A 288,358-nucleotide genomic window follows, 5' to 3' on the forward strand; every position below is an offset into this window, starting at 1 on the left:
GTTTCTGAAGAAAGAACGACTGGAGATAAAGGGAACAAATGTGAATTCTCATAATTCCTTAGCATTACTTGCTAACAAATTCCTGCCATCTGCAAGATGACACATATTGAGACGCAGGTTGCTTTAAGCTGGTGCCTTGCACGTTCCAAGGGAGGAAGAGGATGAGTGGGTGTGATGTGTGGGCAGTTATCCTGCTTCTTTAAGGGCGGGGGGGGGTGGTTGTCAGTGAGATTAGTGTTGAAGTATGCACGTTATTTGGGAGGGTCTACTGCTTGACCTAACCAGCTATTTTCATTTATTGTAGTTCTCCAAAAATAACTTCCCAGGTAAACCCCTGTGAGAGCAACACGTGTGGAAGAGGAAGGTATTGTGTCAGTAACTAGCAGCAGTGCTTGGTTTTGGAGGTGATTGCAACAGGGTTTTTCTGTGTGTGTGCAGTGAAGTAGTTCAGCTTCTGGGCACTTAGAATCACTGAGGGAGATTTCATAGTGTGTGTTACTTCAAGCTAATTGCTTCCTGTTACCCTGGGTTTATTCAGGTTTTACAGGGAGATATTTTTTGCAAATCGTCAGGGTTGCTGAAAATGAAAAATCCCTAAGCCAAGGGTTTCTGGAACCAGGGGGGACATAAAGAAATCCTGCATGTGGACATGTTGCTGATTGTTCTTGGTTAGAGGGATCCTGGCCTTTCTTGTGCCTTGTTTTTGCAGAGAATTCTGTGCTAATCCTCCTGACACACATAGTGGTACCTAACTTGTAAGATGGCTTTTTTGTTCTGCTCTTAGTAAGACCATGGAGCCAAACGCAATTACTGCAGCCTGGTGATGTGGTGAGAGGTTGTGCTGGTTATAGTTTCCCTTTTCCCCTCCCCATTCTCATTTTGAAGAGAACACTGGTGCAGATTCCTGTCCCCTTTGCTAGTGGGTGACCGCTGGTTATTTGCTTTGAGGGGCAGAAAAGCAACTGTTTAGCAAGCAATTATCAGAAGCCCGGCAAAAGCGTTTTTGAGTTTCAGGTTTGTCTGCAGCTAATTAGGGACATGTAATCTGCTTTTCCTAGTAGATGCGACACAGACTGTAAACTTCATGGCTGGCTGTTCCTGTGCTCACGTGCAGACCACTCGGGGAGTTTGTTGGCAGCCTCTGTGGTAGCCGGGGTCACAGGCTGCCAGTTACCTAGAGCTTTCCTTGGTAGGAAGCGGCAGTCAGCGCTGTGTGTCGACAATGTGGCTGTTTTACGTGGTTGCATCTCGCTTGTGTGGGGGAGGCTGCTGATTTCCTGGATTTAATTTCAACTGCAGCAGGTTATTAACTGCCCTGCCCGAGTTACCCAGGAGCAGAGGGGTTCCATGCGGCTCCACAGGAACAAGCTCGGCAGTGAGTGGTGTTGGGGGCACACGAGCGGCGCGGGGCTGCGCTGGGAGCAGCTGCTCGAGGGGTACCAGCCTCGCGGCGCTGCGGGCGCTCGTGTGGCCGGGACGCCTGGCACCGAGCAGCCCATCCCTCAGAGCATGGCAGTGCAGGCAGCCCTTCGTTTGCTTTGTGCTCTCTTCATCTATTTTGTGCTGTGTCACAGTGGTTTGTAGCTTTAACATGCACAGGGAAATTGATGTTTTGGAAAAGGGGGTGTGAGAGGTGGGCAGTGCTCCTTTCTGCAGCCTTTTACTAGCCTTGCTGTAAGAACTGTGACCAGGACTACTTCCCTGTGCTGCCTCAGGGGTTTCAAAGTGACAACTGCTCTGGAGATCAAGAATAAACATGAATAAAATACAAATGTGACTATGAAGGTTTAGCTTTCCTAAGATGTTTCCTTGAGTAGCATGTGGGGGTATTCCAAAACTACAGTATTTAGTATTTCTGTTTAGTAACTTCATATATTCTTGATATATTTCTTAGTAACTTCACAGCACCTTGATTATTTAGGGTGAATTTTATATAATATATTGGCAGAGGTGAGTCCCAGGAATACATGTTAGAGCTGCTACCATTAAGGTAAGATGTGGTTGTGATGAAGCACGGTTTGTGAGCCCTGATGCATCACGGCAGCCGTGGTCCTTGCTGAGCTGTGGGCAGGAGCGTGGCCTCAGCCAGGTAGCCAGGACCCCGGGCCGTGTCCCCTCCATGCGCGGGCGCTGCTGGCGCGGGGCCGAGCTGTGAGTGGGACGGTGAGCAAGGCCTCGTTGAGGCGGCTGCAGGCACAAGGCCTGTTACCAAGCCTAGCTGAGGGATAGGCAGGTGCTTCTGGCTAAGGAAAGAAGGAAGAAATAATTAGCAAAGGGAAAAGGGGCTGTTAAGCGTTCAGTTTAGCTCCATAGCTGATTGGTTTTGGCAGATAAAAAGACACGGTTTGTATCCTCAGTAGCTATTGAGGATAACAGGAAGCGCACAGAATTCAGACAGGAGAAGAAGTTGATAGCTTGTTTATTTCCCACCTCACAATGTCGATGTAAATAGTCGTTCACACACACGGGTTTACAAGTCTGGGTTGAGTATCACAGGTATCTGCACAGGCTGTGCAACAGGGAGCTGCTTTGGTAGCCAAGTCGTGCAAAAGAAAGCCCACTGCGAGGAAAGGAGGAGTGGAGCTGCTGCCGGGAGTCACGCAAGGAGAACAAGCAGCCTGTGTTTTTCCTAATAGCACCAGCATTGCCAAAGCCATGGGACTTTGTAACGCAGCTCCTCATCAAGGGGTGAGGTGAAAATAAAAATGCAGAGTGAAGAGCTGATCCCAAGGCAGGGCAAGCAAGCTGTGATGGCTGCGTGGCCAGGAAGGGGAGAGCCCTGGGGCTGTGCAGCATGAATACGAAGGCATGTGAAATCCAGGTGCTGTTTTGTGCCCTCTGCAGCCACCCCCTGCCTCCCACCCGGCCCCTGGGCAGCACCTCTAGTGAAGAAACACAGGGGTGCCTTCTGATTTCTGACATGTTGTCTACCTTTTTGTCTACCTTTGCACTAGCTTCTCTCTGAAAAAAGGTTGTCTGGATTTTTCTCTGCTTCTTTCCCTCCCCTGCACTGTCAAACTAAACGAACAAAACTGCATCTTCGGTGGATTGAAATAATCTGAAAACACTTCAGAACTTTCTCGGTTAGGATGTGTTACCCAAGCCCTCACTCTCTAACTTGGTGCTTACCTGGGAGCCAGATCCTGTGGCTCTGCCCAGTGGTAGCTCTGGGGCAGAGACCTTCTCGCTGCGTCGCCCTGCTCCCTGCCTGCAGTCCCGGCACCTCCTGCCACCCTCAGCAGAGGGTCTGAGTGGCTGCAGCCACTGCCCACGGCGCCAGCGGTTGAAATGAGCATCAACAGCTATTCCCAAAACTTCAGGAATGACTGCACTGCCGTTTGCCATTGCACAGCAGGTACACTGCCATAACCCTCAAGAGTGGGCATGAGGCTAAACCTGACAGGACAATTCAAGACAGTTGTAACAATAGCAGCAAAATAAGAAATTAGGACCTGCTGGATGCTGAAAAACTCCAGTTCTTAAGCACACGGTGGAGCAAGTGATACAGTTTAAAATACTGATATTTAGAAGCAAGTTGAAAGATGCATTTAATTCTGTTAAATGACTATATGCTTCCAGGAAAGGAAATCCAGAGGTGCACAGCCTGGTACTTTGCTTTACATCAGAAGAGATAAAAAGAAATGAAAGTTTTAAGAAAAGTTTAACTCCTAACTTTGTGGCACACCAAGGAAGGGGGTGGCATTTTCAGGCTGGAGCTGGGCTTTGGGTGTCTGTTCTCTTGGGTGCCTCAGCTCTCGGTTATTCCGGTGCGGGACAAGGCGCCGCTCCGGGCGAGGGATGCAGCTCCGGCGTTTTTGGCAGCTCTGGGTGCAGGTGCTCTCTGCATCACGGACGAAGGTGGCAATGCGGGTGCGCAGAGCCGCGGCCGGAGCTCCCGCGGCGCGGGGCAGCCAGGGGATGGACGGGGCCGGCAGGAGCAGCAGGAGTCCCACCCTGCTGCCGTCCTGCTGCCAGGAAGGACAAAGCAGAAAAGACCTTCGGGGCTGCACCGCGGCCATGTTTAGCTCCATGGGAGTTGTTCTTTGACGCTTTAATTTAGTTCCAAGAATGATTTTTCTTTTCCTCTCTAAATTGAGTTAGTATTGCTTTGGATGATACCAAAACTTGAAGTATGGGTGTTTTTCTAGGGTATGACCCACCTTTTTCCAGTTCAGTTCTTCCAGATAAGCAAGAGAAAACAGAAATGAAGGCTTTCTTGTTCTTTGCTGTTGTTTTTTCTTTGTCAGTTCTGAGCAGAAATTGACTCTTTGGCAGCCACAGGTTCTCCTTGTTTGACTGCCAGTTTCAGCAACTTACTTATTCCTTACCTGGCTTGTGTAAATCCTGTGCTTTACTTGGACATGTGAAATCTGGGCAAGTTTCACTCATTCGGAAATGTGACTGTTCACAGGATTTTTTCCTAAACTGATAGCTACATGAAAGAAGAACGGAGACAAATAAATAAATAAAAACAAAGCCCAGCCTGGGGCAGATCATGTCCGTCTGTTTATGTAACGTGGTGCTGAAGTATTTTCTGAGTATTGAGATACGTTCTGTCCTGATGCACTGGGCACGCGGCTGCTTCGAGGTGCTGCAGGCAGGGCCTGTCCTCGCGGAGCCAACACGGCCATGCTAGCGCTCGCAGCTCGGAGCCCTAGGGAGCCTCCGTAATGGCTCTCAGTACAAACACCACCGTGAACCGCACAGACGGGTGAGAAACGCCATTCCAAATTCAGATGCTGGGGTATGGAGGAGGGGGCTGGAGTGTCAGTCAGGCAGTTACTACTTTCTGGCATATCTACGTTTTGCTGTTTAATCAGTAATTGAGGAGATGACTTCCATGTTTAATTATTGAAGATCAATGCTAGTTTCACATAAACAGATACACTGAGTCTGTTTGGGAAATAGGTCCTGTGGGCAGTTAATCTGGAATTGCTACTGGGTAGAAAATCAAGGCAGAAATCCCTGGTTGGAAGCTGCTCAGACTCACACGCTGCTATATTGGTCTGTGGGTGCATGGTCAATCCCGTGGGCAAAGGGGCTGCGGTCTTACCTGCTGCAGTAGTGTCACTGCAATCTGCACTGCTGCCCCGCCAATTCTCTGCCTCTCCCGGGCTGCTTAGGTGGTACCTGACCTCAGGCTTCCACAGGGAACAGAGCCTGGCTCCAAGGTTTGTTTTCAACACTAGAATCCTAAACACACTTTAAAAAATATGATAATTGGCTTTTGATTAGGGAATATATCTCTCTCCACCCAAAATAACTAATTTCTTTCAACTGGGTTTGGGTTGTAAAGCTGTCTATAGGAAGTTCTTTTTATAATACATTTGTGTGCACTGATCAGACACAATATGGCATCTGGAAGAGACAGTAAATAATCTGATAACTTAAGCAAAAGCTCATTTACTCTGCAAACGCCTGCTACACAGATAACAGTAGCCAACTCTCCATGTATGTGTTGGGGCACAGAAGGCTGTTTTGGTTTTTGCCCCAAAGTTGTGGATTTAAGGATGCTGGTTTCTGTGCTGCTGTGATCCCCGAGTCCAGTAGAGTAGCTCAGGATTTGTACTGGTTTGAGTTCAGTGCAGAGAGAAAGCTGAGTGTCTGTAGGAAATAAATATAAATTAAAATGATCAGCAGTTGTAACAAGGGAAGCTTCAGCTGGCTGTAGGAGATCAGGGATGGGGGCTGCTCCATCCTGGGACCCCTGCAGAGTGCCTGGACTCACTGGTGAGCATCCGAGGCAGCTTCAGCGTTGGCCTCTCTTGGGGCGGCGGGCGGCACTGGCCTCATGCTCTTCAAAGCCTCTTCCTCCTCAACAGTCTGCTTGAACTAAGCATTTATCCCAATGCACGTGGGCCCAGAAGAGTCCCCATTTCCCACACCAACGTGGTTTTCTTCCTGGCCAACGCAAACCGTCACCTGTGGCCCACGTGGGTGCTCCTGCTGCGGCTGCCCGCGCTGGGGCGGCAGCGGCACGTGGGGACGCCCTGCCCTTGCCTCCACGCAGGGAGCACTGCCAGGCGGGCCGGGTGCCCCGGAGGGGGCTCAGCGCGTGGCGGGACGGGACGGGCTGCGTGGGGGGAGTCCGTGCAGAGCCCTGGGGCTGCCGGCAGAGCTGGGGCTGCGGTGCTGGTGCCCCGTGCGTGACGGCAGCGCTGCGGACCTCGTGCCCCCACGCAGCAGGTCCCCAGCCCGCTCTGCTGCTTGTTTCGGTGGAGACTCCCCTGTGCGAGGCCAGCATGGGGCGCAGTTAGGCTCTGTGGTTCGCAAGGGCAAGAGCACCAAGAGCCAGAGATGAGACTGAGCACTGTGAGGCCGAGACTATTGCAGGAATGTGCAAACGAGATTCCTTTTTTTGTTGTTGTTGGTTTGAAAAACCCTGCTTGTGTTTTGCAGCATCTGAATGACATTCCCACAAGCATCTGAGTACGGCTGCCCAAGTGCTGCATGCAATTACAGATGCATTTGGAAAAGAAACAAAAAAAACAGGAAGCAGACATAACCACTGTGAATAAGCAGCTCTTCCTCCTAGACTTCATATTGCTCAAGTCGGGTTTGGCAGCCCAGCGGCTTGTTCCGTGCATTTTAGAAATCCTTACGCATTAAGGAGCTGTCACAGAGGTGTTCATTTTTGGTGGTTTTTTTTTTTTTCCTACGCCTCCCTTCTTTTTTAATAGAGACCAGCTTAGTGTAACAGGAGGCCTCTGACAGGTACAAGCAGTATCCCCAGCACCCGGAATCTGGGGAGGCTGTGAGGGGAGGTGACCCGCAGGCCTCAGTGTGTGTCCTGGTGCCAGGCGCATCCCCATGGTGCTCAGAGCAGCCTGCCCTGCCACGGGGAGCAGAGCCTGCGCCGCTGAGTGCTCCCTGGATGCTGCAAGACCAACATCCCTACTGCAGCCTCAGGAGAAACAACAGTTCACACAGAGACAAGTAACACACAAACACAGGCTGAGAGTCACTTTTACAAGTTTCTTTATGAAATTAAATGTAGCCCCTGGTCTGGGGGAGATATAGTGCAAGAATGACTTTGTACATGCTACTGAATCCAGCTGTCCCTGGACGACCAGACCTTGGTCAGCTCCCGCATCGGCGCGCACCGCGTGAGAGCCGCAGCCTCGTGCTGGGACAAGCGGGCGGCCTCCGTCCAAGGCTGCAGGGCTGCTCCTAGGCTAGGAATTCAGTCAGTATGGCTTCTAACTCTCACTATGGTAAGGCAAATCTTTCCTTTTGCTAACCGAGATTTAATGAATTTTTGGCCTTAGTTTTGAAACCTGGGTACCTAAAGACCTAAAGTGAGGCGCTCAAGGCCATATTTCAGCCTTTAATACACGGCCTTGAGTTTGCTCTGTTGGTGTCAAACACCTGTAATAACAGCCCTTACACCGAGGGGCTGAAGGGGGTGGCATAGCAATCGAGCTGTTAGTTTTTCAGAGCTGAACCACAGACCCTGGCTTCTGGGAACTAGGTTTGCAAATATTGACCTTTTTGTTTAAAAAAAAAATCAAATAAAAGAAAAACAGACAAACAGGCATCAAGTTAACAACATCTGACAAGACCAAGTACAGACTTACAAAATACACAGTTCTGGTTTTTACCATAAATAAACGCATTACAAATAATGAGCATTTTCATTGGCCAGGGAATACGGCAGAATGATGGACAGAAGAGAATCTAAGGAATTGAGTAAGGTATTAATTTAGGCACATTTTTCTCTAACTTACATAAGTCAAATCCCACAAGGGAGATTCTTGAATTTTCCTCATGCTGCAGGTTGATTGGCACCGTTAACATACTATTTAGTTCATCTGCGTGTTGAACTAAAGGAAAGAAAAGGGTCACAGTGCAGTACTCACTGTTGTCTGAGCGCCAGCCAAGGCTGACGGAGGGGTTACGAGTGTCGGATCACGTCCTTGGTGAGACTCGTGGGCCGGGGCGTGGGAGGGCAGCAGAAGGGGCTATCCCAGCCCAGCTCTGTTCCAGACCAGCACGGCCGCGCTGGGAGGCTGCGCACGGAGCTGGCCGCTGCATCTGCTGCCCTCCCCTCTCTGGCAGCTGCAGGACAGCACTAGTGGTCACAGCTGGAAGGAATGATTCTGAATACGCCTGACAAACGGCATGTTTGCAGCTCCAATATGTCAGGCTCCTGTGATCTCTTCCTGGAAGGTGGCCTCTTGGGCGCTGTGCAAGGCTGGCTTGATGGGACTGGCACACGCTGTGTCCCACCTCGGAGCCAGTGTGCTCAGTTGGGTCTGCAAAATAAATAGGGCAGGAAGGAGCACGTGGGCCGACCTCTGCAACCAGAGGCGTGGAAGAATCGGGGCTCCCTCTCCCAGGAGCGAGGGCTAAAGTGCTTTTGCCGAGGGCTGCAGCGGCGCGGGGCCGCCCCTACTTGCGGAAGGGCGTCAGCCTGCTGATGTTCTGCCAGAAGTTGGAGGGCTTGCGCTTGGGCTCTGCCAGCATGAAGACCTGCTGCTGCGGGAGCGTGGTGGGCAGCGTGGGGTGCTTCTGCCGCATCAGGAAGTCATAGTAGGGCCGGGTGACAGCTGCGACCACAAGGAGGGGGAGCACATGAGTTTGGCACCCTTCCCTGCCCCGCGTCCTGCCTTGTCCCGTACAACTGCAACCATAGCTGCAATTAAATCTACCTGTCTGCTCAGCAGCAGGAGCCCAGCAGAGGGGTGCTTCCTGCGCACACAGGCTCTCACCAAGGCTCTGTTACTCCCATAGGGTCCCCGGAAGGCCAAGCACAGACCAAGGGCACAGGCAGGAACAGGCTCTGCTGTGGTGGCCTTTATAACCCGCCGTCTCCCACGGTCCCGGGAATGGGCTCTCTTCATTCCCTCACATGGGGTTGGCACAGGGCTTGCAAAGCCCAGCTTGTAGGCTGATATCCAAGCTAGACTTGGACTAGAAGCTGCTGCTCGTGTTTCACTGGGGCTACTGCCAGAGCACTCACCCTTAGGTGCAGAGCCAGGTGCCTGAATCAGGAAACAGTTTCCTGACTCTGGCTCCTTGAAAAATGCAGGAACTGGGAACTGTTCTGCAACTGGTGCCATGTGAGCTCACCATCTGCCTACCCAAGAGTTGATGCCATTTGAGCAAAACTATTTCCCTCTATTAAAACAGGGCTTGTTCTGAATTTAAAAAGCACATGCAGATCTTGAAGAGGGTCAGTTACCAGCACTAGGCAGTTAAATTCACTTCTGCACAACAGTAAAACAGAGTTTTAGCACGGAAAAGGTCATTAAACTGAACTAGAAAACTAGAAAAAATTATCTCTAAGCCTTGCCAATGTGTTTTTTAAAAGAAGATGTCACTCCTACCTGTTGTTCTGCCTCCAGGATAAAATAATTTTTTTTCTTTATGACACTGTTTCCACTCTTAATGCTGTGACTCTTCAATCTAAATTTGATGTTTAAGAGATGGCGTTACCAGCCATATCTCCCATCAATAGAGGTATTTACCACCTGGAGCTAATAAAACTTCATGGCTTATAGTTATCAGCTTTTCTCCGCTGTGTTTAGTTTGAAGTCTTAGCTGGAAAAGATCTTGACTAAAATGTTAAATAAGCAAAGGGAAGGTTTGAAAACTTCTAAAAAAAACTGTAGACATTAAAAATTCAGGTGGTTGCATATTGGGTAAATCTTAGCTCCTGACTATGAATCTGCAGCTGAGGGAGTGTGCTGGTGAGAGTAACGTGGTTCAGATTTGCCGCTCTTTACCAGATTATTTTAACTTTCCATATCTCTGCACGCTGGGCGGGAACACGTCAGTCCAAGTGGTTCATCTGCTTTGCTACCCTCCCTCCTGCTTTTCACTTTTCTGTGGCCATGAAACCCTAGAACAAAGCTCTTGGCACTGAGCAGCGCTTGCTCGCTGCATCGGGTGAGGCAAAAGGCCCTGGGCCCAGCCGGGGGCTGGTGCGGCGCAGCCCCCGTCACACAAAACCAACCCCTGGGGCTGCCCCGTGCATCGGCAGCGAGCAGGGCTGGCAACACTCACCCTTCGGCTTCCCCGGTGGCTGCTGCTTGCTGGCGTTCAGCATCGCCTGCTTCTTCTGCACCTCCGTGATGGAAAAGCCTTGAAGATAAAACAGTCTGTCAGGGGCAGGTCACCTCTTTGTACCTCATGGGAACGTGGGGCAGGGCCAGCAGGATGTCATGGTGCGTGGAATGTGGTGGGGCAGGAGGCACGAGCCTGAAATACTCACGGAGCCGCCACAGGGCACGTGCCCCCCATCCAGCCCAGGGCTGCAAATTTCATCCCACCATATGTGTCTGAATTAGGCAGTATTTAAACAACTGAATAAAAGCTGCCTCTTGTGCTGGGAGCCCTGGGCAGAACCTGTTCTCTGTAGATACTGCTGAGCTGAGCTCTTACTTCAAGCTGTACGTAAAGTATCAGCTACTTTGTCAGCCCTGCTGAGTTCATTAAAGGCAAACCGAGCTCTGCAAGCCGCACTGCTGCGGCGGCTCCCTGTGGTTTGGGGGATTTTTTTCTTTTACCACTGACACATGAGTTAAAGAGAGAGGCTTCCCTGAGAGCACACAAGTGTGCAGCCCTGGATGTGCTGGCCTTCCCTTGACACCTGTGCTCCGGCCAGGAGTGGGGGACGGTGCTGCCCTGGTGGCATCGGCCTTTCCGTACCAGTCTCCTGGTCAAGCTGAACCTGCCTCCTTTCACTCTCAAACGCCTTCAGCCAGCGCTGCTTCTGCTCAGGCTTTTTTGCACAGAATAAATGGACTTCCTCTGTGTCTCGGCAGTGCAGCTTAAACGCATTTTTCACACTGGTGTTGAAGTCCTTGTCCTTCCCATCCTCTACATCCAGTATTTCCATATCATCCATGTTGATCCGACTTTTATAATAAAGGATGTCCCGGCGCAGAAGATCCTGTAAGAGAGATCACACAGTCATACTGATTTTGCTGTTCTCTTTGTTCTCTAGACTCCTCTTGTCCTCTTCAACATGATGGCATTTTTAATCTTCTTAGTGGTCAATGAGGTCTAATGTAAGAGAAATTCATACAGGATTTGAATCTGTGGAATCGCAGTTTTAAACTTCTTTTTGATACCTTGGCAGTGAGAGGATTTGCACAGTTCTGTCTGCTGGGTGAGGAAAGGTGCCCATCTAGAGATACTGGCTATCTGCCACGCTGAAGATCATTGGTAATATGAAGTTTATCTGGGGTTTGCTCCTAGAGCTTCCTTCAGGTCTATCATCTTGCACAGCCTTCAGCCAGTATCAGAGCAGAGAATTTGAATCCCACAATCCACATTTAAAAGCTGAAAAATTCTAGTTGGCTTTTGTTTTTTTTGTGTTGCAAATGAAAAGCAAATTTGATAGCAGTGATAAATAACGTTGAGGGTTTCACATCTTAGATTTATCTTCATATTTTCACTAAGCCTAGCGACAGGGCACTGCTTTCCTCTCTTGCTGTAAGAATTTGGTTGGGCATGCAGGCCAGCACAGTGTCCGAGAACACTGCAGTGACTGCACATAACACTCTGTCAGCCAGGAACACAGGGTATATTAAAGAAATGGGCATTTACAGAGCAAGCAAAACTGAACTGAGGGATGTGACTTGACCTGCGTTCATCAGCTTATAATAAACAGAAATTATGCCTGGTTTCAACTTACCTTCTTGCAGCAGACAAGCTGGTGATCAAAAAGGAAGAACATCCTCTGCTGGCTCTTGGCTTGAGGATGGGAGATTTTGGTTAATTCCCCAGAATAGATGAGTTCTGAGCTTCTGACTAGGACATCTTCACCCTGAGAGCAGCACAAAGAAGAGGCTGGTCTGCACCATCCCAGAACAAGGGAGGAGGATAAGTCAGCATGGAGGAGAATCTCAACTTGGCTGTGCAGCTGTTAGGGCTGATTTTCTGATGGTGAAACGTGTCTTCTAGGAATGAGAGGGAGCCTCTGTGATGCAAGACAGTCCTTGTCACATCAGTGGGGACAGTGTTTGTGCCCTTGGTACCCAGAGAACATGAGCTGAATTTTGCTGGAACAAATGAAAGAGCTCCTTCTTCAAGGAGTGTGTTCAGGGTAGCTGATCCTTGAGCTGCATCCCTGACATTAAAGGAGCCACATAGCTGAGAATTTACCCTGACATCCTTGGGGAAGGAGAGGGCCTGGTTTTACTGAGGCTAGGATGTGAAAAATGTGGTTGGTTTGTTTGCTTTAGATGTTATTTTCTTATGTTGAGTCTCAAGGGAAGCTTGGCTTCTGTTACAGCTATATCAGAGCCTTTTTTTTTTTCCCAAAAGAAAAATAATATGCTCTAAACTTAGGGTATAGTTCTGCCCATCTTGACAGTTTGAAATCAGATAAAATTGGGAGACAGAAGGAAATGGACAGAACTGCCCCAGATGCCAGGTTCAGTGTCCAAGGAAACAAAACTCCCAGGAAGCAGGCAGGAGGCTGCAGGTGGGTTAAGCACTAGCTCTTTAGGTAACAGGAGAAGATCACAGCTGGGCTTTTAAAACAAATAAACCCAAGGTGAAGGGGAACAGAACTGAGGTAGGGACAGTAATAATCTGTATCATATGATTGCTGTGGGCAAGAGTTGTGTGGGGGAGAGGAGGGATGCCCAGATCGGGCAGTTTGGGGGGAAAGCTGGCTCTCACCTCCCAGTCTTCTATTGAACTCTGCCACTGAGCAATTTTGTCAATGTTCTCCAGCCGCCGCTTGCGCTCGTTGATGAGCTGAGCAACGTTCTTCATGGCATTTAAGGCAGCTTCAACGTCTTTAAAATCCCTAGGGTACAGTGGGGTTGTTAGGTGTGACCAGAAGACAAGAGCTGACTGTAGCTACCCTCCAAAGGAGTAGGGCTGGCCAGCACAAAACATGAGCTCCACATGCAGCTGCACAGTGTTTCTGAGGGCAGCTTTCCAGGAGACCCACGTTGTTTGTGAGGCCCAGAAAGCCAAGATTACAGCCTTGTGGCAAGTCCAGGCCCAATCTGCAGGAGGGCAGCAGGCAAGTAAGCAAATCTGGCCCCAGAGGTGTAAAATGACAATTGCTAAACCTCTTTTCTACAAGGCATTTTCAGGCCCTGTTTACCTCAAAGGACTAACGTGCATTACCAATGCCAGGCTGCAGGCGTGCGGGGCCTGCACTGGGTGCAAGCGCAGCAGTGATGCGCTGCCGTGTGGACAGGAGCTGCGGCTTCCCCGGGTGCTGGGACAGACCCAGCCTCTCCACCATCTGCTGCCACCAGCCCCTGCTCCCAGAGCTGTGACAAGACCCACACTGCAGGGACGCGTCGCTGCCGCCGGCTCCCAGCAGCTCCTGCACTGCATTAAGGAGCTCCTTGTTAAGTGGGGGACTAGCGCATCAGCACGCTTGCACAAAAGCGAGACACAGAACAGTTCTGAGATGTTAGCCCTGAAATTAGGAAGGTAAAAACGCAGCTTAAATCACAATTCACCAATGTCAGTGCTTTCATCTGACATATATTTTTCCTTGTTACTTCTGTAGCTAATTATTTCAGACGCTTTAATTAATTGAGCCAGTTGAGCATCACCCTGAAATGGAGCAATAAGTTTCAGGCTTTCAATCAGGTCCTGAAGAAGCACCAACATTTGCATGTGCCTTCAATGTCACAGGCCAAGACTTCCCCTTGGGGGAAGACTGGCCACCTAGCCAGCCCCACTGAGCTGCCCTCCACATACAAGGTTGCATTAGTCCCTGGCCATGCAACTGCTCTCATGCTCCCCGACGCCTCCCCGGTGCCTACCTGTGCTGAGGGTTGGTGTATTTAAGCAGTTCAGCCAGTTGCAATGGGTATTTGCAGATCTTCTGCACAGGTGTTAGCAGGAACCCATCCAAGGAGATGTCGATCATCTTCTGCAGCAGGCGGCAGGCCTCGAAGAAGTAGACGTACTTGTTCACTTTGGTGAGCCGGGACAGCTCCATGCAGGCGTTGGGGTGGTTGTTGCAGTATTCAGAGTAGATCTGAAACTCTGTTTGCTGCAAGGGAACACGAAAAGCAATTTGGCATCCATGTTCTTTAAGGTGCTGGCCTGGCGCTGCAGCTGCTGTACGTGCTGCAGTAGCACATCTGGTTGCATCCTGCCCCTGACACTTTGAGGCCAGAGCACTTTAAGCTGGGGTTAGGGTGGGGTGTACGATAAGGCAAGTGCAGCTCCTCTGATGGACTTAAGACACTCCCATATATTCTGGCCCATGTTCAGGTGCATGTTTCAAAAGAACAAATTGGCAGTGACTATAAAGACCTGCAAAAAAAAATGTAGGCATAAACTCAGGCCCAGCCTAGGAGTGCTCCTGTATAATACAGAAAGAAGTTCTGTGTTTTACAGGCTGCCCAGTGACGGTTCTGTGGCCCATATGGCTTGCAGCTGAAGGTGCCACTGGCCCCTCAGGCAGTGTTATCCTGCAGGGAATACAGAGCTCAGCTGCTGTGGCACTTTGGAAATGTTCTCTGTGCAACCACGGGACCTAGAGGGTGTTTGGGTGGGTGTGTTCTGTTGGGTGGGGGAGAGGGGACAGATTGTTTCTTTGACTGGTGGGGTTTTTTCACCCACAGCTTCCACTCTGTCAGAACACCCTCCAAACCCTCTGGCCTAATCACCTGCCCCTTCCCCGTTAGGTAAGGCCATTCACTTACATATTCCAAGAAGCATGAGCCAACCTCACTCAAGTGTGGGTGGTCTTTATTGAACTTCTTTTCCAGTGCTTTAACAAATTTCTTTTGGCACCTGTAGATGTCTTCAATATTCCCGAAGATTGTTTTCAGCTGTTCTTCTGTAAACATGTCAGCTCTTTTGCGGCACTGCTTAATGTAACCCTGTGAGAAAAACAAATGGGAAAGGACGCTGGGCACTTGCTCCTGGGCCTTTGGATCCCAGAAGAAACCCCCATAGACGGCAGTCAGCTGCACACCAGGTTCCTGTGCCCCTCGCTCGCCTCCTTCAGTTATTTTTTCCTCTAATTCCACCCAGTATGGTAGAAACAGAACTCAAACCACACTGCCTTTAATGATATAACACTTGAAGGAGTCCCTGAGCTGTCTTGATCCTGTTAGAAACGTCTTTATTTGCCTGTAGGTAAAGGTGCTCTGATACCAGAACAGATATTTTTAAGCAGCCAAATCCAGCTGAGGCTCTGGTTCCGGTACCAGGAAATGACTGGCCAAGCCCAGGAAGGAGCAAGGTGAAGAGCACGGGGAGGGGAGGAAGGGGAGGGCATGGTGGAGGCCAGGCTGGCTCGGGACGCGCGCAGGGTCTTGTCCCAGCTCCCCTGTCACAGGGCAGGGTGTTTTTGTGCCTTTGCAGAGGCTGCATCGCTGCGAAGCTGCTCTGTCAAGTGCCATCATTTACTCCCATGTACATGGCAGCGCGCCTCATCCGGGAGTGGTGTCAGGATGCGCTGTGTATGTGGAAGTGAAGGATCTAATTGCCTGAACGTCCCCCAGTTGTTTCCATCTGAGCACATGACTTGCCCGAAGGCTGGGATCACTGAGTCTGTTACCTCAGATCATATATTAGGGAGGACAGCCATGTTAGACATTTACCATTCTCTGGCTTGGGAAATTCAATTAACTCCATTTAATCACAGCCCAACTGGGTAATCCAAATAAAGAGGCATTTGGGATACTGCCGTAATGCCTTTCCTCCCATTTTCTGAGCGTGCACCATCATTTAGCAGAGCAGATGTGGATGGAATTACCATCTTGTTCAGAAAGAAGGCAGGGAATTACTGTCCTAGGAACCTTATCTCCATGTACAGGTACAGGAACAGGCTATGCTCTTGCTCCCTTTAAAGATATTACCCTGGCTTCCCTCATTATTCTATTACCTCGCAGATGTCCTTCAGATGTTTGATGTAGTCTCTCTCTGTGCTTATGATCTCGTTGATGACATTGGTCCTCATTTGGTCTTTGGTGGTCTGTCCCATCCCAAAGCGCCGGGTGCCACCGCTGGAGTCGTCGTCTTTGCCACCCTCCACCTTTAGAGGATAGTCCTCCATAGGCTCATCCTGGTTTACTCGAAGCTGCGCCAAACACACGAGGATGCTCACTGTTGGTGCTGCCAACCACAGCTTCCGACTCAAAGCAAGGAGGTTTGCGAGAGATGACTGAGCAGCAGCCAAAGACCGAGCAGGAGAAGGAGTGACAAGGAATGCTATACACGCTACCCGCAGGTGCATCACCCACAGCAGGAGGCTAAGGGCAGACAGTTAGTGTTGGGAGGGTATTGGCAAACCCCACATGTGACATGGGTGGTTTTAAGCAAACGTCTCCTGCGCCAGAAGTCACGGGAATTATAAGTGGTCAAAAGCAGGGAGGAAATGGTTTATCAAGTGAAATTTGCTTGGGTATGTGTGTAGGGGCTCATAGGTCAGGGATGCGGTAAATAGTTGGTGTTTTACTGCTTCATGATTACTATCATATTATAAATAACAGATGGCGTCTCAGTGGCTGTTCTCCCAAGATTATTTAAAGATAATTTATTTTTAAAATAAAAGTAAATACAATTGCCAGCGGGCTTCTAATGCAGTAAGCAATGTCATGATACCGCAAGGCTGCGCGTAACTCGCGGTTCCTTTGGAGTGCCCATGAGAGGGCAGTACAGCACGAGCAGAGGAAAAGTCACCAGCTTTGGAGGACCAGTTGCACCCAGGGTCCGGCTGCGCTCAGCAGGGTGAAACTGCCCTAGCTCCCGCCGAGCCATCATCAGTGCATTTCACTTACAAGATTTCTTTTATGCACTAGCACCGTCACTGCATACAAAAGAGTTCCCAGAACGCCTGTGGGAATATTTTGTGCACAACCAGAATCATTAAGCTCAGCCCAGAGAAGAAAGGAAAAAAATAGAAGTGGGGAAAAAAATAATCAGTTCTTCTGTATCGTTTTCCAAGCAGGCATAAATATATGCAACTTTATTACAATGATACAGACCTACTTTAAATTTTTAATGCAGTTTCCTCTAGGCAGGATTACTCACCTCATATATTTATATAATTGTGTATTTATTTATGTATTTATATATCTATATATCATATAGATAGATGCAGACAGATAAATACTCCTCGTCTACATATGCACAGATTACATTTCCTCACTGTTTAAAGTTGGTGAAACCCTGCAAATGTGGGAGTCTTGTTTTCCTTCCTTGCTAGCAGAGCACTGGGAAGATCTTAAGCTCAGAGCTTTGCCTGAAACTGAGAGTAACTGACAGCCCTGCAAACACACAGGCCTTCCCAGCAATAAGCTCGTGATCCAGTGATCCTGGTACGGTATCTCCACACAGACACTTAAATAAGTGTTGGAATTACTCCAGTAAAAGAATCTGTTATTCTGCATGCCTAATGGTTAGCACTAGCTAGTCTTATTTCCCCTGAAACATTATCTCATCAGAGGTCATTCATTGCCAACCAGGACAGCAACTCAACATACCTGTAAATGAAGGGAAAAAGAAAGAGGTCTGTTTTGACTAGGAAAAAAAAAAAGTTGTGCCCCTGCCAGTGGTGAAAGTTTAGTCCTAGGGATCTTACGTGCAAAAGCTACAGCAAAACATTTCAAAACTTTTATGGCAGTCTGTCCCACTTCTCTAAGGACTTTCGCTACAGCCACCAGATCGCCTCCTTTTATCTTCCACCTGGCTTTGGTCACTTGTGATCTAAGGCGACCTGGATAAGAAGCTAAAGGGCTGATAGTCTCTCTGCTCTTAGCCTTGAAGAGCCTGTCCTTAAAGTGGGGAAAGCAGTGCCAGGCCTCCACAGCAACAATCACAGCCTAAAGAAAAGAAAGACGCTGCTCTTCTTCTCGCAGAAAGAAAGCGAGCGCCCAGCAGTTACCCAGACTTTTGTTTGACCCACGACTCGCACAGAGAATTCAAATGCATTTTAGATTGCTCTATGAGGAATGAATGTGACCTCTGCGGTGCACACCTTTGTCTAGTCTGCTCATCACAAGCTATTTCTGTATGGGGTTCTTAGCCAGCACAAACAGAGAACTTTGGCACCAAAACAGATCAAAATCAAGAGTTTCTTGTCCCCACCGGAGCAGCTGTCCCACATGACTTCCAAGATGCTGCTCCTTTCCTGTGGTTTTCCCCTCCATTTTCAAGTGCCTGAAATTAAGTGCTCTGTTGCATCCCACCAGCCTCGTGCTTTCAAACCTCCATGATACAGGGAGGCGGTTGCACAATTTGGTGTGGTACTGGAGTTAGTACCAGATGGATAAAGCTAAGCCTGGTGTCGTGCTCATCTGTGCTGTTGGAAATGGACCTTAGAGCGAGGCCCTCTGCCAGCTCTGTCTGGGCTTCCTCTGGGAGAGGATTAGTTTGAAGGGGAGGCAGGTTACCTGGATGCAGACTAGCCAATACACATAGGGATAGGCAGAAGCCCCGGTATCTACTGCTGAACTAGAGAGCAGCCAGACAGGCATGGCAGTTCCTCAGCATGCTCATTTTAGCTCCAGAGCCTGCAGCAACTGGGTTGCACTTGCCATGATTTACTGGTGGGGACAGGGAATTGCCCCTACACACGGCAGCGCCGTGCAGAGGGCTCACTGTGTAGCAGCCATGCGTTTAGGAAAGCTACAATGCAGATGTTGAACCAGCTACCTCTAAGTGTGGAAGCACTCGGCAGTCTTTATGTAATACAAATCCTCAGGTGAGGAGAAAAACAAAACAAAACAATGGAGAGGTGTGAAGAAATGCAGAGGTCTTACCCGTACAAAGCTGGCTGGAAACCAGCCTTCACTGTCCAGAATCCTCCCCCACCACCACTCCTTGTTGGTTGCGTCCATTACTTCAATGACATCGCCGGCCTTGAATCCCAGCTCCTGGTCATCCATCGTGACATGGTCCCAGAGGGCTTCTGCATACACCACGCTGCCATCACTGATGAGCTGTGGACAGAAGGGAAGCGGTCAGCACCATCCTCAGAGCCATGCCGGCACCTGCAGCACTGCCATCAGCGAGGACAAATGAGCTGCCCACTGCTGACTCTTTGCAAGCAAAGTGCAAAGGAGCTGGTGCTAGTCCAGCAACTGCTTTGAGTGCCCTTGCTCTCAATAGCATTTCTTGCAGGTGACTTTGCCTCAGCCAGCAAACTGGGCCCGGTGGTACAGTGTTGGTGGAGGCTGCTCTCATGGTTTGGAAAGCCTTGAAAGCCACCCAGGAGCTCCAGGGTTTCTAGACCCATACTTGAGAGCAGAAAGTCTTCTGAAGCTTCAGACCTGGTCTAGGATGAATGGAGCTTTAAGTCTTTAAGGTGGTTAAACTTAGCACTTAGGCTGCTTAAAATAAATCTCCTGAAGCCTTTAAGTAATTATGCTAACGGCCACTGGTTATTTATAATACATATCAAAGAGGGCTTATTCTAAGGGAAAAAGGAAGCAAGGCAATTAAAAGAAAAAAAACAGAACACGCCTCGAGACAGTGTGTGGGCTCTTAACACAGTGCTGACTGCACTCATACAGTCCATCCTGACGCCCATCCATACAGTGCTGACTGCATCCGTACATGCAGGCTGCCATTTCCAGCTGCTCCCGACGTAGCCACCTGAGGAGCTGATGCTGCAGTGGGTGTTTGATCCGTACCCCGGCCAAGCTGGACAGCGGCACATGACTGCCTGATACCCCCCGTTTCTCATAGCAGGGCAGAGCACAGCAACGCGGAGCCCCGCAGCCGCAGCAGCGAGGTGCCCGAGCCCAGCACCGCACGCGGAGCCCAGCCCTGCGTCAGCAGCACTGGGGTGACACCACTGCCTCCCACGGGGACAAAGCCAGGCGGTTCTCACCAGACTTAATGAAAACTGTGTGACTAATGAGTGAAACTTCAGCTGTTATTTTAATGCACTAACATTAGCGTCTTAAATTTTGTATACTCAAGAAGCAGCTGTACTGTGAATAGGACTGGCCAAGTACCCACAGGCAAGCGAACAAGCCACTGCCAGAGGGTTCGCTGAAGACTGACTAAAAAGACGCCTGAAATATAGGCCAAGATTTGTTTAACCAACACCAAACACCATGTTGGTGGTAAGAAAGGATGAACAAGAGGGATTAAAGCAAGAAATAAAGAGAAAAAAATACTTCATTTTTGCTTTGAACTGTCTTGCTGCCGCAAGTACAGCAGTATTTGATACACCTGCACGGCTGCAGGCTGACAGGCTCTGCCCTGGAGTTAATAACCAGAATATTCACTGCCCAATTTTCTGTTAAGTTCCTCAAACTGCAACCTACGTTATTTTTTTTCGATTACTGAAATCCCAAACATGCTCAGTTTAACAGCCCCTCTCCCACAGTAACTCCAGGAGGGCAACTGTGAACCACAGCTCAGGTTTGACAGTGCCAACGCTTCCACGGCACCCAACGGGCTCCATGACCACCATTAATTTCCATAAGAAATAACATGTTCCAGTTTTGGAAGGGGAACATCAGCAAACAGAAGAGGCAACCCTGGCCAACCAGCTGCTACTGCTGCTTCATCATGGACTCCTTACTTACAGCAAGGTTTGCTTGTAGGCATTACTGTCTGCAACTCGGATGCAGTACCAACACCGACTCTCTCCAAAATGGAATTTTCACTACAGCAGCTGCTTCAGTACTGTCTTAGCCTCTTAATGTACCTCCCGCCCTGAATTAACTCCCTTGCACAGACAGACAGATGCTGCTTGGCCGGGGCCTGGGCTGCATGTTTGTTTGCATGTGAACTCCCTCGTCCCACTTGTCTGAGGCCAGGCACTTGGACGCAACTACCTCCTCCATCCTGCTCTCGTAGTTGTCACAGGAGCTCCAGGGAACATTAGCAGAGATAAAAGATCTAGACGACCCACAGAAGGAGGGAGGAAGATTGCTTCAGGAAATATTCTTCTTTCAGCCACTCAGTTCTACTTGAATAAGCTATCTGAAAGCTATCAGAATAGCTTTCTCTTGAGAATGCTAAGCACACTTCAGCATTGAGGATTAAAAATTAACTCAGGTGCGTCGCAAGATACTGGGAACTGAGCAGTTCAGGGAAAAGGAAAAAATAAAGTGGAATCTACTTTTCCCCTAAAATAGACATTCAGTGATGAATAGCTGAACTTAAGGACTTCCTGCTGAATTAAAATGGCTTCTGAATGCCGGTGTTCCTTAGAGTTGCAGCACTGCCTGTGCCGGCTCAGAGCCTGCGAGCTGCAGCCCAAGGGCCAGTGGGGCTGGCACGTCCCACACTGAAACCCTGCAGGAAGCCCCACCAGAGCACAAGGTCCTTCTCCTGCGCATTTTCAGAGGTCCTTCTCCTCTCAATTTTCTTTCAGACCTTCCCTTGCTTCTGCAAAGGGCAGCAGAGGAGTTAAAGAAAAATGTTACTTCTGATCTTGCCCCGATGTAGCGTTTCATTAAAACACAACATTTATTTTGTCAGAAGATGGGTAGTAGGCAGCTAACCCATGCCTTGGACTGAACCCCATGAGAGAGTACTCACCATGACCCAACCAACCCATGCCCTCATCATTAGTTGTCCTTTGGCCTGTTGTGCCAGTAGTGTATTTTATCACCAGGAATTTTTAGGACACAAATTAGGGATAGCGGGAGCCTCTACAGCATTTACCAAACACTGCAGATTTCCATACAAGTATTTTCATTTGACAGGGATTCTTCCTTACAAATATGGTTGTGAAGTCAGTTGGCCGAGATCTCAGTCCAGTTACACGTGCTTTCCTGGTATCATACAGTGCTTTTTTAAAATATGTGCCTGTAGTCAAGCTCCTCACAAAACCAGAGTATATCTGGTACAATTGCCTCCACTGACCAAACATCCAAAATTTGTCATCAGATTTATGTGGTAAGAACCATTTCCCACTGGCTGGCCCACTGGCCATGCTGGCTGGCATTTGTCATATTCCTGCCTTGCACTTACATTATGTGAGTCCTGATTCTCCCTCAGAAGTGGTTTAGACAAATGGGAAGGAGGGGAATGGTCCCCCCGTGCCAGGCAAAGGAAGCTCCGAAGTCACCCTCTTTATCATGCACTGCGGAGGAACCCTTGCAAAGGCAGAGGAGGCCAAGCTGTGCTTCAGCCTGCATACGACAAGTAGACGATGAGAGTGCACACCATGCGCATGGATGCTTGGGCCAAGTTAAAACTGGCCCAAATTTGCCAAAATTCCCTTAAACTCTATTACTTTGTGCTTATCTGGGCTACGAAAGCTCTTCTGACAGCGTGGGGATGATAACCTGCAGCTAAGGAGAACCACTCAGGCTTCTGCATCTAGATCCTGTCAATGCTCTTAGTACCCCAAACATCACCCTTGCCAGACCTGTGTGTGAAAAAAGTCTGCTAATTTGGGAACTAACAGCTTTAAGTTTTGGGGTGAGAAAGCAACAGAAGGTGAGCAACTTCTCATACTTGGTATTATTTGGAAAAAAAGGGTTTATATCACATCTTTCAGTTAACTGTTCACAAATTACAACGGTTGCTGGCAGTGATTACAATAAGTAAAGTTGTAAGATAGCTTCCATTTTAACCTTTCATACAGGTTTCCGAGTCTTCAGGGCACAATGATTTAAGTCTAAATTCTCCTATTTGTCGGTCTTATCGGCTCAAAGCCTTACATTCTGATTCAAGTGAAATACTTTTTCAAATGAGCAGATACAAGGCTGATTGTCACGGTGACAAAACGGCAAATGAAACGGCATGGTGATAACTGTAATACAGCATGGTATCTAAAAAGGCCAGGCTCCCAACAAGCTGCTCTCCGCAGGAATGCAGATGGATTTAGGAGGATGTCAGCTTGGAGCTCACCGGGGTCAGGAAGTCAGAATGCTAGGAATGACTCAGAAAGAAAGAAGGACGGGAAGAGCTTGGAAAGGCACAAGGAATCACACAAATCAAAGGTGCGGAACAGCTTCCAGGCCGGGAGCAGCTGCACACACTTGGAAACTGGAGTAGAGAAGGTCAGACAGAGGGTGGCCGCGGGATGAGGCCTGTAAGTTCACAAGTGCCAGCGGCTGTTCAGCGGCTCTCACAGTGCGGGGCCCACGGGCACCCAGTGAAACCCACATCTACCCCCAAAACAGAACATTTTTCTGTAGTGTGTAGGTAATCTGCCACAGGATGCCATGGAGCCAAACATATAGACGCCTTCAAAAATAGACTGCACAACTGTATGTCCTTCAAGGTCATTGAAACACACTGTATTTGGATACAACCATCAGGCATCCTAGTCACTAATAGCTGGAAAGGCACAGGAGGAGGCAAATCAAGCCACCTTTATGTCCTTTCCTAAGCATTTACCCCAAGTCACAGCTAGAAGGGTTATTTGCTGGTCCTGCAGAACTGTTCACGTGATACGAGTAAAAAGTCAAAAAGTCAAAAATACAAAATCAATTTATTGTTTTCTGTTTTGACTAACCACATTGCCCATAAATACCTCTTGCAAATCGTGAAAATGTGAAAGGAAATACGGAATATATGGAAAGGCATATTCCGAAAGGAACAGCAACACTCTTGCTCCCATGGGAAATCAGTGATTGCTAACACAAGTGCGAGGACGTAAGAACACCCTTGGGCAGGACTGTCATCCTGGAGAGGAAGATCCTACTCGGAGCAGCCATTTGTCCCTAACACCTGGATGTCCAGCCTGGCTGCAGTCACATATCTGGAAACACCTATTTTTCTCGGTCCCAAAAAGAAATTTGGAGAGGTGAGAGGCAAAAGAAAGTGCATGGAGGGAAAGGGGCTGTACGGGCGCCTGATGTGATGCATACGGGGATAAGGAGTCCCTGAGTGCAGCCTACGTGTATGGAGACGTGCCACATTCTCCCTCAAAATGCTCAGGAGGGACTAGACAATTAAGAGCTAAAGGACCTAAAAACCTCCTCAAACTCACAAAGCTAGGAACTTAAGTCATTCTAAAGCTCTAAATCAGCTTGAACAGCTTAAACTCTTTTAAGGCCTTAAAGTGTTTTAAGCATTTTAAACCCACCTAAAGCCTTAAGGTGGCTTAAGCAGCTTAAAATGCTTTAAGACTTAAAAGTAGTTTAAGTATCTTCAACTTCTGCCTAACCTACTTCTCATACCTACCCGAGCAGCACGGCGCCTGCCAGCTCCAGACTAAGGCAGATCCGAGTTCCAGCCTCGCTGACCTCACACAGCTCGGATCTCCCCAAGCTGTTTCTTCAACCACCTTGGAGTGATTCCGGAGCTCTCTGGGGAGAACTACAGCCCTTCGCTGCTGGGAAGCGCTGTCGTCACAGGCGCAAGTTCATATCACTGAATAGCTCCGGCACGCACCTTAAGGAAGTTGCGAACATGTAATTCCTGGCTGCTCTGAAAAAAATAGTTTTCTAGACTAGCACCAGAACAGTGCTTGGAAACCACATGGATACTTGTCTCCTATTTCCCTTGGTTCAGTGAAAGGCTGAAATGAAAAAAAAAGGCTTGGGTTTGAATTGCCACACGTGAACCAGCCTCTGTGCTGACACTTGTACACATCTACATGCTGCCTAATTTCTAGCTCTAGTTTGCCTGTGCAAAAAATACTGTGAGACTGACTAACTTGCCAGCTCACCAACATTTGGAAGCCTACATTGACTGAAGAACATGAAGACTTTAATGCAGTTTTTTCATTTTCTGGTGCTCTAATTCTAACTGTACAGCCTTGGATGGGTAATCTTTGGTTGATTCTTTGGTTGTTCTTACATGTGTTTCCTGTTGTGTCTTTTCCACAGTATTATTTTGCAGCCACCCAAACAGAAACTGCTATTTTCTTTAGAAAATCTGGTTGACATGACTGTGAACTTTGCCACTTCTGCTACAAACTAGCCTCCACCTCTCTTAGCACTTGCTCCAGGACCAGGTTCCTTTTGTCCACCCTCACCAGAGCATCTCTCACTATTCCCCACTGTTTCCACTCTTTGCAAGAAGCTCCTGAGTCCACACAGTCTCCCAGCTGGAGCAGAAGTTCTCAGCGCTCTCAGCTGTCTCATGGCTGCTGTTATTCCCTTTCCCATAAAGATACAGCAAGTTACAGAATCACTCGGAGCTTGAAGGCAAATCAATCTACATTTGTTTTGCAAATAAGGTTAAAGAAAACACTTTAAAGTAGAAGCAAACTGTGTTGCTAGCAAGATACCCTGAATCACTGAAAGGTCAGCATCCCTTTGGGCTCTCAGTGGGCAGCAAGCCAGACACACAGTGCTTGTCTTTATTTTTCATGTGTGTGCGTGATTGATTTCAAAGGAAGATACAGCAAGGAACAAGCTAAAATGTTTGTGTTGATGAACAGCCCTGTGCCAAGGCCTGCACAACACCGGTAGGTGCTGGCAGACGTGCTGGGCCAACAGAAGTTGTTTAGCAGTTTCCAGGACTTCGCTTTCAAAGATCATCTCTCTGCCCCCAGAAAACAGTGCAAAATTTACGACTATCTACTCCCTTTCTTCACCTTCTCCTGGGAGAGAAACCCTGCAGGTTTTTGGTGGCCCAAAACTTATAAAAGATGCATTTCTTTTCTTTCCAGCAATCTCTCTCAGTGCAAACAGTTGGAAATCTTTTCTCCACTAAACTAAGGATCATTGCCCTTTTCTTTGAAAATGAGGCACAGGAAAATCTGAGTATCAGCAGCAGCTGAAGGAAAGGAAAAGAAAATTCTTGATACAGCCTCACTGTCAGGTAAAGGAGGATGCCTGGTGTTTGTTTTTGGATTCTCTCAAAATAAAAATGAGTCATTTCTTTTTGTCTCTCAGCCTTGCTCCAGGACTCCTGTGGGTGCGAACACGGGCTGCTTTTCCCTTAGTGCTCTCGCTATATAATTACACCCTGATTAGCATAGCAGGCCCTGACACCTTGGAGCTATCAGTGTGAATCAGCATTACTAAAAATACTAAGTCTCAATGTCCTGGCAGCCTTCATTTCTTAATCTCCTGGTGCAATTATTTCATTTAGTGACGTGAGGAAACCTGGGCTAGGTAGTTCATGAGAGATCTCGGCACAGCTCTTCAGCTTCGCATGTGATGTCTAAGCAGGGTGTTTGCATTTCCGCACCACGTCGGTCGCAGCTCTGCGCATACCCAACACGCCACACACTTCTAGCAAGACTGAGCAGGAACACGATTCTCAGCAAGCAGCAGCAGTCCAAACAAGTCCCACTGTGCAGTCTGCAGCACAATATAGGCCCTGGGCCTCTAAATAACCTGCACTTACACCCCCAGCAGTGCTCCGCACACCCAGCAGTGTACAGTTTAGTAAAAGACAACACACCAGTTCCAGTCTTGGCCTGAGCTGCTAAATCGATGCAACAGCACCAAACACGCTCGTCATTTTTGAGTGCTGATTTTAGGTTTGTTGCTCCCTGTCGTGTCACCTTGGCTCTGCCCAACAGGTCCTGCTGCGGCAGGAGATGCTGCAGCAAGGATGGAGCGGGGCTGGAGGCCGCTCTGCCCTGAAGCCCTGTGCCAGCCCGAGTAAAGGGACGTCCTTTTTTTTTTTTTTTAATCAAAATACTAGCAGCATTAATTAAAAATAGTTACTGATGGTATCACCCTAAATGGTTCCTTGCTTCTTATCTGGCCAGCTCGTACCTTGGATTCCAAGAATAAATCACAAAGACAGCAGATATCAAACATCAACACAGAAACAAGTTTAGCCTGGGAGAACAAATGAAGAAAAAGAAACAATATCTGCAGCATGGAGCTCCCTTTGGGAATGATTGCCCAGTGTCGCTGCTGCTCACAGACGCTCTTCGTACTTGCAAGCCACGAACAAGGCAGTTCGTGGCGCAGCTCTGTGGGCCCTGGGCTGCTCTGTGTTGGGGGAAGGTGTCCCGCGCAGGAGGACGTGAGGGTGGCCTGTGCTGCAGCCTATGCACGGCACAGAGCCCTGCAGCGGGAGCAGCCCTGCTGCACCCGCCCGCCACGGCAGGGCAGCCCAGCACGTGGCTGTCACCGCACGGCTGGTCCCGCATGAGGCCCCGCACAGCTGGCACCACACAGCTGGTCCCTCACAGCTGGCACCGCACTGCTGGCCCCGCATGGCCGGCACTGCACGGCTGGCCCTGCACAACTGGCACAGCGCAGCTGGCACCGCATGGCTGGCACCACGTGGCTGGCACTGCACTGCTGGTCCCTCATGGTTGGCCCCGCGTGGCTGACACGACATGCCTGATCCCTCATGGCTGGCACCACACAGCTGTCACCGCACTGCTGGCCCTGCACGGCTGGCACCACACAAGGTCCCTCACGGCTGGCAGCACACGGCTGGTCCCTCAAGGCTGGCATGGCAGGCACCACATGGCTGGCACCACACGAAGTCCCACATGGCTGGCCCTGCACTGCTGGCCCCACACGGCTGGCACCACGTGCCCTCACACCCGGGCTCCCTCCCAGGCTCCACTCCAGGGCTGGGCACAGCCTGCCCTCCCGGGCACCACGGGCAGGCGAGCGCTCCCCCTGCAGAGCCCCTGTCTCTTGTGTCAATGGGCACACTGAGAGCAAGAAGAAAGCCAACTTTGTTCCCTGAAATGTCAGAGCACTGCCCTTGCCCAGCGGCTTCCACCACCACCTACAGTTCCTGCACGTGATTCAGGGATCCGTCTGCAGTTCCATTTTCTGCAGCTCTTCCGACCATCACACCTTCTTCAGCCAAGATCCGAGGCAGCCTCGAGTGAGTCACAGCCATTCCCAGGCTGATTCATGCTCATACAGCAACTGAGGGCGTTCACGGCTGCCAGTGCAGCTGAGGAAGGAAGGAACCCCGGGCTCCCCCCATCACAACTGCACCCAGGTAACTTCAGAATTAGACAGCTATTAAACAGCTACATAAGCAGGTGAAGGAGGAAGCTGAAATTCATTTAGCATCAAATACTATGAAGAAAATGTTAATTTCTACTTAAAAGGGTAATAGCTGGGGCAAGCTCTAACACATTCCTCCAATGAGTGCTCCAGAACCTGCAGTTGTCTAACAGTTTTTAAGCACCAGAACAGACCTACTTTTCTGCTTCCAATTACTTCACCAATTATCTAGTGAAATTATCCCATGCAGGATAACGGAAACTGCCCCAAACTGGAAACAGGGAGGCAATTTCACCAGGGTTTGCATCACTTTCTCTACAAGGTATTTGTCTTTGCGTGGCGCTGCACCGCGCTGCTCTCCACTCTCCTGCTGTCTCGCGGCAGCAGGACTCCTCACGTTGGGGCTGCCTGGGATCCTGGGCACCAGCACTCGCTGCGTTTCCCAAGGAGAAGAGCTGGGCTGCGACAGTCCTGGGGGGTCCCACCGATGACAGCTCTGGTATTCGAGTCATCTCAGACTCAGTGGGATGTGGCGTCCCTTTCCAAGCACCAGGAACACGGCCTTCCCTCACTCAATAGCAGCTACATGAATTACTTCATCACCATGAGACCAACTTCAGTTATTTAATCAATTTTGCAACGTATTATATAAAAAGGAGCTCCCAGGAAACTTCCCTGCAGCACCTTCCTCAGTAGAAGGTATCAGCAGATGCAATCTCCAGTTAGGTGACAAAACCCATCCAGGAGGTATTTTGGTTACGTGGCGTCGGGCTGGAGAACAGCAGTGCATGAGTTCTTGCTCATGCAAGAACATCCTCTTCATCATGCGGCTGAGGAAGAGGATGGGTCTCGGCTTGCCAAGGCTGGCGATCAGTTCACCAGCTGCCCCGCACGACTTGCACATGCAGAGCTGGACGCTCAGGTTACGAATGGGGCTAACGTGGATGCTCTGCAGACCTACGTGCACCTGTGTGGGCCACGTGGACCCCGTAGGTCTCACCCACTGAATCACATGCACTCTGCACTGCATCAAGTTACAGCAGCAGGGAGGGAGCAGTAACTGATGGCTCACATGCACCACAGGGGTTGCCAGGGTGCTGAGGCCTATTTTTGCTCCTATTTTGTTGCAGGTGACAAAAAAACTCTCTGCAACTACAGGGGCAGTGAGAGCTCCTGAGCACTCTAACGCTTTCAGAGCCTGCTCGAACCTTGGGCACAAGCTGCTCCCACAGGAGGTGCCAGGAAACCTTCCTGGTCCCTGCTCATCAGCAGCCCAAAGCCTTGCTTTTTTTCCCTATTTGCAGCCTGAGCTATGCTTTCACATCGAGATAGAATCTGCTTTCCAAAAGCCAATCTTTTTCCACTGCACGCCATGAAGTGCTGGTTCAAACGCAAATTAAAACTGCAGGAAAAGTTCAGACAGAGGGGAAAGGGGATGCGATGGGGGAGATATAGATTTTCTCTCAATGCCATGGTGTTCTTTTTTATTAAACTATCTTCAGAAAATAAGGTATACTGGATGCTTCTGGTGGCTGTGGCTATCACAGTGTCAAGCTCATAGACTTCATGGTCTACCTTGAGATTTTTAGTAATTGAAAGCTGTCCACATACGTAAGAGCTTGCCAGAGAAGCGCAGGGAGCTGAGGGACACCCAGAGACTCCTCTCAGCAGAACCCTGTTTCACGTGCAGATGAAACACAGAGCATCTCCACAACACGAACCTCATTTGTGTGCTCCTGCTGTGGCTTTATACAACATTAACATATCACACACAATGACACACATAACCGGTAGAGAGAATGTCACTCGTGAGATGACACAGTCGTCGCCAGCGTCCAGCCTTTCTCTAATCACAGAGCAGGCTCCAGGAGCCACAGATGCTCGAGTCTGAAGAGACTGAAGCACCTTCAACCATTGGGGACACAAAATGTGCTGTCCTTGTGGAAGCTGGCAGAGTATCTAACAGACAGGATGAAAGAGCATGCGGAATTGCAAGAACTGGGAGATTTTGCACAGTGTCCAGCACAAACACGAGCTGTGTCAACAAGACCAGAGCACTGTGACTTCCTCTCCAGTGTCTTCCTCTAGAAATTGCTCTCCTTCGATGCTGCTGAGTTGCTTCACTGAGGTACCGATTTCCAAGCCTGGACGTGAGATGTGAAGGGCTGCTGATAAGACACTGCTGGGGTGAAGAGGCCCGGCCTGAGCATGCTGCTTTGCTGCCCTTCCCTCCGGCTGGGCCTACAGAGCGCTCCGGGAGTCACTTCCCATCCACACCCGGCTACCGCTGGCCAGCTAGAAACACGTGGCCAGCAAGCAGCTTCCTGCGCAGGGAGCGTGCCAGCCATTTTCATGTGTGCGCCAGTGACGGAGAAGCACAGAGACAAGACGGGAGACAGGATAAGAGCCAAAGAAACTCTCCTTCAGCGCTGCCATGGCGTTCGTTCCGCACAGACACGTGCTGCGCTCTAACGAGCAATCAGCTCATTAACAGCTCATTACTCACAGCCACGGAGGCGTGGATGGCCCCAGCCCCGGCAGCCTGTCCGTGCGTGGGCTCGGTGATCGCTGTTCCCACCGCAAACAAAGCCACAGTGTTTCAGCCTTCTCCGGGGCTGAGGAGCGTGTAGGCACCACAACGGCATCCTCAGGGATCGAGGTGCTCTGCGCCACGGTAGCGGGTAGGATGGAGCAGGTCTGCTCTGTTACCTTTCTCTGGTCTAATGGTGATCCGAAGTGCAAGGCACAGGTGATGACAAGAGGGCAGTGGGGTGGGGAGGGGGTGGTAGATAAAAAATGGACGGGAGAAGCGCTGAGACACACAGTCACCGGGACGGCAGACAGGGGCACACAACGACATGCTGACCTGCTGACGGTCGCCCAGTCCTGGGAGCCCTGCGCACCTCCGTTGCCACCACGCAGCTACCAGCAGTCCCCCGTCAGTGGAAGGCCAACAGGAACATCAGCACCACGTTGACGATGATGAGGAAGAGCAGGATGACAAAGACCACCACCCGCTGGGTCTCCGGGGTCATGTTGCAGCGCAGGAAGGCGTGAAGCGCGCTCCATTTGTGCCGGCTTCGCTCGGGGCCCTTTGCCATGGCTTCAGCCCCCAGGAAACAAAACAGATGGGCCAGCTCCTGAAGTGCTGGCTGCCTGGCCCAGGGCAGGGCCGGCGGGGCCGAGCCCGGGCACCACAGTCGCTCCGCAGCTCTCAGGAGCAGCCCCGGCGCTGCTACGGGGACATTGCGGCTCTCGCGTCCCACGCGTGCCCAAACGCCGCCGCCTTATCACAGGGTCACGGGCAGGGCCGTGAGGAGTGGGGCGCAGGGCTGCTCCAGGCTGCGCAGGGCTGCGCGTGGCCAGCGCGTCCCCGTCCCCACGGCGGGCGGCTTGCTCGGGCCGTTTCCAGGATACACGCGGGCCCTGGCAACGAGGCACGCGCGAGCCGAACCAAGCGGCGCCAGGCGCGGGGGAGTCCTGCGCAGTGGCTCCGCGCTGCATTAGCGGCGGCTCTGCTCAATCCTGGCCCCGCGCTGAGAGCGCAAAGCCCTCTCGGCTGGACCGGGCTCCGTGCAGCTACTTCTGCGCCAGCTGAAAGACGTGGCCCTTGCACCGCAATCCAGGGCAGCGGGTCCTTTTCGCCACTGCACTGTACCCTTGCATGCCGGCCTCTGGGGGCCAGATCACCTGAAGGACTTGGCCACCCATATCAGTGCCTCCATGCGACCGACCCAGCTCCCTGTGACTGGAGGGCCCCAGGCGGCCCCGCGGTGCCCTGAGCGCGTGTTCAGCTTTGCTGCGGCAGTGTGGAGGTCTCCGAGTAGCTCTGGGTGCACCCACAGATACCCGTCTCCTGCAGCGACCAGCGGGTCTGATGGGGAGCTGGGGGAAGTAGCACTCCTCCCCTAGAGGCCAGGGACTCAGAGCACCCGCTTTGCTCTCCTCCCACTAGCAGAGGGCGGCGCCGCCTGCATCCCATGACCCACGATACAAACACCGTCCTTGGACAGCGTGCTAGATGCTGGGGTGGGTAGCGCATGCAGCTGGCTGTGAGGAGGATGACTCTGCACCTCACCTAAGAGCTTCAGGAATGGAAAAAAATGTGTATATGTGTGTATATATATATGTATACATAACATATATACACACACAGAGGCATGATCCTAGGAGCAGGAGCCACAGCTCCCACCCTGAGCATCCTGACTGCAGGTCGCTGTGGGTAGCTCCCTGGGAGGTCCCTGGGAGATGAAGTGGCAGCAGCCAGATCATGCCGGGGTGGGAACACTCGGCTTGCACTCACTAATGAGATAACACAGATAAGACAACACATATATCTTTTTCCAAGAGTTAGCATATCAGTGTGTTTCTTGGACCTGAAGAGCTCCTAAATGGACACAGAGCAGCTGACAGACTTAGAAAGGAAAAAGGTTTAAGAGCTATGATCTGGTTGGAGACTTTTTCTCCATTTTGCTTTCTCCTAAATCGCGTTAGCCTCAGCAGGGCCTATGTCGAACCATTAAGGAATAAAGTAACTTCCTCTGTCTCATTATCCCTCTGTAACATTTGAGGTACCTGCCTTTTCCAGACATCATAAAACCAAGTCTCTATTTCAGTTCAGTGATTTCTGAACTCAAAAACTCTGCAAGAGTCTCCTTGTCTCCAGAGTAAATGTAGAATAAGGGGAATACCATGCAAGACGAGGGCTCTTGCTGTCCTACCATCCCAGGACCTAGCATGCCAATTCTCCAGTTTGTCTTTTAAAAACTCCCTCAAAGACCCAGGCTGGGTCCACTCAGTGCATAAAGATCCAACTGGTACTACAGTACTTACTCATGCAAGGCACCTGCCTGGAAAAGGGGCACCTGCACCTCGACGGAGCGGTGACCATACAGAACTGCCCTGGAGAGAGGTGTGTCTCTGGGAGCTAGAATCCTGGTTCCTTCCCCTAGGGGAGCTTCCGGCAGGTGATATGGGCTGCAGAGTTTTGAAAACCCCAGCAGTTGCAGAGCCCCCCGAGCCTGTGCTGAGCGAGGCCGGAGGTCAATCTAGGCTACAGCACGGAGCTGGGGCTATTCCAGGGGAGATTAAGGTCATGCCGCAGCAGTGGGCAGCAGGGGGAAGCAGGGTGGGTATCCCACAGCCGCTCCTCGCCCGGCCGTTCCTGGTGCGCAGAGCAGGCAGGGTGCAGGGCAGGAATGGGGCAAGAGGAGAAGCCGCTTTCTGACAGCCGTTTGTGTCTGTTTTGTCTCCAGACTGCCCTAAATTACACAAGATGCTCTACATGATCACAGGCAGCCCTGCCAAAGCTACCTCTGCCGATCAGCAGCACTTCCCATCTGGAGGAAAGCACTGGGGCCCACAGGCTGCTTCAAGTCCAGAGCTGACTCTTACCATCGCACCGCTCAGCTTCTGGGCGCACTGCAGGTCTTGTCTCGTTTTGGAGGCGTTTCATCAACAGATGAGCTTGGGCATAAGACAATGAACAGTATTTGGTGGGGGGATGTCTTTATGAGAGGCTAATCCTAGTGAGTGGGAAGCAAGATCCCACGTGCTCCCTTGAAATCTGCACAGCTACTGCCTCCTGCAGACACTTGGATACGTTGAGGAGAAACAGATAAACTGAGACCCACTGAGACTGGCAAGTGCCACACAAAACCAGGCAATTTTAAGACCCATGAAACTGTAATGCCTCTGTAATCTCCTGAAATCTTGGCAGCCTGCAAATAGTTTCAGTATTTGAAGGTGGAAAATTTGAATAAAAGGCATCTTAAAGGGGGAAGTAATCTCTTGCTTGGACCCTGAGATTTCTTGGAAGAAGGAGAGGTTCAGGGGAAAGCATGATAACAAGGTGAAAACTCATATGAAATCATGCAAACTAGCAAGGGAGAAATGCCTTTTCACCTGGCTTTGTTGCAGCTGAAACACTCTAAGCCAAAGCCTTTTACTTTCTTGATGTGCAGACTTCAGGCCACATGCCCTCCTGCGGCATACATGACGTGTTTACCACGCACTGCTCAGGGCATTACAACTTAAGGTTAAGCCACCCAGTCACCTCTGTGACCCCCCAGAGACTAAGCTGGCATGAGCAGGAAGCGGTGTGGACAAGCGCAGAAACCGCTGTGTGACGCTAGCTGTGACCCACCTCTTGCTTCACCCCTGCAGCCCATCTCCTTGCCCAGTCCCTACCGGAGGGCTGCGCACGGGCGAGTTATTTCCAGGGTACCCCACACTGCTGGCAGTGGGGGGCAGGCTCCAGCTCCTGCTGTGTGCTGCTAGATACTACATTTTTCTATTGCAGAAACAAAACCTCATTCTTACTCCTCACCGACCTGACACACTTCTGTGATAGGTGGCATCACTGACACAAAACAGGTGAAGGTTTTAACCTGTGGCTTGTAGTAGTGAGAGATTTAGCTTGCACAGTGATTGCTGAGGGTGCGTATTTCAAGTGAGTATTGTGCAACCTTCATTGCAATCTCATTTGAAATTGTAACAACTTACTCCGAGTCCCTCCTCTGAGAGCTATCCTTGTCAAGCTGGGGAGCAGCACTACACCACGGGAGTAACGTCACCAGCCTAATGTTAAATAAAACAGAAAGATACCCCTTTCTTCACTTTTAATCTAAATGATATTAATTATTTGCCCAGATATTTCTTGTTGTACTGTTCTGTGTGCAGCAAGTGGGTCCTAAGTATTTCAAGATTATTTTAGGTTTCATCCTTGCAAGTGCACAGACAAATCCACTTGTCTGCCATGCAAACAGAGTACTTTGGTATTGTAGCAGCTGAACTAGGAACTGGAAAGCATCTCTGCATAGATATGAAAAATTAATAACTGTAATAAACAGCACACGGCTTCAGCAGTGCAGGCAAATAAATAATATCCAGTGCACTGAGAAGGCTAAGAGCACGTGTTACAGTGCAGCCTCCTGGGGCAGCCAGCACAGCGAGGAGCAGCTATGACATCCGTCCTTTGCCTTTCTCAAAGGGACTGGTTTTAGAAGAGGTTGAAGAAGATGATGCTGTGCTTGAACTGAATGAATCTTTCCCTCCACTCGTCCTTGGTGCAAAGTTCAGCAGGCAATGTGACATGGTGGAGTGATGCCATCATGGCTCATATCTGCCTTGGGAATAAATGGGCAGAGCTCTGCATGAATCATGAGGACGCCACACTGAGCACAGATAGAAAATAAACTTCCCTTGTGTACTGCAAAGCTTTGCTCACCTAGAGGTAAATTAGTAGCATGTTGGAGTAAATCTCCCAGATTTTCTCTACTTAACAACGATGTGCTTGCTACAAGTACAAGACGTACGATCCAACTTCTCTTACAGCCGAGGCTGCCTCGATACTGCAGACACAAAGAAACTGCTCTCAGAACTGCTAAAGGAAAAAAAAAACACGGTTATGGGCTAATGTAGCAACAGCCTCTCTCCAGTTACAGTAAAAGGTAACAAAAACAAGAGAAGAAATGCTAGAATCCAGAGTGCTCTTGTAGCTCTCACGTGTGCTCTCTGCAGTGCCTGGATTAGGGTCACCTAACACACAACACATGCTTCTCCCCAGCAGCCCAGCCTCATCCTCTGCAGAGGATCAAAACACCGACAAAACAGGATCAATATTGTGGCCGTTTGCACTTTTCAATGCAGTTTTACACATTGTGCAAACCCAGCACTAAATACAAATAGGAATTTCTCCACAAACTGTGCTATGACTTTCCCAAGCAGAGCGTCCCCGATAATGCTGCTCTCCCTATTCACACTGGTGAAGCAGTGCCACCAATACGCACCCTGTCCATCCCCAGCACCCTCCTCAGTGGCTGCTCAGACACGGCACACACAGAGCTTTGGAGGAAGGGAGCACGTCCAGCACAGGCAGAAACCTTCCACAGCTCAACAACCAAACTAATATAATTTCACTTGGTCATGTTTCCTTTAATTTTTTTTTTTTAAATGAAAGTGCCAAACTACTGTCTTTTTCATAAAATGGAGCTATTTGAGTTTCTTTGGGATGAAGTTGCTATTCTTAATAATATTTTTTAAATAGGAGATGTGCTCTTGCTACAGTGCTAGCATTCAAGAGATCAATTATCCATGGAAAGAAAATTGGTCCAAGAGTTTCTTAGTCCAAAAGACAAGGCCGAAGAAGCCATGTAGATGGGGCATCCCCGACAATAACAGAATCAGAGATGGGCCATACCCTACGAGAAGAGCATAGTAACCAGTCCTGCACTTTGAGACTCTGCTGCACCCAGGAAAAGCTTCAGAGCAATCCTAAAGGAAATTTTATGCTCATCATCAACAACAAAACTGCTGAGCACATTGGAAGCATCTGGGAATCACTGCCGTGGCCTAGAGCTCTGGCGTTGGTAGAAGCGTGTTCAGCTGAAGGTAGAAAGTTCTCTTTCAGTGATGAATGCTAAATCACAGGCAAATGTAGAGGATGGGAGTGGCCTGGGACGTGAAAGGAAGCGTTTTGTGATGGATGCAGGGGAGCAGGGCTACAACCGCAGAGAAGTAAAACAGGTTGGCACAGTCCATGCAATGGTCTACCTGGATGGAAAATGGATGGAAAAGTTGTAGGACCTGGCACAGGTGAGCTCAGTGGAAATAGCAATGGAGCCTGTGAAAACAGAGTGTGGAGGTGAGAGGAAGGCAGTGAATAGCGGTGTGATGCAAGGGGCAGAATGAATGTGGTAACTTACAGGGAGGGGAAGATGGATAAGACAGCTGAGAAACTCTGAAACCTAACACTTTTAAGGAGTTCTTCAAAGAGGTGGCTGGGGACAGGGAAAACTGGCAAGCTTTGTTTTTGGGGAACTTCTAGCTTACTAAACTCCTTCCTTTCTGACCACACAATATTTTCAAGCAAGCCATGCAGTTCTTGGCTGCCTGGCATGTTCTATTGCCCCCATGTATTATAAAATGTGAGCAGAGGGTTCATTTATCGGTCTTAAAAAATGCATTCCATTGCAGTGCAGCGTTAAGGCACTGCCACACCACACTGCTCTGACTGCTCACTTCTTACCGAAATTACAAGCCCTGCCCTTCTGTTTTGGATGGGGAAATAAGGCAAACTGCTTGCAAACAACTGTACTCTATAAAGATCTTCCAAGTTGGCACCTAATAATGTTTATTTTACAATCCTTCTTAATTGTCTTCTGATGGAATTAAAAGAGCTGAGGGATGAGGGTGGGAAGGACACAAACTCCAAGGAGTACGAGAATGTGAAATACTGCGAGACTAAAGACATACATGAACTGTGTATAAGAAACAGGCTACGCATTTTATGAAGGAAACCATACACAGCAAAAACGCTAAGGGAAATTTTTACAAGGATAATGAAGTGGCTGAGTGTCCTCCTAAGCCAGCTGTTCCTGATGCCTCTGTTCTAGCCAGCAAGCCGTGGAAGAGGCGGCAGAACAACATACATAAAACGCAACGACGAAGCGCAAGTCCTGGCGGGCCGTTCTCCAAGAGCCTGCCATGTTGCCCAAGGGGTTAACAGGAGAAGGGTAACTCAGAAGCAAACTTGCTTAGTTGCTTTCAAACTAATGAACAAGGCAAGCAGTGGAAATCAGTGCTCCTAACTCTGCTGCTTGACAGTAAACCAACAAGCTGCTCCCTCTGTTTTATCACCGATGCGTCAATTAGTGACAGAGAAAGGTGAAGCAGCAGGACGGTCAGTTCACAGAGCTCAAGCAATAGCTTGACACAAAAACTCGCGATGGCAAGAAGACAGATTAAATAGAGACAGGATTCTCTAAAGAGAGTAAAGAAAAAGCTAACAGAAAGTAGAATGAAAAAAAAAGGTAACAAAAAAACACATTTTCCCCAGTTCTTTGCTACAGGCAGATGTGTGCCCCCAAAACGAAACCTCAAGAAGGAAGCTGGACCCGAGGCTCAGCTGCTGTGAGGCAGCCCGGCGCACTCCAGCCCAGACGGCCCTTCCCAAGGGCAGTCCCAAGCGCAGCCCCGCACTGCTCCCGCCCCGCGCTGCTCCCGCTCCGTGCGCGGGGCTGTGTGGAGGCTGCTCAGGGCATAGGGTGCAGGGTCCTGCGCGCGGAGCGGGAGCAGCGCAGGGTGGCCAGGCGGGGCTGCTCCCGCTCCCTGCGCGGGGCTGTGTGGAGGCCGCCTGGCCGCCCCGTGCTGCTCGGACCGGGGCAGCCGTGTGTGCTGGCCCACCACACGCGTGGGCGCACCAGGGTTACTGCAAGTAACATTTCCCCTTTCTGCTGCCATCAGCGGGCACATGAGTGACCTGCACGAGACCCAAGGCACCCTTGGGGCACCCAGCCCGGAGCGCCTGGAGTGAGGAGGAGCCTCCATAGCCACAAGAAAGTGTGGGGTTGGCACTTCAGGAACATGGTTGCTCACTGGTCACCGATAACTCTTCCCTCAACAGCTCCCACAGTTTTGCAGCTTCCATCCACACAATACAATAAGCAAGGAACATGCTACTGCCTTGAGTGCATTAAAGCAGCGATGAATTTTCTGCCCCTGCTTCCCGCCCCCAGCGATGGAGGCCTGTCCCCAATTTACCCCATGAGCGCAGGGCCAGGGCCTTCAGTCATGGGACAGGGCTGAGGGGGAATGTGAAGAATACATGAATCTTTCAAGAGATTAACAGTGCTCTCTGAGGGGCCATGGGACTTGGGAGTTCCACTTTTCCACCACACGGTTCAAAAATGTTCTGGAGATTAGGAGAAAAACTTTGCAAAGAGGAATTCCTTCAAGTCAGGATTTGGAGAGGGGAGAACAAATCCAAGAAACCTTCTGATATCAAAGCCATGCTGAAAGAAACCCGAGGCAGAAAGTATGGTATAAAACCACTTTGTACCAGATACATTCACTCCTCTCTCTCCACGGCAACACCTAAACCTGGAATAACCTGTATACTACCCCACATTTAGCATTCCTACTTGGTCAGACTCCTCCTTTATCCCTCTTGCTGAGCTCCAACATCCATTCTGTTATTGTGCTCTTATCCATTGCAGGTGTTTCTTGAACTAACAAACTAGGAGAGACAAATCCCAAATTATTTTTTTAAAACTATTTTTTAGTGAGGCTCCCCAAGGACAGGGGCACGTTCAGTCTCCGAGAGCAGCTCTCCTCTACATGGATGCTGAAAGGAGTCGTCTCCACCAGCTCACGCGGCAGCTCCAGCCGCTGCGGCGCGGCCACGGAGCCCGCTTCTGTGGGATGCAGGGAGCTGCTTGCAGCCCTCATCATAGAGACAATTACCCCTTCCCCAAACTCCTGTTAGCAGCAGTAGTCACATTACGCTTTAGGAGGTGGCAAGGAACAGTCAGGGCTGCATAGCTCTGCGGATATACTGGATAACATACAGGCAGACTGGGGTGCTTTGGCAGAAAGAACTTCAGGAATTAAAATACTGTTGTATTTTTTTGTCCAAAGGGAATTTGTGTGTGTGTGTGTGTGTGTGTGGAGCCAAGCCTCTCTTTACACCCTAGGAGGTAGGAACACATTTAATGCTAGCAAACAACAGATGTTATTAAGTCTCCTAACACTCACAACTATCATTATCAAAAGCTGTTACAGTTTTTACAATTTAACAGCAGACAGGGCTGATGTAGAAGCTCCAAAGTCATCATGCAGTTTGCAGTATTTCCTTTGAGTGATACTTCAGGTCTGTTTTACAGCCACAGATCAAAGCTGGGCAGTGCTTTATATTCTTCAAACAAGCCATGTGTGTCAGAAGACACACAAAGTGGCAATACACACACATATATATTAGAAACACTTCTATTAGGACAGTCTTTGCATAGGTTCCTGCCTTAGCTACACACACAGGCCTGCTAAGGCTGCAACCTACCCAGTGTTTCCTGCCTTTCCAGAAAAGCCCCAAATCCACCTGCAAACTGCTCCTTCCTCAGATAAGGATAACCCAGAGTCAGTACCAAGTGAGCTCCACTGGACTTCTCTCACTGTCTCCTCATCTCCAGAAGGAGGAAGCAGCGACTGGAGAGGACTGTGCTGATGAGGGCAACACCAGAGCGGCCCTGAGCAGCCAGGACTGCCTGTGGCAGCAAGCAGAGACGCTCTGATGGTCCTTGGGACCGCTTCCCTCCTCGCTCCGATGGCTGGTGAGATACATGGAGGCAAGGATCCAAGTCACTAGTATGCTTCATAACTGCTGTGGAATATTTGAATATACTGATGAGCTTTAAATCTGTTTCAGGAAATAAAAAAAGCCTTCTGAAACAGCATTAGGAATTTACAGCGCTGAGAATGGTACACACTGAGCCCATGGGGCACGCAAAGATGTTACAGTTCTGAGGGCACACTGTAAATATTCACACGAGTCATACACAGAGTAATGCAGATACTTAGAGACCAAAACTCAGATCCTGTAAAGATTTATATTCATGAGGGTAAACACTATTTCTTGTCCTTGCCAGCAGCAAGCTTTACACAGTTTTTCACAAACAAATTGCAGTTGCTGTTTCTGGACCACAGTTGTCAATTTTTGGTTGCAGAAATATGCAAAATGGGGAATTAAGTCCTTGGGGGAGGAGGGGCTTGTTAATTGGTTTCTATTTGCTTTGGCATCAGTTGCAAGAGCAACATACCCACATTAAGACATAAAAGGGGCAGTAAATCACCTCTCCCAGATTACACATGAATGTTGTATACTGCTTCCACACGATCAATATTCTAATTATGTTTTCTGTCTGGAAGCTTGTTATGACCTATTTTGTACACCTATTTTGTACGCCTTAAAAATGGATTGATAACATTTGGCTGCAAAATATCATGCAAAATGCAAATAATGATATATTTTAAAACCCTTTTATTTCAAAATTCTTCCTCAAACAGTGCTCAAGAGACTTCCATTCATCACAATGCAGACAGATAATGTGAAAATGCTGTGGATGTTACTCACGGTTGACAAAGTTAAAATATTCCAATTTTATCTGCACTACCTATGTTTTTTTTATATATATTTTAGCACTTTTTTAATGGAATCCGTTACAATTCACGTGTCTTATTTGCTGAAAATTGAACGTAGCTTGCGTGAACATTGGGTGAGCAGAGTTTAGCATAAGAATAACGCTTTAGTGACTCAACAACAGCATCTACACAGGGCTTGGCCAAGAAAGGACTGTCAGAATGTTTGCCACCTTTAGTAAATGGGACATGTGGGTTTTTTTTGCACCACTTCCGTGAACATTTTTCCTGTATGAATTATTCTGTAAAATCAGAAACATGTATATTGGACTAATTAGCTTGACTGCATCCTGTCAAAGAGCACTGCTAAACACAAACGTTTGTAGCATATTACAGTACAGTATTGTCATTTTAAACAGAAGGCAATTTGTTACCTGCAGCAGATGAAACCCTTGCCTGCTGAAGTAAGAGAGTCCTGCATATCAGGAACAAGATTTCCACATGCTGAACTTATTAATAGAGCCACAAGTTAATAAAGAAAAAAGATAGGTAGTCCTGCCATTTGTTAGAAAAGGTCACTTCCAAAGAAGTAATGCTTTGTTTTCATGTGATGAGGACAACACTGTTTACCTAGAAGATTATCTAGAAGAGTCTAAATGCTCCACACGTACTGAATTGCTACAGTATTACTCAGAGCTACGCTCTCAACCTCAGTCTACATGCACCACCATTTCTTCTAGCTTGCATGTATCTGTCCCAATAAGTAATATTTTCATATTGGAAGGACTCAACCACAAGGCATTTGCAGTATAGATTTTCTCTTGCTACATTTTACCTAATTATACTGTGGAAGGAAAATGATACAAGGAGGGGGTCTGTTATCCAGAACAACCACAAAAAACCCCATGCCAAATACAGTCCAAACACAAAAATCTCTTTTCCTCAAGCATCTAGAATGTATTTGAAAGAATGTCAAACAGATGCCCCACAAAAATTACTTCCCTGCCTCTTTTCTCATCCCAAGCTCTTATTATTACTTTTTGATTGATTTTTCTTGGCTCTTACATATTTTCATGCTGATCTTCCTAGGTGGGCTCTATAAAACCTTCCCGGCCTTCTTTTATAGTGCTCGTATTTTTGCCAGTAAATTATTCTGGTTTTATGAAAGTTTTTTTTTTATTAGTATTATTCCATAGCTATTTTCTCTTGATCCAAAATGAAATATTTTTTTTAATGCAACATTTGGTCTGCCAACTGCTTTGAAAATGTATTTCAACCTTCTTTGTTTATCTAAAAGCTTTTTCTTTCAAGAAGGCTAGGAATAACACAGTTACCATAGTTTCCTTACCCGTACCAGTAAAATGCAAGTGGGAAAGCAATAAAGCAAGAACAAGACCACTCACAAAATCTGACTAGATGATTGCACCTTCACTTACATTCCTCCTAGGACTACTACTGAAAAAGCTTAAGACTAATTATAACTCAGATTTTGGTCCATCAGTGAAGCTCCTAATAAGGCTGATTCACAGCCATTTGAGATATTTTGACTCAAAAGCTTAAGATATTTACATTTAAAATCTCTACCTCAGCAATATTTCACGGTACTGTTGTTGCAGGAAGAGATTGTGTAGGGAAAGCACTTTGCTAATGCTCAGTGAAGCTAAGTGATGGGTTAATTATCCCTAGGAACCACCTGACAAAGTAAACAGCCTATGGCCTGTTGATGCAATTCTGTTGGCCCTGAATACTCAGGCATCTATGAAATAGGGCAAAAATCATCTTTTTGATTCAAGTCAGCCAGGCAAGTCCAGATATGGATGAAAGACAATATCTACTAATTTCACCCGTTTTGGACACATCATTTGCTTTCTTGATTAAAAGTTACATAATGGAATTTTACTTACATAAAATGAATTGTTAAGAAAAAAGAGTCCTCAATAATAAATAATGATGACAGAGAACAAACACAACATGTACGCAGCTGAAGGCTCATGCACTTTGTCCTTAGCAGTGTGGTCCTGGCCCTCTCTTATGGCTCTAAACAAAAAAGCATGAGGAAAATGGCCAGCAGTACCTCATTGATGGCAAGCTGCTCCCCGCCGCCGCCAGGGTGACCGTAGCGGTGGTTGCCGCTCCGGAAATCCTCATACAGGTCCTCCTCGCTCCCAGCGTCGTCTGCCAGAGCCGTCTTATCCAGCGCCCCATCAGCGATCACTGCAACAGCAACAACAGTCCAGTTGGGAAAGACTGCAAAAGCCTCTCCGTCACGAGAGCTCAGTGGCGCGAGGGACTTGCAATGCAGGACACGGAGAAAACTATAGAAGCGACCTGAGAAAACTGCAGAGGCAACATTCTTCAGAGTTTTTTGTTTGCTTGCTATTTGTTACCATAAATGATTGCATCTTTTTCTAGAAAGGGAATTTTGATTGAAAAGAAAAAATAACAACTGCAAAGAAAAGATCAGGTAAGAATGGGAAAATAGACTCTGGCAAAAGGCACAGGGCAGGGAAAACACGGGGAGGATTTTGTCATAGCACTGCCATGTTGACAGGAAACGCAGCAATGGAACAACTCGTGCCACCAATTTAAATCCCGGGGATTATGAGATGCCAAAATGCCATGAGACCAGGGAAGCCTTCAGCTTGTGTTAAAGACATTGCCTGCCTCTTTTTCCACACATTTCACATATTATTTCATTTAAGAGCCCATTTTGTTGCCTGCAAGGGTGTTTGCAGCAGAAGTCTCCATTATTGCCACAGGAGGGCCGTTCTGCCCAGCACAGAACCGAACGTGCTGCAGATCACCAGGGTCTAGCAGCCTAGAGCTAGAGCAAGCACTCCAAGTCACAGCATAAGCCTGAGAGAAATTAAAAGCAGCATTTATACTCCTTGCATGGGAGAAAATGGCACTTCATAGGCAGGAAGCTTTTCCTAAGGTCTCCTCATAGTAGTAGCCAATACATTTCTGTGGCATGGTCACCAACCATTCATTCTTCCCATACTTTTATATGCTACTGAGCATAAACTTCCAGTTTGCAAAATCTGTGAAAAATGCTAATGACTAAAGAAAACATTAACTGACACATTTATTGAGATCAGTAACTGCTAAGACAACAGTTTCCATGACAAGGAGGTGGACTTCACAGAAGATAGATGTGCATGAAATGAAAGGCACTAACGTGATGGATATGAGCAGGGTGCCAGAAGCAGCAGCAGAGCTTGTTGGCTGAAAGCAACGTCCTCAACATGGCTGCAGCACTAAAACCGAGTGAACATACAGTCTTTTTGTCCAAAAAAAAAAAAAAAAAAAAAAAAGGGCACAGTTGGACATGGTATCATGTTCATAATCAACTGTGGAATGGGTGAAATAAAAGCTTGATATTGCACAGCATGATGGGCAGAGTGTTGGCCACAGCCTGGGGATGCCCACGTCCACTCCTGAGCCCTCATTTTATTCTTGAGCACAAGTGCTCAAGTGAACCTAATCTTACCTGTACACCAAGTGAAAGCGTGCAGAGGCTTTGCTAGGTATTACCTAAAAACAAAGCTCCCTAATGATGCAGAATGAAGTCCCCTCAGGGCCCTATACTGCAGGACCTGCAGTGACAGGCAGTATTAATGGCAGGTCAGGACATGAGGTGAACACAAGCTTCTGAAAGCAGAATTTTCAGTGGAAGTGTGTGAGTGCCCAGGTAGCCAACACCAAGTGACATTCGAGCACAACTCAAGTATCTCCATAGCTTTGTCATGACACATCAGGTCATTATAAAGGAGAAGTTCTCTACCGAATACATGCCAGTAATACACATCGTGTAAATTATAGTTCTGAAGCTAAGAAAGGCTATATGTAAAAGTCAAAAAAAAAAGTTATATGTAAAAGTGAAAAATAGCTGGTGTGCCGCCAATATTATCATTTTATTCAGAGCTACCATGGTCTGCATAGAAATGCTTTTAAAGGAGCATTAAAACATCACTTTTTTGCTCATATACAGTCTGAAAAACAACTGTTTGTTATTAATGAACAACTTTCAATGCAACAGCAAAAACAAATCAGAAATTATTTCCAAGAATATAAATGTTCTTTGAGCCGGAACTAGACAGTTGCTTAATATAAAACCTTCTTTGAACTCCTTTGATCATGTTGCTTTTTTTTATATGATGCAGAACTTCAGTACTTTTGTCTTATGCATCTTTTTATGCTATTTCATTATTAAAGTAATTTTCAGCTTGGAAATGCTCAGTGACAGTCTCACAGCTTTTGTGCCCCCTGCATTCCGCCAGTTATTTTGGTCTGTGCTTAGATGAAAAAGCACAAACTCCAGGGACATATTTACCTATATTACTTAAAATGCTCTATACTTCTGCTAAGTGCCCTGAAAGCTGTGTTTGCTTTCACTAGAGACTTGTTCTTCTTCTCTGATCTTACCAAGCTCATCAATTTTTCTGCAATCACAAGAACTGCTGCTGCGTCTTGGATTAGTTTTCCCAGCTTAGAATACAAGCAAGCAAACAAACAAACAAAACAAAACAAAACTGGAATGAGTATCATCACGGATATATTTCACCAAAAATGCTATCTGTAATCATGTTGAAGTTCTCAATCCTGAGGAAGTATGGGCCAACATAGCTTTATTCCCAGTTTTCCCCAAGATCACTAGTGTTTCAAGGAAAAGGAAAGCTAAAGAAACCTAAGAAGTTGCTCAGAAGCAGCTAACAGGAGAGCCATGATTACAGAGAAATAAAACAGGAGGCTGAGCTGGTGACCCAATGCACTAGAAAACCATCAAGGAAGCAGCAGAATGAAGGCTTTTAATGTAGGTAATGACTCAACATGCACAGCACAAACTAGGTCAAGTAGAAAAGAAGCAAGTGCTACACATGAGATCTTTTAAGACAAGATAGCAGAGATTGCTGAAAGTCAATCTGCTGCCTTGCCACTTCCCCAGCTGTACGGTGGTATTTGGAAAGGCTACAATTAAGCTGCAGAGCCAGCCAAGCCGGCCTAAATGTCCCGATCCCCCTCCCCAGCAAACGCTCATTTCCATTTAATGCTGAACCTACAGCTGTCCTTTCCGCATCTCTCCAAAACCACTAATCTAACCTGTCCTTGGCAATCAAGAGAGTGGCAGAGAATGACCTTCTGTCAAAAATAACACCAAGCCGCCAACTACATCCAATTAGCTTAAGCAGATTCCTCCTTGTTTTACATGGCTGTCCTGATAAATTTTGCAAAATATGACAACAAATCCCATGCACAAGGACACACGGAGGGAGAGTAACCAGTGTTTAGTACTGCCACCCTCTGTACAGGCACCATGACTCGATTTTAGCATTCGGTTATAGCGAGTCCAAGCCCAGGCTGAGGTCTATGTCACAAGAACACAAAAGCAAATGGATAATTCCATTTACAATCAGGAAAGAGGGAGCCCCCCACACCTCATCTAGGCATCCAGCCAGACTGTGCTTCCCCCTCACACTGTCCTGCTGATGTGGGGCAGGAGGCCAGCACTGCCCAGGCCAGGGGCCCTGGCTGTGCTCGGCTTGCGTCCCCTCCTTGCCGAAGTGGGACCTGGCTCTGAGCGCTGCTCCCCGAGGGTTCTGAGCTCTCCACCTCACCAGCAAAGCCCTTGGAGCGGAGGTTTGTGTGGAACTGCGACCTGGCTCTGTGATGCCCCTGGGCCCGCAATGGGAGACACACCTCGACAGCCGCCCGCAGCGCAGGCCGTGGCTCGGAGCTGCCGTCTGCCTGGCACCCGCCACCGCGTCCTGCTTGCGGGCAAGGCCGCAGGTCTGAAAAGCCCCTTTCTCTCTGGAGCAAGCACAGGGCAGCTGCCTGTGCGCTGTGTTTAACCCATGACTAACAGAGAATGGGCCAAAAGCAGCTTCCCTGACATTCTGGGTATCCATTTTCACTTGACATACAGCCTACAGCTTTTAGGGGCAAGGCTGGGACAGAAAGCAGGGTGATTGCATACCGTTTTGAAGGCCAAAAGCATCCACAGTCTATTAGAAGCACATAACAAGAATATGACTTCTGGGTATTGCAAGCAGATCTTTTTCAAGAGGGCTTTTCAGCTCCACATCCACACATTTAATTTGCCTTTATGTAGCATCTCCGTTTAAAATAATGCACTGAAATAACAGTAGAAGGCTGATTTACACTCACAGAGCAAATTAATTCAGAGCTAACGACATCATTCCCTCTGCCTGACTGAGCAGAGACTGCTGTGTTTATGTGCAGTGCCCAGAGGAAAGAGGCCTGAAAGGGCCATTCCAGGAGGCTAAATAAGAGGGGACAAGGGGACCAAAACCAGGACATGCAGCCTGTGCGAGCAGCACCCTCCATCCTCCTGTGACCTGCTCTGCCCTGGTGTCCCTCAGAAGCAGCTGCCACAGGGGTGGCTGCAGCCTCCATCCATTCTGCTCTGAATTAGATGCCTCATTTATCAGTGGCCTGATCCACTGCGGTGCCTGTGCTGCTGCCACAGTAAAACCCATCAGAGTGATGTCATCCCATTTCTGTTCCATCAGCACCATTCCTGGCTCTTTGTGGTGCTGATGGACCCTCTCGTATCACTCGGTTTATGGCCACGGGCCGGCTTAGCAGGAAGAGGGAAGTCAGTGGGGTGAGATTAAAGGCATGGGAAGTACCACCAGTTAATGTGAGCTTCACGAGGGAAAACCCAAGAACAAGCAAAGCCGCCCACAGGGAAGATCTTTGTGAGGATATTTCCAAGCAGGTAATGAGACTATGCTCAGGGAATCTTTGAGGAAAAGAGAACAGAGCATGGGGAAGAGAGCTAGAAAACATTTAAATGGAAAAGACGAGTTACTCTTCCCTTCTTCTCCCCTCCCTCCCCATAATTTAGAAGGCAAATTTAAAGACAAAAGACAAATTTTAGAGAAAGGATTCAATATATCCAAATAAAATGAGCATTTCTGTATGACACCACTAATGGACTTGATGTTGTGACGGAGAGCAGTTAGCACAGAGCAAATGCACATCTGAATGCAAAGAGCAGGCTGCCCCTCAACAAGAAGCAGAGCCACGCGCGCTGCGGGGCTGCTGGCTGAATGATGAACATCGCCAGCGGTGACATTCATCAGCAGGGACGTGGTGAGCCGCCCTCTCAGGTTTCCAGAGTTTTTAAATCCCGATTAGAATCCAAATGACTTGCAGCGAGGTTTAGGGAGCGCGCCAGTGAGATGAGCGGCTGGGGGCGGTTCTGCAGCCCCCGCTCCCGCCTCCCCACTGCCCAGCTCAGTTCTCAGTTTTGCCCTGTGGACACGCATCAAGGAGAACTGCCCCCAGCCTCTTCCTTGTTTGGCGACTTATTACAAGCAGGAAAGGAGAGGGGGAAAAGTTTAACCAGATTTGAAGAGTGGAAATGACAAGGAAAACAGGAAATAGCATTGAAGTTGGTTTTTTGACGCAGAGCCTGTGCTGGAAAGCACCTGGGTTGCAGCGTGTACAAACTGCTCACTCGCTGGCCGTGCTCCAGTCCTGGGAAGGGGCACACACATCCTCCGCCCCGGCGTCTGTTGTTTATTTGCTCAAGTTCATCCCTACCCACCTGTCTGCTCTCCTTTTTCAGATGGCGGTCTTTGGAAAAACTCTTTATGTCTGGACTCTGTACACAGTGGGACTAAATTTAATTTAGGGATTAAGTCCTACGACAATCAAAACATGGAATCAATCCCAGCAATCCAAACTAGCAGTTGATTCTCCTTCCTTCACCCCGCCTTAAGCCATAGGTATCCTCAGGAGGAGGTACAGCCTGGGATATCTACATGTCACTTAGCATCCCATCAGCAGCTCTTATTCATGGAGGTAGCTGCTATTTAAAGGAGTGGCCTGGGGAAAAAGTAAAGTAGATGAAACCATTCATCCTGATTTTCAGGCTCCTCTGTGAAAGGCTAAAACGCTCACTGTCTTGTTTCTAATGGGTAACTAAAGAAACATTGACATTTGAAATTCATATCTTATTTTTAACTGTTGACTTAACTCTGCTTTAAAGTAAAACCAAAACCAAACTCCTCCCCCTTGGCAAGGGGAAAAGTTGCCTCTCTCAATCCTGATCCACTGCTAGCCATGGAACAAGATATTTGACACAAGATACTTGTCTAGCAGAGAATTATCAGAGACAATTCCCATCAGCAGGAATCTCACATGAGTTTTCAGCTCATCTGCAAAGATGAAAATACCATGTCTGTGTCTAACCATCCATTCTTACCAAAACAGCAACAACAACTGAGGAAATTAAAGCAAATGAGCCAGGAAATCAGAACAATAGTTATTTACAGTAGGCAACACCTATTTCGGCAAACCTACGAAGTAAAAGCGACATCAAAGAGTGTTAGTGCAGCTGACAAGTTTGATAAACATAAATTTGAAAGGCCTTGGCAAATAAGATTTTGGATATTTTATTTATCTATCTGTAGGAAAGCATCTGGCCCAGCTTTTCAAAACTGGAAAAGGCACATCCCCGAAGTGGGAAGTTCAGCAGCCCAGCAAAATGAGACACACCATTTCCTTAAAATGATTCCCACAGACTCTCCTACGTGCACTCCGCACGTGCCCGTAGGAATGATGTGGGCATCACTCCTGCCTATTGCTCTGGGCTTCTCTCATCTCTTGCTTGCACAGATAGATGAAAGCAGTCGGTGGGAACACACAAAGGAGCCACACTACCTTAACTAATGGGAGCTTTGCTGCTCTGCTATTGGTAATCTGAGGCCATCCAAACCAAAGCACTGGTTCAAAATGAGACAGTCAAATTCTTTGTGGGTTCCATTTTATTTTATTTTTTCCTCCAGGAAAACAAATTTGGGCATAACCAAAGCTGTAGTCACTAAATGGAGATTTTGAATAGCATATGTCCCCACAAGAAGTATTGTTCATCCTACCTCTGCTCCTACTCTCTGGGGATTTATTGGAGCTTTCCTAATGCAGGTGCTCTTATCTCCCAAACCTCACACAACCCCTGTCGATTTAAGTTACAGTGACCCAGCTGTGCTGTTTGCTTCACTGTTACAACAGTTTCCTAGGAGAATAAGCAGGAGAGCGTTAAAAGCTCAAACTATCCCACATTCACACTATCGCAACTCTAGTGGATTTACATTTCCAGAGCTCCAGTATTTTTATTACATATTTTTTTACATCCAAGTACATCCTCAGAAGACTGAGGCCTTGGTAGCCAGGTTTCTGCCAGGTAATTTTATTGCCCAAATCATAGTCTTCCTCAGGTTCAAGCCACAGGTGGAAATGGGAAAACTGCACTAGACATTGAACCTTACATATTGGTCTGGAAAAGACCCCCATCAAGAACAGATAGGGTCATTTTTTATGAAAACATGTTCATGAGGAAGTAAAACAATTCATGCCTCGGTCACCAGCAGGCTTCCAAATACTGCGTCCACTCACAACGACTTCCCTGCGGTACTTTTGTGACTGTCAACCTCGGAGCACGGGCACACACAGGGACACTAGTTTGGTTTTGCTTTTTACTTCTAGAATGATAAATAATGGATTAATCCATGTGCTAAGTGAATGTTAAAAAATGAACTTAAAATTCTCAAAACTGCACCTACATTTTCTTGACACCAAAGGATCTAACATTGCAGCCTGAAACGAGGTCCCTATGCCTGTGGCTACCTAACTGATGGGCTGGATAAGAGGAACATGTTCCACTGCCAGCAGAGTCAGCACAAAAGCCACTGCTTGGCACTTCTGAACAGCAAGCTGTTTATACACATGTCTGAAGATGGATTTAAGAGGCTAACTTTGGGTACTTGAATTTGAAAAATGTGACCTTTGTTTTTTTTCCCAGAATTCTGCATAAAGCTATAAATCTCGTTTTTATCTTTGTGAAGCTATCCAGGCTGACAAGTGGCTTATATCAGTGACCTTGCACCACAGAAGTAATTAAAAACAAATGCCACGGGAGGCTTCAATTGCTCCTGCACATTTACTCGTACAAGGGGTGGTGAGATGGTGCCACTGACATTCTTTCAGATGACCAAGCTTTAAGTAACAGCACGGAGCTTCTGGTCTCCTTCTGGGGCAAGAATCTTCTCATTAAAACATGCTGATCGAACCACTTTACCTTTAGGAAATCCCTCTGCCCCTGTTTATATTTTAATCCCAGTTCTAAGAAAATCCCTCAGATCAAACTAGCAAACACTTCTGCAGGGAAACCGGGAAAGCAAAGATTAATGTAATTTAACCCTAGCTGCCCATGAGAGTAAAGGCATGCTGTTTTCTGCTGACACACGTGCTTTGATCTCACACCATCAAATGAACGGGGAGGCAAAATTATGCTCTAAGTTGGGATCACCCTTCTTGGGTTTCATATACAGCAGATTTGGGACAGCAGCTCTGAACCAGCTGCAGGAGAGGGGCTGCATGTGGTAAGTCAGTGTGCTGAAGCCCAGCCCTGCAGAGCAGGAGCAGCAGTGGAGCACTGAGGTGACGAGACGAGGGCAGGACAGCCCCTCGGGAGGCTCCTGCGGCTCACAGAGGCTTCAGGCCAGCTCCAGCACAGCCCTCTGCTCAGCCCTTGCTGCCCCTTCTCTGCAGGTCTTCCTTGCAGCAATGCAGAAGACTCTGCACTGAAATAATTCCAAAGAGCACATGGAGAGGAATATTCCTATGAAATATTTAAGAACTCAAGGATGGCCCCAAAATCCTTATGCATTTCATACCGTTCATGCTAAAGCAAGAACAGAGTCACCCACTGTAAAGAATTTGCTGCCTGAGAATCCCAAGATGCAGGATACGATATAGAACTGCAGATCGAATTAAAATAATTAAACTTAAGCTGCTGAACTTTCTGATTGATACCTCTAGATAAGTTTTGAAGACTCATGTAAGAATCACACTTCATGTTCAATAATTTTCCACTTCCCAGGAAATGGATGCAAGAAGATACCTTATTAAGAATGTTTTCACAACATTCATCTCCAGGCCTGAATAACATCTCAACATGTCAGATACAATCTCGCCCTACAATAAGAAAACTCTCCCAAGGAAAATCTTACTCCTTATGGAATATATAATGTATTGCATTCAAAAATACTCCTTAAAAGGAGACGGCATTCTGGCAAGGTCACACTGCTCAGGGTGCTTCTAATAGTTAAATTTATTATTTAGAATGTTTACTACAGGCTTCAAGAAGGAAGTAAGAATAGCAAAATTGGTAAGTTCAACATTTTGTCAAAATCATGAGCCTGAGATGCTAAGTGTGCATTTTTAACTATGAATTCAACATGACACATTGCCACTGACAGATCATTAGACACAGCAATGCAGAATGTTTTGTAAGCACTGCGGATTTAAAAGCTAACCCTCCTCCCCAGCTAGAGATAGCAAAATTTAGTGGCAAAAGCATATTAACGGCAGTGAAGTAAGCTCAGCGTTAAGAAGGTCCATTCCAACCTCCATCACTCCGTAATCAAAGATTGCTGCAGATCAAAATGAGCAAGGTCTCTTAGATGAAGAGATCTAAGGAAAGCATCTAAGGAAGGTGAAGCCTTTTCAGAATTCCCATCACCCAGAGGAATCTTATTTTCCTTGTGACTAAGTCATGTCACAAGCAGAATTGTGCTGCATGCACAAATGCAGCTCTACCTGAATGCCAGAAATGTTGCTTGCAAGATGTAACCTCACCCAAACTGCAGCTTTTTTTTTTTTTTTTTTCATTTTCAAATGAAGTTCCACAAAGGGACAGGTGGAGAAGCAAGATTTACAAATAAGCTATTTTCCCCAAGGAGAGAAAATGTGCCACACAGCACAAGCTGGTTGAGGTATATAAAAAAATTTTATGCAATGGAAGAACAACTTATAAGAGCCTGTGTATTTTGAGTTTGTTGATGACATGGCCTGGAATGAGCGTAAACACAAAATCTGTTTAAATTATATCTTTTCAAGTCAAATTGCTGGCTTTTTTTTTCCACATTCAATGTGAACAGTTTAGTGCAGTAACATCTTCCTCTAAGTCAGGGCATGGCTGTTGTCCCAGTTCCGTAGACACAAGATTATTTTTTTATTTTCAACATTGGTGGTATTCCCCAGCACCAGAAGCCCAACTGCATGATTCCTGAGTGACAGACTATGAAATCCAGGATTATTAAATCAAAGGACAACCCTGAAGTAGCAGTAAAGAGTCCCCCAGCAGATTACCGTCAAGAAAAGTAAATTCCCTCTCTCCAAGAGGAAAAATAGCTCCCTAAAACAAACTCCCGGAAGGTTTCCATCCATGCTGGAAAGCCATCTATCCCCATGTTGACAGTGACCAATGCTCTCAGCACCTAAAACATTTGTTTTATTGGACAAGTACAGTGGGGATGAAGAGGGATCTGCCTCACGATGCAGAGACCAATGGGAGAGAAATGCAGCAGGGCCAGACAGAGATTGCACATGGCATGTCCACATACAGCATGTCTGCACACGGGACATTCGCACACTGCACGCCCGCACCCTGCACACTGCACGTCCGCACACGGCACATCTGCACACTGCACGTCCGCATAATATCTGCATACTGCACATCCGCACACTGCACATCCATACACTGCATGTCCGTACATGGCACGTCCACACACCACATGTCCGCACGCTGCACATCTGCGCCCTGCACGTCCGCACACTGCATGTCTGCACATGGAACATCTGCACAACGTCTTTGCACGTCTGCACACTGCACATCTACACGCCTACACACTGTACATCTGCACACTGCACGTCTGCACACGGTACATCCACATACGGAATATCTGCACAACGTCTGCACACTGTACATCTGCACACGGCATGTCTGCCACTGCACATCTGCACACTGCACATCCACACACTGCACATCTGCACCCGGCACATCTGCACACCATCTGCACACTGCACATCTGCACACGGCACGTCCGCACATGACACGTCTGCACACGGCACGTCTGCACACTGCACATCTACACGCCTGCACACTGTACATCTGCACACTGCACCTCTGCACACTGTACATCCGCACACAGAATATCTGCACAACGTCTGCACACTGTACATCCGCACACGGCATGTCTGCACCCGGCACATCTGCACACTGCACGTCTGCACACTGCACATCTGCATCCGGCACATCTGCACACCGTCTGCACATGGCACATCCGCACATGACACGTCCGCACACTGCACGTCTGCACATGGCACATCTGCACATGGCACATCTGCACACTGCATGTCTGCACAGTGCACATCTACACGCCTGCACACTGTACATCTGCACACTGCACGTCTGCACACTGTACATCCACACATGGCACATCTGCACAACGTCTGCACATGGCACATCTGCACACGACATGTCCGCCACTGCACGTCTGCACACTGTACATCCGAACATGGCACATCTGCACAACGTCTGCACACTGCACGTCTGCACACGGCATGGCGGCTCTAAGGAGGTTCTTTATCATTCACTTTACTTTTCCAGAGCTGTCCCAGGAAGAATCATGGTGCATACTGGGCCACTGCCTCCCAGTTCCTGCAAAATCCAGGGCTCAGGGGCACAAAGAGCATGAGCATTGCTGCTACGTTTTTGAGGAGCTTTGGTGATTAAGCAGCAACCAAGGCACATAGGACGTACTGGAGATCCTGGAAGTTTACCGTGCTGTAAAATTCATGACAGACTTTGGGACGCATTGTGAGTACACAAGGGTGCGTGGGTGTCACAGTGACAGATGCCCCGCGCACACACACACTCAGGTATTTACCACACTGCTTTCCGAGCGTGCAGTGAGGCTGCCGCGCACAGAGTCAGCCTGACTTTGGGGTGATACCGCAGTGCAGCACCTCACCAGGGGCCGAGAAAAGCAGAACGATGAACAGACCTCAGCCCTCACGCCGCTGGAGGTAGCACTTGCTCCAGCCTCACACCTGCTAGCCACAAGTGGCCTGGCAAAGCACTGAAAATCATCTTTTTGTTCACACCAGTTAGGTGTGGTGACCCCCCCACCTTGCTCTCCCCTTCCTGCTGCACTCAGAGCAAAGCTGGGAAGGGGGAAAGCTGGACAGGGCGCCTGCTGGCACCTCCCCGCATGCTCCTGAGTCCCGGGTCCCAGCGGGGAGCTCTGAACCACACCGTGATGGGCAGCAGCTCCTTCAGGGCTGCCGTGCAGCAGAACCCGATCTGTTATACACCATGTGCATAAATCTCCTTACGACCCTGTTTCCTCGCACTCTGATTGATTACATTTCTGCTGCCTCCTTCCTTTTGTGCACAAATGCAGAGGAGATGATAATAAATGGGCTCTTTCTGAAGCCAGCAGGTGCAGCTCTCCTGGAGGCAGGAAGCACTGCCATTCCTAGACTATATTCCCGACGTCTGCTTATTTTCCTGCTCAAAACCTAGCAGATGCCATCAAAGTGCATGGGAACTTGAGCAAGCCCCTTGCCCCTGACAGCCCTTTGCTGTTAGTAGGGCCTGTACTTGCTGAAAGGGGAAGCTGCCGTTGTGGCAAGTACCTGCCGTGCACATCACACCAGTTAGTTCCAGCCCACGAGTCCCCCTTACTAACCTCACAGTAAGCTTAAAAGTTTGAGCTCGCTCTTCTCACCAGACTGCAAAGGTGCCACCTCATAAATGTCAAGAGCAAAGCACTCCAAGCAGGCACTTGGGGCTCCTCTTGCTCCCAGTATGGCGTGGCATTTCCAAACTGATAAAGGCTAAGAATCTATCGGGGAGGGAGGAAGAAAAATGCTCTCCATGCACTTCTACATGCAGAGAGAAATTCAGAACCAAGCAGAGAGATTATGAGAAATAGTCTGGCATTGCTGCTCCCCTAAATACTTAGACCTATCGTGATTAGTACCCCACTCCAAAGACACTCAGCCGCCTCATTTGATGATAGCCTCCTATTTTGGATGAAGGTGGATGTGGATGTGAAGGTGGATAGGTGGATGTGACGATGCATCTCTCACTTGTTCATCACATTTTGTAATGGCTGGGACTGAAAGTACAAGTTATCACTTAAGCAGTGGGCTCGAGTCCCGATAGCTGAAATCCAGGAATGTTTGGCATTCAAATAGTATGTTCAGATATCATTACAGTTGCAGTGACTCTACCCCTGGATCTGTATCTTCACTTTTTGGCCAATTTCAGTTTAAAGCAGTCATCTAGCAGGCAGAGATGCTTGTCAGGATATTAACCTTTAGGGAATCAGATTCTGGGACTGGTAACAAAGTTTAGGGGGTTGACAAAGAAATCAGCAGGTTTCTTTTCAGTTCTGAACTAGTAAGAGCTGCAGAACTGTCCTGGCACTGGACTTACTTTCTCACTAGAAAGTAAGCAGGAGCAGCTTCTTCTATCAAGAAGAGAGAAGGAAGGGTGCAAGCAGCACTATTTCTTGAGAAGATCTATCTAAAAAGGATCCTCCTGTTTTATTTTTCTGATTATGCTATACAGGAAGCTCAGTGGCTGAGGCTCTGTCATTGCCAGTCATGTAAACTCTTGCTTTCCCTGATGTGATGTGGAAAAACCTGGATGAAGGCAGGCACATTTCTGAAGAAGAGAGACTCCTAAGCACCACAGTGTTATTTCAAAAAAAAAAAAAAATAGAAAAACAAAAAAACCTACGCAGTTTTCTACACCAAGACATTTCTACAAACAAGCATCTTTTCTGCTTTTAAGAGCTTGACAATTTTTACTGAGTCTACATCCATTTCTATCCATGATCCTCTCCTTAACACCCTCACAATTCGAGTTCTTTTCCCCTGCTCAGGAAGGATTCAACTCTCCCACATACCAGCAGGGCAGAATATTTTCTGAACATATAATCAGTGCAGTGTGAGTACAAGATAAACCTATCAGAGTATCCCACTCATTTTTCCACTGCAGTTATTAATTTTCTTAAGAAAAAAAAACACTAAAACTATGTATGCTAGATGATATTTGATCTTGGGCAACTCTAAAATTCTTCCCAATTCACCTATTTTCCCCCTCGAATCAATGGCTAAGAAAGAGAGGATCTTTGACCAAATTGCCACACGCTTTGCTCATGCATCGCTGTGGCGATGCCAGACTGCAGACACCTCTTGCTTGTCCTCCTGCCCTCGCGCTAGGAAGGGCCATGCTTTCCCCGGCCCCGTCACTGCCATTCGCGTGCTGCAGCCGGGACTGTGTTCCTCTTGCTGTCACTCACCCCAACGTAACCACTCTCCATCTCGCCTGTAGTGGGAGCAGAGAACATGATCTGTGCCGTGGAAACAACATATGAGGCCAGAGAAATTTGTGCCAAAAACCAATCTGAAATAACCCAAGAATTGTGACAAGCATCTCCAGTCTCTGATTAACAGATGGCACTTATCCAGCGGGAAGGAACCGGGGGACTCCGGCTTGAGAGAACAACTTGTAAATTGTATTCCCAGGCCCCCCAGCCAGGCTCTAATTAGAAGGGTGTTGAGAGTCTGCTCTCTTGCTCCAGAGTGTGATTTACATTTACTTCAATCCTTGCTCAGTTATAATCCTGCTGTGAGAAGACCGACTGTGCAGCTACATGCAGGGACAGAGACTGCACTCAACAACATAGGAACACCCCTTGAGATCACAGGGGAGTCTGGAAGCCTCACTGTCAGTGGGTTAAAAAAATAATAATATATGTATTTGAAAGCAATTATTCACCCATGATAGAGAGTGAATGGCATAAGGCAAGAAACTGCAGATGCAGCACTGCGCTGCTGGAAGACAGGGAGGGCACAGGACAACTCACCAAGAATTGTCTGCATGGGTCAGTGCTTCGCAGCGCCTTAGTGCTGAAAACTTCCCCTGATAATGCTTGGGATCTGGACTCTGTCTCCCACGCAGGAACGGATGATGTCAGTAAGAATGCTAGCTGCTATCATATCTAAACTAGACATGCCTGACTTTTTAAAAATTCTTTTTTGAAAAGAACTAAGACCTCCCACAGAAAAGTTCTGCAAGGCTGCACACTGAGCCCTCAAACCCCAAACTCTGTCTAGTCCTCCGACCCTCCCTACATCAGTCAGTTGTTTTGAATTAGCTATGGGGCCATGCAGACATCCCCCTCAGCAATAAAATATTCACAATGTAGATGTCTACGCAATGTGTCACTGGAAGCTGAAAGAGGACTCTAAAGTCATCGTTACCCTTTAAAATTGCAAAAAAAAAAAAAAAAAAGCTTTTAAATACAGTTTTAAGGTGTCTTCTGTCATTTGCTATGTATGTGTGTTCTAACTGTAGAAAGGATTTAATCAGACTTTCTCTAAAGAGTTTTGGAATGCAACCAGAAGTAGTTATTATACAATTGTAAACCAAAAAGATGAATCAAAGCAATTACTTAAATCATAGATGGTGGTCCAATAGATGATAGATGATGATGAAATCATAGATGATACTTAAACCAAAGCACAGATGGTTGTACAATGTATATTCTGACCCTACTCAGGGAAGATAGGAATGGAAGGGACCTCACCAAGTCATTTTACCTGCTCCAAAGCTGAATTCAACTATCATAGCAGCTTCTGAGAAAGGCTTACCCTGGCTCAACCTGCTCTTCAAGACCTTTGCTGCTGGGGCCTCACTGCACCTTTTTCCAGTGCTTTGCCTAGTGCCCGATCTGAATTTCCTTTCTACAGATTTTTCATCCTCCACTGCAGATATAAGGACCAAATTATTCCCTTCGGCTTTGCAACAGCTTTTTATGTCTTTGAAGATTCTTGCCTTCCCTCCTCTCCTTGAAGTTGTCCATCCTTTCCCTGTAGAACGGGCTCCCCAGAGCCTGCAACTTTCCTTTGGATCCTCTCCAATTGATCTCACAGCCTCCTTGATCGTAGTACCCAAAGGCATGCACTAAATGTATCCGTCATACAACTACATGTGAACTTACCCTACTAGTGTTTCACACTTAGCAGCAGGCATATTTCAATAATAAGGTTATGAATTCAATGAATTCAGCTTTATTTCAAATTACAGAAAAGATTGATTTAGAGCATTTTAGACTGGGGTGCTCAGAAAGGAGACAGTTCTCAAAAGCTTAGTCAACAAATTTGGTTAAATTGAGGGCACCAGGATCCTGGGCACCATTAGGCATTGCTCCCTTTGTGAAAGCTCAGCTCTATTCCCTGGGAAAGGTGCCAGCCACACTCACACACGTGCTCTGTAAACCCAGAGCAAACTGTTCTAGCACAATGATGGTCCACACTGGGAAGTCTTCTTCCTCACTGTGCCACTCTTGATTGGCATTGAGAACATGGGGCACAACTTCTGGTGCCTCCATTCGGCCTGAATTTGCAAGCATTTCTTCTGAGGGCTCTGCTGAACCTGAATCTCTCTCATTTTCTTCTATTTATTGCAGCTCAGTCAGCTCCTGGAAAGGGGCCTGTCAGCTCTTGTTGTGTGCAGCTCAATGGCCTTTGGGAGACACTTGCTGCCAAGCATTTTGTTTATCAAAGTACTGAACCTCTTGGCAAATAAGCACAGAGAAGGCCCCCTATCTTGCAAAGTGTCACACAGCTTGATGGTCTGCTCTTCCCAGTCCCAAAGGGCACCCAGAGTATTCCCTTCCCTCCCTTTCAACCCAGTTGACTTGACTATAAGTGCGATTGCACTGATAAACATCCACAGCAAGGGATCATTTGCCCAAGCTAATTAACAGCTGCCACAAAATTAACACATAATATTTTTCACTAGCAAAGCACAGCTTGCATCTTGACACATATTGCTTTTAATTGCAGCTGGCCAAAGTTCCCTCTCTACTTAAAACATGGCCCTGTCAAATATCAGCTCAGAAGCACCAGTGCACCGGGTTAAGAAGCTGCAATTGGAGTCGTATTACAGCAGAGGCTGAGGTCAGGACCAACAGCCCAAGCAGCCAGGAGGCCTCAGCCATGCTCACAGCTCAGCCTTGCAGCACGCAGCAGTTCTCCCAGCCCCTGAGAGCAGGAGGATGTGGGATATCATGGATTAGGAGAACCTGTCGCAGTGCAGCAGGATCAAGTCTTCACTGGAGGTGCAGCACGGAGGGAGGAATGCTTTGGGCAGGAATTGCTGCTGAGCAGAGTACATCCCTGCTGCCTCTTCTGCAGCTGAGGAGGACACGGAGCAGTGCAGGCAGAGTGGACAGAAGAAACCTCTCATAACCTGCAGCTCTCACTGAATTTTGAAGGATTTTTTTACCACCTAGGTTTGTGCTGAGTGATAATTCAATTTTGCAGATAACAGGACAGCAGCACTGCTGTCTTGCTCCAGTTAGCTGGTGACTACTCTATAGCAGATTGTCCTGAAACAGCAGTTTGCAGCTGGAGTACAACTTCTTCTGCTCCAAGCACCATTAAAGAAATTGTTCTGGCCGAGGTGCAGCTTGCAGTTTACTCTTTCCATACATCTGCCTGCTGGCCAAGGGCACCATGCCTGTGTGCCAGTGCTGAGACTGGACACCCCAAGGACCAGACGCTGCTCTTCAAGAGAAGCCACTTGGCCAATGCTGACGGTTGCATTTTTGATTTCAGGAGCAGCTAAGAGTTCAGCTCGGTTCTCACCAAAGTTTTACTGCAGCAATTTCCGCCCTCCTCTATGCTAGGAGAGGCAGTGCACCAGAACAGGGAACAGCTTTGGGGTTATACCACATCTCCTACACTGTGGCCACCAGTAAAGCTAGGCTATCCCAGCATGAGAAATGGACCTCTTAATTAAAATTAGTGTCTCAGCTTACAGCATGTGCATCAGGAAGCACAATGATGTGAAGGGTTTCCAAAGATTTGGAAGTTTTAATTAAAACTCTAAGGAGCAATACCAAGTGAGCTACAACAGCCTAGCTCTAGGAGGAGCACAGGTCTCCCTGTTCCCTGTTTCAGCCAGGTAAGTTAGCCAGCTATATTAGGCTGTTAAAAGTCATCTCCAGCCATAGCAGTACAGCGACCAAGATCTAAAGCACACAGACATATCTGCTCATGCAAAACTACCTTGGAAATCCTTAACAGTGCTATGCTTTGACAGGTGGAAGCCACCTTGAAAGCTTTCTATCCACAGACCTTTACAGAAGGGGGAGAAAAAAAATCCAACTTCCATTTAAAGTTCCAGTAAAATAGGGCACACAAGAAACTAAAGATTTAGTGCCAAAGGCCAAGCTGTGAACTGTTTCCTCACTGCAGCTGTGTAGAGCACCAGCACATCACTAGTGACTAGGGGCTCAGCAGCTCAAGGAAGCAGACCTTAATTCACAGGGTGTCCACAGTGGAGTCTGACAGGATCCCCAGTCTTCCCAGCAGCCCCAGGTACTGGAAACTTGATGTCAGCTCGCCCAAAACCTTCTGGCCCAAGTCTGGGGGCACAAATTCAACTCTACTCTCATTCTCAGAATAGTCTTGCAGCGACGCTCACTGCGGGGAAGCCTGGGTTGTGAGTCTGAAGAATGCCTGGGTCATTTTTCTGACCTTGCTTAAGCCAGCATTATTTTGAAACCACTCAGAGTTACTACCAGCAAAAGGCACTAAGCTTCAGATTAATTTTCGAAATAATAGAGAAAACCATTCCTCTGCTTGCTGGGATAATTTAAGCCATAACTACATTCTTGCTCCCTTCCACACAGCCTTTAGTGGAGAGACAAGGGACCGGCAGCATGAGAATTCGGCCGCTTCCTGGAATTGGGGTACTTTAATGCAAATGCATAAAATCCAGACAGAGCAGGGCTTGCTGCAATATAATCCCAAAGCCGCTTAGAGAGCTTACAAATCAGAACAAAATTATTGCTGTGCTTGTTTGGTTGCCACGAATGCACAATAACCTCTCGGATGCCAGGGCCACAGAATGCGAGTTTACCTTGCACATGAAATGCTCTGAAGGATACAGAGAGTTGGTGTCATTCAAATGAAGCCCTGCAAAAAAATCACTTTTCAGTCACTGTCTATAATCTCCTCTTGGATACCGCGTGGCTCCCCCCTTGTTCCAATGACTCTTTGCAGCATGAGGTGCTCAATATTAGTTTATTGCAACCCACCCCCTTAACAGGAGCCTTCCAGAAGGCTTTGATCACCTCCTTGTGTTACTAGAGTGCGAAGAGACCTCAAAGCAGATCACAGCTCCATTCTGCCAGGTGGGAGTGCAAAGGGAGACAAACCATCATATGTGGTTGAAGGTTGGAAATGAAGACAAAAATTTGCACACAACAGTGTTGAAACTGAAGCAAGATCTCCCAATATTTACTTCTGCTGCATCACTAACTCACATATGTTATCACCTGCAATCAAACTGCTTACAAACAAGAATAGAAAAATAATTTCTGCCCAATCCCAACCAAGTAAAATAGCTACTGGAGATCTTCTGCTGGGACAAAGACTCACAATAATATGGCTTTTGTAAACAGGCCTGAAAGCTGATTTGTTTTTGTAATCATCTTATACAATGGCCATCAACCATGACAGCATCCTTACAGATTATAACGTCCCGAGACATGCAGATAGGAAAGACTTGCCTAAGGCTATTCTTCTACTGCTTGTCAAAATATTAATAAAAGTAACTAAGCAAAGCCTTGACTGTATTGCTATCGATTAAGAAAAAAGGCAGCGTTACAAGAAGTCAGGCCAGAAGAATCACCTTTTTATTGATTTGACTGTCGTCTCATCAAGTCAGCAGCAGGACTCATACACCTTTTACAGTCTGACTGTTTGGAGCAAACCTGCCTTTCTAAGTCTGTTTTGCCCCAGGGCTGGTTTTATAGCCTCTACTAGAATGATGCTGTGGAATCGCAGCACTCTACTGCTACTGCAATACAATATCCGCAATTTATTAAAACTTACTATTTTGCCTGCACTTTCTCAAGCTCCAGCAGGAAATTCAGATGGCAGAATGCAAAAGAAAGCACAAAGCCCTTGAATTTCAGCTTTGAAAGGAGGAAGTAAAGGCTGAGGCTTGCAGCTTCTGGTGGCCCTTTCCTTGCTGTGCACACTTACTTTCTCATAAGCAGAGGTCTGGGATTACAGATTATGATTTTAAAGCTGCCTTGCTTAAATGTGTAAAGATCTGGGCTTGTAGCAGAAGATTACAAGCCAAGAAGACTACGAGCTCCTTGGGCAAAGGAGCCCAACCACCATTACATTTACAGAGCCTTTAATATTTATGTCATTGGTAATGCCATGATCTCTTGGCAGAATTAAAAGAACTCCTTTAAATTTCAGCTAAATGTGAAATATGACTAAAAACTAAAGCTGATTCATAAACTGCAAGTCAGAGTTTGTGTCTCATCCAGAAATAAATTTGTCTGCAGAGCCTGTCACTTCCCTGCAGGCAGGCTGGTGTAGGATATGAATATAAGTGTATCAGCCACTGATTAGCACAGCCTCTTATTCCTGTTAATGTGGATTTCTTTGCTTAAACTATTAAGGAATTCTATTTTCTTTATCAAATCTAAGTAAAAATGACACACAAGCTTCCGAGAAAATTGCCTAAATATGGCGACAGGCACAAGTCAAAGATTTTAACCACCTTGAGCAAAAATTGCTCCTTTGAATCAACTCTGGACAAAGTTAGTTGCACCCTGACCTCACCTCAAGGAAACCAGAGACGCTCCGGGAAGGCTGGAACTCAGCTCTCCCCCTGCACAGCTTAAGCTAACACACGGCCTCTTCCATCACCAAATCTGCTCAGGCTCCGTAAACAAAACAAACCTCAAGGAATGCAAAGAATTAGATGGGACCATTAACACAGAGCCTAGAAGCTCCAAATCTTCTACTTGCCATTAGCTGCAACTGTCAGGAAAGCATGCAAGGCTGGGGCCGTCAGGCACTCTAACCAGAGAGCTTAGCCATTCACATGCCTCTGGAAGAAATCTGCCCTTACTATGCAAATGCAAGAGTTTCTCCAGTGTACAAGGGGCCCAAAGTGATGGCAGCAACACTGAGAGCTTCGCTGCAATGCCTACAAATCCTGGGCAAATCCTGTTCCACTGAGGAGCGCCTGGTTTGGGAGTTACTGGAGGTTTCTCCTTGTCACATCATCACAAAAGGTAAGAGAAGGAGGAGGGTTCCCACTTGGATGGCTCGTATTTAAGTACAAACCCTGTGAGGAAACAACCTGTGGGTGAGAAAAGCTGAGGTGGTTCTTTTCAACTGCTGGCATGCAGTTCCTGAAGCCTAGAAACGTCCTTGTTTGAGGATAACTTCAATAAGGTGTTATGATTGCATTAAGTTTTATAAGGAAATGTACTTCAGAATTTAATAGAGAAGAAAGAAATAAGATCCTACCGTAATTTTATTTCCTAGATTAAACTGAATTCATCAAAATCCTTTCTACAATCTCTTCACCCATCCAAGAACAAGTTATAGGAAGGGATATAACTCTTGCTTCCACAGCCCTCCTTTAAAATGCCTCAGGGCACAATATTTCTGCCTGACCGGGAGCTCTATCATTGCAATCTTTGTCACGGATTCATGCAAACTCATGAGGCACTGCCAGGACCATAAATTTGTTCGGGATGGTTCTGATGCAACCATTTCCTGCGGTGATTCAAATCAAGCAGCTCTTGCTTCCCTCCAAAGACCCTGAGCAGTTCCATGCTTCTCCCACCTTGTAAGAGATGTGGGCAGGAGGGGAAAGAGTTCCAAATTTCTGTTCATCTCTCTAAAGGGCTTTACCAACTTTCCCCAGAAACTCCTGGTTGAGGACCCTTGTTTTTTCCCGTACATAGTTTTTGGCTATGACTCCCAGCTGAAGAAGATGAGAACCTCCTCCAGCGGCTAGGGAAGCAAGATGCTCCTCGGAAGCACGGAATGGCGTGGACGGCTTGCTGGCCACTTCCTCATGCTCCAGATGGCTGGCAAATGCCGTGGTGCCTGGGCTGCTGCAGGACTCCCACTTGCAGGCACAGAAACAACAGCTTTAATCATGGAGCTGTGCAACTGGAATGAGGAGGGGTGCTTGAGAGCAAGGCTGATAAGCAGCTAGATAACGGACTCATGAACAGACTGTCTGTAGTCCCTCAAAGGGCAAACCAAGGTCTTCACTAAAAACGCCCAACATTTTATGTGCAGGCTGAACCGTGTCCAAATACGGCAGTCCAAAGTACCCAGAGCAAGACACAACTACAGCAAATGCCCGCAACATCGTATATACATGAAGTAATCAGTTCAGAAGAGCACAGCAGAAGGCAATAGCTTATGGGAAGAAATACAAAGAAATAGCAGATGAGGATCTGACAAGATATTACATATACCTGCATATAAATATTAGCCAAAGCTTAGATTTAGACTGCTGCTCCATGCATAATTTGCCTAAGACCATGCAGTGCTATCCTTCTATCCACCGTTCTGGCTTGAAAAAGAAACATTATGTTGAGCTTTGGAGCTGCAGTGCGCTAAGGGGGACAGGAGCCCCAGACCCGAGGGCCAGCAGCGGCAACCAGCACCCAGAGGAGCAGGAGCCACCGCTGCCCTGTCCCACCAACGCGAGCGGGCGAGGAGACAACAGAACAGCCATGCATGGCCACAGCCCAGCGCACATTCAGTGTCTGCAGTTCAATGGCACCTTTGTCCCCAACACTGCTGCAAAATGAGACATGGTAGTGACAGGTTATGGTTGGACTTGATGATCTTAAAGGTCTTTTCCAACCATAATGATTCTATTAAAAAAAAAAAAAACACCTAGTTTTCTGATCAGAATTTCCCCTGTTGTAATTGAACTTACAAACTTGTACTGGTCCTATGCGGAGACACCTGAGGTGAAGACATCTCCTTTCTACTGCTTCCATGTCCGATGAACAGCCCATGTCCGATGAACAGCCCAGCCCTGATGCCAGGAACCTCTGAGCAGCTTTAGGCCACTCTTGTGAAGGAGCTTCTTGCTTTTCTTCCTCTCTCAGGATAGTCATTACCTATTTGCAAGAATCCTACTTCTGTGTTCATGAATGGTCTTGTGACGAAGAGCAAGGCTGTTGAGAAGACACTCTGCAATAGCGGAGTGTTGGAGTAGCAGCATTTGGGGGGCGAGAATCCTTTCGCAGAAAAGAGCATCCATGACAGCTTCTTGATAAAGATGGGGCTGGAAATGCTGAGCTAATTTTCAAAGAAACTGAAACTTCCTTATTTTAATAAGGGTGAGCATCAACTGAATTCTTTGTAGGAAATAAAGAAAGATAAAACAAAAGTTTGCCTGAAAAGACTTGAAACCTGCCTTTCTTCCAGATCTGTTATAACTTGATTGTTTTCAGGAACTTTTTGGAGGGGGCTGGTCCTCAATTTTCAGTAAAGTTCACATCTTTTCAGGTTAAAAAATGACGTATATTAAATCACAAGCCATATGTTGATTTTTCTTCAACTGAATTTTCGATATTCATATGTGCATGTGTGCACAACACTGGCTAACCTTGCAACCTCGGCATAATAAACTCAGTGAAGGTACACGCCTCTCTAAATGCAGTTACAGTCTTGTGTTAAATCTTTTAAAGATCTTTTCATTTAATTAAGATTTTAACTCACATCACATCTAGCTTCAGTAGCACACTGCAGTTTTTCACATCACAAGATGCCTCCCAAAAGAAATGCTCTCGGTTGAGACCAATATTTTTTATACTATGAAGGACTCTGGTGTTTAATCAGCTATTTTTAACAATCTCACTTGCGTATTTTTGTTTGGCAAGGAAAAATATCAATAGGTGTCTCAGAAGATGAAAAATAAGAGAACCCAAGAACAAAAAGACCCAATGACATCATGGCTCCGCAGTTAAAATGGGGAATAGCGAGGCAGAATTTGGCCAACACCCGAAGAGCATAGCTGGCAAAAAACATAACGTGGTTGCCCTTGCCGCTTAACTAAGAAGGTGGGAAACAACAGCCAGCTTGCTGCTTACTCATAGCATTTCGTTTTTGCTTTCTCATGTCTTCAAATCAGTTTTCCACTGGTGCTCAGCACAATAAGGGGGTATCAGCTGCATACCACAGACAGAGACAGCCTTACGCTATTCCTCCTTTCAAAAAAATTCACATATCCCTTCTGAGGCAACCGAATGCCCTCATACAAAATATAGGCTGAAGAGGCTTGGGCGCAAGCCGTAGTCCCTCATACATCAGCCAGCCATTAGCGGCTTACCTCACTCAGGTGACACAAAACTGCACAGCTGCCACTATCTTCTCATCCCATATCTTTTTCTCATCTGCAGTCCTGAATCCAAAGCAAAGTTACAGAACAAAACACTACTTTTGTCCTCATATTACCTGGGCTAACAAGAGCACACAAATCAGATGAGACAATAATGTAAACCACCAGCCCTCCATGGGGTCAGAGGAATCATGCAGGGGCTAGAGAGAGTTTGTAAGGAACCCAGGAGGTAAGGAAGTTTCACAAGAGAAAAATGGAGCGCAGCCCATTTATAGATCTGGGACAACATTGACAATTATAGAAATGCTACTACCAATAACTTCTTGTCCTTGCCTTTATTTTCCACACTACAGCCAACAATGCCTTCAGGACAGAACTGAATCACAGAGTTGACTGACTAAAAGCCTCCAAACCAAGTCAAAGAGGCACTGGCAGGCTGAAATCTCGCCTTAAAAAGAAGGATGTTATAAACAATTCTAAAATTACAAGAAAAGAAGCTGAAGATGCATTGTAACAGACAGGTAGTCAAATGAAGTGTGGCAGGTCATCCCTCGAGGAAGGGAAACTGGCAGCCTGTCTGGCTTTTCTTCGTAGCATCCCCAGGATATATGACTATCTCAGCATAGAATAGAGAAAGGTATGATAGTTGTCTCTATCACTGCAGCCCAATTTAATTAGCAGTCTGCTAAAGAGCTAAGTATTTTAATTAAGAGTGATGCAAGGAGGCCAGCAGCACAACAGAAAAGAATTCTAAGGGTTTTCCAGAACGGGCTGACTAATCCACTTTGGGGACCATTTTAATGAGCATTTCCAATGAACCTTTTTGGCTCCCATTCAGTTTCCAAAAATATGGGAAGCCGCAAGGCAAATAGTATTAGCTGTGCCTGCTGACCAGCATGCTCCTTCAGTTTGTTTGCCAACCTGCTATCAGACTAAGCATTTTATTAGCACAAAATGTTCACGCCAATTACAGATGAACTAGTAAATTGTTCCCTCTGGGCATCTCAGATATCTAGAGTAAATAAATCTGGTTCACAAATGATTCACAGTGTTGAGAATTCATCTCCCTGCTAATCACTGCGTTGATATCAACTTATAGGAGATGTTATGTAGGGTACTAGCCTATTCTTGCCAAAATTAATTGATACTGGCTTGGATTCATAATTCAGAAAGCAAAGATATGCCAGTATAGAAACAGTAAACCAAGGTCTAACTCATATGATCTTCATTATTCAGGAAGAAATGTAAATTTATCTGCTCAGTGCAAGAACACAATCTATTTTCTCTTCTCAGGTGCAGAATTTCAGGGGGAAGTATCTTCTGTGACTAGCACAGCCTGGCAAAAATGCTGTCTGCACATGACGATTCTCTCTGATTACTCCCTGCTAACACCTCAATGTGATGGGTCAGATGGCAGTTTTGGAGGAGTTGATTTCTGTGAAGCACAGCAGAAATAACAGTGCTAGCAATGTCACAACAGGCCACTTCCATGAGCGCCACTTTTCTAACGTGGCTGCAAATGGAAAAGCTCTTCTTTTCTATGAAAAAAAATAAAAGGCCAGCTTGAGTCAAAAGTCTCCTTCTAAGCAGTTCCCCTCAGACCTCCCTTTTCTGCACTGCTAATTAGCATGCTCAGCTTAAAGGTTTGTTCCAAAGGGAAGCTGATACCCTACAAATGCCTTCAGTGTCTGACAGGTAACCAGGGATGTGCAATCAGCTTCTGGAGCTGCATTAAGAGTGATGTGTGCAGGAAAAACCCTTGATATACTGGTTTAGTCTGACTGCTGGGGATGAAGAGAATGGAAGAAACGCACACACAAACTTGCCAGGAGCAGCACTAAACCTGCCTGTTCAGAATCCAGCCTCCAAGGGGTTTTCCTAGTGTTTCTGACAACTGGGAGCAAGGGCACTTACACCACTAGAAGGAAGACTTTGCTGAGGGATGGATAACAGATCTGAGCTGGGTTTTGCAGAATAGGCCCTCTGGAAAACTTCTACGCTACTTCAATAGTCACTAAAAAAAACCAAGTACTAGAAGCTGACAAATCTGTACAGGCCTGTAAGTCATTGCCCCACAATCTCTCTTCCAAGACGAGATGGAATGATTTAAGCCCCAGTGTTTTTAAGTACTCTGTTACAGCTGGTTTGAAGAGCCCATAAGAGCCAACCTGAAATCTCTCTCTCCGCTTTGTGAGACCATTCTCACTCCATTTGATTTACCACTGACAACCCACTGCGTGCAGTGGGCTCTGGGTAGGAAGGAGGCTTTGCAGGGAAGAGCATTGCCCTTGCCATAACAGAGGCTATGATGTTAACAGCCAGCACTTGATAAGGTAGGACGTCCATGAAACTGGTTTAAACTATTCCAGCTTAAGAAAAACCCCAATAAATAACAGCCTAGTGCAATTTGATTCGATCTGCAGTGGGAGAAGCATACATTACTTCTGACTAAGGACAGTAAGAGCGCTCACAGGCAAGGAAAAGGTGCTATCAAAACATGCATAATCTAAATAGACTTTAGGCAAATCAATGTGAATGATGGTACTAAACCAAAAAATAATAAAAAAAGCCTTCAGTTGCTAAGATAGAAACAAATCATTAGAAAAACACACAAATACTCTAAAAATATGGGTTTTTTAATCAAGAAATAAGTTTATTTTTAAGGAAACAAAAGTCATGAACCACCTTACCACTCAATATAATTGCCCAGCCAATCTCGTCTTTTTGCTCCAAAGAAGGACACAAGCATCACGTAAGGATGTGATGCATCTCTCTAGACTGTGCTCTGCAAAACAGAGCTGCATTTTATAGCACTTGGCAGTAAAGCCACATTCTTTGCACATCACAGACTTCCCCTAAGGCCACCAAGAATCTTGGATATGGACAGCATAGACTTAGGTCCTCAATTATAAACCCAGATGTACTCATGCTTTCTGTGCATGACATGCAGTTCCCACAATAGGCATGTATACTAAACATGCACAATATATGATACTTTAGGTATGCAAAACTATCAGGGGACCCTTACTGTTAAGTAAGATTTTTGACCCATTTTTCCTGTGAAATCATGACCTACATTCCCTCTATAATTTCCACAGAGTAATAAAAACATTTCAGCCACTTTGATATAAGTCTTCTGGAGGCCTAATTACACCCCTTACAGTGTCACCTCATCTGGTAAATCCAAAAGAAAACAAGTTAAGCAGCAACACAAATTTATAGTGTGTTTGATGAGCTTGGGGCAGAGGGAACAAAGGCTGCCTAAGTTTAGGCATGCAGGACTGCATTCGAGATATAAGAATGTCAAAAATTCATGGTATTTAACTAATACCAAGGAGTACTTTCCCCATTTTCTTAGCTTCCCAAAGGGCACTTCTGTCAGAAAGCTCTAGAACAATAAGCTGCCATTCAGAATAAGGTAAAAAAACATCTGGCAGCCAATTGATACAGTAGGTTGCAAAGCTGAAAGAGAAGAGCACAAAATACACGTTCTAAAAAACACTAACTCAAAAAGTAAACTACAATTTCAATTAAAACGTCATTTTTCAAAGGCTGCCCCCAGATTTCATAGCTCCATTGAATAACATGCTTAGTAAGCGAAGACTGATCAAATATGTATTTTTTGTCAGGATAGAAGAAAAAAGTACCAGTGGCACAAAACAACATAATTAAGCATTTGTAGAGTTCTCAGGAAGTAAGATATGGTTGTAAATATCATATTTTTCTTCATTCCTGCTCTTTGTTTCACATGCACACAACCATAGTGGAAAAGGGGACACAACATAGACCTATCATCGACTTCTTCCTTCTCACCATTCAAAGAAACTAGGTATGACTCTTGAAGGCTCTAGGAATTAGTACAGGAAGTGGAATGAGGATCTGGCTTGCCATGGTTGGTTGTTTTCTCTTTTCAAAACACACATTCTAGCATGTTTACAGATACTTAAAAGTACATCTAGAAGAGAAATCATTTTGCAGCTGCACTCTGCAGAGAAAGGACGAACAAGTACCTGTTGAAAACTGTTTGAGACCCTGTGTTTCCCAGTTCTCCATCAGAAATCGTACTCTACCTAGGGAATAATAGTACCACAAAACTGAGAATATCCTGTCAATATGGTATTGCCAACACCACTTCATTCTACGTATATTAGGTGGAATATGGGAAATGATATTGGCAGTTTCAGACCATTCACAGCTATAGCTCATCTTTTTTCCCTGCTCTCAACCTTGAGATGAGCTGGAAATGCACCCTTTTACTCTCAAGTTCCCTGACAGGCTTTTTCCCAGCACTAGTCCAGAAATAGCAAACAGTTTCTAGGTGGCCAGAGAATGAACGGGGCATGTAAAGACAACTGTGGGAATTTAAGACAGTGCTTGTCTCTAGCTATTAGACAGTGAAAGAAGCTGAGAAGCCAAAAAGAGGTCAGCTTAAAAAGAAAAAAAAAGAAAAAAAGTATTCCTCACTATTGTGCAAACTGAATTTATTCATGTAGAAAAGTCTCTGGGAAAAAAAAAGAGGTTAGCAGATCTGCTGCTACACTCAGCTCCTCTGGGTACAAACTCTGAATACTGGGAATTTCATTCAGCTTCACAATAAATCCTCTGAATAGTCTGTGCCACTTAATCATCTGTTCTCCTTCAGCAAACACACAAATGTGCATCCTAGGAAGGACTTCATTCTCCCCTTTTTTTCTTTTTTTTTTTTTTAAATAGCAGACATGTCTTCCTCTTTGAGCTTTCCTTGAGCAATCTTTGAGATTTCTTTTTTCCTCTTTCAGAAATCAAAACCTAATTACCTGAAAATGAAAGAGGATGTATCTGATGAGAAGAAAAAAAGATGAACCATGAACAAAACAAAGCCAACAAGCTTCTCCTCAGCTCCGGGCACAGACAAGGAACACTGTATGTGAGCATGTAAAGGGAATTCATTCATGTTCCCCCTGTGATCACTTAATTTCAGTGTTAGCAAGAGCATGTCCCCAGATAGGACCTTTACCTCCAGTGGGAAGCATGAGCAGACCAGCAAGCTCTTTGAAGTTTCCATCAGCTGTCTGTAGAGCAAAGAGAGGCCCTTGGAGCTAACTGCAGAAACTCACAGTGCTTCTTGAGATGAGTTGATAAATCCAGACTTGACATCAAGAAATACCTATTTGTGGCTATGATGTGGACACTTACTGCTGAGGATATGGCCGAAATAATGCCAGGGGATCAAATAAGGGATGTTGCAGAGGGACTGCCAAGGCTTCTCCAGGCGTCTGTTATCTCATGTTATTGTTTCATTTGGGCACTAATGATGCCATGAGGAAACTGGAAAACATCAAACGAGATTTCAGAGCCCTAGGCATGGCAGTGAAAGGTCCACGTGCCCAGGTTGTGTTCTCCTCTATCCTGGCAACGAAGGGAATGGGTATGAGGAGGAAAAGACGGATATTGCAGGTTAACAACTGGTAGCGCCGTGCGTCTTGGCAACAGGGTTCTGGTTCTATGACCATGGGACTCTGAGGATCACCAGCTAGAAGGGAATGATGAAAGCTGCCTCGGCACCAGGGGCACACGTATCTGCCAACAGGTTGGCCAACCTGGTTAGGAGGGCTTTAAACTACACATGAAGGGGGATGGGGAATGTTACCTGGACAGGGCAATCAGTGACATGCAGCCAAAGCCAGAAGGTGTCCAGAGGGAGCATGGTAGTGGGGAAGGGTGTATAGGAGATGATCAGAGGGTCTTCTTTCACTCCATCTGGGAAATCTGCGGGCTCGGTTACTTCCCTGAAATGCCTGTACACCAGTGCACACAGCATGGGGAATAAGCAGGACAAACTGGAGATCTGTGTGCGGTTCCAGCATCAGGATCTCAATGGAATCACAAAGACATGGTGGGATAGCTCACACGACTGGAGCGCTGCCATGGAAGGCTATGTGCTCTTTAGGAAGGACAGGCTGGGAAGGCGAGGTGGTGGAGTTGCTGTTTATGTGAGACAGCAACTGGAATGCATGGAGCTCAACCTGGGAGTGGATGATGAGTGAGTCAAGAGCTCGTGGGTAGGGATAGAGGGCAGGCTAATGTGGGAGACACTGTGGTGGGTGTCTGCTACAGGCCCCCTGATCAGGATGATGAGGTCGATGAGGCTTCTCCAGACAGCTGGGAGTACCCTCATGGTCACAGGCCCTGGTTCTCATGGAAGACTTCCACCACCCTGACATCAACTGGAAGGACAACACAGCCAGGCACAAACAGTCCCTGCAATGCATTGGTGGTAACATTTTAACACAGATTGTGGAGGAGCCAATGAGGAGAGGTGGCTGCTGGACCTCCTACTAACAAATAGAGAGGGATTTGTAGGAGATGTGAAGGTGGGGGGTAGCTTTGGCTGCAGTGACCATGAGCTCGTTCAGTTCAAAATCCAATGAGGAGGAGGCAGGGCTGTAAGACCTTAGAAACCAGAGAAGCCCGGAGAGAGGAAGACTTGCCCTGGGCAGAGGAAGATTGGGTCAGAGAGCTCTTAGGGAAACTTGACACCCACAGATCCATGGGCCCTGATGGGATGCACCCCAGAGTGCTGTGGGTGCTGGCAGATGGTATTGCTAAGCCGCTCTCCATCACCTTCAAAAGGTCCTGGAGGACAGGGAAGGTGCTGGAGGGCTGGAAGAAAGCCAATGTCACACCAGTCCTCAAAAATGGCAGGAAGGAGGATCCAAGCAACCACAGGCCAGTGAGCCTTACCTCCATCCCTGGAAAAGTCATGGAGCAGCTCATCCTGGCTGTTGTCTCCAAATATGTGGAGGACAAGAAGGTGCTCAGGAGTAGTCAGCATGGGTTCAGCAAGGGGAAATCATGCTCGACTCACCTGACAGCCTTCTGTGATGGAATGACCAGCTGGGTAAATGAGGGGAGAGCGGTTCATATCATCTATGTGGACTTCAGCACACTGCCCCTCACAGGGTCCTCCTGGGCAAGCTCCACAGTGTGGGTTAGAGGAATAGACAGGGAGGTGGATTAACAATTGGTTGGATGGCAGAGCCCAGAGGGTGGTGATCAGCAGTGCAGAGTCCAGTTGGAGGCCTGTAGCTAGCGGTGTTCCCCAGGGGTCAGTCCTTCCTAAGGAAGCGTTGCACCTTTACAACTGGGCAATTTTAATGAAAGATCCATCTCAAGGCTTTAAGAGTGACTGAATGATTTCGAAGTAGGAATCATTCTTACTGAATGGGCAGATGTTTGATCATATATATATAATTTAATTAAGCAGTAATATTCTCTTTTCTTGTTAGTTTCATAAAACTAGCACACCCACGAGAAGGTGGTATGTTGCTGATCCCTGCTTTTTAAAGACTGAGAAAATCACCACCCAAGTCTTTATCAGGGTGCCAAGATCCAAAGATCTTTTCAATCGAAACTTTGCTATGAAACCAGAATCACCAGCACTGAAATTCCCCCATTTGTAATTTTACTCCAGTTTCTGTACGTTTTGGTCACTGGACATGTTATAATGCTGATATGTCAGAATTTTTACAGATATGTTCTTCAATTGCAAAGTCCAATCTACTAAGACAGTATACTAACCCCAAATCAACAATGGGAGTTCCTTCTCCTTCAAGCCAGCTGGTACAGTCAGGAATAACAAACAAATGACGGGTCAGTGACCCAAGTCAGACAGACATTGTCCTCTGTCCTGAAACAGGGTACTGCGGGGTATATCCAAGGCATAAAGACTATCACATAAAATGATACAAACAGCAAAGTTTTTTTCTTTAATTGAATTGAATAATTGAATTTCTTTAATTTTTTCTTTCACAGCTCCCAATAAAGACAATGAGATGCAAGCAGGACAGAAAAAATTTTGTGCAATTCAAGCAATCCTACTAAATAACCAAAAGCAAAAACACAGGAGAAGTTTACACAGCTTCTCCAGTTTCTAAATTTAAGATGACTCTCCTCTGTAATGCACAAACCCGGTCTTGAATTTCTCATGTTCTTGTGCCCTTATTCCTCACAGGTCACAGTATAAATAACAGCATGTAACAAAACCCTATTTTTTGCTTTCATAGCCAAAAGTTTCTTCCAAGGAGTGGGAAGACAGAAATGGAATGTGTCACCTTGGGCTACATGGGTTTTTTTTGCATATAGTAATAAAAATTTCTTCAAAATAAGACATTTGGATTTACAATAAACCTCCTGAAGTCTTTGAACAATATATTTGGTGTGTATTATTTCATTGAAAAAAATAATTTAGTTAAGGCTTTGAGGTGACTTTACTTCATTAAAGTTATTTCCTCCCAAATATTGAAATATTGTGCATAAAATCTCTCAGGTTTCTCTCTCCCTCTTTTATTTTTTATTTTTTATTTTATTTTTTTTTTGTATCAATCAGCAAAGTAGCTTCCCAGGCGCCAAAAGATTCCCCGTTTTCTTTAGCTCTTGCAGACAGAGCCCTAGAGCTCCCTTTGCATAACATCTGGACAAAGGAGCTGAATAGTTTCCTTCTGTAACTACGATCACAGCAATAAGATTTTTCACTGGACTTCCTCCCTCAGTAAGTTATTACTGTCCCTCAATCAACCCCATGGATTTTTCTCTATTGTTAGTATAACCAAATTCCATAGCACTAAGGAAGATAATATGGCTAAGCTCAGAAGCATAAATTAGCCTCAGAAAATGAACTAACGAGCAAATACGTCTTCATTTCTAAAGACATTGATAAAGAAAAAAAACTGTCAGACTGCTTACAAAGCCAATGTTTTTGGCTTTTTTCTGAGCTTTGGTATAGGTTTAGGAATGAGATAGCTTGACACTTGAACATAGCAAAAGGCTAAGAACTCAGACATGTTCTACAATTAATTAATCACTTAAGAGGCATATCAATAAATATTCCTGTTTGTCTGAAAACAAAACCATACAAAATCATTCAAGAGTTCAGGTAACATTATTAGCGGAAAAAAGGCAAATACTGCTCTTCTTGGCCAGCCAAAACCCCATTTGAAAAGCTTGTTACGCCCGTGTAAGAATGACAGTGTCCCCTTCACAGGAGTTTTTCTGCTCTCCTTTCTCACCCCGCGCTCAAGGCTGGGCAGCCCTTCAGACCAAGTAAAATAAGATTACAAGTAAGAACAGGTTTCTTTGTCACCACAAACACTTAGTCTGATGAGTACACAGAAATGGCAAGGCCTCCAAATATCCTTAGTCGAAGACTAAATAGCTAAACAGTACCCAGCACTGCTCGTGGTAGGCACCACAGGAAGAGTTACATGAACGGAGACAGCGATATGTACCCCATCAACCAGGGCCATGCGGCAACACAGCGAGAGGGACAGCACAGGGACCCAGCACGGGGCTGCTTGTAGTTCTCCAGGGAGCACAGAGCTCCTGGAAGCCTCTGCATGTGTGTGCGGAGAAATGGTCTTCCACGTCTTCCACACTAATGCCCAAGATCTTCAGCATCTTCTCATGCTTCAGCTTTAGCAAATACAGTAACTAATACTCTAAAATCAAAGATTAGAGGACTGAGGTAGAGTGGAAGCACAGCCCAGATTCATTCAACCTAATTCTCTTCAAGCTGCTGTGCTTAGAGTTTCCAAACTAGCTCCCCCAGAGTCTTCGGGAATGGCTCGTGGCTAGGAAATACCAGAGGATTTTCGTTGGTGTATGCTCTTTCTGATCCAGGTGAAGTGCATGTCAGACACTTAATAGCTTGTGGCTCCAGGGGCTGAACTATGTTTTTCCCCTGGCTACTGTTTCCAACAAGACTAGCTAACAAGTAATTCCTTGATTTGTAGGATGTAACTGAAAACACTTGGGGAAAAGCCATTTAATGTAACATTAGAAGTGTTCACTGTTCAGCTAAAGAAAAGCTTCAGAACAAGGAGCCTGACAGAGTAGTTCTCACTTCTTTGATCTTACCCGCTGCTAGAGAGAGAACGTACAAGATTTTCAGAAGTCCAACACAGCAGCATGAGACATACAAACCTAAGGAGGCCCTGGGTCAACCAATCTGTTTCCTGCTTTTGCTAACAAACCTCAAATAATGAGCCACGTACTCCCCAAAAAGGTCTTCTCATGGATGGATGCTCCCATCTTTCTCACAAAACCCATGCCATGTTGCACGGATCTCATACTTGATTTGTTTTCTTCCCACATTAGGCAGTTCCCAAGCAACACCAGGGCTAAGAGCGGTTTATGCCATGAGTTACTGCAAACAACCTGACCACCAGGGCACACAATTCCTCAGAGCACGCAGACCAAAGCAGTAGGTAGGCATAGGCTAATTAATAGAGCACATTTCTCTCTAGCACTAAGTGCTCTAATTGCAAGTTTTCGGCATTTTTTCTTTTTCTCTTTTTTTTTCTTTCAATTTTCCAGTTAAGATTTTCCCCTACCACTAACCATGTGTCTCATGGCTATCTGCATCACAACGACAGTGAGAAGCTGCCCACAGTAGAGCAGTGCTGCTTCCTGTTGATGCCACAGAAAGTCTCGCATCCGTGCCCTCAAACGCAGCTCGCTCACTTCTGACACGCGAGCCCAGTGCCTTGTTCGCTGAGCAAGCTGCCCGGTTCAGATGCATTTCCTTGAAGGCCACTAATAAGCGATCCCTATGTCAAACAATTTAATAGATTTTACTTCATGTGGTTTTCAGACTGTACAAGAGCAAAAGTCATTAAAATTGCAGATGAAGTAGGATTTTAAAGATCAGCATGTACAGAATTTCACTATGTGGAAAAGAAAGTCAAAATGGCTGAACCTAAATCCCAGCTTTAGCTCATGTGCCATAAGTGCTGCCTACATATAAGCTGTCCTTGCTTCTGTAGCTGAGTAAACTAGCCAGCCATAAGAGGAGCAAATTACAGAATGACCTTCCAGAGCAGTAGGTTCCAGAATGAGAACAAGACACTTGATGCGAAGAACAGTACTTTGGATACAATTTTAAGAGCAGAACAACGTTTAGTGAGTCAAAGCTAAATTCTCAGGCAAATTAGCTTTTAATTTTGCATGTCACTTTGTATTAAGTAACTGTTTCAGAAACTCTTTCCTTAAGATGGCAGGTTCTCACTGGCATCAGCACACATTCTTCCCCTTCTTGCTGGAGCAGATTTCAGCTCACAGCAAGACAGGCAGAACAAAAAATTCAGTGAAAAGCCTCAAGTTCAACTTCAGGCACACTAAGATTTACTAATGGAAATGTAAAGGCTAATTAAAGGTGGCTAGCAATAGGGTATTGGAATAGTATAGAGATGTTGTATGCTGAAAGCTAATAAAGGTTTAATGCTCCCCTGTCCTTGAAAGGAAAGTTCCATTTTGCCCTTTGATACTTCAACTACAACTGAAGAGTTATACATGTTTGACAGTAGAGGATCAAACCTTGGTTTCTCCACAACTGGAAGGCCAGGGCACCATAGGAAAGGAACATCAATTCATGCTCCTGCAGCAAAGTCATAGCTTTATCCCAGAATAATCCTTAAACATGCTTCCACCAGAGGAAAATGGTTAGGCAAGAGAAAGAAATCCCTGGGCTGATGGAGAATAGAAAGAGCATATCTCCATGTCACAGCTTTCACAGAGCCCAAGCAAAATATAAGGGTCTCTTCTCACATACCCTTAACTGATCCATGGCAGGCAGAGTGTCAAGCAGAAAAGGCAGGAGCACAGGTGAGGAAGCATGGATGGCATTTGGAAAAACACCACACTGCTAGAGAGTTAGGGCAGTTTATTTTCCAAAAATCTAGGTAGTCACCTTTCTGAGCACATCAAAGATGACGTTGTAACAACAGAAGCTTCCAAGAAACTCAGTTTCAGGATTTCTGTGACAGCCTGCTGCATGTTTAACTTCTCAGCGGGAAGTTCCTCATCAGTCACCAAAACCCATTCCCTCACCGATACCAGGAAAAGTCGCAGTTGATACCAATGAGCAGGAAAACAACATAACAAGAAGCTGTTTTAGGCATAACTAGTTCCATACACAAGCCTATTTTTATACTGCTCCTTTCAAGCAGGCCTCCTAGCCCTTAGATTCCAGCTGCCGGGAAGGTTTTCGAGCAACTCTAACAAGATGCCTACTGCAACTGCATCCGCTAGACACGGGCAGCAGACCGGACCCGCCAGCGATCGGGACTGTCTGGACTGACCAGAGGCGCAACATGCAACTGAGCAGATGGCTGGGCTAACCAGCTGGCCCGTCAAATGCCTCGCACTGCTCAGTATCGGAGCAGGACTCCGAACTAGCCAAGCTGGCATCCTACAATAGGAGCAGGATGCTTTTACATTGGCTATTTTCTGCTTCTGCACTATATCAAGCTTTCCACTGCTGTGTCAGGAGAGATTTCTATCTGCTTCTGCTTATCTGGAGCTAAGTAGATAAGAGCTAACGGCACTTCCATACTTTTTTTTTTATCTTTTATAAAATGTTAGTTTGAAAATTACGTCCATTTTATAACAAGGCCAATGTACAGCTCAAGAAAATACATACCCAAGTTCCAATGATTTCTTCAAATATTCCTCTGGGCTGCCAACGCAGTTGGTACAGGCAGCACAAGGGCTTTACTGCTGCAAGACTCACAAAGGAGTAGTAGCTCTTGCAAGTGGCAGCTAGTAAGATGGAGCAAAAGCAGGCAATAGGCCTGGAAACAGTGGAATACTTGTATAAAAATACAGAAGAATATTTCCTCTTATGCTCTTGTCTGTTTTCCAACATGAAAAACTGCCCAGGAACTTGCTCTTATTAGATATCATTTCATATTTTGTTCATTCTGTTATTCAAGTACAACCACAGTCTATCGACAAAGGCCATTCAAGGCTCATCAGCTGTGCAATGGGCAGCAATATACATGTGCTATCTCTGTAAAAGAACTACCTTCCCAGAAAGGGGGAGAAATTCAACCTCTCTTTACCTCCTGGATTACGTGGTGAGAGTGTTGTCACAGCTAGTGAATTGAAAATTGGTCAACTATAGCCCAAGCTCAGAGAATATTTTGCCGTATTTGTCTTTACCAAAGATAAAAAGGGAGTTCCAGACTTCAGTGGGCACTACTTTTCTGAACACCAACATTACTACAGTCTGCAACCAGTTTGCAACTAATCTGCAACCAGTTTGTGATAGCACCACACCAAACAGAGCAGGAGCTTTCACAGAGAGACCAGATGACAGGTCAGTTTTATACTGGAGTTTGGAATTTGCAAGAGTAAAAGAAAAAAGATTTTTAAAAAACAACTCTCTTCATGAAAAATGCACACACACACACAATTTTTTTTTTAAAAAAAAAAAAAAAAAAAAAAGTGACCATGCCAGGAAATAGACTATTTGTATCAAAACCTCAAGCAAAACAATAAAGAGTTCTTTGTTTGTTTATATTTTTAAGTCAAATATGCTCTTTCCACTTGGGTAGGAAGCAAAAAAAAATAACCTTAAAACTCAAATTCAGGGGAATTTTAACTACAGATACCTTATTTTCCTCTAATTATAATGCACTGTTCATGCATGAGACAGCAGAAATTCCCCTTGCTGGAATTCAATTAAGGAATAACCACTCCTGAAATCTGGAAAGGTAAAATCCATTAGAGCACTTCAAGGTAGCTGGAAGTACAGTTGAACTGGATTCGGTACCAGTCCTGCCTCTTCCTGCTTATGGGGAGGATCTGGAGTGCAGGAATGAACTGTCAGGTAGGAATAGGCATTACCTTGACTTGCACTCGGTGAAAGCTGCAGGGGCCAGGCAAGATTCCTGACGCAGACCCTGAAAAGGCCATCCTTAACTGCAGGCTGACAAGGATTTGTGGAGTTTGGATTTGACATATGATGGATTTAAGAGAAGAAAAATGAACATCTGATTGGAACTACTGAAATGGCAGGAGAACGCACTGCCAGAACGCTGGGGAGGCAGGGGAAGGGAGAGGAGTTCCTCCCTCAGAGCCAGGCTGGAGGAAAGACCCCTGCAGAGCTCAGCTCTCACACACAGGATGCAGCTTCTCTCGCTTCTTCTGAAGCCTCTTATCTTCCGATTCTCCTTCTTGGCACAAAGCTGAGAAGTTCCTTGTATCAACAGGCTGTGAAAATATCCTGATGAGAAGCAAACAGATCCAACATTCCTGTATTCCTTCCCCTCTCACAGCTGACCGCATGTCTTGGAGGAGCACAGGGTGACCTGGCAGCGGCACAAAGCACAGGAGGCATGAAATCTCACTACCAGGATTACTACTACATACTAATTCACTCTCCTTAAATACTCAGGTATTTCCCTCTTAACATATGGGAAGGAGTAATATTTGATAGCAATCCCAGAAGCTTCTGGTTGCAACGTTCAAACGGGGTGAACAAAAGACAAGATAGGAGGGTCCTTCTTTCATAGCAAGGCCTTTGTAAGAGCATACAGGATCTCATCTATAAACTAGAAAGATGCAGTCGGAAGGTGCTGATCAATAACATATGAGCAGGTAGCAAGCTGCAAGCAGGCAGCAGGTAGTAACTGCAGGTCCTATCTTCCTCAGTAGTGTTCTGCATTAAATTTAAGATGTTGGGTATCACTTCTTCCCCCCACCCTCATCACCAGTCCATAACAACTAATACAACAGCTATATGATTTCCACTTGGAGCCGAGAAGCTGAAGAATGAATATTCTGAATGTTCAGAACAGGCCGCCTCCTTCCTCATCATCTTTCTGATCTTTCTGCACAGCACAAAGTTGCTCTGCTGTGTGTGTCAATACAACCATTTCCATGACAACAGCCTAGAATGTGCCAAATATAGACATTTCTCCTCGACAAACAGAGAAAGGAGATGCATGGCTGGAGGGGACTTTCTGCTGCACTGCATTTGAACTCGGTTCCTTCCAAACAAACATGGAAAAGCTCTTCTCGGAGTTGACAGTGGCTGTTTGAGATATTAGTGCTCTTTGCTGTGCATCACCTCACTTCTGCCCGTGGTGACCCAACCTCTGCTGCAGAAGAGACAGAAGAGCAGATTCTCTCTAACTTCACCAGGGTATGAACCACCAAAGAAGGAGGGTTTAACCTGAGTTAAATTTGAGACTTACACACTTGTTGCATTTCACCAGCACTGCTCTGAACATAGCAAACTTTAGCAGAAGCAAAGAATAGACAACAGAGGACAACTGACTTCTTGAGCAAGGACTTGCCAGAGTTCTCCATCTCAAGCCAAGTGGGGGTGAGGCAGCAGAGCTTCATGCAGAGCACTGAGAACAGGGCCACCCGGGGAAGAAACCCAGTGACGCGCAGGGCTGGACCCGAGGAGCCCCTCACCAGCTCCTGCCATGTCTTCTGGTGCAAGACAAAACACGAGCACTTTTCATGCGGCACCAGAAGCACCTACACAGTAAATACCATTCTGACACAACCAGAGCCTCGATGCATGAATTGACTGGGCTTTTAAAAGTGACCTATACAACTTTTTGAACGGGTACATACAGCTACTGTTAAACTCTAACAACCCACTACCAAAGCTGTCATCACGTGGCTTTGAGACCCTGGCACAGAGCCAGGAAATTCCAATCTAAACCAGACTCAGAGAACTAACTATGGCCTTTGTAGGCCTCTTGGAGCTATGCATTTGGTCTGCGGCCCAGTTCTGTTTTCCATTTGATTATCTTACAAACAGTGCTTAGCAACCCACACAAGTTTGCCCCTTGTACTTGGGCTTTGCAGGAAAGAAAAGCAGGGCAGAAAAAAAGCAAATGCGCCTGCCTGACGTGGGGAGAGCAAGTAGAACTAGTCTTTATGAGAAACCCTTTCTCCCAGCAATTAAATCTACTTCTAAAGGCTCTCCAGAGAACTTCCCATATCAAGCGACCTCAGGGTTTGAAAAAGTCCTATTTAAATGCTCACTTGGTAAGGCTTTAAATCATGTATCAGACTGGTTGCATACGCCCCTCTGCACAGCAAGGCTGCATGGCGAGGGACTGCGCGCACCTGAGGGAGGCTGTGTCTGCACTGGTTATTGTGGATCTTAGGAATAGGTGCTCACTCGGACAAGCACCCTGGCCTCGAGCCTCAGGTGGTGGATTAGTAAGAACAGTACTGCAGCAGGGAAAAAACAAACTGCTGTGTTTAACATGGGAGGTCCTCTCTATACCGTGACATCTTACTGAGTGCCATAGACAGACCCGCTCAGTGCGTTTCAGTGTGCACAGCACCGCATACAAGACTCGAGCTGGTTATCTAAGAGCATATGGCCTCAGCATACAGCCTTCTGGACATCCTTCAGACAGGTCTGCACACTTGCATAAACTACCTGTGGAACAAGATTCCTTTCAAATGCCCACCAAACGCGTGCCCAAGACCACGGTTCAGCTACGGCGGGGCCTTGCTCTCCAGGAAAAGCAGGCATAGCCTGGGTGCTAGCCCTCCCTGAGCCCCTGGCACTCTTCAGCGAGTACAGGAGTGTGCAACAAAAGCCACAAAAACAAACCCCCATCTCATTTGCAGGCATCTCCCAGAGAAAGCCTCAGCTGTGACGCCACTCATGGCTATCCACAAGGAGAAGGACGATCACCATGGTGGTTAGGACTCCAAACAGCACTTTTGAGTCAGGCAGGAGTCAACTGGCAATGAACACAAACGAGACTGCAAGGGATATACAGACACACAGCAGAAGACTCAGCAAAGGTCCACAATGATGTCTGAGGGACTGGAGCACAAGATGCGAGAGGGAGGCTGACAGAGCTGGGATTTTTCGGTCTGGGAAGGGAAGGCTTATAGGCATCTTTCTGTGCTTACAAGTATCTGATGGGAAGAACTAAAAAGAGAAAGGACAAGAGGGAAATACACAAACTGAAACACAAGAAGTTCTGTTCAAATACAAGAAAACACTTTGTAGAGCAAGGATGGTCAAATGCTGAAAAAGATTGCCCAAACAGGCTGTGGAGTCTCCAGCCTTGGATCTATCAAATTCCAACTGAGCGTGAACCAAAGCAAGCTGCTCCAGTTGACTGTGCTTCAAACAGAGAGATTGGACTAGATCTCCAGAGGCTCAATAACTTCATCCCTCTTGTGATTCTATGGAAAAAAGAAAGTCAAAACCAACCAACAAAACCCCAAAACAAAGGAAAAGAAATCCTGTAACATCCACACAAATGGACTCTGGTCTGTTAGCTCTAAAGCTAAACAGAAACTTTCTACAGGAGGCAAAGTTTCCAGGAGCAGCCCACTGCAAAGGATGCTTCAGCTCTCCAGGACTCTTCTAACAAGAATGTGATTAAAGACAGGCAATGCTAATGAGATCAGTCAGCCTCCTTGCCAAGTAAAGTCTGAAAAGCAGGAGAAAAGTCATTGCTGCCTATGCAGCAGAGTGCCAAGAACCAGCACCACACAGGACAGCAAACCTGTGTGCCCAAGATGTGACGTGCCGATGAAAAACCTTTATCAGATGCAGAGGCTGGGAAGCAAATGGAACAAGTTTAGCTGCATATGGCTGGCATCAGACAAGCCTGCCTAGACCCACAAAGAAACTGCTAAACTGTTCCCTCTTTGCTTAGCCTGACAGACAAATCAAGTTGCTTTCAGTTGCAAAATTAGAGTGCTGGTGCCACTGTACATCAGGGGATACCTTCCCACAGGTGTAAAACAGAAGAGGAGCTGACAGGTTCTATGACAAGTGGACAGAATGATCTTCCTCTTCCCCTCTATAGACATTGAACTCCCATAAAGAAGTCATCCTCATTTTTGTTTTTATTGCAACTGGAAAACACTCTGCAAGTAGGATGCCCTTCTGGAATCTTAACAGCAAGAAAAGGAGAGGCAGCGCCTGGCCAGCCAGCAGAGTCCCAGGCTGTAGGCCCATCTTTAATCAGGACAAGCTATGTTTGGCCATGCAGGCTCTCAGAACTGGCCCAGCACTGCTTACACTCACTTCCATTCTTCTTTCCAGAGTCAACAAGGACTTACATGAGTCAAAACTACTGAGTGTGACCATTTTAAACAGAATTTAAATGGTTCTGAATACTTCTGAAAAACCTCGAGTAAAGTGACAGTGAAAAATTTCACAACAAGCTCGAAAAGTTGTGACATTTCCTCATTTTATCCACAGAAGTGTATTGTTTTTCCATCAGAAACGCAGACACTCCAGATCAGAATAATCATCTAGCGCAGATCAGGTACATTGCCTGGGGAAGCCGGGTAGGATGCACACTTCATCCTGCCCACCAGCACTGCGGAGACTCCCTCCAGCAGCTTCTACGAGGGGGTCACGCTGCGCTTGGGGCCTGCTGGGAGCCCCAGCTGCCCCAGGAACGCAGCATGGTGAGTCAGGAAGGACAGCGTGAATGCAGCTTTGCACCCTTACCCCACCGTGAGCATGCAGGAGAAAGGCGGAGCAGACCTGCAGATTTTCCCTGGATTTTCCCTGGTGTAAAGATTGTGGTGAAGCTCAGAACAGGGCCCGGAAACAGCATTCTCGTACTCTCTCCAAAAGAGCTGATGAATCCACAAGTTTCAGTACAGATGGCTTCTGCATGTTTTATTTAGGTTTTTAATTGATAAGAGTGCCACATGCAGAATTGTTACAAATCTACTGTTTTCAGGGTATTAGTAATGCTGTGCGCTCATAATTATCTCTCTTAAAAGGTTTCTTGTCAAAGCTTCTTTCTGGCCCGCAGGGTGGGTTTTGGCCTTGAGAAACATATACTGTGTGTGACCTCAAGGTGACATGCAGCTCCACAGAGGGTCTGCAAGGGGAGAATGCCCTCCTGCAGCAGCTGAGTCAGCAGCAGGAGAGCCACCAAGGAAATACTTCACTGCTTTAAACAAAAACCTCTAGAATTCACAGTATTCTTTCTTTTCCAGATCTCTGTACCTTCGCAAACTGAGGTATTTTGAATATATTTATACAGCAAAATCTACACATGAACTACATTAACAGTCTTCCCTGCTGCAGTACTAGAATCCAGGCCAGAGGCAAGGTGTACCTTACTCCTGGACCATACTCCTACCTTCAGCATCCTGCTGTAATTTTCTACAGCAAATCCATTACAGTGGAAAGTGTCATGCCCTGAGCACCCTGCAGAGTTTTGGTGTGTTTTTGTTTGTTTATTTTCAAGATGAACTGCAAATTGCCCACGTCAGTGCAAGTCTGAGCAGAGTGGGACTCCCTGCTGACGCAGGTGAGTGTCCCTCCAGCCCTACCGCTGCACGGGCCCAACCAAAGCAGCTCCAGCAGCTCTTGGGGTGCCCTGTTCAGCACATTAGGCTGACTCACACTGTATGTTGAGTCTTAGTATTACAGTTAAATCTTCTCTTCCCGCACACTCCCTTTGAAAAAGGATGAAATAATTATGTATAGACAAGCTTTCTCCATCCGTACTTATCTATGACTTTATTCTTCTACAGAAAGCTTTCCTGCAAGGAAGAACTTCAGTGACTGTTCCAAGAGCAGGGAGCCACTTCCAGTAAGTACATCTGCCCCATTCCTACTTTTCTTTTTTCTCTTGAGAAATCTAAGAAACTGTATTTTTTTTTCTGCAGAATTCAGAAACCTGCTGGTGTGCAGAGCTGATGGCCCAGAGCTTGCACAAGCACTCCCTGGACTACAGAACTACTTGCAAATGGACAGTAAAGTCACAGCTTGCTCCTGATTGCAATCCAGAGCAAACAATGTTATCTGAGCTCCTATGAACCAAAACTGTACTCCAGGGACCACCTTCTCCTGGATTAGGAGGGATCAAACGTAACAGCAAAGCTCTACAGAGGTAGAGACTCAGGAGGACAGTACCCCACGTGCAGCCCCGTGTGCCTGGCCTGGCCACCTCTAGATAAGCTACTGAATGGGCTAGTTGGTTTAACAGACTATGAAAGACCGGGAGATGAGGCAGGATTCTAGCTAGAGATAATCACTAGCCCTCAGAAGAAGGCTCTATTTCTCTAATCCTTCAAATATAATTATCATGATTAGATTTCAGATGGATTGGAGGACAAGACCTTACTGGAGAATTAGCTCAGCTGCAGACAAGTTCAGTATTCTAAAGAATATGTCCCTTTGGCAAAATAAAAATACTTGTTTAACTGTTAAGTAGAAGCTTCATCACACAGGGGTGACAACTCCACACCTTCTTCACGGCCATTGGGCACATTCACTATTTGTCAGCAGGTTTTATAACCCACATGGGGTTTCATAACGCTTTTGTTACTCACATGAAGTAGATCTACACAACAGGTGCGAACAGGCAAATCTTGCTTTTTCCTTCTGCACACCTACCCAAAGCCATGAGAGGGGTCAAGCACGTTACATGGTTTGACCTCTTTTCCCCTTCCAGCCTCTACAGTTTGCAGCACGCAAGCTCCCTGCTCCGAGCGGTGCTGCTGGGCACTGCCTATCAGGTGGCTGAAGGCTGTTTCACCTCAGAAAACAGAGCAGCTGAAGCACGGCACACCTGAGAGAAAGGACTGGTCTTAAAGGTTACCTAAGCAGACCTTTGAGGAAATACAGATTTCAAAGATGTCATTCTCCAGAAAGAGGAACATTACTCACGATCCAGATGGTCTTCACGGCACCATCTGCTTATTTTGAAAGCAATTAAAAAAATAAAATTAAATTAAAAAAAAAAGAAGGTGGGGAACGTGCACAGGGGTACATCTAAGGAACTTCTGCAGGCCAGGCTCCCTGAGATTTCATAGAATTCGTAGAATGCTTAAGGTTGGAAGGGACCTCTAGAGATCATCTAGTCCAACCCCCTGCACACGCAGGGTCACCTAGAGCACGTGGCACAGGACTGCATCCAAGCGGGTTTTGAAGATCTCCAGAGAAGGAGACTCCACAACCTCTCTGGGCAGCCTGTTCCAGTGCTTTGGCACCCTCACTGTTAAAAAAAAAAAAAAAAAAAAAATCCTTAAGTTCCTGTGGAACTTTTGGTGCCTCTGTTTCCGGCTGTTTCCTCTAGTTCTGTCTGTGGCCACCAGTGAAAAGAGGCTGGCCCCATCCTCCTCACTGCCTCCCTTGAGGTACTTCTAGACACTGCTCAGGTCCCCTCTCAGCCTTCTCTTCTCCAGGCTGAACAGGCCCAGCTCCCTCAGCCTCTCCTCATAGGGCAGATGTTCCAGGCCCCTGATCGCCCTTGTAGCCCTGCACTGGATTTACCCTTTCCCTCTGCAAAAGCAGCTTCAGCAAAACTGCAAGTCTGTCTCTCAGTAGGCACAGGACAGAAAAAGAATTGAATGCTTTTAAAACAAACAAACAAACAAACAACACTCAATAATGCCAACTAAAAAGTCAGCCAGCATATTATAATTAAACCTACAAAATAGCTGAAGTTAAGAAATTGCTTTGTTGTACACAGAGGCACAGTAAGGTCTAATAATGCTTCTACCTTCAGTAACACTGTTTTCTATTCCTTCTTACAAAAATGCATGAGGCTAGAGTATTCTGTGCTGAAAATACATTTCTGTAAGTGTTCCAAATATGTCAGGTCGTCAGGTTTACACCCAATTTGTATTTACTGAGGCTGCATTCACTTCAATGAACTAAAACTGTATCAACCCAGATGCCCTCCCTACTTGACTTTGATGCCAAGTTGCAGTTCAGCAACACTTAACACACTGTTGCAAAGAATTATTTTCAAACTATAAATCTTAATCTTTCTATCAGCTGATCAGTTTAGCCAAGAGATATTAATCTTGTATTACTTTCCCAAAAGCTCAGAATTTCCCTTGGGTTTTACCTACCATATTAGTCACTATTATAAGGGAGTCCTTATAGACAGGAAAACCCAAGTTTGTTTAGCCTGACTTGCTTTGCTTATTTATTTAACCATTGGTTAATTGTTCAGAAAAGGAGCAGGAGTTGATTTGGCAGGAAACAAGGATAAAAAAAAAAAACCCAACTAAAGAAATATGTAGGGCACTTGATACACTGCAGTCAAATGCAGCTGAAGCCTGACAGGTCTCCAAGCCAGGAGACCTGAACCACAACATCTCCAGCTCCAGCGTAAGCTTTGAGGCACTAATTTCTCTTGTCTTTGGAAGTGCTCTGAAACGTTTTGAACCTTACATCAATCTCCTATTGGGTGACCTCCTTAGCTCCTGCTGAATATGCGACCCTGGAGAGGGAAGGGTCAATGAAATTATGCAGTGCAGTCCATGAACACAGCTGCAGACATCAGCACTGAAAAGAAAGAGCCGCAGAAGCACCAGGGGGGTGAGAGCTCAAAACAAAATCTCTCAGACCAAGAAAGATTGGTGCAAATCTTCTACTTCAACTCTGTGGCTGGCTCCCCACCAGCCACAATAATGAAATGAGTTGAAAATATCAGAAGTAGTATTCCAGACCTGGCTGGGGAAAAAAAAAAAAAAAAAAAAAAAGCATAGTCCGTGTAATTTCTTCATACACACAAAGATGCAGAACATTTTTCTGGAAAACTATAGAAGCCTCAAACCAGCCCCAAAGCAGTAATTCCTCGCCTTTGTCCCTAACCTTTCTGTGCTCTTTCAGTTCTTCCTGACTTGCAAAATCAAGAGAATAAACAAGACTATTCATGAGATCTGGACCAGCCACAAAGGTGCTGAAAACGCAGAGACACTCACCCACAAGCTCAAATTTGGATATCTTCTAAAGGAAGCAAGTTCTTCAGCAAGACTGTGCAGCAGTGATGAATGGGAGGCAGGCAGCGAGAGCCAGGGTTGCAGAAGTGTGCTGGGACACACGACCTTGCCTAGGAAACCAGGGCTGTGGTGTGCATAGCGCCACTGAATCACTTGCTGGAATGCTGTCACAACTAACCTTTGATTCGGATGCCTCATGTCCTTTTGTCCAACTGGGATACTTAGGGACAGATTCAGACCTGCTGAGCAACCCCACCGATTTTCCCACTGAAGTACTGTAGAGGCAGAGCATACAGAAATTGCTCAAGTATGTAAAAAATGGTATCTAAACAGGTAAACTATGCCTGAACTATACGTGCCTCCTCTTCCCATTGTAAGGAAACTCGGAAAGCCTCCCAGGCCTCCTGTGAGTGTTATTAATGCTTATGAAGTCCTCCGGCATTCTCAGACTGAGAGCTCTGTACATGTTTATGTTTTGCCTCAGGGAGAAGGGCCTCCACACGTAATGTATACTGGCACTTAGATCAAAAACGCCATGTACTGACTTTGAAAGCAGTAAAACATTTCACTCTATATGAATCTGACCCATGCTTTTTGCACTTTTTTTCCCCCCAAATGCTATGCATAGAAGTTTGTGCTTTAACAGTGGATCTTTTCTCTTAATTCTTATCACATTTAACTTCCTCTCTCAATCAATGCAAGGAAGACTACTTTGAAACAAAGGCCATGATACTTCACTACTGATTGCAAAACAAGTTTAACTGAAAAGAGATTTTCCTAACTATGAATTTGGGAAAATACTGCCTACTTTTTCAACATAGATACAAGTTTGTATTTTTGGAAGTCACACTCTGAAACACATACATGTGTAAACTTAAACAGAGAAATCTGTCTTTCGGCTCTCTTTTTTATTTACACCAGGAGAGAAGGGAGCAGGGGAAAAAAAAGAAAAAAGAAAAAAGAAAGGAAAAAGAAATTGTCCTCCAAGGGCACTTATCCAGCCTCAAGGCCACCAGCAGAAATGTAGAATCCCTTATGAATAAAACCAACACAAAGATTGACTCATCTTCCAGGTCTTTTAAGTGCGTTGCCAGGCAGTTCTTCAACTCCACACAGTCTGTACTCATTTTCCCCTGGTCTGCTGATGCAACGCATGCCAGGATCCCAGGGACTCCCTGCTCGCCAGTTCAGTGAGGTTAAACCTCGCCTGGCCATCATCCCCCAATCCACGCGCTGCCCCTCGCACACTGCCAGCTGTTATTGCAGCTGTTCTCCTCCCCTCTTCTTTTTCTTTTAGCAAGGTGTTATATTTAACCATTCAAAACTGCTGTTTAGCACCTGCTTTAAAAGAAGTTTTCATTTCTCCCAATGCTCAATCTGTCTCCATACTGCTTGCTATTCTACTTTCCCTTGTCTGGCACTTCTGCTAAATGCACGCAGCAGCCACAAAACACCACCAGGCTCCTCAGTCTTTGGAAGAAGAATATCATGGAGAGTTGACGTGTGTTAAGAAAAACAGAGGAGCGACTTAACTTCAAAGTTCGCCCTTGCTACCAACCTTATATGACTTACTACACTGTGCATCATTTCTATGATCTGATTAATCCCAGCAGTACCTCCAAGGAAGAGCAATGAGAACAGATCCTCTAAGACAGAGATGACCAAGCTCCATGTACTGATCTGTATGTAATTCCCAAGCAGGATGAGGGAGGCTCTTGTGTCAGGGCTACTTTTTATCAGTGCTGGGGACTATTTGCATCCACAGGTACAGAAGAAGTGAGCGCCAGCTGCTCGTGGGATGCAGTCTAGATCTTTCCCCAGAAGAGAGGGCCAATGGCTTGGTGTCACCCAGAGCTGTTTCCTGCCGTTGGGCTCTCCAAGGCACACGGTTGTGTTTTGTGTCTCTTGGCCACCTCCAAAGGCTGGTGTGTGGGCTGGAACTCAGGCTGGCAACCCTGCTGTAGTGCCTCCCCATAGGCTAGCTCTGTTATTTGCATTTCAGCAAGGGAATCCAAACCACCAACGGAGATTTTTATTAAACAACCCAGACACTGTAGTAGTAGATGGTATTATAACACCTTCCATTAATTAGCAGTATATGCAGTTAAAGCAGACTACTCAGAATTAAAACTAAAATTCCTACCAAGCCTTGCCTCTAGCTGGTAGCACCAAGTCTTTTTACTAAAGAAATGGCAGTCATCAGTGGCCTTGAAGGTACTTGTCTGGAATTGCCTGAAGAGGAGCTAATTTGTTGCAGATCTGCTAAAAATCTCTCTAGACAGCAACAATCAAGCAAGAAGCTGAACGGTGCAGCAGTCCCTAGCCATTAAAATCCATGCCAACCTCCTCTGCTACTAGCAGTTGGGAATGAGGAGGCTTTTTTCCCATGCTTCTACTTCGAACACCCAACCCTAAGGAGGCACAAAAGTGATTAAAAACTAGAATTACAAATCCACACAAGGTGAGCTGGAACAGATTCACACTGTGTAAACATTCCTCCAAAATGTGCTCTGGAGCACAAAGAATTAACCCAGGCAGTAAATGGAAACTCGGCTTGAGCAGTTGACTCGGGACTCTGCCTTTCCCTCTCAGAATACACAGCAGTGCATGTCCACCTAGCCCCTTCTAGCCCCTGCTGCTGCCCGGGGGCTCTCAGGCATTTTCCAGCAGCAGCTGGCACGTACAGCCAGCTCTCCACACTAGCACTTACACAGGCAAATGCCGGCTTCAGGGATGGGCTCTATACGTTTAAGCTGGAATAAGAAAGGTTGTTCTAAAAAGAAAAGACAGCTTTAATCAGGTAGGAGCCAAAAAGCACTGTTTCCAAAGCCATTAAGAATCCATTTCTCACTTTCTGATCCAAGAAGTGTGTTACGAATCTGTCATTGTTTCTACTGTAAGTCTGCAGGGGGGACAGTCAGTAAGCACACAAGTCCTTTTGGGTATTTCTCTGACAGCACTTCCAAATAATACAGCCTTTCCAGAAGGTTTGATCCAATTTCTCAAGGTCAGTGCAATATCATGTGCCAAAAGCAGCAGCAAAGGCTCCTTACCTGTGGCAGAGTGCAGGCTCTCTAAGCTCCAGTACCGGGACAAGACGCCTCTCATGCCACCACCACCGCACACCACACCGCTGCTGTCCGAATCGGAGCCCGGCGAGAGCCCTGAGCTGCCACTGCTGCTGCAATTTTCTCCACTGTGCGCCCCGCTGGACTCGCTGGGGCACTGCTGGGTCCTCATGCAGGCGGCTGGGAGGGAGAGCCGGGGGCTCTGCTGCGCGGCGGGAGGAGAGGGGCTGCTCGCGGGGCACTGGTACCTGCCGCCGCTGCCTGCGCACTGAGCTCGATTCCCATCCTCTGCTCCGCTCCTCTCCACGCATCCTGACATCATGGGGGTCCACTAAGGAGGCTCCCTCTGTGGCAGCTCCACTGCTCTCAGCTGCAGCTTCTAGCAGCTGATTTTTATTAAAGCTGATATTAAGGCATTAAAAAAGCAAGGGTGGGGTCAGGAGCTTTCCTCCTCGTTTAGGAAAGCTGTCAAATTTAAAATAAATAAGTGGGAATAGTAGAATTTCATGCATTTTAAAAATGCCCAAGTGAGAGAGACCTTGTGTTATCTGCTTCCCCTGAGAACTCAGTAAGGACTTAACATATAAACTAATCATGTTTAGAACTGGCTGCGGCTGCCGCTATTAAAAAACTGTTTTTGTAAGTCCCCAGAAAAAGAATTCAAAATGTAATGAAAACTACAGAAGCACAGATTGAGATTCAGGAAGGCTGCAGCTGGAGCTTCGGAAAAAAAAGAAATCATTTAACATCCACCACCAGACTGCAGACCTGGGACAGTCCCTTTTCCAGCGTGTGATCATTTTTAATAGACTTCAGTCTCAAGTCAAACAGCATTGCTGACTACATTTTAACTGGAAGGTTTTATAGCCTCATTACCTGCCATAAAGAGAACTGCAGCAGAAAGCTAGCTGCCTGAGAAATAGCTGTGCTGTTTAGCAAGGCTCTGAGACAACACGGGGGCTGCATGGTAAAGGACGTTTCGCAGCTGCCACTTTGCTAAAAGTGCATAAATCCCTGCAGTACAATGACATCTGTCACTGTAAGATCAAATACTATCAGAAATAATTTATTAGTAGCCACGTGGCTTGTAGTATAGCAGACAATATAGCAAACTCCTTACGCTAGTGACCAGAAAAGGTGTTTTGATTGAAAGATGAGAACTGTGGTCACAACGCCAATAAATCGCTCCCTACGTGTTGCTATTGGGCTGCTGAAGCAGAGTGTCCGAGGGCACCGTAGGTTGCTTCAGCGTGGGATGTCCAGGTCATGCCAAAGCGATGCTCACTAACTAGTAAGAGGTTTGATGGAGGAGACAAGATGATCAGGTGGGACAGTGACAGTCACCGCAGCTGGGACACCAGCAGAGCAGCAGGCTGGAAAGCTCAGCTGTTCCTACCATTCGCAAAGCAGATGTTTGTCCAGGCACTTAAACCGCAAACTAGGGGCCTAATTTCACACAAGAATTGAAAACACTTGTTTTACTATTTCTGTCCAAGTTAATGCTGCCCAAAGTAAACAAAGCCACATTATCACGTAAACATCACATCCTCCTTGGACAGAAGGATCCCTTTGATTTGCCTCACTGTCTGTGCAATAGTAGGGGCTATTTTACATCAAAAAGACTTCTCTTTTACAGAGGATTGCTCAGAAGAAAAATAGCTTGCCTCCATCACTCCACACATTTATTAAAAATCACCAACATTGCTGAATAAAGTTTTGATATTTCAGTTATTTTTTTACAAGAAGGGACTCTACAGTCATAGAAGAAAACAAAACAACCCACACAGAACTCTCCCCTGCCCCAAACACCCGAACATACACACACACACACACACACACACACACACTCTCCTCCTGTTTCTCAACACAAAAGTTTCCTTCAATTATTTTCTGAATGTAAGTACTTAAACCAAAAAACACTCCTCTGCATCTCCCAGTGCAGGAATAGAGCCGTGACCTCAATTTCACTGCATTCAAATTGTTGTTCTGAGTCAATCTGGTCCTTCCAAGACCTCTTACAACCGCTTGCATGGAAGCCCAGATTTGAGAGAAACACCGATTTATCTCACAGCAAGGGGTAATAACCAGAGCTCAGCGCAGCTACTCTGAGGATACAATGCAGAGGTGGTGAGAGGACAGCAGACAGCAGAGCTCTCCAGACACCGGAGCTGCTCGAAACGGCTGCCGCCCAGCCTCGCGCCTCGGCCACCGCGCCTGCTCCATAGGGTGCCCGGGAGCTCCGTGGAGCTGCATCTCCCTCGATTGAACCACTAAACCAGGCAGTATTAAAAAGTCTCTGCAGCAACTGCTCTTGCCTCGGTGACCCCTGCCCCAAACCTGCTTATGTTGGTCCATCTGTTCCCTGCTAACTCACCCGCTCTCTGGCCTGAATGCTTTTTGCAACCACTGAAATATGTTTATGCAGTGCCAGAGACAACAGTGCTGTGATCCCAGCTGCAGGTGCTACTGAGGGACACTTACTATGGGTATGCACTACATTGGCCTCATGCCATTGCATTAGAAAACTACAAAGGCTAAGGAAACCACAGTCCTAAATCAAAGCACCCCAACTCATGACAGAGTGTCTCCATCCCAGCGCAGTGCTTGCAGCTTGCCTTTTTTTCTTTTTCGGGATTCACTGACTGTTGAGAGAGCAGAGAAGTACTGTCCAAGCTGCTGCCACAGCAACCGTCTCCAAATAGATTAGGGACCTCACTAAGCAGCCAATCCTCAAAAACCCAGTCTCAGTCTTGGACACCTTCATACTACACACCTGCTAGGTCTCCTGGTCTCTGCCAAGCTCTCCTATAGTTTCTTACCTTTGGACATTGATTGTCAGAGTTGTTTGGGATTCCCTAGGATCTTCTTTTAACTTCTTACCCCAAGGAAAGCTTATGTTTATACACCTAAATCTTTCACCTGGGTAGCTAATACATATGATCCTAAATAATTGGCTATGACAAATTTTCAGGAACTTGGCCATCACTTGGTTGGAGAGAATCATTGGTGAACATATTAGAGACCTCAACAACAGGAAACATTTGTGGCTGTGATCAAGCAGAATCAAGAGTGATATAGCAGGTCTAATCTTCCTCTGCTTTAGAAATAGAGGAAAAAGTACAGTAAGTAACACAATTAGCTTCTATGCAGTTAAATGCACAGCACTTTTGGGGGCTAACAGTGACAGAATTGATGTTTCACGCTACAGAGATGCACTTCTAAGGGCTCACACGCCACTTTTATTCCTGTATCCCTTCAAGAATTAAAAATGACAAAAATTGAATAAATAGCTCTGCTCGTTATATTGCTGAACTAGAGGACTATTTTTAATACTTTTAAGACATAATGAAATCCTGTTATTAAGCTAATATTTTCCCTCTTGAATAGATTTCTCTAGTGGCTGTCAAACATCTTCACATTAACTGTTGCCAAATGCAGGCTTAACAGCCCCTCTATAGTTGGGAAAGCAGGATGAAAGTTGGCCACATGATGTTGAGTAAACAAACAGTCCCTTTGCCTCTGAAAAATACTTTCCACTATATCAATGAGGGCAAAGGATAACTCAGAATCACTTGTTAGTCAGTTTTCCAGGCTAACTACAAAGTTATGGACTTTGAGAATGTGGCTTGTCTATTCCTATTGCTCATGCAAGATTTCCAAGTCCCCCCAGCACGTTCATCGGGATAGGTCAGTCAACGTGAATTCATGCCTCTGGTTGCCGTGATCCACACTGGCATCATAGTGACTCCTGTAGGTATCTGAGGGTGGGTATGTTAAAAATTTTCCCCTGTTTCAGTCTGACAGATACAGGGAAAACAGCCAAAAAGATTCAGTGCTTTTAAACAACAGAGGTTTAGAAGCTATTCTAGTACAGCTGTATGAGAGGAAGCTAGCCTTGCATTAAAACAATCAAGAGCATCTCTATGAGATGGTGTTAAACCCTGAAGATTAAGGATCACGTGAGACTCTATGTAAATATCTCACAGATTCTCTGACAGTAGAATCGGGCGATGGGAGAAGGTAATAGGGGCAGGAGCAAGGAAGAGAACAGAAAGGTTTCCAGCTGGGAAGCCCTATAGAGCTCTCGTACAGACAGCTTTCAGCATTTGCCTGCCCCTCCTTTCCTGGTGAGTCCTGGGTCAAATGGGCTCTCAAGACTTTCAGAGACTGCCCAGAACTAGCACTCCTGCATCTGTTTCAGGAAGGAGCTTCCTCTGATCTTTCACATCAGTTCAGTATATTCGAGCATTGTTAAGTAGGGGACAAACACCCTCTGCCAGGTACAAATGAAGCCATGAGTGTGACCAGACAACTTAGGAGGAAAGGCACTACGCATGCCCCAGTATTGCCTGCTGCCAAATGTGGGGAGGCTCAGACGTCTCTCTAAGCTAACTAGTAGGACACACTTCTTTGCTCACCTCTGGGGTGGATTAACCTCTTTGCTTTTCCAGAGGAGGCTCAAGACTCCTTCAAGCTTCCCTGAGTAAGGAGGAGCCAGGACCAACCCAGCTGCTCTGTATTTCACAGATGTTAGAGCCATCTACTGGCTTCTTAACAGTTTCTCAAGTGGTCTCTGCGGGCTGAAGAGGCAAAGGATCTACATCCTGCAAGACTTTTTCAGAGAGAAAAAGCTTCAGCGAGCCTGACCCTTCCTGCTGGAATATCCCAGATGACAGGTTTGAGTCTGTCCCATTTCTCCAAGCATGACCTGACAGCAGAGAAACCAGCGCCTGGCTGCTGGTGGGCCAGGACTGGTTGGAGAAAACCAGTGTTAGTAAAAACAGCAGCTATGGCATTAAAAACCAAGCCCTTGTCCTAGCACTTGTGTGATGCTGGGAATGGGGAGCCTCTCGCCTCCTGAAACAGCAAGTTTGTGCCCAGCTAAGCTCTTGTCCTCTGCTAAGAGGACATGGCCACGAATGACAACTCTTGAGCTGTGATCCTGGCAACCACCATTTGTACCTGGAGAACTGAAGGGGACTCCACACCCACAGCCTCCAAAGAGGCTCCTGCAGCAAGTGACCCACAAGCAGATTTGGGGCATGACAGTTTTACCTACAGTTCCAGTACGGCACAGCTATGTATTGCACAGCACTTTTATATCCAGTGTCCTTGGTGACTATAACAAATTATAGAAACATTAATACAAGTAATTGCAGCTTAATCATTAAGCACCTTAAAATTAGATTAAATAGATTCATCCTTTTATATTACATTTGTTTTAAGTAACCTGCAGCTCTGTCAAAAGCAACGGGTACCACAAGGAAGCTGTGCAAGCATCAAAGATGGGGCACATGGCTGCTCTAGTACTGCCTCGAGGACATTCCCAAACCTACCACTGACGCAACAGATTCTAGTGTTGCCTCCACAACCTGAACTTTTCTTCCCAGCTAAATCATACACAGGAGGAACACACTGCACAGCCCTAACACTCCCGCAGTGCCTCACGCAAAGCCCAGGAGCAGCACTCGGAGATGGCCATGGTAGAAGCGTTTCCTCTGCTCATCACCTCCTCTCCATCAGCATGACAGAAAAAGGGGTTTGCTGCAGCATCTTGTTTGCTTTGCTGCAGCTCCACAGAAATTCCTGAGGCCCCAGATCACAGCATGGGACACTCGTGGTACTCGTGCCAGGAACACAGTGTGAATCTCACAGGCAATTCAGGTTTCACAGTCCAAATCTAGATGGCTTCAGAATACCCAGGGCACTACCAACTGGTCAGTCTATATTCACTCCTTGCTCCCCAATATTCACACACAGACACACACTTCTTAGCTAAATGCCCCCAGCTGGAATTGCCATGACATTTGTATCAGCTGTGGCTGGGAATTCACTTCTGAAACAGTGCTGCTTAGGGACTCCAGCTGATGTCAGAGATGCACAGACAACTTGACAACGATGGTTTCCATTTGGGATTTCTAAGCGACCTTTTAAATTCAGCTGGTCCTAAGTGTTGGGAAATACCAGACGCTTGTGAAGGCAGCAATGAAAGCCCTCAGTACGGAGGGTCCAAAGGCAAGGCTCCTGACATGACAACAAGGAGCTTCTTATTTTCAGATGACGTCTCAAGACTCCATGCACAAACAAATCCACATACCATGTACTCTATGGTGCAAAGTGCCAGAAACTAAAGCCATTTGCTTGGCAGAATAGGATGACCATTAGACTCTTAAATAATTAGCACAAGGTTATGTCCTCCTAAATAATTCCAGTAGCTTTTGATTAATGGTACAGTGAGACTTTCAGAAGCAAAAGTGGCAGCTTGGGCACCCAGCTGTGATGGCTTTTGCTGGCTAGATTCCTATCCACTAAGTAACTCCTCTTTCCATTTTCCCACCCCGAGGTACTATAATAGAGATAGTGACAGTGTTTGGGCAAGCAGTGTCAGATGGAAGATTTAAAAACTTAGCAAAGATGAGTTTCACTATTTAATAATCTGTTGGAATTGCATTTTAATTCTGAAAATGTGTCAGTCCTTAGAAGCAAATCAGACACCATACTTAATACATGATGTATTTTACATGATATTTTCATGAGGAATATGCATTTTTCCATTCAGACAATTTATTTAAAGTACAGGGAACTTCTATCCCTAGAGACTCATTTAGCTGCATTAGTGCCTAATTAGCAACTTAGGGCCATCTTACCATGCCTATGGTAGCCTTCAGTAGCAAACACGAGGCAGGGAGTCTGTTTTGGCTGCAGAAATCAAATTCAAGAGCATGATGTACGTGGCATTATCATGGGCAAACTGTAGTTCTCATAACACAACAAAATTTTTCTACACCAAGCACACCATCATTGTGATTAGTGAGCTTTTCCTAACCATTGCAGTAGTTAACAAGTTGCATCCATGCTTTATTCCCAAATTATTGATTAACATGCTATAATAAATCTAGTTGTGAGGCTTTCAGTTCAGTGATGCAGTGGAAAACACAGCCTGACCTTCTATACCACATCAAAGCAAACCCAAACAAAACATGAGGCTTCCCTTGCTGAGCAAACACACAGAGAGGATTAAATTCAGTTAGACACTTTGCAAAGGTCATCATCTTCCAGCCAATGTCACACAGTTCTCCAACACGGAAGAGTTTTGCAGCTACATGGAATCCAAACCAGCTTCCTTTGCCACCCAGGTCCCACAGTGCTGCCTCTGAGAAGCACAACTTGCTCGGGCAGAGCGATGCACCTGACCAGAGCCTCAGAGCAGCACCCTGCTCCTTCACTTGGGGACAAACTAGTACCTGAGAATGCACATGGCAGAACTGACTCCAAAGCAGATTTCTACTCAGACATCCTTCACATATGGATAAAGCATGCAACAGGAATAAGGTAGAGTGCTTGTTACACAGTTTCCATACTGAATGCACCAGCAGTTAATTCTCTCACAGCACATTTCAAAGCAGGAGCAGTATACACACCAGGAAAAGCAACACGCTGCTTCCAGCCGACACAGTCTAAGCCTGTTGGAGTGCTCTGGGAAAACGGATGCAGCTTAAGTGGCAGAACGTCAAAGGCAATGGCAGGAGAAACAGATGGGCCCATCTCAGCCTGCAACAAGAGAGGGGAAACAAAGGCAAGACATTAAACCTGGATACCCCATAGCACAAAATACAGCATCATCACGGAACACCTGCTTCCACCTCCATCGCTAATGTAAGCAGTGTATTAGTAAACATCTGCACACATGGGTGATTATGGCCGGAGAGGTTAAAAACACATTGAGAAGGCAACAAAAAACACAAAGTGGTAAGAACCGTAGGATAATGGAGCACTGGCTCATGTACTCGCTCATTCTGAACACAAACCTACTGTCACTACTGCCCTTCCTTTCTGCTACTTTGCGTGTCTTCAGCTTTCACTGAAGCAAGAGGCTGGCATGCTGAGGCTTGATAGTTTATGTATGATCCTTCCCTCTCCCTACCAGCCCATAGTGCATCCTGAGGTCTGCTTCCCACTACCACTGTAAGCGTCCGTCTGAGCAAACCTTCCGTTAAAGCCTTCTTTTTGGAAGGCAGCTATTAGCCAAAACATCTTTCCAAAAAGAAACAGCAAACCAAGAGCACTGAACAGCCACGCACTGGCCAAGGATGCAGCTGCTCTGTGCCCAGTTTGCTTTAATCTTCATGAACTTGCTTTCTGGAAACAAGGAGAGAACAGTCAGTATTTTGGCACGTGTATCTCCCAAGAGACAGCATGAATCCTGTTCAACTTAACCCAAGCAGCACTTGTTCATTTAGAAAATCCCAACAGAGCCCAGGTGGCAGCACAGGCTCTTCCAGAGACAACCAGATCAAGCAAACCAGGCCCCATGCTGAATTGCAGCTCTGAAAATGCCATCGGTAAAGGCGGGGGGACAGAAGACATTATTGTAACATTTAAGACTAGGAAGCAGGATGCTGCCTTGGGGCCATTTCATTTTTGTTACTGCCCAGAATAATGTAAGAGGAGATTTTTGAGTACAGTCATTATGTGACTGCTCTACTAGGGCAGCCAGCACTGCACGATCTCAGCAGGGAAAGGAAGCACTTCCAGAGATCCTAACAGTATGTGGGCAGGGTTTCTCCCTCCCCACGAGGAAAGGGAGAGGAAAGGAGGGAGCAGAGCGTAGTAAAGACCCTCTCTTCTATACTTTATTCCATGGATTCAAGGGGATTCTTTCTGGGCTCATACGCAGAGTACTGCCCACTGAACAGGTCAGTCCCTGGGAGAGGCATTTACCCCTGCTGCCTGTCTGCGACTTGCTGGGTGCAAGCAGAGGGAGATTTACCTCACGCAATCCTCCCTCCAAAGTGCCTCTGTGGTGCCCACAGTGCTCATAACCATGCTAGCACACTGCAAAACTTCATTTTCTCATATTTTCAGTGAGGTAGCATGAGGTGACCAAGAGCAGTATCCAGGACAATAAGCTAAAGGTCTATTTTCACTGCCTTTCATTTCTCTCTCATAAAAGCCAGAGCTTTTTCTGCACCAGCCCCCTCTGGGTATATTCCCCTGATGTGCCTTTTAGGAATCTCTCTAATTTGGCAGCACAGAAACTGTGCTCTGACAAATGCACCCAGAAACCACATCTTTGCCTTTAATACTGTGCATATAAAGGCATCAGGGATAACAGTCAGGTTTTAGCTTTTTGTTGAAATAGAAAAGACAAGGATGGGAGCAGACAGGCAGTTAGAAGGTATCACTAAAGCAGTTCCTCCAAAACTAATTCCCCAAACAGAGTTCAGGACCAGCAGTTTGGGGCACTGACTTGCTCCAGCTGGGGCATTTATGCTGCACTTCACACTGAGAAATCCTCCATGACACGAAGGGCAGAGTCTAAAGCCAAGCAAAAGAAAATCGATTCACTCACAATCACGTGAGGTTTTTCTTATTCCACTTCAGGGGAAATAGTGTTCAAAGGTTTGTCGTGACCATTTAGATGTTAATACTTTAAGGTACAAGATCAGAAGATGTTCAGCTTGCTACTGCTAGCATTTCATTCTAAGGGACAGCTGGGTCAAGCTTCAAGTATGACTCTAGGGACTCATACAGACTACTCCCATTTAAAGTGGATCAGCAGCTTACTGGACACAAGCAAAGCAAAGACCATTTTGGGGTGTTGCTTAGAACCGATATTTCAGGTGCTATTCTTTAGTTTAAGGCTAGTTTCTACGCTGCTTACATCCATCTCCCTCTGAATCCCAACTGTCAGCCTTCAAAATAGTCTGATATTAGTTCTATACTCCCTTCTATAAACTGATGCAAGTGATGGAATAACAGCAAAAATGAGCACTGAAGACTGAGAATTTGTTTCCTATTCCTCCCCAGTCTGCCCTATTTAGCTGCTTCCACAATACTGCAGCATTACATCACCTTGCACACTGACCTGATCTTGACTTAACACAATATGACTTGTCATTACTGAAACCACACATCCCAAGGCAGGCATGTGTCAGAAGACATCACACTTGCCTTTTCAGAGCTCCAAAGCCCCCTACAGTTGCCTAGTTTCAGTCACAAAACCACAAAAGACAATAAATGTCTTACAAAGCTTCTTTTGTGATAACTTATTTCTCTTTATAAAAAGGGAATTGGACACTCTTATAAAACTGCCCCCAACACTGCAGCTTGTGCCAGCACTCCCACCACATCTAGGGGTATGAATAAAGAAAAACATTGTATTAATTTCAAATACAGCCTAGGCCAGCAGTATTACAGTAATAGAGCCCTGCAAAGACAGAATAAAACACAATAGGAAAGAGAAACAACACAATAACTACTATAGCTAAACAAGACAGGACACAGAATGCAACTGTAGGGTCACACAGCAAAAAAGATCTCAAATCCGAGGAGTTCTCAGCAAAACTTACCACTATACTTTCTTAAGCCATATGCAAAGATTAAAAAAGGAAAAAAATCAATACTTAACCCACATGGGTCAAAAATAATAAAAACAAATTTTTAAAAAAGCCCAACTGTGTACTGCTATATAACCTCCCACTCATCTCCACTACCCAAAACTAACACACAAAAAAAGCTAATCCCACCTGCCCTCCCAAGGTGTGTGATGTTAAGCAAGGGAACCTCACTGGGGTGTAGAAGCAGCTACTATCCCTTAAACGGTTGATCGTAATTTAAAGGTAGATAGTACCATGAAAAAAGGGTGGGAATGGTTAAAAGAGAAGCTGTTTTCTAGCAGCCTCTCAACAAAACAATATTTGAACTGACGGCTCTAGGAGAGCTTCTGGTCACTGTTTCTAGAAGCTCTAGTGGTGTCAGAGCTGGCCAACATACTCTGCAGCATGGGCTAGGTTTCCATTGCTACCCACATTTGTCAAGCAATTTTAAGAAATATTTTTAGTGTGTTATATGTAGGTTTGGTGATAAAGGGAAGCCAGTGTGCCAGGGATGTGCTTTCCCTAATCGTTCTTTCGGAAGCTGGAACAAGGTTCAAGAACACCACAATTATTTTTGATGGTAGCACACACATCCCGTGAGGACTGTTCATTCTCTTGGGCAGCGGGGCTGATCATCCTCACTAACCCGAGGCCTGACAACGCGTGGCACAATTGTGACCAACGCTCATCACGTCCTCAGCTGGTTATATTTTGAAGAGGCAAAGCAACAGAGAATAGTGCAGATTTTAGCCCCTCTTGGGGAGGACAGTTCTTCAGAAGCCCTCTTCTGCCCTGCGTGTCCCTTGGCTTTGCCACGAGGCGCTTGCAGACCGAGGGTTACGAGGCAGCAGGCTCTACCATGAGCCCCTCAGACACTCTGAGCTTTGCCTGCTCAGGGGTTTCTGCCTCACTATCAGCGGATCAGGTAGGATCAGGCCTCAGCTTTCTCTGACCTTGCCAGAAACAGGCAGCAAGCACAACAGAGAGAAAGGGAAACAAATGAAGAGAACAGACCGAAAGAGAAAACCCCGAGGAAAGGTCATATTTGAAAATCTGCTACTTGATTTCAAACTTGCTCAAAAACTTATTTCGTATCACCAGCAAAAGTTGCATAGACTTTTGCCTCAATCTCATATCCTTTTTCCACAGAAGCTTGTTTTATATGTAAGAGCTAAATTTGGCTCCTGGATGCAGATTCATGGTTCTTCCCAAAGGGAACAAACTTTAGCTCTAGATCCAACAGTAATGGATGCCATCAGTGTGAATCACAGCAGCCACAAAGCTTGTCACAAGCAATCACAACCCTGATCTTACAGTCTCCCACGGTGCAGAGGAGATTACTAATAGTAAAAACTCCAATGGCAATGTTCTCTTGAGCATTCACAGAGGAATTGCTAGAAGTCTTTTCTCAGAAGAATGGAGCTGGCCTCAGATACAAGGGAAATCTAATTTATAGGTCACTTTCCAAAGTGATACAGCAATGCTACAGGGCACTGAATGAGATTTCATCCATTTAATTTATACTGATACAAGACAACTTTGATTTGCTCCTTGTTCTCCCTATCTTTAGCCTGCAGAGCAATCTGATGCAATCACATGCTATTGTTCAACACAGCAGCGGGCAGGAGCTGCTCGCTTGCAGGGATTAAAACAATCTTTCAAGATAATACCTGTATGGGTGAGTTCGACGTTGCAGAATCATTCTCCACAGATTAGCAGGCCCATAGAGAAGCAAAGAGAACTGATCTAAGAGGCAGTTCAAGAAGAGGAATATGACAAAAGCAGAAAGGAGCAGCTGGAGCAGAGAGAGGAAGACAGTGCCACAGAACGAGGAGGATGGTGGTTTCTTACTTTTAACTGGTGCTCTGGGAGGTGCTGCAATTCATTTCCTCTCTCTGGCTGTGTCTCCTTCTCTAGCTTCCCTTTTTGGCTCCTCTCCATCCAGACATCATCGAAGCTGAAGCACTTATAAAGGGGTTTAGGTGTCTTCCTTCTCCTCTCTGGAATCTCCTTGGCTTTTTCATCTGGAGCAAGAAAGGAAAGCCTCCGGGCTTGGCTCTCCAGGGCCGAGAGAGGGCGTGGGGATGGTGGAACCTGGGGGGGCCTCCTTTTGTGTTGGGGAACCCATTTCTCACTTGGCCTCTTCTCAGGTGGTGTCTGACACTGCTGTTTAGACTCCTGTTTTACAAGCAACAGGTAAAAACACAAGGTTTGTTGATTGGAAATTCTGTTTGCTTTAGATCAGGTTGAAAAGCGGATGGCATAGCTCAGCTGTCTGGTCGCAGAAGAAAAGGCAGCCCATGAGGACTGGAAGGCTGAAGCCAGCCTGTCTTACCCTCCCGAGGCCTAGGGGCACTCAAAGCGGCAGCTCTGCTGTCCTTCCAGACAGTGTCATACCCATTCCCGCTGCGCAAGACCATGCCCTTTTCCCCCTCCATCTCCATGGCATATTGCAATAACACTACATGTAGGATTTAGGTCACTCTCCCTGTACAGAATTGTTTACAAAGACAGACGGTCTCTCTGAAAATGGAATAACGCCCAGTCTCATTCATCTGTGCTTTTCCCACCGTGCTCCATCTATAGAAAGGGAAAATGCTTCCTCGATGCCTGCAGGCCTGACATATTAAACTCAGTGCTTTGCACTTAACTCTCATTCTCTTTCACTGAGAATGCACAAAACCATATCTTTTATAGCAGAAAAAAAATAAAATCAAGCATGCCCTGAGGAATCGACTTTTTAATCCAGGTAGCATCAGTTAGGGTCAGCAAAATTTAAGGTGGAAGATAACCGTATCGAGGAATGAATGATCTCAGGAATGTCATTCTGCGCCAAGAAATGTTTTGTCCTGACAATAGCACTGCTCCAGACTCTCACGGTTCATCTGAAGAACGCAGACGCAACACTAACCACCTTCCCATCTCTGCTCTAATCCTTTAGAGGCAATCTGTTGAGTGAAGGCTCTAGGATGGATTTCTAGGCCTGGTGTACAGGGCAGGGCACAGACCTACCTTGGGTCTCATCTAGACTCATCAGGAATACTGTGAAGCAAATCCCCTGATTTCTGACCTCCAAGAGGAGATATTATGTTGCATCTTAGAGAAATCCCAGTGAATCCTGTACACTACACATGAAGTGGTGGCTGTTTAGCAGGCGTACATACCAACCAGATGTACGGGTGTTGAAATTTGGAGATTTCAATACTGTAACTTTGCGTAGGACTGAAGAGCAAGGGTGAATGACCCTTACTCCACTATGCAATCCCAAAGATGCTATACTAAATTCAGAAAAATCTGAAGTCACTCAGGAAGTGAGTGGCAACAGGGAAATCAGAATGGCAGCTGATCCACTGGAGTTTGGTGCACCACTACAGCATGAAAGAAATGGAGAACACAGGTAAAATACCTGGTTGGTAGCTTGGGGAATAGATGTTTAGCTCCTCAGTGGAGGGCATGCAGGGATCTGAGCTCAAACAACTCCACAGTTACGCATTTTTCTAGCATTCCATCAAGTCATGCCCTCTACCAGTGTGGAACATACATTTGTTTTTTCTTTTAATCCACTGTTAAACTTAATGTTATGACCCTTTGGGTTAGCAATATACATAAGGAAGATCATCCTTAATGTTAGATGATAGTTAAACCTGTGTTGGAAAGACTTAAGACTACAAGTATACTTTGTTCAATGCCTCTGCTGTTATTTTCAGTAGTACCCAATAAAAACAGTTTTACTTATCAAAAGCCACTGGCTAAGAATTGGGTACAGTTCTATTTCATTTCACAATGTCAAATAATCCTACATTGGGAATAAATAAAAGCCTTATCTTCTTTCATAGATCAGATATTGTGTCCTGAAAGCCAGGACAGTTACATTAATTTCTAGGTTCTAGCTGCATTTTTCAGGTATTATATTCTGCAGTCCACAGGAGAATCAATAAAATTTAACCATTTTTCTATAGCTTGGATTTTCACTGTTTTCCTTCAATTGCTTAAACTAACCATCAATTTAAATAATTATTTATTTGCTCCGAATGGTTGCATTCGAGGATGTGGATTTGCCTATCCAAGGTTTGACATAAGCCTCTTCACTCTATCCTCTTCTAGATCCTCTTTTGGATCCTCCTATTTGCAGCCAGCCCTTAGCTGCAGAATTCATCAATTCTAGATTCATGAGCTCTCTGAGAAGTGTCTGCTTGTAGTGGTGCTCCAGACAAAAAATCTCTCATCCTCTCTCAATTGCCACTTTTGTAAATTGGCTCAACGATACTTGTCTGCCCATTTCGTAATGTCAAAACTCATCAACAACATTGAAAAAGTAGCATGAGAAGGACCAGTCACTCTCTGGTGGCTTGTGCTTGGCCACAGAAAGAGGTTCCTAAGCTCTCAGCCACTAACATCTTGGGATAAAGAGCCACCCGACAGAGGAAGTCTCTGTTTTTAATAGCCTGAATCAATTGAGAAGCCTTTACTGAATAGATGCTCTGTTAAACCATTCTATTACAAGTTAACTGATAGCTTACCAAGATTAGAGGATAATACAACAGCAAAAGAAAACGCAGAAAAATCCTTTTTTTTTTCTTCTGTTCACAGTAATGTGGAAAAGGACTCCAGTGGCAATCAATGAAGAACAATGATGACTGTAAAATGTTTGCAAATTTCAGACAGATTGTTGCTGTCTAAAAAAAGATTTTACTTCTAAGAAGTGGCTGCTAGCAATGGGTATGATAGTGCCTTTCACTCTCAGAATTGTATTTGCTATACAGTCACGAGGCTCAATTCTGCCTTGTTGTAGATGTGTAAGATCTAGCTAAACACTCGGCTGTGTTTGTCTGTGCTGTCTGTCTGAGGCATATTATGCATTTGTACTATGGTGGTGACTCCATCCGTATGGATTTTTGTGGTAAATACTCCCTTAAAATGAGCATCAATTCATGTTCTCTGAGAACAGGAACTCAAGGATTGACTAGTGTGCCTTGTCCTAGACAAAGAGGCACCTTTATGCACCGATCTAGCCAGTGGCTTCACTCATCTAGTAACAGAGTTTCACTGGAATCCCTTAATCACGTTAAGAGAAAAGACTCTGCCAACCAAACCAGCCAATCATTCCCAGACAACCACTCACCTCATCTCTGAGTATGTCACTAATGGAAGAGGCTGTGTTTAAGCTGATCTGGGACTGACTGCTTATCCCACTGTCATCCTTCTGGTATTCACTGTCCAACGAGTGTACAGAAAGTAAAAGACTACCTCTGGGTTTCAGTGTCTTTGGCCTCTCGGGAGCTTCCAAACTGCTGTCCATTGCAGTGGTGTTCCCAAGAGAGATCATGGAGGTGGCACATATTCTTCCAGGATAAGGAAAGCTCTTGCATTGAGAAGTGGACCGTGGACTCTGTGGTTTAGGACTCATTGGCCGACATGGCATATCTTTACCTTCATAAGTTGAGAGATGGGGACATGATGGACTTGACAACTGCAAGTCACTGGGACTAAATGGAGATTTCACCCAGTATTCCTCCAGAGAAGCATTTAAATTGTTGACCAGGGCCTCCTGTTGTTCATCACAGTCTGAACTCTGTGAGCATTTCGTGCCCAAGTCATGGGACTGTATTCGCTTCCTCCATATATCTGGAGATGAAGAGACACCAACATGCTCTACAGAGGGGTCAGAATAGCAGGCATCTCTCACAGAGCCATTGGCTCTTCCTCTTTTCAAAAATGCTTGTCCATTGGAAATATCCTGTCTCTCGACTGATGTTGTTCTCATCACATGGTCCCTATTTGTGTCAAGACTCTCCTGTGCGGGTGATAGGTTTGCCAAGACTGGCCTCTTCACTCCATCTGTGTCCCTGCTTTTTAGAAAAGTTTTCCAGGTACTCTGGCGAAGTTTGACTTTGTCCTTTTCATATTTCAGTGATACTCTAGAGCTTTGCTCAGTATTTTCTTTTTCTGGAGATTTGGATTCAAATAAGCTTGAAAGGGATTTGTGTGCTAAGGCCAGTCTTGTCCTGAACTTCTTGCCCTCAGGGGTTTTGTGTCTTTTGTATTCATTTTCAGGGAAGGATTTTCGAATTCGGATGTATTCCAAAGGTTCACTGTCACTGTTTACAGAGGAAGTGGAAACTTGTCCATCTCCGTATTTGTCAGCTGTCAGTGTGGGAGCAGTAGAGTTTGTATCGGTGTCTTCCATCAGTATCCTACCAGAGCCAGAAGCCTTCCTCAGGCTCATTCTGTTGAACAGTCTGGCGGGTCTCTCATAGAATAAATCATCATCATCAGAATACTCAGACCCATAGCTTTCCTTCCTGTGAAAACCAAAACCAGAAGAATAACTTTTAAAAGACTGTAAACTCTCAGTATCTTCATCCTCTTTCCCAGTATCCAGTTCTTCCATTTTTGCCTTGATACCAAAGAAGCTGCTGCTTCCTTGATTTTCTGCCATGGCAGGCTTTGTTTTCCTAAAAGATGTCATTTTTGAGAAAACCAAAAACCTGGGTGATCTCCCGGTATTCCCATTCTTTGCTGGTTTCTGCACAGCTTTATGGAGACTGTTGTTACTTCCCAGGATGTGGCAGGAGCTCTCATCCATCTCCTCACTGTTAGTGCTGCACATGCTTATATTATCCAGGCCTAGTCTGCAGGCATTATGGGTCTGTCTTTTCTCAGAATAGTTAAAGACATCGGACACATCCAGACTCAGTGCACTGTCTTTGCTGGCTGTGTCTTTCATAGCCCACCCTGCTTTTATTTCTCTAATAGAAGGATCTTCACAAATATTTACTTGTTCCTTTGAACCATAACAGCCTTTGGTTGTTTCCTTGCCTGTTGCTTGTTCGCAGGTGATGTTGGGCCCTTGAAGGTCATCAGCAGCACCATCTCCCTCACACAGACTGCTTACACTGGTTTTTTCCAGTGTTACCGTAGTGGTTATACATTTGTTTTCCTCTCTACCTTGATGTACTTCAAATTCCTCTTCCCTGGCCACCTGGTCATCTCTTGTTTCAGCCCCTGACTTTTTCAACTCTAAATCAGAATGCATCCTTGTTCTGTGGGAGTCGACCTCAGAGGTCCTTACAGCAGTTCTCCTATGTGATTTCAAGAGTGCTTCATTGAATTTATCTGCCCTGTCTTCTGCAACAAGTATATCATTGTCCAAGGGTAAAGTAAAATTTCTAAATTCCACCTTTCCACTTGGTACTGTACAATTACTACGGCTGAAACCTAAGGATGAAACCAAATCTGTTTTCTTCAATTTCTGTTGTGAAACTTCGGATTTTTCTTCAGCTGTATCCCAAGCAGAGAGTACCTCTGCGCTATTAGGAAAGGGGTGGATGGATAGAATTTGCTCTTCGCAGCTATAGCATTTACTCAGAACTCTTTCTGGATCATCTTGAGATTTGCTGACAATATAAGGAGACACCAAATCATCACTCACTAGGTCTCTCCGTGTTCCGGTTACTGTTTCAGTAGAAAGGTCATCATTCAGTGTCTTGGACTGTAATCCTTTCTGCTCTACAGATATTATAATCAAGGCAGGCTTTACCTCTGGAAAATTCATTGAATGACTTCTGTGACTTACATAATCTGAACTGGGAGTCATTTCAAGAGCAAAGACACTGTCCTCCTCCTTTCTTTGAAAAGTTGGATGTTCATTTGCTACTTGCTCAGAGCAACTCTTAAAGGCATCAGTTTTACAACTTGTATTTTGTTGCATTGAATCTTTGTGCTTTGCCCTAGTGTCACTGCCACCTGATTGCAAGGTAGTTTCCAGGATCTCCCAACCAAAGCCAATGTTAGAAGAATCCTCTAACCCTCTTTTCTCTACCATGACTTCCATACCTGACAATTCAGAATCAAGGCCACTGTCCTCCAATGTGTTCTGCAGTGTTCTACCAGGGGAAACATAGTTCACAGAATAATCCCAATCTCTGTTTTCTGCAACATCAGGAAAACCCACAAGACAGGACACGGGGTTCTCGATGTCACCCATGCCAGATTCAACATTAACGTCACAAGGGAATCTGTGTGCTTCCAGATCCTTCTCACATTTGTACTGATCATTTTTCACCAGTCCTTCGGCATTTATGATCACTGGCTCACAGGCCAGGGCAGAGAAAGTCTCTTTTTGTTTTGGATTACACACGTAAGCATCTGTCTGTGCTGAAGATAAGCTCTCGGTGCATGTACCTGCTGCTTCTGGGCTAAGGCCACATGTCTCTGATTTAGAGTGCAAATTAAAATCCACATATTGGTGTGAACCTGCTGGTTGAGAAAGCTGATCCCCATTTAAATATTTGCTGGTATTAAGAAGGGAACTTTTTATGCCAGATTTGCCATCTACTTTTATGGCTTTTTCAGGGCTGACTGCTATTCTTCCTGTGTTTTTAAAATCCAATCCTTGAAGATGTATTCTGGAACATGACCACGTAAATTTGTCTGTCAGATGATAATAATCCCCCACATACTCTCTCTTCTCTGGAGCACTTATATTTTCAGGTACACTATGCCATGTCTTCCTTCCTGCGATCTCTGGCCTCATGAGTGGTGGCTGAGATTTTGATTTGAGGTGGCTCTGGTAAAAGAATGAATCTGATGTCAACGTGGCCTCTGCACTTCCTTGTTTTATCCTTTTACCTGTAATTTCATCACTGTTAACTGAGTTCTCCCTATGGCATTTTATACTGGACAAAGGATCTAGCTCATATTTATAGTCAGAAGCCCCAGAGTAATCTCCATGGTAAGTTCCATTTGTTTCAAAATGAATATTAGGCAAACTACAGCTTGGTGCTGCATCTGACTGGAAAGAAAGTTTCTGTACCTCAGGAAAAATCAAACAACTTTCTGAGTTTGCTTTGAAACAAGCAATACTTAATACTGCAGACTGTTTCTTCTGTCTTGCAACAGCAACTTCAGTAAGTACTGGGTTGATACAGGATTGCACTTCACTGCTTTCAAACTCTGCTTTAGCTTGCAATCCTTCTGCTACCACCTCTCTGTCTGTCTTTGATACAATGCCCTGTTGACTCACTTGGTCCTCTGCGTTGGAAATAACACTAGTTAATGTTTGCTCTTCATCTCCCTCCTCTTCACCTTCTGACTTTGACGTTTGTACATCAAATTCATTGTTCCTTGGTGTTACTTTTATCTTGGAAGATGCTTCTAGCTGCCCCTGCTGCCTAAATTCTGGTTGTCTTGAGCATTTAAGTTCATAAGTTGTGTCAACCTTAGCTTTAGAAAGACTACAGCAGAGATCTTGTTTTTCAGCAAAAAGGCAGTTTGAATCCAAGCAAGTTTCTCCAGTTAAATCACTGGCAACAGATTCTGTTTCTGATGCACTCTCAAAAGCCTCAGTTTTTGCATCTGACAAAGATTCACTCTGATGTGATAGGGTCTCAAAATAATCTTCATCTGTTTCTTGGCTCGATCCACGTATCTCCAGCTCTGTTGTGCTAGGGGTGGAAGAGGTCAGATCATCCTCAAACTCTCCTTCACTGACGTAGTTTTCAGCTGGCTCTGGAGTCTGTGAATAAAGAGCAAAAAAATAGTTAGCAATGAACATGCAACATGATAATATGGATTATCAGAAAACAGACTTTAGAACACAATACAATTTACTATACACTGATGATTTTGGAGTTATGTTTGTCTTATTAGTTAGTGAAGTCCATTTCTATTTCTTTAGTTTTTATTTATGCAAAGGCCAAAATGTGCCTTTTGGGCACATCTTTCGAAGTCCAGTCCCAAGACACATTCCACATTCAGGCAAATTGGATGGGAGTTCTTCTTTGTCAGTAGATTTAAAAATTCTCATGAATCCATCTTCAAATCCAGACAGGAATTTTACACTATAAACCACAGACATCGTTGTTACTGCCCAAATTATATGAATGATACAAATGCAGTCTAAGCATATGCAGAACTGTTCTGCACTGAGATAACTGAAATGTCACAGAGTTTCTAATTCCAGACTCCAAAACACAGAGGGCAATTTGGAAGAAGGAAGACACTAGGAAAAAGCAAGGGAGCTATGGTAAGCTGAGGAATGAGAGGAAGCTGAATAGACTTGAAACAAGTAAAACGCTGGAGAGAGAAGGGAGGTCTGTCTCAGTTCTGAGGTATTACATTTTACCATTTTTACTGTTCTTCCTTGTACTTAATCAATTTTCAGCTCTTAACAGCAGACATCTCTGAGGAGGCTCAGAATAAAAGGGTTGGTATTTTCTCTTGACAGAAGAATAAAAATAAAAACTGAGTGGGGGGAGGAGGTTCAGTGCTTCAAACCAAGTCCAACAATCACTTTCACACAGTTAAGCCCAACAAAATTGCATTGTAACTGCCACACAAGTCACCTAGCCAGCAGAACAACGCGTCCCTTACTGTGTGCAAGCAGCGATACGTGTAAATGAGCTCCTTCAACAACGCCCAATGCCGCTATGACCAGGGCAGAAATGGCCGGCGTTAAGGCAGCAGAGCCCGGTTTTTCGCACGATGAGCGCACGGCAGGGACATTGTCGCAGCTGGCTCACGTAGCCGTGGGCAGAGCAGCAGGGTTCTGTCTCTCCCCAGGGCTCGAGGCACACGTTTACAGATGACAATACACTAAGAGGCCCAGAGCTCACTTGTAGTAAGGCTGCAATTCGTAAGGCCACTGAGCTAAGCAGTGGGATGAGTACACAAAACACACAGGTCTCTGCGTAAGTGTTTTGTTCTAGGTGTGCTCGGTGCCTTGTCTGGAAAGCCTGGTTAAGTGGCTAAGCGGTTCCAGAATCACCGGGGCTATGTGAGCAAATGCCTAACGCTTTGGCAATGCCATCACTCAAGGTGATAGTACTGGATGAAGGCAAGAGAGAGAGGGGTTGGAATCAATAGCAAAACAATGTACAGAGCTAGTGAAATAGGTAAATTTTGTAATGGCAGCTGCCAAAACCCCAATGCACTTCCCTCTCCTGCCAGCTGGAATCACAGCCTCCTGTTTATGTTCAATGACAGCTTCAACATTAAGTTGAACTCAGTAAGTGCAGGACTGCACCAGCAGCAAGTGCCACAGGCTGCTGGCCCCCGTGGCTGGCACCGTGCAGCTTGATTCCTTTCAGCAAACCGGCTCTAAACATGCAAACATTTCACAGCCCAAAGCCAAAACATTATCTTCCTTCCTGACATTAATATTCTGATTACCACACACAGCCTAGCAGAAATGCTGGCCAAGATAAAACAAGGTGCATCATCTGGTGCCATCTAGAGGCTGGGATGACGTGCCTGGTCAGACCCAGCTTGTGCAGGGACATAAATTCTCCCTTTAGCAAATACACGCTGCCTCCTAGGCCCTCACTGTGCTGCAGGACCGGTGTCTTGCTAACAAATTCCTCAGCACTACTTCCCACCAGGAAAACAGAGACTGCCCAGCAGATGTGGTGGCATAAAGATTTACTGTGCTACGTAGGGGATAAATGTGCAAGAATTGCATTGGCATGATACGATTGCACAAAACTGGAAAGTTCATGGCTCACAGTATTTTGTATTTGTGTTTTTTTTTTCTTTTCATTCATTTTTGTAAACTGCTATTTGTATCAGAAATACAATGCAGATATTTGTTATCAATGCAATATGTAAAAGTATATGTTAGGTTTATTCACATAGGTACATTCAAAAGCAACAGTTTGTTTGCATTAAAACAAATCCTAGATTTTAGCAAAACCACTGGGTAGGTCATTCCTGAAATGTAAAGTGTTAAATTGTTCCAATAATTAAAAACTGTTTCTGTTCTGAAACATAAAAAGATCATTTGTTTAAATCAATAAAGCAATTAATCACATCAAATAAAACTTGAAATGCAAAATCTAAAAATCAGACTCAGAACTCCCCTGCTATTTGGAACTCCCTGCACCCATCGCATTGCAGTACTCCCTCTGCTGGCTACTTAAAACAGTATTTTCAGAAAAACTATTAATTAAACCTTGCAACAGATGGAAACACATATTGTCAGATTTCAGAGTATTTTTTAATGAAAGCTGAAGTATCTTTTGCTTGATTTATAATACCAAGTCATTTTTTGAACTATATCTTTTCTCTGTTTAATCAGCCCCTTATCACTCGAAGTGTTAACAGAAGGAGCACTCTGAAGGAAAGGGCATGTGTGAAGCCAGGGCGATGCCAGGCAGCGACTGACACTGAGCCCTGCATTCCCCGGCCTCCTCCTGCCGCCGCTGGAAATACCACCCCAGATTGCCCAGTGCCCTCAGCCTCTGTGTCTCCCGCCTGATTCTGTTGTTTTCCCTTTGAACTAATGTTATTTCTGCTGTCATGATGCAATATTACACCCAACACCTTTCCTCCGGCACATCATATTGCTGGTTCCCAGATGCCTCAAAGCCCACATCCCTGTTGTGCTAAGCGCAGGATAAACATGGTGAGAGTCTCTGCCCTGAATGCTGGTAGTCTGATTATGTTGGATAAAGGGAAGAAAAGAGGGGAGGGAGGAAGTACTATCTTCCTTTTACAGATTCAGAGTAAATGACTTCCTCGAGTCACATTGGGACATCTGCAGCAAAGCAGGAATTCAACCGTCTCAGCCTCTGCTCATTATTTTTATTTTTGCATTTCTCAGTTATGCCTAACACACCTGTAAAGGCCTGGCCGAGGCTGAAGTGTACCACATGCTGTATTAAGGGCACAAGACAGCCCAAAGCCCTTCCTGGGGTGCAGGAGCTGACTCAGTGTTTTAGTTGGTACAGACAGCACCAGCTTCATGCCTTACTTCTCCTTTGACCTTGAGTAAACGACTTCATCTATGTTCCTCCTCGGTAAGAAGAGTCTAACACCCTTCCACCTCAGAGCTGCTTTGTCACTGTAAGTTTAAGTGACACATGGGAATGAAATCTCTTGAGTCATGAGGTCAGTTAAGGTCACATAAGCCCAGCCTTGTATTTCAAGATCCACACGCATTATACGAATCTGTGACTGAAATGCCTCCTTCCCACAACCACCTGTGAGACGACTGTCCATTCTCAAGGACCTTTTATCCTTCATTTGATGTCACTTGACTTGACTTAAATTATTTATATTAACTCACTACATGGGTGAATTAGTATAATTATCAGCTGTGCTATTGCCATGAGACTCTTGCCTCATAAATGGCTTCCAGGGATTCTGTGAAACTCCCAACAGGATGCAGTTGGCCCAGTGCCAACAGCAGGGGAATTTGGCAGGGAAAACTCAGTTTGGCATGGGAAAGGCCTGAACTAGAGTACAAGAAAGCTTGATGTCTACCCCACTTCAAAAAAGATATGGATCAACTGGAAATAACCAAAGAAGAGCAACAAGAACGATCCAGAGTGAATAGTCTAGAGAGGGACTATGATGGGACAACAGATGGGTAACTACATGGAAGGCTGCGACAAGGTAGTAATCTCTGCAAATGTATGATGGATAAGACTTAATGAGTTTAAATTGAAGTACAGGAGATTCAACTTAGATGAAAGCCAACAAGAACCAAAAAAAAAAAAAAGAAGCAACAGCATGGATAATGAAAACCTGTGACAGATTGCCTGAGGGATAGCACTGAGTCTCCATCAGTTTACACTGATGTGTAAACTGATGTGACTGTTTGTACTTTACATCGTTAAGTACAGATTAGATACACATCTGACAGAAATGACACAGGTCGAGCTGATCTCCAGTTGAAGGGCAGATGAGAAGGCCTCTTTTGGCTCCCTGTATCCTTTAATTCAGTAATTATTAACTCATAGATGATTATTCAATTATTTACTGTGATATGCAGCCCAGAAGGATACTCTGAGGTAACGTGGAAGAGAAGTCACCAGCAAACAACTCCCCCAGCTACAAGACATCAAAACCAAAGTTCAGAAAGGCCTGAAGAACGTGCACTTGAGAGATCAGAGGTACAGAAGACATGAATTATGAGGCAAGAACAAAAGAACTGACATTAGTCTACGAGAGACCTCACCCTGCAAAATGGCATGTACCACCCAGTTGTTACTGTTGACAGCTTTTAGTTCAAACATCAAAGCTACAATACGGCAAAGGAACCTGCAAGAGGGCCAGAAGACACCGTCAATGTCCAATGGGGGAACTCTACCTAGGCTAGCTTGTGATCTGCACTCATTCTGTGGGAAAATGGACAGTGTAGTAGAGGATTCTTCCATTGGCACAGAGCACTGCAAAACCCTAAGATAAGAATTATATCTGCAGTGTTCTTCAGATGGGGAGCTGCTCCTTGCTCTGCCATACTTACCTAACATTAAGGGAGATTCTAGTCCTTAAGAAATGCAGGTAAAGCCTTCATTTTGGCTTCCCTAGACTTCGGCAATGAAGTAGTATTTTTTTTTAATAGAAGTAATAGAAAGTGCTACCCAAAGAAGTTCTTGTTTTCAAGAGCACTTTGCTCATTACTTCAGTTCTGAAAACTAGACCTTGGCTTAGAAAGCAGTCCTCTGTGGAAGAGGTGAGGGAAGAGCAATAATTCATCACACCCAGTTCCTCTGCCTTCACAAGGTACAGAAAAGAGCAAAAGGAAGTAAAAGCATCCTCAAATCTGTAAACTTTAGCTGAGAAAACTGACATTAACTTCTTTCTTAACTATGAAGAACAAGCGTCATTTGAAAGAAAATAGAAGCATGGAAATCATACACTTTCATGTCTTTGAAGATCCTGCTGGCATAACTCCAGCTCAGAATCATTTTCGGTGTAGTTTATTACTCGTTAGCTAGTCTTTTTACTTGCTTCAATGCTGAATATGCAAAGAGCAGCAGATATTTTTAACTTCAATGATTTTTTTCATCCCCTGTCAGGAACAGCACTAATAACAGGCATAATTACATTATCGTGGCATTAGAGGTATCATATTCAATTGCTCAGGCCAACCTAAGTATTTAATTATACTTATGGTAGCTCAATCACAAATAATTGCCTTGGGAAAGCCCTCTAGACAGAGGGAGGGCAGCTTTCCTTGTCAGTGCATAGCACGGAATTCAGCAGTGACGGATCAGGCACTACAGGTTTTAGAACCACACACAAACCCTATTTCCTTTGGGGCTTTCAGAGATACAACATCTCAACTTGCTCATGGGCAGCTGACAACTGTCTTGTTTCAAAAGTGCCTGATTCTGCAGATACTCCGTGTTTCAGGGTCTCTTTTTTTATTGTCATTTCTGCTGACTATTTTCCTGTCATTGGATCTGACTCCATTAATTTTCCTTTAGAAGTTATTAATATCTCTATTCTCTCCAGAAATTTTACTGTTTCTACACAAATGACTAGGTCTACTTATCTGCCAGATAGGGATCAGGTAGAGGGCGATTCATCAGAATCAGAGAAAATATTGCTGAAATCATATATTCTGTAATGAAAAGGAAGGAGGGAAGGAGGGAAGGAGGGAAGGAGGGAAGGAGGGAAGGAGGGAAGGAGGGAAGGAGGGAAAGAAGGAAGGAAGGAAGGAAGGAAGGAAGGAAGGAAGGAAGGAAGGAAGGAAGGAAGGAAGGAAGGAAGGAAGGAAGGAAGGAAGGAAGGAAGGAAGGAAGGAAGGAAGGAAGGAAGGAAGGAAGGAAGGAAGGAAGGAAGGAAGGAAGGAAGGAAGGAAGGAAGGAAGGAAGGAAGGTCCGTCGGCCTGTAACCTCCTTCTATGTTGCTATTTTTGTCACTTTTATTTAAAAATATCTATATAAATCTCATGATCTCTGCTTCCTCACACCGACATTGGTTATCAAACTACAGTCAGGGAGATATTCCTGAGGTAGCAGGCAGCCTCCTTTAGTACTGAATTCAAAACTCCATTAATAATACAAATTCTCTGCCTGTTACTTTACTTAGAAGCCTCCAGCCAACATAACAAGACTCCAGAAACTGAACAGACACACTACTTTCACAGCTGGAAAACTGCTGTTACGACCTTCCTAAAGTCCTTCACGCAAGATTTAAATCCTATAAAAGGCAAAAAGCAAATGGAATAACACCTAATGTCACATAGCCAACAACCTTAGTCCATTCGGGAAGGCTTTTATTTCAGTGTTCAAGTACTGATGTATAATCTTGAGTACTGTAACTCAGTGTAGACCTAGGGTCTGTATAATGAGCAGACCCCAGGTTACAGAGTCTGGTCCCCAGATGCCCATATTTAGTTTTCTGTCACTGTTTTTCAGTCACTTGGCAGACAACAGCCTACCTGGATGTTCCTGACTCGCCTGTGCTTCATACTTGAAGGACACCTCAGCCGCCAGCCCAAGCGCTGCCTCCTCATAACTGAGATGGATGATCCTGGACTGTGACAAGATGGGATGAATTCATTTTGCTTCTCTTCATAGTATTTTGGTGTGAGAGCTGAGAATTTCTTATGTTCCCAGCAGCACCACAGTTTACAGCCAGTACCATCCTGTATCTTCCAGGTTCTGTTAGTGCTGCTCTGGCTCTCCCACTGCTTCGTCAATGCTGAAATAAGCCCAGGGTGCGTTTTGTGCAGCACTCTCTCCATCTGTGACCCCAGCTCCACTGCCTTGGCTAGAGTCAGGGTATCAAGTTCCATAAGAAGCTTCTGCCGAATTCTCCAGTCTGCTGCTTTGCCAATTAACTGATCCAAGATCAGCTCCTCCTGCCAATGGCCAAAAGCACAGGCTGATGCCAATTCCTGCAGGGCCAAGGCAAAAGTCATGAATGTTTCACCTGGCAGTTGCGTCCTCTGCCTGAATCGAAATCTCTGTAACACCACACTCTGCCTGGGCTTAATGTGCCCCGGAAGTTTATTCATTGTTTCTTCAAAGGAGGCAGCTCACACCAGGGTTGTAAAAATCCTCTGATCTTTCACATGCAAAAATTGGAGAACAGTCCTCAGAGAATCCTTAGGTTTCCCTCATCTATATCAGCCAAATCTCATAAATAGTCACTGACACCAATTCTAGAAGTTTGTAGGAAATAAACCTGCAGCAAGATGCGGCTGCGCCTCCCCAGTCTTCATCGGCCCTACTGTAGATCTCCACGTCTATCCCCACAATCTCTGAGCAGAGACACACATGACGCCTGCCTTGCGTCTTGTCACAAGGAAGCTACTCCTGTCACCTAAAGGCTCCAGCTGGGCAGGAAACGTGGTGCTCCTCCCATGCAGGGAGGGTGGTGGCAGCTGAGCGCGCAAAGAGCAAATCCAGCAGGAACAGAACGCAACCGCGGAACGGCAAGACTGTCTCTCCTCCCACCAAGTTTTTGTCGCATGTGCCCAAAAACATGTTGAACTGGAACTAAAAAAAAAAAATCCAGGTTAAATTGTTATAAGTGTATTGCTCATGACCATGAACAGGGCAGCCTTGATCAGCAAAATAATCCCTACGGACGCTAAGGCAAATTTAGAAAGCAAGCAGGGCCAGAATGGTAATAAGGTGGTGCTTAAGGTCAAGGCTGCCCTATATTTGCCTTCACAGATGCTGGTTTTCAGCTCCATACTTTCTAATGTCTACTAATGCATTCAAAAGTGACACTATTCCACTAGCACTTAGCAGAGACCAAGTTTACAGTCACATAAACCCAGCAAAACTGTAGAAAGATCCTCATATGGGCAGTTTTTCTTCTCAGGGTTCCAGTCTGTGTCTGGCTCCAGTTTTCAGCTTTACTTTTCAGAGATTTTGTAGCAGGCACCATTGGAAATTTGGCAACTTGCGAGTGGGTGTTGTGGGAAACATGATGAGGAAGAATGAGCAAATGTCTTGCCTGCCCTGCACATTTGCAAACGGGTATCACACCAGGACACAATTTCAGCCCTTTTTCACGTTTTGGTAGATGTCTGCTACATCTCGGCCAAATAGGTAACTTAGAGGAAGCCACAAGGGCCTACACATCCCATCCCTGCACTCAGATGAGTCAGGGATGGTTTAGCAGTCCCCGGCAGCAAATCTCTATAGAGCTTTAGATAACCACAGTTTTAAGTGCCGAGACAAAATATTAGACACTTGGGAATCAAGTCACAGGATTTATTTTCATCACTTCCTTCTATGATTAGGAGGAATTCCATAAAGAAAAATCATTCTGAATCAAGAGGAATGTGAAGAAAGCACATGAATGAAATCACTAACTTCAGAATATGCAATGAAAAATTTTTCAGTGTAGACAGAACCATTTCCTTGGGCAGTTTAAACTGGAAAAGCTACACTGAAGTTTACAGTTCGATTGTTTGTATATAAAATGGAGCTGTGACCTACCATTTACTCCTCTGAAGATGGTTGAGACATGGCTTGTTTTTGCAGATTGCTTCCCAAGTTTCAATGCACTGAATCTGGAAGCTCATGCTGCACCTGCACACTGCCTCACCACTCTCTTTCAGAGGAACATGCTAGCTGTTCCATCAAAGGCCTGGTGACACAACAAGCTTGCAATGACAGAACAATGAAGTACTCAAGAGTCTTCAGATTTTTTTAAAGGCTTGAACTCTCTTAGGGTAGAACTAACCTGGGGAGCACCCTGGTGTAATACACTAGAATAAAATCACTACACAAATAAATTGTACAGTATGTTTAAATAACGCCTCAGTGTAAAGCCTCATACGTGCTGGTTTACTTCCTTACTTCCAGTTCCTAAATAATGGAATAATGGAGCGCTAATTAAAAAGAGAATGTGCTCAAAAACTTGCAAACAAAAATAACACAGAAAGAGTGAGCTATAATTAACGCAGACAAAACCAATGACAGTAGTCACTTCATTCAGTGCACACGTCAGCAAAAAAGCAGCAGTGTAATCACAAAGGCTCTTGTCTGAATCCTGGTGCTGCAGAATTCCTAATAGTTCTTTATTAGAGCTAGACAACACTATCAGTGAAATACACTGATAATATTTGCAAATGATAGGAGATTGTAAAACTCGGGCAGCGTAACTAGTTTGTGAAGTATTTAGCTGCATTTGATCACTGACAGAGAGACTGTATGGAGCTAAACAGATCAGACCAGAAAGCCATCTGGTCATTGCAGCCATTTTTAAGTCTCTATTTCACAGAAAACAAAACCAGTTCAAAGAGGACAATGCTAAAAAATAAACCTTTTTCATGGTATTTCTTGATGGATTTTAAACATAGTAACCTCTAACTCTTGATGCCTCCTCTTGAAAACTTGCCTGTACAAAACAACATTCAAGGCCTTCTGCTGTGGAGTACAGAAAATCAACTGGAGCAGTTAGTTTGGGTCAAGTATACACACTCTGCAGAATGAACTTGCTTATTTTAATGATACGATGAAGAATGCTGAAGAAAAGCAGAGTGCTCTCAGCTCACGACAGAACAGATGTGCACATGTGCATATGTTTTGTTTAGAGACAAGAATTCACTGATGAGAAAGAGCTGACCAGGCAGGAGGATGAGACCCTTTTCTGGACCACAAACACAGTGACAACCCTGGTGATTTACAGGGAGGGAGAGGGAGAGCACATGTAGACAGCTAAAGCAGAACGGGCACCTTTTGGATACCTCAAGCACACGAGGCAGACACGATACACCTACAAGGTATTTCCTACATGTCACAGAGCACCAAGGACAGCAACGGGTGTGCTCAGTGCTCAGCATGGGGGCTGGATGCCACTGTTATAAAAAATTATTGATCCAGCTGACACAAGTGATAGGATCTCCCACAATTCACCCAGCGGCATCACCGCCAATAGCTCTCCCAGTGCCAGGCGTAACACGGAGGGCCAAGCCAAATGGCATCAGTATTCAAGGCACTTAACTAGCTTTACTCATTAATAATACAACACTGATGAGGAATAAAGAGCTGGTTGCATCCTATACTTCTATTTAATCTAGTTCCACTGTTAAGCCATGACTAAGCTGCATCACGTCTCATCTTGACAGGAACCCTGGCAGGACCGAAATATTCAAATAAACTATGGGTAAGATTAAAACTTATCCACAAACACCATTCTGAAGCATCATCTAGAAATTCCTGTCTACACATTGCACCACAAGACAAACCTGAACTGGCAGCTCAGATGTTCCTGCTCTTCTATCACTCTCAAACTCTGCTGACTTGCGAATATAAACAATCCAATTACAGGGCAAAAAGGAAAAAAAAAGTGTAGTGGATTGTAAATGTGTTTTAGTCAATGCCTTCCTTCCTCTGTAGTCATAACTCTGCTCAGCACTGGCGTGACTGAGCAGAAGTTTTCATACTAATTAGAACTGCCGTGCACAGGAGGCATCTTCTCTGTCATTGCTCACACACCTTCCAGAGACTGCCCAAGCTGCTGCGCAGAGCTGCAGGTTGGCTGCAAAACTGCCAACATATCTCATCGAACCACAATACCAGAAGTAGACAGAAATGCAATACTTATGACACTTCTCTATCCGTGACTAAAATCAAGAACACGGGTATTTCTTTTCCCTTTCTGTAAAGACAACACTATGATGTTGCAAGCTTGTGAGGGAAAGTTCAGGAAGAAAAAAAGATGACTTCAAATGCTATAGTGTTTGTCTGTATAAAACTAGGCCCATGAGCATTACTTGAATGGGAAAAGACAAGTATAGAAATTGCCTCTCGAAGTCCTATTATGTGGTTGAAAACCATACATTGCTTGTAGATCTACGGGACTTTGTGGGCATGGACATGGTTGCATAGATATGTTTATTCCTGCCCACTACACTAATAAATCTGCATCTGTTCCTAAATGGATGTCATGTCTCTTCACCATCCTCTTTTTTTCACCTAGTTTCCCCATTTCAATAAATTAATTAACTCTCCAGTTAAACTCTCCCATTTATCTACTGCATAGGTTTGACAAGTTTCAAGACTATAAATACATGGACCAGATACTAGTAGCTTATATTGCCATGAACAGACCTGTATGTGTTCAGTCGTTCATTTCTTCAATGGAGTTATTCAGTATGGAACCAAGATGGCACTAAGTCTCTCACATGGAACCTGCCTTTCCCTTGTCCCTTAGTAGAGTAATCACCTAATGTATGAAGCCAAGCCAAGAGCCCATGCCAGAAAATGCTGCTAAGGAAGAGGCTTATTAATCCAGCTCCTACCTCTGTAGTTATAGAAGATTATTGTTCTGGTTCTTCAGTGACTGCTGGACCCAGTGTGCCAAGTGATCACTAAAAGCCTCTCTGAGACACTACGGTTTTGATACAAGTGACTTCTCTAACAAAACACTGCTCTTCTCACCAGCTGTGCTGCACGGAGCTATCACGCAACAAACACGCTGCTCACGGGGAAGGTTCTCTGATGAGGCAGGCAGATTGTGGCTCCAACTGTCTTAGCGAGAAGCCTTCGGAAAACCCTACTCATTCCTCGTCAGGCACTTCACGGTTCCTGAAGGGACTACTGCTAACGAGAGGTATGATTTAGCAGTGCAGGGATAACTGAGAGACCTCCTGGAGTAGAAGCCCCTCCTTTTAATTCTCTAAAAGGAACAGAACCATGAAGTAGTTGATTAGAGTCCCTTTTAATTACTGAATACAATTCTGTGGTAATGCAAAATTGTAACAAATACGGTGTAATGAATAGGACAACTCACTTTCAGGTGAGGCCAGTGTTTTGTTACTGTACAGTGGAATTTGCACAAATCTGCAGCACCAGACTTGCTCCAAGTGAAGCCCTGCACTCTGAAATGAGAAGCACATTTTTTCTGGGTCCGAACAGCCACTTCTGCCCTGCCCTCCTGCTTTAATTAGGCCCTGGGAATAGACGGCTCCTCTCCCAGGCCAGCACCAGCAGCTCTGCTGCTCCGCTGTGGGTACCGGGCTCAGACAAAGAGCAGTCGGTATTGACCTCTCCTCCGGGACACGAGACGCTCCAAAGGGCTGGAATTGAGCTGGGCTTTGCCAGGTTTCCAGCGTTAGCTTGGCTCGCTTCGTGCTGTGTCATAATGCTTTTGTTTGTAACTCAGCACCGAGTAAGTCTGGATCCACTGCCATATGATTTGACATAGTAGGATAAAAGAGAGGGAATTTCTTCAAAGGCCTAAATATTGCTGCATGGGCTTCCAATGTTTCCTGAGGTATAAATAAGCATATCCTTGTCTCCTCTTTTCACCGTACATATATATATACACATACATATACACAGAAAGACCTTTCTTTTTTCCCATATCACTTTGAACATTGAAAAAGCTAAGAAAAAATATCTGACCCTGAAGCAGGATAGTGCCACCTCCATAGCGGCTGGAAGGATAAGGCTGTAATGTTGAAATACTAAAGGATAAGGCTGTAACTGTCAAAGGCTAAAAGCTTCACATAGAGGGAAACCTCTAAGATGTCCTATCGATGTGCTGGTATTTTGGTGAATGAAATTGCTTGGGGTAAAGCAAAAATTCTGTCTCTGTGTGTTCTGTGTTTTTTTTTTTTTTTTAAGTGGTACAGTATAGACTTTACCTTTTCTCCTTAATAGCATTCCATTATAGAAAAGCAGAGATGCAGAAATCAATGTTGCAGTCACATCTTACAGCTCAATATTGTATTTCAGGGTCTTTCAGGAGAAAAACTACAGTTTCAAAGATGTAAGAAAAAAAAGGAAGGAAAGAAAAAAAAAAGATAGCCATTGTCCAGGCTACAGGGACAGAGAGCAGTTAAAATCCTAAAAGAAGATGGTATAAAGATTTAACCACCTCACCACAGTTAGGCACTAGTGTAGGGCTAGGATCAGCATGATCAAGTATTCAGCTTCCACTCCAAGTTTACTATATATGTGCAGAATTTGTTCTGTTAATGTTATTTGCTATTTGTAGCATAGGTGTGGAGAATTAAGATACAATTGAAGTGTTAGTTTTCTACAGGTGCTGGAATTTAAACAAAGCCTTCAGTATGCATCCTTGCTCTGAGGTTCTTACTGGAGCTCCCAGAAGATAGTGACAAGGGTGGAAGGCTTCCTGCTACATTTCATCTCAAAGAGCTACTGGCAGAAGTTTAAAATAACTTAAATTTTTGTTTTGTTTTTCATGAAATGCACCGAATCTGAGTACATTCCTTTTACCCCCAATACAGCACAAGTCCCAAGCAAAGACAATCATTGCCATGGAGAAGGCTGATGACCTACAGGTACATGAAAAAAAAAAAAAGGCCGCACAAAGACCTGTGTCTTCAAAGGCACCAATTCCTCCCCTTTCCATCTGCATGACAAATTACAGCACTGTGCAGCAGTGCGGAGCCAAGGGAACAAGCCTTACCCTGCTCTACATCCAGATAAGAGGAGCTACTTAATTTCTTCAGCCAGGGCAAGACTAGAAGGTATCCAGAGCATTTCTGTTTCTTGACTACTGAGAAACCTAAAGCGAGGTTGTGTTTTGCAGAAAAACCCAGTGGGTCCCCAGGGAAGCGCCAGAATGTGGCGGCTGAATTGCGGACAATTGCACCCTCCCACTATGGGAGCTAAAATCACCTTCCTCAAGCTCTTGTGAGAGCTCCACCAAACCAAGTCCTGGAAGAGAGATTCCTCGGCACAAAGCCCTGGAGAATCGAGAGTGTGAAAATCTTCCCACTCATATGAGTGACAGATGTAATTCCTCATGCCTCTTAAGAAAAAAACAACAACAAAAAAGCCTGGCACCATATTATACAGAGAGACTAAAAATATGTACTGACTTTGCATTTGGTCGCATCATACCATTTTTGAACCACAATACAAACACAGGAAATATTTGGATAATACTCAGCAGTAACAGGGAACACAACCAAATCAATTAGAGCCCCCATAACAACTCATCAGTAGAGTCCACTCAATGGGAGCATGTCTTTTTTATGGAGCATTTGGATAAGAATCCACTATGAGTTACCTTACAGAAGCCGCAACACTGACGAAACAAAATCCAAACTTCCTAGATTTTGCTACATGAATACGTCTATAAATTTATTTTAAAACAACATACATATTTGCTTGCATTTTTTTTACAAATATTGTTATAGGCATTAGATGGTTACCTCTCAATCTTTCCCAAACAATTTATCCCAGAATGAATACTAACATTTAAATCCCCTTTGGAGTAGGAAACAGAGATACTTTTTCCTCCTACAAAAGACATTTGGTGAGTCTTAGGTCTCCTTGCATTTCTTGCATGAAGTCCTCACGCATCAGCCTTTTCTGGATGAGGTTTGTGATGCAGAACCCAGATCTCTATTCTGATAGCATTGCCAAACAAGGGATATTGATTGCATGTATTACTTGGTTGCTCATTTCCCAGAATAGTGATTTACTCTCACTGCACAGGCTAGCTGCAGAATACCATTTCTAAGAACATTCATACACAATACCAAGTTCTTGGAAACATGTTTCATGAAATGTAGGGCAAAAAGTCTGACTATTAACACAGCCATGGAAGACTCGCACTGTATCACAGTCTGGAAAACAGTGTCACCCTGAAAATTGCTCCTATCTTCTTATTACCACAGCTTCAGGTAAAGGCACCAACTATCACAGCTCCTCTGAAGATCCAGAGCCCAAGTGTGCCCTGCCCATCCTCTGTAAGCAGTTTTATTCACACTGAATATGCTAACCTGCTTCAAAGCTACTGATTTGTATCTTAAATTAGAGCTGCTAGTGATAGGCTGGTCCTAAAACTTGAGAATTGTTATTCAGGGGTCTCCATTTAGCCAGAATAATCATGTTTATCAGAACACCAGGAAGGAACACAGATGTGTACATTAACTGTTTTGTGCCCAAAAGCATGGTTTCCGCAAACTCCTTTCCCAAAGACTCTACCTCCAAATTATTCAGGCAAATATCCCTGAATCCCATGAACCACCTTTAGGAGTTTCAGCATCGAATTTCCAGTAAAAAATTACAGAGCTGCTGGGCCGAGACCTCATGCAAACTTTGCTGGGTGAGGCTGGGCAGTTCTGGAAGCAGTACTAGGAAATCAAGGAAGTCTTTCACAAAGGAAAAACAGCCCCTCAAAAGCAAGCAGAAGGGAAATCAGCCTTTTACTCAGTTGAGATTTCAATATGAAGAACTATCTTCAGTCTAAACCTAGAAACAGCGATGGATCAGAGGGAAATGACTAGAGCCAGACTCCTCACTCAGCTCAGAACTCAGCCCTAATTTACACTGCAGCGATCCATCGGCACATCAGTACCCTTTGTTCATAATTCCAGTACTGCAAATCTCTGAATCTGCAACTTAAGCAATGAAGAAAAGAGAACACAAGTAACAGCCAGCAGTATTCAGAGGCCTGGTCATTACCAAATCCCCTGTGCTGCATAAAATGATCTTTTCTGACAGTTTTTGCCTCTAAATATTAGATATGTAGCCACAAACACTGGACTAGAGCTTAGAAACCATTAAACCTTGAAATTATATGTAAAATATAATGATAGCTTGTCATTTTTGCAATAGATAACTGCCAGAATAGTGTTTGCAATGCTGCTGTTCACACGACTTTTTTATGCAAGGCCAGACTTGTAAAGTTAGGTTTTTCTTATGTGGAAGCCTAAGTCCCTAGTCCTTACACTGGCAAGGCCTCAAAATTCACAGAGATACAGCTTTGCTGGTGAGAAGGCCAACGTGCAATCCCAGTCACAAGCACAGCTTGTTTGAAAGTAATAATAATGAATTGTCCATAGTCATCTACTCAGGGAACAAAGGGAACTTTGTAAAGCCACTTGGATTTGAAATATATGGGCAGTGTATAGAGTATAAAATGAATGGTATTTGTTAAAGTTGAGGAATTAAAATGCAAGATGAGTGCAGCACTAAAGAAAAATGAATTCCCTTTGCAGTGGATCAGCTCTGCCATACTCTCAGCAGGGCACTAGGAAGTTGACGCTGGGCCTGTGTCCTCATGTCACTTGGGGAGGGGACAGGGGACAAGAGTTCCTGTCCCATGCAGAAGGGCTAAAGGAGAGAATGAGAACGTCCAAGGCAGAAATGCTGAAACATCACGTGAGAGAACAAAGAAATATTGTCAGCAAAAGGGGCAAGCATTGGGAGCGGGAGCTATTGGTGTTCCCGCTGAGAACCTCTTACTCATCTCAGCTCTCTTCAGCAGAAGTTGCCACTGCATCCCCTGGCCATGGCAGCAGCCAGCTCCAGGAAGCCCCATGACAGAATGGGTGACAGGGAAGTCCTCCAGCTAAGAACAAGCAGGAAAAAACAGGAAGGGGCTGGGAGCAGAGAGAAATAGAGAGTAAGGTGGTTAATGGTTTCTCAATTCACATCTCACATTTTAATTCTTGAAACTTGCAATGTGGTAATTGACTGGTATGAAAGACCAGGAAAAAGAGAAACATTCTCTTCTTAAAAATCTATTGAAGAAGTCCTGCTTTCTCCCCCCTAGCTTTTCTTTATTTACTCATGTTCTGGGCATTTATATCCTTGAAAAAAAATATACAAGAACGGAAGTTAATGCACTAGATCTTCCTGTTTTAGGAGATGGATTCAAAACCCAGACCCATCACACAGAAAATCAAGTGAAACAGCATTTCATCCCGTTCACTGGCAGCCATGAAAAAAGCAATGCAGGACTGCACTGAGCAGAAATTCTGCCCAGGCAAGTCCCAGAACTAGAAGAGCAAGTGTGGGTGTTTGGAAAAGCTCGGTCCTGAGCAACGTGCGGGCAGCGCTGCCAGCACTAGTGTGATGTTTGCATCACCGTCTGCTACTGTCAAGTGCTCGGCGTGTGATTAAAAGCAAAATGCAATGTAAGAAAGGAATCTGAATGAAGGGAGGGGAGAACTAAACTGCTTATGCTGCCACTCTGTGGTTTGAAACAGCATGCACTGCTCCATACGTCAATCCAATTTACACAGCCTCCAAACTCCTATAGTTCGGCCTGAGGCCTGACATCCTATTCAGAAACAACAAAAAGGAAGAACTGGTGAGAAATGAAGGTGGAAACTTCCTTACACGTGAAGTGGCACAAACCCGGGACTGCCATGCAAACGGTTAAATGCCACCTGACCAGGCTCTCCAAGAATGTACCTCCCAGTAAGGCAGGACTAGAGAACAGCTCAGGACAGCTTTACATTTCTGGCAAAAGCACACCAGCACAGGAATCACAGACTTCTCCCGTTTTCCTCCTTTACAACATTTTACATGGCAGCAGGTATAACTGGAGCGCTTACTGAGGAAAATAGATGTTTATTTGCAGTTCCAGAACACTAGACAAAGTTGTTAGCACTAATGAAAGGCACCAGTTTCTGCTACAAAACACAGAGCACCCAGCTCTGCTCATCCTCCCATGTTCGGCGGGGGAGATCCCTAGAGATTTCATGCAGGTGGCAGACCATTAACAGCCCAAGCCCACGCAGTTTCCACGAACAGCTATTGCACTGCATATAAATGTCATTAGTTGTACTGCTCACAACTTACTTTTAGAGACTACTCCTTATTTGCATCACTCACACAAACAAGAATCCTAAAATCTAGTCCACTTTACAGCTCAGGGAAGGGAAGAGGACAGCTCTCCTTTCTAGCATTATTTGTGTTTCTGGCACAAGAAGGCAGCTCCAAAGGGGTTTGAGCACCGAGCGCGGCCGTTTCTGTGCAGCGCAGAGCATCGCAGCGAGCAGCAGGTGGAGCCCAGCCACAACGCTCTCCTGCTCACTCTGCCATCTGCAAACCCTCATGTTCTTCTAGATGATTTGTGATAAACAGAGATTGGGAACCAGCTTATTTGGACACAGTAATACTAGACTTACTTGTTATAGCACAGGATAGTACAGAAAGGAAAAACTATTCTCATTTTTAAACCCATTTAAACTCATAACCTTTCAAAATCTCTTTTCCTGGAGGCTGTGAAGGAAACCAGAGACGTGTGTGTGCAGCCCAGTTTTCAGGGCTCCCTGTTCGGGTGTAGCTAACCAAAGACATACTGGAAATTCACGTTCAACTGTTTTGCAAGGACTCTAGCCCAGCAATTTAGACATAAGAAGATCACATTGCTTGGACAAACCATTCCCAGCATCTGGATGTTGGATCTGGATATTTGGAATTTATAGAATAGGACTCTAAACCTTTGGAGAATCTTTCAGGCTTAACATCATGCTGCATTTTATTCCTGAGGAACATCCTCATCCCCACCTGACTTCTACAATGAAAAATGTAAAGGAAGGAAACAGTTAACATGAAAAGAACTTGTAACTCTCAGGCACAGCTCAGGACAAGCCAACCTGAAAGCCTCCTGTTAGCTGAGAGTCCTTCCTTTATTAACATGGTCTGTCCAGAAAGTTCGCAAAACTGCTTGAAGGAGAGTAAACAGTGCCTAGAGCATGGAGACCAGTTCCATTTTTACCTTTAAATTATTGATGTTAATCAGGAGTTTGAGGCTGCCGGCTCCCTGTTTTGCTACACCAGACACGCTGACTCACTGCTTGTCTGTCAGAGAGAAGACAACTCTTGCCCAGGGCTCTTATCCAGGAGGTTAAACAAGAATTGTATCCCAAAGCACAAAGAAGCTGAGCAGAAGAACAGGAGTTTCAGTTAGACCAGGCAGGTCTGGGTGCAGTCAGCGAGTGTCTCCAACTGCCAAGGAATCCAGAGGTGCCCACGCATGAGGACTCTGCCAAAGCACTGGAGGGCTCTTCCATCTGACCCACCTGAGCAGTGGGACACACCGGGGAAGCACAGAGCCAACCTTACCTTATTCCAGGTGAAGCTGAGCTCAACCTCCAGAGTGAAAGTCAGCTTCCTTAGGCTATAAAGGGCAATTCGACCTGCTAGTTCCTCCCGATGCAGAAGAAAGAATAAGCTTTCTAAATAAAGTCCTCCACCCACACAGAGTGGTTCTCCAGGGCCAAAGATAGACAAAAGCGAAAGGGATCCTTGCAGCACATCAAGCAATCAGGCTTTTCTTTATCCTTCTCTTCCTTGTAGCCTTGCAGCTACTCCAGACTCTCTGGACCTTACCTGACCAGTCCATCCCTAAATGACCTGACTTTCTCTATCCCTGGGCTGTCTCATACTAGGCCATCTCAGGTTTCTTTGCTGCTCTCCTTCTGCAGACAAGCACAGCACCTTGCAGTCCATGCTCAGCTGCCATTCCTTGGAATGAGAGTTTACTTTCCAGCTATTAATCTCCCATCTTTCTTCACGCTGAGGAGAAGCATTCATTTCGCTGTACTTTAGCAAGCCCAGGAGGCTTTTGGAGATGTTAAGGCTCCTGCCTACAAGGCAGTCAGATATTTACACTTCCCTTTTCCGTTTTTTGTCTCACCTATTTAGACTTGTCAGTGTTAGTATTGTATTAACTAGCAGTATAAACACATACCCCTATGTGGCATCAGAAGCACAAACTCATATGAAAGCCCTGATTTTAGGAAATTGGCTTTGAAAGCCCCCACTGGATTTCAGATGGCAGACACAGAAACACAGTTTTTCAGCTGCACAGGCAGGCAGGATTTCCCTCTGAGTACAGAAAGGTTCATACCAGCAGTGTGGAATGGGATCAGCCCAATGCGGAAAGGGAATGGTCACCCGGAATAGCAAAATTGTCTTATCTCTGGTGATCAAGTACATCAAACGGAGAAAGTCCATCTCTAATGTTTCATGGATCTGCCGACAAATCTACAAGGTTTACAAGAGAGGACTGCAATGCTCCCCAAGCCTGGAAAAAGGAACTGAATAAGAGATCCACAGCGGAGCTTGTCCCTGTGGACACGTCTACGCCATGTCGTGTGGACACCGTGTTAGGAAACCCTGGGCATGCTAGTGTATCTGCACAGTAAGAGCGTAATGGGGAGATGCTAACTCACGCTCCAAGAGCTGCACCGTACTCATCAGCAGGAGTTTACAGACCAGGTTTTCTGCCATATTAAAAGGCACAGGAAGGGGCTTGGCATGAAGTAAGCAGCTCTCGACTGGATCTGTGTAAGACACAAATGGTCTGGCAGAATTGCGCTTGCTCAAACACTCAGCTCCAGGTAAGGAGCATTGGGCTGGAACCTGAAATATGACACAAGACTAATAATCCTGTAAACCAAAGGCAAATCAAAATACAGCACGTAAAAACAGGCAGCATTATGCAACACTACCCCAGAACATACTTCTTGCATGCCTCATATATTCAGTTAATTTGTGGGTCTCCCAACAAAAACATTCCCGAGGAGTCCACATAGTCCTTGTTCTCCCGAAATTGATCAGCAGAGTGAACATTTTTCCCTAGAAGTAGAAAAAAATCCCAAACAAAAATATGTTCATAGCCTGAAGCAGTTTTGGCCCTCCTGCATAGCCCCGGCGCCTGCTGGGGGCAGGAGGCAGCGATAACGCGGTGCGGGGCAGTGCGGAGCCCTGTGGTGAGGGGCGCACGGTGCCCGCGCAGGGCCGCGGGCTCCATCGCGGTGCTCCGCTCCTCTGCGGCTGGGAGCCGCCAGCACTACTTCTGCCACGTCCGCTTCTTCTGTCAATCCCAGCCTCTGTGGGACAGGGGGTCAAACACAGCCCTCAAGTCCTGGTCTCAGGCAGGCGATTCTTCCAAAACTGCTGCTTCCTCCTTCACAAGGAAGGCAGGGAAAAATAAGCTTTTCCTCTGAACACAAACCAGAGCTGCTAAGGACAGGGCCTCCTCGGCCTTGTTGTGCCCTGGGATCACCCCTGCGCCCTTCTCCTCTTCCTCCCTTCACAGGTCCCCTATGTTCCAAACCCAACCCCACCACCGTACCTTACTGCTAAACTTCCCAAGCATCTGTTTCAATGCAGCTGCTTGATCACCATGATAATTATCACTATGGTGGTAATTAGCTTCTTGATTAACCATGTTTGGACTGTTGCCATATGGGATACTGTTCCCTAAGGATTTCAGGCAGGATTTATTTCAGCCTGTTTTGTTGGCTGGCACAAATGGACATACCAGGAAGTTTATCAGCTTGCAGCACCGCTATGGGGAAATGTCCTAAGAACTAGGGGTGTCTTGTGATGCACAGCGCTGCCAGCTTGCTCTTGGCTATCGGTACTGCCTCTGCCAACACAGAAAGACTGTCCTCCCCTTGGAATATTGCAAAGAACAAAAAAAAACAAAACAACCCCCCCAAAACATAGGCTTATATATGGATTCCGGTCTGTCCTTCCTCAAGAGGATGGATTCTTCCACTACCCTATAAATATTTCAGTTTTCCTGCACACTTCTTAAATACCATTTAATTGGGAGACTGTTTCTTTCTGAAGGCAGGACCACTCCATGTCAACTGCTGCACACTGTACATGACTCCAAGACACCGTGACAACTTTCCTCAGTCAGAGGGACACTGGAGTGGCCTACTGAAGCAACATCAAGATTCACTCCCTGTTCAATATCTACTGCTATGATTACACTGAAATAGCTATTTTTTTTTGAGACTCATACCCCACCCTACTATGCCATGGGCCTACCCTTCCACCTCCCTCCTTCATGTACCAGCCCTCAATAACCATACAGATCACTCCCAAACTGCAGTGGTTACACTGGGAAGACCTGGTTGTGGAACTGCCATTTTCCTATTCTAAAAGATCTCCAACTCCACTCAATGAGAACGGAACAAGAAGGAGGCTACAAAAGGATAAAATTCCAGGACCAGTTCCTCCCAAAACGCACACAGCTGATACAGGCATACCTGTGATGCCAGCTCCTTCGGACGGTTTCCCTTTGGCAGGCAGTCTGCTACTCCAAATGGTTCAGGGGAATAATCCAAAAATTAAGTAATAGAAACGTCGCATTATTTCACTCGTCTCCAAATTGTAGAAGAGAAGGGATTTCAGATGCAATCCTCTTACCAGTGCTTACTGGTAGCTAGCTTACAAGTCTGGCAGCAAACTTTCTAGGGAAGGTAGTGAGTGAGCTGGGTGCGATACTTGTGCATTAGTCAGGACACGCTAGTTCAGACTATCAGGATAACACGGATGTGCACAGATGCACACAGAACTTTGCACAGATGACAATAACTCTGCTGGCATCTCATAAAGGGATATGCTTCATCATAAACAGAGACAAGAGATCTCGCTGATAAAATTTGTGCTCTGCTATGCAGAGAAAAGGAAGAAGTTCTGAAAATAAAGCACCTGGAGAAATGACTGCCCATTGAACTACCCAGTTAATGAAACATTTGCAATCAGAGTCTTCTTCATACTCTCCAGACACAATATGGTGACTCACCATCATCTCCTGCTCAAGATGTGGCAGGGTAACTCACATATTGATACAATTTAGAATCCATCTGGTAGCCACCAACAGCCGAAGCTGGAGCAGTTGCTCCTATCTAGCCTAAATAAAAACGGGCTGAAGTAGCACGGGCTGAGCTGTGACCGAGCACGAACAGGCAGGGCGGACTCTTTCCATGGCCTTCCTCAGCAAGAGTCGGTGAGGAGACGCTCCCTGCTCAGACCCGCGCCCCTCTCTCCCTTGGGAGTGCCCAGGGAGACAGAAATGTTCATGGAAGGACAACTCCATCAGCTCATGTTTACAGGCACCAACTGGAGACCACGAAGAAGCGACGCACATCTCAGGCAGGGTGACTTCTGCCTCAGGAAAAGACAGGCACCGAGAAACACCATAAGAAAGCTGTCTATCATACCCATATAACCCAGCACAGGAAAACACACAGTTCTGTCTCATTTTGAAGTTAAATGTTTCAAATTCTTACAGTTTGGGGGTTTTTCTCTTTCAGTGCCTGGAGATGTTTCTTCAATAACATGGTAAAAATAACTGGCTTCAGCTTAAATGTACAATGTACAAGTTGATGCACCATTTGTGCTCCCACTATTTGCAAAAACAGCACTATAGCTAGCCCTCATGATGCAGCACAGAGCAAACCAGACAGAAAACCACACAAATACTAAAGTATAATCTGCTCATGGGGAAGTTCCCAGTGCTCATGAATGACTCAACACAAGCCCTGTACATTTGGGAATAATTATACAATAATGTTGTATTTCTGTATCAAAGGCCAGGAGTGAGTAAGAGCGAGAACTGAAAAGCTTCACTTATTTCCAAGGCTGAATTTTGGCTTTAATGGGGTTCAGTATCCTGGTTTGCAAGAATACAGCCTTGTGTCCTGTTCCCCTTACTCTGGTGGCAAAAAAGATCCCTATTGATACAGAAGTCTAGAATTCAAACATTTTTTTCCTTCTTAAAGTCTTATTTATGAGAATGACTGCAATAAGATGAATATTGTTCTCAGAGAGCAAAGGTTATTTGACTGCTGTAATTAAAAGTTTCTTTCAGTAAAACCACTGAGAGAGAAAATTTGCTATCCTGTCAAAGTTCTACAGATATTACCTGCGAAAATCTGCAAAACTTGTGATGTTAAACATGAAAAACACATATTTAAACATGACAAAAACATTGTTTAGGTTTAGCAATGCTGTGCAAGCATTGGTAGTAAGACGAGGTTTACTCCAAGGGCCCTTTTGGTCTCTGACCCCGCCGCCCTCTCCCGTGCTAGCTGTGGTGCCCGGGGGCCACGCTCGCCTCCAGGGAGCTGTGCCGCTCGCTCCGCGCTGTCCCAGGGAAGGAAGGTGTCACCCAGGGACTCCGGTTACCTGAGGTCTTGTGCTGAACCACAAGCAATTCCGAGGAGCGAGATGCTATCTGAGGTGCAGGATGTATACAAGACAATACTCCCTGCTGATACGGAATGTTCAGTGCTTTGGAGATTTTCTTTTGCGTCATGGATTAATGTCCTAATTTCTGATGTGTATCTAATTCCTAGATGCTTCATAAATTCAAGTCTATGAACCTCTTGCTGCTGAAAATACAGTCTCTTTTGAAAACTGTACGCCAAGTGCCTAAACATGCCATCAGGAGAAACTGTTACTTAATACATTCTGGCCAAATTCCATACTATCATATTCACCTCTCCAGAACGTGACTCGTGCCAGCAAATGCCTCATTTACAGTGAGCCAGAGTTAGCCCCTCGTGCCCAACTGCGTGTTCATTCTTGTTTGAGAAGTGGATCCGACTGGGGAACGACCTTGTGCGCAGAGGCAGCAAACATCCCACTCCAGCGGCTAAAACTTCTTAAAGGGGGTGATCTCATCACAAGAACGGGCAGAACAAATATTTTCACAAGCCTAAGAAATGAGGAAAAATCTCTTTGTCCATATCCCAGTGGTTAACACTGGGATGAAGTAGTGGTGTCATTTCTTTTAGAGTATGAAACTCCAGGAGTAAACAAGTGGGAGGAGGGTTGCTCCTAGCGCCGCACAGATGTGTTACAGGGGAACAGAAAATAGGAGAGAGAGGAACTGGAAGATATCAGCTGCATCCACTGCCAACCGAATGCACAACTCCTGTCTTTCAAGTGACACCTTACAAATGATCAGCTTGGCCCCAGTGGCAGAAACTCTGATTCACTGACACAGACCCATATGGCATAAACTGCAGCTGAGTATCTCAAATGTGGTTTAATCTACCCAAGGACTTAAATTCTCTCTAGGATGGTTCTTTTCTGTACTATCTATCTAATTCTTCTTGCAAGGCATGCAAATATTCAAGGTTTTATGAGAACAGTTGGGAATTGGAGAGATGTTGTTCAGATAAGCAGAGCACAGGGGACCAAGCAAACTTTGGATTACAGCTCATCCAAGTTGCAGGTGGGCAACAGAAGTGCCTCTAAATTATTATCGTCCTTCCTGACACAGGTTGGCGCAGGGCAGGGTGTGAAGCAGTCCAGCTCTGTGGCGAGCAGAACTGTAGCTGATCCTGCCCAGAGACATCCCAGCTGAGAGCCCTGGAAAGGGACCGTCCCCCTCTCCTGCGGCCGCTGGGGAATAGCAGGAGGCAGAGCAGCTCCCCAAGGAGCTGCCAGAGCCCCTGGAGAACAGGCTGGCCACACAGAGCCGTGAAACACAACCCACACGGATCCTCATTTTCTCTTGTTTAAGTATCAATGCAAGGAAAAGCCAGATAAAATTTGATCGGTCAAAAAGCAGATGCTGAGAATTTGACAAGAATCAGACCTTTCTGCTACGGTTAGATGACGTGATTCTCCACGGATTTGCAACAGTCTCATTCTCTGCTCCATCCCAGGCTGACTCGAACATTGTTGTCGTTTGGCCCATGTGGACTGCATGCTGCCTCCCATTCAGGCCAGCTCTGCACATCAGTGACTTTCCAGGTTACAAATGCACATGTCCTCCTACATGTGGGTGGTCTTGGCTCATTTCTCAGCTCTCCAGAGCACGGTCCTCATTCCCAGGGCTCAGAAAGCGCTTGGCACAGTACATGCAAATAGGATGCAGCACTGAATAGCCACAGAGAGACCTCGTAGCAAACTGCTCTGTCAGTCAAGCCTCGCTTGCTGCATGCCAGCCCTGCAAAGGAACCTGCTGCGCTGAAGGACGGATAAAAAGACATTCGTTTAAGAGAGATTTTTCTGTATCTTATAAAGACTGCCGTTTTACCAGAGGGTTTGACAGGCAAAGGGGAGCTCAGTACATTGGGAGCACATCAGAACAGTTCTGTCTCGCTGGAAGCCCTGCCCACGCTAACAGCAAGCAAAAGTCAGCAGAAAAAAGGGATTTCACTCATGGAACTGCTTCGCACAACACAAAGGTTCAAAAGTCAAGGCAAAACAAGGCATTTTGCTGAAGCGCAATTCTTAAGTGGTCAATAGAGTGCTATAACTTACACAGCTGTACTCCATTAATACTGGGAGAATTTTCTCAGAGGTTAACATGGGAGTGAAGTAACAGCAATGACTGTACCTCACTGACTCACAGAGGAAACGTGGAACAGATGGAAAGGGAGCTCAGCATGAAAGCTTAGGATAGGACTGACTGTTTTTTTCTGACATTTTCAAGAAACACATGGATGTAAACCTGCACTCAGGTTACAGAAAGACACCGCCTTTGAATTCATCTACAGTTTCTGATGATTTCCAAGGTGATCAGAGCGCCAAGTAAAATCAAACACACCATGTCATCAGATTTTCCCTAGTTCAGCCTTAACTCAAAATAACTGGGCTTCACTTCCATCGAGCATCACCTATGTGTGGCGGAGGCACTCAACAGAGGCTGCCCACGTGCAGCGGATAATAAAAATCTGTAAGAATCAATGACAGTGACAGTTTTTGATGATGAATGAATTTTGATGATAAATGATGCCTTTTTCTCCCCACACACAAAAAAAATAACAGCATATTAACAACTCCACAGCTAAGGTTATGTACGAAAACAAGTATTTGATCCTTAATACAGAAACTTATCTGGCATGTCAAAAGACATCCTGTTTTGGCATTTCCAGTGGTATCTCTTTTTTAATGTATTTCATTTTAGTACCTTTGTTTCAAAACAATGGTGCAGCCATCTGTAGCCATAGCTTGGGCTGATTGTAATAAGTGAAAGATAAATGTGCGTTCTTCCTATGTTCTCCAAACCAAAAGTGGCTAAGACACTCTCCTCTAGTAAAAACAAATCAACAAATGAGCCAGTGGACTGGGAAAACAAAAGCTATCTGAAAGGTTTTCACCCACAACAGTCTTCCAAGTCTGGCTAATAAATCAGAACAGATTGCATGTAGGACCTGTTTGACAAGCCCCCGTCTCCAAAAACAGATTATCTGCATCACAAAACAAGATGTACTTGAGTCTCATGCTCCGTAAGAAAAGCTAATCTTTATTAATTAGTTGTCATGGAAACTCCCAGCCTTGGGAAAGCTATGAATGGTACACCCGGATCAAATACAAATTGCTTTCAGTAAATGCCTCCATCATGATTTGGATAAACAGACAGCAAGCAAAGCAGTTGGCCTATTTCAGGAAGCGCTGCAGAGAAAGAAATGCCGCAGCAATTCAGAAAGAAATAATAAAATCGCTAGAAAAAGAGTTTAAAATCTTCAAATAGTAATGAACCCAGGCTTTCTGAAACAGACCTCTGATGTTGGTTATTGGTGACAGAATAATAAAGAAGTGAAAAAAACCCAAACCACGCACAGCAAGTGAGAAATGGCACTCCTGAAACAGGGGGTGAAGGCCCCTGTTCTTACCACTTGCTGCACAACACTTAACAGAGAGGGGCCAGGTGCAATGTGAGAAGGAGAAGTATCTCGGCAGGAGTCTTAGGTTACCTCTTCACAGAGAAGAGGATGCCTGGGAGTGCATTATTCAAGCTGACTTTGGTTCCTCCCCTCTTTTCAGCACCTTCTGCGTCAAGGATACTTTTCCAGCTGGCACTTGAGAGAAAAGCAGATCAACCGGGCTGATTCCCCTAGCAGTGAGCCGTGGCTACCCCGGGGTGCTGGAAGCAGCCAGAAGCCCCCAAAATCTTGTGCCTCCCCCCCCTTCCCCTCCTTCCCGTGCTCAGCCTCCAAATACAACAGCAAACAGGCAGCACAGACCCACGCAGAAACAAGAGCTGCCTCCTGGGCACTCTCCTGGGCGCCCTTGGCATCCCGCCCGCTCGGCAGGCTCGCCGGGTACCGGTCTCTCTGCTGTGGCTCTGCTCTGCTCAGCTGGCTGCTGAAGCTGCTTTGAAACAGGATGATACTCTCACAAGCTGTGAAGTGTCTGTAGCATTAAGGGATGCTGTCAGGGCCAGTGCGCAGGGCACTACAGCACTTTTTAAACTGAGATGCAGAATCAATGACAGTGTTTTATGATCGATGGGGAAGTTTACAGGAAGGTTTACACAGTTGCATATAGAGCTCAGGGAGTTTACACAGAAAGTCGGAAGTTCCTGTCATACATGTTTAAACAAACTGCAATTCCCACCAGAACTGCCATACAGAAAAACATATTTGACCAAAGATGTTATAATCAACAGCAATATGGTGCCAGATGCCCGCCGAACGCCTGTACTGACCATGAGTACTCTGGAACACCGCTGTGCTCGATGCAAGAGCAGCACAGAGCCAGGCCCTGCTTCAGCCACGGGGCCATGATTATTTCAGCCGGTTAGGGCACTCGAGGGCTCTCCACCGCACTGGCTGACAGTTACTGATGCACTCAACTTCCGAGGGACACCCTCGGTTATAGACAGAGGGGTCACATCTCAATAACGGTAAGGCTGACTTTCAAAACATAAGATCCTTCTTACGCTTGGTTCAAAATAGCCCACTCATGGTTTACCTGGCCATCAGCTGTTACCCCTTTTGATGACAGTGATCACCAAGACTTTCATATCATCATGAGGAATATGTAAAGTATGTCCCAAAAGCCATTTAATGGCATACATCTGCCATTTAAACATCAAACTAAAAAATGGGATATACTTAAGCAAGAATTGGATATAGTAGACAAGAATTCAACCCTTATGTAAACAGAAGCTTCTCACTATTAAAAGACATTCTGCAAACCGAAAGGACTTCTTCCCTGCCTAGAACTTCAGAAATATCAATTTTAAACCCATTTCAATTTGTTGATTTTTGAATGCCAAGCTGTTATTGTGGACCCTGTTTGTCGAAGAACAGTCACTGAAACCTTAGTTTCTTCACACAACTAGCTCTTCGCTCCTTGAATTACTACATACAACCTCCTTGGTAAGCCCATGAACACACAGGGCTCGGGATTCAGCTGCTATAAACAGATTTGTTGAAGCTAGGCTTCAAATCAGAAGCTCAGACTCTCAGCTTAACCACAGAGTTGTTTATTCAAAATTCCAGATCCTGACCAGCAGGGAGAGGAAGGCTCTGCAGAAAAGGCTTATCCCAATCCCTCCACAACCCCAGCACTCGGTTTCCAGCCAAAGAGCAAAAAACCTCCCTGCTTTTTCCAGGCCGGCTGCACTTCCCTCCGAACCGGCCCGGCGTTCAGCTTGCGCTGCCGGAGCACACGCATGGGCTAGAGGTGTCCAAGAGCAACCGGTTGCTAAACAGCCCCTGCCTATTTAGCACCATTGTGGAAAACTCGCTTGGCGAGGAAGGAGTCACCCATTGCTGGAGCAAGTGTTGCCTGAGTTTTCCATCTTTTTTCTCAGGGGCACATCTGTATTTCACCTTTATTTTCATGCGTGTGATCTGAGAGCTGCTGTTTCAGCTTTGAAGCATTTCAGCTGGTTGGTTGAAAAGTCTCTACAAGCTGCGGCCCCAGAGGGTCGAGGCGTGTAAACCAAGGCTGTCCTATTCCAGGAGCGCTTATGTGTCGCAAAAAACCTTTTCATTATCTATTTTTCTTTTTGCATTTTGTATAAAACCACAAAAACATTGTAAATGAATATTAATTTCATGCAAATTCTTGTCTCCCAAGATTTTTATGCAGGCAATAATTCTCATGGGGTCGAAAGTTGAGCCTGAGGCTATTTATGGGTTCTGGTAATTTTTAACTTTGTGGTGTGGTTAATCATACCGATTTTCATTCTTCATTTATAGATTGTGTGCAGGGTGAAATCCTTTTCTTAAGGAACACCGTTTAAGTGGTACAAGATTGCAATCATGTTAATTGAAACCCTGTTTATCTAAGCAATTACATGCTCATCTACTTGACCTCAATAATGTTGCTGGAAGTTTCTCCGCAGCCAGTTCCATTCTTGCTGTGCAGGATTCCACCTCTAAAGGCAAAAGAAAATCGCGATTTCGAAGCAGCCCGACTCATTTGCAGCCCAGCGAAGTGGCAATTCTGGTTATCTGGCAATCTGGAGACTAGGTACCAATGGCCACTTTGCAGGAATTCTTCATCTCAGCATGAGCACTGACTATAAAAACGCTGACTGAGGGCTTTGGACTTTTTCTCATATTCTTGCCTTTAAATGTACTTTTGCCATGGGATGTCGCTTTTCACATGAATTCTCCTAATGGGCCTACAAACAATTCACCTTGTTGATTTTCAGAGCTCAATTTATAAACCTTCCTGGTGGCCAAGGAGTTAAAGTGATTGCATCAAATGTAGTCTCACTGAGTACCTTCTCTCAGGCAAAGCTCTGAAAGAATGGATAGATTTTCAAATTGCCCATAAACGGCTATTGTAATTGTGCCTCCTGCTATAACTGTATTTCAGTGCATACCCTTTTCCATGTCTGTCTGTGTTGCCTGAAAAGTGGCAGGCATTACAATATATTGAGATAGATATTAATCAAAATGCCAATATTTTGGACACAATTTGTTTCCACTTTCCTAGGCTGCTAATACCACTCCGATACTGAAGACCCAGACAACTTAACTCCTGCAGGAACATTTCAGATGGAGAATGAGCATGTTTACTGCCCTGCTACTGTGCACACATCTAGGCAGGCTAATCCAGAATCACCCGGCTGCCATGAAACCCCATTTCCATTACTGTCACAGACTCATTAGAAGACAGAATCTCTGAGGGTTTAATTATTCAGGCACTTTGCATGGTAAGATGCTCTACCTTTACATCTTCCTAAGCCGCCTCTACATAAAATGTCTTCCCTCCTTCACATACAAATAGTGGGAGATCATTCGACGCTTTTCTTCTCTACTAGAATATTTCCACTGACACAATCAGTATTAATGAGCCAAACCTCATTTCGACTTTCTGCTTTTTTCAGGCTAATGTTTTCATCTTCTGGTCTGTGCACTAATCCTTATTCCAATCTCACAAGTTTGCTTGCTTTTCATATAGGAATGGAAGGTCCCTGCTCTCTGATCTTCCAGTTTCACGTACTCTCAGGTATTGCAGCATCTTTCCCCATGAATACTGCCCACTGCCATACACTGTGCAGTACTTTTCTTTGTTTAAAAAGCTACCACTACCCTGCCAATCCTGATAATTTGCCCCACACTCTGAGGCTTAATTCTGTATTAGGGAACAACGTCATGGTCTTCAGATGGAAGCTATTACAAGAATACAATATATAATTTTTTTCACTTCTTTATTGCCAAAATTTAGGAAATTTCCCTCTGGCCATCATACTCCTTGTCTCAGTGGAAAAAATATTTGAACCAAAGCATTGTACATTTTGTGGAACAAATGAAGAGCTCATGGCTCCATGAGCTAAAAAGTATTAATCTACAACTACTTCAGGCACCCGGAAATCAGGCTCTTCGTGTAGATGTTTTATAGGTGAACTTAAGCTCCTGAATTAGCTGTGTTTCTAAAACCATATTCTGTGTTTGATGAAAGTGGGTAGGATAAACCCACTTGTATATCTTGAAAGATACATCCTCGGTCAAAATTTTGTTACAGTTTTGCAAGAACAAATGTTCACAACTGACTACAGTACTCATTCTATACAGATATTTAATTAAGAGCTTCTTAAAGCCTTATGTGTAATCATACAAATTTGCTGTTTTGCATATTAAATGAGACATTAGCAAACCCCTTTAAGTTTCTAATGAAGAGGTCTGCATTCTGGCATTACCTGCAGAGTTGTTACTCAGGTACTATGAGTTGCTATAGACATTATTATAAGATCTAAGCTGACACTGTGTGATTGCCATTTTGGCATGTATCAGCTTTGTTTAATTTATGCTACAAGAAGCACATTTGCTAAAAACAGATCATCTTCTTAGTCCAACCTTGCAAGGAAGCAGTTCCCACCCAGCACCAAGGTGGTGAGTTTGACTGTCATTTATATTTGTGGTTGTTATTTATAAAGCTGCAGCATTAATGCACAGATAATCCAGTTGCACAGGATGACCTTGATAGCCAGAAGATGGAAATCTCCGACTCCTTGAGTGCCAAAGGTCAATGCCCTGGGAAGACATCAACATCATATCTGATTGCCTAACAGTAGAACATGCTTAAAGATTGCGCTAGTAGGCCACATTATCTAGATTAGATGATGAACATCAGATAAACATAATTTTAGAGCAGCTGCACGTAACAGATTTCCCTTAGTTTTAGGAAAAATCTATGGTAAAACCAACAGCCAGTATTCTGGTAAATACTGCATACTCAAGACATGGCACCATGTGACAGCAATGGTACAGCTGTCTGCATCAGTTCTGTGGAAATATGTATGTGTTTTCCAAGTAAGTCTGTGCTCCGTAGGGTTCCTGCAGCTATGCAAATATGTGGTACACGTCTACCTGAAATCAGTATTTATTTTACAAATCTTTGCATAAATTTTATTCAACTAAGAAAGGTAGAGAACAGTCAAGGTATTTACAACAGAACTTGGAAATTATAAATGGTCCTTTTACTGAACGAGGTTGAGTTACTTCACAGATTTTGTGTCCTAGTGAAGTTACTGTGCTGGCGTGGAAGAAGGTGGCTGCAGTCTGCCTGGCACTAGGCTGCTACCCAAAACTTCACCTCCTTGAGAAGTGCTGTTCCAGACTAATGGCCAGGGCTCTGATGCTCAGAGGCACCATCGTTCTGGAAGCGTGGGCTACAGTGCCCCAGGATGCTATCACAGAGATAGTCAATGGAGAGATAGCAACAAAGCACTAGTGCAAAGCACTAGGGTACTGCACACTAGAAGGGAGAAGAGGGTTGACCTTCAGAGCAGAACTAGACGTTGCTTCAGTGACAATTTCACAGATATTTTGAAGGGGCCACGACAGACACTAGTAAAGATTAGGCAGCAAAGGGTCTGATGGTCCTGGAAAAGAAACAAAATCCTAAAACACAAAGTTGGGGGATAAACCACTACAACAAATACACTTATTGCAAGTCTCAAGTAAACAGATGCAAGACTTAGAACTACTACAAATGCAATGTGTCATTTCTTAAACTAAACAAAGATCCTTCTGAGAAACACATATACTGCGGACAAACTCTTCAGTCTGATACAGAAGAATTTCAGGGTAAAGACCCTGGCATACTGTTCAAAGAGAGGAACCACAAAGCAGGGTTTGCATGCAAAGCCTAAGCTGGGTAGGCTGCAAAAACTAACCCAGCATGAGACAGAGATTTCTGAGCAGAATCAAAGGAAAGTTGTGTTCAATGAGACAGAGAAATGCAGGGCACTTTGAACACTAAAGCTGGCATGAATTTAGGATGATCTACAGCTGAACAGGATTGCTTCTTCAAGATCACTATGTGTGATATTCCAATTTTAATGAAATGCTTCAATTGCAAACCTGTTCTGTGCAAGATGTACATTGAGAATTTATATACATGGGAGATACGAACAGGAGCTCCAATCTCAAAATAAAATTGAGGTTCTCTGGAAAATGACCATCTAGTCCTGTGCTATTCCCATACAGCCTTTGATCCTTTTTAAATCCACTTGGAAAAGCTTTACTGGCGACTTCTCTGTTTCAAGGAATCAGCAAGTACATGATGCTCTCTAGGCTCTTCCAAAATGACAGACCACAGACATGGCACCTGTACACAGAGCAAGGTCACTAACAGTACTGCCCAAAACACAGCAGATGAGAAAACATCAGGATGCTGCTTTAGCCTCATTTCTCTCTGGTTTTGCCCCCTACAAATGTTAGCAACACTCTGGCAGCAGCAGCAGAGTTCCTAAAAACCCCATCTGCATCCAGCAACTGCGACAAGCCCTGGCCAGTCGTAAAGTGGCCTTTTAAAGTGGCCATGAATTGTTTAGCTGGTATTAGTGGCCTGGAGCTTTGGTCCAGAGGCAACAATAGATGTACTATTTTAGAGGCATTAAAGGTATTAGTGGCAAATCTGCATTGGTGCCTTGCTTACGGCTGTACCAGCGGTATTAGACAGGAATTGAGAGTGACTGCGACAGGCTGTTTGTTTTGAAATGCTCCATGCCGTAAGTGAAAGCAGAGTTCTTGTTATGGCCATTGCTGTAAGAGACAGCAGCATCACTCGGTATTTTCTAGTTTTGAATTTAAAAGAACATTGTAAAATATATATATGTAAACTTAAGTATTGCACTACACAAAAACCGACCAATTATGGATTACTTCAGACATTTATATAACTTATTTTCACATCATAAGCACTTCCACTTTGAATTCTGTACCTTTCTGTAAAAACTAAATATTATTACACCAAGTAGTGTGAACAGGCATTCAATAGAATACTTGAATTAGAAAATTACTCAAATTAGTGAGAAAAACCTGCAGTTAAAACTAGTGCAGTTATGCATCTGTAATAAACTCAACATATCTTTCCTCTACTCTTGGCCTAACTGCAGATAAATGTATTAGGAAACCAGAGTGCCCCAAATCTTGACTGGCCGCGATGCAAGGACAGCCCTGCCAACACAAGACGCGTCGTGTGGCGGCCGCCGCGGCAGGGGCTGACAGCAGCCGTGGTTCCGGCACATGGCAAATTCCCACCTGGCAAGAGTCACAGATAACATGGGGGGGCCACCAAGCAGTGATGGTACCCCAGTAATTTTGTACTTCGTCCCAAATCCCCAGCTCCCATGAATCACAACCGTGTTGGGAATGTGCCCGAACAAGCCAGCTGAGGAGTGTTCCCACTGCCTTTGAGCCAAAATTGCCAGTCCTGTGCCCAAATCTTTTCCAGCCATAAACAGGTGAGGGCAATAAGGGGGCCAGAACTTCCAGTCCTCTGTGTGGGGTTCTCTGGAGCTAAAATCCTATTGAGAAGCATGGCTAAGACCTCAGAGCTACATTTCAAGTTATTTGGGTCATTTTATGCAAGAAGGTCAGAGTGCAGCGTGGTGCATAGCACCTGTAAAATACAGCCCTACACATACTGTGTTTTAACCAGATTTCAATTAAGAGCTTTATAGTTTAAAAAAATAGTTTAAAAGCCTTTATTTTTACTCAAATTGGAACCAATAAGAACGGCACAAAACTCTTATAACAAAAATGATCATCCTGAAAGTAGGTCTTCTGCTCAGTATAGCACAGAAGACAGCTACTAGTTTGACTCAGAAGCATTTTCTGAAGTATTAGTACCTGAATACTAACATAGATTCTTATGTTAAAAAATACCCTTTAAGTATTGAGAAGTATGCGCTGCCCTATCTTACTGAAAGGTGTTTACATATGCTTTAGTAGGATGTTTTATACTAAATTTTTTTGAAGCCAAGGCTTGTACTGTGACAAGACGGCCACACAAGTATGATGAGTCGAGAGCCGTATCCCAATAATGGAGGGAAGTCCGTCCCTTTCCTGTCCTTTCATCTTGACAGGAGTTACTGTGCCTGTCCCTCACTTTTACCTCCCTAGGAATGCAGTGCTTAGAGTAATAAAATAATTCCATGTAAGAACCATAGACAACCCAAATGTAGGCACACAACCCCCTAACGGATGACTGCCAAAAGCAAGGTCTTCACTTCAGACTGTTCCTGGTTTTCCATGAACCACCACATGGCTGCAGGTGCGCAAAGCTCAGACCCAAACTAAGCCCTTCCTCCCCTGTGTTTCAGGCAGCAGTCGGTTTGCACACAGCGACCAGGCACCGCCGCTCCACAGCGCCGCCTCACAGGAGCTGGGCGGGAAATGGGCCACAGGAGGAACCAAAGCTGCACCTCAGCTGACTAAAATTATTCTACTCCGTAATATTTTTCTCTTAAATATCAATCCACATTGCACTTTAAGTTCTAATATTTTAGATGGCAAAATAATGAACTATTTGCTAGCCTGATTCAACTCTGGTTTCACACTTTTCCAGAGCAATCCCCATTTCGGGCGCACACTTGTGCCAAAACGCGCAGCACGCACCCGGGAAATGAGCTGTGCTGCCCTCACATGGGGTGAAAGCCTGGGCTAGTCCCCAAACCTGGTAAACAAGGAAGCAAATCTGGACGAAGAAACCAGCAGTACCTCACTCAAAACTATAGAGCTTATTAGAGTCACAAGAAAGGAAACAGAGAGCTACATACCCATCACTGAAGCCTGGATTTGGTCTGGTTATTTTAAAAATATGAAAGCTAAGTGATACTACATTGCAACATTTTATAATTCATTTTGTATCTAACATACTTTCAGTGATGCTTGTGTCCAATCACTCAATCGGGCATGTTTAAAATGCAACAAACACATCAGAAAAACATTATAAAAATCAATTATAATTTACTTTTGCCTCATAAAATGCATGTCATTACCAACAACTCCCCATTTATGGATGTGGCTTACACCAAAAATTTCACAGTTTTCATTATATAAGAATTTTTCAAAGCAACAAGAAGTGTTTCTTATTTTACTGTAGCAGAAAATAATCACTTTCTGCAAATGAAATGTTGACACAGCAAAGCAAATTGCAAACCTGCTGAGTGAACTTGCTCAGCATCAGTTCTCAGGAAAACTACTTTCTACACTGCTGTACAAAGACGCCAAAACTAACTTTCTTTCTCGACAAAAATACAAACAACAACAAAAAAACCCACCAAACCAAACTCCTCACTTAGGAAAAGTTTGAAATTACTTACCTTGAAGAAGCTCCGAAGAAAATACATTATGCTTAGCATTTTGGAAGGTTTAAAATGAGGAATTGTTCGATCTTTGCAACATCCAAGGCCTTGGTGAATTCCTCTACTCCTGCTGTGTGCTTCGTTACATGTTTTCTTGTTGCTATTTTGGACGGTCTTAGTACAAGGGAAGCGTATGAGCCATGCCAGGAGCTTATGCTAAGGAGTTGCATAACAATTAGGGCTTATCTGGGCTGCGCTGTACAGTACAGCAGTGCAAACAGGTTTGTGCACAGTTTACCAGCCCCAGAACGCTCCTACTAGGCATGCCCAGAATGATGCCATTGTATTTGCTAAAGAAACTAGAGCTATTTGTGAGCGCCTCTAAAAGGACTGTAGCTACAAAGGGCAGCACATGTGCCCTGACATCCCCCAGCTTTTGCTTTTGCCAACCACAAGATCAATCGGTGAGTATTAAGCTTGCTACAGCGTTTAAAAGGGAAGCCTCTCACAGCAGAGATTTCTAGTTAGGATCTTTAAAGGCGAGGACGAAGTGCAGAACGAGTCTTTTGAAATGGAGAAGAGTAAAAGCAATTTCACTTCCTTCTTCTTTCTCACTTAACATTTGTGCGTCTTCGAGTTCTGCGTTTCAGGAACATTCAGCAATGTAGTGATGCAATTTATGCCATGTAGCAAAGAATTTATCAATTCGCCAGGCATGAACACCACTCTATGCCTGCATTTATTTTTAATCAACTATAGCAGGTATTTGATAATTGTAGCACCCAAAACACCTGTCTCTCAAATGTTTGAGCCAGGAAGAGGTGTTTTATAGAACAGCTTCTGATGCTCCGTGCTGCTGGCCAGGGAGCAAGAACTGGGTGAACAGTGTGTGCAACAGGGCCACGGGGGCTGGAGAAGTGGGACGATCCCCAAACCAACCCCAGCTCTAACGCCAAGTGTTTCCTTTGACCCACTCGGTGCCACAGGGGCCCTCTCTGTCATCGCCCACTACTAAGTGCGGCTGTTTTCCTATGATTTGCAATACTACAAACTCCTCTAGAGCTTCCAGCAACCATTATTTTTATTAGTTTAATTTAAGTGGAAATATCATTACTTTGGTAGTATATGTAAATAAAACATTTACACATAAATCACATGTTTTAAAATAGTAAGCTGTATTTTACCACTAAACATTTTTTGCCATTGCGGGAACAGCATTAATTAAACATACACAGTCATAAGGAAAGGCACACCTAACTTGTTAGAAATCAGGCAATAATTTCCAAGTTGCAACAGAAGGCTGGCTGCAAATGCAATATCGTTGTGGTTTGATTTTGAGATTTTGCACCTATTGCCATGGCTTTAAAGAAGTTCAGTCCTGTGAGGTATTATGATTTCATGGGTAAAAATAGCTTTTCATTAAATCTTAGTTCTAAAAGACATACATATACCAGTAATATAATAATAAAAGAAGAGAAACAGGCCTGGCTCACAGGTTTTCAATAATCTGATGTGGTAACTTCTGAAGTTACTGTCATTTTTTAATACACTATTTATTGAAGGAACTGCAAACAGATTTATCTTTCCTACCTGCCACTCATGTTTATTGACTCAACTGGCCGTGTGTTTACAAGGTTCTGTGAAGCATTCTTGGCAAAGTCCTGACGTCAGACTGTTTGCATTGAGCAAGGAAACGCTCACAAAACCAGTCCAAATCTGTGAGCCTTGGTCTTTATTCTTTTACAAATACAAAGAAAAATAAGTTCCTAATGACTCAGGAGGAATTAAGATTTTAAACAAGAAAGAACCCAAGGCTGTGCAGTTCCAGCTTCTGCTCCATGATTTTTACATGCAAGGGTTTCTACTACATCCAGATTTACCTGTGTAACGAATAACATACTAGAAACACATCAGTGCCACAGTCCTAGAAGTTTGCCCCAAGAACTTGGTTCTTTTTTTTTCCCTTTTCTTTTGAAAATTAACATTAAACCAAGACAAACACGCCTCACAACTCATCCTATTCTTCCACGCTTTACTTGTTCATAAAGAAATAAGGACTTAATAATAGGTTAGATTTTAATGTTGAGACCAACTGCCCTATTCTGTTCGTCAGAGCTTCTGACACTTCTTGCACTCGTGTTCCTCATTCTGCCCCACCAAAGAGGATGCTCCAGTTGCACTGTATTCCATTAATCCTGTCATTCTTTAGAAACAACTACTATCTTAAGAAGTCAACTGTCCTTCACAGAAATTGCATGAAACCTCCTAACCCATCAGGCCTTAGGGAATCTTCATCTCAACGTTGCGCTATAGATCTTTATTACCCTCTTTACTGTCCTGAGAAAAACTGGTGCACTATGCCTACAAACAGACACAGCAGCATCCTCAGAAATTCCCTATCAGGGCCCTGAGGTCCCAAGCAGGTCTTGCTGCTCCCTCACACCTGAAACCTCAGATAAATGGTGCCATGATGTGTGCAAAAGGCTAAAAGATCTTCCTTCCTCCTTTATTCTACTGAATAAGTCACCAACAATAACTTTCTTAAACCTAAAAACAAAAATTCTGATGTCTAAAATATTCCATTTTCAAGAATATCTGCTGATTTTCAAGAACATTTTCAAGGACTGCTGATAGATCATTTTTTCTTAGTTACCTTTCACAGTTCTTGCCCTTTCCATCACACACAAACTATGGGTCTCTCAGGAATTCATTACTAAAGTCCAGGTTCTCCCTTTTGCTGCTCTTTCCTTTTGCTGCTCTTTCCTGAGTGCAGAGATTACTCCTTAATGTACAGGGCAATTTTGCTTGCAACATTGTGATGACCACTTTTTATATTGCATATTTCTGACATTTCATTTGATGTATGGAGATTTATTCTCTTGGGTACCTGCATGTAGCACCTGCTTAATCTTCAAGCGCCCACGTCCAGCACCTGTTAGTACTTTTCCTCCTGATATGTACTGAAATATATACATTTGTATGTCTTTTCTGCTTTTTAAAGAACAGCAGCTGAAGATTGTGAGTGAAACACAAAACAAAATCTATTTTGCCATTTGACCTCAGTCAGAGAGTACTCCTTATGCTGACACTGATCAATAATACTTAAGGAAGGTGCTGCTGCCAGCACATCAGGTAATACGGGGTGCCTGAAGGAAACCCCTCTGTCTAATGGCTAGGGTTTTCAAAAGGTAGACAAATGGCTCCGAAACCCCAGCACTGTATGAAATGAACACGGAAATCTCTTCCTCCTAACATTCTGACTATTGGATGTCGTGTACCGTTCACTAGGGCTAGTTCAACGTAACTGGTTATTAAGTAGATTCTATCAGGATGGCTTCCAGACCAAAATCTACTGGTATCATTCCAGCTTTATGACTGCAGCATTTCAACATGAAAGGCCTTGTGTGCATATAGTTGAGCACAAAAGCAAGGACGAAGACACCAGCCTCCTTGCCCTTTCTGAGAGCATCCTGTGCTTTCCTAAGATTCCACCAAGAAGTAATTCCCATCCCTCTGAGAAGGGGACAGTAATTCAGGATGGTGATTAGCTAAGTAATAACAATTTGTGCCCCACCTTGTCTCCTTCTCAGAATAAAAAGCCTAGAGATTTCATTGATTTCAGGCTACCAAAAACATAAATAACCCCTATTAAAAAAAAAAGTCACTTAACATTATTTAGTGGAACCACAGTTTATATTCCCAAACTGTCATATTTTGAAATGCTGCAACCAAAAAACAAAAAAAACTCCAGCAACAGAGACTCTCCAAGGCCGTGCTGCAGGCAGCCATTACGAGTTGCCTGGACAGGTTGACTGAAGTGACCAAACAGGTCTTCTCATCTAATTTCTCAATGATCAAGTCAGACACTTTCATCTCCTGTGTAATTGCTTATTTACCCTTAGGCAGTTCATTTGATTCCCATTATCATAAAAATGTACCTCTTGATGCAGCCTTAACATGTTGGTTCAAGTATTCCTCAAACGCTCTGATTTTCTCTCCTCTAATCAGAGCATTTAAGTTTACCATATTTATGGAGGGTCAGGCATTATGGGCTTCCAATGACAAACAGGAATTTTGGAGGCTGAGACAGTTATTCCTGTGCTTTATCACAGCCTCAGCTCTCGGTGGGGTGAGCATTTGTGCAACTGAGCCAGAAATCTCCATGCATCAACACTGGCCACCACTGCCCAACCAGATCCCATCAGCAAACAGCAAGTAAGGTGCCTGGCTAATGGCTTTAAAGGACACTGTAAGAGCTAGTTATCATCACTGGCCTCTAAAGAAAAGGAGCAAGAAAAACCTCAACAGCGAAAATCATAGCTCTAACCATGAAATGAAGATGCAAATTTGGTCAGTGATGGCACCAGCACTGATTTCTGGCACTGTCTGCACAGGAAGGCACTAGCACTGCTGCAGGCAGAAGGAATGTCACTGCTGTCACCATAGTCTCAGCCCATACCGCAGACAGATGAAGCTATTTCTGCTCCAGTGTGATACCTCTGTTCAATGTGGCGCTCCTTTTGTGACACTCTCACTTGGTGTCTTGGTGTCAATCTGAGCATGGCATTGCGGGGTGAATTCACAGCTGGGTAATAGTAATAAAGTCAGTGAAACAAATAGCAAACAATTTCTAGAAAGCATTTTCTGCATGCAAAACAGTCCAGAGCAGACTACTGAAGTCCCAACCGCGAGTTCTGCCCTCAAAGATGCTGAGCACAACCCACAGGCAGAGAACAAAGCGCAGGACCAAACTCCTGCGAGCTTTCCTTTGCCCGCAGAGAAGTCCTGCTGCTACAGAGCTATGTGGAAGCAGCTTGGCTGGCCTCTCCACCTAGCAATCCCCACAACCTCCAGGACAGTTAGATGCAGTGGGTGGTATCACAAGTAAATCGGGGGAGAAGAGCAAAATGACAGGATGTAACAAAGTAGATTTCTGCTATTTTTATTGTAAAAGATACTCATTACCTTATGAAAAATGCCTAACAACTATAGACATTATTTCAGAGTCAAGTCTGATTTTAAAATCTTCTCTGCCTGGCAAGAAATTAGTGGTGCAAATGAGAATCCAACCCCTCACTTTCAGTGTACCCTAGGCTAGGCGCAAAATCCACTCACTTGCTTTGCATCAGCCCCAGATGCAGAGACCTGCTGGGACCTGCAGCAAGGAGAGATGCACTGATAGTGGAAGCAGGACTAGAGCCAGGACTAGTGTCAAGCCATCAGGTACATGGATAAAAAGATATAAACCCACCATAGGTATATTATCAATCTGATAGGAAACTACAAATTAAAAGAGCTAATATCAAGGTTATTAAAAGACCCTTTCCTGATCAAAGTCCTTGTCTAGTGTCTGATACCACTTTGAGGGCTGGACCCTCTTGGAATCACCACCCAAAGTCCTCTGGGGAGTTCTCGTAAGAGAATACTCTTTGATTTGGTGATAGCTTCTGGTTAGGACAATGATGCTGTTTCAGGGGCTCGTGACACTCACATTTCTAATCCAGGAGGTTTAATATGTGCTGTAGAGGCAGAGTTCTTTATGGAGAGGTTTGTATGCAGTAAAAGCTCCCTGGAAACCACGCCATGACCAGACAGGACTATACACACAAAAGAAATTCCCACAAGCTGCTGACTCTTTGCTGTGAGGAGATCCCACAGCAGGTCACTGGGGAGCAAATCTAGAGCTTCCTTCACAGCACAGGTGACATCATGAGGTTAGTTATTTGAGACAGGGCTAGTTCTTTAGCCAGGCACTGCTTTGAAAACTGAAAAACAAAGCAAAATAAAATGAAAACAAGGTACTTATACTCCTGGTACAGTTACTCCTCTGAGTAAGGTATAAATGCTGTTCTTGTCCACAAAGTATGCCACTGCTGCCCTATATTGGTACACTTTACAGTGCAAAATATTCCATGCAGATGAAGCCCCCTAGCCTGGTAGCACACAGTCCAACACGACACTGTTTTGTGTACAGGAATAAGAAACACAATTCTGTATGTTTTTCATGCAGAATTATGATTGCTTTCGTTTCTCCTGCCTGCTTGGTCTGGTAGCACTTCTTCCAGGAAATCCTAGCATGCTTTTTCCGTATCATCTTCACATCTCTTCACAATGCCCGCACTCTTACATGTCTTTTCTGCAGTGCTGTATTTTTCACCTGATTTCATGGATTTTCCATCTTTCACTTCTCTGTGTCAGATTTGGCTCATTTGAAAAGGACATTTTTTTTCACGTCTATCTGTGAATTCTTGTCTTTCCCTCAGCAATCCATTTGCTCTCTGGGAGGACAGCTCTCATCAGTTTGTTGCATTCATTCAATGTTTGCACTTTCCACCTTTCTACAGAACTGGCTTGAAGTCTGCGTGGAAGTTAAGCACATCCCATTTCTCAGCTGCCTAGCTGTTTGTGGCATAGGTGTTGTTCGATGTCTACCAATAGTTCTTTTCCTGGAAATTTTCCAGACACAAATGGTCCAACAAAGATGATAAAGTATCAGATTAAAATAAGAAAGTATAAGTCTCTCTTCTAGAAAGAGTTAAAGCTACAAACATTAATTCCTCTGGGCATCTTAGTAAAGCAGTTGTTATCCAAGCCATGACCTGGGAGTTGAGCCGTACTACAGATGCCAGACAGTAACAGCTCCACGGGCAGTTGTCAAAAGCCCCCAAAACCATGTTAATTGGAGATATTAACTTATTTTGGAATTCAGCAGTAGAACAGTCTCAAGCAACCCTCACTAGTTCATGTTACAGGACTGCAATGTTTCCATGCCATGAAAACAGATGAGAGTAGAAAAGGAAAACTACAAATGGAAAGACAGAAGCCATACAGGTGCAGGAAGAAGGGAGTTGGAAGTTCAGAGTACCAGCCCAGCTTGCTCCTGTAGCCCCTATTTCTGCAGTAAGGCATTCAAGAGCAAATTAACACATTTGTGAAACAAAAACAAAGCTCTATTAGTGAGGAAATTAAGCTGAACAAATGCAGTTACAGCTAAAGAACTGGTACTGCACTAGATGGTCTGTGGGGATGTGTGGCTGAGGCACCAGTTTCGTGCTATTTATCTCTGAGCTCTTCCAATTTGCAGTCATTATTTACTGTATGTTCCAAGCATTAGCCATGGCCCGACTGACACTGCAGCTGGAGTCTATTAAACTAATAGCAAAGAATTTAGCCTTAGCCACAGACCAGCACCCGGACTCTTCAAGCATACTCCTTAATGCAGAACACAGCTGCTACTGGAGATTCATCTCAACTGCTGATTTTCTGCCTGCTGTTTGGCAAAAATAAAATGCCCTTAGTCATTTCATTGCAGTGATATAGTTGAGGACTGGAGAGCTTCATGCAGCACTTGGAGTGTGAACAAGCAACACATTTGTAGGAAGGAAGGAGACCATTCGTCACTGTATCAGTGCTGCTGATGGGAAGAGCAATTTTACTCTTCCGCTACTTCCCATCTGATACATGTCTATGTGAGATGAATATTAGAAATAAGAATACTAGAAAACAGCATACCTGTTAAAAAGATCACGAATTATTTACTCGGGCCTCTACTCACCCTTCATAATACTAGCCTGTTTACATGAGAGCAGAGTTGCACTTGCAAGGTTATCCTGATGTTGCAATAGCAATAAAAGTGAGACTACAGCGCAGCCTGTGCAAGGTCCCTGCGGAAGGACATCAGGCCATGGCACTTCTCAGGACTATTAGGCATGCCAGACAGGGTAGAGCTGCACATATGGCCAAGCTCTGCTGCAGCTGCGGTGCATCCAGAGCCTTTCCTTCCAAACGAAAGCCTCCCCCAGCCTCACTTCTCCATGCCACCGCTCCGCACAGGCACACAGAGTATCTGGCTTTTGCAAAAGCAGCACAGTCGGCAAAGCCGCTTCCGTTCGGAATGTCCCTTCGGCAAACTGCAGCCCATGTCACACTGCCCAGGAGAACTGGAAAGGGACATCATGCCAGGACTCCCAATCCTGTTCTTTGAGGTGAGCAGTTACAGGCTAAGTGGATTCCAGCACAGAAGGGAAAAAACATCAACACTGTGATTTGCTAAGTACCAATTAGTGATTCTCCCTGAGATGCACTTAACCCAGAACTTCCAGGGAACTGAGGGTAAAAAAATGGAATAATAAAGACTAAAAATGGAATTCTATTTCCCCACCTATAAAACCCTTCATTTTGGCTCCCAAAAAGAACTGCAATAATTGAACTGTAATTTTCAGTCCTTCTCACAGCAATTATTCATGACACAAAAAAAGGGAAATCTAAGAAATACTGACAGGAAATTAAAAAAAATATTAAGACATGCCTCTAGAGAGGAAATCTGGATATGGATGGTCTAAGTAATGAAGAAAGTCAGAGATGTTTAATACTATACACTTAATCTAACTCAGAAATGCCAGGCTTCGTGAGCCCAAACTGGGGGATAAGATCCTCTGACTATATACCTTAGCAGCAGTCTGTTAGAAAAAGCTGAAGATCTGGAAATGCAAGTTCTAGAAATTGGATGAACTGCTGCATTTTATTTTTGGCAAACACTGCTATTACTTAAATGTTTTGGATATCTTTGGGAGCCTAATGCACAAAGGAAAAAAACCAAAGGACTGCTACCAAGAACAGTTTAGAAATATTTTTAGAGCCACATCTTCACTATGTGTGTGTAAGACAATGTGCATATTTGGGTGCATATTTGCCTGTCTACTAACACCGTACTATGTACTTGCAAGTCAATAAGCACAGACTCTGCCTTCAGAATTACTTATGTTCCCTTCACCTGCGCCAGATTTGCCTTTAAAAAATACCTGGACTAAAATCCTTCTATAAGGAGTCTATGAGGAGGAAAGATGGAAGCAGTGGAGAATGCAGCCCCAAAGGGTGCAGTTCAGGCAAGAAATGGAAACACTTCAAAGATGTCACTGGGAAGGAGTCACTGTGAGAGAACCACTGTGCCCCAAGCCTGCGTTGTCTGTGCAGGACTGGCACTAGCAATCCAGCTGAAGGCCAGCTTGATTGGATACAACTTAGCAGTAAATCAGGGCAGGACAAAGTTTTCTTCTGAGTCATTAAGGGCTAAATATTAGCTTGACGGCCAGCCAGATGCTGTCTTTGGCTGTTTACAAAGCTATGTCTTTCTTACAAAGTAAGATATAGACAAAAAGAAAGGATGCGAGAAAATTCCAAAGTGCTCCCAGAAGATACGGAATGAGAAGATCTGGTTTTCTCAGGCTGTCAGCCATGTACCAAACCATGCTGGAAACGCCACTCCGCTGTCATTCCCCGTGCCCTTTGAGTCCTTCCTGTTTAATCCCTGGGCTTCAAGCTACATGAACAAAGGCTCGAGTGAGTCACTAACATCCAGAAAAACAAGATTAAGGCTGTCATCTCCCATCTCTCATGCACCGAGAACCAGCTGAGCAGCTCCAGGACAGTGAGAGCCATAGTAAAAGAAGCCAATTTCCTTTTCACCATCTTATCCATTTGCCATCTTTCCTTCAATGTAAATTGATTTTAACAGTATTTACTTGTTTTATTTTCCCTCACCTAAGGTGTATGTTATTTTTTAGGAAAATCTCATTATTAGGATCCCAACAATCTTTTCCAAAAACAGAAGCTAACTTGCAGGTCAGCGCTGATGTATCAGGAAAGACCTATGCTGCTTCTTGTTTGGACAATGCAAGGCCAACTGTTAAGGTAATATTTAAAATGCTTCTACCACTAAACTGTATGATATGAAACAAAGGCCTTCGTATATTTAAGCCAACACATACAGGATGAAATTAGTTACAGATACTTCCCTTTCAAACAGGGAAAGCTGACTCAGGTTTGCAAACTGCCTGAGGTCATACATGCATCTAGAAAAACAGCTGTGTCATCTAATATTCTCATTAAATTAACTAACCACCAATTATCTAATTGGGCCTTCTCCTGAGGTAAACAAATCCATTTTCAGTAGTCTCCTACGAAGAACCTTTTTAGTCCTAAAGCTGCCCATTTATTTGAAAACTTTCAGCATCTCCACTTAGATGACATCTCCGTAAGTAACTCAGAACCCCGATTTTCTCGTGGAGACATTAGAGAAGCAGTAAAGCTGGCTGTATTATCCATTTCTACACCCTACTCATTTTTGCAGTCAGTAACCACAGCACAGCTGTTTATATGACCTCTTATTCTCCTGTTAGAAGCTCCAACCACACAGAAAACTGAGTCTGCCCTGGTTTTATTCCATTCAAGCCTCATCTCCAGTTATAGTATTTCCACTTTTGGTTCCAGAGACCCCAGATTTCCTAGGTAACAGCCACCTGGACAACCATTAGGAAAATTAGGGCTTAAAAACAATCTCATCTCCTCAGAGTCTCTTCTGTATCACATCAGTCTACCAGGCACATCGCATCTTTGATGGCAGTTCTTGCGGGAGTCCATTACTGCAAGGTGATGAGACCCACACCCTCCATTCCTGCAAGCCAATGAAAGGAAGAGTATCCGGACACCAGGATATTTGACAGGGTTTCAGCATACATAAAATTTCATAGAAGGCTCACTGATATTCAGCACCACTTCAGTAAAATCTGTTTGCTTAGGGAGTCCTAAAGAGAAATGAAGGCATAATTTTCATATAAATACTACCTTTACTAAACCATAAAATCCACAGCAAGTTTGAATATCTGATTTCTTTTTACAAGGAGAGAGATTTGTAGAAACTGTATCAGTCCAAATTTTCAAGCGTGAACACTAATGATAGGTTTCCAAATCTATACCAAAATGTTGATGCACTAGCTGTCATTTCAAAGATTACCTGTAAGTCCCTGTCTTCAAAAAGGGGCCTGTACTTACAGAATCCTTCTCTACTATTTTGTAAAGTCATAAATATCAATTATTCTCTTTGTGCTCAAAGGATTCTCAGTGTTCTCTGCAGGAACTGAAGCATCTTCCCCGTTGAGTAAAGCAAGTGAGCTCAAGACATTCAGCTTTTGCAATCATTACAAGTCATTACATCTTGCCAAATACTTCCTTTCCAACAGGATAGGATCAATCACCTCCCATGTTAAAAACAAACAGAAATGATGTCATTATGTGAAAAACACCACATTTTTAAGACTGTTCATAAGCAAGCAGCTCACTTTCAACTGGTTTCTGTAACTGGTTTATATAGACATAAGCTTGTTTTACTACTTAATTTTGCAATGAGCAAGTAGAATTATTCAGTATGAGCATGTTAAAAGCATGGTGTTCTCTCAGACAGGCACTCTAGGAAACCAGTTTTGCTCTTCTGTCTTTTCTATGACAAGTATGAATGGCTGCTATTTGTGTTCTTGCTATAAGAACACAGGGAAGGGGATATATTTATGCATCTGCAGCATGAAATTCCAGAGGTCAGCAGAGTATTTCACATGTATTAAACTGCCAGAGATAACTGCATGCTGTTTAAAGTTCCCTCAAATGAAGAGACTGCATATTAATCATCTTTAATTGGTAAATGCTAGGAAAGGACATAAGCTGGCAAATAGGCTGCAGAGAGCAAGCTGCTATCAAGCTTTCCTCTTAACCTTATTTGGAATAAAGCAAATAGCTCTATTTTTCATTTTTAATTATGTTCTAAACTGGGCTGCTTCTCCTCATAAACCTCCCTCCAAAGCCTCCTCACAGAACGACACACAGCCACGGATAACAGCTCCCTCACTTGCTCCTCCCTAGACAGTGCAATTCCTCAGTCTTAGGTAGAGAGGAAACATTGGTAACCAAGTGATTTGTCACCTCCTGCATGTACAAGCCTGGAAAGCAAGGGAGCATGGCAGAATGACTGGCCAAATGCCTCTACTGTCCCCCACGTACAGTCATTTTCGTTGTAAGTTTATATGCAGAGAAGTTCATTTATTTCAAGTAAGAATCATATAAAGGCACTTTTACTGCTAGGAAACTTGTTTCCAGTTTATAACCAACACTTTTGACAGCAGTTAGACAAAAGCCAGATCAGAGGAAAAGATGTTCATATGGAAACCGAGGTACTTTATGACTTTGGGAAGAATACATAGTAACAGGGAAGTAGCAAGATGGATGACACCACACAATGCTTTTAAGTAGAACATTTAAGTAAGAAGATAGAGACTGCCTCAATTGTAGGTATCCCGCTCCCTTCCTTCCTCCCACCTAAATTCCCAAGGCCCTAACCACTGAAAAGACATGTTGTCAGTTGAGCAGAACAGATTCAATGCGCTGGCCCAAGAGCGCCTGCAATACATTTGATGTGTTCAGATAGCAAGTGAGCAGTCTGAACTACTGCAAAACAGTTCAAGGCACGATTAAGCTAGAAGGGCAAGAGGATTCTTCCAAAAAGAGAGAAACACCATTTTTAACCCCCACATGATGGAAAGAAATGAAAGGCAAGTGTCCTATGTCCTGGCTGAGGACTTCTGTCTACTGAGCTATTGTCTAAAGGAATGAAGGCAGCTTCATCCACCCAGTCTTTCATTGTATGCAAAGTCCAAACCCATAAAAATAAAAGCACTTCAGGTGGGAACACTACTCAGTTTATGAATTGCACCATATACTGAGGCACTGCACCATATACTGAGGCACTTCTGGAGAACTTAGTGAGCTCCCCCAGCTGGACAGTAGCTGAGAAGAAATTCTCAAGATCTGCATCTTTGACTTGCGTACTTTTTAGCACCTAAAACTTCTCTGAATATAGCATTTGATTTCTCCTCTCCCATTTCCCCTGCTTTTCCTTAAGAATAATTGCTCCTCCTTGAATTGGTATGTTGAAACAGCAGACACAAGGACAATGTGGCACTCAAATCCGATGACGCTGGTGCACACAAGTTACACAGAAGGGTGTGAGGGCTCAGAGAACATTATTAACTTTAGCAAAACATGTCTACATAATAAACGTGGCAAATTACTGAAATAAGCTAGTAACACTGCCACCACACATAGCTCCAAGTACAGAGTCTGAGTCACTGGACTAGCCAAGATCAATTCCATATAATTTGATAAAAAGGATTCAGTTTTGGAAAACTAATAGTTTGACACAATCTAACACTACTTACCTCCAAACCGCTCACAATTATGCAAAAAGAAATACACTGCTGCTTGGAGCTTTTGAGTCCTAGTTATAGTACATATGTGGGACATATTCCTAAGAAGGGCCAAACACTTTTAGGTTGCCTTGTCTTCAGGTGATTCATTAAATTGCATTGTTACATCATATCGAATATTTAGTATACTGTCACATAATTAAACATCCACTGTAATTCAATATCATAATGCGTATGAGGACTGAATAAATTTGCAATTGTATACTTAGTATTGTCTGACCTTGGCAGAATGATTTCTCTATAAAACTAGCTTTGCATTAGGAATTGTTCCTGAAATTTCCTTAAAGATATCTGCCTGTAAGAACCAGAAGCTGGAACTTACTATAGACCATGTGGAAATGGAAGGGACTTTTTCTGCACATTTTCTTGCAATGCTCAAAATTACCAGTAAAAGAAACCTTATATTGTTTTAAACAGTCAGAAAACAGATGATGAGTTTCAACCCCTGCAGATACACAGAGCCCTTTGACCATATGGTGAATGAAAGCATGATCCCAACTCAAATACAAGAGCAGCGAGGCTCTGCACCTGGGTGTAGAGCTGTCGTTCTCCCAAAGCAATTGCTTCTGTTTCACTGGCAGTCCTTGCAGCACTTCTTTGGCACTCCTGTATATAGGAAGGGAGAAGAAAACAGTCAGGGGCAGTCAATGTGTAGGGAATGAGAGGCCACCAGCACTATAGCTTTGCAGTTCATCAGCCCATGGAAAAAAAATCTGCATTAAGTGAAAATTGTGCATCTAAAGTAGGGTAAAAGGAACATAACTGCAAATCCAAGCTCTGAAACATTAAGAATCAACATTAAGAATTCTTGTGTGACCATAAAGCAGCTCCCTTAAGGATTATAATACAGTCTTTAATTAGGATAATAAAGGATTTTTCCACAAGTCCCACGCTTCATTCAACACAGGAAGGGAAAGTATTCACTTAATACTCGGGCATTCATCAGCTTTATTATTTGTGTTTATTATTTGTGCATTTGTGTTCCCGTTCCCCCCATCTCCTTGTAATATGGAGATGTCTCGGTTTGTTTAAGCAACAGAATTGTTTACAACATTCAACATACATAAAAGCTTCAAAAGAACTTTTTAACTTACAAGCATCAACAAACTCCAACTTCCCTAAAGCCCCATTTATTTCCCCAGGAATCAGTCCTTTTGCTATGAGAGACCTCTGCTGAATACAGCCTCAGCTACAGCTGGAGGAGCAAATCTTTCTCTCCTGAGAAATTAAATGATACACATAAAAGGGAGAGAAAGAAAAAGAAACTGTGAAAGAGATAAAAGGCAAAAAGCAACTCATAATTAGACTGAGCTTAGTCATTCTGGGATAGCTGGGGTTGCTGTTTCTCTCTGTTTCACAAACACTGAAACTTTTCCCTCTGTCTTCAGTGATGTCTGAAACTTGTACCCTGAAAGCGCTCGTGACACCGCAGGGAGCGTGCAATGGGCAGGCACCCACAGCACCCAAGTCTGGGAGCCCATGTCCCACTGCACCCTCCTCCTAGCATGCGGAAAGGCAGGAGTACTTGGAACAAACAGTTTTTCTTCATGCCCTATATTCTTTGCATAGGACCACAGCAGGGAGCAACTGCCGCCTGTTTTTGCTGGGGATTCTGCAGGAGCCTTTCTCCGCAGGCTCTTCGTGTGCAGACGTGGCAGTGCCCCATCCATCCGCAGCGCTGAGCTCTGCCGCGGGCTTCCCCCCTTCCTCAGACTGCAGGAATGTGCCAAAACTCCCTGAATGGAGCTCCGGGATAAACCCACTGCAAATACGTCTTTCTGACGCATTATTGGATTTTTAGAGCTTAGTCTTCGGCTAATTCCGAAACACAAGTAACTAATTATACTGTGTCTGGCTCACATGAAGGGTGAGGCGGGATCCCGAGGAGAACCGTGGGGGGAACACTGCCTTTGCTTTAATTATGGGAAGCATTCCCTAAGCTTAATGCCATAGGAGATGGCGTCTGCTTGGGGAGGAAATTACTAACAGGGTAATTAGCATCAAATTAGTCAGTGTGTCATGCAGAGCCAGGCAAGGCTGCCCTCCTCCCAGCTGCCCTCGGCCAGGAGACGCCTGTGCCCAAGAGCCCCGCACGCAGCCCCGGCCCTGAGCACCGGCCGGCTCCGTGGCCACAGCGCTGCACAGCGAGGGCTCAGTCTTCTCCTGAAATGGACTCTCTGACTGTCATTCCGAAGGCAGAATTGCAGGAAATTATCCCTGCTTCCTTCTCTTTCAGTTTGGCTACGCGCTGGTTCTGCTTCTACTTCACAGAGACCCATTTTTAGCTCTCCTGCAGTGTTTATAGTAGTTATTGTAATAACTCATCTTGCCAGAGGATAAATACCTGGATGATATCCCATCTCAGAAACACGTGAATATCACCAGCTAATTTGAAAATATTTTTGTAATTGAGGTTCTTGGAGAGAGTGCCCTAAAAACTGCATGAGCAGCTTAGCTCCAGGTCCGGGAGAACATTCCCAGGAGGCTCCTGGCTTCCACACTTTTTAACTATCTTGCATATAAGAAATATAAGAAAGCAAATGTTTTCATAGCTCTTTGGTAGCAGAAGCCATTTTAATCCAAACACCCCAATTCAAGTTTGGGAAGAACCGGTATCAGAAATATTGACTTGCATAGAGGACACGAGGGACAGCAGGAGCCTTTAGGGATCCGAGTATAAGATGTGATAGAGATTGCACAGAGCTGCATGACAACTGCACACAATGTACATCATTTTTTTTCCATGCCAAGACTGAATTCTTGAAATCCAGAAGCATAACAACACAGAATTTGGAAAAAGTAAATGTGGAAGAATTTAAAAAATCTGGGGAGACTCCGGGGCAAAAGGTAGTCAGGAGTGTACATGGATGTGGTGGAAAATGCAAAGTTATAACATTTAATTTCTAACAGACTATAGTTACTTTGTTGAAACATAGTTAAAGGCATAAGAAAAGTTCAACTGTGTATACACATACAAGATAAGTAAGCAAACGCGCACTAAACAGCATAAAAAACAAATGAAATACAAATAGAAAAGAAGACAATGAAAAATAATAAACTATCTACTAAGGTAGAATAAGTTAGAGGCTACATGAGTAAATGTAATTCACTGCTAGCCAGAGGACTTGGGGAAAGAGGAGACCTTTCACTGCACACATTGCGGGTAAAGCAAGTGCAACAGGGAAGGCTGAATCATCAATAAAAGGAGGCTGATGAAATTAGCAACTGTGAAACAGCAGAGACACTGAAGGTCTTGTTTCAAAACAAAAATAAACACAGTTATGAAGTGAAAACAGTCTTATAAATAGCTATTTATAAAGAACTGGATAGAAATTGGGAGAAACCTGCCTGCAGATGAGCAAGATAACAAACTCTTTGCTTTGAAAAGGCATGGGAAAGTGCCGGAGAGCCCAACAGCTCCTGCTGCACTGAGCACAGCACAGCCGCCGAGGTCTGCTGCTCGTCTCACCCAGAACAACGGGGCAAACACAGAAAGACACTGTCAAAACCACAGGGCTACAAACAAAGCCCATTTATAACGAAAAGAATTGACTAGAGAAGGATAATGAAGATATTTGCACAGTTGCAAAATTACCATATGAAAAGATGAGGCATTTGTGGCATAAGAATGTCTGTACTAGTGTATATATGATTTAATGAAAACCATCACTGCTAACTAGTGGTAGTCTTGACACATAAATATGTGCAGGAGATAAGACGACAGTAAAAGGTGCAGAACGAATTTTAGGAATGTCTTGGAGACTTGTGCACTTACACAGAAACACCCTGTATGTTTCCATCGAACTGTGACTGTAGGATAAGACCCTGAACAATAAACCAGGAAGAGACTGACTTTTTAATATATCTATTTATCTGACTTGTGAATTTAGTCAAATGGTCCAACCCCTGTGATCATCCTAGAGACTGAGCCTATCCTCCACTGTTGCCTTGGGAAATAGATATACTTTTAGGAGTATGCATTTTTCTTCTCCACCATCTTCCTTTTCATAAATATCTTGGGCCTCCTTTTCCCTTCTGATTTCTGGACAACGCTGGAAATGCAACTATTTATCTAGCCAAGATCTGTTTTCCTCCTAGTCTTCTCATTAGACTCCATATCAGCATGTGCTATTGATGAGAGATTTAGAAGATTTTTGTTGTATTCAACCCATTAAACTTATGAAACTCCTTGTGAAATAAGAACCATTTCACATACATGGTAATTCAGGAAACTCTTAATACATTTCCCATTACTTTTATTAGGTGAGACAAATCCTGCCCACTGGCAGTTTCCAATATGTTGTTTATTTAATTGCTAGAACAGAGAAATACTATACAGCAGTTTAAAATCAAAAATGTTTCATCCAGTATGAACTGTACAAGGCCAAAGATTAAATTACTTGAAACCAAAGGTCAACCCTTCTGTAATCTCTTGGAAAAGCTCTTGTTTAATTTGGCTATAGAGTCTTAAAAACAAAAATGCACTGACTTACTTAATATTCCAGCTTGCCAGCCTGGGGTGAGTTAAGTGCTGTTATTACTAGGAGATGACAACACTCCAGCAGCCCATACTGAAGGGCATGCGCATCCCACGAGATTCCCAAGCTCTGTTGGATAAGACACTTTGTGCATAAGACACTTTGCAATGGAGGTAGGGTAGGTCCCCAGTGGCCAAGACTTCCCAGAAACCGAGACTTCACCGAGAGGATTTGGGCCTCTTATTTGCAGAATGCAAAACAGTGGCAGTGGCAATGCAGCTGTGCCCTTGTGTGGAGCAGCAATAACTCAGTAGACAAGTTAGGGGGAAAGAAGGGAAACGTTTGAGTATGTGAACAGGTACCTGATCCTTTCCTTTTTGCAAAGGGTAGGGTTTTTCCTGTTTCTTTTAACCTGTTTTAACCTGTTTTAACTCCTGTTTACTGAGATGCTACCTCCAGGTATAACTTGGAAGAGAACAAACAGTTTTTCCTTTGCTGCTACTAAGGTTTCCATGCTACAGGTGTGTAAATTCATATGCTAGCTTCACAGTTAACTAAGTGACCTTACTCCTTTCAGGGGATCCAGCATAGCTGTGTATTCCAACTCACCCCAGCTTTCAGATGAGGATCCGCCAGCACAGAGCAGAGTTGCTGATCCCTAAACATAATTTCCACAAGGAACATTGGCCTTCTTAAAAGCAAGTAAGGAAGGAGTCTCTTGGCCGAGCTCTTCCAGTTGCAGAGCAACTTGGGGGCAGGGCCAAGTAAGCTGCCAAGTATGACAAAAATTGTTTTCCAAGGTGCTAGAAGCCTCTCAGAACCTCATGTTTCCAAGGGAACGCCATGGCACTGGGAATCATTAGCAGACACTATCTTATTTCAACTACAAATCAGGCTCTAGCTACTGCTCAAGTAGAGCAGCAAAACACAAATGTTTCTACAAAGTACTTGGAGCTCTTCGCCAATGAGGAGTAAATTATGAGGTTGAATAACACTGGGTGTCTGGACAGATGTGGAATGGGACAGCTGGAGATTAGCAGCATCCTGAGTAAATGTCACTGAGGATCAGCGCAGGGGCCTTCGGAGATCTTGGAAAGACAGACATCTGGGAGAACTCCTACGGCACAGCAAACCTGACCTCAAAAAGAATCATAACAGGGCTTCTGCACTGAGCTGGGGCAAGCAACAGCGCAAGCCCATGAACAACAGAGGCCTCTCCCAAGTATTTTCGGCAAGAGATGTTTCCTCTGCTTTTATTTTCACTAAACCAAAATCTGTATTAGCCAGAGAGCATTTTTTTGACTTTTCTTACCCGGGAAATGAGAAAAATATTTTTCAGTTAAAAAGCAGGAATTGTTTCTAACAACTTTGGAATTAAGTAGGCTCTATTTTTATATCAAAGCATCTAATTCAGAAATATTTATATTTTTGTTCTGAACTTATTTAACATGAAACAGCTCCTTAATTGCAGAGCAATGGCCAATGATAGAAAAATAAAGTACGAAATTAAACAAAAGACACTAGTTAATGTTTAAAAACACTAAGTTTAGCAGTGATTTGGTGGAGTGTATATTGCTAGAAGGATGCAGATCAAAATCTCATGTTTTTATATGAGATTTACCCACACATTTTTGATGAAAATTTTACACTGTTACAGTGAAAGTCTAAATAAATAATTAAAACAGATAGAAAGCATTTGTCCAAACTATGCTTAACTAGGAAGGATATCTACCTGAAGTTTAAAGGATCTAAGTTAATTGAACACATACACACTTCATCCACAGGTGCGTTGAAATAGCTACAATAAAATAATTGCTAAGGGAAGTGGGAGTCAGCTGGGGGTACTCCAGGCAAGCTCTGGTTGCGGATGAGCAGTTGTGCCAAAGCGCCAGGGCTCCAGAGCCAGACTTCCCTGCAAACACTTGCTCCTCTCAGACACCACCTCTATGGTGTGTGAGTCTATGAAGCACAAATAACCCCAGGACACAGCTGGCAATTTGGACCATCTCTGCGCAGGGACATTTAGCAGCCAACAAGTGCAAATGCACGGACTTACGTTTTTAAAATGTCTCTGTGCCCCTGCGATTTGCTGCACTTCGTGCCGGGGACTAGCAATGCTGCTCGGCCGAGCACGGCTGCTCCTGCCGGGCCTCGGCTGCACTGCGCGGCTCGTCTGCTGCCGGGGCCCCGGGCATCGCGGCCTGAGAGCGCAGCTATGGATTGAGCTGCAGGGACTTGCAGCTTGCGGACACTCAGGAGGCTCCTGAGTTTCCAAAGCAATGAGCAAAGCAAATCCACAAGCAAATTCCTATCTGTGGATTGCTTAAGTGATGCAGCCTCTTCACAAGTCTTGAATTTTAGGGGTGGTGGGAGGCAGGCAGGAAATAGCAGAGGAGGCTAAAACTTTGTGCAGTTCTACAGCTTGACATTGCAATTAATCTCCCCCTTGGAGATAACTATTGGCTTGTGAGTTTCCATCAGTGAGATTTATTCCTGAGACAAAAGAACCCTGGTTTTACATTGCAGACTGATGATGTCTTTCAGCATTGTTTCTTTGTGATTTGCCTTGTATTGAAATTCCCCTTCATGGAGAATGTATTTCTAGCACATTACTTTGACAAAAGACTTTAGAAACTTATCTATAGACCTCTTGAGATCTAAGAATGTTTATCAGGAAAGACTTCAATGCTGCATTTGTCTGCCACATCTTCTGCCTGACTGCAGGTGGCATGAGGCACTTCCCACTTGGTTCTTTCAAGAGCTTTCCATGAACTGAAGCTCACACATAGCAGCCTTCCATTAGTTCAGTCCTCATGCCTGTGTTATATGGGAATGTTTTAAGTAAGATGTCTTTAGTCATTGATACAAACACTTTTTAAGTCTACATGGATGATTTTGTAATGTGTCAGCACGTGGTAAGCAGCTTCCCTGGTACATGAAGCCTCGAGATCACAAACTCTGCAAAGGTACCGAGAAAGTAAAGCAGATAGCACATTTTTTTGCTGCACCGGAGGCTATGACTTCAGGCCTGGGGAGCACAAAGAACCCTGACTTGAAATCTGAGCAACAAAATTAACTTAAGTTCACCACTCAGGGCATCACCACAATAAGCCCTTCATTAACCAGCACTTCCCATCAGAGTGTAAAAGGGGACACAGGTTTACCAAACAGCTAATCCTGATAATGAAAGCTTTCCAACAAAGCCCTCTTTCCAGGGAGTTGGGCCATTTTCACAGTAGCAAGAAGTGAATAGACAAAGTGCTTCAGGGAACTGCCAAAGAGCAGCTCATGCACTGGAAACAAAGACGTGCAGTCTCTGGAGAGCTGAAGAGAAAGTACAGTAGTGTTTTGAGTTGTTTTTTGTCATCATAGTTACTTCTGTCTTCTTTTTCTTTCGTATGTTTTTCATGAGTAGCCTATTAAACTATAAAATGTATACACATTTGCCTCTTCATTTTCACTTACACATATAAATCAGTTTCTGCACTGCCTTACACCATCCTCCATGTGAGCTAGAGGTTTCCTCTCTTTGCTGAGGGCTTGTCCTGGACGTGTGCCACTTCTCTTACCATGGATCCCTAAGCAACTGCAACACCACTAACTGCTATCCATTCATTTCCTCAGAGTTTTACTTTGCTTTTAACAGACTGACAATTGGACCTTTTCCTTTCAGGGTCTATTTTAAGAAGGCTTTGTTTAATATCAGATGCAATTAAACACTTAAGATCCAACATAACTATTTTTCCCTTGAAACTTTAGGGGCAATGCATGTTCTTCAGATTTGGTTTTAAAAGGACAGAATTTGAACATAAAAACACAAAAAATAAAGGTTTTATAAACATCTTTTTGACAGAAGGAAAGGGCAAATTAAGCTTGTTGTGTCTAACCCAGTGACCAACTCAGCCAGGGCAGAGGTCCATCCACAAGCACACAAGTAGGTGCAACCCTCAGACCCTGCTGCCCTTCCCTCCTGCCACTGAACAAGGCACAGAGAGCGCCCAGCAAAGAGAACCTGCCTCGTTAAGAAGCGCAACACACTTCTGCATCGCACAGTTCTGGTCATGCTGCTCTTCTCCTGTATCTCTATTTGTTTTCCTCCAAAGGAGTATGAACACGCTCGGTCTCAGTTAGGGGCAGCTGGCTCTCAGGCTGGGGTGGATGATGGGGTAGAGAAAGGGAACTCAAAGATACCAAGTACTGCCCAGCCCTAAAAGCCCCTGAGACAGAAGTGACATTTGATGGCTCAGGTTCAAGCCTGAGGATAATTACGCTACTGCTCGTGCTGCTTTATAGACAGACAACTCCATTTCGTCTGGCAGTCCACAAGGAGCTTTAGCTCTGATATCCGTTCAGGCCTAACCGTTATATAACCCTGCAGAATCAGCCAGCGGGATGCTCTGCTCCACGCCGCTCCGTGCAGGAAGCCGCCAGAGGGCACGCGGGCCCCGCTCCGCACAGCGCAGGGATCCCTCTCCTGAGGGCTGCTTCATGCTGCCTGCTTTTTCCAAATGCACAAAGGTAGTTTTGGACTGAGCTAGGAGGGTGCAGTAACAAACCAATGCTGGCTAAAGAGGACAGGAAGAAAAAACAAGCATTAAGCGTCGCTCCCAGTGAGAATGACTGTACCTCAACGACTGTACCTCAACTGTTCCGCTTCTAAAAGCATTCCCGGGAGGCTCAATGAGTTTCAAACCTTGCCACTTTTACTATTTCTAAACTAAGTCACCAGGTGTTTCTGACTGAAATTTCAAGATCCACCATGTCTAGCCCGTGCACAACTAGTTTCTGTGCTGGTTCTAGGAGATCTGCCTGGGAATGACCACCGAGGAAGCACCAGATTGCGGGGAAGGCCATTCATGTGACAGGCTATTGCTGTGGTGATGGTACCATCACCTTGTTGAGCATTTCCAGCAGGCCCTGTGGGTGTACAGGCTCTCAGCTTTCAGTTTGCTGCTTTATCCCCACAGTGAGGAGGGCACCAACATCTCCCAACAGGGACGGACCAGCAGTGTGCTCCAAATACGGCATCCAACCTGCGGCCTTGCAAAGGCTACACTATAGCATGTAAAGAATAAACACAAAGAGGCTCTAAAAACAGGAGTGTGCCCAGCAGACACTGGCTTCTTTCAGCATAACTTCTTCCTTGTTGCAGAATGGTGACATGTGTTGTCCTAATCATACCTCTCTAAAATAAAACAGGTCCAGGGCTGCTGCATTATTTACTATTCTTCAAAGTGTTTTCATTTGAGTGTTGATGATTAGGCCTGGTTTTCGGATACATCTCATGCTGTGCACTGCACCAGAAGTGTTTATTGGACTGTAAATCTGTTTGGAAAGCAAGATGCCCTGTTCTCCTTACAGTACAGACACTATGAAAAATTGCACAGATGGTAGCTGCAGCAGACTTGCTACTAACAAACAAACACGATTTGAAATGTATGCTTTACCACTTCATTTTCTATGAATCCAGATCGATTTTTCCTTATTAGACTTTGAAATAACACATATGGTTTCATGCACACCCTGTGCAGAATCCAAACTCTCAAGAAACATTCTTACAAGGAAGTAATGATGACAATGACAACTGAAGTGCTCCATGTATTTACCTTTAAAAGCTATATATCCTGCAGAATAGAAAATTATCCTAATCCCTGAATCTGCACTGAGAGCCCCCGCTGGGAACTGGAAGTGAGTACGAAATTATCCATGAGTTTCACCTATCCAAGTAATTTCAAATATCACATTCCTCACCGACTCCACTTCTCTGACTGCAACAATGTGCTCATTTTAGTTTTATGTTAAAGGGGGTCTGAAGCTGATAATCCTGAGTCGCTGGGACAACAGGCTCCACATAATGCAGGCAGATTCCTGAGCAGCCTGAATTGCAAGGGGCCTCTACCTAAGCCCCAAGCTGGTGAACAGCAGCAGCTGCCCTGGCACCGCTGCCACCAAAGCCCGCGCAGCCTCCCACGCCTTGCTGCTGCCAGAGGCATCATCACTTTAGCCATCCCCTGGAACCAATGGTTGTCCAGTGCCCACAGCTGTCTCCAGTGTGAACAGACTTGCTGCTTCAGGATCACACCAAAGAGAAAACCGGGCAGTCCGAAAGGTAAGAATGTTCCTAGCTACAAACAGGCACACAGTTCCTTTTAAGGATCGGCACAGCCCAAAATATATTTCCTGTTGCTTCATATCTAGGTTCCTAAGGGAGTTCTTTACAAAAGCCTACTTTATCTTTCCAAACTTCATTCTGCAGTTATGAAATCCAAGGCACATTTCATTTGCTGCACTGCAAAAATGGGACTCATGCTCGACCCCTGCCAACTGCAGAGGTCGGTCCTATCGTTATTTTGGCTGCATGACCACACTGAGATGAAAATTTTTGTAAAAATACTTTACACCTTTAGTCTCTCTCCTTCCATGCTTCCCACCAAGACAGGAAGACAAAATGAAAAACTTACTTGAAACAAATGCAAGCTTCTCATATTCAGCTGACGTATAATACATATGCAGGACATCTTTCTCTCAAGCATCAGATTCTGTTCTTCAACATATATTTTTACTTTTATTCAAATTTCAAGTAGTTATTGGTGTCTCCAGATCCTTTTTTTTTTAACATAAATCTTGACAGTAGTTTAATTTGTCCAGTTTTAGAATAAGACATTCCTAGCCAGGAATTTAAAACAGAGAAGTCCTTAGGCTTACTTGGTATTAGTTAAGGTCGAGCTAGCCAAGTGCATTGCAGTATTGTTAGATGGCTGATGGCACCTTTGAAACCAAATATAACTTAGAATTCAAAGTTCCTCCTAGTAATGAGATTTCAGGAATCTGCATATTTATGATGTAAATTCCCTCAGCAAAACAGACAGAATCAGTGGAACAAAAGACACTGCTGTATTCACTAAACATTGGAAGAGTTCACAGTCAAAACGGAGTGGGTTTGCCTTGTTCTCTGGAACTGCAGTACATGTAACATGGTGTTATTCATCTGAGATCCTTTTCTTTCTGCTACTTTAAATGTCATTCTACAGCTAGAAGGCGTCATCTGCATAATGAAAATCCAGAAAGAGAAATGGGAATGTATTTGGTGGTTAAATATTACTTGTCAAATAGCAAGATTTCTTCAGAAGCTGTTCCACATCTCTTTGGAGATTTTTCATATAGCATTAGGGCAGCTCACTGCTCTTAAACCCACTAGCTGCCGCTGCACCCCCAAGAGTGCTCTGCTCCCCAGCAGCTTATTACACTTCCCAAGCACAAGTGCAACGAGCGGTAAGGAAAGGGCTTCCACAAAAGAGATGCTTGTGTTGCAGCAGAAGGACTTGCTGGTGATCAGCGTGAGCTGGTTGGCTCCAGCACGTTAACTTACCCTATTCCGTCTGCTGCAATGGCTAGGAATACATTCAGTTCATTTTTTTCCTCAAGGACTCCTCACTGCAATAATGTCAATATAAATGGGATGAAAAGAGCTCTACCTAACAGAGGAATAGGCATACTATACTCTCTGCTAAGATTTCCTTTGCAACACAATGATAACCGTATCGAAGACATGTCATTACATCTTCCACCTCATCCTCTTAAACATATCTCAGGTGTGCTATTGAAAAACATCTGAAAAGCAAATTGGATGTAAATGATATCTGCTTCAAGCTTACTACAAAACCATACCTTGGGGATCCCCTCTCTCAAATAGCAACACAGCCCCTTCTCAGATAATAGCCACACATCAATTAATGCCAGTGAGCTGACAACTGAAACAGAAAAAGTACTGCCACCCAACAGGATGACATATGGAGTCACTCTTTCCTTATGTCAGGTAAAGCCCCCCTGCTTTAGACCGAGGGAACTTTCAAAGACCTAATTACAAAGGGAAAACTGGACACTGAGTTATCACCCAGCAAGTCCTATTTCAGCCCCCCTGCTCATGGGGCTGCTCTGCGCAGTTGGACAGTCACAACAGTTTCTGCTCTTTGGAGAGGGTATGAGCTTGAACTGACTGATTTAGGGGAGGTTAAGTATTGTACTCTCTGCCAGTTGCTTTTCCTTTGCCCATCTGTCTCTTAGTTGACTGCTCCCCTCCATAGGTGCCTCAGAGATGGCACTTTTCAGCTACAACCTCTGCTCTAGTCGTTAAAGCCAAACTGACAATCAAAATCTTATATCAGTGATATACCTGGCACCTACTGTCGTTCAGATCTCTAATTTTTAGATTTGCATGTTTACTTCACAATTCTGCATTATTGCATCAAAGAAGAAACACAGCCTGAAGAGGCAAATCCCCACTTCAAAGCAGACGCCATGTTACAATTTCTGCTCAGGCTACTGCACAGGGGCGGTGTTCTGGGCAAGCCTTCTCAGCGGCCTCCTCTGTAGCGCTGGAGAGGAGGGACTGACCGCGCACGGCACCCAGGGATCCTCCGAGCGCAGCAAGCAGCACACTGGGGCTTGCACCGTGCTTCCATTCCACCCAGCTTCCCTGCCCGTTTGCTCCTGAGCAGCCTGGAATCCAAAGCCATCATTCTCCCTTCTGCACCAGGAGAAATCAGCTACAGTTGTGTGAAAGATGGAGGGGGGCTTCTTCACTAACAGGAGGCCAAGTCCACCTAGCCAATATGATCTGCTAATAGCTGCAGTCAAATACGACAGACACTGCAAGGGTCACAACTTAACTATCATTAGAGATGTCCCAGATATTAAATGTGCAGTTCTGGTATAAACAAACTCTCAGCAGTGGGGAAATTATTTTCTTTCCAAAGCCTGTTTTGGTATCTGAGAAAGAGACTATTCAGACCTTGAAATGAAACCTCATTTCCATTCCAGTACTCTGTCCTCACCAGGGCCTGCTATTGGGGACAGTGGATGGATGGTAAAGGGAAAAGACTGAAAAATGACGATCATGCGGGGGGAGTAGCTTCCCAAGACGCTCCCTGGCCCTGAGCAAGCAGCGGGCTCTGCTGCATGCTGATTAGCTGGTGCTGGCAGGCTGTGCTCTGGGAGGGCAGCAGTCCTGCCAGTCGCTTGTGGGAGCACAAAGGAGGCCTCAGCAAAAGGCAAATCGTAAATGGCAGGTTTTATATGAGAAGCACCATTCAGGCCCTCAGTAGAAGTGAAAAAAGACATTAAAAGTATGGCCGCAGTACTAGCTAGTACAAATCAAAGTCCTGGTAACTTTGGCTGTTACACTGTTTTAGAAACTGTAATCCCAGATAAGCCCTACTAAGTTCGTATCGAAGATTATCACTTGCAAATATCACAACAATATTACAAGTTGCTGCAGGTTGCTTTTCCCTGGCACTTGCAGGGAACAAAGTTCTTTTGCCTACACCTGCATGTTCTGTCCAGTGTCACACCTCAGGATGCACAGAATGGGTTACACACTGCAACACGCTCGTAGGTAGGCCAGCTGTGAGCACACTTAGCACCCTTCAAGCAGCACAGCCATGTGTTAATACTCCAGCATACTCTGTGTAAGCACTCCATCCCTCCCACAGGGTCCCCCTTATGGAGGAGGATCTTAGAAGATTAGTATAATTTTTGTATAAGTAGCTAGATGTTAAGGTCAGGATTACAGGCAGACACACACAGAGCCGTTCACTGCTGAGGAAATTACCCATCAGTGACTTAAAGGTTATCCTACCTTTTTAGAAGCAGAGAGTCTCTTCTCACAGGCTTTCTGTGGAAAGAGAAATTGTGACAATCAGGGAAAAGAGATCTGGAAACTGTACTCTTCAAAAATAAAGAAGAAGGAAAGAAGTAAGTTGCAGTTCCTGCCTGGTGTAATTCACTCGACTTCAGTGGGGCTGTCCGAGGGATAGATTCGTCCCTCTCTCTTTGCCAAAAAGAGAACAACAGGAGCCAGCCAAAGGCATCTGCTTTTACATTTCCTCAGTGAATCTGTTCGTTCTACTCTCATGATAGAAAAGCTGTAAACAAAGGCTCTTCATGAAGTTGCATTGTGCTATCCATAATTACATTGTATGTGCTTCATCAGCATACATGCTCCAGGGCACACTGCAAAGGCTTTTTACATATTTGGACTTCTAAGAGGGCGGGTTATATTAAGAGGGAGAAAAACTAACAGTTAAAACAGAAAAGGAAAATCTAATGGTCACTTAAAGAAGTATTCAGGATAAGAGGGAGGAGAGGAGGCTTTATAGACACACACCACAAAAAAGACCCTATTGAAACCTCTGTCTAGCAGTACCCCAGTTAGCCTGTCTGCTTTCACCATTTCCCTCATCCCTCTCTTTAAGATTGCAAGCCTCATGAAACAGAAATCCTGTTTGTGCACTACTGCCACATGAAAACCTCAAGCTGAATTTTTGAAACACACAAGTTCATTTTGGAAGCTGAGATAGAATTTCTGACTTTACCAGAAAAGCTGTGGATTTATTCCCAACACTTCTATTTAAAAGGTTCTTGCATTCATCTCCCAGGTACCTTGTTTATGAGCTTGCCCTTCATAGATAGGAAAGAAAAGTCCAGCAAAGAACATGAACAGAAATTAACATATTAGGAAACTCTAGCCAAACTTTAGCAATTTCTCACTAATTTAGAAAAGCTGGAGACTTGCTTAGCTCAAGTTTCAAAGTTTGAAAAACAGGTGTAACAAAACAGAAAGGATTCCCATAGTAATAAAATTAAAACAATATATTACTTTCTGCATTATTTATTACTTATATTACTTATATATTACTTATATATGCATACTTATATATTACTTACTTATATTACTTATATTACAAAATATATTACTTTCTGCAACAACAACAAAAAAATCAGTCCAATGGCTCCTCCAATAGCTTTTGTAAAAAACGAAAAAAAAGAAAAAACCCAAAGACAAAGCTTTGTACAAGCAAACAAGGATCGGAATTGCTCACTTAGCATTAGGCAAGGTCTGGCCCCCCACCCTGGCGGTAACTGGTACTGGGTGCGAGGAACATGCGGCTCTAGCAAGGAATTTTGCCAGGGCCTGGCACGAGAAAACAGAATTCAGGAACCTTTCCCATTTGTTTGAACAGGGCCAAAAAGTCTGTAAAGATTCACTTTTTTAAAAATTACTTTTGGTTAATTAAACTAGAAGCAATGCTTAGAAAGAACACTAACACGCCCCCTTGGAAAGCAGTTCAGTCTATCTTAGACCTTTCTGCAGAGTAGGTTTATTGTGAACAGAACTGAAAAATTGTATGACAAGACCTCTATGCTGCCTGAGCAACTTTCAAGTTCAGAAATATGGATATTTCTGTTGTGACCATTCTCCTGAACTGGAACTGAACTGAATTCAGGACAAGAATACAAACTCACTAGTTCCTGGCATTACTAACATGCTCCAGATTTACTCCTGACCTCCTAAATCAGTGAGAAATACAGCAGGCTTCATTCACAGGGCTTTAAGCAAAAGCGTGAGTCTGGGCAGGGCTGAGCTCTGAACAGAAAGGAAGGCTGAAATATGAAGCTACATGCAGCCCAAAATGCTGTGTTTGCAGTGGCTTGGAATCGCACCAAGCCGATTGCACCCAAAGCCATACATCTTTCCAGACTTGCCTGAAACTCAAGACTACTGCTCCTGAGCTTCACAAAGTTTACTGAACTTGCTCTGAACTTTGCAGTGGAAATTAAAACAAAACTTTCAAGTTCAAAGTTTTGCTTTAAACATTTTGCCCTCTCTGATGGTGATGCCTTATAGAAAAATAATGGTGTGATCCCAAACCCCATTCCTCATATATCGTTTCACCAACTTCCTTTTCCATATGTCTAAAGACTTCTTCCACCTCATCAGTTTCTCAGAAACTACGACCTTTAAAATAAAGATCTCCAGCTACAGAAATACTTGAAGTTGTGCAATTTTTTTTGCACTCATAGGAGTAGAATCCCTCCATCCCAAAGTGCTTGCTTTAGCACACATTCCTAAAGGTTTACCAAAACCAACTGAAAAGTTGATTAAGGGATTTTTTTTTCATAAAATACTATCAGAGAACTTTGAAAATTGACCGTGCTCCCATCAGTGGCAGCATATAGAGCTTTAGGTCCACAGATTCCTCTGGTCGTCTTTATTGGTCTGTTATATGCAGCGCCCTTTGCAATTCACTGTATGTTATCACAGCTTTGAATCTTCCCAGTAGCAAGAGCCCTGCGGGTTAACAGGTAGAATTCATGTTCTTCTTGAAGAGCTCTATTCCATCTAACATCCCCTCTTAAAACAATCACTGAAAACCTCTGTCTTACCATGAACATTGCAGACTTGGAGAGCATTAAAATAAATTGCAAATCAATTTGAAAGATGAGAGGAAATGATGGCAAACCACTATTTACAGCTCCTGACGCTCCAGCAGCTTAAATAAACCGCATTCAATTTAAAGCAAAATCCACCAAGTCCTGAAAAGTTACACTTACTGAAACTTGTCCTGACAGAACCTTTAACAATCCTTCTTTTCTCCAGGTTCATTTTTAACCTGTTCTAATTTCTAGCTCTTTTGGAAGTAACTCTCTATATTTGCTATTTTTACCATTTTCATGGTGACATTATTAAACCATTTTAAAGATTAATTTACACAAATCTGACTCTTACATGCTGCAGAAGAAATTGATAAATAAACTTATAAACCACTCCAGATCCCTGAGGACCGCATACTTGAAAATAAATTATCGGTTTTCTCAAAAATAAGTTTTTGATTCTGCACATTTCCAAGGCCTACTGCACAGTCACTCCTTGAGTTTTGCACTTAATCTGAGGGTTTGCCAAGTTTAACAGTTCCTGTCTCTGACCTTCTTTTTCAGATGCTGATGGACCACTACTGCTCTCACTCAAGAGAGTATCAAAGTGAGAAATAGCAGGATCACACACATAAAAATAACAATTAGTCACTGAGGTTCCTCTCTTAAATTATTAAAACTGTGCTTTCTCTCTCATGACTTAAGAGAATCATCCAAAAGGTACTCGGGGTATATTTTACAGCACAGATCCCGACCGTGTCTAGGTGGGTTGATGGAGTTGCTCAGAAGGACGTCACAGCAGCTAATCAGAGCCAGGGGAGAGTAACGGTCCTGGACTTCTTTACAATGACCCGGTAATTGGAATTTCCAACTAATCAACACTTCAATATAGCTAATGGGATGGGACTGTGCTCTGGCACACGGTATTTTCATAGAAGTGAAAATTAATTGAAAGAAGAGGGAGAGAAAGGGGGTTTTCAGCTCTGCTCACTGCTTTGTTTCACAGTCCATCCCCATATGAGCTGTTGGCACAAGTGTCGTGAGAAGGGAGGAGGCGGGTGAAGAGAAAAGCTATTTAGGGGCTGGAACTGCTCAAGCCATGAGTGTCACCCCCAAAAAACTCAAAATACCCCAAAAATAACAACAACAACAAAAACAACCAACACTTAAAACCAAGCCCAAAACAGTTGCTAAAGTTTCTCAGCATTTTTTCACCATTTTTATTACACAGCCTTAAATTAAATAAAAAAAAATCAATTATTCCTTCCTTCAATTATTCCTATCCACTCAAATTGTGGATGCCATTCAAGCTGCAGTTTTTCTCTCCTACTAACAAGTAAGGCATCTCTTCCATCCACTCACTGTTCATACTGCAGCAATAGTTACCAGCAGCCTCGGGAATTGGGGACTCGACACCCATCGACACACGCTTGGCCTGAAGGAGCTGGTACTTCCTGCTGAGAAGGATGACCCCCCACTCCTAAGCATCCAAAACTGCAAAATAGTCATTGCGTGAAAATTTTTAATTGTAAATTAATATTTCAGGGTTTTCCGCCATTGTGCAGCACTTGAGCACTTCCTTCTCCTATTCTTTTAAGTAAGATTCCCATGCAGGAACTGTGACTTTAAGGAAAAAAATACCCAGTTTGGAAACCTTCACCATCAATATTAGGAAAGCTCTTTTCTCCTGAGCATTGACATTCATATTTCTTCTACATTTTAGCGTATCACCCACGCACTTCTCACCACACCTTAAGGCTTAGTCTGTTCAAACATAGACCTGAAGCGAGGAAGCAGAGAAGCTTCTGTTTGTAGAAGCAATGGATCATTGTATTCTCATTTTTTGGCATGGAGACTGGCTACCAAATTGTACTACATCTGCTCATTTTACTAATGTGATTACAGGAACTAGTATTAAAAAAAAAAAAAAAAAAAAAACTTATTCTAATGGAAACCGTATTACTCCCTTTTGGCTGCCCCACCCTACAGCAGTCTGAGCACAAAAATTATCTGTCTGCTTTGCCAGCATAGAAACATTTTTAAAATGTTTCCCCATTCTTTTCACTTTAGCTCTGGAGGAACATATAAACAATTTGAACAAAAACAAAGAAGTTCTCTCACGTAATTAACACTGGGTATATATTGCTTTCTGGGGAATCAAATCTTACAAGAAGTAAAGGTAAAGAAAATACAACGAAAATACAAATTTCATCCAGTTTTGTGAAGAATTATGCTTGGAGCATCATACTTAAAGCATCAGGGGAAAGTTTTTCCTCCTGACACCAGCTCTGCTTTCCTCCCAGCAGAAAATAAAAGCAACAGACAAAACACAATACAATCCCTTCTTAGGGGCCTCAAGCAAGGAAGAACTTGCTAAGAGCACCAAATATTCCATATACAGGTTCTCAACCCAACCCAAGTACCCAGCTAGTCATTCAGGATTTCACACATTTTTTTTCCTAATTATAAAGTCATATTTAGCAACCAAGTTCTACCAATTCACCAGTTAGAGCCCTGCAGGAGTTTCCATAGGCACATTCAATGCAGGAACTGGGCTTAAACTAAGAACATACAAAAAATGACACATCTCCCATTAACAGCATCTGTGAAAGACAGTTTCATGGACAACTACTACTGAACACAAAGATACATTCTCATCCCCATAAATGCAATGGGGCAATGGTAGAGAAAGAGGTAGTGAAGACGAGATGGTGGTGGTTGGCTTTTCCAGTGATTATTCCCTGGGCTTCACAACGGCAGCTTCGTAGCTGTTGGGGTGCCTCAGACTTTCAAGCCTGCAGTCTCTAAACACACTTCTTACGGACCAGATCGGGGTCCAGGAGATGACTTGATGAACTCTAGGGAGACTGGGAAATTTCCAATTCTTTGCTTTTTCACGAGGAGGAAGGAGGAATTAAAACTCCTAGGCACATGCTGAATGATTCACACTGCTCATAAAGGATTGAATCTCTGCCCAGAAATGGGAAACCAATCTAAACCAAGCCCTCTGTCAGGTTCAATAAATTCCTGCTTCCCCTCTGCTATTTTCCATTTTCATTGCTTTGACTTTCTACAGCACTTGATCCTATCCAGCACTGTGGTGACTACTGCAATATAAGCAGCATTAATGCTTCTGGCTCAAGCAAGTCCCAGAAATCTGGGCATGATGTAAAGGAAAGTGGATCAAATGAGGCTCTAGGATTTAAGAGTGAATAACCACCCTAAAGTAAATATTGGTTTTGGCAGATCAATGAATTCCAAACAGAGCTTCAAGGTGGCTGTGGAGAAGGGGAATGCTTAGGGCTTCTGGAAGAAGCTCCTTCTGAGTTCTTTCAAGTAGCACCCAAAAACACTTATCGAAAATCCTGGTTTTCACTCTGATGAGTGAAACTTAACAGTCACCTTCAGTAGACTTCCATTAACAACCAAGAAAAGCACTTTATTGAGAAACATGCAAGCAGCTGAACCAACATGGTCCAGTCTCCAAGGCATCTGCATCTCTACATTATTCTCCAATGTGTCAATAGAAGCATCTTCCAATGTTTCTTATACTTAATTACAGGTAAATTCATGCATCAGTATTTCCCTGGAAGGGCATTAGTTGCCTGTCTCCTCCCTGACTCACAGCAATTAGGTAACTTTTATCTCACTCAAATTTTCTGAAATTGGCTAACGTGTTCAAAAGTTATCAAGGACAGTGATAAACACAAAGATACAGTGAAGACTTTTGAATCCAAGCACTAACTAAAAACAGCTTATCATTTCCAACACACACTTGTGCTAAGATGGCTGGAAATTAAATGAAAGAAGAGAGCCAAGTTTCCAATGCAGTATTTGCATTTTTTGATATATCACCTAACAGGAACACTGATCCACTGTGTGTCACTCTCCAGAGATGAAGCTCCAGCTCCCTGCTCTGCCAAAAGCCTTCTCTGACCCAGGTACGTCATGTGGAGTCCAAATTAAAATAGACAGGAACATCAACTTGGGTTTTCCAGAGCCAGCTTTTTGGTGCTTAAGGCATGCAATTGGTAAGTGTTCTCGACCAGGTGAGGTGAGAAAAATGCTCAGGTTATCAGGGAAATCATGTGCATTAACCAAATGTTTCTGACACTTAGACACTTAGAGGTATTGGATGTTACTGAATTACTGTAAATTACTGAATCACAAAATCGATTGAAAAAAATACTTAGATGCTGAATCAAAATCTGCTTTTATTTTCATTTTTAATAGTTTATTCTCTGTCATGCAAGCATAACGTGTGAGCTACTCTGAGTTTTGGAAAGCTGGTGAGCCATCAATCAAACCAGTGCAGAATCTGATGTCCACCCCCTTCTTTGGCTACCTGTTTCAAAGTGCTTCAGAACTGTTTTACTACTTCATTTAATTTAAGCTGGGAAGGCTTGCTTTAATTAATACAAAGCATTCTCAAACATCATAAACGATTTGCTCACAGGAGACCGCACTAATTTATCCACCTGTTTCTAAAGCAATTCCTGTTTGCTTCTTTGTGAGCAAGTACCTTACACAAGACATAGGTGTTGGGGCCTTAGTAAGAATACTGGGAACCGGAGTAATGGGATTCACCAGGAAGAGAAGAACAGGACTGACGTCCGGCAACCAATCAGCTGGGAACCTGTAGCTGGCCAATGAGAACGCTGCTCCTTAGCGCATGCCCACCTGCACCGGTATAAAGCTCTGCTGCAGACAACAGCAGAGGGGAGTTGACTTCACTTTGTGTGGAGGTGTTGTTTGCTCTGGCTTGTGGGGAGGGCCTCGGTGCTTGGTGCGGATTGAACCGGCTTCGAGTTGGGGTGTTGCTCACTCCGACTCGTGGAGTGAGCCTCAGCATTCGAGTGACCCTCGACATCTGGTGACCCCGATGTGATCGTGGGCGACGTGATCGTGCGAGAAGGCGAGGGATCTTACTGGAGAAAAGCGGATTGTGACCACGACCTGGTGAGTCAGAATGGGAATTGCCGCATCTAGAGTGGAAGTTGCTGCAACAGCAATGGAACATGATACTGTTGAACGCTTTGTAAGGCTTGCTCAAAAAACTAAGATTGAGGTCTCAAAAACAGAGTTAACTGATTTATTGCTATTTTGTAAGAAGAGAAAAATCATAGAAGAAGCTTCCCAAGCATATAAATTTGAGTCATGGGAGCGAGTAGGAAAAGAACTATGGGACGGTGTACAATTAGGCTCAGAGGAAGCGTGGCGCCTCACAAAAACATATCGTCTCATATGGCCTATGTTTGAGTGGTTAGTCACTACCGCTTTCTGGGAAGCGCTTCATGGAGAAGAAGAGGAAAATGGGTCTGAAAGTTCTGAGTGTACTAACAATACTGAGCCGAGTCAGTGTGAGAAAATAGATAATAAGAAAAAGGTAACCTCACCTAAACAGGCGTGTCCGGTAACTTTGGCCGAACGAGAAGTATGGGGGGGAGTGGATGAGTATCTCCCCCTGTGGGAGGGGGAGGAGCGACCACCCCCCACAGCACCCGAATGGGAAAAGCGACCACCTCCCACAGCACCCGAATGGGAGGGGGAAAAGCGACCAACCCCCACAGCGCCCGAAATGGAAGTGGTCCCAATTAAAGTACCGATCCCAGATGGATCGGATGATGATAATGCCGTGGTTCAAAAAATGCGACAAGAACTTCGGGGACAAGCAGAGAGAATGACAGAGTTATTAGAACAAATGCGGCGATTAGACGGCGGGTCCAAGGCCAGAGATGTGAAGGCAGCATATAAGGCTGCCCATAGGGCTATAGTGGAAGGGTTGGAAAATGTAGATAAACAATTGGAGCAGTGGGAGGCATGAAAAGATACTCCTAAGATTCAAAAGAAAGCAGCTGGAGGAAGTGACCCAGCTGAAGAAGGATTGTTGCTGGAGCTCCCAGCCACTACAGGTGGAAGTAATGATGAGGGAATGCCACCTGTTGATCCAACATTTAATGCGGGAGCACGGTATAAAGGACTCACAAATTCTCCTTGTAATTGAGCATTCTCTATATTAACACCACTAGCAGCTCCTGTAGTAATGGGAGCCCAGGGCCCTAGGTGGGAACCTCTCGATTGGAAACTGGGTTCAAGGCTTACAAAAAACAATAATGCAATATGGGCACAACAATAAGTTGGTGAGAAATCAAGTCTCTGCTCTGTTTAAATATTCCCATATGGTGCCTGCAGATAGCACCGCTATATATGCTTTGGTTAGCAAAATGGCAGGAAAGATTAGAGGAAAAACAATTGGAGAATTTAAATCGCAGTATGGATGATCCATTAAGGGTTGCCACCCTTGATCAACTGATGGGGAATGGGCGTTACCGGGCAACCGAGGCCCAGGCAGCGCTCCACCCCAGGATACTACAGCAATCAAAAAATGCAGCGCTAGCCACTTTTCTTGCACTACCACAAATAGGAACGCCACAGTTGCCATACACCAAAATAATACAAAAGCCGAATGAGTCTTTTTTCAATTTTGTTGATCGGCTAAAGGAAGCCCTGGATATGGCACCTAATGTGCCTCCGGAAATGAAAGCAATATTGGCCAAAGATTTAGCAGTTCAAAACGCAAACCAAACTTGTAAGCAACTATTAGCTACTTTGCCACCAGGAGCTTCAATTGTCCAAATGATAGAGACCTGTGCCCAAGCGCCAATGATGGAGGAAGAACAGAAGGCAAAAATACATGGTGCGGCTTTGGCCGCAGCAATTAAAGGAGAAAGAATGTCTAGAAAGGGAGACAAGAGATTTCATGGAACATGTTTCCTATGTGGTCGATTAGGACACATGAAAGGGAAGTGTCCTAACAGGTTCAGGATGGAAGGTATGGGCCCGAGAGGATTCAATGGGACCTGTGCAAGATGCCAGAGGTTCAGGCACAAGGCAGCGGAGTGTCGATCACGGTTTCGCAAGAACGGCACGCCGCTGCAGGGAAATGGGAGCCGCCGCGTTGTGAGGGACGCGGCGAACAAGTATCCCCAGACGATGGCTGCCTCTGTGAACTCTCCGCCGCAACCCGCGGAAGTGCAGGAGTCAACCTCTCTGTGGCAAAATCCACAGTGATTAGAGACTGACGTGCACATATTAGAATTGATGTGCACTGGTCCCCTGGGGAGGAGCTAAGAAGCAGCGACCCCCCCCCTCCCCAACCGCCACCCTCTTCTCCTTCTCCTGCCCCCCAAGCTGCAGTGTTGCCGGGAGCAGGCCAGGGCGGGCAGACGAACTGGGCCTGTTAATGAGCAGCGGACGGAAGGGCAGATTTGTGGTCCTCTCAGAGGTGGCAGTGAAGTGCAACTTTAGCACGGGAAAATGAGTGAGCTTGACCAGTTATGCCAGGAGGCCGAGCAACTGAAAAACCAAATCAGGGATGCTAGGAAAGCATGTGCCAATGCCACCTTGACTCAGATCACAGCCAACATTGACCCCGTGGGGAGAATTCAAATGCGTACTAGAAGAACACTCCGGGGACACTTGGCAAAAATTTAAGCAAAGCACTGGGGGACTGATTCCAGGCTTCTAGTCAGTGCCTCCCAGGATGGCAAGCTTATGATCTGGGACAGCTACGTCTCCTCCTAGCTGGTTATGACGACTTCAACTGCAATGTCTGGGATACACTGAAAGCTGATAGAGCAGGTGTCCTTGCTGGTCATGATAATCGTGTCAGTTGCTTAGGTGTGACTGATGATGGAGTGGCAGTGGCAACAGGATCGTGGGACAGCTTCCTCAAGATCTGGAACTGAAAAGAGCGGCAGACTCCGTGACTGGAAGAACTTTCCAGCGGTTGAAAACTAAAAATGATAGCATATCCAGTCTGACCGTACTAACTTGGACCCCCATCCTCCCCAGCTCCAAAGGGCAAGATTTTTTCCTTCTCCTGTTGCTGAAATGAAGAGCACAATTACCTTTCCAAGAAGAATTTCTGTGGTTGTAAGCAAAATGAAATTGTGTATTCTTTTGGGACCATTTTCTTTTGTCTTGGGAATTTAAAAATGAAACATTATCATAAAAGTGTGACCAGAATGATCATACTTGTGCTTAAAACTATGTTACTTTGTTTTTGTTCTTAATATTTTGATGCATGGTATTGCCAATTTTTGTTTTTTGTAAAAAGAGGGGAAATGCTGAGGCTTACAGCTATGTTAATTTGTTTTTTGTAAATGTTGCAATGTTTATTGCTAAATTTTGTTTTTTGGAAAAAAGAGGGGGAGATGTTGGGGCCTTAGTAAGAATACTGGGAACTGGAGTAATGGGATTCACCAGGAAGAGAAGAACAGGACTGATGCCCGGCAACCAATCAGCTGGGAACCTGTAGCTGGCCAATGAGAACGCTGCTCCTTAGCGCATGCCCACCTGCACCGGTATAAAGCCCTGCTACAGACAACAGCAGAGGGGAGTTGACCTCTCTTTGTGTGGAGGTGTTGTTTGCTCTGGCTTGTGGGGAGGGCCTCGGTGCTTGGCGCGGATTGAACCGGCTTCGAGTTGGGGTGTTGCTCACTCCGACTCGTGGAGTGAGCCTCAGCATTCGAGTGACCCTCGACACATAGGCCAGCAGCTAAGAAAAGGAAAATGAAGAGATCATCTATGATGGGAAGAATAAGGAAAGACTGTGACTGTGCAAAGCTGCTGAGAAACCAGACATTCACCTGTAGGTACTCACACGCAGCTTCACACAAGACTTTTTGTTTCAAAATAATCAAAGTCCACTTGTGTGAAACAGCAGCAGTTGTAATACATCAGGGAAGCACTGCACAAGTCTGAGATCTTGCAGGGGACCCATAAGGGTTCCAACCCAACCTTACAGATTCAAGGGGTTTCATTACAATTCAAGACTGCAAAATCAAAAGCAAAACCTGTTATGGCTAAGAGGAGTCTTATCATTCTGTCAGGTACCACTGATCAGGCTTAGCGCGTCTTAGGAAGCCCCTGTTATTTTCCGAGTTGTCAGCAGCCAAAGCCAAGAACAAGAAGGGTTTGGATGTCCCCGGGAAAGATGTGGGACGTAACAAAGGTGCCTCTGTACCACACAGCACAACAGCACTGCCAGCCTCCCTGCCTCCCACTGGGACGGGGCTGCTGGATCCCGCCAAGCCGCAGAACCTGGGAGAAGGCAACACTGTGCAGCTTTTGTTCTTGTGAGAGGGAAGGAGAAAAAATGAACATTCTGTGAAGGGATCGGAGACTTGAAAGAAACTGAAGTCATGGAAGAGTGTCAGGAAACAAGAAAATGTGGCCCCGAATATGAACAGATTTTAAGAAATCTCAGCAAGAAAGAAGCATTAAGAAATTAGATGTTGCTGCCATAAAGATGTTAAGTTATCCTTTCAGTTTGATCTGGGCAGTGAAAGGTGCTCACAGAGTATTCTGAGGAAATTGGTGATTTTAACAGAAATTACATTACCTCTCCCCTTTGAATTGATTCTTCCTGACCCGAAGGATTTACATGCTCTGCGCAAATGCAACATTGTGAGCGAGCAAATGCAGACAAGAGCACCACAGCTGACCTAGACATTTTCATAAAACTTCCACTTATTTAAGAAATAATATCCAGTCAGAGATGGAGCAACCACGCAACTGCACTTGATCCATAAGCACAGAATGGCACTTGGCAATTTATGGTTTAGTCCATATGGAGAACTCTGTGTAGGTACAGGCTTACTTGGAGCAGGGAGGTGAGGGGGCATTAGAGCCTCCTCTGTTACGCACTGTCAGGTCCCTCCTCCCTGCTTGGTACTCTTATTTCCCAGGTCAAGCTGTGGTTTCTCTCCAACAATCTAAACCCACACATTTTGTTTGCCACTTGTCAGGTCTAAAAGTGACCATTTACCCTAAATAATAACATGTGTGCACAAGACTACTGTGTGCATGTCAGTCTCCTGCACACATGGTGAGTAATGCACAAAAAATCCGGCAGTCAGGCCAAGGTATTCAAGCTTTTGCTCACACCCAGCTCCACTGCTGGACAAATGCCCATGAGCTCTGCTCATGCTCTGACAGAGGAATTGCTCTTAGAGCTTACAAATTCACCTGACTGGTTGTAAATTGTTCAAACCACAGCAAAGCCAACCCTGTCAAGAAAGACGCAGCGAAAGGGCAATCTTCCCCATCCTGGATCAGCGCTCTACAAAGGCAGCTGGAGACTCTTTGCATCCCAGTCTCCCTCACGTGGTGGCCCTGTGTTGCTTACCTCCCCCAGGGCTGTTTCCTTCTCCAGGTAACGGTGTGATTTCTACCCCTTTCAGTCAGCCTTGCACAAAAATCTCTGCGGCAAGCAAGCAGAAAGATTGCGAGAAAAAGAAACTGTGCTAGAAACTGGCATTCCATGATAAGTCCTCTACTTGTAGCCCAGGACACTGGCACTGCAAATATGGGATACGCGTGGAAACAAAGCTATGACACCGTCGTGTGGGAGACTAGTGCACTACTGCCCATAGGTAAAATGAGTGCTGGAAAAGCTGTGGTCCCTAATCCGCTCTCACCAGCAATGCGGCCTGCAAGACCGACGCACTGCTGTCAACTAGTGGGGAAGAATGTTATCTCGCAGAATATTATCTCCCGAGTAGCTGAATGAGAGCAAAATACCATGCTGCCTTTGGCCAGTGAGGGGCATCATCACGGACATCGTTTCTTCACTCTTGCTGCAAAACCAGTCACAAAGGAAAGGAATTTTCTGTCTCCCAAACTTTAAACCAACAAACCGTGGGACTACCTGGGTCCATCCCAGAAGGACCAAGGCAGGGGGAGGTGAGACCAGTTTCATCGTCCGTTCCTTTTCTTTTTTATCTAACCCACAGAGACACGTAAACTAAAGCTTATTACTTTACTAAGAAAAGCTGTATCAAAAGCAAGGTAAAATGTCCAGGTACAGTTCAGCTTACACCTGCATAGCTGTGTTGGCAAAAACTGACTGCTACAGGTGTAGGGATGTCTGTAGGGGAGGCCCTGCCGCTGCTGAGGCACCATCTGGCCCCACGGGCAACATCTCCACATCATCCTGTATTTCCAATCTGTCACATATCTTATTAAAAAAATAGCCAGTAAACGATGCCTCAATGTTTACTTTGGCCTAAGGGGTGATGTGCCCATCCACTAGATATCTACAATAGTAAATCTTGGATCCAACAACAGAAAGGCAAAATTATTATACATTTAAACTTTATTAAAATAGTATTTCTACTCATAACAGCTCCATGATTTTAAGCTCAAATATCTCAATCCTTATCTGCTGACCTTAACCTATCTGTTGTACAGACCTCAATGATTCTCTACATGGGTCTAAACTCTAGGGCAACTTTCTGCAAAGGTGAAAGGGAACAAATTGTAACAGTAACAACATGTCCAATGCCTTGTTTCTCTATCTATCTGATGCACAGACTGCATTTAAAATAGCCTTACCAAAGCCTGAACACCAATTCCCTATTACATTTGACAAAATGTTCCAAATAAACTACTCTTCATTTTCATAATATTCACATTTTCAGGACTGAAATACATCCTGTTCCTCATCCAACGCAAAATACGAATGAAAGCAAATGAAGAGCACTACAAGAAATTTCACTTAGAAATGAACCCCCCAAAATCTCAAATGCCTTGCAACTATGCAACAGTAGATACATTGCATTATTGAATACTTCATTAGCAGCCCCTACATGGGTTTCTTGTATTCATCACCTGTTTCTGGGTACAGTGTCAATATTTACACTGCTGCTTTTACAAATAAACCATGATAATAACTGTACAATAAGAAAAAAAAAATCTTTTAAAAGACTGTCAAATATTCCAGCAGAGACTTCCCTCAATTTGCCTCTTAAGCATATAGGAAGTTATGTAAAAATCTCACATATTTGTACTAAAATCGCTTACCTTGCAGAGTTTCATCACTAGCCAACATGTCAGATATGCAGCCGAGGTGAATTTTGCTGTCATGTATCTTTCAGGCAAACAGGTAAGGTACATCTGTACCAAATTCAACTCTTCATGGACAACACTAGTGCCAGCATCTCTAGTATCATCTTCCCCACCCTCTGGTCTTTTCTTCTCCTCTTCTGCTGATGTACCCAAACACCTATTGCACTCCATTCTTTTAATGTTTTTTCCCCTTCTTCGCAAAGCCCTGATCTTTCCAGAGACAGCTCAGCAAAGTTGCTATTTCCTATCAGTAACGATATTCCCTGGTCCTCCAAAAGTATGCAGCTTTGTCTTTAAGCCAAGCCTAGAAGTTCAGACTGTGGTAAACCAAACTTTCTTTAAACTGCATTGGCTTTTTGCCTTTCTCTTATTGAATGACCTCTTGCAAATGTCTGTACAGCTACAAGACAAATATAGCACTAGCTAGCGTTGCCGTACAGCACAAGAATACTACTGATGTTGCCAAGAGAGGAGAGAAAGATTCCATTTATTTAAAGAGCAAGTCAGTACTCTCTTGTTATTGGGGGAAGAAAAAAAGGAGGAAAAATCTGTTATCTTTGCAAAGGTCTTTTTTTTTTGTGTGTGTGTGTGTGTGTGTGTGTGTGTTTCCTCAGAACAAATCCTAGTTCTGTAAAACTTACAGAGTTAAAAAACCCTCCTTACAGAGGAGGGTTTTTTAATTTCAGAGACTTCTTGCCACAGTAATTCATTGTCTGTAATACTACAGATGCCAAGCTTGTGAAGGCTACAAATTTCAAAAGAATAAATGAGGTCTTGCAAACGGACTAGGGCCAAGACATTTTGAAGTAACAAACAGCTCTTCCACAAGCCAAAAAAGAAGAAAATATGTAAGACATTATCTAAGTAAATTTTTAGCTAAACATTAAGCAACTCATCTGTGTCTTGTGTCAGCATGTACTTGCACAAGTGGGGAATAATTTTAAACACATTAATGCTGCTCTTAACTACAGTCAAAAAAGACCTAAAGGTTTACGTTTATTTGTATCAATTTCTGAGAATTCTGCAGCATTAATAACTGAACTATTTGATTTTAATCAGTACTGTTAATTTTCCTGACAACTTCTTGATGAAAGCTTTTTATGTTTCAGATTAAAGTGTGTTTTCTTCACCTTTGCATGTTTAAGTTTAGGAAAACATCGCTGTGGTATGCAGAAAAACTACTTAGTATCCTCTGTACCTTAGAACACAGCCCTTTTTCCCATATGGAGGACCTGCATCCAAAGCTTCCATCCCCTTGAACTGCTTTCATGTATCAGTCATGGCAATTATTCATTAAAGTCTTAATATCCTATTTCATGATCTTTAATCACATTGCTGAGGGAAGCTGCACCACTCTAAGGGGGAGCAGCCTATTACCTTTGTTTTAAAGCAATTGTGGCCATACAAAAGTCTATATCACCCTTGCTGCTAATTTGAAATACAATTAAGAAACACTTGACAGAGAATATGAAAAAAGTCAAACCAAAGAAATGGTTTGCACATAACCATGCACATAACTAAGCACATAACTAAGCTAGGTTACAAATGTGTAACACACAGTCAGCTGAGCCCCAAATTACAAGAGCGGTTGCAGATGAAAACTGTGAATTTTCCTAGGATTTTCTCTTAGCTTGTTCCCACAAGGATAGAACCGTAACGTACTGGCAAAGTCAAAATTATTTTGGCCTTTCTGTTCCCTCCTTTAACTCTGACCAGTAAGTAGGGAGTTTCTACACCAGGTATTTTTATACCATAATATTTTTTCTCTAATCCCTGCCATTTATGTTCACTATGTGTGAACCCACAAAGACAAGTCTGCCCAAGTTGTTTTGTAACCATGAAAACTGCAAAGGGAAGGGTAGTAAAAACACCCTTCAGATAGTCAACATTCCCAGCATTTCCATCCAAAGCAGAACAAAGCCATGAGAGCACATCTCAGCAGCTCTAGGTGAATAAATAATATAGACCGGGCCCAAAGCTTAACATTCCTTGAGATGGAGTTTTTATACTTTGCTGTATTTTGTCTGGTAATCTACCATTCTTCCAGGGAGTGCTAAGTGGATGCCTGGGAATGACATCGTATACACCTTTACCTGCATGTGGATTTTAAAATTGAAGTGTTTTTCTATATTCCCCCCTATCTGGTTAGAGGCATTGTCCTCATTTCTCCAGGGACAGAGCTTGTATTACTAAGCTGTAGGGCTGCCAATCCTGGCATTTAAAAAGGAACCTTAGAGCACTAGGGTTCTCTTTAACGGGCACAATATAGACTGAAAACTGGGTAAGACTTCAAAGAGCTGACAGATTTAGTCTCTTTTATGACACTTGTTATTTCTTCTCCCTGATCTGTTTTAGGGAAATGCTGGCCCTGACTGTGTTCTTTCTCTGGTCTTATTGTTCTCATCATTTCTGAGTTAAATTTTGCCTTCTCCTTTGACTCCTTCAAATTGGCCCACAAGACTCATCCAGATAGATGGAAGAATGACAAAAGCAGATCATCCAGCAGTTCATCACCAGATGAACTCTCTGCCATGCAATCTAGTCAGTCCTAATACTACTCCCCTCTCAAAACTCTGCAAACACCAGACAGAAATACTAGGTCTGCATGAGGTGCAACGCTAAAACTAAATTCCCCTTTACAGTTTTATTTGGAAGAGGATAAAAAAGGATTATTATTGCATTCCTGCTAACACAACTATATTAAAAAATACTTATAAATCTTGCTCAAGAGTGGGCCAAAGTGGAGACACTTGTTTCATGGCATAGAGCACGTGTTGCTGTTGGGCTTTTGGACTGGAAGCTCCAGAAAATCATTGAACAAATGCACAGGGAGAGGCATTTCGGATGGCTTTTTAGGCACAACCTAAGGACATCCGAAAATGCAGAAAAACTAAATGTGTTAGAATTGCCCCCACAGACCACCCAGTAATGTTTCATTACTCATGTTATTAAAAATTGCATCTTATTTGCAACCTGGATTTGTCTGCCTTTTAGCTCCTGAACTACATTATAATTTCTATGCATTGTTTTTCTATCTCTTAGTAATACCTTTTCCATTAAAGAAACTGTCACAAAGTTATCAAATAGACTCTGAATTTTCCTTCAAGTGACCGATAAAGTTTTCATCACACACTAGAGAACTTTCTCATGTTTTCTAATTGTTCATTTAGCTTTTTCCTGAGTCCCTTCTACATTTTTATATTTTTCAAATTTTCACCTTTTCTGGGGTATAGAATCCTTTTACTCCCCATAATAATTTGCTATTGCCTTAAATAAGGATAGTATCACTTCTTTAGTCCCACTTTCTATCTGTGAGCAGGCCAGCTCTCTTAACTCCAAAACCTCTTTGGGAATTTCAAACATGAAGTAAAATCAGAACGGCTTCTAGAAAGTGAATTAAGAAATTTCTGCCTGCAGTGTGCCCAGAGAATGTTTCTGCTCTTTTTAAAGAAAGTCCAATATCTGAAATGACTTTGATGACCTAAGATAAAAACTGTTTCCCAAACAGTATTTTTTTGTAATAACCTCATGAAAGTCAATGCAATTATGAAGAATTAGTTTAGTGATGGGTGTCCCTGCCCCACTGCAAAAGGCAACTTTCTCAGAATGGCCTGGAACCAAAAGTCCTGTTTTTATTTTGCATTAGACTCTTGGTTCATGTTTGGAGACAACTTTTCTTGCCAGACACAGTTACAAGCACAGCCCTCCAGCTTTCTGAGCACAAAGTGTACTTTTAGAAAAATGGTTCCAGTTTGTTTTTGTTTTTTCAAGTTAAAAATGATTCATAGCAGAAGCATGATGTTACACTCCAGAACAGTGCATGTAAGCTCCAGGCAGGTCATAATCAGCTCCCAGTTCCCTCCTCAGTTCTGAAAAACAGCTACTCACAAGAGCACCGATAGGACTGTGCATCCCCCTTCCCTTCCTTATAGCAAGATTAAAAAAACAAACAAACTCCTTTTGTCTCAAGTTCCCTATCCTTCACCTCATTTTCCCACATTTCTAAACATTTTTTTTAAGATGACTTCCTGCAAATCGGATTGAAAAAGTATCTTTGATCATAGTTAAGCCAATGTTTCTGCTGGCATCCTTCGAAAATCTGTCCTTGACCTGTTGCTGTATCAGACAGTAGCTCTGTTGGCGCTCTGGAAAAAAAATACAACATTTGTAAATTTGTATTTGCTCCACATGTTTTCACAGTCACGAGATAAAGTGGTAAAAGCAGCGTCAAATACCAGTTTTCACAAGTTCGGCCGGTCAAGGCATCGCCCTGAACTGCAGATTTCCCCCTTTGTAACATTAACATAGAAATGCTGCCTCCTTGAATGTCCTGGGATAGATGTGCAATAAATTATCATGTCACCAGTTACATTATCTCCAACTTCTAGTCCTCTGTGCTACAACAGACCAAGGCAATACAGCTCAGAAGACTATCCTGATAAGAGCCATTTCCCTTCATCTGGCCTCAGCGGTTTCATGTCTAGGCCTCTGCATATTTTCAGAAAAAGGTATAGCCAAATTGTGAATATGTTCTTCCTTGCATGTAATTCACAAGTTTGCACATTCTATATAGCCTTTCAAATAAGTAACTTACAGTAGAAAATAAGGAGAAATCAGTTCACTGAGGCAGTCTCATGACACAAAATACAGACACTTCTGGCAACAGTATTTCAGAGATCAAAAGTGTCAGATACCCAAAATGTCCCAAGCGCATACTCAAATATCTAGACACTCTATAGAGGAAGCCAAGAAATTCCAGAGGAATGGGACTTTTGAAGGGCATCTGTTAAGTGTTAATGGATTGAAATACTAGGTAACAACAGGGAATTTGCAGAGATAAGGTATCAGGATGTAATGCAGTTGGGAAGTTGCCCCAGCTGTGAAGAACAGATGCTGCTGGGATGGCTTTCTAAGTTTAAAAGGGAGATAAACAGAACTCACATGAGTTGTTTAAATTATATACTTTGCTCAGCAGATTTTACAGTGATACCTCTCTGAATTGGGGGAGAAAGCACTTGGTGATTCCACCTTCAAAGGGCTCCAGCAATTTCATTTAATTAATGTAGAGTCCTGCAGATGCAGTTAGTCTTGACCTAAGCCAGAAAATTGTTCACACCCAGATGTTGTGTATGTTCCCCCAGAGGGGCCCATATACCTTAAAACAGGTATTCTGTGCTTACATAGCATATTAAAGCTATCAGTTCAGTTGGCTTATAGTGAATACCTAGCTGCATACAGCATAAATTTTGAGTATACGGAAACACATTTGTGCTACTTAACATATATATGTAGTTGACACAAGCATGTCTTAGATGAGTAATAGTCACATGCTCCAGTAATATGCAGTCCACTGAAATGACAACTAGCAGTATTTTAGACTTCTACAAACTGCTTAATATTTATATAAATAAAATCTTCAAATGGGATATAGCCCATTTCAGTTTTGCCACGACTGATTATTCCTTATGTAAGATTTAGTTATAGCAATGGCAATAGCAAACAGATACTTGTAATGCTGCCTAGGGTATCTGCCAAAAAATACCTCAATTTAAATCATGCCACCTCTCACTGCAAGTTATTCTGTTCTGGCACAATGGGAATTCGTCTAGCGTCTTTTGTTTTGCTTTGTTTCAGCTGGAAGATTTTTTTTCTTTCCTTGTTACAGCATGTGTAAAGGGGAGAAGCATGAGTAAGTCCTTCCAGGATGAGACATTTCAGAATCTGAAATAGAACATGCAGCTGTTTCTGATGGCAACTTCATTTCTTTAGCAATTGCTGGAGTACTGCCTTTTCCACCCAAAGTCAGTGAGCAGCTCTAAGCACACAGTAATCTCGAGCTGAACTTGAGAATAACTATTTGTGTCTGTAACCCTCGAAGTGAGTTTCTTGCCTCTTTATTTCAGCCTTTATGTTTTTTCCTAGCATTCTCTTTAGAACTGTTAGAAATCCATTTAAAATGAGAGCCCTGGTTCCTCAGAAATCAGTTGACTATGGATGTGGAGGCATTAAGACAGATAATGCTGTTTGGAGAAAAATGAGTTTTGCTTTAGGTAGAAGCACTGCTCTCCCATATTCCTCCAAGTGTGTCCATGGGCAGGGAGCTGTGTCTCAAGACCCCTTTTGACAGATTCCAGTACCTGCCATCCTCCAGCTTTGATCTTGCCTCCTCTCCCCTTTCTTTAAGGAATCTTAACATGCCTTAAGGAACTAAATGGAGTTAACCTATGGAAAAAGTGCTGCCTTCTCTGCCTTCTGACTGCCAGTTGCTAAAAATATTGTAGTTTTGTCTTACTCAAACCTCTGGTGCTTCCAGCCTTGGAAACAGCCTGCTGACCTCCAGCAATCCTGAAAGGAGCCAAGGGGCCTTGAAAAGAATTCTTGAACTAACCGAGCAATCCACAAAATAGGCCAGGAAACATGATATTGCTGATCGTTTTGAACCTGCTGGCAAACCTGCACTAGTGCTTGGAGATTTGCTCAGTGTCAGAGAATACATAAAAGCCTCCCTAATTTTCACAGTGGCCAACAGATGCACCTTAAGCAACTGGTCCTTTTTTGTAGAGTTTGATGGACTATTTCTATCTGGCCATTTCCCAGCACATTGCTCTGAACTTTGTACAACTTTGTGCTCGCAAATGCACTGCAGGCTTCAGAACCATCTTCTGCACAAGTGAGTCATTGCCAGACTATCGTCCACTAAAACCTCCACTGAGATACAAGCAGCAGCCCAAAGTCTGCGTTGTAATTGAAGGTGTGACCCCAACTAAGCTGCCGCTAGCTACCTCGCTTGTGTCCATCCCAGCAGAGCTATGAACTTCAGCAGGGGGTGCACCAAACACCTCAGATTAAGGCACAAGACTGAATCATATAAAAAACATGAAGCTTTCCCACATGAAGGCTTAGATTCAAAAGGATTCAGAGCTCTGCTTTAGCTAAATGTGGGTAGCCAAAAATCAAGTATTTATGTGAACCACACAAGACATATGAGCCTTGAAGGAAATAACAGGAAACCTTTTAAGAGAATATTTTTTTTTAGTGTGCTCTCTGCTGCTTGCTACTGGGGTCGGCAATGTCCTAAGAACAGGAACTTGCAGCAGTTCAGGACATCTGGTTCTTGTCCCAGTAAGCTTGGAGAGGTGTGAAAAGAAAAAACAACTGCTTTGACAGGGTTAACTGGGCTCTGAAAATCAAGTAAGTTCAGCTCAAGTTCCAGCCAGCAGCTCGTGGTTTGGCACAGAACAAACCTTTTTAGTTCAGAGCGGGATGTAAACACCCTGCACGAGCACTGCTCTTCTTTGATGGCGTTCAGCCACCTGCTCGAGTGCTCATCCTTGCTCCTGGCTTTTTGTAAGTGCCCTGGGATTTGGGGAGGAGTGGTAGTAAATAGCATTTTGTTCTCTTCTCTTTACAAAGTTTTTCTCCCTGCATCCCAGGAGGAAGGGGAGGAACAAACAGCAGGTTTTCACAAACGTTGCTGATGCACTGCCCAAGCACCTCACCGCATTTCACCTCAGGGTCTCCCTTGTGCTGTGCCCCAAGCTGCACCCAGACGACCACCATAGCACATCTTCATGGTTTTCCAGAACATTCCCCCACCTTCTGGCCCAGTGCCCCCCAGCCCTCAGAACAATGTGTGCTCTCTAGACAGGGCCCCAGCCTTCCAGAACATTACCCTGCCTTCCAGGGTGAGCCCCCATGAGCTTCCAGAGCTATCCCCTCACAGCCTTCTGGAACATTCCCCAGCCTTCCAGGCTGTTCCCCTTGTGGCCTTCCAGAACAATCCCACCATCAGATCAGGTTCCTCCCAGCCTTCCAGAACATTCCCCCAGCTTCCAGATGCAGGTAGCATCCTGCATTGTGCTAAGGTATTTACACAGCTAACAGAGCTGTATAGGTATATTTAAAATATCCCTGCAGGAAATTAAATTGAGAAACACCATTTTTCAGCTTAAAAACCCGAAGGGCTTTTTTTTCTTCTTCCCTGAAGTCTTGAGGCATTCGCAAATATCATTTAACTTAAATGATTCCCCACCATTAGAAAGAGAGAATCAGATGTGCATATATTTAGCTTTAGGCTTCAAACTCTCCTTTGTGCTCCCTTGTGCCAGATCTTTTTTCCTCATTCATTTAGACACCTAAGACTTGCAAAACCTGGCCATTTACAGAGAGGTGCCTGGAAATCTGTGTTTTCCCCAAGGAGTGTGTTATAAAGGTAAGGATGAGCATTCATGAGGACAGGGCTAATCCTCAGAATGGCCCAGAATTCCTTCCCTCCCAAGCATGGGCCTTTGCAAAGCGCTAAATGTCCGAGTTTAGAAACTAACGCACTTTCCAAATGATCTACTAGTTTCCTTGGGATAAGACTGGAATACATAGTATCCTGATCTCGGTAACCTGGTGCTGGTTGGCTGTATCGTGTCTGTTCACATAGAGGAGAAGTAGAGATATATTGAGGAATAATGAATTTGCAGTGCTGGAAAAGAGTGAATTTTTCATGCCATATAAAATAACAAAGTGGTGTTGAGAGCTGACCAAACATAACAGAATCCAAGCCATTTTAATATGCAATGCACAATATGGTAGTTAAATATAATTCATAAAGCATATATACATCAGATATAACTTATATGAAAAGTACTTAACAAAATATGGTAAACATACCATACAAATGCATATATCATAGTTACATAAATCATAAGTACTGAAAAGTTTGTTAATATGCTGATCAGATTTTTTAAATAGTACATGCTTCAGGTTTTCTTCCCATCCTTGAACCCAGTATTTGTAAGAGCCCTGTTTTTAGGTGCATATATGTGCGCACTATGCATGTATATTTTGCTCCCCAAAATTATCCTCTGGCCTGTATCTTTTTCATTAAGTAGAATCAGAATATGTAATGTAGTTCTCTTCTAAATACTGCAGCTTTACTGTGCTCCCTGTGCGTTTGCTGCAAAGCACAAACATTTCAAGTATCTTGCCATCAACCACTCTGACCTACTCAGAACAATGAAACATATGTGAAGTAAAATAATAGTCTAGGACTTTTTGCTAAATCCATGTCATGCATATTTGAGAGGAACGCCCAAACCCCATTTTAATTCTCAGTTCTTAAAAGGAACACTTGCCTGGCAGTGTCTGTATGTCTGATATTTCTGCCCACATTTTTAATGCTGTTTTTATTAGCATTGGATTAGTTACATTCCAGTTATGTGAGATGGTGAGTGCCATCTATATTTGCTGCAGCAAGTGGGGTTTTATTAAATTACTCAGGTAGCTGATGCTTCAGACTTGAAGTTTCCATCTGTGTGGTGGAGTTCCCAAAACATCTCTGAGATTTCACTGAATTCTATATTAAAAGAAGGAATGTCAAGGCATGATGTAGACAATAGCTAATAGCTTTTAAAAATAATCCTTTCTGAACGTTTTTCTGTTCACATTTTTAGTGAACCAGGAGAGGGGAAATTTTCCTTTTTCCTCCTTGGAGGTTGTCTTTAGCACATAAGGTATTCTTTAATTTAATTGCTATTCTGATCTTGTATGTGCATACGGCTTGTCTCTGCTTCCATTCTGGCAAAAGAAGAACAATTCTTGCAAAAGAAGAAATAGATTACACATTTCATAGGAACTCATCTACATTTCATAGCCACAAAAATCTGTGCAGAGTTTTCATTTATCTTTAATTTTCTGTATACAAATTATTATCTGTTTAAAAGCTCAAAAGCCAGCTAACAGCAAAGAGAAATGATAATATTTTAGGGTGAAAGTAAGCCATAGAAACTTATTATCACAGCTACACACCACCTATGAAATTTCACCAGCAGAGCTTCCCTTCCTAAATGAGGAAATTTTGCTCACAAAATATAAGGAGTTTAAAGAGCCTGCCCTGAAGCGTTTCATAGCCACATGCAGTAAACACCTGATTCATTTTGCTCTTGCGCAGGTAAGTTTTCCTTTCATTGTTCAAACAAAGAATGATTCCACGCAGAAGGGTTTTGAGCTTTCTCCAGTATTGCACTGGCATTCATGAAACTCCTTAGGGAGAACTAGAATAGACTACCCGCAGGTGTTTTTTCCATGGTGTGTGATACAGATCTTGTACAGTTCTTTGGCAGCATGGGTTGAACCCAGGGCCTCTGAATCTCTGTGTATACTTAGAACTGCTGGAACTAAATGTGGCCATAAACTGAAACACTGCTGGGGACCCATGAATCTGCCTCTCCCCCTCTAGAGTGTGTGTGTGAAACTGTAGGACCTGTAGATGAGGAGTGAAAGTTTACCTTCCCTGTCTGCACTGATTCCCCGTGACTGGTATCACAAGGGCACTGCAGGCTGGTGGAGATGGTGCTGTTGAGCCCAGGTTTAATGTCAGCCCAGGAGGGCAGAAAAAAAAGCCCTGCAGACAGGAAGCTATTTGCACTGAGTATGAAGTGGAGGGAAGAGATCTGGGTACTTTTAATTTAAGCAGTGGCAGGAACTGAATAGATACTACGGATGAATAGGACTTACAGGAGCAAAAGCACCAGAAAGAGAAAGAAGATGTCTTTATTAAAAAGTAATGTTAGACAAATCATTTGTTGCTCTCTGCATCTATAAAACAGCAAAAGCATTACTGTCTGCCTTGACAAGCAATTAGAGAGTTGTAGCAGGACCATACAATTCAGGAGCAAAGTGACTTTTCTCCTCTTATTGCCTTTCTTTCTCTCCATGCTGTTGATTTCTGTTAGAAATCCAGGGAAGAAATGTGCAGTGTGCTAATAGGTCAAGAAATTCGGCCTTGTCCTCTCTTGAGGCTCTGTGCTCAGCTGCTGCTATTACAAAGAGTGTTGGTGAGCAGAGATGGTGAAGAGTCTTAAGTGCAGTAATTCCAAAGGAAAAGGGATCACTTGTTTTTGTATAGCCCTTTTTTGTTACAAGAATGTAACACCCTGTATTTATTATTATTTTATTAGCCCAAACACAATGTGTCTCTTAGTGTTTTAGGAAAGGATGCCAGCATGAGGGACTGCTTGGAATTCAAACTTCCGTATTATAAATGGTGATTCTGAATGGTCTTCAGAAGCGTATTTTTGTGCCATGGAAGAAGGCCCTGGGAATCTTTATTCTATTGTTTATGCAGATACTTATTCTGGGAAATAGACTGGTAATCTGGTATTCTGAAAGTTGACTTACTTTGGCAGCCTTAGAGCACTGGAGAGCGGATCTCTTCTGTGGGTAATTGTAAAATAATATTGCAAACATGCATGCAAAATCTTGTGCATTTGGTGCATTTTACAGTATTCCAGTCCTGACATGTTGCACTTTCTTTCAACAACTCCAGATTCTACAAAATGTAGACATCAGTCAAATAATGTGGTTATATATTCTTATCATTCTCAAGTATTTAAGAAAAAAATCATCTAACTTTAGACATCAAAACATTAGGCATCTAATGTAAGGTTTTTACCTAGTAATCCTTCATTGTCTATAGAGTGGAGTATTTTCATAAAGCTACTCATCAACCTCTGCAGTTGTCCACCAAATACACGCAAGGTTTTCTCTCCTTTAAAACAGAAAGAAAGAACCTGTGCGTTTTAAAGCAATTTTCAAGTATAGCTCTTTATCCTATTCACCATTTCTGCTACTTGATAAATACATGTCTTTGGACAATATAGGGCATAATATATTATGCTTCCTCATGTTTTTATGTGCATTCACAAATTTTTTTTTCCCCAGGCAGTAAATCTTGCCATACTAATGCAGTCTGTACTCTAGAATGTTGTTGCTTTAAGATGAGTAAACAGTTGTGATAAAATATATAAAACATTTCTGTAAAAGTCAAAAAAAATTAATACAATTGAAAAGAATTTTACCTTCTCATAATGACTGTCCAAGTGAGTGCTTACTCTGTACATATCTGTGTTTTAAAAATACAATGGCATTTTCAGCTGTCAGGTGGCGCAATATGACAGAAATACAGTATCTTTTTTGTTGAACCTTCCTGTCGTGGCATAACTTTCTTCAAAATCTTTTCTTTAAAGAATGTTGGTTACAATTAATCTGTCAACAGGATTTCAGGAGTGTATCCATCATGAATCCTTAGTTAGAGGATTGATGTGATTTTCCACCATGACACCTCTCACAGGGTCTAGAGGGAAATCCGTGTTGAATTTGGCATCGATGGAGCACCATGATGGGTATGTTGTGCTGTATGACACGAGGAGGCAGCATCCGTATCTACAAGTGGATTCCTCAGTGTTGCACCTGCAATACGAGTAGAAACATCCTAAGTGCCCGCACATCTATTTTCATTTTTTTATTCAACAACATATTGTTGAAGAATGAGTGAAGGAAAATGGCTGAAAACAAGAATAAGAATAGGCTACCAGTGGAGAGCAAGTGAGGCCAAATTAGCAATGTCCTAACAGTTTCTGGTTTTGCTTATCAAACTATAAATAGTGTTTCAATCACAAAATACTCTAGTGCTCAGCCCTTTCTGTGTCTCCAGTAAATCTGTGATGCTAAAATGAGCAAAGAGGTAGAGTTGGACCCTCTGTTTCTCTCTACAACTGTTTATGTGACACGTTCCAGGAGGCCCGGGCAGGCCTGGCAGGGCCCTGTGCCAGGGCTCACCAAAGTAGCTTGCTCTGTGGGTTGGAAACTGCTGATCTATAAAAGCCCAGGGTTAAATTTTGAATCAGTTGTTAGAAGAAGGAATATGCCCACTGTTCATACAGACATGACTCGGGAAGGAACAGCTGTTGGTATCCCTGGAAAATAATACCAAATTAGCCAGCGTGGACATCTCTGGGGCTTGATAGCTTGTTTGAGCATGGGCTCCTATAGAAGTCATTCAGAGCCTGGTTATTCCTGCACTCTCATTTCCTCGTGGCAGCTGCTGATATCTCAGTATTGCATGAGGAGGCAACAAGAAGGTGCCGGGGCGTGCAGAGGAGTGCATCCTGCCCAAGGAACAGAAGGATTACAGTGTGGGGAACTCCTGCCCAGGGACTCAGCCACCAGTGTCACCAGCAGGAGCTGTACCAGCAGGAGCTCATTCTTGGCATGTTCTCACTGCAAGCGCTTCAGTAAAAACTACTTTTATTTATATTTCAGCTCATACAAATGGAAGCTGCTTCCTTACTTCCTCAAGTCTAATGTGACTTTTCTTACTCAGGGGTTATTCTTATAACTCAAGGTTATTCTTACTCAACTTATAATTTACTGTACAAAACTAGTCTGTCTGATATCTGATGTCTTAGGCACTAGCACCAGTGGCTAATGTGGGATCCTGTTCAACATGACCAGGAACGGCTGTGTTGCTGCCTGCGCTCCTGACCCAGGCACGCTTCCCAAGCAGAGAGGAGGCCTAATCCTTCAAGAATCCCGCCAGAAATACCACTGCAGTAATTGAGCAGCCAGCACAGGAATCTGGGATATTCATAAGCTTAGTGGGGCTTATTATCCTTAATCTGGAGCCTGTTTTTCCATGCACTAAAAGTGATGAACCAATCTGCCCCACAAAGCAGTGTGCAGTACAGCCTGGAAACTGTCAGAGTGTTGCCAGTTTGTGAATGTGGGATGCAGGATTCCCTCCGGAGAGGCGGATCAGCAGGACTGCCAGGGGAGCTCTGACACCTAGCGGCTGATAGTTCATTTTTCAGACCCCAAATACGTAATTCTGCTGAGTCTCTGGAATGGAACAGCCTTGGGCAGCAAGTCCTTGCTGCAGAGCTTGTGCGTGATAGATGTGTTTCTGTGGCTGGGCTTTGTAATCTAGGATTGGTGAAGCCGGGTCGACTGTGGAGAGGAATTTATCACAACGTGAAGTCTCCCTGATTGCCTTTCCAAGTGCAGTTCCTTTGCCGTGCCCCAGTAATCCAGGGTGCTTGCTAGTGACATTTCCTAGGCAGCTTATTTCATTTGCAGATTCCCTGGAATTCGAGAGTGGATATATCTCAACCTTTATTGACATTAATCAATTCCTTCTAGTAACTCTTTGTGATTCAGTTTCAGTGATATGTCAGCTGTACCAGCTAACTGATGTTTTGGGGTAGTCTCAGTGATGTCCCCAGTCTCAGTTCCTTTCTTATATAAGCACATTTAAAGATCTTACGTTTGTGATGTGACTTTGTCAGTTGAATTGCTAACCCTGCCTGTACATTATTTCAATTTTGTGACTCTTTTTACTTTTGAACCTTTCTCTTTTGTTTGAAGAATATTTATTCCACGTTACCTAAGAAATACAACATTTGCAAATTTTTGTTCACCGCAGCAAAATACTGGCCCTTTAAGGCCCAAAGGGGTGCTGTGCAAGATCAGTTCCTCATGAGCTTAAGGCAATTTGTTTAAAAATATTTGATGTAATCTTTGCCAGGGAGAAGAGTGTCTTGGGACCTGTTAATGTCACGGACAAGCTAAAATGTAGAAGACACAGGTCACTGATCCCTTAAGGGCCTATATGAAAAGTGTTGTGGTAGGGAAACATAAGGGAAATTGAGGGAGGCTTTTTGCAGGCATTGTTTCCGTAGCAGGATCAGGCTGTTCAAATTTGTGCCTGTAATCTGCAGATCGGCTCACGTTCAACCTGTGAGTCAAGGTCACAGACTAGAAATAAATTTTCAGGGCTTACATCATCCTTGATTTCTTTTCTTATCTCTTTATGAAAGAGCTGCCTGAGCAGACAGGTCTGATGCATGAGACAAATTCTCAAGTGTAAAATCCTTTTATCCATATGACTAAACTTTGTTTCATGCTCTGTACATTTTACTTCCCATGTGCCAAAATTATCCTTTCTTCTGGCTTTGATAAGTTCCATCCTGCCTGTTCATATCCACTCATGATATTGCCATTGCTAATTTAGCTTCTCTGGACGATATCTTTCTGGCCTTCTGCAGAGTCAGACACTGAGGACCCTACCCTGCAGTTTTCTTTTCCCTTGCGGTCTAATTTGTTTTGTTAGCAATGGGAATCTTTTCTTCAGTTGACCTCCCCATGCCTTGTAACTGTTTTTAACCCCAGTTCCCACATTTGTCCTCAAAATGGTCAGCATCAGCATTAAAAATGCATGAGGCACTAGTATGAGGGGCAAATAAATGGCTGCATTAGCACTAAAACTGTGGTGACTTGAATTATTGATAGAATTTATTTTACTTTTCTTTTAGCTATTGAATAATAGATTAAAAGATGCACAGTAAGATTATTTTCATTACTCAAATGAATGACTTGTTCAGTTAAAGAGAGTGAGGAGAACAAATGAAAAGTGCCCTCGGGTGGCAAATAAATTAGACTTAAAAATTTTAGGCTGCAGAGTGTTTACTCATTTTGGATGTATCTTCCAATAAATGTTTAGATTTAACATAAGTAATATGGAATGGTTTGTATAATTCTGGAGATTTGAATATACTTCGTTTTCTCTGAGTGGAGCCGTGGTGCTGTCAATGCATTTTAGCAATGGAGAACAACTGGTGTGTGCTTGATGAGCTGGTGCCCATGCTAACCTAAATAAAACATGCTATTTAACAACTAAAATTACCGGACTGATTTATTCCTGCTTATGCAGTCCTTTTAGCTGTAATGTTATTGAATCTTTCAGCCTTCCAGTGCGTGACATGCCGCATTGAGATGTCACCATCTGTGTAGCCCTAGAGAAGTACTAAGTTTGTTTGGTTTTGCTTTTCCTATTGAGTTTGATTGCAGGAAACATAACCTCTGTGCAGATGTTTCCAGGGATTAATAATCTGCTCTGCTCTCCATATTACCTTTGGGCATCAGATCTCCTGGCTGCTGATTAATGCGCTCAGCAAGGGTCCAACAGCAGAATGCTGTTAATCAGTGGCCTTCTTACTGAAGGTATTGGATGGTCACAGTTGCCCTAAATTTTGAACAGATTGAGTTACTTTTACATTTTTGCTTGTGCTGCTGTCCTGCAGGGCTGGATGATGTTGAATCTGAACTGGACAGCTCCCTTTGAATCAGCTTTGAACCTTCTTCAGCACAAACTCAGCAAGTATCTGTGGGCTGACTAGGCAGTTTTCTACTTACATCCCTCTAGCAAGAATTTGGAAAAGAGAAAGCAAATGAGCTTCCTTCAGTTGCTGTTTTTTGATAGGCACATTAGAGCCACTTGCAAATTAGCATATCCCTTCTGTTGGTATTTTCTTAGTAATAGAACCCAAAGTAGCAAGTTGTCGGTATTGTTTAAGTATCTCAAACCGGTATGTTTTAATCACATTAGCTATTGATCTAGAACCCACTCAAATCCCTGGAAAGATCTTGGATCTGCAACAGTCTTTATAAAATCAGTTGATGGGAGACTTCCAACTTAGTACAACCAACAGGGATGGGGCTTACGCAGAATTTTACCTCTTAACAGACGCACAGATGTGTCTCCTACACACAGCTGGTACAGAATGAGCAATACCTATGCCCTTCTCCTGACAACCTTCCTGTGTGACTCAGCCTTCAACTATCCAACTTCTGTCCCCACTCATGTTCAGGTCTGGAGTTCCTGCAGAGATGGCAGGATTTGGTACGTTTTGTGATGCCGACATCTGTCTCCTCTGGCATGGAGAAAAAGCGAGTCTGAGTTCCCTTCGAGTAGACTGCTGAGTGACTATCCAAGGGGAAAACAGCAATATGTGCCACTGACCTACTTACTGTTGAAGGCTCCATGTTCCATTATTGATGAGTTGATCTGCTTAATGCCGTCCTTGGGTATGTGGTTAGTTTGGTGGCAGGGTGATTGCACTTCTTTCAGTTCTGGTCTAATGTAATTAGAATATCCCTATTTTACAACCCGAGTCAGTTTCTGATGAATGCTGAAGTACTGTCATTATCATTTTGCTTTTTGTGTATTACTAGACCAGCTATAGCAATGGACCATGCTTTCCTATGTTAAAGAAACTCTGACCAATTAAAAAGGCAGGCTGTGCTTCTGTGATTAAGATTTATTCTAAAATTTCATTTTCACGTGTGTATTTTAAGCAGATATGTTTCCAAAATTTACTTTTGGGTTCAGTACCTGTGAATATAGAGTTATATTTTACCTAGTATAAATGACTCAGTTCATGTTACTGAAGGAGATGATTTTACTTTTGGAAGCCAACCTTTCTTTTAACTGTCAGGGCTGGGAATATGATAAATACAACTGTTGGCTCTGCTTTGTGCGAACAGTAGGGTGGAGGAAGAGGGAAAGAGGAAGGCTCTTGTGCCACATTTAGCAGTGTTCGGGATGTAAAAATACCAACTGGTCTTGACTTCAATTTAGAGTTATTTAAGTATGCTGATTTTATTACTTAGGAATTGACTGTATGGCTATGTGAGTTTAATTTAATAGTCACATTGTAGAAGAGCAGGAAGGCAAAAACAGTGACTTGAGTTAGGGCTGCGCTTGCTAAACCCTTCAGGGTTTGCAAGGGACAAATGCCCGAATTATTTTCTTGGGGTTTCATACCTTCTAAGCCCCTGCTGAGTGCATAGTTTGCATTGCCAGTTATGGGAAACAACTGTGAACTGTGAACTATGATTTTATGTTGAGAGATGAGTAAATTCTGTTGAAGGGAAATGGGGATCCCATAAAAACTGCAAGGGAGCGCAAAGGGAGTTAAGCCATTCTTGGCATCTCTTACAATGAACATTTCCCCATTAATTAGATTAACTGTAGAGTTTTTCCATGTTAACAGACTTCTTTTCAGAGGTTACACATCTTTCCTAACACTAGCTATTAAACACAGCAACTGCCTGTGAAGACTGGCAGGTCTTCCTGTGGAGCTCTGGAAGGGCGAGCCACACATGTTGAATCCTGGCAAATGTGGTTGGCTGGTTAACCATGGTGAGCACACGGGACATGACCAGTATTGTGGGGCCTCCTCTAAAAGGAGGCGCAACCCAGAGGAAAATGGAAAGGTAAAAGCACAAGTGCAGCTAGTTTTCTGCAGCAACACAAGCTGTGCCCAGCACTGCGCTGAATGGAGAAGGAACTGTTCCTCCGCTTGCACCCCCTTATCAAAGTCACTGAGAAGACTTCAACGTACTGTGTTTTATGCCTGAAATTTCTAATAGAATATGGAGAATATGAAATGACAAAGAAATGACAACCGAGCAACATCAAATGACCCTTCAGTTACACTAACACAACTGCTATGTTTTCATGCACTGATGAAGAACATTAACATACTCGTCTAATCTTAACTTTCTTTGCTTCAGGGAGAATGGTTAATATTCTTGTTGTATATGTATTTGTGTATGATTTTGGCAAGATGATTGATAGGAATGAAAAAATAATCTATGAATGGCACACAGATGGTGAGAAGGAAATGATTCATTGTTCCTCAGAATACAAGAAGTTACAAGCTACTGAATACTGATTAGGCAGTAGACTTAAAATACATAAATGGAAGAACTATTTTTTCCACTTACTGTGAAAAATGAAACTGTGCAATTCATTTTTACAGACTGTCATAGAGGCCAAAAGTGTTCAAAATGAGACTAAATAGCTCATGGAAGATAGGTGCTTCTGTTAAATGCAATGTTGCAAATGTTCACCTTTAGCTCGGGTAGCTTGATACCTCTTATTGCCAGAATGTGAAAAGTGCATAAGTATTGGATTATTCTTCTCGTCTTGCTTTTCTTTCCTAACTATTCTTCCCTTCTATTGGGAAGAAGATAATTTGGCATTTCATTTGATCCAATGTAGGTGTTTGCATATTCACATAAAATACCTAATCTGTTATAAAAGGCATCCATCCTGAAAATCTGTCTGATGTAGCTATCTATCATCTTAACAGTCTCTGTCTTCCTGCCTCACTCAGGAGAATCGAATTCCTCAGGAAGCCTCTTGAGTTACAGAAGGTGTGAGTTGAGCTTTGTGAAATACTGCTAAGAAATCCCAGGTTCATGTAGCTTTGGTTAGAGCATTTTGTCACAAATTGAGTCTAAGCCTTCATTCTTTGCTCATCTATAATTCTTTTTGATATCCCGTTGATATCCCAGCTGAGCTGAGTACATTTTTTTCAAATTTGCAATTTTGTTACAAGCACAAAAGTTTTGTGAATGTTTTCAGTTAGCACTCTCAGCGTCAGTGGCCTCAAAGGCTCCCAGAACTCAGTGAACACAGTCATCCAGTGCTTGTCCTCTTAGCTCTGTATGCTTGAGCTTATGAAATAACACCAACTTACAAGTTAGTGCAGGATTCAGAGTTACATTTTTGGAAGTGAACAAAACAGAAAAGAAACGGTCCCATCCATTATCCCTTCCCATCTTAAGAGTTTGTGTTTGAGGAAAGGCCTGAACCTTACAAGCTCAATCAGATTTCTTCAAGCATTTCTTCAGCATTGCTCAGAGAGAGGGGAATTTAGTCCTTTACCAGTAATACCCTTAAGTGTGGAAACCTGAAGGGGAATCAAACAACAGTCACAGAAAAGTGGGAGCGAGTTTTCCTGAAGAAGCCGTTGTTTTTGACTCTGCCTGTCAATTCAGCACCTGGGAAATCTCCTACACTGAGCTGCAGGAGGGGAAATTACTGGTTTTGTCAGTGAGTGGAAGGGAAATTTGAAGGCAAATGTGAAAGGATGGGAGAAATGTTTTAAAAAGGAGACATTACATACAACCTTCCCAATACTGTAATAATAGTACTGGACAGGTGGAAAGGTGAAGAAAAAAATATGTTAGTATTTCCATTCACATCAAATAAACTTGATAATAGTCAGGCACTTAATCGACTGAAAGATTTTCTTCCTGTGTGCTAAGGAAAGCTACCATTACTGTAGCATTTTCTTTTTCATTATGAAATGTGTTCATGTTGTTCATAGTATTCATATGTATTATCATTATAGCATTATCATAGCATTATTAATAGAATTATCATGTCCACTTCAATGTTTCTGCCTTCATTTAATAATTACACTAGATGAGCTGTTGAGTGATCGGATGAATGATAAATTGCTGTGAGAAGTTTACTGATTTTTTGCCCTGCCGATGATTGCTATATGACATTATTATTTGTTAAAAGAATACTTCTTAATGATTTCCTGAGCAGATTCAATTAAAAGAGGATTGAGACTGCATCACATGTCCCTGCAAATCAGGTTAAGGGCTAGATGCTCTCCGTGCTTTGGGGCGAAGCGACAGACAGTTACAAGAAGCGAAGATGAACCAAAGGCTGCAGAAGAGGAAGAAGAAAACAAGCCTTCCTGGAAGTCTTGCGGTTCAAAGAGCATGCAAGGAAAGAGAGGGTGATAATAAGAAACTGTTCTATCTAGAGCCTCTTTTCTGAGGGCAGCTCATAAAGTTAATGCAGCTTGTAGCAATGTCGTCTTCAAGTCTGCATCTCTTCCCTCTTACAAAAGAGTGAAAAGGGGCAGCAGGAGCCGGGTAACAATACAAAATTGTGAAGAGCTTGGGGAAACCAGTCTTAAACACATTCGGGAATCCTTTATTTCTCGTTCTGGATGATAGTTTGGTGGTACAGGATTGCAAACACACTCATCTGTTCTAGATTCTTCATTTAAGATAAATTTTCTGTAGTATTTTTCAAAAGTTTCATGAATAATTAAAAAGAAACTAATAAGAGAAGGTCAGTGTAATTTACTAAGCCAGTAATTCTTGTAATTACTTGTAATTCACATTAGAATGTGTGGCAGTTAATTTCTAACAATACCACCACTGTTGTCTGAGCCCTTCTAGGCAAAGAACCAGAATACATTTCCAAGCTAATTGGAAGTCACATGAAGGATCCATTCTCTTAATACATGTAGCATCCCATCTGAAATCACAGTGACTAACAGTGCATTTATTAATAGAACCAGCCTCAAAGACTTAACAGTTCAGTTGAATTGAGCACTGTGTTTCTTGAACCAAAGCCTGCGCCCCCTCTACCCCATGGTCATGGTCGGTTGAGAAAGCGGTGTGATGGCTGGGCAGGGCAGAAGACTTCAGAAGGGGAATGCAGAGGAGTGGTACGTGGTCTACGTGCTGCAGGGAGCCGTGCTGTTCAGCAAATTGTTGCAGCGGAGTCAGGAGTGGATTGGAAATGATAGTTACTGCTCCATGATCTGTGGGCCGTTACTCAGACTGTGGAGTCAGTAGTCCGTGCATGCAGGGCTAGCTAAGGTGCACTAAGGCGCTGCTGAGGTTACTGCCAACATTTTACAAGATGTCAGTAAAGCAAAATAATTTTGGTTGCTGTTTTTAGGACTCTGCAAGTTACAGCATCCCTTTGACTTCCTTCAGCTGCAATAACTGTAGCTCAGTGCACAAAGTCTGGCCACCACCTCCATTTTAGTACTTGAAAAAGGGCTTTTTAAATTACCAAAGATCCACCTGGAATATAACGACCTGTGCCATCCAAGTGGCACTAGTTCACAGGGCTTCGTAAGCCCCCTTTGCTCATTCCTAATTGATGGCTTGCTTGTTTCTGAGTTCAGGTGAAGAATAAGGAAGCTCTTCTGTTTATCTGCTCATCTCCTGCCGCTGCCCCCAGGCATTTCTGGGCTGCATCAGGAGAATAAGGACGTTTAGAGTGCAGTCCTCCAGGAAACTGGTTGTATCTTTCAAGAACATATCTCTAAAGCTCAAAATATATAACCAGGGTAAATGTCACGATTATTTTTGACCTTCATCATAAAGATCTTAATGTTTGCTAGGTGAAAAATCATAATTGCATACTACATCCAGCCATGTGATTTACATACCTTTCATTTGAATTGCCTGGTTTTCCACTACTTTCAGTGGAATGTCAGGGCTAACATCAGCTAAAGAAACAGATACGCTGGGTGTTTTTTTGTACTGGTAGTGCCTGACAGTGTGGGCAGCTTGGAAAAGTCCATCAAATACTTGAACAGAAGCCAGACTGTAACTGAGGTCACTCTGCTACTCATGATTAGGCCAGTTACAGCATTACTATCCAGGAAAGTTCTAGACTTTTCTATTCTTCCTTTAGCAAATGACACAAGGGAGACTTCTTTCTGACTTGCATCACATTTCAGCACAGGGGGAATTCGCTCCTGCTGATGGAGAAGCTGAGAACACAGCTCCGTAACACAGCTCTAGGAACATAAAGTTGTCACTGCTATCATTCTCATATAGCGCTCGAGCTGCAAGAAATGACATTTTAAAATTAACCTCATCCATTCTTAGTTTGTGTTTCAAGGATGTCACTCAATCATACAGTCTAGCTGTCATCTACCTCAATAAACCCCGAAGGGAAAGTAGCATATCTTGCTCTAAGAGGAAAATGACACTTTATTAGTTTTGTCACATGATTTCTCAAGTCAAATAGCTTTTGGATTCTGGAAAAAAAAGCTAAGTGCACTTGTTAATTTTTAAGTTCAATTCATTAGGAGTTCTGAATTGTACAGATCATAACTAAAGAGCTCATTTGAGAGCGGAGCTGATTGAAGCACTATCTTGTTAATGACTGAAGCTCCAAATCTCTCAAAAACCCTTACATCACAACCCAGCTGCCTCCCCTTTTATTCTCTCTCAGTTGCTTAGGAAACTACTCTAAATATGAAATCACTCTTGCAAACTCACCTAAGGAACCTTTCCTTGATCAGATAAAAAGCCCTGAAAAGCATTCACTTGTTAGTCAAGATGCTGCAAATTTGGAGGTTTTGCAAGATGCATTTTGTAGGTGGTTAGACTGCAGCTTAATTATAAATGGGTTTAAGGGAGTTGGTTACTATAGCAACAGTCTATTTAGTGCTTTTTCCAGCTTGTCCAACTTGCCTGAATGTTGGACAGGAGACAGAGTGGTTGAGCAAGGGAGATTCAGCTTGCATCTGTCTGAGTGCCACAAATTGCAGCATCCCCTATTTAAAGTAAGCAGATTGGAGAGCAGCTCCTTTTCCTCAATGTTTTTTCCTGTCATTGACAACTCTGATGTTTGTGTAAAGTAGAGCCCTCCCTTACTTCAGAAATGCAACTTCACCAAGGTTAATTAAGGATGACACCCACTGAAACATTTCCTAAAAGAACAGTTGAAAGCAGAGGGCAAACTCGCTCTTAGAAAGAAGGAATTGGGAAAACTGTGTGTTTTGGCTGGCATGTTTCCAGCTGTAAATAAGGCTCCCTGTCTCTCCTTTCTGAAGTCAGGTAGAATTTGTTTGCCATCAATTTCCTTGCAAACATCTCCCTGGTTGTGTATCACAGCCCAAAACCACCTTGGCTTGATTTGCCCAGATTTAACGCCTTACTCCACAGCAAAGTTCCCTGACATACAGCACTGCTTTGCTTCCTGTGCTAGGCTGTACTGCTGTCCATGAACTGGGAACATCTTTTTCACCTTTAAATGCTGTAAATGAGATGCAGTCTCCGTGAGTTTGAACAGCCTAAGAAGAGACCTTCAGGAGAGCCACTTCAGATGCATGCAGCATCACCTTCCTTGAAGAGCTGACAAGGAGAATTTGCTTAAGAAGGAAGAGCTTCCCAAGAGACCTGAGGGGGACAGTTTTCGTTCGGGTTACTTAAGAGTGTCCTGTGAGTGAGACATGTTCCTTGTGCTGGCTGCAAGTGCCCTGGCTCCAGAGCATTGCTGTTAAGGAAGGGATTTGGGGTTTTACACTTGAAATCCAAAAGCTGAGGTTACCAGGCTCTTCCTGCTCATTTATTACTAGCTGCCTGGGGAATACGTGCAACACCAGATCCGTACAGAGCGTTCTTGCAGAAGCAGAGACAATCTATCTGCTCTGTTTTCATGACTGTGTTCAAGATAGGGCCAGATCCTCTCTGGTTTGAATGAAGAAGCCAGCTCTTCTTCAGAGGCTGCTAGGTAGATACCAGCCTCTCCCTTTCCTGTCCTTCCTGCCCTTACATCTTCCTGTGCATCACAGCAAAGCAGAAGGGCAGCAGCTTTTCTTTAGAATGGGGATGGCAGCTTCGTGCTCGCAGTAAAACAACCAGGGCAATGCTTGGACCAATCCCATGCAGATGTTACAAGGTTTTTTTGTAGTCAATTTTGTAGTCAAAGCCTAACCTGATACTTTGCAGTTAAATGTCAGGAAAGGCACTAAGCCCCTGAATGTTTGTGTTCTGCTCTGGCTTCTTCCCATTTCTCAGACAGAAGCACCGTATTTCATACGTCCTGTCCCTTAGCCCCTGCTGCTGCCTACAGAAACTGTTCTGCTCCCTTTCTTTTTCTCTTTCATTACCATCCCCATGAAGATATTGAATTTGAGGATGAAGGAGACTGGGAGGCAAATTCAGCTCCCATGTTAAACCCGGGAATCAATCCCCTAGCTTCAAATTTCTGCTAGTGCAATGGAGATCAGAATTTAGCTTTCTGTGCTGTTGTCAACAGGGGAAAAATAGAGTCGCTGTAAGACTGTAGCCATGGAAACCATCCTGCTGCAATAGTGAGTAGAGCAGCAAATCTTTCTCTTTGGTTTTAAAATGAAACACATTTAACAGCATGGTGGTGCATCTGCCGGTGCAGAGATCATCTGGGCTGATAACTGTCGAAAACCCATTCTCTAGCAAATAGGCTGGCAAGAACATTTCTTCCTCCTTTGGAATCCTGATTTTGGATAGAGTAAGGATTGATGACATATAGTCTCATGAAGATAGTGCATTGAGACTGAGCCAAGTCCACAAGCCACAGCGTTTAATGAAGGAGAAAATTGTTTAATTTAGCATTTAACCCAAGTATCTGGGCACACCGTGACTAACACTTGACTGTATTAGCAGAGGCAGTGGCTTGTCACTTTTGTCTCCCCGCTCCTTGGTGATGTGACCCCATATGTGACAAACAGTATCCTCGTACTGCCTGGATAGGAGCGTGTGTGTGTGTGTGTGTCCGTGCATGGATGTGCACACTTGTGGTCTGTCAGATGAGATTGCAGAATCCCATTCAGCACAAGACCATCTGGGCAGTTCACATTATAAAGATGTGTGGAGCAGAGCTAGAGGCACTTCCAGGCACCACATGTGCTGCCTGTCACTGCATTTTAATTTTTTTTGCCTCCCATATGTAAGACTTGGTAAAAGTTCTCTTTCCTATGCCATAGAGAAAACTTGGAATATATAGACTGATTGCTCTGGGATTTGAATATATTACTCTTTCCCTAGTGAGTGCCTTTGAGAAGGATTTTGCACCTACTGCAAATGTCTCTGTGGCCATTTGCAGAAATAGTACCACACTTTATCCCACAATTGCCTGTGATTGCTGTTGTGTTCAATCCAAATACTGCAGTTTCTGCCCTTCCCATGCCTTACAGATAGAGAAATAATCTGTTTGGAAGAAATGCAACCACATTTAAGCCAGAGGGGATAAAGGTGAACTGGGGGAATAGAAAAACAATACAGAAATTGGCTAGCCTACAAGTAGGTCTTTTACTGGTGAGGCTCAGACACATCCCCATGTCATTTAGCAGTGTCTGATCTGTATTTTATCTGCTTTTGAATCTCAGATCCTTTGTACTAGCAATGATGTGTATCATACTGTCTTCTTCCATCTAGAGCTGCCCTACATTTTATGGCAATCCCTCTTTGATAGACAGTTATCTATTCATTTCTGACCGGAGGGCAAGCTTATCACAATGCTCTTTTTACTGCTATCACTGAAAGACATCCAAAAGCTTTAACTGATACATTATGTGGCTGCTTAATATTTGAATGAAATGAGCTACTGGGAGAAGATATCTGGCTTTTGTCACCCTGCCATGTCTGCTGGCTTGCTGGAGGGTGCAGTTCAAACCCCATTAAGGGGTAGAAATGCCTCAGTGGTCTGAAAGTCTGATCCGCCTGTGTCCTGTTTTGATGAAATATGGTGTTGTCTACCTGTTTGTTGGTTCAGTGATGTATTAGTCAGGAGAGACACCCCAAAACACTGCAGCTGGACAGTGTTGCCTTGGTGGGGCTGGAGATTTTCCTTCTGGAAAATCTGCAGCGGAAAAGCGCAGACCTGTGGAGTTGAAATTCCTAGTGAGCTCAAGTATGAAACATGTTCAGATTCCTCTCTAGACCACAGAGGAAGGGAGAGATTGAACTGGAGCTGGCACTGGTGCTTCTCCCAGCATCACAATTGAGGATGTGGCTTGAGCAGGGTGGAGGAGCTGAGGAGACCAGGCGCAGCTCAGGGGCCTGCACGCTGGGAGGAGCAGGGGCCACGGGCTTATTTGCGCCTGTGATTTTGGGACGGGTTTGCACAGTCACGCCAGCCCTGGGCATTGCCATGATGTCTCCCTCCATGATGTTCAGGGCGCTGCTGTGTGCGGGGTGCTCCCCACCACCCCCATGAGTGAGGAAAGATCCTGAGTCACCTTCCAATGCATGAAAATTCCCAGCAACCCTGTAAGCCATCTGTTAATGTGGGCAGGCGAGAAGATACTGGGTAGGGAAATCGGCCACATGGCAGTGTTTGTCACCACAGCAATTTCTTAAGTCTGTGTTAAATGCCACTTTAATTATTGTGTAAATTCGTTTTGGGTAAGAGCTTTGTTGCCTCACAAATTCTGCCTGGTTTTCAAGCTACCCTTCCTTTACCAGGTTGAGATGCACTTAGCGCAGACCAGCAGGTCACTTTGGAAAGAACCCGAATTCGCTTCTCGCTGCATCTGGGCAAAATATTGGGACTCGCAGAACTCAGGGAATAAGATGCTGGTGATATTTGGCCCTTGTTTTGCTGGAATTTAAATTCTAATCACTCTTACCTGCCACTTTAAAGCAGATGTTAAGAGCAAAGAAACTGGAAAGCATCGAGAAGCCCTCAGTATTTAGCAGAGGATCCTGCCTCAGGCCTCACTGTTAAAGGGGAGCAGACATTTCGTTTGTCTCACCTTTCCTTTCAGACTTCCCGTGGGCACTCACCTGCTCCACGCGAGCAGCTACGGATGGCTCCCCCGGCCGCTGCGGTGCCATGTCCGGGGCTGCGGGCTCTGCACGCGGGGACAGGGCACTGCCACCAGCCTGTGCTGTGCAGGGGGCCTCCGCGTAGCTCCACACGCCAGCGCTGCCTTGCCTGGCCTCCGCCTGCAGGGATGTCGCCAGGGAGAACTTGGTGCTGTGTGAGGCTTGTGAAAAGTCAGCCGGTAGCTCTGAACAGACAGAATTAAACAGAGCTAAAAATGTTGGCCTGCTGAGAGCTGCAGGAGGGGCAGAATCGCTTGAGCTGAGGTCAAGCGTGAGGTCTTTTAGATAGGAGAGGGCTTGATTATTTAGCTGGGCGTATTGGAAATTTAACTTGCTTCTAGTGATCTCATCTAGGATTCTTGCTGTACTTTCCTGATCCTCAGAGCAAATTTGCTCTCCATTTTGCTTCAAGTGATACATGCTGGTGCCTCTGAGACTTGTTTCATAATTGTGAAACTGGTTTGTGCAAGGGAGACTGGAGTAGTCTGACGTTGGGACAAGGGACTTGCATTCATTTTGCCACAGTAACTTGTTTTGGTACTGCGACATCTTACAAATGATACTGTTCATTTCATTTATGAAGCACTTGTCCTCCAGGTGCTGGTTTTCATAGCTGATTTTTAGGGATGCCACTTGGGTTACACAGCGCTCCAAGAGCTGCACGATGTTGGTGCTGCTCTGCTTTGGTGTGGGGCTGATGTAGCTCTGGAAGTGTCCCAGGGGAAGTGGCTGCAGTGGCTTGTCACAGGAGACAGACAGCGAGTGATACATTGATTTATTTTTGTCCTCCCTTTCCAGAGGGGTCAGGGGTGAGGTGGCAGCAGTCTTGTAGGAATAACATGACTCTATTTCTTGGCTATCATTTAATAAAGGGTTTTCAGAGCTCTGGAAGTCAGTGTCCCTGTTCAAACTTTCTGTCAATGTTCTTCCTTCTCCGGGGGTCTCACATCCCTTTGAAACTGTCATCGTATCATTCTCAACTGATGATACCTGCAGAGCATCTCCGTTGGCGTGTGACCGTGGTGCATAATGTGATGTTCTGGTGGCTTCCAAAGCCGCAGACATTGCAGGTGAATCCTTGGGGTGATTTCCTTCCCTTTCTTGGATATCCAGGTTAGAGGTGTTAGGGCAAGCATCTAGGCTGTAGTCTTGTTCAGCAGTGTTGACTGAAGACACCTGGGCTGCCTCTTTGCTTTCATCCAGAGACACCTGCAGGTTACATGTCTCAGGTTCTCTCATGCTTCGTTTCTCCTGCTGAGTGTCCGTGTTCACTTTCTGCTCTGAGTTGGAGTTCGGAGTGCTCATGGTGTCATCAGACTTTCCTGGCCGTGACTGAGGACTGTGAAGAGGGCCCGGGGAAGAAGCAAGCCCTGCATGTTTTCGCAGCCAGTTCATTATCCCCATGGTTAGTGAAAGTTCAGTATCACAGAGCTTTAGCAAACATTCTTTGCCTTTCCATGTGCTGTGAAAAAAGCCCTGGCTGATAATGTCTACAGCTGGCTGGGAAGCCATGTTTTCCTCTGCTCCAACATGGAAGCTGTAAATGGACAGAGGGATTTCAATGGCTTGTTCTGAAACACTTTCGGATGTGCACAAGTCATCATCTAGGACTGGGTTAATTTTCACTTCGTTTGGGTCACAGAAGAGTTCATAAAGTGCATCCCCGCTGTAGCTGTCTCTTGGAAATTTGCTGGGGACACCTGGCGTTTGAGCTTCCTTCATTTCATCATCTTGTCCAGGAGAGAATGAGTCATAGTAGCCTTCATCGCTTGTGGATGTGGATTCCTGGTTGTCGCTTTTCGGTGTTCCTGTTTCTAGGGAACTTTCTTTGGAATTGTCACCATCTTTTTCAGGTGACACCTGGAGGTCTGGCACAGATGTAGCTGCCTGGCTTTTAGCCTCTGCCACATCAGGGCTGGGTATCTTCAATAGCTTCTTATCAAACAGAGCACTCTGATGTAATCTCACTGACCTGTTGATGCTGTCCCAAAACTTGGCAAATTCGACTGTCTCATTCTGGCCAGGAGAGGCCAGTTGCTCCACACCGCCTTGGAAGGAGCCCATGCCAGGGCTGTCTTTGTGCTTGGCTCGTCTCACCAGAACGTCTTTGCTGGTCTCCAGCTCCAGGTGAGCAGAACTCTCGTCAGCGAAGATTTCCCCGCAGCCTGTGAGGGAGTCGAAACTCTTTAGCGAGGCAACGTCTTCGCAGAGAGTGTTGCAGTAGTCGTAGGAAGAGTCGGACTGCAGCTCGCTGTCCGAGCAGTCCTGGGACAAGCAGTCACCTCCAAATGCTTCCCCAGTTTTGAAAAGATACCTTGCAAGGCGCCCTGACAGCTCCCTCTTGCAGCCTGGAGAGGGCAGAGGCTTGTCCTTCTCAGCCAAGAAGGTGAAACCATCTGCTTTATTCTTTTTTATATGAAATATATCTCTGAGGCCTTTCTTGGATCTCTTGAGGGAGATCCTCTTCCGAGGAATGGTTTTTGCAACAGCGGGTACAAAAGGCATCTGCGGCACAAAGTTCCTGTAATCTATCATCTGCTGGCTGCTGCATGCGGACCGGCTGTGGCTGACCGCACACTCGCTCTTGCTGCCGCCGCTGGGCACCCCGCAAAAGCTGACGCTGCCGACGAGCCGCCCCCTTCCCTTTCCAGACCAACCTTCTTCAGGGGCTCTGCTGCTGGGGCCGCACTGCTCTGCCTTCTCGGCCTCAGCAACGCACTCGTGGGTTTTACTCTTCCGCACAACTTTGTAGGAAGAGCCAGAGGATTTTTCCAAGCTGTGTTCAACAGCCCCATTCCTTGCTGCTCTGCTAGAAAACCTGTAGTTCTTGTGTGTGGCCAAACATGCCTTTAGGACTTCAGATTCACTCTGGTGTCCCTCTGGGATTGTCTTTTTCTCTTTTCCCATATCATCCTTGTTTATAGGTGTCGTATGCACCAGTGGTGCTTTCTCATGTTGCACACTGGATTTTATGAAGGTTTTGCCTCTCTTGAGCTCCATCCTCCTTCCTCACATCTGTTTCTGTAAAGAAAACAAAAGAACAAAAATACAACTTAGCTTGGTGGCTACCAGTGAGTGTTTAGATCAAGTCAAAAAGCTACCACTTAATTACGACAGAAAAAATCGCAGTTAATTATGACAGCAGTGTAATTTTGGATTTGCAAAGACCAGTGCAGTACTCTGAGGCAGTGGCAGAGAGAATCTTCACTGAGCATTGATTACCTAGCCTCTAAGGACACTGCATTACCTGCGCCACTGCCAGTTTTCCTCTATGCCTATATGACTTAATATTGAATCTGTTTTATGTTTCTATACATTTAAGTAGTCCATACTTTTTTTTTTTTTAGCTATGGCGCTTTTAATTTTCTAGCAATTATATCATAGACACGCAACATGGGATTCTTCCTGCCTTATGTCAGCATGAATCACAGGTGTATCAGTGGAGTTGTCTAAGGATAGGTGAGGGATGAACCAGGCACTTCCTGAAAAGCTGTTGGAGAAAGAGCCAGGCTCTTGCTGGGTGGGAAGCAGGGTTAAAACTCCCAGTACTAAATCAGCAAGGATGATTTTAAATTCAGCGCTAAGCCTGGCTTTTGCATACTCTTAAAATATCACCTTCTGCCTATAGCCTCCAGAGACTTCCTGATTGCCAGGGCTTGCTGGAAACAGCCTTATCCTGAGCAGCACCCCAGGAAGGGAAGGGGTTTGTGTCCCACGTGAGTCTCACCCCCAGCACTTCCTCGTCAGCTCCACTTGCTCCATCAGCAACAGACGTTTCTCAGGAAAGCTGCAGAATGGCAGGTGGTTACAAATGTTGACTGCTCAGTATAGCTCAATAGGAAATGACAGAAAACTTCAGGGTGAAGTAGGAACATTGTACGTTAAGAGTCTAGATGCTGTGGAAGACATGGTGGGTGGTGATAGAGGAGGGGTCTATCAATATGTCTGTGGGGTTGGCACGTTTGCTTGCATTTGAGTCTACATGGTAGTATTGCAGATCAGCCCTAATGAAAGGCAGTAAACATTTTTACTACGCTGTCAGATATCTGGAGTTCACCGAAGCTACAGAAAACCTGCTCTGCATATTTAGAAATAGGTCACTGGGACATGATTACATTCCTTTACTGAAAAGCACGGTGTGATTTAGGGAGAAATTTACAGTGCAGAACTCCAGCAGAGCTGGGAAAACGGTCAGAAAGAGCTGACACAAGATTTTATACCAACTATTAATACCCCCCAAGTTAAGGGCCTGACATCTTAGTCCCTTGCACTTGTAGCAGTAGGTCCTGAGCCTGCAGGAAGCTCCTCCGGGGCTGTGACGGGGCCACTGCTAATGTTACAGGAACGCTCTGCCCAGGAAAGCTCCCCTAAGTCCTGCAGCTCTTTTTGCCTGTCCTGAGCATTAGGCAAGCATCATGTTTGTAGGAAAATGTGCACTTGGATGAAATAAACATTCCTCTGTTGCTGCCTGAGGAAGCTTTTTAGGGATGGATATTTTTTTTTCTTTTAATCAAGAGTGAAACTTCATAAAGCTAAAAGTTCAGGACTTCAGCAGGTAGTTTTTAGGGAAAAGTTTAGTCTGAAACCTGTCTCCTTGACAAGGAAAACAATAAACTGTCAGTTTGCAAACTAGATCTGGAAGCTGCGAGGCATGGCGTGATTTCCTCTTTAATTTTTCTTTTCTTTTTATAGCTTAGATAGATTTAACATGAAAGCCCAAATGCCCTGAGCAACATAAGTACTGAGAATACATATAATATAGTAATGGAAGACATACTGATGTTTGCCACCGGTCATCCTGATAGAGCCATTCTTTGCCCTCAAGTTAAATCAGTTTTAAGGCACAAAGGCAGACACTTTATAGATTTCTTTTGCATCTGTATAGTTGCTTTTGAGTTTTATTTGATGAGGAAAAAAACAAACTTCTTTTTTTAACGACTTTGCATAAAACCATCATCTTCATATTCTTGTTCTTTTTTTCCATTTCCCCCAGGATTTATGCCAGCCTAGCTAGTATCTAGTTCATTATGTCATCCTACTAATCTTGTTTGAACACTGGGGCAACTTTGGGAATCCTTCCTATTTTTCCAGGCTCTATTACATTTGAACACCAAGAGAGGGATGATCTCCTCAGCCAACTCTTTTACAGCTCTTAAGAACAAATCACCAGAGACTGCAGATTATTAAAATATTCATTCCAGATGCTGTTTTGTAATTACTGGGCATTCATCTTCACATGATATGCATCTTGCTAAATACAGAACAGGAATATTTTTGAATGCAGCTCTTTTCTATGTATGTTAATACATTTACCATTGCATGTTCTAATGGACTATGCCATTATACTATTTTTTCTTTTCTGTCAGAGCAAAGAATTTGTTTTTTCAGGGACATAGGTTGTTTCACTAACCTCAGAAGGGTATCAGAGATGTTAGATTCAGTTTAAAATACTGTAAGGGAAAGTCACAATATATCCCCCCCAGTGATTATGTAAAACTAATGAAAATTCTGGGAAACAAGATTCTGGGAATTCATAAAATGGTACATCTTCTCTGGGATTTCTTGACCTGTGCACTCATCTGCACTCTTGTCTCTCTCTGCTCCTTTTTAATTATCTTCCTCTTATATTTAACTTGGAATATGTCTTCTCTTCCACAGAGGTAAAGTGTTTATGAGGGGCTGATTTCCACTTTTGCAAAGGAAATATATTTTGAAGATTAAATTCACTCCGAAGAAGAGGATCTTGTGGAAATAGGCAACCAGTCTATTAAAGGTGACTTGTTACATTTTCAGCAAGTCCTGAATTTATTTTCATTTTTGTTGTTTGGTTTCCTTTTTGGCAACAATAGGGTTATTTATGGAACCACATTAACATGGAGCACATCCCTGAATCTTCTTCTAGGCTACAGTTTAACTGTGGTTTACCATGATCCTAAATGCAGAAGCCTTAAGAAACTCCATCTACAGGGAGGTGCATTTTTGTTAGATTTGATCATAATTGCTGCTCACTCTGAGACTTTTATAAGCCTCTAAGCAGGCTACTAGATCAGGCTTAGAGTATAATGGAAATAAGATTTTGGCATAGATTTGGATAATGCTGCTCACAAAGTGCAGAGGTAATTGATGGTCAAGTACACCATCTGTGCACAGCATCTGACAGCCTCCTCGCAAACACTGAAGGGTTTTACTGCATCTGCTAAAGTAAAGGAAAATGCAGGTTTGGAAGAGGAAGGTGAGCACATGCCTGTATGCTGGAGAGGCTCAGTTTTAGGACAGCCAAAGCAATTGCTTTAAGTTCTGGGTTATGAGGAGCTGAACTAGATTGAGTTAGCTAAGTGTTCTGGTTAATAGGAGCCATATTCAGATGTCCTAAATTCTACCTAAGTCCAGATGAGCAGACAAGGAGGCCTCAGAAGAGCCTGGTGGAGCTGGACACAGTAGGACACAGGAGGAAGATGGATGGGTGGCAAGTCAAGCTCTCTATTGCCACCAACATGTGGGTCAGAGAAGAGAGGAGGACACACTTGCCTGTGTCCACAACCCCCAAAGCCTTCTGCCAGACTGGGATTTGGGATCTTTTGTGGGATTTTCTTACAATTTTCCTTTTGGACAAAGTTTTCCTTTGACTTCCGGGCTGGTGTCATTTTAGTTTATCTCACAGTGGAAAACTTTTGGTTAGGTCATCTTCTAAGAAAATATAAAATATCTAAAAAAATAAAATGTATTTCACTTTCATCTGCCATTAGCTAAAGTGCCAGTCCTCTTGGGTGTAACTCGAGGAAGATCAGCCCACTGAGAAACTAAGAGCATTGGCTTCACCGATGGTGCAGAGAGGGAAAAAAAAGGCATTACAAGGAGGAAATTTAGATTGAACTCTCTAGCTTTTGCAACTTGGGCTCAAAATTGCTTTTGCAACCATAACTGTAACTATGACTTAGTTATTCCAAAATCTTATCAGCTGTCTGATTTGGACTACTCCTACTTGCTTTTTTTATGTGCAATTTACGTATAATTGTTTCCCTGTTAGAGATAAGAAATTTGGCGTACAGCAGTTGTTTCGTAGAGGAGATAGATAGGAGTGTTCTTCCCCCTTTTCATTTCATTCATTCTTAAAAAAAAAAAAAAAAAGGCCTGTTTGAAAGCTCTGCCTTGCTCTCCCGTTAAGCAGAATTCTGCATACCGCTTGGAGTCTAGTGTTGCCTCCCTCCTTTTGCTTCTGTTAAGTAAAAGCAGACAAACCTTCTGTACTGGTTAGTTTTTCATATTTAAAAAAGAAAGAAGGAGCTCTATGTCCACAGCTTCTATGTTTTAAGATACAATTTTGGAATGAGTCCAATATCCCTTTTTCAGAAGTGGCTTCATATCAATAGGACTTACTTAAGATCCTTTGCACCAAAGTTACCTCTGAAATTTTTACCCCAGCTCTCCAAACAGTAGCATATTTACATTTCCTTGAAATATATATCTGGTTTGTGCATTTGGATATGTATTGTGCTTAAAATGGATACACCTTCAAATGATAGGTAATAAAATATTTCATGAAGAAATTGTACCATGGGGAAGGGAGAAGGACTGAGCACCCCGGGGTGAATTCCAAGGCTCCCTTCCCATGGCTACTTAACCTGGGCAGGATTTTTGCTGAGCACCAGTCTTAAAACGCATAAACAGCCAAGTGTGCCGAGCTGAGAACATGGCTCCTTTCAAAATCCGTGGATGATGCTAATTTTTAATGCTTTGGAGCTAATCAATTAGCAGTGCATAAGAAAGAGGTTTTATGCCCTGGAAAGAAGGGGATATTTTTGGAATAAGACTGTTTATTTACTTTCATGAATCTTTACTCTCTAACTGAGGAGATAAATTTAATACTGGAAATGCTTAGGAATAGTGATTATATATAACAGATATCCTCTCTGTTAGTTGCATTTTTAATTATAAATCAGCTTCTTTGCTGAAGGGGGTTGATATCCTGCCTGCAGTTATTGTAATACCATTTCGCATAAGCCAATGAATGTAAAAGTTCTTACAATGGAAACCAAAGAGGATTTTAAAGCAGTTCTCATCTTCCCATGTGAACTACTTACTCTGCTTATCCCCATCAGGAAACAGAAAAGAACAGCCTGGAAACAATGGAAGATGTAATCAGGGACACCCATGACTCCCAAGAATGGTTGTTTTTATATAAACCTATGTGACACACAAACCTGCATTGAGATCATGCCTGTCTTCGGAGTACTACTCCCTTAAGCATTGGTGGCATTATCTTGTCATTCCCCTTAATCACCCTTGGGTAGCCCAGCATGCCCAATTATTTGCATCTACATTTAGGTCAGGCAATGGCTTTCCTGCTAGGAACCAGGAAAAAGTACGTTGCCTTGCTTTTCTTGCATCTTAATTCCCCTGAGCACACAGAATAAAATCTTATACTCCCCAGCAGAATACTAGAGGGATGTGTAGTTAAAAGCTTAATCTTATTAGCGGGGTGCTATAGGAAAGTCTGAACCTTCAGTTAAGCCCCACTGAAGTAAAGCTAAGGCATTTTCATAGTAACATTAACCACGTTTCTGCTTTCAGCATGCAGTGGCGGTGCGTACGAACAGGAGGGATCGCCCGGGGAAGAGCAGCACCCACCAGCACGGACGGAAGGAGGGTGAGTCCGTGACAAAAGGTGGCACCTTCTCTGCCAAAACCTCTGCACCTCACTGAGTTTTCTGCCATACTGAGACTGAGAGAATTGTAACTGCCTGAAAGATTCTTACTGCGCGTCATGAAGGAGCAGTGTAAACTCCCGCACAGGGTGTTACCGAGTCATTACTCTATTGCCGGGGAAGGCAGCTGAAATTCCTGCTGTGTACCTGAAAGGGAGACAGTGCATGTATTAGTTGTCATGCCCGGCAGCCTGTTGTATCAGGCAGCAAAGTGTTAACTTGCCAGCTTTGGCCATTTTCAGTAATATATTACTTGAAAAGGAGACTGAATGTGCATTTTTGCGAACACAGGTACACACTGGTCAGACATATGGAAAAATAAATAAAAAGCAAACCTTCAAAAATGAGCAATCAACCGAAAGTACTAGTCCCTTGTAGTCCCGATGCCACTGCGCCAAAGCAAACGATAAGGCAAAGCACAAAAATGCTACTCACCATGTTTTATCACTGAGCAGAAATCCTCCCTCCTAGCCTTGCTACTGCGGCTGGTCTTTATCCAGAGGCTCCTGTGATGCTTTTCATAGTCAGAGGGGCTGGACCACAGCTGCTCTCCACTGTTATTCTCCACCCCGCTGTCTTTCCCTCCTCCTCCTTCCTTCATCCCCACCCCCTTATTTCTCTTTCTTGTAGCTTTTTTTTTACCCTACATAGATTCTCGACTTCCACATGTATCTTGATTTAGCAAAGACGCTTCTTTCAGCCAACTGCTTGGTATCATGGAAATGCCTCTATTTCTAAAGGGAAAAAATCCAGCAGGCAAGCTTGGGATTCCCGAGCCAGCATTTTGGTTACTCTCTATATGACAGCTTGTTATACAGGGAGGAGCACAGCCAATATATTTGCATTTCTCACCCAGGTTTTTATTTCTGACCAGGATTTGGGAAAACAGCCCTAACAGATACTTGTAGGTTAGTGAGATGTTTCACTATGCAGTATATTCACACTGTGCCACCCTGTGAAGAAGTAGTTGGTAAGGCTTTTGTTAATGCTGATGTAAGAGGTGATCTCATGTGATAGCAAACTGGCTGGCAGGGGAGAGAGTGAATGTTTCTGCTGCCTAGAGCTAGAATGCCTGGTGTTTGCCTCATATTTCATTCACCAAAAATGATTTACTGATTTCTCCGTGCAGTCATCTAACTTGTGCTTCAGTGTGCAGTGAAAATCTGAGGCTCTACCATCATTCCTTGTCATGGAAGTGTTTATAATCACTGCAGGTACCAGAGCTTTAAGGACGCGGAAGCCCAGTGCTGGCCTCCCTGCCCCAGCCCTTTCTTCGTGGTTCGTGCTTGACCATCCTTCCCCACATCCGATTCTCCTTCCTGATTGCTGAAACATCTCTGCTGAGGACACCATAGGGAGCCTCTTAAAAGCAGAAGTGTATATATAAAGCAGTGGGTTAATCCACTGCAGTAGCTCTCTGGTGAGCTGCATTTTTAGAGCTGAACTGTAGGATCCTGCAGTGCTGTGTGTGTACACTGGTAGATCCACAGGCAGTTTATCCTTCTCCTTGTGGGGCTGACATCAGGATTGCTTTGGGGCAGTAATCAGGCAGGGGTCAGACAGTCGGGACAGAGCAAGTTCAGGCAAGCCCAGTCTGCACTAAGCAGACACTTAAAAAGTCCTCCAGCTCTGTAAGCACCAAGGTTGAGCGCTCCCACACGATTAGAAGGGTGCATCACTGAGAGGGCTGATCTGTGCTCTCTCAGGTGACAGCAGAAAGGGAACAAAAACTTGACCTGCTACCAGATCTCAACAAGCTGGCCTTAGCTGAACCCTGGAGATGGGAAGGAAAGGATCTGCAACTTCGTGCTATGCAGACTTCGAAAGCTGAATAGTCTGCTAGGTAAGCTTAAAAGAATACAGAACAGAGAGCTTCTGTTAAAGCCAGAGGCTTTAAGCCTTGTTGGTAGAGACTGGAAAGCTTAATTTTGGAAACCCCTGGGGTTCAGTCCAAGGAAAGCCCTGGTATGACTCCACTGAAAGACTGGTGGGAGGAAGCAGCAAGCTACCGTAAATCCCAGGAGCTCTGGCAAGCACCTCAATGCAGCGAAAGCAGCTACATTACTTACAAGTGGATTTGATGCTTTTGATTCTGCATGAAATATCTGTGTATGAAGTATAGGGAGAAACCTTTTTTCATGATGGGGAAATGAGGCTACCAGATTGGTAGTGATAAAACCTTGCTGTGCAGTGATACTGGCTTTCATAGAATCATAGAATGCTTAAGGTTGGAAGGGACCTCTAGAGATCATCTAGTCCAACCCCTGCACACGCAGGGTCACCTAGAGCACGTGGCACAGGACTGCATCCAAGGGGGTTTTGAAGATCTCCAGAGAAGGAGACTCCACAACCTCTCCCAGCAGCCTGTTCCAGTGCTCTGGCACCCTCACTGTCAAGAAATTGTTCCTTAAGTTCCTGGGGAACTTTTGGTGTTTCAGTTTCCGGCCATTTCTTCTAGTTCTGTCGGTGGCCACCACTGAAAAGAGGCCAGCACCATCCTCCTCACTGCCTCCCTTGAAGTACTTATAGACACTGATCAGCTCCCCTCTCAGCCTTCTCTTCTCCAGGCTGAACAGGCCCAGCTCCCTCAGCCTCTCCTCATAGGGCAGATGTTCCAGGCCCCTGATCATCCTTGTGGCCCTGCGCTGGACTCTCTCCAGCAGCTCCACATCCCTCTTGTACTGTGGAGCCCAGAACTGAACACAATACTCCAGACGTGGCCTCACCAGGGCTGAGTAGAGGGGCAGGATCACCTCCCTCGACCTGCTGGAGACGATCTTCTTAACACACCCCAGGTTCCCATTGGCCTTGGCCACGAGGGCACACTGCTGCATCATGTTCAACGTGTTCACAATGACACCCAGGTCCCTCTCTGCAGAGCTGGCTTTGGGAACCTCTACCTTTTAAACCTTTGAAGTCCTCTTTATTCAAAATAGCATTAATGCTTTTTAGAAATGCTAGTAGACGTGAGAGTCAGCCAAAGGTCACTTTGCTGGTTCAAGGCTAGCAGCTGGTGTTGGTAGCATTGCAGAAGAGCTCTTTGCTCTAGCAGTGTTTTAGGTAGTTCCTTTCTCTCCATTGCCCAGGGCTGTGTAGCTCTGCTCCTCAGGGACTGGGGTAGCTCTTGTGGACTTGTCCCTGCTTCTCCTAAATGTCTCCTTTCCTGAAGGGGTCAGAGGAGATCTCTGTCAGACCTTGATGAGATGCCCAAACGTCATGATTCAGATAAAGCCTTTCCAGTGATGAAAAATCTCCAAGTTTCAGGGGCTTTGTTTTCCATGTGGAGAAACATACCCTGCTTTAGATCCTTTTATTTCCCTTCACCGACTGCAAACCATCAAGCTTGTTCACTGGCCTAAATCACAGTCCCACTGCATGCATAGGACAGTGCGAAGCAGCTAAATCACAGTAGGTTTTACATGCTGTAATAGAGCTGCTTTTCCTTTCTAAGTGGTTCTCAACTTACAGTTACCTGAGCTATCCTTTTCTGCTGTCACTTCATTTTAGGCTGTTTTCTATGATTTTTCATCAGATTGGTTCAAAAAGCCTTCCATCTAACACAGTGCTTTGCTGTATTTGTCTGTGTATAAATTACCTGTATATGAATTTAATCAGCCTTTGCTGATTCAATCAGCTTCAGTCTGTATGGAATTGTTCCAAGTGTCGGGACAAACAAGGGAGATGGAGAACTGTCAATGAAGGGCATGGATAGGACAAGGAGGGACCTGCAGTGAAGAAAGACTAAAGAGCACCCAGTCCTTGACATGGCAAGGAAAAGGCAGCAGGAATCCTTGGTATCCAGTGAGAAAGAACTGGGGAAGGGAGGAGGAAAATCGGCAGAAGGGATGGTATGGCAAGACAGGAAGCTCCTAAATCAGCCAGGGAGTTTTTGGATGAAGCAGGCCCAGCCTGCCAAGACTTGGAAGCTTCCATCTCCCCAAAGCGGGTAGCAAGTGTTTTGCATCAAACTACTGAGCACAATTATTAGCTGAAATTCCTGCTGAGCATGAACTACTCCCGCACAAAAAAAGGCTGTAACATTTTAAAACCTTCTCTGCATGGAAGGATATAGCTGACTCTTTAATAATCCTGTACAGACTCAGGACAAAACTGTTTGCTGAGATAACTCTTTCATTCCAAGGATTTACCTACAGAATGAATTGACCCAAGCTATTTTCTGCCAGTGAACCAACAGCAGGTCTAACAATCCCTAATCCAGTTGACTTTTCTGCTAACATCAGCCTAAACTGAATTATTCATGAATCCTTATCAGTGTATCATGGTTTTGCATGTCGTAGAGATTTGGTAATGGGATATGGAGCCTTTTCTCTCCAGATCGCTATCAGAAGACTGCCCTAGGTTGAAGTGCTGCTAGTTATCTGACTGCTTCCCAGAGCTTGCATTAAGTTAATTGCTACTCTGCTTTCAGTTACTTGATGAGCTAGTGTCTGCTACAGAATTTATGATTAAAAATAGTTAATAACATCGATGCTTAGCAAATTAAATAGAAGCACTTTATCCACAGCTTTCTGTAAGCTTATTCTACCTTCAGTATCCTCATCCCTGTCTCTTCCCTGTGAGGCTTGATTCTTCTCATGCTGAGGTGGAGAAGGTAAAGCTGCAAGAGCCGTGTCAGCACTGGTCTGAAAAGCAATGGTATACATGGAAAGGAGGATTTTAATGAAAAAAAAAAGCATCTAGGGAGAAGCTAGAGGAAATTTCCGTGGCTGCTTATCTGAGAATGCTGCCATTAAGCTTTCCACTTTAAGCAAGACTGTATCAGATAATAAATGCTCACTTACAAAATCAGTGGGTGAAAATGAGCTGCATTATCTGGAGCACAGAATTGTTTCAGCAATCCCAGCTCTTCACAATGCAAAGGTAATAAATACATTGGAGGGCCTGACACCTCAGGGACACAGCTACAGAAATGCTTAGAAACCAATATTCAAGTCACATATTTAGAAGTTTTTCCATTTCAGATGTGCCAGTGCAGCATAGGTATCTATCCAGATGATGCAAGAATAGCTCTAGTTACACTACAATTACTAGTGTATATTTGGGCATATATTTTCTATGTAGTGGCGGCCTGTAAGGGTGACAGGAAGATGAGTTTATAGGTATATTTATCTGCATCTGCTCTCTGAAACTAGAGCATGTAATGGTCTTGAATAAATTTTACTCTTTTGGCTACAAACTCTGCAAAAAGTAAGAAATTCATTGTCTGAAATGTTGCCACCACTCTAGGTTAAACAGAACTTAAAATTCATTCCTTATAGAAAACCTACTTTAATGTTATGTCCACTCCATCTCCAGAAAACAGCACAGCCTCTGCGTTTAGAAAACAGTGCGTCCTGGTGCAACCTGTGAGCAAAATTTTATCCGCTTCCACTGTGCAAAATGCCCATGTGATGACTTGAAAGAAGGTTGTAGGATTTTCTTAATGACTTTTTCATGTGCCTTGGTTTCCCTGCTTAATTTTGTGTAGCTCTCTGCCTGGTTACATACATTTCATTGTTCTGAAGGCCCTGCTAAAACTCAAGCAGGAAACAGATAGAGATGATGTAGCCCTAGATGCACAGCTTCAAATAACAGAGATGAGGCCAGCGGTGAGGGACAGACTGTTTCAGGGACTCTCATAGGATAATCTTTCAAACACTAAATCTGGGATCAAAGGAGGGCTAAAACCGAGAAGAACCAGATGGGGAAGAAGTGAGTAGTTAGATAAGGGCTGCTGAGGGTGACAGCAAAAACTGAGTGGACTCAGATGTACATGCACAGACACGGGGGTGGGTATTAATGCTGGGAGCAGGGCAGGATGCTTTTGGCTTTCACACTGTATGCTTTTGTTTTGTGAAAAGTCATGTGTTGCACAGACACTCACCCTTGTCCAAGGATCTTGCAAAGGAGTCCTTCCTGGTGGTATGGGGCCCATCAACCAAATCACAAATTCTGTTTTGAGAAAAACAGAACCCTTGGCTGAGTGCATAGTTGGTGAGACCTGAGCACTGCGGCCAGCCTGGTGGCTGTGACAAATAGACCTTCTGCTTTTCATAAAATCCCACTTGTCTGCCAGGCTGTCTCTAAACACAAGCAAACAAAAGGAAGATGGATGAAAATGAAGCCTTTGAAATCACCAATATTGGTTTTCTCAATCAAAATATATTTGGAAACAAATCTGTGTGTTGGATTTACATTGCAGTTGGCAATTAATATGCCTCAGCTATATTTAAGTGTACACAGGCAAGCTATATCTCTAAGAAGAGACTAAAACCCTGGCTTTTGAGTGCAGCTGGCTGGGAGACCTAGCCGTAATGTTTGTGTCTCTTGTTTTCCCCACCTGCTGTGCATTAAGTGCTGGTGAAGAGCAGTGGGAGCCCATAGCCCTTTGCTGCCTGGTGTGCCACTGCAGCTGGGTGAGGAAACTGCACCCCATGGTCCTTGAAGTCATTGAACGATGTTTGTGCTAGGCGTGTTGCAAAAAGGTAAGACTTATCATAGTGAGCTCTGGTTATTAGTATATTTTTGCAATTAGCATAAAGAAGGCAGTAAAGCTGCAAGTAAGCTTCCAAAGAGGTGCTTCATTAATATATCATGAGTATTGACAATGCCAGGTTATGGCTTGAGTTGCAGCTATGCTAATTACCAGAAGGTTTTAAAATACAGCAGTCCATTTAAAGTGAGCTGATTTGGGTTGCGTTCTCTATATCCTTCATCCTTCCCTTTCTTTGCTTTGCTGTTACTGTAGCTCTGGAACAAACCCATCTTTCCCAGCTGTTTGATTTTTGACAGAGGGGCTATTAAGTTTGCTAAGCCAGCTGCTTGGCAGTGCGCAAGCGTATTAAACTGCTCCATATTTCTCTTACCTGCCCTGTGCTGCAGTAGGGCAGGCGTTGTGCTTGTTCTGGAGGCTGAGGGGGGCAGCAGTCCTGTGAAACAGAGAGTGTTGGTTTAGGAAAAACAATTCAGAAATCTTTCTTGGACTTTAAATACAGAACTGTCAATTCTTGGCCTTGCAGAGATACTATTGCAACCTGCACTTCCAAAAAGGACTAGCGAGGTTTGAACACCTCTGTTTCTAGGTACCTAGTTTGAAATACCTTAAAGGGAGCTCAAGGGTTTTTAAAAATCAGGCACCTTTAAGTGCTTTAAAGCTCTTTACAGGGTGAGTTTCTACTGCACAGAAAAGCATCGGGAGTCTGGAGAATTTACAGAGCTTGAGCAAGGAGGAGGATAAAGTCATACGAAGGGTGGGTGCTGCTCACTGTAGAGGCAGCAGTTTGCAGCACGGCAGTGTTTCTGAGTGGTCTCGTCTGGCTGACATGACGGGAAAAGGTAGCCCAAAATGGAGAGAAGACACCATAAAGCCAGTTAACTTCTTCCTCAGCTCATCAAAAAGGTTTGTCCAGTCCGGAATAAAATCTGGACAGACTCGTAGCTCTGGGTGCTGTCAAAAAGTGTCAGCAGGACAGGGGGTCTTCATTTCTTCATTTGTTGCTTCAGCCCCAGGGTCTGCGTTTAAGAGGTGCTGGTGCCTCTCTGTGCACAGCGCAGTCAGTGCCAGGGCGCTCTTGCTGTAGGCTCTGCTGGTTCCTGTTCTATGTTTGCCCTAAACCTGCATGGATTAAACTCTAAGGCAGCCTCCTCTAGACATGGCCCCAATGATTAGAAATTACCTAAAATAACAAGGAGCCGAGATACCCTAGTTACTGGAGGAAAACTAGGTAACACGCAGAGAAGCCTGGCTGCTCTGCATGGGCCACATTTGGATCCACAGGCAGAGTGAGGTCAGCAGCCGAGCTGCTCCGAATGGGCTCTGGAGCAGCCGGGCCCAGCGCTGCGCTGCACTTGGCCCTTCAAACTGCTGTACCTGAGTGCGTCTGGTGTCCCTCCAGCGGCGCCAAGGGGCTTCTCCCTGCACAGGTTGCTCCTGGGGACTGGGACTGTATGTTTTATTTCATATTCCTCAGCTTTGGCTGTGCATAGGGAGGACAAAAGCCTTCCATGCAGATGATATGCCTGTCAGGCTATGGCAGTCATCAGCGCTTTCGGTAGGGAGAAGGAGGCCAAATTCACAGCTGAACAAACAGGCTTAACAACACTGCATTTTGGCACCCACAGGGGATTATCTGGTGCAGCAAAAGCAGCTGGGTCCCTCATGCTGCATGACAAGGGACAGCGCATAGGTCCCTGCTGCTGCAGGGCCTGTGTACTGAGCTGTGGGAGCCTAGCTCAGGGGCAGCTAATCATTGGCAAATGATAGAAACCTCAGTATGAGTGGGGATTTTTTTGATGCTTTTAGGAATTGTGGGTGTTTTTCAAGACTAGAAGTGGTAGTATCCATAGGTGGCCCTATAACTGCTACAGAACCTGTCCCACCCTGCGCTCGCTGGGAGGGACCTCGCTGAACCTCTCTGATGTGACTCCAGTGTCTTCTCGATTATCATTGCACTTAACTAGAAAATCATATTGACACCATCTGATATTTCTGTGAAAAATACAGAGGACCGTCTAGCACAGCTATCTGAGGTTTCCTGTCAAATAGGAGAGGTGCAGATTGCTGCAGATCTACTAATGCCTTTCTGCACCAGCCCAGTGTGCTGACAGTGTGTTTTTCAGACTTGTGATTCATAGGGTTGCTGGCTGAGCCTTTCTGAAGCCCTCGACTCTGGAATGTGCTTGCAAAGAGTTTGTATTACTGAGGATACAAAATGTAACTGTTTTTTTTTTTAATTGTTTTTTCTTGAGGAAAGCTTCCTGAAGTCTTTAGTCAAAGGAAATTAATATGAAGAAATACCCATTTTTGTAAAGGATGCTGTAGTGAGAAGGGCTTCATTTCTCACTCTAGTGGTTACTCCTGTAGATACTGTAGTGTCTCAGCAGGAGAGCCTTCCCGATGGAAAGAAAAGCTCATAACCTGTGTTTCTGAGATGTTAACAAGCGAAAATGTCTTTGTTCAGACCATGTCGCAAAATACTGTGTATGGTTTGGACCGTCGTTGCAAATAAAAGATACTTTCCACTAGATGGCCTTCCAGGATATCAGACATTGAGTATAGCCTGTAAATCCGGAAACAAAGAGTTTCTAGACTTGGAATTGCACTTTGAGCTTTGTTTCTAAAGAGATCCCCTTCATCACTGCTGCTGGTGAAGGTATCTGAGCTAAGCAGGCCTGGGGTGTCCTAGGAGAGCAAAAGCAAAAGTTCCCCTTCCCTTTGCATGAAATGACCTGTGCACTCCAGCCCTTACACTGCGGCACAGTATGAAATGGGCTCAATGCAGTTTGAAGTGATGAGTTATTTGGGAGGAAAAGGGGCAAACAACAGCACTGGGTGCTAACAACGCATGTTGGAAATAAGCAAACAAAAGCTGTCACTAATAAGGTATGTGGAGGGGATCAACACCAGGCGATATACTGAGGGACTAAATTGAGATTTCAGGTAATCATGACTATCGTGGAAAAACAAAATGAGAAAGTTATAAAAAGTACTTCAGCGAGTAGACCAGATTGGGTGCATTTGTTGGGAAGGAAACGCAGCAGGTTGTTGGGGACAGCAGTGAATATCGCTGTGGCACCTGGCGCGTTCCCTTTGTCTCGCTGAGATGGCTACAAGAGAATGGAGTCTGTCTTTCTGGCCAAGAAGCTGCTAAATGGCCTCCGGGTAATAATGAGAAACCCAAGCGCATAAGTCTTGACAGGACATCCAGCGACAGCTAATTCAAACAGAGGAGTCATCACACGGGGCCAAGGGAAGAGGAAGATCTGAGACTCCCTGAGCATTAGTGTGGCTAGTGCAGAGATCTTAAAGGACAAGGGGTCAGTGGAGAACCTCCAGGCAGGGATTGCAGAAGGTGAGATGCGGGCATGTGCATGGCCAATGAGACAACTTCAGAGGAGTCTCTTCTCTGTGGATCAGTGAGAAAAAAAGACAGGTGTTAGCGTGTATGCAATTTCTTTGCAATTTTGGGAGTAGAGTCTGGGAAAATGGATGGCCTTGATAAGCAACCCTAATTACTGTGTTTGTACTGTAGTTTGTTGGGCCTCTTGCTTTCCTGGTTGACACCAAGTTCCCCATGAGGCAGCAACGTGCCCCCGTGGCCAAGAAGGCCAATGGGCTCCTGGCTGCAGCAGCAGCAGCGTTGCCAGCGGGCGAGGGAGGGGATCCTGCCCCTCTGCCCTGCTCTGGGGAGGCACCTGGAGCACTGGGGGCAGTTCTGGGCTCCCCAGGACAAGAGGGATGTGGAGCTGCTAGAGAGGGGCCAGTGCAGAGCCACGAAGATGATGGAGGGACTGGAGCATCTATCATATGAGGAAAGACTGGTTGAGCTGGGCCTGGTTAGCCTGGAGAAGAGAAGGCTGAGAGGAGATTTGATCAACATGTGCAAGTACCTGAGGGGTGACTGTAGGGAGGATGGGGCCAGACTCTTCTCTGTGGTGGCCCGTGACAGGACAAGGGATAATGGGTGTAAGTTGAACCCCAGGCATTTCCACCTCCATGTGAGGAAGAACTTCTTTGCTGTGAGGGTGCCAGAGCCCTGGCACAGGCTGCCCAGAGAGGCTGTGGAGGCTCCTTCTGTGGAGATCTTCAAATCCGCCTGGATGCCGCCCTGTGCCCCTGCTCTGGGTGTCCCTGCTAGAGCAGGGGGTTGGACTAGATGATTTCTAGAGGTCCCTGCCAACCTCAGCCATTCTGGGATTCTGTGAAATTAGTCCTGAGTGTGCATAGTTAGAGAAGTGAGTGCATTCAGAGCATGCTAAAAACAGAATGGAGAGGAGGAGGAGGAACTGATTTTCCTCCAGTTCATTTACAAGAACAAATCCATTTTAGTAACTTTGTCCCCAAGGAGACACCCCATGAGACTCCAAGGACCCCACTGTGTGTCTGGCAAAGGCAGAGTTAAGCGCTGCAGGCTGCTTTTATCCAGGTTGAAGAGGGTGGGGAGAAAGTCGCCCAGCAGCTGCTTACACGTGGGATGTCTTTCTGTTTCTGGACCAGTGAGGGCGGCCATGGGAGTTTGCCAGTAAACAGCTCAGGGGTGTGACCTGGGAGGTCTCTGCTTTCCTCCTCGTGCTCTTGCACACAGGCTTTCTTGCAGCCACACGGATCTCCTGGCAGCTGTAGTGTTTCTAGCAAAGTGTCGAGGTGAAGGAGTCAGTGTGAAACTGAACGTAGCCCCGCAGTGGTAACTCCCATGCTGGTCCCAGCGCAATGTGAGAGGGGGACCTGGACAGAGTGGACAACTGGGAGGTGAGAAACTACATGAAGTTCAGCAAGGCCAAGTGCAAGGTCCTGCACCTGCAGAGAAATAACCCCAGACACCAGTACAGGCTGGGGATTGACCTTCTGGAGAGCAGCTCTGCAAAGAGGGACCTGGGTGTCATGGTGGATGACAAGTTGACCATGAGGCAGCAGTGTGTCCTCGTGGCCAAGGAGGCCAATGGGATCCTGGGGTGCATTAAGAAGAGCGTCTCCAGCAGGTCGAGGGAGGTGATCCTGCCCCTCTACTCAGCCCTGGAGAGGCCACATCTGGAGAACTGTGTCCAGTTCTGGGCCCCACAGTACAAGAAGGATGTGGAGCTGCTGGAGAGAGCCCTATGCAGGGCTACAAGGATGATCAGGGGCCTGGAACATCTGCCCTATGAGGAGAGGCTGAGGGAGCTGGGCCTGTTCAGCCTGGAGAAGAGAAGGCTGAGAGGGGAGCTGATCAGTGTCTATAAGTACTTCAAGGGAGGCAGTGAGGAGGATGGTGCTGGCCTCTCTTCACTGGTGGCCACCGACAGAACTAGAGGAAACGGCCGGAAACTGAAACACCAAAAGTTCCCCAGGAACTTAAGGAACAATTTCTTGACAGTGAGGGTGCCAGAGCACTGGAACAGGCTGCTGGGAGAGGTTGTGGAGTCTCCTTCTCTGGAGATCTTCAAAACCCCCTTGGACACAGTCCTGTGCCACGTGCTCTAGGTGACCCTGCGTGTGCAGGGCGGTTGGTCTAGATGATCTCCAAAGGTCTCTTCCAACCTTAAGGATTCTATGATTCAATGACAGTACCCACAGCTGCTCCCCTAGCGCTGTAGCTGCCTGGTGTAACAGGCCTGCTTTGAGTGCAGCTCAGGGAATACTTCATGGTGAGAGAAATATTGTGGAAAGCAAAGTGACTGAAGGATGAAAGGCGGTCCTGAACTGCGCCGAGGTGCCTGTCATGAGGCTGCATCCAAGCAGCCAGCAAAGCCCTTCAGTGCAGTCCAGGGCTGATCTGATCCAGCTCAACTCACAGCTCATTAAAATGGTGCCCCTTCACATTTGGGTTGCTATTTTCTTTATGAATGAATTCATGGTTTCATTATGAATTTGTTATTTCCTTCCTGTGTGTGTCTTCTTCCAGCTTCTATAACCTATAGCAGTTTTGTGTGTCTTTATATTCCTCTTAGTCCCTGTGCCTTGTGCTCGGCTGGCACTGAAATTTTTTCTTTGGAGCAAGAAACTGCTCTTTCACGGCAGGAGAATGCAGCTCAGTTAAAGCCACCTGGTTATATGGCTGTCATGCTGGTAGGTAGCAATATAGAGAGAATGACAAGGGAGTAGGGTACATTGGTACTGAACCAAGACTTGGGAGATGAAATTTTAATTTCTGGCTCAACCATTCCTTTTTAGTGTCATTTGCATTTAAGTAGTGAAAATGCATCTGGGCCTCTAGGTGTTTCTGAGGACAACGGTGAAGGAAAAGAGGATGTGTCATCTCATGCTCCTCATGCATATTCTCACGAGGTGAAACTTGGACTTGGAGAAGAAAAATCAAAGTAAAAATGATCCAGGCAGTGAACTGGATTGGCGCAAAGCTCACGGACGGCACCATGTGTGCGACCCTGCAGTAAATCCTGGCTTGCCTAAGGAGAGGCCGTGGCTCTTGCTCCACACATGCTGCTGCTTAATCTCGCTGCCATATGGCGCCTGTGCCTGGCACCTGCTTCAGCGGTGCGAGGTGAGGTCGGCGCCGGCGGAGGGTATTTCAGAGCAGCAAACCTGCTGCAGAGCCTTCGCCACCCAAACATGCTGCCGTTCCTGGGTGCAGTGCTGCAAGCTGGATAGGAACATCCTGCCAATAGCAGCAAAGCTCCTTCCTCTCCAGGATGGTCCTGTGTCTCCTGCTCACCCGTGCTCTGCGCAGATCACACTCGTTCATTCAGTCTCCTGTCAAAAGCCATGAGCAGGAAAAGAAAATGCTTTTTTAAAATTATTTTTCAGTGCTTTTTTCCTTTCCTTTCACCTTTTCTACTCTAGTCCAACCATGTTTCCTTCCATATTACTTGTTATCTTCTGTTCATCTCCTGCTTGTACAGCATAGGCAAATGTTTCCCCATCATGAGAGAGGAAACTTCTCTCAGGAGTAACTCCTATCAGTAGCTGTGTAGCAGTTTTTGAAAATCTTTTAGGAATATTTGGAAGATGAAAGTTCCTCCATAAAATTGAACTACTTTAGAAAAGAAGACTGATATTTTAAAAATAGGTCTTATTTAGTAATCCCGTTCTGCCTTTTCAGAGATGCATTGTGAAAAGTAGGTAGGTAGGAATAGGAGATCATTAAATCCAAGACGCAGTCTAGGATGGCTTCTGGTGATGTCTTGCAAGCCTGTAAATGACCACATAAACTAGCAGTTGCTGCCGTAAAACCCTGGTGATATTTGCAGCCTATAACATGGAAACCTGCTGGAGGATGAACCATACTGGACCTTTCAGCGCAGAAGCAGCAGAGTGGCAGGGTGGGAAACCCGTCCTGCTTTGCCCTCCCAAGCTCAGGAAATGCAAGTGGATGAGTTGTTCTAGCTGCAGCTCCGAGCAGCAAGTGCCGTTGCTGCAGCGACAGCCCTTTTTTCTCCAGTTGTGTTACTCCTCCAACATTTTATGATTAATACTATTCCTTTAGTGAACTATTTGTGAAATTCCAAAATTCTATTCTTCCGACAGCCAGTTCAATGCTGAACATTGCATCTTCAGGGCAGATCTGTTACAGAATTTGTCTTGGCTTTGTGATCACCATAGCCACATCTTATTTGGAATTAGAAAAAAAGATTCAGAGATCGAATGTTGAGTCATGCCAGTCTCTCAGTCCAGTCTCTCTTTTGCTTGTGAGCCTCATCAAAATGTCTTTGAACCATGATATCTAATGCCTCTTTTCTTCTTTTGTTCCAGGTTTCATTTGACCTTTAAAGTCATTGTAACCTGAGCTTAGTTTTCACACCCATTTCTTTGCTCCCTGAGTTCTAGTAATTGCTATGCTGGCTTAATTTTGCACAGTTAAAAAAGCAAAGCGGCCACCAGTGTGGTTTTAACAAGCAAGGCACTGAAAAGCTTTCGATAAGTCTTGAGCCAGGTGGAGAGAGGTAGCTGAGCAATGGAGATCCCTGATAATGAGGCTAGGGCTGCAAAGCCTCTCTTCTCAACCTGAGAGTCCTGACTCTGAATAGGGTTGCAGAAAAGTTTTAAGGGATCTGAAAGAGTTAGAAAAAGGATGCCTTTGAATTGACTTTCTATTAATTAGAAGGATAAGAAAAAGAGAAAACCCGATCAGAAAAACAATAGTTAAAACTGTTCTGATGACTTGTTTTTCATTGACAGCCGCCTCATTTCCTCCAGGCAGAGGTGAGAATATGGATACCTGGAGCGAGGAGTTACAGCTGGTTCTCTCCACCCTGCCAGGGGAGCTGCCCTTCTCATGGGCACCCCAGCAAGCGGGGTGCCTTCCAGGCCTAGGTAAGCACAAACAGGGGCATCTGTGGAAGGAAGCTGAAGAAACTGCAATAGCACGTGAACGCTGCTGAGAGCAAAGTATTTTTACTAAACTTGGCTGGAAATATCCCCATGAAACACCATTCCAGTGAAACTGGACCCAAGTTGGACCCAAGTTTGTTGGACCCCAGTGTCCCCCAGAACACCTGTGTTGAAGGAACTGGGGCCAGCTCTGAGGCAGCATTCCTACCCTGCTGTCCCAGGGATTTTGACCAAGCAGATCAGTGTCAGCATCTTCAGTTCTGGGGCCAACCCAGGACACAGTCTTTTCTAGGCCAGGGCCTGGTGTCTCTGCACTGGGGGACACTGCAGCAGGCAGCCACATCACAGATTCCATCTTGTGCAGAGACACCCAGGGAACCTCACCAAGGTGAAGGTGAAAATGCAGTTGAGCTCCATCTCTTGGGCCGAAGAGCATTACTCTCATTGCCTTTCCTTTCTTCTGTGGTGTTCCCCAGACAAAGTTCTGGCAGCTTGTTTGCCTTTTGTACACAAATCAGTTAGACTGAATCTTCTTGACATAGGAGGCCTCCCTGTGTGTGTACAGGCTCGAGGTCCATAGTAGCTGCTATAAGACATGATGTTCTTACATGCTTGACCATTTCTGTTCAATTTGGCAACATCTGTTCGTGGTTTTAACAGCCTATAATGTCTGCAGTTGCTGAACACATGCTTGCTTAGCTCTTGCAGATTCAACAGACAAGATAGTTGAGCTTTCAGGAGGGTGGTTTGGTTGAGACAGAATGAGTAAAGTAATTAACAGCATATGGCTCAGTTGGAAAATCAATGCAGACAGTAAAATAAGAGCCAGGAGAGAGGTTGCTAATTCAATAGGTCTGAATCAGCAAGATATGTAAAAAGTTCATCCGTCTAACATAAATTTACCAGAGAGCACTGAACAGAAGAAATCAATACCTAGAACATTAGCACCAGATTTACAGGAAATTGCAGGAGAATCGTTCAGGTTGGCACCGCAGTATATTGAACAGGGAGCTGCAACAGCAAGGCAGCTATCACAGTTCAGTATCCTCAGGAGTGGTCCTCAGAGCTGCCATCTCTGTGGCCAGTAGTCTGGGTGCTGAAACAACTCCTAAGTTCAAGAAAATTTAAGGAAACAATTACATGTTCTCCGGATCTACCGGCTCTGGCTCTCATACCATTGTGTCAAGACACCAAACGTGTAAAGTTTTTAATCCAGCAGAATGATAAGTTGTCACAGGACTCGTGGAAAGCTGAGGGAAGTGGACTTGTCCAGGTCTGATGGGTTTGAATCTGTCTTCAGATCATGTGTTATTTCCCATTTTGGTAAAAGGAAGTCCTGCTTGCACTCCCAAGGCTTTTAGCACAGTTAGAGCCCAATAAGGTCAGGACATAGGACTTACTCTGCCATCCTTAGGCTAGTGAGGGGTGATCCATGGAGCAGAGGATTGGTGTTTGTTACTGTCCCAGCTGTAACTGGGGCTGCTGGCCCAGGGTACCCGGCTCTTTTACCCAAGATGAAGGGGTGAGGATGTTGTTTTAAGACATCAGTTGAAAAGTAACTACTTTGTGAAATATTTGGCTGCATTAGACAATCTTACAAATGCTGTTTGCATCTATGTACAACAGCTCATCTTACGTTATATTTGTATTTATTTTTTCATCAGCCTGAAGTGTGCAGGTGGTAGGACAATGAGGTCTTCTGCTGGTTCAAATTTGTTCCTAACCAGCTGGTGAAAAACCACAGTTGTGATTTTACATAGAAACAAGAAAATCTGCCTATTAATACAACATCCTACAAATGCCAAGAGCTGGGAGGCAGCATACACTTACAGAGATTTGAAATTACAGTTTTAGGCTATTCACAGTTGCTTGAAATTTCATTGCTTCCTATCCATTTTGCAAAATTAGCATAAATTCTGTAGTTGGGGTACTTGAGTGCTGCTGTCTGTTTAATAAGGTATTAACTGTGCTGTGCTGTGTTGTGTGGTAGTTGAAGGGCATGATCCTGAAGCCAAATATGTAATTGCACCAGTGCTGTTCACACACTTTTCAGAGGATGCAGAACTGAGCAAACAAAAAAAATCATCTTCTGTTTTCCCTACCTCAGGCACCATAGCAACTGAAATGCTGCTCTTAAAATCATTGTTGGGTTTCCTCCTACCCCTTTGTTCCATATGGTGCAGCCTGTGAAGCCGTCTGAACGTACAGCGTGGGTGCCAGCTGTCAGGGTGCCAGGGAGATGAAAGGTGTGCGGCAGGTTTGGGGACTGCTGTGGGGTTTCACAAGCTGTCTGCTTCGTTTCTTCACATGCCCCAAGACAGCGCGTCCGTAGCTCAGCGTGTCTTTCTGCGAGGTGAGACTGTGCCCTGTCTCCTGTGGAGAGACCCGTGCTGAGCCACTATGTTCTGCCAAAATGTTCACGCGTGCTGGTGGTGTTGGAAAACTAATGAACACAGTCGTTGGCATGGGACCTGCTTTCCCACTGCTCTTGTAGCATCAGCAGTAGAATCCATATTCCTTGAGAGGAAAAGGAAAATCATACTTGAAACAACAGTGAACGGTCTGGTTGTATGTGGGAGGTCCTTGAAGGCTTGTCAAGACTGCCAAAAGGCTTGTCTGAACTGCGGGCATTCTTATTCTTAGGCATTGCTTTTGTAACAGATCACATCTCTTCTGTCCACCCCAAAGGGATGAGTAGGAACGGCTGCATTAATCTGTCAGTACAATAAATCTGTGAACATAGGACAATAATAAATGCAGCCCAGTTTGAGCCCTGTCTTAGACAAACCTTGTGCTTCACAGTTCTCTGTATGGAAAACCGATTCCTAATTTAAGATTGTAGCATACTGTATAACAAACAAACCTTGATTGTTTTTTCTTGTAATTCTGTAAATCGTACATTTACAATATGAGAGTGTTTTTTTTCCCCGTTTGTACAATTTAAAAGCAATGCTTCACCTTCCATTTAACAAATTATTCAAAATGATAGGTACAGTGAGCACCTTTTTCACTGTGGCATCCCTTTGAATTACTGGTTTGGGCCATCTTGCCTTATCCCATTCACTAGTATCCAAAGGATACACTGAAAGGTAGGTGTTAGTCCAGACTTCCCAGGAGTCCTTCTAGCTCTCTCATGCATTCAGCCTTAGAGCAAAGGAAAACCACATCTGTTCTTTTTTCCCCCTGTCACTGTAGTGTGGTTTTGGTTGGCATGGGGCATTTTATTGCGAGCTTACTGTAAAAACTGGAAGTCCTAGCACAGAGATTTGCACTGTTGAAAAAATGCAGTGGTCTTTTTTTGCTCTGCTGTAAAGGTTAGAACTGTTTGATGGTCGCACATTTTGAGAAAAATTCATTCTTCAGTCATGGAAGTCTCTAGTGCTTAGACCACATAGGCAGACATGGAATTGGTAAATACTCGGAAAGTCTAATAATCCAGCTGGACTAAATGAAGTTTCATGCCGAAGCTTCATCAGACTAAATGTTCTTTTGATATTCCTCTGCCTGAGAGAAAGATGACAGTCCTGCTTCTTTCCTCTTTGACCTGCTGCACTCTCTTGGGCACTTGAGAGAGCAAAAGTGTGCACTGACACAAGAGCAGCATCTGCAGAGCAATGTTTGCCTTAGTCGTTACTCAGAAGTGCAAAACATGAGGCGCAAAATGGAAGCACAGTTTAATTTCTCTAACTGTTTGGGTCCCAGGCAGCCTGATGGCTGTTCCTGTGCAATTCCCCTCACAGGAAGCATGGGAGAAGCAGGGAGGAGGAGGAGGAGTTCTCCCCGCAGTCTTAAGACCCAGTGAGCCTTTGTCCTATCTCCTTCCAGCCAACTTCCTTTGATTCTCCCAGGAATGCAGCAGCCCAGAGAAGTAAAATCCCCCCTTGATCTTTTAGCTGCTTTGATTTTTTTAGCTTCTGTAATGCCTCCTGACCATATGCAACCGCTTGTTATTCACCGCTGGCATTCAGGCCAGTTACTGTTAGAGCAGCGTAGGCCGTGCTCTGGTTTAAAACAGATTCTGCATCTCCTTCCCAAGTGCATGCCAGCAACCATGGTGAGTAACTCAGAGTAGCTTGAGCCCCATCATGCTCTGGAGCACTAAATGGATGAATCCTGTTGATGACTCTGTGTATCAGTGTGCAGCCTGATGCTGCTCTGAGGAGGGAGGCGATAGTGTGTGTGCAGAGCAAGGGAACCTGATGCCTGCCCTCCACACAGAGGAATAAGCCTGGCGCCTCTTCAGGCATTGCACTTAGGGACAGATTCCCTAGTCTCCTAAAAGTGGGACCTTATAATATGGCATTAAATTGGGAGAGCTCTGCAGTGCTGTTTCTTGTCTCATCTAGGCAGAGGTTTGTCTGGCTCTCACCACAAAGTGAGAGGCAAAACAAACAAGAATTTTAACAAGTCCAGCCTTACTTTTTTTTTTCAGGAGTAGTTCCTTGGCCTAAAGCACAGCTTCATCCTTCATAGTCAAACACAGAAGCTTTTTTATGACTGCTCAGTAGCCACTAGAGTCCTTTCTGTATAACGTACAATGCAGGCACACAAATATCTTCCTTTCATTGTTCTTCACAACAGTCTCAGATCTGTCACCCATTTTGCATCATGCAGGATGATGTACAGAGCATCAATACAAGCAATACATTATTAGCCACTCTTGAACTATGAATAAATTCGATTTTTATTTGTCAGGCCAGTGCTGGAAAAACAAGAAGAGTTCGTTTTCCACCATTCAGGTGCTGCACACTCTCTCATTGCATCGCCAGGCCTGATACTGAGATCTAGACAGTAAGTGCAGAGCAGTGCGGAGTCAGCCAGCAAACCAAGGATGGGTCCCAAATGGACATAGGAAATGCTCAGTCTGAAGTAGGGCCTGCTGACAGGTTATAGTGGGTGTCATGCAGCCCAGACAATTTAGATTGACTGCAAGTCCGTGATAACTGAGGCAGGGGAAGGTTTATCATCTATAAATAACTGATTTAATTCACTGGAGCGAAAATGTCTATCTATAAATAAGATCATTTATTTCACTGGAGCCATTGTGGTACAATTTTACAACAGGTTTGAGAGCCATTGTTATTGATCACTTCAAATCGATCGTGTTGTTCAGTAAAAATGGTACAAAACATTATCTGACCATGTTTATGACTCTTCTACATGAGTACGCTTGGAACGTCGCTCACTATCACCTTGCATCTGTTTAATCAAGCTAATATTCCATCTGTCTCTTTGGTGTGATAATGTAGTGAGAACAAACTCCAATTAGCAATAATGATCAACCCATTCATCTCCTGATCAAAGAGCTAGCTGTGGGATTTAGATTTTTTAAAGCACACAAAGATTCGTTCTCTTTTCTAAACATCAGATTTTGCAGAAAGAAAAGAAAATCTCCACTATATGCAATGCATTTTTTGGCACCGCAGGATTTGCTTACAGGTTTAAACTTTCTGTCCTTCCGAAGAGCTGGTAGAACTGGCTACAGAAGTTATTGTGTCTCCACAGATGTATTACATCGTCTGCTTCATCTGCCCTTCTAAGGACTCGGAGCAAAAGACCTTGATTTTTTTCAAATGATGCAGACAGCCCCAAATTCTAAAGAAATGGACTTCTCTGTCTCTGCTTTTGTAGAGAGAATGAATACAACTCCATACCTCAACAGGGAGACAGAGTCCAACGATTCCTCACCTTTGGATGAAGCTTTCTTACGTGACTTGCGGGAATGGATTTTCAGCCCATCGTATACAAACACAAAGGTGTTTTTAATTCCTCCACTTGTTTGCTTCGTGGCAGGTATCCTCATCATTCCTTCCATCTTGTTTGTGATTCTCTCCAGGTTTAGCATCCGTCAGGAAACAAGGTACATACTGCTGGGAAATGCTTTGCTTTGTGACCTGATATACATTTTATTCTACACCTTGTCTGCTGTTTTTAATGCAGCAAATCTAAAACTCCCCAAGGAAACTTGTGTCCTCCTGCTATTTTTGCTGGCACTGGCTTACTGTGCAGGATTGTTCACAGCAGCTGCCATGGTCTTGGACACATACATAGCTATTTCATTTCCTTTGCGCTACATTACTATATTGCCTGCTTCACGAGCAAAGAAAGTGATTGTTTTACTATGGATGTGCTCCGCAGTTTTCCTTGCAATTTTATTCTTGTTGCTGTGGAGCACTCAGAACTACATGACCTACGTCCTGGAAATGTGCTCCGTTCCAGTGATCCTGGTATTAACGCTGAATGGGAGCAATGCTACAAAACTCTGCTACTGGCTTACTGCCTCTGTTATATTTCTCTGTCTTTTTGTAATGCTCTGTTGCTATGCTATTCTGTATTTTAAAACAAGAAAATCTGGGATATGGGAGAGCATCTCCTCTAGAGCCAGTGTGACATTCTTAATGCACCACACTGTGTTATTCTTTTACTTCTCTCCACTCCTGGCTTTTCTTGTAGAATCCCTTTTGTATATTAACTCTGTCATTGGGCTGAAGACAGGAATGTGGGTCTACTTGGCGATCTGCAACATCCTGATGATTCTGCCTAAGGTTTTGTTCCCTTTCCTGTATGGGCTGCGGTACAGAGAGATCTCAGCCTCTCTGAAATCCATGGTCAGAAGGAAGCGTCTCTGCATGATGTCACCTGCTCCGTCACCGTCCTGAAGCAAGCAGAGCATGGCAGCAGCAGAGGAGTTGTCCTTACCTTGTTAGCAGGCAAACGTGCCACAAAGCGCTCAGCTGCATGAGGAGTACGGGTCGGTCACTCGGCCTCCCTGCCGCCAGAGGGTCAAGGATCTTTCATCACATCCAATCTTGGGATCCCGGCGAACGCTGCTCCGAGCGAAGCTCTGAGGCGCCTCTGATGGGGGAGCTGTTGGAGGGCATTCTGAGTACGGCCATTTCTACACATCTGTGGTAGATGCTGCTCTGCAAAACAGAAAATGGAAGCGGAATGATGCTAAGCAAAGTGAGCCCGGCGTACAGAGAGAGGGTCCCCAGGTACTGCCGCTGTGGGCAGCAGCTCATCCTCTTGCAGCGTGCTCTGGCAAAGCCTGTGGGATGCTCAGGGGGGAGAAAGACAGTCTCTTGCAAGGGGCTCTGTCTTCCTGATTTGCCTGATCAGCTATGTAGCTATAAAAGCTAAGTGAGAGGCTTTTCTGTGCTTTCAAGAAATCAGACTTTTATTAAACATAAGCGGCAGCATGGGAAATTTGTGCTGCAGTGCGATAGCTCAGACTTGACAAAAGAGCTTATATGTTTCTGAAGATAATATTTTTAGAATTTCCTGGGCTTGATGTGAAAGTGTAGAGTTGGGCTTTTTTTGAAAAAAAAAAATAGAAAATGGCCCTTTGCTTTCACTCCGTTCGATGTCACCTGTGTGCCGACTCTCCAGCTTCTGCTGGCGTAAGGCTGCACGCAGAAGGTGCTGCCTGTGTTTCCAGGGGAATTTTCATGCTCATCGTGAAAATCCCACCAAGTGTGAGCTGGGAGGAGAGGAGCATCTGGCTGCAAGATGTGATTTTCAGCAAGGAAGCCGGTTTCAGAGGATCCTGCTTGTCTCCTCACTCCTCAACTGCTCTTGCTCTCCGCAGCCTGTAGTTTTCTGCTCTTTCCAGTTTGCTGATACAGCAGTTTGTGGGACTGCATGTTAAAAATACCCACCCAAAGACAAGCTGTATTGTTTTCGTTTTAACCCAGATTAGCCAGTGGCCTGTTTTATAGCATGTTCTGCAAGCAGCAGTGTCAGCACAACTGAGGGGGTGACAAATTACATTTCAGAGGTGGGAATGAGCCACTGTGAGGACATCTTAGAAGCTTTGCCTCTAAAGGGAAGCATCTTACATAAAAACAACGCCAAGCTAAAAATATTTGAAATCGGTAAATCATATTATTGAATATTGCTTTAACCATAGTTCTGTGCTTCCCCTATTTTGACCAAAATGAACATAAAATTCTTGAGTAATTGCTTTCTTTTCCAGAACAGACATACCTTCTCAATCTTCTTCAATAAAAAAGTAGAACCTAAGAAATGCTTTTTACTGGCTGCTTTTGTTTTATTTTTCCAAGATGAATGTGTCATAGAAATTTGTCATGCTAACTGTATCTGTGTTAAGACTGTACCTTTAGAATTAGCTGGTCTTCCATAGCACTAGTAAGAATGGGGCAAAGATCAGTAGAGTAGATGGGATGCCTGCTGCTGAATGCTCTTTACATGCAATTTGGCCAGGAATTGTAGTGATCCTGGTAACTCTCAAGGCTTCCCATATCATGGCAAAGAGGCTAATAACTTACAGGATGTTTTTGTCTGTGGAGAATTCGTTCAAGCCTTATTACCTAAGTTTACCTATTTTGTGGATTTGTGCTAAGTAGTAAAAACAACTTTGCAATGGTAATAAAGCAGAGCACATTTTTATATGGTCGTAGATGAGTTTGAATAGCTATAGCTCTGATCTTGCTACTGATTGCTGTCAGTTACCTACTAATATCCAGGACGACCTCAGGTCAAGTTATATCATCAGTTCTGTAACTCGTTCTTCCACATACCCATGTCCTCTGAACGTACTTCGAGACCATTAGAAGCTTTGTGAGATAAAGCAAGACACTGAAATTAGGAGGAAGTGAATTGATGATTGTGGCAAATCTTTCTGTGTCTGTAATCTGCCTACTCTGGTATCATACAAACCATGCTGAACAAAACAGTGGCTAGTGGAAATGATCTGCTAAGAAAGATGAATAAAATCATCTTCTAAGTCTTCTTGAAATTGTTCTCTAAAATAAATGCTTGCATAAAAAGTGGATTATTGTTAGTTTGGAAATATTTTTGTTTGGAAATTTGGAAGAGTTAAGTTGAACTGAATTTTGAAAAGGATATCCACATGGGGGCTTTGATGATACTCTATTAATCCACTTAAAGGTGGATGGGTATTAAGTGAATGAGATTTTCTTAAGTGACTGTGTGGACAAGTCCTTAGCAGGGGATGTTACTGTGCCCTTTGGGCAAGAGCCATATGGTAAAGCATGTGTAGGAGATCTATGCCATACACCTGAATCCATTGCCTTCTGGGACTTTTTTCATAAATGTATCTGTTTAGGAGCAAAGGCATCACCGAGCACAGGCACTAGGTTCACGTATTTCTTTTCATGTATGTTTTGAGTTTTATCCTAAATATATTTAGGCTTTTTTTGTTGCTGTTGTTGCCAGAATCTCTCAGTTGTAGCAGTGAGGAGCCGTTTTCTAAGGACATCCCCAAAGAAGCTCTGGAAACTCAAACTGAGCCTATTTATAGCAGCCCAGCTGTCGACCTCAAGGTCACTTAAATGAGCTGGGGTGTCATGGAAGTGCCCAGCATCTCAGAGTAAACCGAAATGGAGACCAGTTGACATTAGCATTTGGCATGTCAGGCAGGGGTAGTAATCCTTAATGCATCGCCACAGCATGAATCATTAAAGGTATCCTTATTTCTAGCCTAAATATAATCACGGCCAGATTTTTCTCTTCTTTTCTTGTGCCAACATTGTCATTAGCTTAACACTGCTCCCTTCCCTCTCCCGGCTGGATTTGCAGTGCAGCGGCTGCAGGCGGCCAGGAGCCCGGCCTGCGTTCCCAGGAGCTGGGCCTGTGCCCTGCGGCGCTGGAGAGGAGTTCGAGCCGTGCCTCAAACTACACCAGCCCCAGTGTCTGGGGATATGAAGAACACCCAGGCAGGTAACCAAGCATACAGATTTGGATTCGATTGCAGCACAGTTGTTACAATTCGAGCAATTATTCAGCAAAACTAATTAGCCTCCTGCAGCTTTGGTAATTAATAATAATTTCAACTCCCACGCCATCAGTTTTCTTTGTTAGTTTTTAAGGGCAGCGTGATGTATTTAGAGGCCGGAGGAGGCTGGTGTTTGGCAGGCTGCACTCGAGGGAGCCCGGGGAGCTTGGCACTCCATTGTGGAACAGGGGCACCGCCGGCACCAGGCGCCACGGCCCGACATCGGCATGGGGCTCCTGCAGCGGGGACGCTGCTCTGCACTCACCGCGTTTGTGCTCCAAAATAGCTTGTGTCCTTTGAACAGAAACTCTGACTGCAGCCACGTTCTGCGGGGGTGGGGATGTGTAACACTAGAGAGAACCCTTACTAGGAACAGAAGATGACCGGCTTCCTTGAATCTTGATTTCTGCTGTCTCCATCCCCAGCTCACTGCTGGAGACTGAGGGCACAGTTCTTGCAATTTTCTCACAACCCTTGTGATTTTGGGTGTCTCCGTAAAGTCACTGATCCTGAATGTTTTTCAGCATGTGTCTAGTGCTTAGGATTGCAACATGAATCTGGAAGGTACAAAGAGCAGGGAGGCAAATGAAAACAACTCTCCATGAGCTGCTGTGAAAACGGCAGTATTTCTGAGTGAATCCTGTGTTTTGGAGCAGGAAAGGGGCTAAGCTGCAGCTCTGTGTGCTCACGTGTGGCCAGTGCTGGCCCCAGAGCTGCACATGTGGTGGAGGCAGCACCACGGATGGGGCATCTCTACACGAGGCTTTGCCTGCTCACCTCCCTGCAGGGTCTGCTGTCCCAGTGGCTGGAGGAACATCTTAAACACTCATGCCCCTGTCCACCTCCTTGCAGCACTTTCTTTGTTAGGACCCTTAAAGTGTGTGGCCATATTGTGAAGTATAGATAATGCAGAATCTGCCTCTTGGAATGTAACTTACACTGTTTTCGCTTGCTTTGTTCATTTGTATACTGGAAAATGTCCTCACTTCCACATTAATGACAAGGACCTTGCTTCTCTGTGTCATGTGCGGGTCTGGACAGGCTGCTGTAAAGGCAGTGAGAAGCCTCCCATTGAGTGCCTCAGAGCGAGCAGGATGGAGCCCTGAAACAGGGTTGCGGTTGAAGAGACCATACAGCAAGCTCCAGCAAGAGCCTCTGTTCCAGGACATCAAAATGTCCTTCCAGGGCATTCACCAAAACTTCAGTGTGTCAATATGGGAAGGAGTAAAGGAATATCTGGCCAGTTTTCCCAGCAATACTAAGAGGAAAGTCCTGGGAAAGTGAGTAGATTGGGCCCATTCTTTTCAGAGAGCTGAGTAGGATTCTGAGCCAAGTAGTGAAGCCAAGACTGGTGAAGAAGGAGGGACTGTAGAATGGGCTGGAATAAGAAATCTGAGGATGGGCTTGAGTAATGGAGCTTCAAGGGATGGGTTAAATTGCTTGAGAAAGAGAGGGGGTTTGGAGCGCTTTCTGAGGGAAGGGCCTGGTGGCGACTGTCTGACCAGCCCGCGTCCCGCCAGCCCTGCCCGGCTGCTGAGCCCTCTGCATTGCAGGAATCCAGGGCTTCTTCCCACACCAGCATGACGGCAGTGCTATTCTTGATACTGTGTACGGCAAAAAGAGACGTTACAAAAAGGGGGAGAGGCTGTGGAGGAGGCAGTGCTCCCTGCTCGCATAGATCTGTTTTGCACTGTGTTTTGTGTCTTTGATTTAATGGCAAGTCTTTCAGCAACTTTCCAGCTACCAGAGAGGGGAGGAGGGAGCAGAGTATGTTCCCAGGCTTTGGCCAAGAGCATCCCAAGGCGTCCCGGGCCTGACCTCTTGAGTGTTTATTTTTCTTTCTGTACAAATGACCCAGATGCTGGCCCTGCTGTACCTTTGCCTCTTCTGGCACAGCATGTGCCTGTCCCAGGAATCAGGCTTGGGTGCAATACCTAGAACTGTTTTTCTGTGGAACAGATCACTGTGTCCTGCATTCCAGGAAATGCAAATCTGCGAGGCAAAGCCTGGAACAGCACTGCCACCCAGTGGGCTGGGATTCCAGCAATCCAGGGACTCGCATTCCCGTCGTATCCTGGTGCAAAGGAAAAAGACAGCAGTAGGCACAAGAAGGCAGCATTTCAGCCATAGCAATGAAGCAACCCAGAATACAACAAAAGGAAAAACATGTTTTGTTCTCTTTTATTATAAAACAGCTACAGTGATTGCTCAGGTGACAGAATTAGCTGTTGTCTCTGTTTGCAGCCTGTGCAGTCATTCTTGGAATGACAGCAAGGTTTGCAACCTGGGCTGGGCTTTCTGGTCACACAGAACTGAGAAACTCACACAGTGCTTTAAAACAAAACAAACAGTTTTTACTTTAGCTGATATGCCTACCATTAGGAAAAGAACAAAACAAAACACAGCTTTGGAGGAAACACTGTTACATTTCACCAAACTTACAAATTTTTCATTCTGAAAAAGCATCTTCTCTTTTTCAACTCATAGGTGCTGCAAATCCAGCTAATCACAATAAATAGGCAAGCAAATGTCAGGGCCAGGCCGAGACAGGTCAAGTATATTGCAGGGCAGATGCAATTGGGAGTGAATCTCACAAATCACATTTCTTTGATTGGAGGTGTTGCATTGACAAGAGTAAGAGCAGGTCCATTTGTTTTTCTGTAGAGGGAAGGGATCAAGATAATTTAAGGATGTACTGTACAGAGGGAATGCAAGGGCTGAGCATATGTACAGGTATTCTGCAGAGGACCCTCGTGGCAGTGCTCCCATACATTGCTACCTGCCTCTCAAAAACGGCCTTGCTGCAGACCGTGCCACGGGGGCACTGAGGTATTGCGTTTCATTGCCATTCTCCTGGAGTCACACAGACACTGCCCCGGGCACAATCCTGCGGATGTGCGTGTACGACTTCCTGAGGGTAACGCTGCCGTGGTGAGACACCCCTCGGGGCAGGACACACTCTTCCGTCAGCTTCTGCATCTCAGGGTCCCAGCACAGCACAGTCGCAATGACCTCGTTCTTTTCATCTCGGCCCCCGGTGATGAAGAGCTTGTTGTTGCATGGGGAAATCCCACAGCTGGCTCTCTCGTGGGTGAACTGAGTCACGAGGCACCAGGTATCTTCCTGGGGGCTGTATGAGTAGAGTGCCTTCATTGCCCCACCTGCAGACCAAACAAATATCAGCTTGCACTGGCTGGTCCCAAAAAAGATTTTAACTCAACAGGCTGTTTCAAGGAGGCTGCATTCCTCACTTTTTAAAGAATGATTTGTTCCCAAAGCTGAGCAAAACAATGTCACAGGACGCCGTATTGTTCTGGAAGTCAGACACACAGAATGCCACTTATTGTTCGTAAGTCTGGGGAGGTTCAGGCCGGAACAAGCGGCTGTGATCATGCAGTATGACTATTGTACACCCAGCAATGAACCCATTTCCTACCTGCTTAAACTAAAAACACAACTTTAGAAGAATGTATTCTTGGTTTAAAAGAGCTCAGAATTACGAGGAAGTAAATTTGGAGAGCTGTCACTATTGAAAGTGAGTGTTTGATGGCTATACTCACTCATCTAACTTCAGTGTCTACCTGCCTATTAAAACTTCTGCCTGAATCTGGCTGCTAACTGCCCTTCCTTACTTTGGGGTTTGTCAAACTGGCTTCTTAATCTCCCCAGGGTAAGCTAAGCAGACAGTGGTCGTCATTTTCTCTGTATTTCCCACATCTTCAGTTATTCTTGAAACTTATTTTTCGTGCATCCTTTCGAGTTTTTCAATATCATCTTTTTGGAAATATGGTCAATGGCTTAGTACCATGGAAAGGCTCTGGAGATATATTTTCTCCTGAGAGTACCAAATGCTTTGGTAGTCAAATTTGGAGGGACTGGGTGTATCTTCTACAGCAGCTGCATAGAATAGGACCATGGACACATAACAGCGTTGGACTGACTGAAGTGTTGCAGTGGCTGGGATTCTATTTCTTGGCAAAATGAGGATTTATCTATTTTAGTTATAATATACAATAGTTATAATAAATGTAATTTTGACTAGTCCAGAACTTGATGGATGATCAAGCCACTACAAGTGACTTAATTAGAGCAGGCAAAAAACACCCATGTTACTAGTTACAGTGATTCAGCTGGCAGTTGGTAATTCATCAGTCTGGGTAATTTGATTACTTTGGATGCAGTAACCACATGGTCTTGTGCAGGGTTTATTTCCATCTAAAATGAATTAGGTTTGTTTCTCAGGGAGATAAGCCATATGTGGACATTCCTCCTAGAAAGCTGCTGAATAAATGTACCTGGTGTATCATGTCAAATGTTATCTGAAAGTTGTGTCAGGCATAAGTCATGCCTTCTCTTTCTATCTGCTGTCCTGTACGAAGAGGCTGAAGTTAGTTTGTGTGCTGAGGAGCAGAGCAAGGTGTGTATAGCCACCCATAAGGTATTTATTTCTATGTACACGCACACACAGACATTATAGCTCTCATTGCAGAATGCCGTTTTCTGCTTGCTGATATCCTGGTTCTGTGCCAGCCCTCAGCACCCTATTGATTACTCCGCAAGTGAGAAACTCTCTGCATCCAGGATGTGAGAGGGACAGGGAGCTTCTCTGCACTCCTGTTTTTGAAAGAAGTGTTCCTCCTTCTGCTCTTTGCTTTCTTGCAGCATGGTCTGCAGATGTGCTTGCAGGCTCCCTCCTTCTTTGCCCACTCAGCTCACCAGTGTTCTCTCCTGTTCTTGCATCTTTGCTTCTTGTTCTGGCAATTGACTGAGTTAATCCCAAGCATGATCTAGGGAAGAGGTCTGGGTCTGTGGGTGTCTCTGGCTCTGTTCCTAGTACTTTTATCCCTACATAAACCCTGTATGAGGTGGGTTGCCTCATGACCCTGGAGAGCAGAGAAAATGTGAGGAGGCCATGAGTTCATGCCCTTGCTCCATGCACACACCTTTGGGTGGCTCTCAGGGCCTTGGGGGACATCTACCATGTTAAGAGGACTTAGATCTTGACTTGGTGACTCTTGGTGACTCTCCCTGGGTTTGTAACTGTACTGTATTTTCTTCCCTCACTAGGTATGTTGGGACAAGCCATTTAACCATTCAGCTATCTTCCATGAGGTTTGTGGGTAAAATCAAACACACAGACACAAGCCCTGCCATGGCTAGACCAGAAGGAGCATTAATGCTTCACCTACCCACAACATAGATGTGGTCACGGAAGGTTGCGGCATTGATGCATTTGGCTTCCACTGGCATGGCAGCTTTCAGGCTCCACACATTGGTCGCAGGGTCATAGCACTGTGTCTTGTCCGTTGCCAGCTTCCCGTTGGGTCCTCCCCCAATTACGTAGAGTTTCTTCTTGTAGCTGGCTGCTGCAAAGGAGCTTACGTTGACCATGAGCGGGGCAGCCTGTGTGACCATAAGAAATCATGAGTGACGCTCAAGAAGGAGTTTTGATTTCAGATACTCTAGACTCATGCCTGTGGTGCAGGAGCCTGCTGGGTTTTAAGTTAGATGTCAGTGTTAAGATGATCAGTAGAGTCCATAAGATGAGCCATCTAGGGGCTAGGGAGGAGTATGTTTTAGCTTTCTGCTTAAGATTATGAGCCCCTTAATAAAGATACACTGCACAAGCGCTGTCATTACAATTGCCTTGTCAGTGAGTCAAAAGCTTGGAAATGCCAGGAATGCCTCAAGTCTCCATTTTTTTATTTATATACATTGAAAATAATAATAAAAAAACTTGTTCCTTTTGATCTTTCTGCCTGCAGCTATGACTGTTAGATTCCTCTGCATTCCTTAGTAGCATCTAAAAACTAGCGTTGGAGTCCTCCACTGTGCTGCCTATCTGCTTAATCCCCTTAATTTCAGGGATTATTTGCTGTCTAATACCCTCACTGTTTGAAGCACAGTTAGTAGAACAGCCTTTTTTCCATTCTGCTTACCTTGAAGCCTGCACTTTCAACCTAGATATATAACTCATAGCACGTATAATTCACAGGCTGATCTGTGCCATATGTATTAGATTAGCAGTTTCAGTCTGTGCTGTGGTTCACAGTAAAAACTGTGCTTTTACTCAGTGGTTTATGGACGGCTAACTATGGTCTTTAAAAGCTAACTTAAACATTCAGGCATAAGATGTCTCCAAAAATTTGGCAGGAGGTCCTGTAACTTCTATTTTCTGCAGGATCCGCATCTCGAGAGAAAAATAATACTTGGGCTGTTTGCAAACCAGAAATACTTTAAAAACACTGTATTATATCCTGTTGCATGAAATTGCATGAGTTAATGCCCTAACATTTTCTGATTAAAATACTTCCAACAAATAAAATGTTATACGATACAGTAATTTACCTCTGACCAGCAGTTATGAAAGGGATCGTATGCCTCCATGCTGTTGATTCTCTGCAGGCCATCGAAACCTCCAATGACGTAAACTTTGCCACCCAGCACTGCCATTTTGTGCCTCCATCGCCCAATATTTAGGTACTCGATTTGTATCCATTTGTTGATGGAGGCGTTGTACTTCCAGACATCATGCTGTGTTTCTTTGCCACCTGTAGTGTAGATGACATATGTAAATATGAGAGCATAGCTTGTATTTGCTCAGAATGTTAAAATTTCAATGTCTCCCTCAGAACAGAAGAGAAATCATTCACTCGTGCTATTAGCTCCTTATTAGCAGTGGGCCGGCTCTGTTGCAGGAGATGACGGTTTCTGCATTTTGCTCCTAGGCTTCTCTATTGGAAAGAGAACAAAACTGAACAATTCTTGAAAGCCAAGTCTTCAATAAACCTGAATTACTGCCCCACACTTTACCAGACCACAGCTTTTCCTTTGGCACTTGCATTTTAATACTCTGTAAATGGCCAGCCACACATGACATGGTGATGTGGAGCAGGCTTTTCTGAACCACTGGGGCTTTGCAGAATGCAGGGAATTGAGCAATAAACAAATATAAATAAGAGAGTCAGGGATGCCACATCCATAGCGCCAAATCCCTTGAAGAAAGAGCAGTATAGGGGAGGTCCTGTTAAAAATAGACAAGCCAGTTCACACAGAGTAGATCCAGCCAGCTAGACAAGTGAAAATAGAAGACACAGAGGACACAGTAAAAATAGAAGACAGGTCTCTGAACTCCTATTAATCACAGGCCTGCCCTGACATGTTAGGAGTTTTGCTACTCAACCTTGGGACCTATGGCTACAATCTCACTTTTATATCTCTATAGCCTCTTTCTCTCTCAACTTGGAGTTGCTTTATATTAATATGTGCATTTTGAAGATGAAATTGGACCTTGTGAGTTCATCCTAAGCCTGATTTGCAAACAAAATTTTCCTGCTCAAAAGGAGAGAATGGCATTTTAACCAACCAGCATTTTATTTGCATGTAATTTTTGGCACAAGCAGAATACGCACTGAACCAGTTAAGCATGAAACCCAATGCACAGACTGAGGAGCTTACTCTATCATCTGTGATCTGATTAAACAATCATTTCACTGATGAATATTCTGAAAAGGGAATTCATGGAATTCATATTCCATTGAGGAAGTGTCTGCCTTCATTGGCATTCTGCGCTGCAGCCAGATCCCTGCGAACTGATGGTACGGATCTCTGGGCCAAACAGCAGATTGAATGGAAGATAATTAGCATGCTAGAAAGAGTCGTTTGTGCTGCTTTTGTCTAAGTATTTTTCACATGTGTGCGTTGAATTTTATTTGCACTCAAATAGCCGCAGTGGCTGCAGGGCCTGAATGCAGCATTCACGTTCATGGTGGGGCCGAGAGGCTGCAGGTGGCCCCTTGCTCTGCCTTGGAAAGAGCCCCTTCACGTTCACTTGCTCCTTCTGCATGGGTGAAAGCTCCTTTCTGAGTCAGAGCAGGACCAGGCTGGGGAATTATCCCCACGCAAGGAGGTGGGAGGGATTTTAGGGTGAACTGGAGGTTTATTTTGTTTCTGTTTTCTCCCAAACAACAGTTACTTCTAATTTGAGGAAAAATTTTTGCTAAATTAGTCACAGTAGCAAAATGGTGACTGTTAATTTTGTCATTTATAGTTACACATGAAGTGTTTCTTCGGGTACAGTTTTCGTGTGAAAAAACACCAGAATCTCTCGTAAATTATTTTCAGGAATAAAATAAATAAAATGGGCAAGGGTTATTCCATAAATTAAGCTATGTTGCTTATCTACATTAACACTGCTGTGCCTATAGAAAAAGAAAAACTCCTTCCATTTCCCACACCATGAAGTCTCCACATCCACCTGTCCACACCGTCAAAACATTTTAAGGGAGGTGGTTCATCAGGAATGGGCCACTGATAACTGGGGGCTGGGAGGAAATTGTTTATGATTTTGGTCCATTTAGGTTTTTATTTGAGGTGAAAGGGTGAAAAGCAGATAGGAGGAAGGCATGGGGATTTGGAGGGAGGGAATCACAGGTCTGAAATGCTGTGGAGAAGGAAGGAATGGGTTTTATCAGACTGGCAGCAAGGTGAAAGCCTGCTCATATTCACTGTAGTAGGGAATTAGCTCCTGTATTAATCTAGCCTGGAGGAGGCCTAAATGGAGTATAGAGAGGAAGAGATACTGGAAAATATGTCAGGAATAAGAGGAAGCAAAAAGCCTGTGACCCTGAGGAAGAGGAAACAGTAAAAGATTAGAAGCAAATGGAAAAGAGAAGCCTCAACTGAAGGGTGTGAAGGGGTAAGCAATGTTCCCTAGCCAGGATGTTTGACTTCGTGTCTTCCCTATAACCTTCAACAGAGGGTCAGCCTTCAGAGAAGCAAGAAACACCCCAGTGTGGCCTGAAGAGAACCTTTTTTATTTGTAACTAGGGGAGGAGTAATCTAGTTCTCATTCCAGGATAAAGATGTGATAAACATTAAATTGCCATGAGGCAATAAAAAAAATCTGTGGAGTCCCAAAAGGGAGAAGGCAGTGAAAGGTATTTAAGTGAAGGCACTGCACCAGTCCTCATATTGTAGCAAAGCATTTTCACTTTAGTCTTCACTTCTCCTTCTGCATGTCCTTCCTACTCTCCTGTTTAAAGTGAGCACAGAATTTGGTGGTGTCCTCTTACCCATGGACCCTGCTTTTTGATTGTCAAAGTGAAAACATAGCTCCAGGATCAGACTCCCACACAGCACTCAGTTGTGTTTATGTGGAAAGCTCCATTTCCTTGCTGGAGCGCTCGGGATGAGAGCCTGGAGAAGGTACCTTCACACTCCCACTCTGAGCCCGGCTCCTGGATCTCGCTTGGCTGTGGCAGTTGATGCTGCCTTCAGCAAGTGGGCATTTTTGGCGTCCTCTTGATGCTCAGCTGAAGTGCTCCTGGAAATGCTAGTTTCAGTAAAACAGCACTGTCAGTTCCCTGCAGATTTGTGACTGATTCTTGCAGAATGAGTCACATTCTGGCAGATCTTTGCTTGTGCGTGTGCTGCTGCGAATGACACTATTACACAAAGATGCTGGAGCTATTACTCTTCATTTTCACTAAACAATTTGTGGGAGCCCTTCCATACTCATGGCCAGCGAGTGTGTACGGTGCTGCGCACTAGTCACTTTGCATAGAGATTAATAGCTGGTTGAAAATGAATCTTGTGCTAAAAGTCCAGCCAGAGCCCGGCAGTGTCCTCACACACAGCACTTCTCTTGAGCCTGTACCTGTAGTACCAAATTGCTCTAAAGCTGCCTTGATAAAAACTGCACTACTTGTGAGAACCCTCTGTTCCCCTTTTGCATCCCAGTGTCTTATTCCTTACCTGATATGTAGACTTCATTTTTTAGAGTAATGCATGCAAACTCCACCCATTTTTTATTCTCGTTCTCAGTCTCCTGTTCTGTGATCGGTAACTTTGCTACTTCCAGGCGGCTTCGCCTCAAGGGATCCAGGCAAGTCACCTCTGCTACAAACTTCTCATCTTTTGTACAGCCCCCTATGATCATAAACACCTCAGACTGGAACTCATGCATCCTGGGCTTGGTTCTCTCCGTGATAATCTAAATGCAAGCAAGACAGAGTGAGTACACCACATACTTATACCTACAGGTACAGAAAGGTCTGGTGATCCATTTTCTGATTAGCTCTTTTGTAAATCACAACTGGCCTACAGTCAGACAAGCAAATTATCAAATGCTAAGTTGAAAGCCTGAAAGGCATCTTAGAACCACTGCAGTAGAGAGTGCAGTACCCTTGCTTCGGCAGGATGTTTCCAACACTGGATTCATTGGCTTTTGCCTACCCATGAGGATCCTTTCACATCTCTGCGTCTTGGGAACTCCCAGGGTGGCACCACACCATTGAGGTGAGCATTGGTGTCAAGGTTGGGTGCATGTGAGGCAGATGAAGGGGACAGGTTGTGTTTGAACTGACAGAACTGGGGAGGGTAGGAGGGCCAGGAGGTTTCTGTGCATCCTGGGGAGCTTGGAGGAACCAAGGCTGCAGTCAGTGCTAAGAGAAAATAAGCAGTCTTATATTATTTGTGCTGAAGAGAACTGTGAAAGCATCGAACCAGTAGTAATTCTCTATTATGGGAGATTTGTTTGCTTCTTCGTTTATCAGTTGTCATTTTAAGCCAAAATTACTAGATCTGCTTAAAATTAATGTCAGACTCTGAAATATGGCTAGTTTTCATTTATTGCCTATCGGTTAGTTCATTGACCAGGTCTTTGTCTCAGGGACACCGGAAAAAGTCTTTTCCTGGGTAAGTATTCACCAGGAGCAAAGAATGCACAGGTGCTAGGAGACATCTGTTTTGCTTGGAGGAAATATTTGCAAGCAAGTGAAAAATATGGCACCTATAGAGTGCATTAGTGTCCCAAGGTAGTGGACAGGTAGGAGGTAGCATCCCCTCACTTACTCACACAGGAGAAATGCAGTGCAAGAGGTAAGGGGATCCCGGGGGATCCAGGAGTTCTCTGTGTCACAGGGCGTTTGTCAATTTGCAGCCCCTCGAAGTCTGCTGTGTAGATCTGCACCCTTCTGCCTTTTACATCTAATGAGAATGAGATTGCATTTGGTATCTTCTGCACCCCTCTGAGAAGCAGCTCCATGGACCCACAAGGTCCATAGAGTCCACATTGGCATTGCAGCAGGCAGCTTGCTCACTCACAGTTTTGAACCTCTTTTAGTGTATTTCTGTAAGTGGTCATAAATTGCGTATATTAAAAGGGGTTATTTATGCAGACGTTAAAAAAAAATCCTCTCTTTTCCATATGTGCAGTGAATTATTAAGTAACATCTGTTTGGAAACCTGCTGGGTGTTAGAACTGTTTTAACCCGCCTGTTGCCATTGCGAGGCATTAGCACTGTGAGGCAGCGAGCTCACGGGCCTGCCTGTGACGCTGCCCCAGGAAAACGTAGCGGATGGATGGAGTGTCTGACCCCAAGCAACACTCCCTTCCTCTACCCTGCACTCCCCAACGGCGCCCACTGCTGTCTGCAGCCCGGCTGGGGCTGAAGAGACACATGAGGCTCCAGGCTCACGGGAAAAGGCCACCTCAGTGAGTTGCGACCAGTCAAGCCAGTGCTGCCCCAGGCCACGCGGCCTGTGCCGTGCAGCTGAGTGGACCCACACCCCCATGACTCACGTTCACGGTCAGCCATGGAGCCTCCCGGGGCCTCCCGCCTTCCTCTGACTCGCGCGCTCTGCGCACTCGCACAGACAGACACCCTTGCACCCTCGCGTAACCCTGCTCCCGTTTGTTGGGAAATGTGACCTCTGGTTGCTCTCTCCTCTATCCCACATTTCAAGCCAGGAGATACAAGTACTACCTAGCTTCACAAAGAGGACAGGCAATTAGGAAACTGGAGATGCACCACAGGATACCTTGAGCAAGCAAGATAGGGCTGGACTAATGTCAAGATGAGTCTGGCTCTTTGGTTTCTGGGACCTGGGTAAATGAGGAAGATAGACAGACCTCTTCTCTGAGAAGAGGCTGCCTTCTTCACTGCCAGTTCACCCGTTTCTGAAAAGTTTCCCTCCATAATGCTCCATAATGGAGATGCTAAATCGTCAAATTGGACAGTGCCATTACAGATCATGGCAGGGTTTGGTGTGGTAATTATTCTTCCTTTCTTGGGCTCAAAATACTAGTAAAGAGGATGAGGGGTTGGTAGCAGCACCATCTGCTTTGCCCTTCTCATGGGGAAGCCGTCTGGCATTTAGCTGCTGCGTAGGGAGCAGCGTTTGTGTAGTTGCTTAAGTCTGTGTGTGAAGGTTTGTGCTTGGATGTTCATAAACAGGAAGCAACTTGTTTTGATATTAAAACAAACTACCTGGCAACTTTTTAAATCATGAGGATAACTGGTGACGCCCACCTTGTTTCTCAGTAGCACCTGTTAGTGAAACTTAAGTTCACTCTTCTTCGGCCTCACAGTACCACTCCTCTCCATGATTTTTTGAGCAGAAATATGCCATATTTAGAAAGAATTACATCACCACTGTCCTCCTATTTGCCAAATATTTTCTTTTTTCACTCACCTCATTGCCTGACAGATGGTACATTCTTGCTTCCTGGAGCAAAGGGAACACATCTGGGCACTGTCTAATGAGTTGATCAGCTTCAACAGTCTCTACAAAATACCAAGGGTCCAAGAGAGGCAGCCGGACATTCTCCAGCACGTATGGTAGGAGAGGAAACCTTTCTGACTCCTTATAACGTACCCAGTTCATTACAGTTTCAAACACCTGTGACTCTTCAGTGACATAGAGGTCGTCGCTCTTCAATGTGCTGCAGAGAATGTCGGCCGGGAGCTCCAGGAACTCCTCATAGTTCAGGACCTGGGTGAAGTTCTGGATAATGTAGTTCTGCACTTGCTGTTTCAGGCTGTGCAAGGAGTGGGTGTCAGCCAGCCTCAGGATGCCAACACAGTTCTCCGGCTGGAGGGCTTCGGTGAGAAAGCTGGCACAAGCGTCTACCATGCGCAGGAACTGGGGACACAAAAAGCACATGAGCACAGACTAGTTACTTGTGTGACTGAATCACAGAAGAACTTAGCAGTTCTGGGAGTGGGTCCTGATGAGCTGTGAACAGTGCAGTGGGAGAAGCCAAAAAATCACCTTAAAGGTCATGAGGACAAGTATCTGCAATCTCTCCAGAATGCAATTTTCCTTCTCCCACTGCTTTCTCTTCTTCTGCATCCTTCTTGTTCCTTTCCCCCTTGAAGAACTCAGAAAACCTGGGACTGTGATCAGGCTGAATTGTTTCAAGTTGACCCTAAAAGTTTGCCATTCCTCTTCCCTTCTGGAGAGCACAAAGAGATAAGAACCCTGGGGTTACAAAGTGCAGACAAGGCTTCAGGTGTGCTTGCCTTGCCTCATTTGACAGGTCAGCTCAGATCAGACAGAAGGGAGTCTGATTTTGGAGTACAGGTGGCTCCAAACACTGCCCACATTCATGCGTCCACCATCCAAACTCTGAGCATGTCTGAGGCCTGGGAAGCGAGGTAGAGAGGATCAGATGCTGAGGATGCTGCTTCCTAGCAGCAGTTTATGCCGTCCCAAACTGATGGACACAACAGGATGGGAATAGCAAAACTCTGAGCTGCCTGACAGCAAGTGTCTGGCCAGTGTTTATGCATTTTTAGGGGGCCTTGGGAGGTATTAGTGACCTTGTTTTCCTTGTAGTTACCATTGATTCAAAAAAGCATAGATAAGCCTTTTTCACAGGCAGGGTCCTCTTAAATAACTTCTTCTATTTGTGTCCAACTGTGGACATCAAAACTACTGTCATTAACTTCCTTTGTCACAGCTGAGTGTCCCAAATGGGCTGATCACCCTGAACCATAGGGGTCTCTGCGGCTTTTGCCACCAACTACGATGCAAGCAAAATCATTCAAGAACAAGGAAACAGCTCTGGGCAGACGGCTGGGTTATAACATTTTTCCCTGGGCTTTCCTTAACTCCTGTGATTTCAGCGCATCAAGATTTTGCACTGGTTTTGTCACAGAGTGGTGCCAAATAGTGACATACAGGACAGATGGGTCAGAAACAGTGCTGTGAATTTCCGTCCATGCTTTTTGGGTCTTATTTGCCTCCGACCTCAGACAGCCATTTTAGCTTGCTCTGTCCCAAAGGGGAAAGTTGCACAACGGTAATTTAGGGGCCAAGGGGAAGCGAAACACAGAAAAAAATATTTTTAAAAGCTACACTATTTAGATTTGTTTCAGAAATTGGGGTAGAATCTTCTAGACAGAGCTGTGTGTCATTGCCACATGCAGACTACCAGAGCTGAGCGATCACAGACTTTGGGTACCTGGTTCCTCTTTTATATTCAGATGTGTTCAAAAGTTTAGAGAAATGCAACTGACGGGTGAACAAGGGTGCATGAGGGCTCAGAATAAGTAGCTACTGTTTATGATCTAAATATGTCTGTGGTGGCTGTGGCACCGCTGCAGAGCTCTGCGGTCCCTGTGCTCAGGGCCTAGCGTGGCAGCCCTGCCATTTCTTTCCAGGTAAGCCATGAGCTGCTGTCAGGTGAGGATCTGACAGCACTTTGCCAACGCTAGGTGGTCCTTGGGCTTGAGGTAGGTTAAGCATTAGCCCTTTCAAAGTTGGCCTCAGCCCTTTCAAAGTTGACCTTAGCCTTATAAAAGTTGAAGGCCACGAGATGTAAAAAAGCCCAAAGAAGGGATTTGTGAAGATCACTCATCAAGTCATTTGCAAGCCTGGGAAGAGCTCCCAGAGTTGCTTGCCCACTGCCTGAAGTGCCAACACCGCAGAAGCCTGCCACACGTGGCACGCTAGGAGCGACATTCACCCGCTGACGGCAGCGTCTTTGCTCCAGGAGGTGCACACCGAGTGCGGCGACCGTGCGCGCGCTGCTTGTCACGCTCTGCAGCTGCGTTTGCGGACGTGCAGCTGCTGAACCAGGAGGTGTGGGTGTGAGAAACAGGCCCCTGGGCGAGAGCGTAGCCAGAGGGTCTGACAGCTCAGGAGCACGACAAGGCAGGACTTCCCCAGCCCTGCTGCTGCTCAGCCCCAGCACGCTGTGGCATGGGCTCCTGCTCCCTCTGAACACCCTTCCCCTCTCTCTGCCATCCGTTTTTGTTGAAACTGGCCAAAAGTTGTTAGAAGGGAGTGAGAGAAAGCATAATTATGTAAAACGTGTTTTTTCAACAACCCAGGGAAAAATACTCTCTGGAGAGAAGTAGAGCATGTGGGAGAATCTTGACCTGTGCAAAGTATTTCTATTGTGGTTCATTAATAAATCTAAGAGACTGAGAAGCGGCACAGCCAAGAACAGTTGCTAGTTGGATAAGAAGCTCTGCTTGGAATTTTGTTTTCTTGATTCATTACTTGGAAAGGAATGAAATTTGCAAAAATTATGTTATGATAAGTCGAGGCATCAATCTTCCCAGTTGTTAGTATATTGAAATTAAATATTTGACTTTTTCTCAAAAACTTCTATTTGTTCATCAACATAAATAGCAAAGGCAAGAATGGTTATAGTTACTAAATCTTCCTGTTTGTATAAAACCCTTTTCAACCAAAAACCTCACTTGTGTATAGTGTAGAGCTTTAAGGCCTTATAAATCTTGACACTATCCAAGACAGTTGCAGTCAGGGTTATTTTTAACAGGACATTCCTAGTTTTCTAGGGTTTTGGAGTTTTCTGCTCTTGCTCACAGTACCCTCGTTTTTATCTTTACTCTTACAGTACTTGCTAGTTTTCCTAAAGCACCATCTCTAGGAATCAAATTTAATCTTAATTTTCATGAAAATCAGGGAAAAGAGAGGAAAAGACATATATTTATGCTCTTGATGGGTCCAGGGAAAAATCTAAGGAATGATCCTGAAGGAAAAAAGTGTGCAGAGGACAATGAAAAGAACACACAAGTGTGTCCTAAAACTGAACCAGCAGTAACGTTCCTGGGTTACTGCTGCCCGCTGCAGCACTGGTGTGGTGCCAACTTCAGCAAATGCTGCGCTCTGGCCCGAGGCAGCCTTTCAGAGCGCGCTCCCATTTCTGCTGGCGGCTGCATCACCTGAGGGAGCCCTTCGGGAGGACTTTCCCTTTTCTCCTCAGAACAGCTACCAACTCCTGCTACCCAAGGGCCGTGGATTCGGTTCAGAGCCACGCACCCTCCGTTTGTAGGATTCAAGAATCTTAAGTTCAGAATGAACCAGGATGATTATGGGGTCAAGTCTCCTTAATAAAAAGCCTGGGCATACTTATACCCATTGGCACTTGGCAGGTTTTTCTGGTTGCAACTTGTTAGCAATTTGCCACTTGGTACCAGGGACTACAATTTGGGTAGACCTCACGAATGATTTACAGGCCGTGTGAATACCTCAGGGACCAGAGGCTGAGTAACGCTGCCCAGGTCTGACGTCCTCCAGGTCCTGGGTCATGACTAAATGCTGTGCCGAAGTCCTATGGAGGACATATTCACAGATGCCAGCCTGGGCCTGGCAATGGCCTTGGAATAGAGCTGGGCTGTCTGCCCGTTCATACAGCATCTAGCCCTGTAGCGTTCCAGTGCACAGCTGGGACTGCCAGTCTTTACCACAGTGTAAGCAAATATGAAGTGAAATATCTCTGGAGCCCAAGAAATGGAAAAAGTGTGCAGGGCTTTATCTGGGTAAAGTGAACCCTTTACACCGTGCCCGGAACATGGATTTTGAATTATCTGTACCTGAAAGAGGCTGGCAGCTTCCAAGACTTTCTGTACATTTTGCTTTGTGATCAGCATCTTGCTGGTGTAGGTATAGTCCAGGAGAATATTCATGGTTTCTGCATCAACTCCTTTGAGTATGATCTTCTCCTCATATTTCTCTCTTAAGTCATTGCAGAACATGGCCCTGGACAGAGAGACATTCAGCTTGTTACTGCATCCCAGCCAGGATGAGACACTCTGAAAACATTTACTTATATAGATTTCAACATAGCCTGCTCCAGCTGCTTTGTATTTTATGCAATTAGCCTTGCAGCAAAATAACAAGGAAGATCCTTTTGGTGCTGTTGTGGCTCTTTGCTCACCAGTCTGATAAGGCGTTCGCACGTGGTGGACACCCAGAGCTGGGCATGGTGACAGACCTGGAGCTCCACGGCTGCAAGCAGCGCCTGGGAAGTGCCCTGGGGACAGCTGTGCCTGCGCGAGTGCCACACAGCAGCGGCGCCCGCACCTCTCACCTCAGGGCCTCCTATGGACTCCTCCTTCTACAGGCGCAGCCCGTTTGACCCAAACCTCCAACCTGCTGCCCGTCTCCACGCTGGATTAACCCATAGCCGCAAGCACGCTCATGCACTTCATACCCCTCGGCACCGTAACTCCCCCGGTGCTTCAGCACTGCAGAATGCTGCTCCGTCTGAGCCCGGAGGGCCACACCAGGACCACGTGGCTAACTGCCTCACCTCTTCGCTTTCCCAATGTGCTTGGGAATACCAGGGGCAGGCCAGGAGGGAATGTCTTGCAGATTTACTTCTACATGAGACAGGCTTTTCCTTTGATAAGTTTGATAATTTTATAATGGGATCACAGAGTTGGTGCCTCTTAGCCAAAGCACTATTTGGATAACCATGAATTGGAACCTCTGTTAGCCAGAAAGTCCGATGTTTTGCTGCATGTTGATACTGTATTTCCTTTGGTGGCTAATGTTGCATTTAAAAGGTGTCAGCCACAGGCACAACTGGCACGAGTCAAATATTTCCTGAGGGGTATAAATCAGAAATTTCCCTAAGAAACATTAAGATTCACTTTGCATCCTAATAGCTGCATGACAAGCACCTGCATTTTTCTTCATCTACATTTTCAAACCATCATTTTAAGTTTTACTTCCAAAGCTTTTGATTTTACTTAAGAGGAGAATTTACTGTTGATCAATCGAGTCTTGTTCAATGCATTCAGACAGTGAGATTTCATCTCATTTGGAATCTGGCTCAACAAATCAGAAACATGTGAGTCCATTTGTAACTGTGCTGGTGAAAAACATGTGCACATCTACAGTGTAATTAGGAGTGCTCTTTACCCTGCATGCCAAGCCCTTCTGTATTAGTCATGTACGAGGTTGACAGGACAGTGTAACCTGGGAGGTGTCTAAAAGTCCTAAGTCTGAGACCATCTTTTTCTTGGGAAAATTGTGCTGTTTTTACGGCAAGATAACTACTGGCTGTCTCACTGGCACATCTTAATGGGTGAAAGATGTTAAGAGCTTTTAGTGCAAAGTAGTTAGGAGGATGAACAGCAAATGGACTGTAGATACCAGCCATTCATTACTCTAACAGCTGCCTATTCCTTGTCTCAGCAGAGATTTTATAGCAGGAGAGAGCTTGTCATCTTGGTCCATAAAACTGTCTTTTCGCTGAAGAAACCTAACCTTTGAGCAGGAAGATTACTTGTCAGAAAAGCGGTCCAGCCCAAATTCTCATTTTTCCTTCACTCATCTCACTACAGGTTTTTGATCCACTGCTGTGCTCCATGCTCCAGTTTCTGCTCCTGTTGAAATCATTGTAATTGAAGGCATTGAAAAGCATTAAGGCAAAATGTTGCCTTTCGAGTGAGTACAAGAGTAGGATCCTCCTTAGCTTCTCTGCTTCTTGGTGGTGCTGAGGGTTTGGCTAAGCATGGGGTGTGCAGGCAGGTGGTCATCTGAAAACAGCAGCAAGCAGCACCACTTCTCCGTGGGAACGAGGTTTCCGTGCGGAGATGGAGGTTTGTACAAAACAGCCCATTCGGTTGTGTGAAATTGGTAGGCGCCAAGCCTGCATGCTTTATCCGAGTGAGCAGCGGGCTGTTGTGGGTGCAGGTGTTGTCTGCCCTCGTTCCTTTTGTCTCTTAGACTGGTGACTGCAGCCTTCCCTGTCGGGAAGGCAGAGCTCTCACTTCCGTGCCCCAGTGCCGGAGGGTTTGGTAGAGGTCAGCGGAGCTACGGAGCATTGCACCATGGCGAGGCGGCTCCGACGCCAGACGCCGAATCTTGTCCTTTCACCTTTCTGTCCCCTGGTCTGTGGAGCTGGCTCAGAGCTGCCATCGTTCCTGATCTCGGTGGGTACAGAGATTTGTGTAACATGGCTGTGAGAGAGATGTGCCTAAAGCACGGTGCTGTCCCCACGGTGCTCCGTCCTCAGCGGCAGCAGCAGGGAAGTGCTACCCGGGGCTGCTGGTGGCTCCTGCAGTAGCCTTGCTGTGGCCAGATGGAGGGGGCCTTTGTTCCCACCACCTGTGCACACCATCACTGCAGTCAGGGCTGATGAGGCTGAGCTCTCCCAGGGAATGAAGTGCTGCCTGCGTACCTCTGGTTTTGCCTGTACTTACTCAGTAAGGCGTGCGATTATTTTCCTTGTGACTCTAAATCCTTCAACAGTGGCTAATAACTGCACTGCCCTTCTTTCTTCTCTGGTATCAGTCCCTGCGAGATTCTCAACTCAGCCATTGAACCAACATCCATTTTAAGAAATGCACATTTGAAGTGAGGAGCCAAAGCCACATGCCTAAAAATGAGCAAATTCCTCAGATGGAGAAATCTCAGGAAAAAAAATGGGGGGCTGCAGTGTTTTTTTAAATATCAACCCACCATGAAATGCCTGTGCTTGGAAACATTCCAACACTGGTGCTGGAGCTTAAGGATGCTCTGGAAAACATTGCTACCATCCTTCCTCCACAGGAACTTAAAGAAAAATTTATTAACACTGAGGGTAACAGAGCACTGGAACAGGCTGCCCAGAGAGGTTGTGGAGTCTCCTCCTCTGGAGATCTTCAAGACCTGCTTGGACGCAGTCCTGTGCCACGTGCTCTAGCTGACCCTTCGTGTGCAGAGGAGTTGGACTAGGTGATCTCTAGAGGTCCTGTCCAACCTTAAGCATTCTATGATTCTATGATTCGCAGCCCTGTTCTCCCACATCTTGGGCAGCGTAGCAGTAACAAACACAGCTCCAGTTGGGCAATGTGGATTTCCCTTTTCTGCTCATCATTCCCATAGGTGGAGAGTTGATTCTTGTTCGTGTATGGATGCAGGACTTGTTAGAAATGTTATCTACTCTAAGGCAGTGTGGAGGGAAGGACAAAAAGTTGTTAACTTGTGTGGCCCCGTTTCAGGCAGCCCTCGCTGGTTGCTGACGGTTCAGCACCCAGCACTCAGGAAAGGGGTTGTGTAACATGCTCTTGCAGGGACCTGAATCCCGTGACTCACAGGGTCCCCTGTGCACAGGACTGAGACTCTCCAGCACCAGCGGAAATGCTTCCAGGAGCAGCATTAGGTGCCAGTCTCTTCTTGCTTTGGGCCCATGCAGCTCCCAGTGAATTGTAGCAAGATGGAACGTGTAGCAGAACTAGCGCAGCTCATTTCCCTGCAGACTTGGGTCCTCCTTTCCCCAGTCACAGCAACCTCAGCTTCCCTTCCCCGAGCCCGCCGGTTGCTCTCATTTTTCCTCACACCCAGCACACGCGTTTCACAAGTCTTCACCGGGACGCTCGCGCTGCGCTGGGCCGCCCGCACTTGGCTGTCTGGGCGAGCAAGGACAGCATGTGCATTAGCTGGCTGAGGTTTACTGGGAGTTTCAAAGTAACATTATGGTCATTCTTATTTTAATTTGCACCTCCTTTGTCTTTTCTGCACTTGGTGCTGATGAGAATCATTCATGCATCTCAGTTGAATATATCCACATATACGATCCCTATAGTGTATTGGTAGAAATAATACCTATATCCATTTATTCACAGATATGATCTCTGTTAAGAGATAGGAAAAACGAGAATGCTCTTCAAGGGACTACCAGCAAAGCTGACTAGACTCCATTAAACTGAACTTTCTGCTCATGTCACAAATGGTCACAGGTTCTTTTTTTCTCATGCTTCCTTTGTAGCTATTCAGTCACATGACCACTTTAGCAGTTAAAATGAAAGAAAAAAATCCCAGCCATGCAAATTTGATTGTCTCAGTGGTAATGGAAAATCTGTGTTAAGACCGATACTGGGTTTTTCTGTATGTCTAAAATTTCTTCTTGCCTGCCAATGGTCTGGTACTGAAAATATGAAAAATTCAAGGGGACCAGAAAGAAGGAAAATGCTAGAATTTCTTTCAAGCAGGTGTTTCCCATTGCAAATGATTTACAGCAGCCCTAGGAAAAGTGGGAAGTTCCCTTTTTTTCCTCTTCAAGAGTTTTATGCAATTCTACTGCAGAACAATAATGGAAAAAAATGAGCAAGTCCCACAAGCCCATTCATACCTCAATAAAACTGTTCCACGATCTGAGTAGGACTTTCCTCTCTGACTGAGTCCTAAAGACCTCATACAAGGGCCAGAGTTCCAAACCGTTGCCTAAAATGCTCTTTTCCCATTGCTTGTCTGCCGGCCGTTTCCTTTTCTTTGCCTGCCTTAGTGGATTTGCTGAGTGCTGGTATCAGACCTCCATGAAATCCACAACTTGGCACCTGCCTTATTTATGTTTCTAACTGCAAAACAGAAAGGAGCTGGGAGGTGTCAGGAGAGCCAGACTCACTGCAAGGCTGCGAAGTTCAACACCCAGTTTATGCTCCTGAGAGATCAGCAATTCCAACCTAAGAAGCAAAGTAAGTTTCTTGGGTTTGTTTCTTGACCGTCTTACCTGAAGTAATTGCTTGCTGCCGCCAGGACCACTCGATGACAGGAAAACTCCCTGCTTTCCACACACAGAATGACGTCCGTAAGGGAATTTTCTAGCCGAAGGTTCTCCAGGCCATTCTGGAGCACCAGAGAGAGTCCCGTGTCGTCAAACTTCACCTTTTCTCCGCTCGAGACTTCCACCAGGTCCCCCATTTTCCGTGAACACTCATTGTCCACAGAAAGCTCGGGCTCTTCAGAGCTTTTCTCCAGCGTGTCCCCCATTTTCTGGCCAGCAGCGTCTCATTCTCTTGGTGCTTCGATCTAAAAAGAGTCCCTGAGCCTCCGCCGAGTCACACTGCAGAAGTCAGGCGGATTTCCTGTCCAGGGCTCTCCGCTTATCTATAGCTGTCACACACATATAACAGGAAGCCTTGCACTTTCTCATCCTGTTAACACAAACAAAGGCTGTTTTTTTTTTTTTTTTTTTTCCGTGAGTTTCAGGCAGTATCAATGTGTTTAGAAAGGACTTAAGATGCCTCTGCATGTGAGAAGATTACAAGTGACAGGGAAGGCCTGCCTCCCACCCTGAACCCAGCCCTGCACTCTTATCCAGATCTGCCTGCTGTAGTGATAGGTGCTCCATATGGCTATCAAGCCGCTTCTGGCAGGCAGAGCTGCAGAGGTGAAGAGGGCATCATGTCCAATTTATTTTTCCAGGTATGTAGTTATTAATGACTGAGCAAGTACTTTTTGTTCTCATGGTAGCATGCTCGCATACTGAGACAGTCCTCAGGCTGTTCCCCTTCCTCATGACATGGCCAGAGAAACACATTCGGCAGCTTTTATTTTCAGGCTAAATGTATGTAAGCCTCTCCAGGAGATGCAGCAGTACCAAAGAGCCTTGGATGATGGTGCTTAGGCCCCTGCCACACGCGGCAGTGTCTCTCAGAGTGTCTGCAGGCGGCAACGCGCCACCAAGGCAGCCAAAGAAAGGGCCTTGGGAGCAGGGTGCGCAGGCACTGTCTGCACTCGAGCCGTGTCTCTGTGTACCTCACGATCCCCAACAAGAACCTGCCACTCTGATGTGTGCCTGAGGATGCCACAGAGGAGCGCTGAGGGTCACCCTGTGTCAGTGCACAGAGCACAGGGCTGAAGTTCTCACTTTTATATCTCCTTGGGTTTCACCTAACTGAGGAGCTGACCTATAAAACACAAGTTGAGTGCTATAGATAGCTGCACTGTCTATTGCAAGTAAGAAGATAAATTCCCAGGCTGCCCTGGAAACACTCCCTCTGGGGAGGTTGCAAATTCTTTCATCCAAGAAGAATACAGGGCTAATGTCTAACAGACCCTGCCTTTGTGAGACTTAATTTCTAGGAATCCTGGTTTTGCCCAGTCTCAGGTTTCTGTTGTGTGTTTGGTTTCCTCTTTTGCTCCCTAGTTTGTACAGTTGAACATTAGGAGCTCTAAGCTCTCTCAGCTCAGAAGAACGACGTGAAAGCAGTGTTTGGAGAGGGCCAGATTCAGAGGGTTTTGTGTGAGGACGGGAGGATCAAGAGGAAGGTAAGGAATCAAGGAATTGGATCCTCTCTCAAGGGAGGATCAAGGAACCTCCCTCCTGCTTCCCTCTTTCTGCTTGTCATAGTTTTCTCTTCGTTTTCTGTAGGCTATGCAGAGCTTTGGCTTCTTCCTTCCCCAGTTAATGTAACACTGTTCCTCAGCCTTTGGATGTGTCCTGGACCTCGGCCTGTGTGCCAGCCTTTGGTAATGAATGACCCTTTCTCAAGCCAGTCCCATCTTTCTACCAAGCACTGTTCCAGAAATACCATCAGAAAATGAACACAAGACCTCAAAAATACTAGACGTGGTTCGGAAATCACAATATTTGAACCCTAGTTAGGGTTAGATTGTCTTTGTTCACCTTGATCACTATTGCCTTTACAGAGTTCATCGTATCAGGCTATTCCTCAATGGTGGAAAGCTTCATATTTTCTTTATCTACTTAAGTGAAAGTTGAGATTCGCCAGAGATCACTTGATTCCAGTTGCTGCAGCTTTAAACAAAGCACTAAGAGTAGAAAACATTGAAGTAAGGTTGTTTTGGCTGTGAGTGCTGGGAACGGAAACCCTGCAGTAACTAGGTCGGTCGATGGCTGTGGTATTGTCATCATGCTACCCATTAATCGCTCTGCAGAAAGGGCCGGAGCAGCTTAAGCAAGTGTTGACTGGTACTAGTACTGATCGCTATCTCCAGTCTGTCTCCTTCTGTGCCATTGCCAACCCACATGGTATGTTTTTAACCCTTAAAATTGTTTTTTCTGCAAGTTACCTCCACTCATTTCTTACCTTCTTTTGTCAGCCTTTTTTATAGTGCTGGCCAGTATTTATAGAAGTGCTGGTCAGGGATTAATCCCCACATGTGGCAGCCAATTGCATTATTTGGCCAAGCACCAGGGCAGCGCGGAGGGGAATGTTGTGGGTTGTACGGGTGTAAGGGAAGACGGTGTCAGGGAGCTGTTTATCCAAGCTGCTCCATCACCAAGACTGCAGCCGCAACATCATCTTTAATTCTGGGGCAAATCCAGCTACTTTTCAGTAGCAGCTTCCAAAAACATCCTTTTCTTGGCCTTTAGAAACATCTTCTGGCTGCACTTCTCCTGTTTTCCTTAAGTTAATTACCTGCTAGCTAAATGAACCAATTAATCTGGTGAGAGTTGAAGGCTTGTCTGTTCATGAGGTGTTTGTTGTCTTCAGCTTACGCGTATTGAAGTGGCCTGTGTCGGTTCCACACCTGCTTGAGACAATGGCTCGGAATTTAGGATGCCGAATATGCACCTCTGCTTTTACATGGTAAGCTAACAGGGCAATGTAACATCATCAACTGCTGCTTGTATTTCTGTATCTCTGTTTCACACAAGTACGGCCACTTGAGATCGGACGTTGCTTTTCATTGTGCCCCAATCTCCCCTTACCAATGAACCCTCTGTTGCCCACTGATCATGCTCAGGTGTTCATCTGCAGCTACTTTTCAGCTACTTCCTGCAAGCAACATCTTATCACTGTTGCATTTCAGTACCATAGAGGTGGAGCATGCTGCGTGTACTAGGTCCTAGGCCTTGCCTTAAAGAGGAAGATTCAAGTAGCTCCTGGGAAGAGCCATTTCAATAAGGACACATATGGAGCCATGAGTAAGAGCAGGGCCATAAGGAGTCACCCACCAACAGCAGATCAAGAGCAAGGAGCTAAGGCACTCTTGTAACAACAGCAGAGATACAGAAAAAGATTTCTGACATTTCTTCTTATTTTGCTTTCTACATCCCTTCTGCTGGAGCCTTTATGAATCAGTGAAATCCGAAGGGGACCAGGAGAGACACAAGGGAAAATGCACCTATAGAGTTTGTGGCAGTGTCAACTAAGAAGACCAGATGAAACTGACAGGAATTTTTCTGGACTGAGAAAGGCCAGCCTGGCATCCCATTGGGATGTGCAAATTTCCTAATCTAGCTAATGAGCAGGTTGCTGAACTTACAGATGGCAATGAGTTCATGTTTCTGAGCTGGGAGGGAGCTCTCCTATCAGTGTCCTGCAACTGCAGAGCTCTCACAAAGTGAAGCCTTGCTCTTCATCTCCTTCCAGTTCCCATGAACACTCCAGGAGCTTCTAAAAGAGCATTGCTGCGGGGGTGGGTGATCCATGACCAGGTGGTTGGTGTTGACTGCTCCACCTTTTTCTTCCTTCTGTTGCTGCCAAAATCCCCACTGGAACTGCCTAGGAACGAGCATCTAACTTGAAAAACTGGAGCCACCCAGCAGCTTGGTGACAGCTGCAAATTTCAGCATGTTTCCTGATGGCTGTGGGAAGGTCTTTCATTGGAGACAGCCTGCATTAAGGCTAGCCTGGACAGGAGAAGGATATGATACAAGAAGAGGAATCTCGGGAAGCTTGTGAGTTCTGTACAGTCTCAGCCCAACAGCTGTTTCCTTTGTGCAACCTGATAAATATTGCAGGAAAAAAGCCCTTACAGTTCGGAGGACCCTGCTGGGAGATACACAGCTGCTCAGAATACCAACTACTTAGCACAAGGACAGCTCCTGCGTGGCAAAGCAGGGATCAGGACACAGATACCAGGACTCATCTAACCAGGAGCTATTTTCTAGCACAGTGCGGAGTAAGATCACTGAGGACTGAGATAATCTTTCCAGCCCTAGAAAGCTGCTAGATTCTTGGTCCGTGTTTTCAGTACATTGAGCTAATGTTCACTAGCTTAAAATAGCATGTCCTCATTTTAGCTGTGGGGAAACAAGTGTGGGATTTTGTGTGTGTGTGTGCGTGTTTGAATATACATCCAAAATCTGTGCAGCTATAAACAGCAAGTTGGCTTATTTGATTCCTCACACTTGTACTCCCTCCTCTGAGCTGAACTCACCTTCCATTTTAAAGCCTGCCCCCATGAACATTTTTATATCCCTCCCTCTGTGCAACTGTGGTTATTCAAAGTCATCAAGCTGCCATGATTTTATTCAGTTGAGACATGCCCGTCCCTTCCCCTCGTTCTTGAAGCTCCTGTTTCAAGAGCTCTGTGAGTGCTGCATCTTCCCAAATTTTGCTCTTGGACTACTTTTGCTTGTATGTTTTTGGACTCCAATTTAGTTTTTCTTAGGGGTGCTAAAGGGGGTAGTCAGGGCACTATGCTAAGCATCCCGATGAATGATTCCAAACTGTGGTTTCACAGGAGAGATGCCAGTTCAGCAAGCTGTGTGAATGCTAGATCATTTGGGCTCAGGAGACAAATGCTGGTTATTACCCTAATCCATTACTGCCATGTGTGCCCCTGGCTACAGATGTCCGTGAGCCCTGATGCCTCCACGGGCCAGCCAAGCTTAAGAAATCTTTGATCCCCTGATGAAATGGTGGTAAAAGAGTACTATGTAAATAAAATGTGTATTCTTTTTGAAGAAGATGAATTACAGTCTGGGGGTGCAGTATGGTTGGCTGACAGAACAAAGCTGAGATGTGACTTCACTCTGTATTTTAAGTCCTTACAAACCAAGGTGAGATGCACCAAAACAGAACTGGAAGGAGACTAGGAATGGGGCTGAAGGTAAAACTCCTACAAAATGCAGTAGTGGATATGTGGGAGCAGGTGAGTGCTGTAACCAGCCTTCCCCACCCAGAATAGTCCTCTGCCTTTTTCCTGGAAGAAGGATGTGTTTTTGTCTGCATCTTACACTACTGTGATTTTTTTAAAGGGAATACAGAAGTGCTTCTCCTCCTTCCCCTCAAGATACTCACTCCTTACAAAGCGGCAGTTATTTGCTTTCCATGTTGTATGTTTATCTACTTGAACCTGAAAGCAGGGTGAGAAATGTGATTCTTAAAAGAAAAAAAAAAGGCTATTTTCTTTTAAATTAATCTTGAATGCTTTCTTAAAGTTTTTGCCAGTGTTACTCAGGAAAGAAAAAAAGCTTTCTCATCAACCCTCCCTCTTGCTTTAGTTTATGTAAGTAACTATTGCTTGGGTCATTTGTCTAGTGCTGGCTGCTGTGCCACCCATTTGAATTTAAAAGCATCTTCGTCTTCTTGTTATTGGTTTATGGCTATTTATGCACAAACAATTCTCCTTCTAAGTAAATTACACCTTCCATCTCCATAAGTGGACACAAGGAACTGGGCCTGTGCTAGGCAGGGGCCTGCTGTCCTCAGTGATATTTTGATCTTTTTATTCTTTGTGCACCTCCATCTGCCACTGCAGTCAGGCTCCGGCTTCCAGCGCACCAAGGTAAGGGAAGCGGCTTGTGCAACTCAGACACTTGTTTCACAGGTTGGTGAAATGTGACCACCAAAGATTCTGTTGTAAAGAAGGAAACCTGTTGTGTGTAGCAAGAGCTGGGAGATGCAGTGAACTGCTGTTTGTAGCAAGTTATATGAAGGAAGGTGCTTGATTTAATGAGTGCTAGGGCCACTGGTTGGACTGAAATGTCAGTTGTGGAGTCTATTCATAAAATATGCTAAGTGGCCCTGTGAAATGCTGACAGTGTGATCCCAAACCATGGGAAATAAAGCTAATTTCAGATTTTATTCAAGTTGAAAGCAATGCTGACTCTTACTTCTCATTAAGGCTTGTAGATCTCGGCCCATTCTGAGTACACATACCTAACTGATGAGTTCACGCTCCAAGTGAAGCTACAGAGCTGCAGCTGAATTTTGCTTTGCTTTAGGACTGCCTGAAGCTCAGAAGTGCTGGCCCCAGAGTTAATGCGGTCGTTTAGGTTTGTAAGGACGGATTTTTGTAGTTTGTAAAGCAGATTTCCTTCTCACGTTCTAAAAATGCAGTACCCTATTCACTTTGTAGGCACGGGAGACAGCAACTTGGCCTCCACTTTGCTGACTATCTTTGGGCTTCTTTGCTGCCTTCTCTGGAAAAGTAAATATATCAGACTTGAAAGCCACATGGACCCAAAGCAGAAGGAAATTATCTGAGACAATTTTTTAGCCTGTGATGCAAGTGAATCTGTTTAACCTAATCTAAACAAACTGAAGCCAAATGAGATTTAGGGAAAGAGAGCAGATACACAAGACAGTTACAGGTTTGTATATATGATGCTCACAACAACTCTCAAAATAAGCATTACGTCTTTTGAAATTTGTGTTTGACTCAGTATAAAACAGTTCCTGCTGCTGGCTGACATGGGGTCACTGACTATTCTGTCTTGTTATCTGGAAAATAAGGACACCATTGCTAAATATTACTCTCTTGAAAGTAAGTGTTTTTCACTGAAAAACACTGAACCTTGAGTAATTCATTCTTAGGTTTCATTTTCTGACATAATAAAGCGCAGAATCAGTTGGCTGCCTGGTGACCGACTGAGCATTCAGAGCTTGCTTTGTCTGAGGGAAAGAAAAGCAAATCGGAGGAAACAGCAATTTACATATTTTCAATAAATAAATGTAGAACTTTTGGTCGAAGTGCAGTTTGACTTAATACACCCATATGCATGTGCTCCCCCATACAAAACCAGCACACAATTCTGACTATTTTCTTTTACACTTTTTCCTCCGGAGGTATTTTGTGTAACACATGGTTCCTCTTTAAATTTTCAGGTTGATGGTGAGAAGAATGATCAATGTTCGATGAATTTTATTTTAAAAAAAATTGATTGTGCTGCCAGCTGATTTTGTGGCATTCTTATAGCAGCCAAAGTTTCTGCCAGTTTTAAAATTTGTGTCTTCAAAAAAATAATGGAGCTTTTGCAATTTTTCAGCAGGGTGTCTTAATTGTCTGTTTTGCAAGAAATCCAAATTTGCGTGAAACTAGTCTTTAGGCAGCAGTGTTAGTCAGCTTTCAATACAATTCCTATGTTATTAGTAACCGTAACTCTGTATGGTATGAGCCGTGTCGTCAGGAGCGCGTAAGTGCTGTGCTTCACAGCTTCCAGTGCTGCTGCCAATGGAGGGATTAAGCTGGTAGATCGCTGGTAAGTAGCTGAGTGGATAGAAAAATACAGTCTGGTCAGAGGATATGCTGTAGAAATGCAGATTTTGTTGATTATTACCAGGAGTAACAAGTTGTTATTGCATCGTATGTAACTGAACTGTGAATGACCTAAAGTTAGAAACAGTGTGGGTGAGTTGCTAATATCTTTAGTGCATGAAGTGCAATGATTTAAAAAATAAAAAGCCAAGTGCTGACGAAATTTTAACATTTCTTGATGAGGAAAGGAAATCATTTGAGAATGCTTTAACTGCCTGTGTATTGTATTTGAAGGTGCTACGCAGTTAGGTGCCTGGGTATTTGCCAATTTGTTTTTTATGATAAGTGCAATCTTAGTTTAACAAGACCCTACTTTCTGTCTGGGGACGTAGCAGATTCATAGCTGCTATGGACAGAAAAGAATATTGCAAATGTGTGGAGCAACCCCTTTGCCACGTGTGCGACGGGGGCCAGAGCTCGGTGCTTGGTGGGAGCGCATGGCGGGCGCTGCTCTCCCTGCACAGCCCTGAGAGGCTGGCAGCGGGTGCCGAGCACGCCGGGCTCTGCCGGGCCGGGAGCGTGGACGGAGCGCTCGGCCTGGGACCACGTGGGCCTGCAGCCCCTCACAGGCTCTGCGTACCCTGCGGGGCAGCAGTGCCGTCGCCACAGACCTCGGCGGCTGGCAGGAGCCGCGAGCCTCGTGAGTGCTGCTGAAGCTCCTTGCAGCCGCCACTCTGGGGCCTCTGCCATAAATCAGGGAAGCTGTCGGGAATGTAGGGCATTGGGACAGCTGCATAGGGCCCGGGAAGCAGCTCGGGAATGCTGCAGCACTTTGAACTTGGATAGCCCGGGAGCTGCTCGTGCTGCCTGGTGCAGGGGCCGGGAGGAGCAGCACGGCTGGCTGCCCGGTTCAGAGCTGCCGTCCACGGGGCTCAGCCGCCGCAGCCTCGGAGAGCGGTGGGGACCAGGAGGGCTCTAGGTTTGAGTCAACACAGAGCTTTTAAGAGTTTGCCGCTTAAAGTTTTGCTTCTGCTGTAGAAATAATAGTTTAGTTCTTCTCCCAGACTACCTTGATTAAATAATAAAACACAAGTGTCATTTTCCACTAAAAAAAAAATGGAAAATTTTCATATTCCTGGAGAATTTCCATTTCCATGATAACTTACCCCCAATAACAGCAGAAAAGCTTGGGAATTTCACACTCTCCTCAGTGTGCTTCAGTGTTAGAGAAAAGATGGATATTCTTAGGTTTGTTTTATTACTCCTTTAGAAAAAAGGAGTAATATGCATATTAATAACAGAAATATAACAATGACCTAAAATAAGTTAGACATGTATTTGCCTTTTTATTGCTTCCTGTATATAATAATGACCTGTTCCTCATTTCACTTCCCCTCCCCTTTTAAAACTACAAAAGATTCTCCTGTCTTTAAAAAAAAATAGTTAATTTAACGGCTAGGAGGTTGTATCATGCCATATGTAGTATTTTATGCCTTCCATTTTTTTCCTTCAAGGTTTACTTCCCTGTTGATATGCATTAGAAATATCAGGCTAGACATGTCAAAGCCATGTGTTCACTATCAGGAGTCTACCAGCTACCCAATCTTTTTTTTACTGTCATTTCTGCCTCGTGATACTGCTGAATAGATGGGTAGGGAAGGGTTAGGATCAGAGAGTCAACCACAGATTTCACAATGTTTTCTATGGCAAAACACATGTTGAGTTAGCTACTCCACAGAGTCTGCAAACTTTCATTGAGTGTGTTTTTCCTGGGATTGCTTTAGCTACTGGTTTGTTTCCTTTCTTCATATGCCAAAATTTTGCCAGGCCAAGTGCTCTGAGGTGTCTTTAGTCTGGGGTAGCATTTTGAAGGGACTGAGAGCTGGGTTGAAGCACACAACTCTTGTCCTTAGGAGTATTTCACATCTGGAAATAGCCACATTTTAGGGCTGGGAGTGAGTGCTCCAACACGTCTTTTCCAAGGAGCAGGCGATCAGGATGTTGTTCTGGGCTAGGATTTCGTGTGCCAGCTTTTACGGAAGAGCTGTTCCAGAGCAGCTAGATCCACATGACTGCTGTTGCCACATCCTTCCCCATCGGTTCGTGCCCGAAGGAGCCACCTCTTTCCGATGAGGCACGTGCATTCAGGCTGGGAATACCAGACTGGTTAGTCCCACTGGTGGTTTCTGTATATTCCTTTTTTTTTTTTTTTTTTTTTTTTTTCTGGGCTGTTCTGCTAGTGCAGGAAGCCTGGGATTTGAGAACAAATTTGCCCATTGCCCTTCCTCTGACATCCAATTATTTCTCTATTTTTTTGAAAGCCAGTACTGTTTTCCAAGGCTTGTTAGCTTGGAGAGAAACCACTCTGTGCCACAGTGTGTGGATGATGGATAACAGAGGGAATAGGCTGTATGCATTTCAAAGAGAGGAGGAAGAAATCATGGTGCTCTTGCGAATTACCTCTTCCTGACTAACCTTGAAGGGCTGAAGCCTTGCTGATGACCACAGGGAAGGGGTATCTGCAATTGTAAGATGATGACAAAGGTGACATTCCTAGGGGTTTACATCTAGTGTCACACCAAAGGCACAGCAGCAGCTTGCCAACATGAGAGGAGCTGCTTCTCACACGTGAAAGCTTGCTACCCCACGGCTGCTGTTGGGTAACTGCTGACCAGGTTGTAAATTTAGAATATATTGACCTTGACTGGTTGCTGGACAGGTTTGTACAGAACCAGAAGTAGCTGGTGGCATGGATCTGCAAGCATAGAAGTCCCCGGTAGCATTGTAAGTCTGGAATTCCCAAATCTGGGGACAGAGAGGCAGGCATGGGATGCATGTTGATTCAAAATAAGGTATTGTGAAACCTACCTAACGCTCTGCTTTGGCATACAAAGCTTTTCATGGTCACTTATGTCGGCAAAAGGATCTGTTAAACCTGTGAAATGCCTGAAGGTCCCAAAGATGAGGAGGTGAAATGCTCCTGCCTATTAACTGGTCCTGGCATTGGCGAATGGTTTGAGGAGAAAGCTATTAAACGTGGCTGAAGGGCAAAGCTGGAGCCCTGTAGCAGGGTGCTCTGCTCAGGTGTGGCATAGAGGGAAGGCCTGCGGAGTGGCAGTTTCTGAAAATGCATGGTCGCCCGTAATGTGAGCGTGGAGGGGCTGCGGTTGGGCTTGTGGCTATGGGGCCGTGTGGGAACATGCTGATAACACTGTATCAGCTCAGGGAACTGTTTTTGCAGGTTATCTATCTCACTCTTTTGCTAGCTTAGTGATTTTATCTGTCATTTGTTGTTCTGCAAGAACAATTCTCTTCAAGTCTCCTCCGGTGTGGCTAACGAGCTGAAACAACTTTTATGCCTTTGATTCTTATTTCTCCCTGCAGAAAAGAGCCAGACAAACAGCAGCAGATTCTGATTAGACAGTGTTTTCATGGTGTCTTTATGCTGTAGGGGCTGTAAAAAAAAAAAAAGGCCAATGTCTCTGGCAGCAGTGATTCTTGTCAGCTTTAGAATTCCACTGCCATGGTCTTCTTGGATAAATGGAAGCTGGGAGGTGGGGCGGGCACGCAGGACAGGCCCTGGCTGTGGAGATGAAGTGTGCAAGGCCGAGCACGGCGCCTGCCTGCTGAGGACGGGCTGTTTCATCCCTTGGGACAGGGCCTGCCCTTGTCCTGCCTCCTCCTTGCTGCAGACAGATGCAGCGAAGTGTCACGGGCCAGAACGAAGGCTGAGAACGTGCAGGGCCAGAGGAGAGGAGGATCTGCAGTAGGCACTTGAAGGCAGTGAAAATGTAAAAGATGAGTAAGTGGTGTCTGCAGAGATGGAGCACAGGCTTGCCAGGGCCTTCAGCTGTTCACATGCAGGGGCAACGATCTGAGCTACGGTTGCCCTTTCCTGGGGCAGCTGCCATTTTTAACAGGTGGTGGGAGGAGGAGAGCCTGCAAATGAGTGGCCTGGGAAGAGATTCCTTCCAGCTTGGATGCTTTTAGCCACGGGCTATGCACAACAGCCGAATACAAGTCAGTGTCACCCCCCGTGTCACCTGGCTCTCTGCGAGGTGACGATGGAAGTCTGTTCAAAGTCATAGAGGATTTTAGCAAGTTCTGTTATGCTCCCTGTGCTTTTCTGAGAGGTCTTTTATCACATGAAGAGATTTCCTGGTACTTTCATCCTGATCTAAATCCAACCTCTTCCTCCTTTAATACTGTTTCCATATGCCTCTTCGTTTTCACCTAAAACACCTTATTTGGGGCTTTTGCCAGCACACTGAAAATTTAAATCCCTCCACAGTTACTGAACTGACTCTTGTTCTCCTCCTTATGAATTGATACTGTCACCCTTCCTTTTGCTCAGCACTGACTACCAGTTGTAGCTTTGCTGAATGCCTTATTCATTACCTTTACATTTTGTGCCTACCTGCACCAGTACCTACTGTACTGATGCTGTCACTTCCAAGCACCTATTTCTTTTCGAAGCTTTCTGCCCACTAAAACTTGTGCTGATGTGAAAAATCTGTTCTCTCCCCTCATGCTAAAAAGCATTTGCTTCATGTTTTTCATGTATTGCACAGCTCTTCAAAATGCTCCTGCTGTTACTCATTTATTGCCAGTTATTAGCCTGCACTTGTCCTGCGTCTTCAACTCAAAAGTCTCCCTTTTCTCTCTTATCCTGTGATAACAATCCTGATGTTACAGTCAGCTTTTTTGATGCTCACTTACAAGGTTCTGTGTGATCAGGGGTCACTGGACTCTTAGGCTTTCACCTCCTTCCGTGTTCTTGTTCTGCATCCTACACTTGTCACTCCACTGTGCAGCTCCAAACTCTTCCCCACAATGTTTAGAATGGGTATCCATTAGCAGTAAGTAACCATTAAAAGATATCATGGGTTTCCTTTGGTTTATTTTGTTTCGTTTGCAGTGACTATTACTGGAAACCACCTGATTTTGCTCAATTCTAGAAACTGATATGGTTAAGATCTCCCCCAAGCAGAGTAAAATTCTCAGGACTCATCCTGGCACATAACCTCTCAAAACGGTTAGGTCTTTCTTTGGAGGACATGCCACTGACCCACTGAGGAGGTGCCGCTGAGCTGGGTTGTTGAGCTCTGTCTGAAAAGTGCTGGATGCCAGTGGTGTTCAAATTCAGCACCCCTGAAAAACACTAACATCAGCAGATGTCAGCAAAAACTGTCAAGTAGGCCTCCAGTGTTACTCTTTAAGCTTTCCAATGTCTAGCCGAAGATGCCTTCAAAACCTTTAAAATCAGTGACCTCTTCAGAAAATAGTGACCAAAATGCTTTATGGATAGTTTACATTGTTAAAAATACTAACAAAGCTTTATAGAAATGAGTAATCACTAATAATTGGCTTCAGCTTCTTGGGAAACATGCAACTGCTTATTTGGAGAGAAATGCTCAGCACACCTTGAGAAACAACAAGCAAATCCCCCTGCTAGCACAGGAATGAAGACAATAGGACGTAATAGCAAGCTTAGGATCCGTAATTTCAGACATCCTCTGTGACGTTTGCTTTCAGAACTGCAGTGTCTGGATGTGACTGCGTGCATACGTGTGCGTATTATGAAGCAATGGATTGCTCCATGAGTATTTTTAATTAATATTTTCTTTTTAAATGTCCTATTTACCCTCTTCACACAAGGTATTTCTGCCACGTGCTGTTTTAAGTAAATGTATTGCCTTAAGATAGCTCCTTCAAGACAATTTAAAGGTATCTTGACCCTCTTTTTATTTTTTTCCTTCTTGCTGCTTTTTATTTTCTCTTACATTTTCTGAAGTGAACTACACAGGCCATATCAACCCTGAGAGTTAAAAACCAAAGGACTGGGGCAGACAAGAGGTTATACTAGATAAAATAAACCTTTTAAGCAAACCATTTTTATCTTCAGCTGATGAAATTAGTTATTGCAATGCAATTGTATTATATGAAGTAAGCTGGGAGTTGAAGTTCCGTTTGCTGCTTATGTTGTTTGGGGTCCTTCTTGCTTTTCCAGGCAGAAAATGCAGCAGTGACAGAGCAGTCTCGCTTGCAATACAATTGCAACTTTCAATTGTATTTAAGCAGTTTTGAGTTTTACCTCGTCACAAAATAGGTTTAAGGTTACAGATGTTTAAGATCTTAATGAAAACAATTTACATGGGCAACCAAGATTGACATTTTCAGTCTATTTTTAGAAACGCTGCCTTTTATTCCTTTTATTTAGTAATCCTAACTCCGTTTTGCAAAGCTGCAATTTGCCTTAACCTTGGGCAAAAGTGGAGCTTATCTAGCCCGTGAAAAACCTGGGCCTGGCTTGTTGCAGAACGATGAGCCCTGGAGACCTGAGCACTAGTCTCATATGATGCTGCTTACAGTTTAGTGACGGAACAGTGGCACCTGCTGAAAGGAAAAGCTCTATTACACCCAGGACTGATATCTGGCATTTAGGAGAGAGATGTAGCTGTCTGCTAAGAGAAGAACCAAGTTCCTCCTTTTTCCGATAGCAGTGAAGGATGAGGGAGATGTCGTCCTGTCTTTTGTCACTGTGCACGGCTCCTTCTGCTGCTCCGAGTGGTGCTGCCCAGCCTGGAGGCTCCTGCTGCTGCACTCGGGCCTTGGAGGAAGGCCAAGTCCGGCTCTCCTGTCAGCCCCGCAGGATCGCACAAGGCGGCCTCGAGTAATGACCTTAATTCAGGACGCCTTTCCCTGCCCCAGCCCTGCTGCTCTCCACCGTGGCTGGGCAATTTTGCTGGTGCTCCCGGCCGTGTGGAGCATAGGCCTGCGCCCAAACAGCGTGGCTACGAGGCGGCTTGGGGACTTCACGACAGGCTGGGCCTCCTCGTAAAACGGCGCCGCGGTGGTGGCGGCGGCGGCGGCGGCGGGGCCCCGTCCCCCGGGGCGGGGCCGTGACGTGGCCGGACTACAGCTCCCAGGGCCGCGCGCGGCCGTGACGCCGCGTGTTTTGGCCGCGGCGGGTCACATGCCCCGCCGGCCCCTTTGTTTTGAGCAGCGCTGGCAGCGCGGCCGCGGGACGGCACCCGGCGCGGCGCGATCCGGCGGGCGCTGCCCTCGCTGCCACCCGTGAGTGCGGCCCGGCGCGCGGCGCCGCTGCGGGGAGGAGACGGGAGCGGCCGGCACCGTTAGCTGCGGGGCGCGGGCACCTCAAATCCCCCCACTTCGGGCGGAACGGCTGCCGCGGCGCTGACAGCCCCCGCGTGGGGCCGTTGCGGCCGCTACGGCCGTTGGCCCCGCGCGCGGCGCCCCGCAGCCCGCGGCGGTTTCGTAACCGGCCCGCGGCCCCGCAGCCCCCTCCTCTCCCCGCGCGGCCCCGCGGCGGGGGGGGAAGAGCGGAGCTCCCCGCGGGCGGGGATTGGGCGGGGGGCGGGCCCAGCGGCGAGCGGCGCGCGCCGATTGGGTGCGGCGCGGGGGGGGGGGAGCGTGTCGCTGGGGCGGTGCGGGGTGAAGGTGAGCTGGAGGGCGCGCGCGTCGGCGCGCATGCGCGAGTCCTTGGCTGGGGTCGGGGCTGTCGCCGTCCCCCGGTGGCCGTTGGCCACCGTTGGCTTTTTGGGGAGGGGGGAGGATGCGCAGCATAGCGGGACCGGGAGCGGCCGCTGCGGGATGTGGCTGTGCCCCGGGAAGCAGCCTCTGCGCCCTTGGCTTTTAGCGCCGCTTAAAAGTCTGTGCCCGGGCTGAAAAATCCTCCTGTCCTTAATGACTCGCAGTGTCGGCGCTTCCAGAGCGCGGCCGGGCCGGGCTCGGCGCGGCGGGGTTTGCAAGCGCCTGGGGAACGTGAGGTGGTTTTTGCCTCTTCCTTGGTGTTTATGGCAGATAAAGCGCTCGAGATAAGCTCTGAAAGCGGGGCGGCAGCTGCCATTTTGTAGTAGTGCGGGAGTAAACAAACCGCGGAGGCGCCGCTGCCGCCCGGGAGCTCCGCCGCGTGGCCCCGAATCTCGTTTCTGGGGGCCGAACTTGCCCTGACCCTGCGAGCAGCTCCACACACCAGGGCTGCACCCTCAGCTTTGCATCCCCCCTCCTCATCTCTTTTTTTTTTTTTTTTTTTTTCTTTCCTCCTCTAAACGACACCTCATTGCTTTATATAGCACAGAGGGGTAGCAACAGCTCTGGAATGTTTGAGGATAAAAACCACTCGGGTTGCAGTTAGTCCCTGGGGCACGAGGTATAAATAGGAACCCTCCGACAATACCTGGCGAAGTTGCATGCCAACTTCAGGAAACACGACGTATGCAAAATCTATATTTAAATGCATTAGGGCTGTGACGCAGTGAGACAAAAGACTCAAATTTCATCTGTTTCTGGCTCGCGTCAGTGTAAACAGGAAAGTCAATAGTGCAAGTAAAGGACGTTTATCAGCTTTAAACTTCCTGGCTTTGGTTCGTGTTTGTTCTGTAGGTTTTGTGTTTGCTTGTTTATATAGGAGTCCTTTTAACAAAGACACTTTTGGACATGCACGTTTAGGTATTAACCTAAACCAAACTTCATTACCTTTCCTAAACTCCCATTCCTTTATGTAAAAATAATCCTATTTGGCTATATATTTGGCTATAGTATCAGGAATGTGTCCTGAATGCTGTTACATTTGTTGGCTAATGTGGGGTTTTGTTTGTTTCAAATTTGTAAGCAGTTGGTTGAAGAACTTGGAAGTCATCGAAGCATGTATACAGGGCATCTGTAATGATTAGTGATGTTCTTTTGGTGAGATACTTAAATCTTTTCCTCTTACATTAATGCAAATGCGCCGTGACTCTTTTTGGTGGATCTGTGCCCTTTTAGATGACTCTTCCATTCACAAAATGTTGTGTAAAAATCCTTGCACATTCTGTAGATATTTGTTTTCACTCCCTGCCTTTTGGACTTA

General features: G+C 44.8%; 6 protein-coding genes across 8 annotated transcripts in view; 2 read left to right on the top strand and 4 right to left on the bottom strand.

Annotated features, from left to right (window-relative positions):
* Positions 1 to 8,138: 8,138 nt before the first annotated feature.
* On the bottom strand, positions 8,139 to 99,874 carry ARHGEF4 (Rho guanine nucleotide exchange factor 4). 3 transcript variants are annotated; one of them, XM_010218667.2, is made up of 11 exons: positions 99,770 to 99,874; positions 42,739 to 42,878; positions 18,708 to 18,887; positions 15,830 to 16,024; positions 14,640 to 14,819; positions 13,749 to 13,981; positions 12,637 to 12,766; positions 11,645 to 11,776; positions 10,654 to 10,897; positions 10,009 to 10,086; positions 8,139 to 8,549 (listed from the first exon to the last, which is right to left on the bottom strand). In XM_010218667.2, the coding sequence occupies exons 3-11, from the start codon at positions 18,831 to 18,833 to the stop codon at positions 8,392 to 8,394; spliced, it is 1,476 nt and encodes a 491-aa protein (XP_010216969.2). In that variant the 5' UTR covers positions 18,834 to 18,887; positions 42,739 to 42,878; positions 99,770 to 99,874; the 3' UTR covers positions 8,139 to 8,391. The 3 variants fall into 3 exon arrangements, with proteins under 3 accessions (XP_010216969.2, XP_088394212.1, XP_088394214.1); XM_088538086.1 differs by lacking the exon at positions 99,770 to 99,874 and adding an exon at positions 92,334 to 92,531; XM_088538088.1 differs by lacking the exons at positions 42,739 to 42,878; positions 99,770 to 99,874 and adding an exon at positions 30,619 to 30,886.
* Positions 96,024 to 190,619, bottom strand: LOC148591170 (uncharacterized). The gene is made up of 5 exons (XM_088538123.1): positions 190,404 to 190,619; positions 107,850 to 112,244; positions 104,579 to 104,905; positions 99,770 to 99,899; positions 96,024 to 96,106 (listed from the first exon to the last, which is right to left on the bottom strand). Exons 1-5 carry the CDS (start codon positions 190,617 to 190,619, stop codon positions 96,024 to 96,026), a joined length of 5,151 nt encoding a protein of 1,716 aa, XP_088394249.1.
* Positions 190,620 to 217,166: 26,547 nt separating this feature from the next.
* AMER3 (APC membrane recruitment protein 3) lies at positions 217,167 to 226,540 on the bottom strand. The gene is made up of 2 exons (XM_010217816.2): positions 226,412 to 226,540; positions 217,167 to 220,292 (listed from the first exon to the last, which is right to left on the bottom strand). The coding sequence occupies exon 2, from the start codon at positions 220,269 to 220,271 to the stop codon at positions 217,167 to 217,169; it is 3,105 nt and encodes a 1,034-aa protein (XP_010216118.2). The 5' UTR covers positions 220,272 to 220,292; positions 226,412 to 226,540.
* A 19,776-nt stretch (positions 226,541 to 246,316) lies between these two features.
* Positions 246,317 to 247,399, top strand: GPR148 (G protein-coupled receptor 148). Its single transcript, XM_010217815.2, has one exon. It carries the CDS (start codon positions 246,317 to 246,319, stop codon positions 247,397 to 247,399), a length of 1,083 nt encoding a protein of 360 aa, XP_010216117.2.
* Positions 247,400 to 253,282: 5,883 nt separating this feature from the next.
* Positions 253,283 to 272,367, bottom strand: KLHL6 (kelch like family member 6). The gene is made up of 7 exons (XM_010217811.2): positions 272,039 to 272,367; positions 267,132 to 267,297; positions 262,975 to 263,424; positions 260,254 to 260,491; positions 256,846 to 257,048; positions 255,687 to 255,900; positions 253,283 to 253,658 (listed from the first exon to the last, which is right to left on the bottom strand). The coding sequence occupies exons 1-7, from the start codon at positions 272,296 to 272,298 to the stop codon at positions 253,357 to 253,359; spliced, it is 1,833 nt and encodes a 610-aa protein (XP_010216113.1). The 5' UTR covers positions 272,299 to 272,367; the 3' UTR covers positions 253,283 to 253,356.
* Positions 272,368 to 286,536: 14,169 nt separating this feature from the next.
* Positions 286,537 to 288,358, top strand: part of KLHL24 (kelch like family member 24) — a 16,722-nt gene continuing 14,900 nt past the window's right edge. Inside the window, exon 1 of the mRNA XM_088538089.1 lies at positions 286,537 to 286,563. The gene's annotated coding sequence lies outside the window, so the exon portion shown is untranslated. The remainder of the gene's footprint in view (positions 286,564 to 288,358) is intronic.

The sequence above is a fragment of the Tinamus guttatus genome, unplaced genomic scaffold, assembly GCF_059628265.1.
Source record: "Tinamus guttatus ecotype Peru unplaced genomic scaffold, ASM5962826v1 Tinamus_guttatus_pri_ptg000927l, whole genome shotgun sequence".
In the NCBI taxonomy this organism is placed as follows: domain Eukaryota; kingdom Metazoa; phylum Chordata; class Aves; order Tinamiformes; family Tinamidae; genus Tinamus; species Tinamus guttatus.

Bases quoted from the DNA above. Each gene is read 5' to 3' on its own strand.
- ARHGEF4 (XM_088538086.1), bottom strand. From the start codon at position 92,520: ATGAGGACCCAGCAGTGCCCCAGCGAGTCCAGCGGGGCGCACAGTGGA. The intron at 10,898-11,644 runs GTAAGTTGAAAC...TCTCTCTTACAG, and splicing joins AGCTTGTCTGCTGCAAGAAG to GATCTTCTGCGCCGGGACAT. The intron at 8,550-10,008 runs GTGAGTGTTGCC...TTGTGGTCGCAG, and splicing joins GCCACCGGGGAAGCCGAAGG to CTGTCACCCGGCCCTACTAT.
- GPR148 (XM_010217815.2), top strand. From the start codon at position 246,317: ATGCAGACAGCCCCAAATTCTAAAGAAATGGACTTCTCTGTCTCTGCT.
- KLHL6 (XM_010217811.2), bottom strand. From the start codon at position 272,298: ATGGGGGACACGCTGGAGAAAAGCTCTGAAGAGCCCGAGCTTTCTGTG. The intron at 267,298-272,038 runs GTAAGACGGTCA...CTCTCTGTCCAG, and splicing joins GCAGCAAGCAATTACTTCAG to GGCCATGTTCTGCAATGACT. The intron at 260,492-262,974 runs GTGAGTGAAAAA...GCTTGCATTTAG, and splicing joins ACCATCTGTCAGGCAATGAG to ATTATCACGGAGAGAACCAA.
- AMER3 (XM_010217816.2), bottom strand. From the start codon at position 220,271: ATGGAGCTCAAGAGAGGCAAAACCTTCATAAAATCCAGTGTGCAACAT.
- LOC148591170 (XM_088538123.1), bottom strand. From the start codon at position 190,619: ATGGAGTGCAATAGGTGTTTGGGTACATCAGCAGAAGAGGAGAAGAAA. The intron at 112,245-190,403 runs GTAAGCGATTTT...CTTTATTCACAG, and splicing joins TAGTGATGAAACTCTGCAAG to ACTCCAGAGCCAGCTGAAAA. The intron at 104,906-107,849 runs GTGAGTGGTTGT...CTTGTAAAACAG, and splicing joins GTGACATACTCAGAGATGAG to GAGTCTAAACAGCAGTGTCA.